The 288,358-nt window shown below is 44.5% G+C and overlaps 2 protein-coding genes across 6 annotated transcripts; one reads left to right on the top strand and one right to left on the bottom strand.

The window, feature by feature from the left end:
• Window positions 1-35,078: 35,078 nt before the first annotated feature.
• On the bottom strand, window positions 35,079-68,341 carry OLFML2A (olfactomedin like 2A). 2 transcript variants are annotated; one of them, XM_073314188.1, is made up of 8 exons: window positions 68,181-68,341; window positions 47,712-47,975; window positions 45,980-46,087; window positions 44,917-45,102; window positions 44,095-44,359; window positions 42,493-42,732; window positions 41,785-41,973; window positions 35,079-39,531 (listed from the first exon to the last, which is right to left on the bottom strand). In XM_073314188.1, the coding sequence occupies exons 1-8, from the start codon at window positions 68,241-68,243 to the stop codon at window positions 38,930-38,932; spliced, it is 1,917 nt and encodes a 638-aa protein (XP_073170289.1). In that variant the 5' UTR covers window positions 68,244-68,341; the 3' UTR covers window positions 35,079-38,929. The 2 variants fall into 2 exon arrangements, with proteins under 2 accessions (XP_073170289.1, XP_073170290.1); XM_073314189.1 differs by having other exon boundaries at window positions 41,785-41,970.
• Window positions 68,342-84,888: 16,547 nt separating this feature from the next.
• Window positions 84,889-274,351, top strand: NR6A1 (nuclear receptor subfamily 6 group A member 1). 4 transcript variants are annotated; one of them, XM_073314003.1, is made up of 11 exons: window positions 84,889-85,107; window positions 120,238-120,279; window positions 128,236-128,295; window positions 238,552-238,782; window positions 247,384-247,439; window positions 253,420-253,577; window positions 254,556-254,780; window positions 255,496-255,750; window positions 262,847-262,968; window positions 265,816-265,968; window positions 267,043-274,351. In XM_073314003.1, exons 1-11 carry the CDS (start codon window positions 85,035-85,037, stop codon window positions 267,129-267,131), a joined length of 1,464 nt encoding a protein of 487 aa, XP_073170104.1. In that variant the 5' UTR covers window positions 84,889-85,034; the 3' UTR covers window positions 267,132-274,351. The 4 variants fall into 4 exon arrangements, with proteins under 4 accessions (XP_073170104.1, XP_073170103.1, XP_073170105.1 ...); XM_073314002.1 differs by having other exon boundaries at window positions 254,553-254,780; XM_073314004.1 differs by lacking the exon at window positions 128,236-128,295 and having other exon boundaries at window positions 254,553-254,780.
• The last annotated feature ends 14,007 nt before the right edge of the window (window positions 274,352-288,358 follow it).

Below are 288,358 nucleotides of genomic sequence, written 5' to 3'. Positions count from 1 at the left end.
TGCTGCTTAATCAGCATTACAAAGAAATGTCTGCACTGCCAAAGAAAAACCTTGGCCCAGGTTTGCTGTCTCAGCACCTGAGAGCACCAGCGGGTGGGCGCAAGGAGCTGGGGGCAGGAATCGGCAGGCAGGCCTTTGTCATCTCTTTGAACCCAGCTCAGAGAGGCAGTGTCTGGGAGTCATTTCCTGTCCCCCCACCCATGCGAGAGCGCCCAGGGCCCCCGGCTGTGCAGTGAGTCCAGGGAGGTGCAGGCCAGGTCTTAGTGAGCACGAGCTCACATTGAAAAAGCCATTGGCAGTTGCTGCAGAGAGGCCAGGGGTGGAATGAGTCCTGGACATGGGCCTCTCCCTGGGGAAGATACATCCAGGTCAGAGCACAGGGATTCTGCCTGGGGCTGCGTGTATGTAGCTGGCATTCACACGGCCTGGGATGTACTGAACCCACCCCGTGAACAGAAGGGTCAGCCCCAGAGAGCCCATCTCTGATCAGTGCTGCTGCCATTGGCGGCATGGCTAGTGGGAGGGGCACAGCCAGGTGGCAGCTGTACCAGGAACAAGCAAAAGCAACACAATAACCCAGAACAGTCCTGTCAATGGACCCAGTTGCTTCTCAGGGTTATAATTCCAAGGGTAACTCACAACTGCAGTAAACGTTTCCTGAGCAGCGCTGCTCAAAGGCCGTGCTGCCGAGGACTCTTCGTTTGCTGATACTTACTTGCTTTTCAAAGAGCTTCGCCATGTTTGTCAAACCCACCAGCTGGCAGGAGCTTAATTAAAGTTAGTAGAGATTGGGAGAGTGCAAAGTAATGGAGCACAAAACTCGGAGATCCATGGAGCTTGTGGAAAGCTGCCCAGGTATAAATCCAGCCCTGGGGCATAGGTGGGCTCTGCTATGGGGAAAGCTGTGCCACACGGCAATTGCAGTGTAGGCACAAGACCAGCAGTGTCTGCATCAGGCCTGAGCTGAGATGCTCCCTTGGCATGTTAGAGTTGGGCAGGTTTGTGGGGGTTGGAGCATTTTCTCTTACCAACAATAGAAAGAGAGAAGCTGTCACAAAATCTCCTGGCTGGAGAAGTTTCCCCAGCCAGCTGTGTGAACATCCCTAAGAGCTGCAGGTAAATCTCACCTTGCCCCAGCCAGTATCTTGCACTGTTGACTTTAGACAGTCCAGACTCCAGCTACTGGCAATTGCACGAAGACAAGGGAGCTCCCTTGAGCTGCCCCCAAGCTGCCCCTTGAGCTGCCCCCAAGGGACAGGCTGAGGCTGATCCAGCATTTCTCTGCTTAGAAGAAGGGACCAATTGTCTTGCTGGGAACAGGGACATCGGATGGACTTTGCTTCTAGCAGCTTGTGCGCTGCATAGGGATTTACCAAACCTACTCCCAGTGGCAGCTGTTACATATTGGGACAGGGGGGAAGGAGTCCCAGCAAGTCTACTGCTGACCTCCAGACTTGGCGCAGAGGGCGTGGGGCATAGATTCAAGTGGTGCCAACAAATGAAGGTCCAGGCAACCCATGTTCCGAATAGCTTGTGAATCACATGGATCAGGGCAGACCTGCACATGCTCCATGATGACTAGCCTATACCCCTTCTAAGAGCCCTCTGTTAAGGCTTTGCATGGCTCTGATAGACTATTGTCCTCAGGACACCAACTGACACGCTAGCCATTCTCAAAATGTTGGCCTCAATTCTGGGAAGCGAGATAGGCCAGCCAGGAGCTTGAGTAGTAACAACTGCTGTCAGCGTGAGCGGCTGGCAGGCCGAGTTTAACCAGAAGGGAGCTGGCAGAGTAGATGGTGTGAGTCCTGCATATTTCAGGAGGCATCAGTACAGGCCCCCAAGAGAGGAGTAAATAAGGGACAAGAGAGAGAGAAAAATAGATCAATGTGATGGCTGATGCTGCAGGCTCTGACTTGGAAACATGTTCCCAGCACGGGTGAAATACCTGGTGCCCTGCCTGTTCCAGCAGGACACACAGACTGAGGGAACTTTTCCCATTCCCCCCTTCTCCAGGTGGGGAGACCAAATCCACAGCTTTGGCTACAAGCTAAGGGAGTGTCTGAGGCCCCAGTTAGTGACACAGTAACAAAGCAGAGCTTCCCCCTGGCTCCCAAATGACCCACTGTCTCACCCAGTTTCTTGTAGGCATGTTTGTTCTCCAAACTTAGCTCCAAACAGTGAAAACACAGGTCCACAACTCACCCAGGGACAGCTCCCAGGGTTTCCCCCCTTTAGTTCTCAGTTGCCTTTTGCCTCCCATCCCAGCAGGGGACCCAGGTAGTCCTAGCTCTCCAGGGGGGCTCCCTATTCCCAGGGAGCAGGCTCTGAACGCCCCATAGCCACGTTCTCGGCCCTTTCCCATACCGGCTGTCAGCCTGACTCACCCAAACAGCTCCTCGCTGGGTCTCTCTTTGTCCCATTAATGCCCCAGGTGCAGCCCCACCCCTTTCGTTAGCCCCACTGGGAGTGCCTGTTGTGGCACAGGGGAGCTGGACCTACCCCAGTCACAGGGGCAGGCAGAAGGGCTCCCCCACCACCCTGGGGAGGCTGTTCCATCCCTGGCGGCCAGAGGTTCTCCCCTGATATTCAGTCGTCATTTCCCTTTTCTCTTTCCGGCCCGGGATCCCTCATTAGACCGCCTTGTATAAGCCAAAGCAATTGCTGGCTCTCTCCTTGCTGCTGACCCCGTCAGGTCTCTGTCAGCTGGGAGCCTGCCCGTCACGGCAAGGCTACAGGTGCCCAGATGGTTGTGTGCTGGTTTCAGAGGACTGACTCGCTCTCCCCACACCCACATTTCCCATGAAAAGCTGGGACGTCGGCTCCAGCTGTGCACAGAGACATTGTTCCCTGCCGTGTCAAAGGGGCTTCATCTGGCCCCCTCCCACCTCTCCCTGAATCCGGCTGGGGATCTTGCCTTTGATCTGAGCCCCGGCTGCGCTGCCAGACTTGTGCAAATGAGCCCTAGCTGCACAGTCAGCGCAGCCGGTGTCCTGCTGGCACGAGACTCTCCCTGCCACTCTCTTGGGAGATCTTCTCTATCTGGAGGAGGGAGGGCAGGAAAAGCCTGTCGCTGTCACGGCCTAGTCTGGCTTCATCCCGTAACCTGGGAGGTGCTCACTAGCACTGCACGCCCTGCCCTCAGCACAGATCCTGCCTCTCACCAGCTCTCCTCAGGCCAGGCCCACTCGGATCAGAACTGAGCCTGGCATGCTGGGACGGAAGCCTGAGTCTGCCATGCTGAAGGTGAGGGCAGACGCAGGCATTGAGCCCAAACTCTGGCCTCACTCTGATCTGGATCCAAACACCCCCTTTACGAGAGATTCGACCCCTCACTGCAAGGCCAGGCTTGGCAAGTGCCTTTCGGCTGCACCCTCGCTACCAAGAGGATGTGAGAGTTTGTCTTGGCAGCTGCACCCCCTCTGTTGAGGAAAGCCAGGGCTGTGTTCATCAGGCAGGATGCGGCTAATCTCCTGTACAGCCTTTGCAGCTCTAGACACTTCTCAGTGTCCCAGAGCTGACAAGCCCTTCCCCCGAGAGCCAGCGCTCCCAGACCTGGCCACGCTGGCTGAGCTGTGTTGGGCCTGGAGAGAGGCTTTTGCAAAACGTTCACAAGCAGCCGCTCATCTTGGGTGCTTCCATTTTCATGGGGGCCATATTTAAACCCTGGGGATGAGATCCTCAGCCCTTCACTGGCCCTTTCATGCTGGGTAAAAGAGCTGCAGTGGCATAAAGGGGCCCTAAAATATCAGCTCTGTTGAGGGAGCATTTCCCTGGATCAGGGGCTGCAGAAGAAGGCAGCTGTAGGATGGCATTACAAGGACGCCCATGCAAGCCCTGGTGTAGGGGCTGTGCTAGGAGTAGGAGGGCTGTGCTGGGGTGGGGGCACAGACCAGCCCTATGGAGATTCCTGGCAATGATGAAGTCCACAGGCATCTGTGTTACTCCAGGGACCTAAGTTGGAGCAACTCAGGGTCAGCTGGGCACAATGATGGCTTAAAGCCATGGTAGCCTCCTGCAGCACCTCTAATGCATTCGCATCAGCAATGATATCCTGTTGCTCTGGGACCAGTACTGAGATTCTTAGCACTGGGAGAGTAGCCAGTAGCTTTCACGCCCTCTGCTTACCAGGTGGTCTGTTTCTGTTTCCATGTCTCTAAGTGCTTTGTGAGGTATGTGAGGCTCAGGAACTCTTTTCATGATCTTTTCCCTTTGGAGCCCAAGAGTGGGAGTAGCAAAAAGAGAAGGGAGGTGTTATAACAAAACCATTGCACCAGCTCCTGTTGCTGCAGAGCAGAAACCAGGAATTCTCAGCAGGCACAGCTCTTCCCTTGCAAACTCAGTAACAAACCGTAGAACTCAGACTCCGCACCCTTAATCCGCAGAAGGGCTCTGGCTCCAATTTCACCCTGCTCCTGGCACAGGATCAGATGGCTTTGCTCTGTAGCTCATGACATGGAGGTCCTTCCTCCAGAGTCTGTACTGGTGATAAGCACAGAGCAGGTTGCAGCAATGGGATTCTGTGTCATGAGAGACAATAGAGTCATTATAACGCTGAGCCCATGTAAAGAGCTTTTTCATCTTCAAAGCGCACAGTGTTCACTAATTAATCCTCATAAGATAGGCAGAAGTTATTACTAACTCCATGTTATAGATGGGGAAACTGAGGCAAAAGTCACCTGCTTAAGTTTATACTGCAAGTCAGTGCTGGGGCTAAAAGCCAGGGGTTCCTGACTCCCAGCCCTCTGCTCAGACCACACCTCTCTGAACTGCAGCTCCCTGCAAACATAGGGGGAGATCAAAGGCCTCTGATGAACAACTCTGCACTAGCCAAGCCTCATCCTGATACCCCTTCAGCTAGTAACAGAGCTGATGCTGGGAGTTGGGATAGCATCCGTGGCAGAGCAGTGTTTGACACTAATGGCCCATCAATGGTTAAAGCAACCAGACTTTAGATCCAAATAAGTTGTGGAGCAAGAAACCAGATCGTGATGATTGGGAGAATGGGCTGACAGCAATGGAGTGTGCCTTGCACCTGGTAAAGAATGTGAACCAATCACTCCTTGATCTGCACAAGTTGGCAACTGACAAGAACGACCCTCATTTGTGTGACTTCATTGAGCCCCACTCCCTGCAGGGTCCGCACAGAGCTGCTGTTTCAATCCGTCAGCTCAGCGACCTGCAAACATTCTGCCCTCGTTAGCACGGAGCTGCACACGGGCTGGGGGCAGTACAGAGGATTTCAGAGTCACACCACTCCGTCGCGGCAGCCAAACCACAGCAGGCCTCTGCCGTCCCTGGAGCATCCTGCTGAGCTGGGCGGAGGGGCTGGGAGCTGTGTGCGTACCACCAGTATCCAGTGGCTGCTCTGCTGCTCAGCACAGCAGGCCCAGGAGCCCGGCTTTTGTTCACATAATGGGACTGGACAAGACGCTTGAGCCCACCCCAGATCTCAGTGTAGCCCTTCGTTTTGGCAGGTTTAAGCAGTAACTCAGCAGCTGCAGAAGTCTCACCCCGGACGCTGCCAGTGAGTGCACGAGGGGGCCCCGTCCCAGTCCCAGCCCATGTAACATGCCCATCCCCTGCACACGCCCTGTCACCCAGCACACTGACTAGATCCACATTCTCTGCCTGATGGGTTCAAAGACCCCGTACGTCCCGCTCGCTGTGTTCGGGCTGCCCAGCACTTACCCATCCAGCTCTGCCACACAGTGCCTGCTGCCTCTCTCCAGGCGCCTCCACACACTGCACTGCACTGCACGCTGGGGCGGGGCTGCACCTGACCCCGCTGCCTCAGTGGGGCCCTGTGAAAAACTCCCTTAGGGTTTAATAGAGAACAAGATCTCCACTATCACACCCTTCTGTTTCTACAGGGCACAGCTCAATTCCTGTCTATCGGAGTGAAGGCAGCCCCCTGCGGCTGGTTGTGCAGTGGGGAGACTCGGGGAGCCACTAACCCATGGATTAGCTGCCCTGGGATGCTGGGAAGCATGGCTCGCTGCGACCCTTGGACGGGTTATTTGGGAGCGGGAAGAGGCTATGTAATTAGAGACCACAGAGTTGCACAGGACTGGGAGCTGGTGGCTGGGCATCCTGCTCCTTGTTTGTTTGCTGTCAGGCTTGGCCCAAGTCCTGGGTTCTCCTCTTGCTGCTAATTAGAATTAAGAGTCAAATATGATTCCTCAGTAATGAGAAAAAGAAAAGGAAACAATTAACCTTCTGCTTCTCCTTCCCAAGGCCGGTCTTCCCAAGGAGGCTTTTCCAGAGCATGGACTAAAACCGCTGCAAACAGATGTAAGGCCAAGGACCGGCTTCCTGGGAGCTGTGTGTCCGGCAATTCCACCACACGGATCACTGTCAGAAAGGACCTCAGCTAAGGATTGACATTTCACCTCCAGCTTGAATTGCCCAGGCTCTCAGCAGCAGCTTTTGGGCTTCACCACCATGTTCTGACACTATCTATAGCTCTCTCTGCATCCCATTGGGAGGCCATTCTTGTCTGTGTGCAATGAGTTCTCTGGGTCACCGTCCAGTTCCCAGTGGCAGGCAGCCCACATCAGAAAACCCACCACACAGCTGCTCCTCATCTAGGAGGCAACAGATTGAACGGGCCATGGAGCTCAACACAGGGGTGGGGCTTGGCTTAGGTTGCAGCTTGCCCTGCGGCTGCCAGAGCTGTCCCCACCTATGGATGAACAGAGGATACGCACACTCCAGGCCTGTCACTCCAGCACCTTTCACAGATGCTGAACTTCCAGTGACAAAAGCCTATTCCCCGGCTCTGGACTTGGGGGTTCCTGGTGGAGTAGCCAGGGTGCTGGGGCACATCGCGTCTCTGCTGACATCACAGCAAGCACAGGCAGGTGGAGTACTCCAGTTCTGTCTCCATGCCCGTGACTTGCTCTTTATGTCTGAGACATTTGATGGGGAGAAGCAGGCTCGCTGATTGGGCCTGCCAGCTGAGAGCGGGGCAGGGGTCTGCTAGGCTAATTGCTGGGCTGGGATTCCATGGCAGGGCTCCTGGCTCCTGCAGAAAGCCTGTGTTATCGCCCTATTACTCTCCCCAGCGGCGGACATCTCTTGTCTGGCCACGGAGGGCTGCATTGTTTGTACCAGGCAATTGGGGTCACGAGAGAGGTGCCCCTCCTCCTTAGGGACTGCTGCAGAGCAGTGGGAGGTGCTTCCCCGCGGCGGAGAACCCATCTCTCTAAGGCCCCCAAATGCTCCAGCAGACTTCGCTGCCCGGAGCTGGAGAGGCTGCAGCTGGGGAATGCCTGGCTTTTCTGAAGGAGCTGCTGCTCCTAAAACGACCTTTTAATTCTAACGCTTGATCCAGACCAGAGCATCGTCTGTGGTGCAGGGACAGGGCCCAGGCAGGGATCATGCTGCCAATGATGGCACCTCCCACAGCATCCAGCCACCACCACACAGCCAGGGGAGACAAGGGCACACTGTCCGAACCTGCCGGACCAGCCTTGCAGCTCCCAGCCCAGCAAGATAACCACAGACAAATGCCAAGGCCACAGACAGTTGAGAGAAGCATATGGGGGAGGAGGAGACTGAAGTCTGGCAGCCCTGCCAGCTTTACTGCCTCACTGACAGACTAGCCTGGCCTGAAGCCAACGGGCCTGGGATCGGTCTCGTTTCTCCCCTTTGTCAAAATGAGCGGAGGTTCCTTGCTGTGTGTGCTCTTCTCCCATGGCTCTTGGGGAAGAGCCCGCCAGGGAGGCCCAGCCCCACTGGCCGGCGGAACCTGCCTGGGCAGAAGGGAGGGTAGGACAATCCCCGAAGGGAGCCGGCAGGGGCAGGGACCCTGTCAGGGAGGCCTGGCCCACAGGGGAGAGCCTGCCGCAGCGGGACTCCTGGAGTGGGACAGCCGGGAGTGAGAGGAGCCTGCAGGGGTGGAGTGGCCCTTCTGGGCCCCTGTGACGGCCTGGTTCCAGTTTGGCTTTTCCTGTGAGTGCAGGGAGTGCTCAGCTCCCACGTGGAAGTGGCCATTTGTGTCAGGCGGGAAGTGCTGGGCTGACAGCCCAGGAAAGGGCAACTTTCCTCTGACTGGCCACAGGAGAGGCTCTGCAGCCCTCCTGCAACCCTCAGCTGGAGGGAGTGGGCTCGATCCCCAGCCTCTCTGCTGGGGGGCAGTGGTGCTAGCTGGGGGGTGCTTTTGTGACAGGGACCCTTCTCCCATTGGACTGAGACCAAACACTCCCCACTGGCCACTGGATGCTCACCAGGCAGTCTGTGTGAAGCAGCTGTCTCAGCGGGGTGTTGCATTCCCCTCCCCACCCCACCTGCCTCCTCACAGTTGGGGAACTAGAGAGGTTTCCATTGTGACCAGAAGCCAGCAAACCTGGCCCGCAGGGGGAGCGAATTTGAGCCACGGGCCCCTTGCTGAGATGCCCTGCCCCACTCCCCATCTGCTCCCATCTAGAGACAGCTCAAGTGTCCCAACTGCCGGCAGCTGGCAGCTCAGAGCAGGAGGGGAGAGGCGTCTGTCCGAGCCAGGAGGGGTCTCTCCTCCTCCCCAGTGAGGGCGAGGGATACCTGGCTTCTCTTCCTTCTGGGGCAAGAGGCAGGGCATGCTCCGGTGGGGGTAGCGGGGGCTGCAGAGTGAGCAGAGCTTGGTGAACACCCAGCAGCCTGGGCTCAGGGCTGGCTCCGTTTGTTGCAGATTCACAGACCTTAGTGCTCTTTGCCTGTCAGAGCCAGCGTGGGGGGAGGTGGGGTCATACTAGCCCTCAGAGGGCCCAGGGCACTGGAGAGTGGTGGTGGGAGCTGGGACAGCTTCACAGCCCTGGAGCTGTCCCCCAAACCCACCCGCCACGGCCGAGGGCAGCTCCCTGAAAGCCTCCCACATCCCCACCGTGGCCCCTTGTGCATCTGGCCACAGGAACAGCTCATGCACCCCGCTTCTCTGCTCCCATGGCGCTCCACTCAGCCAGCAAGAGCCCAGGTGTCCCAGCCCCAGCCAGCCACGGCATCATCCCTGCCCCAGGCATCATGCAGCCTCCTGGTGATGGGGGACCTGGGCTGAGGGGAGCAAAGCAACCATGGGAAACACAAAGAGAAAGGGAAAAATAAAAGGAAAAGAAGAACAGGAGGGAAGGGAGGTAACAGAGGGAGAAAGGGGAGATGGTAGCAACTGACGTGGCCAGGAATGAGTGTGGGGGGCAGGCAGTCACCCTTCTCAAGGCACTGCAGGGTGTCTGTGGGACACACGAGCAGGGCAGGGGCAGGGCTGCTCTGACACAGCCTGTGGCCCCTGGCCAGCTGTGCTAGGACATGCCTGAGAACATGCCACAGAAGGAGGCATGAAAAGAGCGTTTGGGCCCCACAGCCCCCGGTGGGAGGAGAGGGTGCAGACTCCAAAGGAGCCTCGCGTAATTGTCAGAGCTGCTACCTCAGTCCTCAGGCAGCGTCCCGTCCTACATAGCTGTTTAACGCCTGGCGAGTCAGGCCAGGCCGCCCAGCACGGCCTACCACAGGAGCAGGGTCCACAGGGCAAGCTCAGAGTTAACTGCAGGGGACCTCACACCCTGTCCAGCTGCTGTTCTGCTTCCCTCCAGGTTTTATGTTCCCGCTGCCCAGATTCGTCAGGACTGTGGCATCTGGTGTCTGTCAGCCCTGCAGACAACAGACCCGTGTCTCTGAATGCGGCGAATGACCACACGGAGAGTAACACTGCAGCAGGAGTTCCCACCCCACAGCTCTGGAGAAACCGAAACAAAAGGGAATGAGGGGGCAGAGGCAGCTCGGAGTCGGACCCCAGGGACTGCAAGTCGGATCCAGGTCCGTGGGTGGGGCGCATCAGAGCAGCCTTTTAAAGGCACTTCCCTGGATCCAATCGGTGGGGTGTAATTCCCTGACATATAATAGTGAAGAAAGGGGATCAGGATGACTTTAGGTTGGGAAAAAGCCCTGAAGTGGTGGGGGGTCTTGGAAGCTCAGAGGGCCCTACACAATAACCCAACTGGGAAACAAAAGCCCCTTTGTTTTTGGTTGCTGGTGGTGTTTTGTCAATCAGGAGCCAAAATAACTGCTGCTGCTGGGCATTCAGTGGTGTCTTAGTAGGCAAAAGAGAGGCAGCTAGTGAATAGGGCTGGTTTTACAATTCCCCACACCCTAAAGGAACCCTCTGCTGCTGCTGCTGCTGCTTTTTATTGTGGTCTCAGCAGCCCGGCCCTGTCCCTGCAGAGACACCTCCGATAAAATGCAAGCTGCAGACAGCCTTGCACCCTAACCCCTGTGCAAAGTCAGCTCCATCCCACCCCCGGGCACACAGCACCCAGTTACTGGGACAGCCTCCTACACACAACACAGAGAGGAGGCAACAAGATCCCCACATGGGCAGGCTCCCAAAAGGACAGCCCTGTGCCTCCCTGAGCTGAGTTAAGGGGGCAGCTCAGGTACGGGAGGGAAAAATCTGACATGAGCAGGCCCATCCCCATCACTGGCCCATGGCCACAGACAGGGCAGGTCCTCTCACGGGGCAGTGACTTTCCTCGGTACACCAGTGGGCCACTGGTCCCTAGCATATGAGATCACTGGAGTAGTAGCAGGGGTGAATTTATCCCAGTTTGTGTGTCCTCCCTGTGTTAAATTCTTAAGAGTAGGACCTCCCTTCTTGTTCAAACACGAGGCTCCTGCCTCCCGTGATCGATCGGAGCTATGCACTGTTTGTAGTATGCAATGTCCATCAGGGCAGGCACAGGGCCTTGTTTAGTGTGTTGTTGTCAAATGACATCTTGGAGGATCACTGTGTTTAAGTGAAAAGCATTTTGATGTGTGCAAGAGCATCCGAATGTGGGACTCAGGACGGGAGAGCGTAATGCTGAATGTCAGAGCTTCAGGTTTCATAGGCTCAGTAACATTTACACCTGGAAGGGATGCTGTCTCCTCTTCACCTCGCCAGCGCAGGAATGTTCCCTATGGGACATTCTCCCGGGTCTGTCGCCAGACTCCAGGATGAGTTTCTACCACTTAGAAATGTTCAAACATAAACAAGCTCTTGAATTTATCCTTGTAGACCAGCTTTGCTTGCCCAGGTTCCCAGGACGCAGTTCACTGGTACTCTGATTCCTTATGGAGCAAACCATCCCTGAACTGCTGGTGGGGGTACTGATGAAAACGCTATAGAAGAGCTGGTATTGTTACTGTCACTACTATTGTGTAATTGATCGCACTGTCAGGAAGTGTCTCCTGCTTCCCTTTCTTGATCTCAGCTCACTGCTCCCCTGTGAGAATGTCTGGGATGGATCTGAGTTCAGGGAAGTGCAGTAGGGAGTGGAGGAGCAGGTGATGGGAGAGAGGAAATGTAAAGTCAGAGAGGAAAGGTGTCTCTGTTTGAAAGCCAGGCAGAATGAGGAATGAGACGAGATGGCTAGCAAATGCATTCTCTGTACCACAAGAGAGCCATCAGCAGCTGTCACTGGTTGTAGTTTCCCAGTAATGCCATGAGGAATGCTGAGTTTGATCTGAAAGAACCCCAAGAGGCAGGCACACAAAGCAATTGTTTAGGCTATTTGTGGTTTTAATTGCACGTAGATTAACATGGAAAAAGCAGAAGATGGAAATAGATGTGGGAAGGGTCAGAGTTTGTTTGTTATGAGATGTCTGGGACTGGAGTTTGGATCCAGCAGGTCTGCAGCTACTGTGCAGTGTTTTGCCTACGGTTTGTGTTACACACAGTTTACGTATGAGGCTTGGTGGACATGATGCTGGATTAGCTCCCTCTAAATGGACCCGCAGCGCTGGGGAAATCCCAAACAGTTCTCAGCTCAAATCTGCTAAAATAGTTCATGTGACTAATTTCAGAGTAACAGCCGTGTTAGTCTGTATTCGCAAAAAGAAAAGGACGACTTGTGGCACCTTAGAGACTAACCAATTTATTTGAGCATAAGCTTTTGATGAAGTGAGCTGTAGCTCACGAAAGCTTATGCTCAAATAAATTGGTTAGTCTCTAAAGTGCCACAAGTCCTCCTTTTCTTCATGTGACTAAGTAGTTCCTAATGAAGGGTTCGCGTCCCCTCTGGCTCTGTCCACGGAGCCCTGGCTGTGTTAATGGTAGCCATGCTGTCCCACAGGAGGCTGTTCCACAGTCATAGTTAGGAGTTATTGCGTTATAGCCCTGTGCAACTTTTCTTTAATTCGTGTAATCCCATGACTCCCAGCTATGCTCCTTTCCTCCCCCGAAGTGGTTCCTTTCCCTCATTGGACTTCATGCTCTTCCAGAGGCTAGATATTCTAGAGGAAGCACAGGCAGGAATGTCTGTGAGGGGAGGGCTCCTGCCTCATACTGAGAATGAGGGGCGATCAGCAGGTTATCTCAAGTGCTTATATACGAATGCACAAAGCCTTGGAAACAAGCAGGGAGAACTGGAGGTCCTGGTGATGTCAAGGAATTATGACGTGATTGGAATAACAGAGACTTGGTGGGATAACTCACATGACTGGAGTACTGTCATGGATGGTTATAAACTGTTCAGGAAGGATAGGCAGGGCAGAAAAGGTGGGGGAGTAGCACTGTATGTAAGGGAGCAGTATGACTGCTCAGAGCTCTGGTACGATACTGCAGAAAAACCTGGGTGTCTCTGGATTAAGTTTAGAAGTGTGAGCAACAGGAGTGATGTAGTGGTGGGAGTCTGCTATAGACCACCGGACCAGGGGGAGGAGGTGGATGAGGCTTTCTTCCGGCAGCTCGCGGAAGCTACTAGATCGCATGCCCTGGTTCTCATGGGTGACTTTAATTTTCCTGATATCTGCTGGGAGAGCAGTACAGCGGTGCATAGACAATCCAGGAAGTTTTTGGAAAGCGTAGGGGACAATTTCCTGGTGCAAGTGCTAGAGGAGCCAACTAGGGGGGGAGCTTTTCTTGACCTGCTGCTCACAAACCGGGAAGAATTAGTAGGGGAAGCAAAAGTGGATGGGAATCTGGGAGGCAGTGACCATGAGTTGGTTGAGTTCAGGATCCTGACACAGGGAAGAAAGGTAAGCAGCAGGATACAGACCCTGGACTTCAGGAAAGCAGACTTCAACTCCCTCAGGGAACAGATGGGTAGGATCCCCTGGGGGACTAACATGAAGGGGAAAGGAGTCCAGGAGAGCTGGCTGTATTTCAAGGAATCCCTGTTGAGGTTACAGGGACAAACCATCCCGATGTGTCTAAAGAATAGTAAGTATGGCAGGCGACCAGCTTGGCTTAACAGTGAAATCCTAGCAGATCTTAAGCATAAAAAATAAGCTTACAAGAAGTGGAAGGTTGGACATATGACCAGGGAAAAGTATAAAAATATTGCTCGGGCATGTAGGAATGAAATTAGGAGGGCCAAATCGCACCTGGAGCTGCAGCTAGCGAGAGATGTTAAGAGTAACAAGAAGGGTTTCTTCAGGTATGTTGGCAACAAGAAGAAAGCCAAGGAAAGTGTGGGCCCCTTAATGAATGAGGGAGGCAACCTAGTGACAGAGGATGTAGAAAAAGCTAATGTACTCAATGCTTTTTTTGCCTCTGTCTTCACGAACAAGGTCAGCTCCCAGACTGCTGCGCTGGGCATCACAACATGGGGAATAGATGGCCAGCCCTCTGTGGAGAAAGAGGTGGTTAGGGACTATTTAGAAAAACTGGACGTGCACAAGTCCATGGGGCCGGACGAGTTGCATCCGAGAGTGCTAAAGGAACTGGCGGCTGTGATTGCAGAGCCATTGACCATTATCTTTGAAAACTCGTGGCGAACGGGGGAAGTCCCGGATGACTGGAAAAAGGCTAATGTAGTGCCAATCTTTAAAAAAGGGAAGAAGGAGGATCCTGGGAACTACAGGCCAGTCAGCCTCACCTCAGTCCCCAGAAAAATCATGGAGCAGGTCCTCAAAGAATCAATCCTGAAGCACTTACATGAGAGGAAAGTGATTAGGAACAGTCAGCATGGATTCACCAAGGGAAGGTCATGCCTGACTAATCTAATCGCCTTCTATGATGAGATTACTGGTTCTGTGGATGAAGGGAAAGCAGTGGATGTATTGTATCTTGACTTTAGCAAAGCTTTTGACACGGTCTCCCACAGTATTCTTGTCAGCAAGTTAAGGAAGTATGGGCTGGATGAATGCACTATAAGGTGGGTAGAAAGTTGGCTAGATTGTCGGGCTCAACGGGTAGTGATCAATGGCTCCATGTCTAGTTGGCAGCCGGTGTCAAGTGGAGTGCCCCAGGGGTCGGTCCTGGGGCCGGTTTTGTTCAATATCTTCATAAATGATCTGGAGGATGGTGTGGATTGCACTCTCAGCAAATTTGCGGATGATACTAAACTGGGAGGAGTGGTAGATACGCTGGAGGGCAGGGATAGGATACAGAGGGACCTAGACAAATTGGAGGATTGGGCCAAAAGAAATCTGATGAGGTTCAATAAGGATAAGTGCAGGGTCCTGCACTTAGGACGGAAGAACCCAATGCACAGCTACAGACTAGGGACCGAATGGCTAGGCAGCAGTTCTGTGGAAAAGGACCTAGGGGTGACAGTGGACGAGAAGCTGGATATGAGCCAGCAGTGTGCCCTTGTTGCCAAGAAGGCCAATGGCATTTTGGGATGTATAAGTAGGGGCATAGCGAGCAGATCGAGGGACGTGATCGTCCCCCTCTATTCGACATTGGTGAGGCCTCATCTGGAGTACTGTGTCCAGTTTTGGGCCCCACACTACAAGAAGGATGTGGATAAATTGGAGAGAGTCCAGCGAAGGGCAACAAAAATGATTAGGGGTCTGGAACACATGAGTTATGAGGAGAGACTGAGGGAACTGGGATTGTTTAGTCTGCAGAAGAGAAGAATGAGGGGGGATTTGATAGCTGCTTTCAACTACCTGAGAGGTAGTTCCAGAGAGGATGGTTGTAGACTATTCTCAGTGGTGGAAGAGGACAGGACAAGGAGTAATGGTCTCAAGTTGCAGTGGGGGAGGTTTAGGTTGGATATTAGGAAAAACTTTTTCACTAGGAGGGTGGTGAAACACTGGAATGCGTTGCCTAAGGAGGTGGTGGAATCTCCTTCCTTAGAAGTTTTTAAGGTCAGGCTTGACAAAGCCCTGGCTGGGATGATTTAATTGGGTATGGGTCCTGCTTTTGAGCAGGGGGTTGGACTAGATGACCTCCTGAGGTCCCTTCCAACCCTGATATTCTATGATTCTATGATTTAGAGATGAAGAAACATCTTTTGTGAAAGTTTTAAAAAGAAAAACGTGCCAGGTGCTTGGATCCATCCTCCAAAGCCCGGATGAGACTTGAGAGCGGAGAGAATCTTCTCCCTTTCCTTCTCAGTCCGTTGCGTACTTGGGGAGGATGTGATTGTTCAGTTCCCAGTATATGCCCAAGTTCCCAGCTGCCCGGCTATGTCCCCAGGGATGCTGAATTGGAAGTTTGCTCTTAGCTTTGCTAATAACAGTCTGTCTCAGAGATGGAAAATGATTTCATTTCAATTACACTCGCCTTTTATTTATTTTCTTTTCCTTTTCTCTCCCTCCTGGCCTGGGGCCCTGGTTTTCATTTCCTCCATTTATTCTGAAATGGGATGTAATACCCAGACTTGCTGCTGGGCCGGGAACAAGGCTTGAGCTTTCCAGCGGGTGCTAACATTTCCCATGGAGAATGTTGTGTGAGCGACTCCTCCCGTGGCCTCCCTCCCGCACCAGCGTGAAGGAGATGTGCACGCTGACATCTTACACTGTAGTAAGCCCCATCAGACAAGTAAAGTGGCACTTAACTGGGGAGCTGCATAAAGAAGGTTGAGATCCACAGGTGATGTTGGCACTCAGTTCCCAAACGCAGGACACAAAGACTCTCCTGGTATCGCGGATCTGGCTATATCATGAGGCCACTAGCAAAGAGGAGGAGAATCGCTAGTTGTGCGATTCATAGGCACTTCAGGAAGATTTTATGTCTGATAACTAGAGATGGGTCAGTTGTCCCAGTTCCCTACTCTGAACACCCCTGGATCTCTGGCTCTCTGTGCCCTTTCTAGAAGCAATGATAAGGGTCAGGTTGGTGGAGACAATGCAAAGCTCCAGCCAAGGAATTTTCTCATGGCCTTTTGTGAATTCCCTACACAGTTTGCCCAGACCCTGCCCACGCAAGCACAAACAAAGATTTTCCTTTTCATTTATACCCAGAGTTTACAGTTTTCAATTTTTTTTCCCACTCTGCTCCCCAGATCCCGTGACTGAGTCGTGAATCAACAGATCTGAGAGTAGAAGAATGGAATAATTATAAGCATGTCATGACTCTAACCTGCTGAAGGGAAATAAAATTCAACTGAAAACAAACTAGATGCTTCATTGGTTCTGCTTTCATCTCTAATTCCCCCAGTGCTTGATGGTAATGTGGTACCGTGCAATCAGGGCCTGCTGAAGTGGTTATGGCATTAATCCTGGCTGAGCGGTTCCCTGAGTTAAGGCTCAGGAAGGCTTTGAGTCCCTGGGTGGCTGGAATTCGTCACAGATCCTGTGTTGCTTAGAACGGAAGCATTCTCTGTGGGTAATGACTGGAGCCATCTCCCTTTTTCCAGCATGTTCCACAATTTACATGTGATTGTTTGAAGGGAAAGGAAGTGACTTTCCAGTTGTTTAGTCATTAAAATGTTCTCAAATTATCAAGCAAGAGAAACAAAATCATCAGAGAAAAATGCTAGCTCCTGAGAAGCGCTGTGTGTGAAGCTTCTGTAGCAGAACCAGATGCCGGGCATAATTCACCAGGTTCTGGTGCAAATCACAAGCTTGTGACCAGGTCATAGAGCTCAGCAGAGTTCCCGGAGAAAGGCCAAGGACCAAGCCGCCCTGGGAGACTGAACTCCTCTCTTCCCCAGTTGCAAGACTGAGACAGCTAGGTGGGGCAGCTGGTGGGAGAGTGGGATGAGACGCGCCACCAGTGTCTTGTCCAGTCAGCCTGACACCACCCAGCGGCACTGAATTTACACAGCAACCACAAGACAGGAAAGGACCAAACAACTGTGACAGTCATTTCCTGTGCTGCTGCCGAGGGCCACATGTACAGGGAGCTAGTATAATTCCAAATCACCGGAGACCTGATGTGATGAGCAGCTCTCAGGTTATGTCTTACCTCCCCTCTAGGGCTCCTGGCTTTCACACGTTGTTCATCTTTGGACTGACTGGCAATTAGCTTCAAAGCTTTCCTGGCCCAGCATTTTCTATGAGGTAAAGACAAATCAGAGAAATGGCCCAAGTAGAGGCCTGGTCAATCTGCGCTCGTGGGCAAGCTGCACAGTCTCAGCTCAGATGACCGCTGCCTGGGCACATTTATTTGTTCACAGCTCAATGGCCCAAGTGTGTTTGGGGTTTAAATCCTGGTTCTTGGCCTCGCTCAGTAGTGGGAGTCTCCCTGGAGGTGACAAATATCCTGTCTAAAGCGTGGAAAAGCCAAACAACGCCAGACCCGAAAGTCCACATGGGTACCCCTTTCCCAGGCATACGATCGTTTGCAACGGGAAAGCTGAAAAGCATTTCCAGGGAGGCTGTTGCCCTTAACATCATGGTAGTGGAGCTGCTCTATGGATGGGGAAGTCATGAAAAGAAAGCACATCAGCATTGCTGCGGAATCAGCCTGCCACCCTATCCAAGAGCTTCTGGGGAAGAGACAACACTTGATCCAGCTGTTGCTCTGTGCCATGCCCTGGAGACAGCCACACTTGCTTGTGAAAAACCTGGAATCACCACAGCAAACTCCAGCCGTGTCTGATATTAAGGGGAAGGCACATGCCTGTTACTGGCTCCTTGGGGCAGGGACTGTCTTTGATCTGTGTCTGTACAGCCCCTCTGGCCGTGGGTCCTGGGCCCTGACTGGGACTCCTGGGCGTTACTGAAATACAGATAATAAATAATAATGTTCCTGCTTTGTCTCTTGTTCCACCCCAGCCTTGTTTCCCTCTTTCCATCCCTCCCTCCATTGTCACTGGGAGCTGAGTCATTCTGGGCTCCCCTGAGTCCTTGAAACAGGTCGTGCAGCTGGAAGCCCCAGCGTCACTGGGACAGAAGAGTGACAGGGAAGCCAGGAGAGAGCAGCAGGGCACAGCTGGGCTCCCGGAGACAGCTTTAATGTGGTCATGGTGCAGCGGCAGCAGCAGAATGCAGGTGGTTTTTTTCTCTCTGTGTGAAATGACCAAGTGCAGGGGCCCGGGAGCTGAGCAGGGCTGGGGCATGCTGGAGATTTCAGTCTGAGACAGACACCGAACATGTCTCTGGTTCAGGCTAGAGAAGGCTGAAGGTGAGCAGTGCTCATGACAACTGAGGGCAGGGGGCCCTAGAGAGGGCAGGTCCTGAGTCGGGGAGTGTCTGAAATGTTGCTGGAGTTGTGCGTTTTGTAGGGATCACCTGAGAACACATCATAGCCAGGAGAGCTGGAGAGGGCCTGACAGGTCCTCGCAGTCCAGACCCAGTTCCGGATTGTTCCCTGGAGTATGTTTTACCCAGTGTAATTGTAAATGTCTTCTCTTCACGAGGCCTCTCTTTATGGGGTGTGGGGCTTTTAAACACTGGTTCTGTGTTCGGACAGCGCCGAGCGCAATGGGGTCCTGGCCCTGACTGGGGATCCCAAATGCTATTGCAATGCAAACACATAAATAAGAATCAATAAGTGGCCCAGCATCAGTGTGCATGTTGGGGTAACCCCAGGCTGAGCTGGGGCCATGTTTCACTAAGAGAGTCCTTTTCTCCCACCCTTTCGGGATGTCACCCTTCTCTGTTAATCAGCAGGCAGCGTTTGATAGTCCGTGACCGGATTACCCACGAACACCTGTCTGAAGCAATCAGCACAGAGCAGAAGGAAGGGTGGGAGTTGTATGAGATCAGTGCTGATTCTGAGCACATTAAATGGAAGCTCAGCCGAACCAGTGATGGGCCTGTTTGGGAGGCCAACTAATTTACACAGCTACAGAACGTTTACAGAAACTTGTACCAAGCTAGCCCCTGCATGGTTCCTCACCGATCACTGAGAGAGTGCATTTCTGGGGGAGTAGGTCTCCTGCCTTGGGAAAGCAAAGGGAATGGCCCATGAATACACACCATTCACTAGGAAAGGCCCAGTCCCCTGTCACATCTTTTCCATTGCATGGCCCGTACTCCCAGACAGTAACTGCTTTTATATAGATTGCTCTGTAGCTCTGGGGCTTTCTACAGACAAGTGGCTTGTGGCTTTTGACTCACTCCCAGTGAAATCAGGGACCCATTAGCTCCTGGCACTAGAAACCCCCTGTTTTCAGGGGCATATAATTGAGCCATTGAATAATAATCTGCAGGAACCCATCCTCTGAGCTGTCAACATGTCATTGTGGAGCTCAACTCCTCATGCTATCTGAAGTCCACTCATTGCTTCCAGGGTGTGAAGTCATTTGTTGAAGGGATCCTGTTGTTGGATCATATTAAAGAAGTTCTGTATTAAAATCACAAATGAGTTTGATTCCCCAGAGTTTAAATTCCAGGGTATTACTAATTAAGAGGTCTCTTGGTTTTTGGTACTGTTTCTCTCCCTCTATGTGTGAAACTTGCAAGCTGCTAACTGTGTTAGTACATTCTAAGACAGAGTCTGTTCTCAAAGCAATTCACAAGAGAGAGAGACTCAAAGCAATACTCTAACAACAGAAACAGCACCCAGAGACTCCCCACCCTTTTGTTGTATTAACCATTGTGATTAAAATAGAGATAGAGGATGTATGTGGATGGATGCTTGGTGTGGATAATAACTGAATGATCAGGGAGGTGCCAGCCTAAGAATCCAGTGTCCATCGGCTGAAGAAGGTGTCAAGTGGAAATAACCAGAGGACCCCACCCGGAGGGCAGACTGGAATCCACCCAACAGCCTCAAGAATAGGAGAACCAAAGAACAAGATAACATCTTGGAGCCGTCAGGAATGTGCTATCTGCTGATTGATTCAGCAACAGCATGATGAAGCAATTCCCATAGACTGGCATAGGAAGAAATTCCTATAAAAATAGACTCTAAAAAGTGAGAACTTTGGGGTCTGATTCTGCAAACCAACTTCCAGGAGCATCAGATGAGCATCTGACAAGGCCCTGCTCCCTCCTCATGTCCAGGCCACCTGGCCAGTGGCTTGGCATGAGCAACTCTAAGGCTGGTAACTATGATAACAACCTTGCAGAACCTGTGTGTGTGGGTGTGTATGTGTGTGGGTGTGTGTTTGTATGAATGAATGTGTGAATAAATATGAGATTGAATGGAATGTTATAGCTATAACTAACTGCTTACTATGATTCTTTCTGTATTCACAATAAATGTGGTATTTTGCCCTTTTCCCTTTAATAAGATCCTGCTGGTTTTTATTTTATTGGTACAACATTTTGGTGGAGAATTGCGAAAGGGGGAATATTGGTAAAAAACCTCAGTTATTGTAAATATTGGTGTGCACACCGCCAGCTCTAGTGAGCTAGGCATTTCTATTAGGTTAACCAGACCTGCTGGCCTCGAAGAAGGTAGCAGGGGACCTGCTGGCCTCCGAGAAGGTAGCAGGGAAAACAGATTAAACCAGACCTGCTGGCCTCCGAGAAGGTAGCAGGGGACCTGCTGGCCTCCGAGAAGGTAGCCGGAAAAACAGATTAAACCAGACCTGCTGGCCTCCGAGAAGGTAGCAGGGGACCTGCTGGCCTCCGAGAAGGTAGCAGGGAAGAACAGGCTAACCGGACCTGCTGGCCTCCGAGAAGGTAGCAGGGAAGAACAGGTTAACCGGACCTGCTGGCCTCCGAGAAGGTAGCAGGGAGAAACAGGTTAACCAGACCTGCTGGCCTCCGAGAAGGTAGCAGGGAGAAATAGGTTAACTGGACCTGCTGGCCTCTGGGAGGGTAGCAGGGGACCTGCTGGCCTCCGGGAAGGTAGCAGGGGAAAAACGCATAGATTAAGCTATGATTTCAGAATCTAGGCTGTGTCACTTGCTAAGTAATACCAGCAGTGACAAAGAGATTGAAATATCCATGTTAAGATGTTTAAAAGAAAACAGGGTAAGCCAGTACTAGAGGGAGGAATGGAGTCAGAAGGAACTCCAACCTCACCTTTTGTTAAAGAAATTACACCTTTTAAACAAATCCTTCAAAAATTTGGGCACAGTCCTTGGACTAAACAAGCCCTAGCTGATGTCTGCACTATTTCGGACCTAGAGGATAGATTGGCTCAGTATATCCTCATATACAAACCTTCTAGTGCTGCCAAAAGAGATGCAGCAGCAATTTGGTTGTTGTGGGAGGCATGTAAGGATTCTTCTCTCCGCTTGTCTTCATGTAAAGAGGAAAAGGCACAAATGGAAAAGGGAGCAGACAATTGGAAGGTGCTGGCTACAAATATCCAAAGCCAGCTGAAAATAGTGAAAGAGGCACTCCAGGAATACAAAAAGAGTGAAAAAGTTAACTCTGCAGAGGCTGGAGGGAGGCAGGTAAAGGGGGAGAAGGTCCTATGTACGGCACCCCCAGGCATAATTACAAAGAGAAAAGAGAGTTAAAAAAAAAAAAAAAAAAGTTAACTCTGCAGAGGCTGGAGGGAATTAAGCAGTTAAACTTTGTATTTCACCCAAACAACTTTTAACCGAAAATGTTAAAAAGGAAAAGTGTTAGAGCATTCTTGGTTTCTTTGCAGCCATTCTGAAAGAAAAATGGGCCCTTTTCCAAAGGAATGTCTGTAAATTAGCCAGGCAAAAATAAACTATCTGATTAAAATCATTTGACTGGACAATTTAGTCAAATTTGCTAAAAGAACATAAGAGGGTTCTATTGGAACTTAACTGCCTCAAATGTATAAAGGGAATGTAAGATGTAAAAAACAGAGCAGTGTGGAAGGGATGTTAAGGAAAAGAAAATGTGTAAGTATCTGTCTGTGTGTGTGTAAATATGTAAAGTTCTAAGGACCAGTTAGTTTTGTTTTTGTTAATGCCACTAAAAATCCATTTGACTCTTTAATTCAAAGTTGCAAAACTGACAGACCTTTTTGCTAGACACAGGTAATTAGTGTTGTTTGGCTTTGGGATTTGGCATTTAACCCTTAAAAGGTAACTCAATGCTTTACAAAATTTAAAATGTTTTTAAGTTGTGGCTGCAGCAGGGCAGTCAAAATCAGGAGAATATAAAAAAAAAAATTTGGGATTCTTTTTGTTTGTTTGTTTTTTGTTTGTTTGTTTTTGTAACAAAACAGCAGATGAGAGTTGTAGTAAAAAAAAAAAATTAAAAAAAGACAGTGCCTCTCTGAAGCAACAGCAGGGGTGAGGTGCACAAAACAAAAAGAAGCAATGTTAGAAACACTGAGTCTTAAAATGGCTCTGAGTAATCAGACTGTCACTTTGATAAAGGTACATGAAAACTCTGTAAGCAAAAAAAGAAATAGTGACACCTTATGTAAAAATGGATCTGGATAATGTTATAGAAATTAAACTATGGAAGGAATGTGCATTTGCCCCAGAACATGTGCAGGGTATATTGTAGAAGGGGCAAAAGAAATGCAAACATACCATGCTACTTAATTAAAATGCTATTAGGGCTCCAAAGGGAGCCACAATAGGTTGGGTTTTCTTTTTCAGATTGCTGTGTGTTTTGGAAGCAGAAGTTAAAAGTAATCAAAACTCTGGTGAAAGTTGATTGTGTCCCTTTTAAGATAGAGTCTCTGAGCTGCTGATGGCTTTAAATCCAAAAGCAGGAAGTTTCTGTGAAAATGCAAATGACCTAAATGATAAAGGAAGGAAAGAACTAGCAGCACAAAGGAGCTGCAGATAAAGGACATACCTGGTCAGCAAACAAATTGTCTAAATAAAAGGCATGGGATAATAATGATAATAAGTATCCCTGTAACAAAAAATCCTTTAAGGTCGTATGGTAATGATGCTTCTCAGTTATTACCTGTAAATAAAACTTAAAGCTTAACACAGCAGGAAAAACATTATAAACTTGGTCTGCTGTATAAGAAGGAAAACTCAGGGATTTAATGACTAAACAGTGGGATAATTTCCCCATAACCCTTAAAAGATAAAAGCCTTTGAAACCTGGCCTGCCTATAGAACAAAAACAGGAAAATATGGGGGCAATTTCTCTGTTTTGCCTGCAATCAGCAAGGGTATTTGTAAAAGAAATATTTTAAGCAATAATCTGCCACCCCAAAAGGGGTAGAAACATGTTCTTTTTGTCTTTCAGAAAATCAGGAAAAGCTGATGCCAGCTGAAAAGCAACCCAATACCATGAATCTACTGTCACAATAGAAATTGTGTTCTGTGTTCTGTGTTCTATGTTTTGTCTTGTGTTTTGTGTTGTTGCTAGCACTGTTGTGTGTTTAAAAAAAAAAATACTGAAGACCTGCAGGAACTTAAAAATAAATTAAGCTTTCTGTCCCAGCTACAGGACAGCCTGATACAAAAACAAGTACATGCCAATGTAGACTTGGTCCAAATTGGTCTGGGTAACCTAAACGGCCAATGGAATCTTTAGTAATGGCTTAATACTACCACATGGCTTATCCATAAGAAAAAAAAAATATTAGAAATAGGAAACTACACAGCCATAGCTATGGGATGCACTGAAATGCAGATACTTGCACTAGCTACTTTGGAACACAAAATGTTCTGGGTCATATTGGGAAATATTAAGGGTTTGGTGCATTTGTTAAAACAAAGAAAGAGATCATTGTTTGACACTTATCAATATGAATGGATGCAATATGTTTCCAGTATTGTAAACCAGACTTGTTAATGGGAGAAATTGTTGTCAAAATTGCACACTAACAGTTCCTGGAGGCAAAGGTATTGAAGGTTAACCCACTCCCCATATTACACATGGGATCCTTCTGGCTACCCTGGACCTCGAGCCAGTGGGCTGGGGAGGGAGGGAAGCTATTGGACACTAGAGGTTGTACCGAATGGACTCCTCAAAAGTGGGTGTGCCTCACCTTGCCTGTTGCCCCAGAACCTTGTAGTAAAGATACATCACCAGGATCATGTATGTGGCATGAATTGGAATCACAAACTCAAATTGCCTCACAGTACTTTCTCTTGAATAGGCTACATAGAAAGTGACACTGACGATTATAAATCTTAGTGTCAAAAGGGGGATTATGTTGGATCATATTAAAGAAGTTCTGTATTAAAATCACAAATGAGTTTGATTCCCCAGAGTTTAAATTCCAGGGTATTACTAATTAAGAGGCCTCTTGGTTTTTGGTACTGTTTCTCTCCCTCTATGTGTGAAACTTGCAAGCTGCTAACTGTGTTAGTACATTCTAAGACAGAGTCTGTTCTCAAAGCAATTCACAAGAGAGAGAGACTCAAAGCAATACTCTAACAACAGAAACAGCACCCAGAGACTCCCCACCCTTTTGTTGTATTAACCATTGTGATTAAAATAGAGATAGAGGATGTATGTGGATGGATGCTTGGTGTGGATAATAACTGAATGATCAGGGAGGTGCCAGCCTAAGAATCCAGTGTCCATCGGCTGAAGAAGGTGTCAAGTGGAAATAACCAGAGGACCCCACCCGGAGGGCAGACTGGAATCCACCCAACAGCCTCAAGAATAGGAGAACCAAAGAACAAGATAACATCTTGGAGCCGTCAGGAATGTGCTATCTGCTGATTGATTCAGCAACAGCATGATGAAGCAATTCCCATAGACTGGCATAGGAAGAAATTCCTATAAAAATAGACTCTAAAAAGTGAGAACTTTGGGGTCTGATTCTGCAAACCAACTTCCAGGAGCATCAGATGAGCATCTGACAAGGCCCTGCTCCCTCCTCATGTCCAGGCCACCTGGCCAGTGGCTTGGCATGAGCAACTCTAAGGCTGGTAACTATGATAACAACCTTGCAGAACCTGTGTGTGTGGGTGTGTATGTGTGTGGGTGTGTGTTTGTATGAATGAATGTGTGAATAAATATGAGATTGAATGGAATGTTATAGCTATAACTAACTGCTTACTATGATTCTTTCTGTATTCACAATAAATGTGGTATTTTGCCCTTTTCCCTTTAATAAGATCCTGCTGGTTTTTATTTTATTGGTACAACACTGTCACACAGCTGAGGGTCCAAAATGATTTTTCAGCAGCTAACACTGAAACTGTGTCTTGATCATTTTAAAAGCATTTCCATAAAAATGTTTCATTTAATCTTTCACCGTGCAGTGTGGGAAGCCCAGGCCAAGGAGCCTGTGCTGGGGCGTGAGAACCAGAGCAGGAAAGGGACTGCAAACTGACCAGTCCCCTTTCACTGCTCTAGTGAGCAAATGGTGCAAAGCGCAGCCCTCCCGGTGAGACCTTCTGTCGTGTCCGGGGATTACTAGGCACTCTAGGAAGGAAGGTGCTTTATAAATATCTGCATTTGGAACGGTGGCAGCACCTCTTGAAGCATTAATTGTTCTATTAACAGACTTTGGAATGAACCCCAGCCCCCTGTGGGTTTATGGGAAAGTTGCTGCACCCCTCCTTTCCTCTCTGATTTGATTCCCCCTCCTCCCAGTGGTCAGGGAAGGGCATGGAGCTAAGAGCCTGGGAACTGCTGACATAGCAGCAGCTCAGGGCCGGTAGGCGAAGAAATGGATTCGGTGGGATTACCTGGACAGGTGCTATTCACAGAGGTTATATGTGTACCGGTGGCTGCGCTGGAAAGCAGGCTAATTACTGATGCTGAAGGAGACTGCCTCAGCTACAGCCCAGTCTGTCGGAAGTTTACAATGTGAGAGCTGAGGAGGTTGGCCTGATAGGCCAGTCGGAACCGCGCGGGGGCTGTAACTTTGGAAATCACGTCCATTTAGAAATCACAATTTCTGGAGTTACCTAGAGAGCACACCAAAAATACTGCCCTTCTCCATCCCCTTCCAGCTCTGTACCAAAGTTCTGGCACCTTTCATTCATTAATCTTACCACCACCCCTGCGATGTAAATCAGGGTTTTATTCCTAGATGAGGAAACTGAGGCACGGAGAGAACAAGCAATTTAACCAACATCATCTTGAATGAGCAACAGAGCAGTGCATAGAAGCCTGAGCCTGTCTTCTAGACCACGGTCTTGAGGTTTTTTGGAGATAAGCCCTTGCTTGTCCCAGTCCCCTCTGTTCTGCAAATGTCAGCAGAGCGGAGGCTCTTGTAAAATGTGTCATATTCCCCAGTTGTGACCTCAGGAACTCAGCACACATGGGCTTTTTGGATGTTTCTGGCTTTGAACGTTGACTCTGCTGTTCCGACTCCGAAGGGTGTCATCCCTTCGGGGCTTGCCCTGTGCTCAGGCTGCATATGCTGGGAATGCATTAGTAATTTAATATGTCCGTGAGATTTATTTGGCAGGGCTGCTTCCAAACGAATATACTGTGAGCAAACAAATGCTGGCTAGAGAGCTGGAGCCTGCAGAGCGGTGCGTGGGGGAAGTTTGGAGAGCATTACGCACCACGCTCCCGGAGAGCCAGTGAGCTGGAAAAGCGCTCTGAGCGATGGTTCTTTGGTGTGGGCGAGGTGAAGCCGTCTGCCTTCAGCCCGGGGGTCTCCAGTTGCCGGGGGATTTGCAGATCCCCTAGATGGTACCGGGATTCAGTCTTTACAAGCCATGTGTCTGCCTGCCTCCCGAGCAATGGGGAGCAGCCCCTGGGAGTTCTGCTGCACACTTTCCTCAGCCCCAGGCGATCGAACCTCTGACTGAGGGCCTCTGTGACCCTGTGCGTGCAATGCTGCATTGCACATGACTCTGCAGCGGGCACCTGGCGAGACTCGCGGAGGTGGCAGGAGAATAGTGCCTCCAAGAAGCGAGAACATTGGGGCTGCTTGTTTCACCTTTCACTGCGGGTGCGAGTGGAGGGGCGGGGGCAGAGGCCTCTCAGGATCTGGGCACACTGGCTAAGCCAGCTGGAGCAAAGGCCCTGCCGGCATGGTGCTGCGGCTGGCTGCCCTCCCCCTGTCTGAGTGGCGCGGCACCCCGCAGTGGGAAGGCAGCGCTGTCCCAGCTGTGCTGCTCGCTCCTGGAGCTCAGGCATGGGCTGTGTGCTCAGCAGGGCACAGGGCAATGAGGAGAGATGGGGCCTGGCCTCACAGATCTCCCAGTCCGAGGTGAGAAACCCAGCCATGCACACAGGGCCCAGTTCCCAGTTCACAGTGGAGTCCGGTCCACTGGGACATCTCCACTGAGCCTAACCTACCCGAGTGTGAAGGGGAAGTGAGTCAGGCCCCTGGTGAGGGCTGACACGTCTCTCCCAAGAGGCCAGGTGTACAGGCATCAGGGACAGAGAGCGTGTCAAGGGGTGATCTTCATTCACAGCTGTTTCTGTGGGATCACAGGAGAGAGATGCCCCATCCTCTCCCAGGAGCCGGCGGCAGCCTCCGGGCTGGTGAGAAGGGATTCCCAGACAGGGCTCTCTAAGGGATTATTGTGTCCATGAGGCATGGCAGGGTATGTTGCTGCAAATGGTTTTCTTTTGAATGGTGCCATTCCCCCCGAGAGTGCTGTGAGCCATGCCACTGCACGACACTCAGGCAGTGGGCTGGACCAGCTCATTTGCACCGCTCAGCATTTCCTCCCCTCGCCAGGCTGGTCCGGCTAGTCCCTCTGGAGGCTAATGGTGGCTCCTTCAGCCAGAGCTGGCCGTCTGGCTATGTGTTTTGCTGGGCGGGCTGCACAGGACCCCACCATGGCAGGGCCTGGGGAATGCAAATAGAGACAGCAGGAGCTCAGCCGGGGCCTTACTTCATTTCCGATGTTTTTCTTTCCGAGAGAGGACTGAAGAATGTTCCTAACCCTAATTCTATGCCTGGATTCACCCCAGCAAGGCAGCGCAAAGCAAAACGCCAGCCCCTGCTGAAGAACAACAAAGCCCTGGAATTAGAGATGTGCTGGGAGTTTGTTTTAGAGCAAAAAAAAAAAGTCAGAAATATGTATTGTTTAAACAGGGATTTGTTGGGGATATTTAGATAAAATCCTGGCACAGTCCCAGCCTGGGGAGAAACAAAGCAGCCCCCTTTCTTCTCCTGAGGGACCTGTGATAGGAATCAAAGCTACAATTTTGCCTTAAAAAACAGGGAGAGGAAAGCGGATGGAGACAGTGGCAACGGTCTGTTTCTTGTGCCCATCACAAGTGTTGAAGCATCAGTGACCAGGACGCCTGAGTATTCTTCCCTGCATGGGGCCTCGTTGGGCAAGTCCCTGCAGTGCTTTGTCCCTCACTGTCCTCATCCGACCTGCCTCCCAGGGCTGCCCTGAGGGGTACCTAGCGAATGCTTGTGAAGGGTCTGAACTGCTGAGATGGAGGGTGCCATAGGGCACTGTGATGGTGCAACGCATGGCGGTTTAGCACCTGTCCTACCGAGCCTCACACGCTGCTCGCTAGGGAGTCACTTCCAGCGTCAAGGGAAGAGAGGCTTTCATGGAAGGTTTAGAAAGGGAAAACGTCTCCGCATTTTTCAGTCGTGTCAGCAGCTGCCATCTCCCCCGTGAGCTGACAGCATTTCTGCGTTAAGTCTGGTGCAGATGTGGAACAGCTCCAACAGGAAGTGATATTTCAAACCACACGTAAAGTCGGCTCTGCCTACCTGGCTTTGGCGAGGCGATTCTCCGTCGTGGGGATATAGGCTTAATTAAGCCTTCAGCCGTCTGGTGCTGATGAGCACGGACTAATAGAATGAATGTGGATATCAAACATATTTGCAAGACCGTATCGTTGGCGGTGCAGGGCTGATCGGCCGAGCAGTCTGCAGAGCAGCAGCCGCCAGCCTGAGCGGTATTGTTTAGCCTGGGTGTGCAGCTCTGGCCAGGGACCTCGGCGGCTTACCCACAAAGCAGCACAATGCACACAAAACGGCAATTTCTATTTTACGCTGGCTGCCAGTCCTCCAGCACGCCGGGTCTGGTATGTACATGGACACCAGCCTAGCGGTCAAGGCCTTTTCTGCAGAGACCCAGGCCTCTCGCGCTGGAGCGACAAGAGAACGTGCCTTGAAGATGTCGTTTGTACCCGGGCTGAGCGTCGCCTCCCACCCACCCAATGGTGAAGATGCCTGGCATGCTGTCCGGCAGGAGCGGGGCGAGCACAGGGCCACCCAGGCACCAGGCTGATACATGAATCCAGAGCGGGGGGGATAAGGGCGTCTGTCTTTCTGTGAGCGCTGCTTATTGTGCTGAAAACCAAATTGCTGGAGAAAGACTTTAAGCGCCCTCTGGATGTCCTGTCCTGCTGGAGAATACAGGCCACTTCCTCCCCCAAGGACCAGTGCTTGGCGCCTGCCCACATGGCAGTGTTGGTGCCATTTTAGTCACGTTTCTAGCACTCAGGGTCACCTGCTGTGAGGAGAGCTTGGTAACGGGCTGGAACTAGGGGTGCAGGGGGACGTGCCGCACCCCCTGGCTTGACGTGGTTTCCATCATACACAGGGTTTACAGTTTGGTTCAATGGCTCTCAGCCCCCACACTGTACAAATTGTTCCAGCCCCCCTGCTTGGTCATAACCCAGCTCTCCTGACCTGGCCATTCCTGCCCAGAAGTTTGTGCTGATCGGGCAGCTCCTTCCCTTTGCTTATTATTGTTCCCCTTGTTTCACACACTTGTAATTCTGCTTCCACTGCCTCCCGAGCTGAAGCAGGTTGCTAAAGCACGCACACACACACAGACATACGTGCATGCGTGCACATACATACATGTAGGAGGGGGTCAGCCAGGACTCTGGTTTCTTCTCTTTTTCCAGATTAAAGGGAGATTAGATTTCCCCAGAAACGACGTTTCGGATCCCAGCTGTTACTCGTCATGTTGCAAATCAGATCTGGAAACGGCAAACCCCTTTTTTTCAGGAACTCTGACAGAGGCGGCATGAATCCTGACTCCACAGAACCTCTGGCACCAGAGAAGTCATCTGCCTTATGGATTTTCCTGTACTATGGAGCATTTAGGAGATGTCAGGCCAGGACTGCAAACCGCTTTTCAGCCTTTCCAAATCACCAGCTGCTGGCTGCTGAGCCTTGCGTGAATGTATCAGGCAGGCTGAGGAGAAGGAGGCTGCTTACGATCTGAGTGGGCATTCCAGTTGAAACTGTTGAATTCAGTTGAATTCCAGTTGGCAACTGGCGACTAGAGACCCAAGGAACAGGTTTGTTTGGCTTGGTGGGTTCCCCAAATGAGGCCAGCAGAGTCCAGTTGATGGATTTAATGGAATCTGCTGTAGACAGGGACAAAGCTGCTGCCTACACACCAGTCCCTGGCAATCAGCACCAAGGCCACACACGTTCGGTGTTCACCTATCTGGGTCCCACCTTTGTGCATGCTGAGCATTGTCCGGCTCACCGCGTTGGCTCAGTGTTTACTGTGCGAAGGCTAGGCCAGTCCCTCATTCGCACACCTACACTAACCGCCCCCGGAGGAACAGGGCTCTTTTCACACGCTGCCAGAGCTGGCATCCTTCCCATGCTGCAGCGAGCTGCTGCCTCGTCTCCCAGCAGGCAGTTACATTCCCCAGAGTACAGACCCTCTCCGATGGGGGCAACAGCCGCATCTGATGGGTCTCGTCTCATTTAGAAGGTTTGATTGCGCAGTGCACAAAGGAGACTCCCCCAGGCACCACGTGCTCTCCAGCAAAACCTTGCCTGTCTTCAGGCAAAACAACAATGGCTTTGTTGTGCACAACCACCCCAGAGTGTTACCGCCATGGAACGGTTACACAACCCCTCTCTGTCTCTGAGTCTCGCCCTCTCTTTTCACTTCTCCCGCTAGTCGCACTGAGGCGCTGAGGTTTCTTTCATAAGATGATCTGGTGAAGCAATGAGGTCATGCGTGTCCGTGTTTCCTCTCAGTTTATGAGACCACGGCTTGAAAAGAAGTCCTCTGCACTGAGCTGCAGGCGGGCCCTGCTCTCAGTGGGTTGTAACTAGAACGGGGCTAAGGCACCAGGTTTGGATCTGGAGCCAAAGCTCCCCAGAGTTCAGGGTTGAGGCCAGGCAATGGACAAACGCTGCACATCCCACCAGGAGTGTGCTGGCCACAGTGTCCAAATGCTCCGAGGGCAAACTAGCTCCGGGGCCCCAGAGAGAATCTGTTGGTGTAACTTTCCCTTTCCCTGGGCAGGACAGAGTTTGACCCTCAGGGTGCCATGAGCAGGGAATGGCTTGTCCTGCCTCACGGAGAGGTCAGCCGTGTCATTTCCGCATGCGCAGCCTGACCAAAGCATTTGAGCGTCTGAGCTGTCCGAACCTGGCCTGAATGGAAAGTGGATGTGACAGGACCTTTGCACTCACCAGGCCAAATACATGTGGCTACAAAGACCCGATCCTGCAAGGTGCTGAGTGCCTCCTCAGCCACACTGATGCCAGGGAGAGAGGAGGGTGTTCCACACCTCAGCACCTGACAGGATGAGGTCCGAAGGGAGGAAATGAGGGTGCTGCTGTCTCCTGGCCCAGGAGCCTCCTGGCCTTAGCTTTGGTGCTGAAATGGCTCCCGGCTGGCCCTGTGGTGGGGTCACTAGCCTGGAATCCCTGCTACAGACTGGGCACAGGAAGGAAATGCCAGGGGGAGAGGAGCCGGACTAGTTAAGCTGTCTCACAGAGGTGTCAGGGAAGGGAGGCCTCTGCTCCTCGCAGGGCCAGCGGAGAGGGCCGGGAGCATGGGGGTGATTGTAAAGAGCCAGGGACTGTGAGGGTGCTGGTGGCGGGAACTCAAACAAATGGCACAATGGACACATGACCAGCAGAGTCTGAGCCATTCTGGGGGGCAAAGAGGCAGGCATGGCGCACGCACAGTTAACTTCCACTTCCAGCCATTGTTTGACCTTTTGCTGCTAAACTGAGGGCCCCAGTATTAAATATCTGTAGCCCGTGTAGGTCCTTCTACACTGTGATCGTGTCACCCCTTCACCTTCTCTTTGTTACGCTAAATAGACTGAGCTCCTCGACTCTACCCCTGTAAGGCAGGTTTTCTAATCCATCAGTCGCTCTCCTGGCTCCTCTCGGAACCCACCGTCCTGCCAGCACTGGACACAGGATTCCAGCAGAGGTTGCACCAGTGCCAAATACAGAGTAAAAGAACCTCTCGACGCCTCCTCAAGATTCCCCGGTTGAGGCATCTGCGGCTCACGTTAGCCCTTCTGGCCATGGTGCTGCACTGGGAAGGCATGGTCAGCTGTTCACCCACCACGGCCTCCAGGTCTTTCTCCGAGTCACTGCATCCCAGGACAGTGGGACCCGTCCTGTAAGTATGGCGGCATTCTTTTCTCCTGGACATGTACATTTACATTTAACTGTATTAAAAAACATGTAGTTTGCTTGCCCCAAGCTTACCAAGGGGTCTAGATCGCTCTGCACCAGTGACCTCTCTTCCTCGGTATTTATCACTCCCCCAAGTATTGTGTCATTTGCAAACTTTGTCAGCAACGATATTGTTTCCTTCCAGGTCATTGATAAGTATGTTAAATAGTGTAGGGACAAGGTTGGATCCCCACTGGAAACAGACCCACTCAGTCAGGGGACACCATCACAGGGCCTAATAACATCAGCCACACTATCAGAGGCTCGTATACCTGCACATCCACCAATGTGATATATGCCATCATGTGCCAGCAATGCCCCTCTGCCATGTACATTGGTCAAACTGGACAGTCTCTACGTAAAAGAATAAATGGACACAAATCAGATGTCAAGAATTATAACATTCATAAACCAGTCGGAGAACACTTCAATCTCTCTGGTCACGCAATCACAGACATGAAGGTCGCTATCTTAAAACAAAAAAACTTCAAATCCAGACTCCAGCGAGAAACTGCTGAATTGGAATTCATTTGCAAATTGGATACTATTAATTTAGGCTTAAATAGAGACTGGGAGTGGCTAAGTCATTATGCAAGGTAGCCTATTTCCTCTTGTTTTTTCCTACCCCCCCCCCCAGATGTTCTGGTTTAACTTGGATTTAAACTTGGAGAGTGGTCAGTTTGGATGAGCTATTACCAGCAGGAGAGTGAGTTTGTGTGTGTATGGGGGTGGGGGGGATGTGAGAAAACCTGGATTTGTGCTGGAAATGGCCCACCTTAATTATGCACATTGTAGGGAGAATGGTCACTTTGGATGAGCTATTACCAGCAGGATAGTGAGTTTGTGTGTGTGGTTTTTGGGAGGGGGGTGAGGGGGTGAGAGAACCTGGATTTGTGCAGGAAATGGCCCAACTTTATTATCATGCACATTGTGTAAAGAGTTGTCACTTTGGATGGGCTATCACCAGCAGGAGAGTGAATTTGTGTGTGGGGGGGTGGAGGGTGAGTAAACCTGGATTTGTGCTGGAAATGGCCCACCTGATGATCACTTTAGATAAGCTATTACCAGCTGGACAATGGGGTGGGAGGAGGTATTTTTTCATATTCTCTGTGTGTATATAAAGTCTGCTGCAGTTTCCACGGCATGCATCTGATGAAGTGAGCTGTAGCTCACGAAAGCTTATGCTCAAATAAATTGGTTAGTCTCTAAGGTGCCACAAGTCCTCCTTTTCTTTTTTCCCCATTTACTGTTACCTTTTGAGCCCTATCAGTCAGCCAGCTTTTAACCCACCGAATGTGTGCCAGGTTCATTTTATATCATTCTCATTTTTTAATCAAAATGTCGTGTGGTACCAAGTCAGGCGCCTTACAGCAATCCAAGCGTATTATGTCATCACTATTACCATTAAAAGAAAAGGAGGACTTGTGGCACCTTAGAGACTAACCAATTTATTTGAGCATGAGCTTTCGTGAGCTACAGCTCACTTCATTGGATGCATACTGTGGAAAGTATCCATGTATGCATCCGATGTATGCATCCAATGAGGTGAGCTGTAGCTCATGAAAGCTTATGCTCAAATAAATGTGTTAGTCTCCAAGGTGCCACAAGTCCTCCTGTTCTTTTTGCGAATACAGACTAACACGGCTGCTACTCTGAAACTATTACCGTTATCACCCAAACGCGCAGCCGCAGCAAAAACAGGTGTCAAGGGCTCTAGCTTCCTGTAGGACTCTGGGGAGGGCATCTTAGAGACACGCTCCCCCCTGGTGAAGTGCAGGGGTAGCTGGCCCCTCCCATTGCAAGGTGAGAATGGGCACGTGCTGGGGAAGCCGGGGCTGGAGCCAGTGCAGAGATTTGTGTTCCATGCTTGCGGCCGAGGGAATATATTTGTTTAGAATGATTTTACAATTCAATCAGCAGAGGGAGGCAGCCCAGGCTAGTGCAGGGATGCCCTGGGCGTGGAGGGATTGTTTAAGATCCATGTGTTCTTTGGGAGGAGGTCCCAGTGGCAGGTGGGAATATGTCCTTGGGATCCAGTTCTCATGCGTTCACACCACATGTCTTTACTGTGTGTCTCCATAAGATGCTCAGCCAAACCATTACCCTCGCCCTGGGCTCAAGCATTGTGCTGCTCATAATAGACAGCCTGCAGCACATGGATGGCTCTGTAGTCCCTCTCTTCTTCCATTGAGAGAACAGCCTGCATTCGCGGCCACCTACTATGGACAGGCCCCCGGGAGCAGGCAGCGCGAGCCCCTCTCCATCGGAAAACAATATGGCAAAGCGCTTGCTGCTCGCCTGCAGCTGGAGCGTTCCCTGATTTATTAGGGTCAAGTTTCCCGGTAACCACAGTGACCCCCTCCGCACCAAATGGGGAATGAATCAGGAAGATTGGGTGGGTCACACAGGAATGCCCTGTAAAGACCGTGTGTCCTAGTGGCAGCAGGATCTGGAGATTCACCCCAAGGGCTGATGGCCCAGTCTAGGAATGAGCACAAGGCGTATGAGCTAATTAGAAACCCAAAGACAGGTGAATGTGTCTCTTTGGCTGCTGTGTTAAGCTGTGGGCGCTGCCTGGCGGGGAGGGCCATGTCTGTAGACATAGGACTGCACAACTCTTCAGGGGCAGAATGTAGCTGGGCCCCAGGGGCACAGGGCTCCCCAGTGGATCAGAGTCTGTGCTCCAAGAACCCATGCCGCTGCAGGGAGCTCTTATCAACAGAATTTGACTCCCGTTGTTCAGCTGCAGAGCTTGTCTTTGGCAAGGCCAGGCCAGGCCAGCACTGACCAGGACATGCCAGTAGTGTGGTGGGTCCCCAGACCAGAGCTCCTGGTGAAATGACAGACAAAAATTGGGTTTTTCATCCTGTTATTTTTTTATTATGGTTCACTTCTAAGAATGACTGGAAATCAAGCCAAGCACTCCCTGCTTCTAGCCACAGACCCCTCCCTCAACGGCTGGGAGCCTGTGAACGCAGCAAACGCCATCTGAACAACACACACGGCTTGCCATTTGCAGCCTTATTCCTTTTCCAGGCATCATTAATCTAAGTGGAGTTCACACCCAGCACAGCCAGCAATGGAGAGCCTTCATTTGCCAGGTGAGAGGGTTCTGGGTTGCTGCCCTGAGTGCATGTCAGTGGTAAGCTAAAGAGCTGCAGAAAGCAGAGATGGCTTCATCACATCTTCTAAACTAGCAGTTGATGGTTGCTGCTTATGCCGGGACTAAGTAACCCAAATAAACCCCTCTTGCCAGAGCGCTCTCAAACCCCTGCCCTTGGGGCATTAGGGTAAGGCCGATTTGCGGCACCTGTAAGTGGCACACTAAGGCATTTGTACGCCTGGGCAGCTACAACATTCAAGGAAATGCATTTTGACGGTGGTCCCAATGGGGTTGCCGTGGGACTCCAGGAGCAGCCTGGCTGGAAGAGCTGCTGGAAAAACTCTTCCCATTGAGAGGTGCAAGGGGGTATTGGAAGGGGTGTTGCACACCCCAGAATTGTGGAGGTCACCTGCCTCTAGTGCTCAGCACAGGAGAGCTTAGGTGTGATTGCAGCCCTGAGCTCTGAGCAGCCTCCCTATTCAACCAGCACCCCTGACACCCCTCTTCCTCCTCACGGCCTTCTCCAGCACTTCGGTGTGTGAGGCAAGAGCCGCTCTCCCCAGCCTCCACCTTCCTGGGGACAGAGCTGCTCAGGGACATCGGGGGCGGGGAAGCTTGTGGCTGACAAGAGCTGCCCGAGGCTCTGCTGTTGACTGACTCCAGCAGTGGGACCAGGAGACCTGGCAGCATCTGCCCCACCCAGATGTCCTGGGGACGCCCAGAATGGGGGAGAGTTTAGCAGGGCTCGGGCAAAACTCTCAGAGATTGTCCGAGTGCCTGGTGATGCTCCCACTCCGCTCAGCTGGAGAATCAGGCATAGGCTGTGAACTCAGGCTGTGCCAGGGAGAGCAGAGAGATTACAAACCACACTCCGCTCTTTGCAATGGCGAGCAAAGGAAAACAGCCCGTGCTCCATGCTGGGAAGCGCAGTGAACCTTCCCCTCGGGAAAGGCATTGCTGTGCAAACCTCTGTGTTAGTAATGGGCCAGCCCCAGGCAAGATCAAAGCCATCTGTGTCACAGGCTAATAGTGCTTTAGGAGCTGGGAGTCAGTGCCAATGTCTGCCCTTCTTGCCTCAGCCAGCTTTGGCTTGATAACCTTCCCTTGAGCTAGAAAAAAAAATGTAGCACCCAACTCAGAATTCGAACGTCTGTCTGGACCCTGCTGGTGAGCCTGGGCCTGGGTGTGGGAAATACCTGATGGTCCTGGAGCCCGGGCTGTGCTGGCCCCCTGGGCTTATGGCACAGAGTGGACCAGCCTCTCGTGCTTGCAAATTGCTATCGAACACAGTAGCAATGTCTGCTTACTGCACTTTGTTGTGGGGAAGGCCACATTGGCACCAAGCTTATCCCATGGACACCCAGCCATCGGGGATCACACAGATGGCCCAAAGCACACAGCGCTTGCCGGGGCCGTGGGGGACTGGCTGGGCATGTGGTGCTGCTCCCTCCTTCTCGCTGAGTTATGTTACAAGGCAGATACACAGACCTAAAAATATTCTCTCGACCACTGTCCCTGGGGAGTGCATGATGGTGCTGGGCAGGGGCACTCGGCGTGGGCTCCGGCAGAGGGGCAGGGAGCAGTGCTGTATGCAATACCCACGAAAGGCCAGTTTGGCAAAGCCAGCTCTTACACACCCTTAGCAAAGTGTTCTGCCCTGGGCCGGTGACAGTGAGTTCTGAGGAGGGAATGCTGCCAGGAAGCTAAATTGGTTGTGGGCGCTGCCAGTCTGCTTGCTGGGTGAAGTGCTGGGACAGCTGGTTTGAGCTAGTCTCTAGCTTTGAGAGATTCTTCTGCTCCTGTAGCTGAATTCATCTAGTTGGCTGCTGTGTCTTTCATTCCCCTTTGGATCTCTACTGCAGGCAGCCATGTCACCAGGGGCTGAGCACCAGCTGTTGGTGGGCTCTGGAGTAGACCATGGATCTAGCCATTCTCAGACAGGATAGAGGGAAGGCAACCAAGACTTAGAACCTGTAAGGGGAAGGGAAACAGTGGGACCGCAGGGGATGTTCTGCTACGAAGAATGCTGATGTTGCAAATTTTATGCACATTAAATATCTTGAAGGTAGCAGACAGGCTCTGGGCAGAGTGGGCACTGTGTGGGCTCCATGGCAAGTTCTCTGGGCCTGGGGCATGATGCCCGTGTCACCAAGTCCCTCTGAGACCTGGTGCCTGCATTTCTGCTTGGTGGGCTGTAGCAGGTGCTGGTCACCCTGTGAACGTAACAAAGTGACTGGCAGCAGAAAGGGGAATAAAGGAAAAGGATCCTAATTCCTGCTAGCAACCCAAGATGGTCAAACCCCTGGGGTGACAATTGCAGTGCAGAGCCAGAGGAAACCCCTCCCTCCCGCTGGGCGCTCAGAAATAGCTCAGTCCCTTCCACATTTACATGCAGTGAGAGCTCTGCTCACCCCACACTGGCTTGGGCAGTGGACAGATGTGGAGAAGGGAGCAACAACACTCAAAAACCTGGCACTTGGCACCATAAGCTACAGCTTTGTACAGGAATACATGGGGGGGGGTGTCGCTATTTACAGGAGACAATGCAGAGTACAGATCAGTGGCCGGATGGCTGATACTTTAAATAAGACCTTGCCTTATGTGGACCAGCCTGGAAATTCATGGGCACCCAGTTCCCAGCAAAGTTCCTAGTCCCTGATGTCAGCACCAGGGCTTACAGAAAGAGGTCTCCTAGCCGTTTAGGTTTGGTTGCATGAGACAAGCCATTTCAGCAAATGCCAAGATGGCTTTCAGGAATGAATCTAGGAGGCTGAAACATGCTGACCACTGAATGAAAAGGGCTTAAAGCCATGGGTTGGTGATGGAGGAGAATGGGTCCAATGCTTTGTGGGGACTGAGTGAATTAATACCACCAATGACTGTACTTCTGGTGGATGGTGTACGGGAAATTCTTCCCCCTGCCTCCAAGCTAGGGCTGGAACGTAGAGAAATGACGTCCCTGTTACCTCTACCCACCATGTAAAATCTGCATGCACAATACTTTAGCACTGGACTTAGACAAGAAGGGTGGAAAGCTGAGCCCAAGATGCTGAGCAAATGGCTGGTGTTAGAAACCTAGGGAGAGATCCCATTTGCACCTTCCCCCAGCTACCACCTGGCTCTGGAGGATCCAGGGAGAGGGGCTAAGGCTGATCTTAGGAGGGGAATGGGATTTGGCTGGTTGGAGATAGGGTGACCAGACAGCAAGTATGAAAAATCAGGACAGAGTGTTGGGGGTAATAGGTACCCATATAAGAAAAAAGGCCCGAAAATCGGGACTGTCCCTATAAAACCAGGACATCTGGTCACCCTAGTTAGAGAGCTCTTTGGATTGGGTGCTGGGGCAGCACAGAGGTCTTCTCCTGCAAGGCACTGATCCTGGCCAAGGCCTGGCTGCACCAGGCCAGTTTGCCTGTTTTCCGGCAACGACTGACTCACAAAGGCAGTTAGAGGTCCGTGGCAGGGGGTGCGCAAGTGTGTGGATTTGTTTGCAGCCCAAGTGCAGAAGTGGTGTAAGGCACATGGAGGCGCCTTGCCCCTGGACACACAGCTAAAAGTGCTTGATGTTGTAGGCCCAACCTACGCCGAGACACAGGGCCCGCTGCTCAGACCACAAAGTGCAGTCTGTAGGTCACCTGGTGGCCGTTGTCCCAGGCATAGAGGACCTTCTCCTTGGGGTTGTAGTCAATCTGCGTGGTGAAGGAGTACTCGTTGAGGAAGGGCAGCTTGAGGTTGGCCTCAGTGCCTGTGTGGGTGTCGTAGGCATAGGAGATCTGCCCATCCCTCTGGCTGTACACATCCACGGCATACAGGATGCCACAGACGATGAAGCAGTTCCCATAGGAGTTGCGCTTGAGGCCTGTCTTCCAGGTGGTCTCCCTCTTCACGGAGAGGTCACTGGGGTCCAGCTTGCTCAGGACGATCACCTCCAGCTGGGAGTAGTCATAGTCCACTGCAGGGTAAATGACCCACAGCCCGCTCTCGTCGACTGCAAAGTCGATGTCTGAGTGGCCCCTCCACTTCCAGGGCGTGGTGTCCTCGTACATCACGTTGGGCAGCAGGGCCCAGGCAGCCACGAAGCGCTGCTTCAGGTCGTACTTGATGATGTTCTTGGTGAAGGCGCGGTTGTAGTAAAACGCTCCCTGGTAGACCACATGGCCGGTCCCGATCCAGTTGTAAGGGAGCTTGTACAGGTTGCTCCAACGACCTGTGGTGAAAGTGAAAGTTCTTTAAGGAACAAAGACTAGGCACCTGAGCCAGGAATGGATCCTTACCTCCCACTGGCCATGTTTCCTCCCCCACATCCCCCTTCTGCACACTCATCTTCTGCACTGCCAGCTGACTGCTCCTACCAGAGGGGCCTGAGGTGCCAAGCTGCACTCACGTGTCTACATGCTTCTGTGAGCACCAGTCCTGCCTGGGTAGAGCCGGGAGGCAGAAATGGAAGCTGGGGCTGAGGACATGACTAGCTATTGTTGCTGAGCAGAAGGTGACTAGAAGAGGATTCTAGGAAGAGCAAACTACTTTCACCGAGGCAGTTCCAGACCCAGAGTATTCTATAAACCAAAGCCCATAAACCCGCCGGCCAAGTTCCAGCATGCCGAATAGGCACTAACCTTGGGAAGGGAATAAACCAGCTTCTGTTCAAGCCGGAAGAACCTCGTGTTCAGGGTTGTGAGCCATGCAGCATTGATACGGGCGGTAAGTCCTGCTACAGGCAGACTCATCACTCGCTGCCTGGCGCAAAGGAGATACCTCCTGGGCAGATGGCCCCTGCTCTGACCCAGGATGGCGATTCTCATGGTCCTAATGGGAGAGATTCCCTCTGGCTACTGACTCTGGCCCTGGGCAGGGTCAGAAAAGAGTCTGGGTCTGTTGGTGTTGCTCATCCTGGGCCACATCTGTGCTGGATGAACATGGACAGGTCTGGAGGCTGGGCTCAGAGAAGCCCCAGGATAGGTGGGGGATGGATAACAGGGACGGAAGGTGGGGTTTCCTTAGGGGTCACAAGGTGAGCTAAAGAGCCACAACCGTGAGTCTCTCCCTGAGTTGACCTGGGCTGATGAAAGCTCCAGGTTCAGTTTGGGGCAGATGTGGGGCTCAGACTGAGTCCCATTTGTACGGCTCCTACTGCAGCCCTGCAATGGGATGGGAGCTGCTTCTCACTTTCCAGCCCTGGGAAATCAGCCCCGTTTCTCTGCATGCCTGCAGCATCCAGGCCTCATTCCTGGGACGTTCTCCCCAGCCAAGTGAACTTGTGTAACCCGACGTGCAGGTGCCAGGACCTGCCTGATCACCCAGGCGCTGCTCCAGTCTCACAGGCGCTGTCCAAGCCCCGAACTTTTGAAAGCACCAGTCTCTCTTTTATCTTGTTTCAACATGTAGACCGTGTGTACGGCTCCTGGCCGCTCTGACCTTCCTGTGCCGCTAACAGCGCGGTTGTGCTGAACAGTCACCCTGCTCAGCTTCTCTAAGCTGGTTTCATCTGCTGTATGGGAAAAACATTTCGGTGTCTGCCTTGACATGCAAATGCAGCTCTGGGGACGCGGGGTCTGTCGAGTGGCAGCAATCCAGACGCCATCAGTGGGAAGAGGAATCCGATACGCTGGGCACAATTAATGTTTCCAGATGCGCTCTCTGCTGCGTGAGTCTTATTGCTGAGCCCGACCACAGACCATTTGCAGTTTGGGAACAGCCAGGGTAAGTGAGGATAGCTCCCCTCTGCCCAGCAATGCCTGGCTCCCAGCTCACCCCCGACTTTCCCAGCCAACTCCTGCCCCTCCCGAGCAGGGGGTGAGGGAAGAGTGTCAGCCATTCTCCGATGGTCATTAGAGGTGCTCCATGAATTCACTGCAACCCAGCCTTGCCCCATTGTGTGTGCTCCCTGCAGCTGCCCTCACATGGGGGCTTTCAGGGGACTTCACATGCAGAGTCACCAGCCACCAGTCTCATGCCATTAGTAGTTATACTCATCCAGTCAGGAGACAGAAACAGCACCATGTGACCTGTTGAGCAGCTGTGTCGAGTGGCTGGGGCATGGGTCTGGGAGCCAGGAGCTCTAGCCCCAGCCCTGTCCCTGGCTTGCTGGATGACCTCGTGCAAGTCCTTTCTCCTCTCTGTAGCTCTGCCCACCCTCACTCCCTTGGCTGTGAGCTCTTTGGGGCGGGGTCAGCCTCTCACTCTGGTTTGTGCAGCACCTAACGCAGCGGGGCCCTGAACTCAGCTGGGGCCTCTGGGCGCTACCAGAATAAAACTGGAGTGACCGCCGGGCTCTAAGAACCAAGTGGGAATCCCGTAATCACAGCCTACCTCCAGAGGATATCCCCCACCCCCACAAAACAAACCCATCCCCAACTTGCTGAATAACTGGGGCAGCCAGGCTACCTGGGCACGTCATTCCCTGTGACTCTGGGGCGGAGTGTGGGGGAGCCCACGGCCGGCGCCCCCCAGAGCATCTCACCTTGCTTAAAGTTGTCGAGGCTCCTGAACTCCACCAGGTTGTTGCCATAGTAGTAATTGGTGACGTAGATCCTGTCGTCTCTGGCCGCGGGGTCCTTCATCCACGCCCCCTCGTTACGCCCGTAGCTGTGGTGTTCCACGGGGGGCTCCACAGACTTGATGGTGCCCTCACACTGCACCTCTTTCACTGCTGAGCCAACAAGAGGCGCTAACTGCCAGTCTCCGCGGGAGCAGGCTGTGCCCTGCTCCCCCAGCCCGCGCCCAGAGCAGCCAATCAGGCCCACCCCGCAAAAAGGCCTTTCCCTACCCTGGGAGGGGCTCCCCCACTTTTATCCTGCCTGCCGGCTTGTTTCAAAGGCCCAGACAGAGTTTCAAAACATCTGCTTCTAGGAGCCCCCCCCGCCCCCGCAAGTCCAGAGATGCTGCCTTCTCCTCACCTTGTGCCTGGATTTCGTGCCGTCCGGCTGCCCCAGGGACCGAGCCCCTCTAGCCACAGGGCAGGTACAGCACGGGTGGCTTCCCTGCCTACCCCCTGCCTTCCCAGGGCCCCTCAGCCCCACCTCAGAGGGACCACAGCTCCAGCAGGCTCACCAGGGCCCACTCAGCTGCTCGCCAGTTGTGGCATGTCCACAGAGCAAGTCCCCCAGCTGCAGTTTGGGCCTGGCCCTACATACCCACCTGAGGGACTTGTGCGGTGCCCCCAACCCACCTTGGTTAGGCGCTTCCAGCCCCTCGGTGCCTTCAGCATTGTCCCCCATGGAGAGGACGGTGACTGGTGGGCTCTGGGTAGTGGTGCTGGGGGCCCGGGTGGTGCTGGGGGCCCGGGTGGAGTGGGCAGAGGTGGTCTCCACCTGCTCGCCGACTCTCCCCTGGGCCTCTGCAGCAGCGTAAGACTCAGGGTTTCTCTCCTCCGGCCGGTCCATCCAAGGACTCCCCTTCCCGGGGCTTTCTGAGGAAAGAAGCAGAGCCCTTCCTGCCGTTCCTTTCCTGCCATTCCCTTCCCTTGGCTTGGCACTGTCTGGCAAGGAGTGCCAGGAGGGTGGGCCGGGAGCTGTGCTGAGGAACAGGCCAGGACTGCGGGGAGTCTGTCTCCCCCCTCCTCCACCCCACCCCCAGTCCCTACTCTTCTTCCTGTGCTGAGCATCTGACTCCCTCCCTTGCCCACCCCATCCCACCCCCTCCGAGGGAGCCCATGTCCCACCCCGCTGGGGAGCTGAGCGGAGGGAGTCCTGCCTCTCCCCTACATCTGCAGGATGGCTGTTCCCGCCTGAGGCCCCCGCTGCCTTGCTTCCACAGCACACTGGGGGGTGGGGGTGCCGAGGCAAGGCAGGAGGGCAGGGGAACCCAGATGCAGGGCCTGGGCTCCCCAGGTTGGATTTCTGCAGCATTTAACCAAATGCTCCCTCTTTTCTACCTTCTTTGTGAAACTAAACCAACTGCCCCAGCTCCAGGAAAACACTGTGGGGCTCAGAGAAGAGCTGGGCCCGCCCCGGGAGCTGTGTAAAAATGGGGGCAGCTGCCCTCTGAAATCCCTCACTCGCGCCACTGAGTGTGCAAACACGGTGTTTGAGAGAGGAGCAGGGAATGTAGCGCAGTCGGGGACAGGATCAGTGCGCAGGGAACAGATTTACCCAGAGGCTGGAGGCCAGGAAACTTCCCAGCAGCTGAATGTGGGATTCGCTTTTCAACCTTTTATGCCACTAAATGTAGGGTCGCTCCCCACAGCTTTTCGGATGCATTTTGGTCTTGTTCTGCTGCCCCTGTTATGCCAACCCTGGGCTCCTCACACACGCACACACTGAGCTCTGCTGTTGCCCCTCAGTACAGACCTGCAGCCCCTGTTATCCCATCCCTGGGCCCCCCTTGAGAAGACCCTGTGCCAGTCTCGGTCACTGAGGTGGTTTTGTGATGTGCCCAAATGCTGCAGCTCACGTTCTCCTGTGCCCTAAGACCAGGCCTTTAAGCCAAGTCCCAAGAGATAAACGCTGAGCGCCTGGCCCCCTGCACTTCCCTGCCCCACAGGAGAGAGCTGGGAGCAGTATGCAGCCCAGGCCCAGCAGGGATGTGCGGGTGGGGGGCAGACGGGGCCGGGTGCTCACGGGAGTGGGGGACCATGCAGGTGGCTCTGAAGGGGGGGTAACCTGGCGAAATGTTGGGGAAGGGTCTGAGGCTCCTCAAGGATGGGCTGCCAGGGTGTCCCAGGAACACCCTCTGGCTTCCCCGGCCAGCGGACAGTCCTGTCCTCTCAACCACATGCCATGCTGGGCCTGTCGTGGTGCTTGTGCCCACTCCAAGGGGCCTGGGCACTTACCTCGGTTGCTGACCAGGCCCTCGGCCTCCTCTTGCTTGGCAGCCTTGTAGTAGGTGATGCCCCGGATCACCGTTTGCTGGTGGCCGGAGGGCCTGGGCTTGGGGGTGGGCTGCGATGCGCCCGGTCTGACCCTCATGCTCTCCTTCTTGGGCTTCTCCATTTTTGGCAGCTTTGCCTTGGGGACTCTCACAGCTGCCTTGTCCCCCAGGCTCTTGCGGGCGCTGGGGTACTTGCTCGCCTCCTTGCCTTTGCCCCCGGCCGTGTCCTAGGAGACAGAGCCAGGTTCAAAGGCACCTCTGTGGGCAGCAGTGATGCTGTGTCTGGCCAGCTCTTGCACCGAGTGGGGCCGATGGCTTGGGATCACAAAGCTCCTGCTGCAGAGAGAGGGGCTCCAGGCAGCGCAGCCAGCAGGAGCCCTGCTCTGGACACTCTGTGCACCAAGCCAGGGGCTCAGAAACCATGGTGATGGGCACGGGATGAATTCTGAACAGAACAGAGGACACCTGCAAGATGGCAGCGCCAGGGCAGCTAAGACAGGATGGAAAGGAGACCAGAGTATGTAACAGGCCTACTGCACGCTGGGCTTGGCCCATATCCAGGCTTGGCGGGCCCTGACTGACTCTATCAATGGGCCAAAGGGAGTTAATCATTTAGCACAGGTTCCCGCTGTGGGCAGCCAGGCTGTCACTGCACGGCAACGCAGCACCTCCTCCCGGCCCGCACTCCGCCCAGCCTGCAGCCCCCTCAGCTCTGCGGGCCAGCGCCGAGGGGACCAGGCTGGTGCCTGAGAGTGTGTGTGTGGTGAGGGGGGCAGGAAGGTACCTGGGCCTTGCTCTCAGGGACAGCGGCAGCGTCCTTCTGCAGCAGCTGGTAGCCCAGGTTGGAGATCTCTTTCTTGATGCTGATCATGATGTCAGAGTAGTTCTCATAGCGCTTCATCTGGTTGGTCAGGTGAACGACGCTCTCCTTCATGAAGTCATTCTCCCTGCTCAGGTTGGTCTTGATGGTCTGAGCAAGAGGCGGGAAGGAAACAGGGCATGAGTAGCTGAGACCTGATAGGGCCTCCATCGTCCTTCGGTTCAGGCAAAAGGCTTCATGTTTCTCTACAAAGCAAGGGCATGAAGGAAGGAGGAAACCTATCCCGCTTCCTGGGGATGACAACATTGTCTACTGGCTGGGGCAGGTGGGGCTGGGAGCTACGACTCCTGGGTTGTATTCCCAGCTCTGGAAGGGGGCTGGGAATGGGCTGGACAGGGAAGTACTGTCCTGCTCAAGTCCCAGCGCCCAGAGCCCAACGCAAACAGCCTCTCAGCTGGGAGAGGGATCCAGCGCAGCTAACCCTCTCAGCGATGCGTGGCAGTGACTTGGGAAGCATCACTTCTGCAGGCAGCTGAAGGATCTCTACGTAGGAGATTCCTTTCTCCTACTCCCTGCTCATAGTCACTCCTGCCCGACACCCATAATAGCCCCCAGCCTGTGCAATTGACCAGGCAGAGCACAACCTCCACCTGGATCCTTACCCTAGAGCCTATCCCTTCCCCCGCCCTTGGCTATGTTTGTGTCAGTTTCACTGTGAGCTCTGGGGCAGGACCCACATTTCCCCCTCTGTTTGTGCAGTGCCCCCCATGGGCCATGGTAGTGGGGGGGAGGTAAGGAACTGGCCCGAGGAGTAGTTCTCATGGCCTCAGTGGATGTTTCCATCCCCAGCCAGAAGACAGGAGGAAGGCAGTTATCAGAGCTCATTTCCTGCTAGCTTGCAGTCTCTGTATTCCATGGTAGAGTGGCGGCTGGGCAGCAGAAGCAGGTGCTGGCTTTTGTGTTTGCTCATCTGGCTGCTTTGCTCTGGGATGGCTCAGAAACTGCAGTGCAAGGGGGCCACTCTTACCTCCTCCAGAGTATTCATTTGGGAGACCACCTTGTTGATGTATGAATGGACCTTCATCAAATCCATGCTGTACAGTGTTCCCTCCAGCAGGTCAACCATGGACTGGAGCTGTGAAGGAAAAACCTTGAAGCTGAATTCCAAGAGCAGCAGGGGACAATGGGGGCTGCAGTAAACAGGGACCCCAGAATGAAGGAAAATTCAGTGTGGCTTCCTGCAGACCAAAATCACACGAGTGGGCAGAGCAACCCGAACGACATAATGCAACAGGACTCAGTGTTGGGAGCACCATGGGACTGCTACGGTCCCAGCACACAATGCCACAGATGCAAAATAGATAGGCAGCAGCTTTGTGGGGCTGAGATGCAGTGTAGAATGTGAACCTGGTGCAGGAACCCATGCAGAGAGAATGATGCCCAGCTACAATATCCTCTGGGATTTCTCACTACCAATAATCCCAAACTGATTTTAATTTCATGCCACTTTTCTGTCTCTCCCTGTGCCCCCACCCTGCCCACATACACACACTTCCAGGGAAAGGGCCCCAGATTGTTACAGAGCCGAGGCTTAAGGACTTAAGGGGAAACGTGGGCTGAGGAATGATAGAGGGAGGGGACACCACGGGCACTGCTCCTAAGAGGTCTTTGCTGTCTCTAACTCCGATGAGTCTATAGTACCTCGGCCTGCTGGGAGCTGAGATCAGTCGTGTGCCCTGCAGTTGGAGCTGGAAGTGTTGAAGGTGAAATGTATCCTTGGGTGGGGGTGAGCCCAGGCCTGGAAACTGTCCAGGGTGACTCATACCCTCATTGAGTGATCCTCTTGTCACTGCTGGCAACAGATGCCTATGGCCTGGACCCACTTTGGCCTTGGTCTGTCAGACCTTGCCCATGGGGTGCAGAGCAGCCCATGCTCCTCCCCGGCCGCCCCTTCCCCAGCTCTGAGGGCCGACCCCTTCGACGTGGAGCCCGGCGTGCCGAGCCGGCAGCCTGCACAGCTGCGTGGAGGGAGCGAGCAGGGCACACACTGCCTATTGTTAGCTGGTGACATTTAGCCACCAGAAGCTCTCGACCCTGCTCTGTCTCTCACGCACAAGGGTCACTAGAGCCGCGGCCTCCCGGGGAAGCCTGCAGGCCCCAGCACAGATCTGCTCTTGTCAGGGAGTCAGCGCTGCTGGGAGAACCTGCTGTCTCGTCTCTGGGGAGCAGGGATTCCTGTGCCGTGGAGTCACTGCCAGCTGCCGGCGCTCCCTCCCTCACCCCAGACCTCACGGATGCCACAATGCCCAGCCCTTCCTGTCTGACATTTGCCCCAGTGGGGCTGGGCTGTGAAGGGCCCTTTGTGCCGTGCTGCGGATGCGATCAGCCCATGATGGGTCTGGCTGGGATCGGGAGTCGGTCTCTCTTCTTTCCAGCCCCCAGGATTTGGCCCTCTTAAGAAATGTCCGTTTCCCACCAGGGCACTGCATGAGCCTCAAGAGCAGGAGCCCTGGAACCAGACTCTGGTGCTGGGGTCCCGAGGGTGAAACGCCTGGTGCAAGGGAGGGGGTGCAGCTCATGTGTCATGGGGGTTCCATGCACCCAGGGCCGACCATAGCGTTCAGGGACCCAGGTCAGCGCGTGGGAGCGGCCCGTGCTCCTCCTGCTGCCAGGGAGGTGGCGGGGCGGAGGCCAGCCTGGCAGCCAGCAGCGGCTCCAGGCAGAGGCTGATGTGCAAGACCTGCCTAAGCCCCAGGTACCTTGAAGAGCTCTGGTGCCTGCTTCTTCAGCTTCTCCATCCTCCACTCGTTCTCGCAGGGGCTGAGCGAGGAGGGTGGGGCCGTGCAGGAGCACTTGCAGTCTGTCCCCGAGCTCACCGTCTCCACCGTGTAGAAATCCTCCGCCCGCATGCTGCCATCCTTGATGCGGCTGCAGGCATCCTTGCCGAGAGGCCGCAGGATGCACTTGCAGCGGCAGTCAGAGCCCTCGGACGTCATCCGCACTTGGTCCATGTCACCAAACACCTGGGGAAGGGCAAGAAGCAGGCGTGTAAGGACAGGTGGGACTTGGCCTGTCCTGGGTCACGTCTTAGGCTCTGGGGTGCATGTGGGACATGGGGGGAGGGGTCAGGAAGGAATTCCTGCCGGCATCCCAAGCTCTTCGGGGTTCACCTTCCACCAAAGAGCCACTTGCCAGCCAGGTGCCCTGCATATCCCTTGTGACCCCTGCTGGGACTCCCCCAGGAAAGCCTCTGCTCACTGGTGCACCAACGTGGAGTCCTAAGGACCCCAACCACAAGCACAAACAAAGGGCCAAAGCCCCTGCTGGGATAGTTGCCATAACCACCCTCTCGGCCACCGCCGGGGATGGACCCTGGCTAATCTAGAGCTCAGGTATGATCTCTACAGCCTGAGCTAACGGACTGGCCACCCCATGGGTCCATTCCAGGGCCCAGGTTAGCCCTGGGGTAGACAGCCTCCTTTCCCAGGTGGCTTCTCTGGGAGGCGGGTTTCATGGGAATGCTTACTCTGTTGCAGCATGTTCCCGGGGTCAGGGAGCCTGTTCATTACTCTCGCCGGCTCAGCTCAACCCCTTTCCTTGTATTTGTTAAACGCCGATAGGTTGGGGGGCAGGGGAGCACAAAGGAGCTTGCACCTCTCCTTCCCCTGCTGACACCATCCTGGGCCTTCCTCCTCTGACTGATACCAGGGCGCCTGGCTGGGCATGAGGAACAGGGATTTTCAAAGTGGCCTAACTCCCAGTCTGGGCACAGCAGTCCCTTAGGCTCCAACAGAACCCCAGCCTTAGCCCTGAATGTTCCCTAGCCCTGGGCCTAGGGAGGTGGCCGATGCCCGGTCAGTCAGCGACAGCCGCCTTGGGCAGGGCGGAGAGGACTCGTTCCTAGGCAGCTGCTCAGAGCTAAGGAGTGAGCTGGCATTATTCACTATTGCTGCTGAGCTCTGTGCAAGACACAAAGACCGAGTCCCTGCCTGGAGGCTCCAGCCTAGGAGACTGGCAAATAAGCCGCTGAGAGGCTCTGAGCAAGGAGTCAATGGTTACTTCCCCTCCCCCATCTCCTCTGCTGGGGGTGTTTCGAATGCCCCAAGCAGTGCCCGGACAACTGCTGGGCGAGCTCAGAAAGCTAGAAGAGGAGAGGAAGGCGCGTAAGGACAGAAGGGTCCCCAGCGGATCGTCTCATCTGCCCTCCTGCCCAGCACAGGTCACCCTCCGCTCACGGCCGCCATTGGCAGCTGCTTGGTTTAATTTACGAGGGACTAATAGCAGCAGCAATTAATGTGTTTACAAAGCATCCCCTGCAAAAGCACGTGGGCTGCTGCCCAGCACCCCTAACCCAAGCCCCAGGAAGGAACCCACACGCAGCGGAAGCAGCTCATTTATACTGCTCAGAAAAGCCACCGAGAGGGTCATCGGGCCAGGACACTTGAGAAGCACTGCTCTAGGGCACAAAGGTCTTGTCATCTCCCAGGAAGGAGCCCCTTGTGCACCAGGCCAGCAGGAATGGGGGGCTCAGACTGGCACCCCGAGGGCTTCCCAGCAGTTCAAGTGCTGTACCTATTGGCATATAAATGTACGTCCCCTTCTGAATCAGAGGCCAATGCCCTCTCCCCAGAGCCTGCCTGTGTCTCTCAGCCATGGCTGAGCTGCGCTGCACAGCGGTGAACTCCTGCCTTTGGCAGCTTGTCCTTACCCTACAACCACAGCCGGTGGGTGGCCCTTGGCTGCATGTAGGGCTCTGAAGGCCTTGCTTTGGCCAACTCTGCTTCGCTAGCTGGGGGATGGGGCAAGGCTGCGGCCATGTTCCCCTCTCGTTTGTATGCCAGTGGACGTCATGTCTCACAGCGTAATCCCGGGCACGTGTGCAGCTGTGGTAGAGACGATTCCCACACACCGTGATCTAAAGCAAGGACCTTTAATCTCCTTTGATGCCCTGGATCTCACAAGATGTGGCCCTCTGTCTGCCTAGCCTGGCTGACAACATGGCACATCATCTCTGACCCGGAGAGGGAAATCCACCTGCCCCCGTGTCCCAGTTCCATGGGTCACAGGCGTTAAAACCACACAGCACCACCCCTTGTGGCTATGTGTGCGGTTTATGGTTAGCGTTTATTTGACCTACTTCTGTGAAGCTTTTGCTAGCCTACTCTAGGATTTAGCTAACTGGGCAGCATGTGCAGAAAGAGTCTGAATTCCCATATATAAGGATACTGATTTTCCGCTTCTATCGCACCTTTCATATCGAATGATTCCAAAGCCCTTGACAAACTTAAACCAATATAAACTATACACAGGAAACGGTTTATTTGCCACTAAAATGCAACCACCACTGGGATGGAAATCAGCTCCTGTTTGAGAGCAAACAGCTTCATGCTACCGTTTAAGGCAGGAAGTCGAAGATCATACTGCTTCCAGCCAAGGTCCTGACTGATTCTGTTCAGTGAAGATCTCAGAGTACTTTTTGGCCAGATTTCCAATTTGAGTAAGACACTGTCTCTCTGATTTCCCCCTGCTATTTCAATTGGAAACAATATTCCTCATCACTTCCTCTCCTAAACTATAGTGTCGTACTGTGCACTGCTGAACAGCTGCTATGCTTCACCCCAGAAGTGGTTGCATTTCAGTGGTGGGTGAAGTGATTCCAGTTTGCAGTCTGCCATTCTATATGATTTGTAAAGCACTCGGGAGGTTTGGGAGTTAGCAGGTGCTTTAGAGACATTAGGGGATATTACTGCCCTTGGAGAGATCCAGTCAGACTCTCATTACTCCCAGTTCCCTGTCTGTAATTTGCTTTAGGAAATGGACGTTCAGTATTTGTCACCTGTTAATTATTAGCACTAAGCTGTGTGTCCTCCACATTCCTCACCCCCTTGCCACTTACATGGGAATGCAGACTCCAAAGGTTTCCAATGTGGCACCTCTCTGAGGAGCATGCGGGGCCAACAGACCCTGTCAGATCCCTCTGCCCTTCCTCGGTCCCAGCCTTGCCTCCCTGGCTGAAAACCTGAGCAGGCTGCCAGTAATTGAGAGCAATGTGGGAAGAAGGAGGATCCTGGGAACTACAGGCCAGTCAGCCTCACCTCAGTCCCTGGAAAAATCATGGAGCAGGTCCTCAAAGAATCAATCCTGAAGCACTTGCATGAGAGGAAAGTGATCAGGAACAGCCAGCATGGATTCACCAAGGGAAGGTCATGCCTGACTAATCTAATCGCCTTTTATGATGAAACTACTGGTTCTGTGGATGAAGGGAAAGCAGTGGATGTATTGTTTCTTGACTTTAGCAAAGCTTTTGACACGGTCTCCCACAGTATTCTTGTCAGCAAGTTAAGGAAGTATGGGCTGGATGAATGCACTATAAGGTGGGTAGAAAGTTGGCTAGATTGTCGGGCTCAACGGGTAGTGATCAATGGCTCCATGTCTAGTTGGCAGCCGATGTCAAGTGGAGTGTCCCAGGGGTCGGTCCTGGGGCCGGTTTTGTTCAATATCTTCATAAATGATCTGGAGGATGGTGTGGATTGCACTCTCAGCAAATTTGCGGATGATACTAAACTGGGAGGAGTGGTAGATACACTGGAGGGGAGGGATAGGATACAGAAGGACCTAGACAAATTGGAGGATTGGGCCAAAAGAAATCTGATGAGGTTCAATAAGGATAAGTGCAGGGTCCTGCACTTAGGACGGAAGAATCCAATGCACCGCTACAGACTAGGGGCCGAATGGCTAGGCAGCAGTTCTGCGGAAAAGGACCTAGGGGTGACAGTGGACGAGAAGCTGGATATGAGTCAGCAGTGTGCCCTTGTTGCCAAGAAGGCCAATGGCATTTTGGGATGTATAAGTAGGGGCATAGCGAGCAGATCGAGGGACGTGATCGTTCCCCTCTATTCGACATTGGTGAGGCCTCATCTGGAGTACTGTGTCCAGTTTTGGGCCCCACACTTCAAGAAGGATGTGGATAAATTGGAGAGAGTCCAGCGAAGGGCAACAAAAATGATTAGGGGACTGGAACACATGACTTATGAGGAGAGGCTGAGGGAGCTGGGATTGTTTAGCCTGCAGAAGAGAAGAATGAGGGGGGATTTGATAGCTGCTTTCAACTACCTGAAAGGGGGTTCCAAAGAGGATGGCTCTAGACTGTTCTCAATGGTAGCAGATGACAGAACGAGGAGTAATGGTCTCAAGTTGCAGTGGGGGAGGTTTAGGTTGGATATTAGGAAAAACTTTTTCACTATAAGGGTGGTGAAACACTGGAATGCGTTACCTAGGGAGGTGGTAGAATCTCCTTCCTTAGAGTTTTTTAAGGTCAGGCTTGACAAAGCCCTGGCTGGGATGATTTAACTGGGAATTGGTCCTGCTTTGAGCAGGGGGTTGGACTAGATGACCTCCCGGGGTCCCTTCCAACCCTGATATTCTATGATTCTATGTGTGCGCACACACGAATCACACAGGGCTTGGGGTTTGCGGCCTAATCAGCCACATTCAAGCGTCTTCCAATTACTGGCCTGGAAAAGCTCCTCACATGATCTGTAGGAGGCGGAACAAACTGCTGCCCTCGCTGGCTAGCTGTGACACTGGAAGAGGATGTAGAGCGGGCGGTTTAGCTTGAAAGCATTCAGTGCAACAGGACCATGTTTAAAGTCTGGTTCTGCTCAAGCCAGTGATCCAGAAAACATGGCATGTCAGTGCCCCAGGTTTATCCCCCATCAGCGGCCCCTCAGCTTCTGACAGGTATTCCCAGCTGCCGGCTCAGCCCAAGTGGTGGAGCCTCGACTGACCTAACCCTTCTGCTGCACACCCTGGGCCCAGCCGTACGGGTTCAGGAGGCAGCAGGGAGCTGGCACACGCGAGGCAGGCAGAATCCAAGTGCCTCTTCCATGGCGAGGCCGGCAGGGCCAGCAGGAACAAAAACTATTGGCCATATTTTCAAAAGAGCTCAGCACCCAGCAGATCCCACTGGGGACCCTGGAGAACGCCTCCACCTCCAAACTGAGAACAATGGGAGTTGCTGGGGGCTGAGCGCTTGTGCACTGGAGAAAAGTCAGACCTGGCACATTGGAATCAATGGAGCTGCACTTGCCCCTACCCATTCATGCAGGGGCTCATTTTTCAGTGGTAACCCCATTGCAGGCCCATGGCATTTCCGGCTCCAGCACTGTAGGGAGCAGGTATGATTGATAAAGGCCCATTTTCAGACTGCTGCGTAACTCTCAAAGCCAGCTAGGCAGCCAGCCATGCCCAGCAAAGGGCACTGCACCTTTGAAAGGTTTGGCTAGTCTCAGGAGATGCCAGGGTCCCAGGAGCAGAAGCGGGTGTGGAGGCTGCTGATGCACATTGCATTCATTCCCGCGGCACAAGGCTGCCCTGCAGACGGCTGTTTATAGAGAATACTGTTCAGCGGCAAGAGATACTAGAGCGAAGGCTGCTAGAGAAACCTCACGGACCAGCGCAGAGGCAGGAGGGAGTCGGAATCTTTCTGCATTCCTCAACAGCATCTCAATTCACACACAGCTCTGGGTTGGCACCCAGGTAATTTTCACAATGGTGAATGAGTAAATCCCAGCCAAGGACAGAGACCAGCCTCTTCACGTTGTGTTCTCGTGGCCTGGAGGGTCTCCCCAGCCATAAGCAGGTTCTCAGCTGGGGTGGGTGCAGCTCCAAGGAAGTCAATGGAGCTGGGCCCACTGTGCAGCAGAGAATCTGGCCATATAGAATATCAGAGTTGGAAGGGACCTCAGAAGGTCATCTAGCCCAACCCCCTGCTCAAAGCAGGGCCAATCTCCAATTTTTGCCCCAGATCTCCCTAAATGGCCCCCTCAGAGATTGAACTCACAACCCTGGGTTTAGCAAGCCAATGCTCAAACCACTGAGCTAATATGTTTGAGGGGAGAGGAGTTAATGGGGTGTAAAAGTTTCCATGCCCTCAACCTTCATTACTTTTCTTATCGCAATTATGGCCAAGTTACAAAAGGGTGCGTGACAGACTATTTCCCCGAGGGGAGCAGGGGTGTGTGCGTGTGTGCACGTGTGTGTTTTGTGGGGGTGAGGATTGGAATTCCTTTCCCTGTCAGTTTTGAAACTGCTGTGGGAACGCGGCACAAGAGCCGCTCCTCTGAATAAGGGATCTGGGTCCATTACAGCTGCTCTTCCTGCAAACAGTCCATGCACAGTCAGAGAGTGTTTTCCCCAAATCCTTGTTAGGTTTCCCCAAGCCACACCTCGTGCTACATAAAACTTGACATTTTTCATGAGTTATGTATGTAACAAGCCGCTTGACTCGTGCTGTAATCAACAGCAAAATCGTGCAGCAGCCAGAGTGAGATCCATCCCCTTAAAATAATAAAGAAGCGAGGCTCAGTAATTGGTAGGGTTGCTTACTGACCTTTGAAGAGCTCACTGGAACTTCCACCTCTTAATCCCCAAGTGACCTGCATTTCCCAAGACTCAGGCCTCACAGGGCCTTTAAACAATGCTGCGTTTCCTGACACTTCCCCACCCCACTGAGGCTAACTGGCCAGACCTAAAAGGTGCAAGTCTCCCGGAGTGCTGAGCTACAATGCTGAAATTATTCCACACAGCGGGCTTCACTGCTGATGTGCTTCAGCACAGTAGCACTCCCAGGGGGTTGGAAACAGATGTGCACATCTTCTCTCCACAGTCATGGGAAAACCCAGGCCTGTCCAGAGACTGGAATTGCCTGGTGGACAGCAGGAACAGCAGTGACTGAGCTGCCCGAAGGGAATATCCCGAAAAGTGCCAAGAGACCACATGGAAAACAGGACTAGCCATGTGGGACAGGCGAGTCTCCAAAGAGCGTCACTCAGAGTGACCCAGTGTAAGCCACTCCAGAGGAGAAAACGCAGACTTAGTAACCTGTAGCTCTATCCAGCACTTCCGGTGAAGGATCATGTGGAATGGGGGGACAGTGGGAAAAAGCCTCAGGCAAATAATTCTTAAGCATTCAACGCCCAGCTCCGACTGGATGGCATTCGTGACCCTTTTGTATCTGCTTCCCACAAAGGAAGACTAAGGAGCTTGGCTTGTTTAGCCTAACTAAAAGAAGGTTGAAGGGAGATATGATTGCTCTCTATGAATATATCAGAGGGATAAATACCGGAGAGGGAGAGGAATTATTTAAGCTCAGTACCAATGTGGACACAAGAACAAATGGATATAAACTGGTCATTGGGAAGTTTAGACTTGAAATTAGATGAAGGTTTCTAACCATCAGAGGAGTGAAGTTTTGGAATAGCCTTCCAAGGGAAGCAGTGGGGGGCAAAAGATCTATCTGACTTTAAGATTAAACTTGATAAGTTTATGGAGGAGATGGTATGATGGGATAACATGATTTTGGTAATTAATTGATCTTTAAATATTCATGGTAAATAGGCCTAATGGCCTGTGATGGGATGTTAGATGGGGTGGGATCTGAGTTAGCCAGGAAAGAATTTTCTGTAGTATCTGGCTGGTGAATCTTGCCCACGTGCTCAGGGTTCAGCTGATTGCCATATCTGGGGTCGGGAAGGAATTTTCCTCCAGGGCAGATTAGAAGAGGCCCTGGGGGTTTTTCGCCTTCCTCTGTAGCATGGGGCATGGGTCACTTGCTGGAGGATTCTCTGCTCCTTGAAGTCTTTAAACCATGATTTGAGGACTTCAATAGCTCAGACATAGGTGAGGTTTTTCGCAGGAGTGGTGGGTGAGATTCTGTGGCCTGCGTCATGCAGGAGGTCAGACTAGATAATCATAATGGTCCCTTCTGACCTTAGTATCTATGAATTTATGAAACAGAGGGGCTGTCAGGCACTGGAGCACAAAGGCTAAGGCTTAGATCAACTGCTCGGATATTCATGAAGGCTGCCTTGAGCCAGCACAAGATCTAGGGACTACCTATGTCCCACTACATCCCAAAGTGCCTCGGCCTGGTGGGATTTTAGCAGCGTCCCGGCTGTGATCTGTCCCCCGACCCAGCGGTGAATTCCACTCAAATTCTGAACTGCAGATTTGACTGTGACATTAGACCACTGACATTCGAGCTGCCCGGGTTAGCTGCACCACGTCCAACATCCAAGTTCAAACTCTGAACACTGCCTCCAGCCCATTGGGGATGGGGAGCGAGTCCCCAAACCATGAAGAGAATTTTCCTATCAGTTCATGGACGAAGGAAAAAGGAGGCGAATATTTTGCTCATCTCTGTCCTCCCAACTCCTGAGCAAGGCTAGTGCCAGAGCTGGGCTTGGGCTCAGCATTCCCTGGCTCCCTCAACAAACACAGGACAGAATTTAAAGGCTGCTGCCAGCTGCAGCTTCCTCTGCAACAGATGTCTTTATACCAGCGGCTCCTTGCATGTCCTTTGCCTGAGAGGTCACTCTCACTGGGCCAGGTTCAACCACAGATCTCAGCGGTATTATGGCAGCTTGCAGCGGGGCTGGATAGAGCCCTCTGCCTTCATATCATACATCAAGCAGCCTGTGAAGTGCAAGATGAAATTCAATGAAGAAAAGTATAAAGCACTTCGCTTTGGAAGGAAAATCAAATGTACAAGTACAAGATGGGGACTAACTGGCTAGGTGACAGTACTGTGGAAAGAGTCTGGGGGTTAGAGTGGATCCCAAACGGAATAGGAGTCAGCAGTGTCATGTGGTTGTGAAAAAGGCTAACTTCATTCTAGGGTGCAGTAACAGGAATGTCATATGCACGACTCGGGCGGTAACTGTTCTGTTCTGCTCAGTGCTGGTGAGGTCTCAGCTGGAGCACTGTGTCCAAGCCTGGGCGCTGCACTTTAAGAAAGATGTGGACAAACTGGAGAGAGTCTAGAGGAGAGCAACAAAAATGATCAAAAGTTGAGAAAACCTGACCCATGAGGAAAGGTTAAAAAACTGGACATGCTTAGTCTTGAGGAAAAAAAACCTGAAAGGGGACCTGAAAACAGTCTTCAACTATGTTAAGGGCTGCAATAAAGAGGACCGTGGTCAGTTGTTCTCCATGTCCACTGAAGTTAGGACAAGAAGCAATGGGCTTAACCTGCAGCAAGGGAGAGAGAGGTTCGATATTAGGAAAAACTCTCTAACTCTAGAGGTAGTTCAGCTCTGGAACCGGCTTCCAAAGGTGGTTGTGGAATCCCCGTCATTGGAGGTTTTTAAGACCAGGCTGGACAAACTCCTGTCAGGGATCATCTAGGTTTCCTTGGTCCTGCCACAGCACAGGGGGCTGGACTAGATGACTTCTCAAGGCTCCTTCCAGTCGGACATTTCCATGACTGTGAGGACTCTGTCCTGGCTCTCTCTGGCTCATCCCAGAGCAACATCTCTGGTTTGGTTAACCTTAGGGGAGAATCTCTCTCAGCTGACAGCAGGAACAGAGCTTAGAGCCTCCCACCGGGGTGAGCAAGACTTGTACAAATGTCCCCTCCTTGTCCAAAGCATCCGAGTGCCCAGGCCTGGAGCGCTAGCTGTCCCCAGCACAGCCCACAAGTGAGCCCAGGTGGCAGCAGCAGCAGGCGTGTGCTGAGCTGTGGTAGATGGGAGAGGGAGGTCCCAGCTTCTAAATGGGCGCCAGGGTGAGGCCTGGCTCTGGATCTGAGGAGCTGTGGCTGCCCCGAGCAGCAGATCTACAATGAGCATTAGCATGATCAGTGCTGAGTAGAGATGGACCCGAACTTCCGGGGAATTTTGGTTCAGATTCAAATGTCACAGCTGGCCCAAGCCCACGGCCCTTTCTAGCAGAGAGATTAAGCACAGCAGAGTATTAAATGAGGAGCCACTTCCTGCCAAGTCTCGCAAACTAACTTTAAGTCTTGTCCTCAGAAGAGAGATAAAACCCCCAGTAAACAGCTGGAATCTGCATGTAGCCCACTTGTCATCCAGGCTGATCATCATCCGCTGGACAAAGCTTGCTGACGTGGTGCCGTAGCAACAGCCCTTATGAACGGCGCTGCTCAGCATAAAGGAAACGCCCTGACCTTTCATCTCAGGCTGCGGCACGTCGATCCCAAACCCGCCTTGGCCAGGAACAGACCAGTCTCCTAGCAGCTGTTGGGATTTTCATGCCCTTGCCATTCCACTGAATGTTACGGCGGAGGATCTTTAAGAACGATGTCAGAGTGTTTCAGGGAGGAGGATAAACATTCCTCAGCTTTTAAAATGTATTTAATTTTTACAAAAGAGAATGTGGAGATTTGATGGCATGTGTGGTGTGTGCGCATATGTGTGTGTGTTTCAGCGTGGGGAGGTTAATGTTGGTGTCTGAGTGAGGCCCTGTGTCTGTGGAGGCCTCAATCAGCAAGTACTTGTGTGTGTAGCTGAGAGTGTGTGCAGAACGGTGTAAGTAGCCGGGAGTGTCTGTGGGGCAGTGCGTTGGAGGGGGGATGTGTGTGCTCTGGAGGGAGGTTGATGCAGATGTGCATGTGCAAACATGTTTTAAAGGCAGGATTCACGGAAAGGGGCTGAGCTGAGCTTGGCTGCGCAGTCCCAACAGCCGGGGCCTTTCAAATCGACAGCATCTGTCACCGGGCTGCAGTGCAGGGCACTCACCAGTGAGATGGGAGCCAACTTCGGACAGGCAGAAATGCATCTGCTTGAAAATCTTACAAAGAGACTGGAGCCAAAGCAGTGCTCAGAAGAGCAAACAAGGGGCGGATCATGCAGAAGAGTCTGAGACCTGGGAAGGCAGGGATGGTGCCCAGGCTGGGGAAGTAATACTCTTTAAAACGTGGACATGAGAAGTGGACTGGCCTCCCAAATGCTGTAAACGGGTAACATCACCTGGGATGAGGAGGGAAGGGGACTTTGGGCTGGGAGACTGAGATAACGCAGCTAGGGAGACTGGGACTGGGATGAGGATCTGAGGCTGCTTGACTTTGAAACCTTTTAATGTAGGTTTTTGCATGCAATATATAATAACTTTACAAACAACCACATGGTAACCAATAAAGCTATCCCTATTGGGGCCAATCCATCCCCAGAGTAACTGCACAGAAGCCAGTGGAGTTAATCCAATGGCAAATCTAGCCGTACTCCACCTTCTTTGGTACCTGGCCATGGCTTTTTGGCCCCTTCTCCTCTGCTACATGCCATTGACAGCCATCCCGCCACCTGTTCTACTGAATTAAAAGAGCCAACCCACCCTTGTTTGGCTAGTGCACGGAGCGCCCAGTCCTGCATCCACGCCTGGCCAAGCACCCCAGGGCAGTGCTCTGGCAGTGGGATGATGGCTGGTGCAGGCTCCTGGGGGCAGCAGAGCAAAGCCGCAGTGTTCCACTGCTACCCTTGAAATGAATGTACATTGTGCCCAGTATCCGGCTCGTTCTGCTCCTCTTGCCACTGGGCACCGGGTGTCAGAAGGTGACTGAAGTGATGTCTCCCTCGCTGGGCAGCACCCAAAGGCAAACAACGGCAGGATCATGGAGTGCCTGGGTGCTGAGCAAAGACACCTACCTGCACCTTCTCACCACGTGCGTGTGGCAGGAGCCAACCGCCACCAGGATCGGTGCTGGAGCAGATTGCCTGCCTCTGCCGTTGTTCCATTACCAGGGGACAGCCCAGCGAGGGTTTGCCACTGTTTCACACACCAGTCCCGGAGGCATCACATCCGCCAGACAGCGCCAACGGGCTGCTTCCCTGTAATCTCACGTTATGTGAAACTGCTCTGGGGTGTGACTCCAAGCACTCTGTCTGCTTAAATGATTTAAGCTGCTGAGGCAGTAAAGCCAGGACATAGTGCTGGAAACAACACTGCGACAACAGGGTCACCATCTAATGCGGCTCCATTGTCCCTCATTACATGTGACTAAAACCTACCGACATTGTGTATACAGCTTCCACCAGTGCCACGAGCCCTGACTATGGGAGAGAACATTTACAGGAACACTCGCATTAGGTCAGTGAGTGCATCGGGGATCAAACGACCCCAAACGGCGTGAGCTTTGTTAGGGGCTTTGCTCAGAAAGCCGCCTGACCTGAATCCTATGTAGCACAGACGGCAGTGCTGGCTGTTTGACCAGGGCCTGGCTCCTTAGGGGAGCAAAATCACAACGCACCTATCTGGAGTTCTCCTCTAATGCCTGGCTGAGAAAACAGTGAAAGCCTGTACATCCGGCTGCTCTCACAGGGGCCGAGCAAAGTGAGGGTAGCTCACACTGGTAATAAGAACTGAACTCACCTGGGGGACAGGAATTCTAAGGGGTGTGTGACTATAAGGTAATAAGAGCCCTTTCCAAGACACTGATTGTCACTGGGGGAGTAGCCCCTAGAGGCCTCAGCCAAGCTCAGGGCCCCATTGTGTAAGGTATTGTACAGACACACAGGCCCTGCTCTGAAGAGCTGACAGTCTGCAGAGACTAGTGAGACAAAGGGTGGGGGGGAAAGGTGCATTATTATCCCCATGCTACTGATGGGAAACTGAGGCACAGAGCGATTAAATGACTTGCCCAGGGTCTCACAGGGAGTCTGCAGCAAAGCTGGGAACAGACCTGGGGTCTTAAGTCCCAGTACAAGCCCTTCACCCCAAGATCCCCTTCCATCAGACCCCTCCCTCCCTTGTGAACGTCTGCAGACCAGGCGGGCAGGAGGTAGGTGTTTGGAAGTTCTCCAGATTTCTGGGCCCACCCGTAGCAGGTGATGTGACGTTGACAAAGGCAGATCCATGAACAACATACAAACCTCAGACTCACTGGAACTCTTTCAGCCTATCTCCAGGCAGGACTCGTTAAAACAGCCAGAGCAGGGCTCAGATCCTAAGTAGCAGTGACCTTATTGCTATGACTCATATGTAAAGCCCTTCCCTATTTCCATGCCAATCTCACCATGTTTACGCTATCACTGAGATCATCATGGCCAAGAAATTGTAACCCAGGGATTACTTTACCCTGCGTGGTTGGGTCTTCCAGTCCAGCACAGAAAACGTCTGCAAGATTCCCACAATCTCTAGTAAACAAACTGCAGTGCCAGGAGCTTTCATTCATTAAACAGAGACAAAATGTTTCCTGTATTTTGCATTTCAAACAAGCCTCCCCCTTTTCATCTGGAAACCCCAGAAAAGAGGAGGACAGTGAGGGACATGTCACTGGATAAAATGAAACCATCGGGTTGACGGGACAACTGTAAATTTTAACAAGATCTAATAAGCCCCTTGCCAGGAGTGTAGCAGGAGGAGGACAATGGCAGCGGGGGAGAGATGGGATAACGCAGCTGGTCAATGGGATTCTTTTACACAAACACAACTTCTCAAGGTTCCAATATTTTCCTTGTGCGTGGACCTCTGCCCTCCCCATGGCAATGGGGACTGTTTGTATAAACAGCCATGACGATTCATAATCCCGCAGAGGGCTGTTTCGTCCTTCCTGGCACAAACGGCCAGTGCTCCTTCCACTCTCTCAGAGGTTATTTATTTTTGCTTTAATCAGCGTTGTCCATCATCTCACATGGGGGCTTGACTGATGTGGATCAGTTTGCATGTGCGATCCCACCGGAGGCCAGCTTTCCTTCCAGCGCTGCACACTCAGTGCCAATGCGGTACGCTGGGAACTCCCGTTTTTCCTGCTTAGAGCCCATTTCCAACACCAAACAGAGCTGAAACTAAGGAATACCCCTGGAACATCTGGATCGGATCCCGCCCCTCGTCAGGATGGATGTGGTGCCTCAATTAACACCTCCAGAGAGGAACGACTCCAGCTTCCTGTACTAAACCCACCCACTCTCAGTGGAGGAATGGAGCTGCAGCTCTTGGCTCTCACTGCTGGGCTGGGCTGCCCTTGTTTGCTACTAGATCTCCTTGGCAGCTTTGTCTTTCTAGGGTGAAATTCATCCCCGAATGGAGAGCCAAACCAGCCAACACTCTTCAGTGGGCCCTAAGTGAGGCACAGGCCTCCCGCTGGCCCCCCGGCCCAGGAGCAAGCTTAGTGAGTTATTACTTGCATTACAAGAGCACCAGAGGACCCAGCTGAGATCAGGGCCCCACCGTGCTAGAGACACTATGTAAGGGACGGCCCTGCCCAACAGAGCATTGCCAGCAGATGTCTGTAGTGTACAGCTGGCCACAGCCATCACCCCTAGTGCTTTTTAACCTGTATTTTAGCAAATTGCTCCCTGGATTGGGGCCCCCAAGCTCTCTCCAGCTGAGAGACACAAGGGCCACTTGCCAGGTGCCCAAGGGCTGCACCAAATTTGCCGCAGCCCTTCCTACCATACCTCAGCACAGACAATGGACAACACTGTTCAGCTCACGTCAAGATGGAGTTCGGCAGACTGGGCCCTGTAGCTTCCGCTGGCCGCACCTCTGGCAAAGAGGAGGGGGACTGCAAGCGATGCCAAGGACCCTCAAAGGCTGCCTCTGGCTGTGCTTTGGCCCCCTCTACTTTTGCTGTGTAAACTGCTTCTGGGTAGGGAACTGGGCATTCTGCTTTCCTTTACATAGGAACCAAGGCTTTGCCTTTTAAACAGCTTCCTTCAACAGGAACCATGTGTTCTATTTATACAACAAGGCCTCCCTATAAACAAGGAAGCCTTAAAAAAACCCAACTCACTGAAGTTTATTCCGCAAAGGTCACTCAGCTGCAGTGCATTGCACCCACCCGGGAATCCATCTCTGAGCACAGCCCCCTCCTGGTCACATCGCCCGCTCAGAGGTGTCTGGAAGGCTGCAGTGGGCACTTGCAGAGGGGCTGAGCTCAGCTGATATCACTATAAACCCGAACCCTGTGTTCAGATGGTTGTTTTAAAGGCCCCCCTCTCCCCAATAACATGCAGATAGGTCGTTAAACCATAAGGGCCCTAACATAAACAGATGCCATTTCTGCTGAAGCTAGTGGGAGCCAAACCCAATTGCACAAATGAAAAATTTGACCTAACTTTTTTCAACAACGAATGTTTGGGGAGTAAGCAGTGCCGCTGTTGGGCCCAAACCATTCCTTCTGAGAGCCAGCCGCAGACCGCTTATTTCCTATACAACCAGCATATATGACTGAAAAGAACTGAGCCAGACAGCAAGTCTGGGAAGCCACAGATATGTGGAGTAGGATACTCTCCCATGCCACTTACTCCGAACGACTTGGGTGGTTAATGGGAAAAACTAAGGTGTCCTGCACGGGTGCAGGTGTTTTTAGCCAGCTGTCATCCCTGGTGGCAAGGGAATCCCAGGCTGGATTTATCTGCCCAGGAACAGAAAAAAAATGATACTCAGATTCACATTGAAACAGAAGGAGGGAGAGAGTGTGCCCTGGGCAGGGTTCCCTTGATGGGAAGGTTGAGCACTTGCAAAGTCAAGCTGTTCAAACTGACAGTGAAGAAAGAGAAGCAACTCAGGCTCTGTCCCTTACATGTTGCTCGCGTGGCTACTTGTATTATTTGCTGAGGAAAAGCCAGCAGACAATGTAGCTGTGTTGAAAGAAACCCTTCTGCAACGCCTCTCACTGCAAAGCCACAGAGAATGGGCAGTCGGAAAGGCCTCCTGGGTGTACAAGGGGTCTATACACAGGACAGCGTCCAACTAATTTTAGTAAGAAGAAGTTCTCATCCTTTTTGATCCCTGCAATTCACTATCGCACCATTCCCCTCCCCGCCCCATCTTTGTGGCTTGCTTATTCCTGAATAGAGATGCTCCAGCAGTAACCGTGGTATCACATGAGACATGGGTAAGAGCTTGGGTAAGAACAATGCTTTGTCCTGTGTCCTCTAGACATGAGAATTTGGGGGCTTTCTGGTGGGTTTTTGTTACGTGGGATGTAAATTCTCCATCCTGTGTAAATGTCAGAGCAATGCAGCTGGAAGTGGATCCAACTAATTGGTGCCCCCTCTTTACTGTGTGCCACTCATTGCTGCAGATACCTACAATGTTGCCTTCTTCAGCAGAAGACCAGATGCCCCTCACTCTGGAGAAGTTACAGGTGGGGAGCTCCACTGTATTTAGGGTTCTCCCCTTTCTACTGCAGGGCTGATTCACTGGAGTCCTCCAGCCAGCTGAGTGGTGTTTAGGTTCTGCAGCCTTTTAGCATCAGTCCTCAGTACGGACATTACTTTGAGAGGCACCCTTAGCAATGAAATCTCCCCCAGCTTCTTTTATTCCACAGGCAGGGACTGCCTGAAAGGAACAAACACTGTGCTGACACTTCTGTAGCATAAAGACAAGCAGTTATACTCCCATCCTGTGCATCTGTGCGCTGCTGGAAGGATGTTCTCATGTGGCGGGAACCATGTCATTCTCCTCTTTCACTTCCACCTCCAACCCAGCATTCACACACAGGCTTGGCACAAACCTTCAACGCCATGTCATCATGGCCACCAGGGACTCGGGGAGAGACTAAGTGCGACAGAGGCATGCTCAATGACACCAGAAGAGGCAGCAGCACCGCCCTAGTTTGCATGGCGTCCTCTGGCCGTTCCCCAGGGCTGCAGAGCGCAGGGAAAGCTCAGGCCTTTTCTCACCAGTCCATGTGGGGCAAGACCCTCCAGACTCACTCCATCTGCCTACCTTGCAGAAGAATCCTTCTTTTGTGCTGGGCATAAGGAAGCCGAATGTTACAGAGAAAGAGAATCTGCTAAGTGCAGCCAACTTCGAGTGCCTGGATTCCTTAAAGAGGAATCTGGAAAACTTCCCTGTTTATACACCTGTCATCTTTTGACTTATGCTTCAGAGGATGAGGTACCCAGGAAGGCAGCTTGGACAACTACGTTTATTCCTGAAACCTGGACTAAATCCTGGCTATCTGTGAAACGTCTGTAAGTGACACATCTGGTTACCAGCTGGCTAGCCAGAAAAATAGGGCACAAGCTGAAACACCTGAGTGCAAGACAGGCTACCCATCTGTGTGCAAAGCCTGCCACAGGCTAACACGCTCCTTGCATGAGGGGGGCATGCTGTTTCTTCTGAGATGCTGCAGGCCCTTGAGGAAGGACAATATTTAAATCCGAACCCATGTGGATGGCCAATGACTGACTCCTATTAAAATCACATGAGAAGAATATTCTTATGGCTGCAGTTTTCAGCTTAATTAACTTCATATGAAAAGCAACTGAAGTCCTTAATAAACAGCAGGATGGGATCTTCAAAGGCACCTCTGGCAGCTAGGTGCACACTTCACCAGCGTGTGGGTGGACTCTTTTGAAAAGCTCATCCAAAGTCCCTGTTCCCTCTGAAACAAGCCCCGCAAGCCCATGTTAGCAATGTTCCAGTCACTTCAGCAAGAACAGACACCAGCACTAGCCGTGTTTTAGCTTGATGACGATCATTGTCCTGGGAAGGTCTTTGGCTATTGTGATTCTCCTCAGCAGTGCTGGGATTTCTGTAAGGACTCTGCCGCGTCGCACAGCTTCTTGTGGCGTAGTTGTTATGTCCTGGGCCGTGGATTGGAGCAGTGTCCGTGTACAACAGCAGCTCCTTAAGAGTGACAGGCAGTGGGAAAGCCAGAGAACAGCGTGCCTGGTATTCACGTCTGGCTCCTCTCCACACAGACCTTTCCCATCTCCAGTACTCTCCCCGTCCCCCAAGAGGAAGTGTCTCAGGATGCAGGCCATTCTGTTTTGACATTAAAAGGGTCTAATAACAGAGCTTACAACTGCAGACCCCAACTATAAGGCAGTGGTTCTCATTGCACCATGACCCCCTTCTGACAACAAAAATTACTACATGACCCCAGGGACCAAAGCTTGAGCCCACCCAAGGTGGGTGGCCTGGGTGGAGGGGCCAAAGCCTTACCCCACCACCGGGGGGCTCAAAGCTGAAGCCAAAGGGCTTCAGCCCCAGGCAGGGGGCCTGTAACCTGAACCCCGCCACCCAGGGCTGAAGCCCTAAGCTTGGGCTTTAGCCCAGGGGGTGGAGCTCAGTCTTTGGCCCCAGCAAGTCTAAGCCAGGCCTGGCGACCCCATTAAGACAGGGTCGGGACCCACTCTGGGGTCCCGACCCACAGTTTGAGAACCGCTGTACTAAGGGATCCGGGTACTTTCCAACCCAACCAACGTCCCCATCTTAACATCTAACGACCAGCTTCTCACTCTCTTTTTACATCTCTGCACATGCAAACTGGGTAGCCGCCATCTCCAGATAGACAAATACACACTTGGCAGACAAGCAGCCACTATGCTGATTCTAACTTTGTTTGGAATTTGGTCTCACACCAAACATTCAACTCCACACTCTGTCCTCTGTGGATGTCGGGATGTGCACACACTCCTTTCATTCAAGCTTGTGCTGGTGGCAGTAAGATTAAATGTTTGCTAGGGCCAAATCACTGCAACAAAGAGTTCACCTCACAATTCTGCACAACCAGCAGCAGGCATGTTTTGATAGTGGGATTATTTTCTTGGAGTTCAATTCCAGGCACAGTTTGTTTAAGCAGCTTCCAACATTTCTCTTCCCCCCCACTCCCCATAAGAAAACCTTGTGTGAGCAGGGGGTTTGTTTCACAATCAAAGAAAGCTCATTCCACACTGCCTGGGCTTGCTGTGTAGGGGACTTGTGAGCTCTTCACACAGCCCCGGGATTTCACTTAAACTGAAGAAGAAGGTCTAGCCTCCACAATGTTATTTTTTCAGAGGAAGATGGGGGTTCTAGAGGCCAAGGTCAGGGATCAGGGATGCACTGTATTTCTTCGTGAATGACCTTGTGTGGGGCTTACGCTTCCAAGGACAGCTAGACAGCTTCAGAACTTCTATTGGTCACTCATGAGCCACAAAGAGGTCCCAAGATGTGATACAAGGTTTTCCTTCCCCACAAGGGGCTGAGCCTACCAGTTTTCCTTCAGAGCACAATTAAGGTCATCAAGCTAAAGCACAGCCAAGATTTGCTTCTGTTCTTTTTGAAGTGACTGGAACATCCTCACTCAGGGTTTCCCACATGCATTTAGGAGCCAACAGACCATGTGTGTGCAAATAGCTGCCTGCCCTGGGCTTAATCTGGACTCTCTTACTCTGGGCAGCCAGAAACCTGTACCCTGCACTCCCTGAGTGACTCCATACCACCCCTTACGTGTCTGATCATCATCCCTCCAGCACCACAGCTGCTCTCTGAGCCGGGGCAGCAGGAGCTGCTGTGCAGATATAAAGGAAGAAGGTCTGCTGGGCTGGTGCGGGTCTCAGCACAACCCAGGACAGAACGAATACAGAATAGCTCACAGCGCAGCTTTGGCCAGTCACCCGAGCCCGATGCAATGCCATTCAGACAAGACAGCGTCGAATGAATCCAGCCAAAGGCAGAATCCGATTCCCAGTGATAGGGCATGGGGCAAGTCATGCTTCACGTGAACATGCTCTCGTGTTGGTGCCCAAGGTGGGATGAAAAGCAGTGGAACTGCCCTGATTCGGCTGCTTGGGAGAAGGCCGCATAGGGGCATTTTATGCCAGGGCTCAGGCTTTCCTGCAGCTCTTTCTGGGGCAGCGCAGGGAGTGGTGAGAGTGGGAACGCTGGGGCTACAAACTATGTGGCGCCATTAACCCAAACCACAGCCTCTTTCTCAAGCTTTGTGGGTGGGTGAGAAGCGTTTGGCTCACAGCTGTCTTTGGCAAGGCACCTACTAAATCCCACTGGAATTCACTGGCCCCAAATCTGCACTTCGGTGATTCAGTCTGAACAGACTGAGACCTGAAAAGTGAAAATGGCCTGGCATGGACCCCAGGGCAGGCGGGGGCTCTCACGCAGCCAATGAAGGGGCTCTGGGGGTGAAGCTGGCCCTGGGTATATAAAGGACGGGAGAACCTCACAGATTGTTCATTAGGGTCTCAGCTCATCTGGTTTAAGGTGGGAAGCAGAAAATACCCAGCCCAGAGGGATGAGAGAAGTAACGTCAGAGCTGCGATGGGACGGCACGAAGAGCCTTTCTGGCACCTTGGTGTGAATTATAAACACATTTGTCTGTAAAGCACAGACACCCCGTGTTGACTGAGGGACTCCGGGGTGGTTTCCCCCTCTCTGTCGGGGCGTTTGCACCGGCCTCTCCCTTGACCCGTCCTCCAAGCCCAGCCAGGCTCGTCCCGCCCCGCGTCCATCCCCCACGGCCGCTAGCCCCCAAGAGCCGCGCCAGCCTCCCGGGACCCGGTTCTCAGGCGCCGCGGCGGCCCTGGGAGAACCCGCCCCGCGCCCGCGGCTGGAAGGCTGCAGCCGGGACACGCCCGGCTCCCTCCCTCGCCGGGCCGAGCCCCCTGCGGACCCGCGCCGGCAGCGAGCGAGGCCCGGGGGCTGGCCCCGCCGGCAGCGCCCGCCCCGCGCGGAGGGGAAGGAGCCCGCGGCCCCGGTACCTGGCTGGCGGCCCGCGCCGCGGCGGCGAGCAGCGAGAGGCGCAGCAGCCCGAGCGCCCCCATGGCCCGGCGGGGCCCCAGCGCGGCGGCCGCGGGAGCTGCGGGGCCGGCCCGGCGGCGCAGCCCGTCGCTCTCGGCCGCCTCGTGGGCTCTGCCCGGCCGCTTCCCGGCGGCTCTGTCGGGGCAGCGGGAGGCGGAGCCGCGAGTGACAGCCCAGGGCCCGGCCCCGCCCGGCCGCCCGCCCCGCCGCGCTCGGAGCCCGGCCTCTGCCCGGCCCCCGTGCCCCTCCCGTGTCCCCCCAACCCCTGTCCCCCCGTGCCCCCCCCGTGTCCCCCCCTACCCCCGTCCCCCCGTCCCCCCGTGGCCCCCCGTGCCCCCCCTACCCCCGCCCCCCCGTGTCCCCCCTACCCCCGTCCCCCCGTGGCCCCTCCGTCCCCCCGCCCCCCTGTGTCCCCCCGTATCCCCCCGTGCCCCCCAACCCCTGTCCCCCCGTGCCCCCCCGTGTCCCCCCGCCCCCCTGTGCCCCTCCCTACCCCCGTCCCCTCCGTCCCCCCGTGCCCCCTGTGCCCCCGTGTCCCCACCGTGCCCCCTCCATCCCCCCGTGTCACCCCCGTGCCCCCTCCGTCCCCCCCGCCCCCCCGTGTCCCCCCCGTGCCCCCCGTGCCCCCTACCCCCGTCCCCTCTGTACCCCCTGTCCCCCCGTGTCCCCCGTGCCCCCTCCGTCCCCCCGTGTCCCCACCGTGCCCCCCTACCCCCGTCCCCTCTGTATCCCCTGTCCCCCGTGTCCTCTGTGCCCCCTCCGTCCCCCCGTGTCCCCTGTGCCCCCCGTGCCCCCTCCGTCCCCCCCGCCCCCCGTCCCCCAGTGCCCCCTGTCCCCCCTGTCCTCTGTGCCCCCGTGTCCCCCCCGTGCCTCCTGTGCCCCTCCCTACCCCCTGTCCCCTCCGTACCCCCTGTGCCCCCTCCGTCCCCCCCCGCGCCCCCCGTGCCCCCTCCGTCCCCCCCTGCCCCCCTGTCCCCTCGTGTCCCCCCGTGCCCCCTGTGCCCCTCCCTACCCTCTGTCCCCTCCATACCCCTCCGTGCCCCCTCCGTCCCCCGTGTCCCCTGTGCCCCTCCCTACCCCCTGTCCCCCGTGTCCCCTGTGCCCCTCCGTCCCCCCTGTTCCCCCGTGTCCCCTGTGCCCCCTGTGCCCCTCCCTACCCCGTCCCCTCTGTACCCCCCACCCCCCTGTCCCCCCCGTGCCCCTCCCTACCCACTGTCCCCCATGTCCCCTGTGCCCCCATGTCCCCCTGTGCCCCTCCCTACCCCCTGTCCCCTCCGTACCCCCCCGTGCCCCCTCCGTACCCCGTGTCCCCTGTGCCCCTCCCTACCCCCTGTCCCCCGTGTCCTCTCCCTGCCCCCTGTCCCCTCCCTGCCCCCTGTGCCCCCCGTGCCCCCTCCGTCCCCCCGTGTCCCCTGTGCCCCCCGTGTCCCCTCCGTTCCCCCTCTGTCCCCCGTGCCTCTGTGTCCCCTCCATCCCCCCGTGCCCCCCTGTCCTCCGTCCCCTGTTCCCCCGTGCCCCCCCGTCCCCCCGTGCCCCCCTGTCCCCCCGTGCCCCCTCCATGCCCCCCTGTCCCCTCCCTACCCCCCATGTCCTCTGTGCCCCCCGTGTTCCCTGTGCCACCCGTGCCCCCCTGTTCTCCGTCCCCCCGTGTCCCCTCCATCCCCCCGTGTCCCCTGTGCCCCCCGTCCTCTGTCCCCTGTCCCCCCGTGCTCCCTCCGTCCCCCTGTGCCCCTCTGTCCCCCCATGCCCCCACCATCCCCCCGTGTCCCCTCCATGTCCCTCCGTGCCCCCCTGTCCCCTCCCTACCCCGTCTCCCGTGCCACCCTGCCCCCCGTGTCCTCTGTGCCCCCCGTGTTCCCTGTGCCCCCCCGTGCCCCCTTGTCTTCCATCCCCCTGTCCCCTCCGTACCCCCGTGCCCTCCGTACCCCCTGTCCCCCCATGTCTTCCGTGTCCTCTGTGCCCCCCTCGTGGCCCCCCATGGCCCCCTGTCCTCTGTCCCCTCCCTACCCCCGTCCCCCGTGTCCTCTGTGCCCTCCGTACCCCCCTGTCCTCCGTCCCCCTGTGTCCCCTGTGCCCCCCGTGCCCCCTCCGTCCCCCCTGCCCCCTGTCCCCTCCCTACACCCTGTCCCCCCGTGCCCCCCGTCCCCTGTCCCCCCGTACCCCCCTGTCCCCTCCCTACCCCCGTCCTCCGTCCCCCCGTGTTCCCTGTGCCCCCCGTGCCCCCTGTCCCCCCACCCCCTGTCCCCCCATGTCCCCTGTGCCCCCCGTGTCCCCTCCATACCCCCTGTCCCCCTGTCCTCCGTACCCCTGTCCCCTCCATACCCCCTGTCCCCCGTGTCCTCTGTGCCCCCCGTGTTCCCTGTGCCCCCTGTCCTCCATCCCCCCGTGTCCCCTGTCCCCTCCCTACCCCCTATTCCCCCGTCCCCTGTGCCCCCGTGTCCTCCGTACCCCCTGTTCCCTGTGCCCCCCCGTCCTCCATGTCCCCTTTGCCCCCCCATGCCCCCCTGTCCTCCGTACCCCTGTCCCCCGTGTCCTCTGTGCCCCCCATGTTCCCTGTGCCCTCTGTGCCCATGTCCCCAGTGCCCCCTGCAACTAGTGCCTCCTGTGCCCCCTGCACCCAGTGTGCCCCAAACCCAGGCCCCCTATGCCCCATGTCCCCTGCGCCCAGTGTCCAGCCAAGCGCTCTGGGAACGGGCAGCTCTGGGCTTTGGACCACACGCGCACACAGGAAGGCAGGCCCTACAGCTGATTGAGTGGGGGTGTCACCTCACCAACAGGGCAGTACAGGATCGCCCCCAGGTCCAGCAGCTGTACCCAGGCTGGACTCCTTCCTGCTGCTTCTCTCAACCAGAGAAGCCCCCACCTCCTTGGGGCCAATGCTGATATCACTTTTGATTCCAGGAATAAGAGCTGAGACTCTCACTCCAGTCCCCACGGCAGTGGGTGGTTCTATACCTGCTACGTTGGCTGCCTGTGTGTCTGTTGGACTAAGGGACCAGGCTTTTGACCACCCAAGCCAGAGGGATAATTTGTGAGGGGGCAGGCTCATAATAGGATGGCTTCCCAACACTGGCTGCAATTTGCCTGCCCCAAACTCTGATGTCATTAAAATGCTCTTTGCTCTCTATGGAGCGTACGGAGCCTCTCTCCTGGGGAGCTTGTAAACTCTGCAGGAGGAAGAACCTCTGGGTGGAAAAGTTCTTGCCAGGAAAGTTTTCTGCATTGAACCTTTCCTGTATAGCTCCAGTAGAAATGTAGTGCCCCAGGGACAGTCCTAGTGGGAAGGGCTTTGGGTTTGGTACCCCAGGTAAACCAAATACATGAGCTTCACCCCATTATTGGCTTGATTGTTAGTGTATATATTAGGGTTAGAGGCTAACCAAGTCTTTTGCCAACAGGGGATGTGGCTGGAGATGCAGAGGATAAGTCTCAATTTTTCATCAGTTGGGGAAAGCTGTTCTGTTGACTCTCCCTTGGTCCCCCACATGTCCCTGTCCCCATCCCTGGTGCCAAGCAGGGAGAGGGATGCATTGCTGTGGTGTTCCCATCGTCCCCTAATAGATGTTGCATTTCAAGCCAGATGTTATTACTCACATGCAGTGGAGAAAATGACGTTTGTAGCAACTGTATCCAGAAAGCCACAGAACATCAGCTAGGAGGTGGGAGACCAACCCGAGCATGGGGGAGAGGCAGCAGGGCACCAGTCTTATAAAAAGAATCTCTGGCAACGGTCACTGATGTAAATATAACTTCACTTCTATGGACCAAGGGTTAAGAGGAGCCATCTGTAACTAGCTAGATGCTGATGGAGCCAGAGGCGGTTGGGACAAACTCATCAGGCCAGAGCAACTTGATTACAGAATTATGAAATCAGCGGTTCATGGGAATGTGGTGGATAGTGTCTCTCAGGTGTAAAAAGGCAGTGATACAATCTTGTCTGAGAACTGCATGCAGTGGTTCGGCAGTGACCCAGCTGAGCACTGTCACATGGAAGGAAAACTGACTCAAGGACCAGAAACAAAGGGTGACTGAAGCCCAACCTTGAATCTGGACCCATGGTTTCAGTGCAACTTTGGCAGATTCTTGCATGACCAGAGCCATAGGCTGTATGTCACAGCCATGTAGCAATAGGCTTTTTCACACCAGCTGGGCTATTTCTGAACAAGGCTCTGCCAGGAATGGTCACAAATGTGGTTTTTTGCAAGTCCAGGTATTTTAAAAAATAGTTTATGTCCCTGATTCAGTCGGGTACTTAACGCAGGTGCCTAACTTCAAACCTGACTACACATACGCTCTAAGTTAGACACCTGTTTAAGTACCATGCTGAACTGGGGCCTGAAACTATCAATTGACTGGTACTGGATGATTTTAGGCAATTTTATTTTGTTTCATGACAAACAACTTACTATTTATTGCACTATATTGTGCCATGCTTCTTTGTTTAGCTAACTTTGAGACTTTTGCATTTTTGCCATGATGCCTCAAACATTTCCCTTTTTTCTCACTGCAGACAACCAGCCTTGATAGTGCTAAACAGCAATGTATAGAAGAAGAATAGACTAATAATACTTTGCATGTATCTACCGCTTCATCCACAGGGGTGCTGTAATGATTGGCAGTAGGTCTAGTTTTATTAACATGCTCATTAATGACATGGTAGAGGGGGCAAATGGCACTTTAATTAATTTATAGTCAATGTTGCTCATGACAAGTAACTTGTGGTTTTAGGTGAAATCAGGAAATGAATATTCTAAAAGATTTAGACTGCCATCTAGTGACTCCTTCACTTATTTGTACTTTGTCATTGTAATTTTTTGCTCTGGCCAACAATTTTTGATATTTTTTGGAGAGTAGGGGTCAGAAAACTGACCATTTTTCAAAACTGGAATTTTTGGGGGAGGGGAATTAAAAATGTTCTGGTTTTCAATGAAACCCCAAAATGAAAAATATTTTAATTTTTAATTTTTTCCTCTATCCTCCCATTATCCTATCTCCCTTCTTCAGGGGCAAAATAGAAAATGAAAAGAAGGGAAGAAGGGGAAAATGGAAAAACAAAAAGCCATTTTTGAAACTGCAAATTTTCAATACGCATTTTGAATGAATGACAAAGCGCTCCTTTTTGAAACCTGCGAGATTTAAAAAAAAACCCTATTTATTTTGCAAAAACTCCCGTTTTTTGACCAGCTCCAGAAATGTTGCACATACATTTTTCCAGTTCCAGAATGTTTTGTGGGTCTCACTAAGAACCCATTGGTTCTGCCTTTTGGAATGTGCGGAGTTCAGGAATTGGGGGGTTAGAGATATGATGGTGAAACTCAGGCTTAAATTAAAATGAGGCTTCCGTATGCATTTTGCTGCGCCTTCCTCTAGTCTGACCTCCAGAGATGACATTGATGTTGCATTATGAACCAAACATTTTAACTGAGTGCAGCCAATCCATCTGCTTCCCAGAATTGGAAGGGGCGCATTTGCCACACATGCTTCACTTGGCAATTAGAAGTATGCATTTTACTATTAAAAATGTGTGCGGCTAAAATGTAAAAGAGAGAAGTCATTGATTTTTTTAACTCTAAAAATGCCATTTGAGGCCTTCACATGCAATGCTAATGCAAAGTCATTTGATTTTATTGTATGTTAAGTGGCTTGCTTTGGGAAGTAGCTATTTTGGAAGTATCTCACTAAAATCACCAGTTGGCCCTGTTCTAATTTAACTATTTATTGTCTGGGTTCTTGGAGGCTGGCTGCAGCTGGCCCTGTTCATTTCAGCCTGCTTTACATTTTAGCCAAGAAAATACCATCAGAGAATGAGTTCTCCATGTATTTGTTGTAAAAGCAAAAGCAGAATTTCCACCAGATTTTATAGCACAATAGAATATGAAGTGCTGAGTGCAAGAAACAACCCCCTCCTGCTTTTTACAATCAAGTGCATTTGGGGAGGATTTTTTTTTCACATTATTCTGTAGAAAAATAAAAGTCATGTCAGACATCAGGGCTTCCCAGGGATCCTTCCCCTTCTTCCCTGCAGAGGGGTTTATCGCCTCGTAAGGTTGCTTTGCAACTTTTGAAAACAGATGTAGTGTTCCACACCAGAGATGGATGCATTTCAATAGTGGGTGAAGTGATTCCTGCCTTATGTAGCATGTGAAATCCTTTGGGATGAAAAGTGCTTTACAAATGTAAGATTTGTTTATGTATTTATTTAGGAGACCTCCTTAAGGAATGGGATGAGCAATCCCCTTCTCAGAGAAGTAAAGGACACCTGATCAGCAATGGGGGCACCTGGTAATCTAATACCCAGAGGAGGTAACATCCAAGCGACATTGTGAACGCCACAAGTATAACTGGGCTCAAAAAGGAATTAGATAAATTCCTGGAAACTAGGTCCATCAATGGCTATTAGCCAAGCTGGTCAGGGACGTAAGACCATGCTCTGGGTGTCCCTAAACCTTTGACTGGCAGGAGCTGGGACTGGCTGACAGGGAATGGATCACTAGAAATTGCCCTGTTCTGCTCATTCCCTCTGAAATGTCTGGCGCTGGCCACTTTCAGAAGACAAGAGCTGTCATACTGGATCAGTATCCTGTGTTCTTTAGTGGAAGAACTGCAAGTGACAGTGGACTATGGAGGATCTTGTGCCTAAGGAAGGGAGTGCTTCATCCAGTTACAGCTCTTTATTTGCTTCTCTAGTCCTACCAGAGTTTACAGTGTTTTGGGACTTGACAATACCAGATCGGTTCTGTTCCAACTGGGAGTGTGCCATCTAGTGGCTTTTGTGCAGAACAGTCAAAGAACAGAAAAATCAAATGACAGAACCACAGAAATAAGGAATAAAAGGACACTAAGGTCATCTAGCTAATCCCCTTCAACCACTGCAGGATTGTTCCCTACTGTATGTTATTCAGTCCAGTATTTAATCACTGAGCAGTGGGGCATCCACTACTCCCTTTGGAAAACCACTCCACAGCCTAATAAATCTTGCTGTTAAGAAATGGGTCCTGGTATTTAGCGGACGGTGTTCTGTAGTTATTTGCCACTCCAGCCCCACCTTATTCACTGTTTGCAAAGTTATACATATTTGTTCCTTTTAATTTTTCCTTATCAGTCACTCCCTCGCTCCTTGAATCATTTGTTCTCCTTTTTCTGAATTCTGTCCAATTTCTGGTATTAAAGTGCCCAGCAGTGAATGACTTATTTACCTTCAGCCTCACTCAGGGCCGGCCCTAGACCACATGGCGCCCCATGTGAGGAGCGTCTTTGGCGCCCTCCCATTTGTGAAATGTCTGACTACCTTACTTTTTATTACATTTGTAGCCCATTCCACAACTTTGATGCACAATTTGCATGTATGATTTATCCCTGCCATCAGGGATTCCTCCTCCCCAGTTTTGTGAACTAGTTACATGCAGTGTTGCCTGTTCAGTGACTGTTTGGAAATTTGAATTGAAATTGAAACATTAATACACACTTTAAAAGCATATACAGAGTATGATAAAATGTGTATCTGAAAAAGTATCATAGATTTGAAAAGTATAAACATAGACTAGCTTCCTTATACAGCTGTTGTTTTTTATGACCATGTCAGTGCATTCATTTTGGTGATGTTGGCCAACCTAATAATTTCAAATGATGATTTGTAAGCAAAGTCAAAATGAGCTCTCCTGGACAGCTAATGATGAGCTGGGGGCTGGGGGGAAAGGCTTCAGGACCAGATTGTATTTACATTCACACCTAATCTACCTAGGTATCCAGCAAACAGAGCTGCCTTGCCCAAGTGATAGATTTTGGCTGGGGTTGGGTTACAAATCACTTGAATGTGCACGGGGAGGGTGGTGGTGGGGGTGGTGGTTAATGAAATGTTGTTGTTCTTATTGTAGGACTAAAGGGCAGTAGAACTGTACTTAGCCTCTGCTGATTGAGGGATTCAAGAGAGAGGGTGGGGACGGGTGTTTTGCTTGTTGGTCTGCCTGACTCACAAGTACTATTTGACCTGCCCCTCTCCACTGTTTAAAGACAGAGCTGATTAGGCTTCATAGAGAGTCTTTTGTTTTGTTAAGTGACCACTACTGCTGAAATCAGGTCTAAGTGCTTAGACCTGCTGTGGGACAGTGTTTCTGTGGCAGAGACGGCCCAGTCTGCACCAGCAGCGAGGTTCCCCCACTGAGAGCTCGGCTGAAATCACTGAGAGACCAATTCGCAGAGGTCACAGTGGCAGGTGGCAGCAGAAGGTGACAGTGTGGGGCCATGGGCAACAGAGCGATGGAGTGAACGGTGGCACAACGAACAACAGTGGCCAGAGCGAACCGTGAGCAGCTGGAGGAACGAGCAAGGTGCCTTCTTGCCCCCCACCTGGGAGGTGAACTCACGTGAAAGCACCTCTGAACTCTGAGTCTCCACTGACCCAGGACAACACCGGTGAGTGTTCATGAGGCTGTTAAGAATGCTGTAGACACAACACAGTTCATGCGAATAAACATGGCCGTGGCATCCTACGTTCTATTTAAGCAAGAGATACCACACACTACGAACTGGAGGCCAATGTTAAGTGCATTGACACTTTCTCATCCTGAAGTTGAACACTGGCTCTGAACAAGACCAGCAAATGCTCACTGTCTTTCTGCAAGAAACCCAACTGACTGGCTAGACACATGTGGTACAACAGTGAAAGACTCAACAGTTGAAAAAGTGAAGAACTCTCTCACCACAAAAAAAATTTGCATACATGGCTGATGAACGCACCAGTGCAAATGGGCATCAAGTATTAAGTCACTGTGTATGTTATCTTGATGTCAGGGGTAGGCCAGTAGATGCATTTCTAGATGTTCAAGTTATAGAAGACACATCAGTTGCATCTGTGACAACCCACATCTTAGAAGAGTTAAATGCTTGTCAATTGGACCCCAAACAGATGTCTGCTTGTGCATTTGATGGAGCTGCAAATTTCTCAAGAAGACATGGTGGAGCACAAGCTTTGCTCAGAGAAACATGTAACCCTAATCTCTCCTATACACACTGCAGAGGCCATCTATTCCAACTAGCTCTAGGACGAACTGCAGGCTCTTCAAAAGACACTTTAAAAGCTATCATTTAATGTCTTAATTATATTCTTTTTTCAGCAAAGTCCAAAAAGACTGAATATCTTGGAAAATATAGAAGATACACTGCGACTGAAGTTCAAATTCGTCCAGCCTGGGAAAACCCTCTGGCTTTCTCATGAGTGATCCTTGGCTGTTGTCTTAAAATTACTCCAGCCATTATTACTGGCTTTGGAAAGTATCTACCAAGATGGGATGGATCTAGGTAGTGAGGCTGGTGGATTACTTTTGCTACTACATTCAGAGAAGACTATTGCTATTCTCTCCCTTGTAAGTCTACTGTTGAAACCCATTAAACAATGCCATCCAGGCATCTGCTACCACAGTAGTAGATCTTTGTCCAGCAATAGAAGCTACATTTGGATCAATCAGAGAGCTATCCATTGAAAAAGTACTGAAAGAAGCAAAGACTTCAGCCCAGAAGTTGAGTAATGAAGGCATTTATATTGAATCCTTAAGTGAAGAGGACAAGAAGTGTTTGTTAAGACAACTAAAAAAGTATACAGACTTGATTCTTAAAAATCTACAACAGTAACTTATAGATTCTACTCAACTTCTACGTAGCTTTTACAGATCCCTGTCCTATAAAACACTGACAGTTGAGTGGAGGGAGGCACGACCAGCAACGGGGCTGCCATGTGCTCAGGACAGAATAGACAATTTGAACACAGAGTGGAATATCATACAATGAATGAATGAAGATTTGACTTCAACTTCTTTTTTATCATCACTAGTGGCTTGACCCAATCTTTGTGCTCTGTTTCCTGGGATGAAAGAAGTCGGAATTCATCTCTTGCTACTCCCAGTCACAACAGCTGCAATTGAGCGTTCTTTTGCCTCATTGAATAGAAATTTGTGTTCTGAAAGAAGTCGCCTTCTGCCTGATCATGTGAATGATCTAATGACCATGTCAATTGAAGGAATGGAAGTACTGGACACACGAGAAGCCACCGAAGATGAACACATTGCATTCAAGAAGTTCATTAACAGAGTTGTGCAAAATTATAAGAAGAAACCAAGAAGGATGAAGATGTAGTGCTTCATAGAAGGCTTGAGTTGCCAACTTTAATTTTTGTGATGATTTTAAAAAATGAGTTAAATCTAATTAAATGGTCATGAAACATTTTTCAGTTTTTACTATGATGCCATAGAGCCACCTTCACCCTCATCGGACCTGCTGGCCCCCTCCCTCTTCCCGTAAATTCGAACACCCCCCCTAATTTCAATTCCTGGGGAAAACACTGCCTGTCATATAAGACTATAAATTTGCCTGCTAGGAACTGTAAATCTGTATTTATTCATGTCATATATAAGCAAATAAAAATTGTTTCCTCTAAGCTTATAGAAGCTTTTTAATTTTAAGAGTAACTGAAATGTATTAACATTGTGAAATTGGCCAGTATTAATAGTGCTTCCTATACTGAGCCCTTGAAGGCTTCTTTGGGGGCATCTTTTATTTTCTATGGGGGAAAACAGACAGTATTAGGGAGAGCAAAATCTATGTTCCGCAGTCTTAGAAAGTCATCAAACATTATGTGTTAATCATGGCAAAAGAAGTAACAGTATTTCTTTTATATTGTTTGGGGTTTGATAGATATCTATGGCATCTCATTAAATATGTCCTTTATTAGTCGCTAGTTACACTCTTCATGTCTTAAAACACAAGTACACTTTCACAATTACACAATAAAACAAGGTACACAATATCGCAGCTGGGCTCTCACTTCACTTCAGTTTGTCTTTATATCTCACTGACTGGCTGGTGACGCCCCGAGCCTTGTATACCCATAAGACATGGTATATAACATGGCATGGCTGACAACATTCTAGAAGGTTTGAGGAAAAGGTAGTTCTCAGAAAGTCTGGAAGGTTCCACGAGATTCTACAAAGATCCAGAACAAAACCTAATACCATGGTGATAGGTGTTATGTAAAAATCTAAAATAGATTGTGAGATGTACTCGGTTTCAGCTAATTTTGAGTCCATGTGACAGTCTTCTGTCTCCTTTACCACCCCCCCCCCCCCGCAAAAAAAACTGCCATGAATTCTTCGTCTGACTGTGATTTCTCATGTTTAGACATGTAGCAAGACAGCAATCTATACCCATCAGCACACACGCCCTAATGGATCGCTTTACACATACAGTTAGTTACCAGCGGAAGTTACCAATAGGAATAGTAGAGGGGTTCTGCTTCCTCAATGAAAGCTTCAGCAAAGAGGTAACAGAGCAGATTAATCTGAGTTTATCCTTGAGCTGCCATGCTGAGAATATGTGAACTGCAATGTAAAAGGCTCTGCCTCTTTCTATTTTCAGATCCCATTGCAGAATGCTGTAGTTTGGTATAGCAGCTTTAATACAAGAATGTCCTAGACATCTCGCAGCCTATTACAGTCTAACTAAAATGAAAAGGCAACTAAGGTATAATGGAGAATGACTCTATTTGCAGAGTATCAGAGGGGTAGCCGTGTTAGTCTGGATCTGTAAAGGTGGCAAAGAGTCCTGTGGCACCTTATAGACTAACAGACGTATTGGAGCATAAGCTTTTGTGGGTGAACACCCACTTCATCAGATGCATGTAGTGGAAATTTCCAGAGGCAGGTATAAATATGTCCATTTGGTATGATGTCCATCCGTTTGCATTTGGAAAGGAAGATGATATCTGTCTGACAATCTGTGTAGATTAGGGTGAAGGTGAAATGGGTTATGATGGCCAAGTTTCAAGATGAATGATTAATCACAGGAACAAGGCTTGATCATTTTATTAGAGAAGGTGGAACCAAGCACAAGGAAAAATAAGAAGATCTGTCAAGAGTCAGTGAGATAAGGATGCTAGACCAGGTAATGGGTGCAGGATGGAAGAAGGATCATGGACTGTATGGGTGGCACAAAATGAAAGAAAGAGGTCCCACAGTTGGACTGCAGCATGCATCATTCTGCCCTATAACTGCACTAGCTTCATAGTCCCATAATCCATGGAATCCCAGCCCTTTGACCAGGCCAATGTGCTGGGACAGGGAGGCAACTGGGAGCAGCTAAAGCTGAGGGATAGATAGATTATACTGATGTGTATGTTTGGTTGTTATTGGCATTACTACTAAATTCCAAATCCCCAGATCCCAGGGATGTGTAAATGTAGATTGTACAAAGAGGCCCTGATTCTGGCCTGTCCCGTGGAGCCTGTACACTGGTTCTGTGGGTGCAAAGGTATCATTTCTTGTGACAGGGTCCGTTTTTCTTTATTATGGGTACAATGACTAGCACGGTGGGGCCATTAGTTATGACTGCTATAACAATAATAAAAACCAATATTCAATAAATAATAATACGTGAGCTAAAAGATTAAGGCCTGTTCTACACTAGAAAATTAAATTGGATTAACTACATCACTCAGGGGTATGAAAAATCCCCTGGTGCAGACAGTGCTAGAAAGAATTCTTCCATTGACCTAACTGCCCTCTCTCAAGGAGATGGATTACCTATACTGATTGGAGAACCCCTCCCGCCAGCATAGGCAGCATCTACGCTGAAGCACTGTAGTAATGCAGATGCAGCGGTGAGGCTGTAGCATTTCAAGTGTAGACAAGCTTTTATTCTCTTCACTGGCAGAGACAAGGACTTTGATTCTCCGATGTGGATCAGCCACTAGAGGGAGGACAATGCTCCGTATTCTAGCGTGGGTTAAAGAAAATGTCTTGCACGCATATTATCTCTATGGGAGTGAGATCTGTTATTTTCAAAGCTAGCTCCCAATGATCCTTTTGACCCGAATCAGGCCCTTCTCATGTAAAAACATGAATGACACGGGGACTGAGTCTGCAACAATCATGCACCAGAACTCCAGGACCATCTTGCTACGTGCCATTTCTGTGAGATGGGCCTGTGTTCATACCTCCTGGCTGTTCATACCTCTGTGGCCTAGACCGCACCGGAGGGAGGCAGTGTCCTGGGCTGTGGGTTGGGAAGGCTGACCAAATTGTGCTATAGTATTGTTCAAGGTTAGTTATTGACGTTAAAACCATCAATCCCCACACTCTTTGCTTGTGCAAAGTTCCACTGAAATCAATGGAAGCCTTGCCTCGGTAAAGTAGGCAGGATTGGGCCCATTAATTGAAAGGTCAGTTTTAAAATCCTATAGTGTGAATAATGAAACTTCTTTCACTCATGTTACTTAGTAATAACACCTTCGATCTTCAGAGGTAATAACTTCAAAACAGCCACTTCCCTTGTAGTTGTTATGCTGTTTGTTTACCTTTGTCATTACTCAAGTTATGAAAATGTAACATCAACTAAGTACGTTTCAGTTTTGTTTTATAATCCATTTCACTTTCAAGGTCTCTGCTGCACTATCTGTGTTTAAACAATGCAGAAGCATGTTCATTTGTTTACAAGCAACTGTTTTCAGAATCTTAAACAAGTATGGAAACACTTCTATTGCCCTACATCTTATAAAACAAAAAATTTGCTATCCCACATTAACCTATGGGCCAAGCTGTAGTTAATTTAACTATTCAAATTTGCCTGTTTGTGGGGAAGGTCCCTTCTCTTTGGGATGTGCCATGATGATGATGCAATTAATTGTCTAATATACATGTTTATATTATTATTTAAAACTGACTGCAAGGCAAGCATGCAAAGAAAAAGTGCAATAAGGGTCAGCCATACTGCCTTTGTGGTAAATAAACACGTTCATCCATATTAGATTAATGAATCAATTTAGCTGATTAATATGGCTTCATGCCAGGAAGGTTGATAATAGATGCACTGAGGCAGCTAGTGGACAAATTTAGAGAAAAAAGGAAAAAATATTCACATGGTGTTCATTGATCTGTAAAAGGCCCTGACTGAGTTCCAACAGAAGTCACCTGGTGGTGTATGCGGGAGAAAATGGTACCAGAGGTTTGTGTGTGGCTCGTTCAAGCCATGTACATAGGTGCAATGTCAATAGTCAGAACTTCTAGTGGTGAAACAGAAACTGTCAGTAGAGGTAGGAGTGTATCAGAGATCAGTACTGAGCCCATTCTTGTATATCTTCATCCTGGATACCCTCACAAAGAAGATACAGAAGGAGGCACCTTGGACATGCTGTTTGCAGACGATACCATTCCATGCACTGGGGAGAAAGATAGTCTAGAAGATCTTGATAAGGGGAGAGATGTGCTGCAGGGACATGGGTTCAAAATGAGCAGAGGAAGAACAATGTTTATGTTATGCAACTTCAATAATGCAAAATTCAATAATGAATCTAGATGGGCTGACAATACCAACAATACAAAGTTTAAAGGTTCTGAGTTCCAGAATCCAGGAAAATGGGGAAATGGAGAACAAAATTAGAGTAGGATAAATACTTGGCTCAAATGGTGAGAGATAAGTGGTGTAGTATGTGACAGGAAGATTACCAGGAAAAGGCTATAAAATAGTGGTCTATCCAGTTTTAATGTGTGGCACTGTACGTTAGTGGCAACAAAGAAGAAACATGAACAAATGATCAATTTCACAGAAATGGGAATGTCGAGATGGATTAGTGGTATAAGCAAGAAAGAACACAGAAGGGATAAGCACATGAGAGATATGCTCAAAGTAACACCTATAACAAGAAAATGAGGGAGTGCAGGCTCAGATGGTTTGGTCACATAAAATGCAGTCCTGACAACTGTGTGGGTCAGAGAGTTCAACAAATTAAGAGTGAAGGAAAAAGACAGAGAGCGAGCCAAGAAGAAGTGGTGGGATGTCATAAAGGAAGACATTAGCATGTGGTGTAAAGAGGGATACGGCATTGAACAGAGGAGTCCTTTGGAGGGAGAGGTCTCATAGGGGGGATCCCATTCCATGGGATTAACACAAAGACGAAGAATTTATTTAGGTAATTCACAAAATTCCATCTGGCAACTCTCAGGAGGATGATGGGAGATAGTTCCTGGCCTCTGACTTCTCGTGCCCACCTCCCACCAAAACTGACACAGTGTCATAGAATCATAGAACTGTAGGACTGGAAGGTATCTCAGTAGGTTTTCTAGTCTAGTCTCCTGCACTCTTGGCAAGACTAAGTATTATGGAGACCATCCCTGACAGGTATTTGTCTAACCTGCTCTTAAAAATTTCCAATGATGGAATTCCACAACCTCCCAAGGCAATTTATTCCAGTTCTTAACCAGCCTGACAGTTAGGAAGTTTTTCCTAATGTCCAACCTAAACTGCCCTTGCTGTAATTTAAGCCCTCCTGTCCCATTCTCAGAGGTTAGAGAGAACAACTTTTCTCCTTCCTCCTTGTAACTTCCTCTTATGTATGGTCCGATACTGGATCAATGCAGCAATAAAATACGCTGTAGACATGCTAAATGCCCAGTGAAGATGACTCTGGGCATCAGCCCCATTGCACAGTCACCAGCTGGTTGTGCATATTCATAAACTCTGTTGCATATTTATGAGCCACTAGCTGTGTCTATAAAAAGAAAAGGAGGACTTGTGGCACCTTAGAGACTAACCAATTTATTTGAGCATGAGCTTTCGTGAGCTACAGCTCACTTCATTGGATGCATACCGTGGAAACTGCAGCAGACTTTATATACACACAGAGAATATGAAACAATACCTCCTCCCACCCCACTGTCCTGCTGGTAATAGCTTATCTAAAGTGATCATCAGGTTGGGCCATTTCCAGCACAAATCCAGGTTTTCTCACCCTCCCCACCCCCCCCCCACAAATTCACTCTCCTGCTGGTGATAGCCCATCCAAAGTGACAACTCTTTACACAATGTGCATGATAATCAAGTTGGGCCATTTCCTGCACAAATCCAGGTTCTCTCACCCCCTCACCCCCCTCCCAAAAACCACACACACAAACTCACTCTCCTGCTGGTGATAGCTCATCCAAAGTGACCACTCTCCCTACAATGACAGGTTTCAGAGGAACAGCCGTGTTAGTCTGTATTCGCAAAAAGAAAAGGAGGACTTGTGGCACCTTAGAGACTAACCAATTTATTTGAGCATAAGCTTTCGTGAGCTACAGCTCACTTCATCAGATGTTTACCGTGGAAACTGCAGCAGACTTTATATACACACAGAAATCATGAAACAATACCTCCTCCCACCCCACTGTCCTGCTGGTAATAGCTTATCTAAAGTGATCATCAGGTGGGCCATTTCCAGCACAAATCCAGGTTTTCTCACACGCCCCCCACCCCCATACACACACAAACTCACTCTCCTGCTGGTAATAGCCCATCCGAACTGACCACTCTGTGTCTATAGGCACCTGGGTCCCCAGGTTCTGCCCTTGAGGCAGGGCATCCTGGAACAGTCCATTGCGCTCCAAGCGTGGGGGGTGTCCCTGAGGCTCAGAATCACAAAAGAGGCTTTTTGGTGTCTCTCATGGGGTGACCCTGCGGCCCTTTGGGATAAAGGGTGCCTCTTGAGTCCCATCATGGCCCATGCTTGGCTGGCGCATAAGCAGGGTTTGGGGGCAGGGGGGGCTGGTCTTTCTCTTCCCCCGTCCCCAGATCCCAGGTGGTGCCTCCCCGCAGGCCTGGGGACTACATGTCCCGGCATGCCGCGGGGCAGTGGGGCTGTGCGTGCTGGGGGCGGGGCTCCGCCGCCGGGCTCCCCAGTCAGCGCTGCCTGCGGCTGCCGGGCTGGCTGACAGGAGCGCCCCGGAGGGAGCGATGGGGGAGCGCGGCCGCCGGGGCCCCTGAGACCCCGCCGCGCCCCAGCCCCGGCCTCCGCCATGGAGCTGGAGCAGCCCGGGGAGCACCCGGAGCCGCGCGCCGCCGCCGGGGGCAAGCGGTCGCCCCGCAACGGTGGGTGTCGCCGAGCCCCCCTGCCGGGGTCCCGGGGCTGCCGCTCCGCGGGCCCGGCCAGGGGCGGGTGGGCCGGGCAGGCTGCGAGCGGGGCCCCCAGCCCGGGGGGGGCGGGCAAGGGCGGGGCCCGCGGGGCGAGCTCGGGGCGCCCGCGCGCGGGGGGGGGGGGGAGGTTCTGGCTCCGCGGCCTTTGTTGGGGGGGGGGCGGGGGTTGAACTTTTGAACTTGACGGGGGGGGGGGCGCTGGGGCGGGACAGAGCCCCCCCGCCCCCCAGCCTCTGCCTGGGAGCAGTAGCGGGGGCGAGGCGCGCGCGCGGGGGGGGGTTGCCTGGCCGGGGGGGTCCCCGGTGACTTTCCCAGGTGTTCAGGGGAGCGGGGCTCCCGCAGAGCCGGGCTTGTTATGTCAGTTACACTCGCTTTCCTCTGCCTTTGTAGCCGTCATTCAGCGCTGGGGTTTAAAGAGCACTAATCATGGTGATTTTGACTCCGGACCACATTCCCAGTTCTCTTTTGAATGCTTCCTTCTGCTACTTCCTCCCCTGGCCAGAACCAGCTTGAGATGTCAGTGATCAATCTCATGTGTAAATAGTATTTGAATATTTTATAACTGTAGAGTTCAGTGGTGTTCCCTCTTGCTCAACCGTGAATCAATAAACTCTATACAAATGCAACCTTATATTGTTATGTGAAACCTGACAAAGGAACCTGTAGTAACAAATGCGAAAATCATGGGCTCTTTCTGCACGTGTACTCAATTCTTGCATGGCAAAATTCCTTGTGGCTTATTTTGCAACAAATTTCCTTTTATAGGAGGTCTGTTATCGCTGTCAAGTTGTAATACAACTCAAACTGCAGTTTAACAAGAGATACTAATCTTGGTGACCTTTTTTAAAGATAATTCGGTGAGGTAACTCAAATCAGTAAAGTTCATGGAACATAGTAAGTGCTTGAGGTAAAGAGAGTGTGACTCTTAGAAATGTGGGTGAAGTTTACTGACTTTCTTCTCTGATGAAGAAGAATGTCTAAATATTAATTCCCTCCAAAAATAAATCAGTTGGTTTTATGTAGCTGTTTCTAAACCATACTGAAGGGGTAGGAGTGTAATGTATATTAACTAAAAATGCAAAAGAGGAAATAATTTTATAAATGCTGGAATGTTTCACAATTTCACTTTGGGCAAAGCTCTCTGATTGTTTTTATCCCTCTTGAAGTATTTTTTTTTTGTTTTTGGTAACCTTATCTTCCACTGTACCTCTGTATATCCTGTAGCTGGCCTGGTACAAAATTTTCTCTGATGACATTTCTGAATTTCTAGGCTGCACCGAATTGTTCTTTTTATCATGTTGGATGCCTTTTCTTCCTGGCTGTGCTGTTCACCTTTTGACTTTCAAAGGCACAGTTTTGGACATTGTTCAATTTCCAACATTCATTTTTTGAGGAAAGACTTGTTAAAAATATTCTTTCTACATCAACTTTAAATCTGTTCAGTTTAAAACACAGTTAAAAGTAGCAGTTACCAAACCTGCATCTGAATTCCCGTACCAATTTTTGTGGTTTGCAATCAAATACTTTTTTTTTCTTTTTTTTAAAGTATATCTTCCCTGTGTCTGTGAAGGATCCACACAAATAAGAGAAGCTGACTATACAGAGGAAACAGTTGATACTAACCAGACACAGAATGCAGTAAAACGCATAAAGAAAATAATTTAAAAAAAGAGAGTTTTCTCTTATTTTTGTAATAGTAATGTAGGTGTTATTCATAACAGTAAGTTTTTAAAACAGTGCAGTGGGATTTTAAATAGAGTACTCCTTCTTAAAGCTGCTAAAAACAAATCTTCCTCTTAAGGAAATACTGGATTGTGTCAAATATACATTACACCTTTAATATTTTCCCTTTTCTCCAAATTAGAGTTAACTTTGTGATTCTGTTTTGGGAAATGTCTATTGCTGTATGTGTGCATCCTCAGTAGCACAACAGTGTTCAAAATGTTTTTCCCATGAACAAATTTTTGCCATTAAGCAATGCACATTTTGAATAACTTGGTTTATTACAGACCACTAAAATAGTTTAATTGTTTTATTTAAGGATCAGAATTTCTTATTTAAGTGTAGTAGTCTTCTTAATTGCAGCTACAGCTAGTGAGCTTACCATATTAGAAGTGTTTTGAATGGATGATATAACAATCTATTACATTTTTTTCTTGCAATAAAATGTGAAATGCTGGCATAGTATTGAGACATTGCTTGACCTTCAGTCTTTCTAAATCCCACAGCAGGAGTGGGAGGAGGAGGAGATTGACTTGTCACTTTGTAAACTGAAAAATATCAGTAAACAATATTGAAAATACTGAGTATTTTATTTCCTAATAAAGATTGATATCACTTAGCTTGATTAATTCCTTGAGGTACAATATTTTTATTGTTTTCATTGCATTTTCTACAAAAACAGAATAAGGAAAGTGACAATTGTTTTTGAATATTTCATATTGGGTGAAATACTAAGAATATTTAAATAGGATTGCATTATTGGTGGCTTTGGCATGTTTAGAGAAATAAGCTCTTTATGTAGTTTGTTACTGTGGTAACCTATAAAAACTTGCATCATTTAATTAACATTTTTCATGAGTAAAGCCTTGTTAGCATGTGGATGTGCAATTGCATAACTTGAGTTAAGCAATTAAAGTTACAACTCTTTTAAAGAGTATTTTGCATATTTCAAAACTTAAGACAGATGGTGAGTTTTTTTTCTTACCATTTAGAGAACATGTTCTTGGCATTGTCAAACTGAGTGGAGAAACATAGGTAAAATTCACTTATCTTCGCAACTTGTTTAAGTGCCAGAACATGAACTGTATAAAAGAACTTAACAGCCATACAGGGCTTTGACCAGTACCTTTATGGTTACAATTGATTATTTTAGAAAATTGGTTTAAGATGTCATATTGTGGCATGCATTCCTTCTGAACTAATTAAAAAAAGGCTGTTGAAAAACCATTTCTAAAAAACATTTTTAAAAGATTACTTCAGCTTAGCATTGTTTGCCCCTCAGTGAAGACCGTGTATAATATAGTTAAACCAGTTTGTGACAACCATTATGTCCTGCCTGTACTAATGACAAAATGTGCTAGCTGAAATTGATTTTAAAACTGTTTGTTTTTTAACTGGTTTCTGAACATTATTAGTTGTAGTGTGGATAAGATCTTGAAAGACCTTTACTTCTTGTTTATAGTTCTAAAACAGATGTATTTATATATTAGAAAACTGTCACATTTTGAATAAAACAAATTCAAGGAATTTGTTGACAAACAGATAAATAAACTTCTTATTTGAATGAAGCTTAGAGTGGGGAGAAAGGAGACGAGTGAATATGTTTGCAGGATTGTCAATGACAATTTATTTTTTAGTTCCATAGCTTTCCTGGAAACTTCATTACATATACACCAAGACATTCTTTTTGCAAATTCTCAGCTATTGACTATTCTGCATCTGAGAGAAAGCACTCTATAAACAAAGACAAATTTGTTGAGATGTAAAGATCTTAATTTACTTGCTCTACAACTTTTCTTTGAAGTTTTAAAAAAAATGAAGCTGGTGAGTTGTACAGTGGCAATGCTATCTTCAATGTCTGAATAAACAAAAGTTACTATGTTTTAAACAGATCAGATTTTCTTTTTGAATGTGGGTGGCTCTCTTTTGAGAAAGCATACCCAATAACAAAACACTGGAGTGAAAGCTGGGAATGGTATGAGAAACATATAAGTTATTACTAGAAAATATTTAACGCTCATATAATTTGATTTGAGGTTATAAAAATGGACAGTATTTCCCTGACCAATTAAGTTGAACTTCCTGATTTTTTTGTTTAATACAGTATTCAAGAAAATGATTATTAGGTGTCTTCTATGAATGAATATACCAATAAATGAAGGCAGCAGTGTACATTCAGCCGAGGTACAATGTCAGCAATAGCTGAAATTGAAACTGTATAGTTTGAAAAACCTTGTATTGCTGATATCCTATGAAGTGCTCCAGAGTTGCAAGGTGATGAAAAAATGAGGGAAAACTTTCAGTTATAATGCTTCCTTAATGATAGGGAAGTAACTTAATCTTCAAAATGCATTTATGGATTGTCTTACAATGATATTTTGTGTGGATGCACAATGTAAATTTCTGAATTGTTGTTAAATGCCTTAACCACATGAGTGTGTTTGTCGTCATGATGTAAACCAGAAACTCCTTTATAACAGCATTCCCCAAGAATGTGAACAGAGTTTATTCTGTTGATAAACTGATTATTTAAATAAAGCCTTTAGCAGTGTAATCTGGTAATTCTAATTAACGGGCATTTACATAAAAGCCTGGCTCAGGGTTTCATCAGATGGTTGCTGGTGAGCCAAAATGCATTCTTTTCCTCCAGCTGTATTAAACTAGCCTTTTGATCCTTCTTTTGAGCCCTTAAGCTATAGTGGTTATCACTTTGGAAAGTTAATTGAGGAGAGAAATTAGTTGGGCCGGGGGGGGGGGGGGGGGGGGCTGGGGTAGACCCTGTCAGGTTGGTCTTCAGTCTTAATATTTTCAGTTATCCAAATGGAAGAGTTTCAGAGGGTTCTGATGAAGAAATGACTGCCAGCGATGCCTTTACAAGAAACATGTGCTGCTGACTGGTTAGGTAGAATCAAGAGCTTTGATTCCCCCACTCTATAAATAACTACCATGCCTTGCTTGATATGAGAACAATATTTGGTTGACATTAGAACTGTCTTGGAAATAAGCTTAAATTTCAGAATCTCCAAAAAGTTAGTCTGGGATTTGAAGAAGTGGAATGCCAGAGTTCTGTTGCAGTTCAATGGAAGCTAAACACCTAAGTCCCTTAGACACCTTTGAAAATCAACTATTTATTTCTATAGAAATGGTGAACTGATAGTTGCTTAAGTGATACGTTTCTAGTTAATGCTTTGTATCAATATTCATTTTGTAGAGCGATGGGCACCTTAGGTTGACTATTTAGACCCTTTTCCTCATTAAGCATGCTGAAAAACAGGTCAATTTTCTTATGTCAGATTGAGGATGAGTTGCTGTGGTGCCCTCTTCTTGGTAAGCTTATCTTGTAGAGTGTACATGGAGTAGTTTAAAATATCTTGTAACTATATCCTGGAATTGCCCAGCCCTTGGGACCTAATCACAACCAACTCTCCTGTTATGTTGAATCACCGAAGCTGTTCAAGCAGAAACCGCAGATGGCAGTAGTAGTATATATTTCTGTCTTAGAGACTGAGATTGTATTCAGTTTAGTGTGAGGCATTCCTAATGCACTGTTGATCAGCTGGCAGGTGCAATATCTCCAAAATTGAAAAAATGCTCAGCATCGTGGTTTTATTTTTTTAATTGTGGACGTTTTTGCTAAGTCCCATTGAGTTTACATTTAGTGTTTCAAGTGACAGTGGTTCCTGAGTTCACAACTTTATTGTAATTCTTCTGATAATTGTAGTTGTTTTTTTTTTTTTTTTAAAGCTGCCACTCCTGGAGCTAAGTGATTATATGAGGCTCTAAACTTTAAAAAGAAATCATGATTTTAAAAAATATTTTGCGTTGGCAGTGCTGAGTAACAGTCTTACTAATTTTGTTGTCCAAAATTGCATCTTCACATTTGAATTAGTTGGTTGACTTGAATAATATTGCAGAAAGTTAAAAGTAGTTAAAAGCATTAAACGCATAGACTAATTCTCTGAAATGCACGAGTTAGAGCTTCCAAGTAGGGACTCATTTTGTCCATGGGTAGCTTTATTTGATGTAGTATCGAATGACTTCTACAAAAAGTAATGCAGTATCCTTGATTTAATTTTATCTGTAAGAAGTGTAGTGATCTAACTCCAGTTTTTGTGCATTACTGATTTGCAACAGAACATTTTGTGTGCTGAAAATTATAAGGATATTTTTTCATTTACAGGGCTAAGGAATTAGGTGCAAACGTAGACTGAGAATAACCCTCCTTTGGTTCCTGAATCCTTAATTTCCTGCTAGGGCTTGATCTTGCAAACTCACTTTTTATTATACCTTATTCAGCTGGTATTGCTGCAGACTGAATTGGGGCTACTTGTATAGCTAAGTTTGCAGGCTCTGTACATGGATGATTACATAAATTAAAACTAGGGCTGTCGATTAATTGCAGTTAATTCTCACAATTAACTCAAAAAATTGTGATTAATCACACTGTTAAACAATAGAATACCAGTTTAAGTTTATTAAATATTTTGGATGTTTTTTTACATTTTCATATACATTATATTCTGTGTTTGTAGTTGAAATCAAAGTATATATTTTTTTATTACAAATATTTGCACTGTAAAAATGATAAGAAATAGTATTTTTCAATTCACCTCACACAAGTACTGTAGTTCAATCTCTGTTGTGAAAGTGCAATTTACAAATGTGGATTTATTTTTGTTACATAACTGCACTCAAAAACAAAACAATGTAAAACTTCAGAACCTACAAATCCACTCAGTCCTACTTCTTGTTCAGCCAATTGCTCAGACAAATAAGCTTGCTTACATTTACAGGAGATAATGTTGCCCTCTTCTTATTTATAGTGTCACCAGAAAGTGAGACCAGGCATTTGCATGGCACTTTAGTAGCCAGCATTGCAAGGTATTTACATGCCAGTTATGCTAAGCATTCCTATGCCCCTTCATGCTTCGGCCACCATTCCAGAGGACATGCTTCCATGCGGATGACGCTTGTTCAAAAAATAATGCGTTGATTAAATTTGTGACTGAACTCCTTGGGGGAGAGTTGTATGTCTCCTGCTCTGTTTTACCCACATTCTGCCATATATTTCATGTTATAGCATTCTTGGATGATGACCCAACACATGTTGTTCATTTTAAGAATACTTTCACTGCATATTTCACAAACACAAAGAAGGCACTAATGTGAGATTTCTAAAGATAGCTACTGCATTTGACCGAAGGTTTAAGAATCTGAAATGCCTTCCAAAATCTGAGTGGGATGAGGTATGGAGGAGCATTCTTTCAGAAGTCTTAGAAGAGCAACACTCTGATGCACAAACTACAGAACCCGAACCACCAAAAAAGAAAATCAACCTTCAGCTGGTGGCATCTGATTCAGATAATGAAAATGGGTCAGTCCGCACTGCTTTGGATTGTTATCGAGCAGAACCCGTAATCAGTATGGGTGCCTGTCCCTTGGAATGGTGGTTGAAGCATGGAGGGACATATGAATCTTTAGCGCATCTGGCATGTAAATATCTTGCAACTCTGGCTACAACAGTGTCATGAGAATACCTCTTCTCAGTTCCAGGTGATCTTGTGAACAAGAAGTGGGCAGCATTATCTCCTGTAAATGTAAACAAACTTGTTTATCTGAGCGATTGGCTGGACAAGAAGTAGGACTGACTAGACTTGCATTTATAAGGTCAACTTTCATGATAAGAGATTGCACTACAGTACTTGTATTAGGTGAACTGAAAAATACTGTTTTTGTTTTTTTACAGTGCAAGTACTTGTAATCAAAAATAAATATAAAGCGAGCATTGTGCACTTTGTATTCTGTTGTAATTGAAATCAATAAATTTGGAAATGTAGAAAACATCCTGTTTAACAGTGTGATTAATCTCTCAATTGAGACTAATTTTTTAATCACTTGAGAGCCCGAATTGAAACACATGAATTTTTATTTTAAAACAAGCCTTCTATTATCAAAATATATACTTTATCTAATTCAGTCATTATATGAACCCTTATTTCCCCCTTGAAATATTAAACCAAGCCCCCAATCATTTGCAGCTCTTAGAAATACAGTGGTGACTTCCAGGAATGTGGAAGTGCTAACTCCAGGGTCGAGGTTGATTTCAATTTGAGTAATAGGATTCTGTCTCCCTGAACTGTTGAATCGGTTGGATAATACACTCTTCAGTAGTTATCTTAAGAAATTATGTAGTATTGCTTTCAGATGTTCCAAGGGCTTTTGTGTTGCACTCCAGAAGCCATTGTATTATTGAGATTTTGTAAATCTGTAAAAATGCTAAAATATTAATAGTTTTAGAATGTTTCCCCTCTTACAACTTACCCATATTTATCGATAGTTTTAGCTTTTAATTATATTTGCTAAAAAATCAGGCAGGTTGTACTAAAGGTAATTATTTCCTTTACTAGATTAATCTTGATTTACTGGCTGACCCCTTGGCCATCCTGCTTCCCTTTCATAAGTTAAAATTGGAAGGGACTCTCAAGTGGTGTGAATGGCAATTCTCAGGCCTAAGATTGTTAGCAAAGATAAAAAGAGATGCGTTAGCTAGCAGAAGCTATACTCCAAGTTACCTTCTGTACTCTTTTTGTCATGTCATTTAAATACCAGAAGCAGTTTTGTCTTTGCAGTAGAAAGGGTGGTTGCACGGGTTTGGGCTGGAGAAATTTGACTTTTGAGTAACGAAATAACTGCAAGAAAGATGCTTATGACCTGTTCCTCATTTTTAACTGCATATTTGGGTGAGAACAGTTGAATCTGTGTTTTTGTTGTTGCAGAGGTTTTCTGAGAACAAATTTAAATGTGCAACACTTCTTAATTACATATTCCTCTGCCCCAGTGTTGAACAGTGTTAAACATCATGGATGCCCTTTAACCCAGCATTAACCCAGGGCATCTATGATGGTTAACACTGTTCAATTCCCTGTCACAGAAAACCTCATTATGTACTTCAAATGTGATAATTCTCAGTTGTAACAACACCTGTTCACATAAAGGATAGAGTTACAATTGGGGAAGAATCAGTCTTTGAAAATCAAGCAAACTTTCTGTATTAAATATAATTTTTTTTCATTCTAACTTTAGGAGAAAATGTTAGCTTTTGTTACATTAGGTAGTGAATATATTTCCATCCTGTCTTTCTTTCTCTCGTAGCGGATGTGCCTTAATTTTCAGAGATATATATCATAGATTAGTATTTTTAATAACTCAGTTATTTTAAAATGTAACTCCTCATTATGACTTTAGTTATAAAATATTCATATTTTCCAGTGAAAGTAATATAAAGCTTGCAGACTGCACTGAAAATACATTAGTTTACCATTTCTGAGAAATTTTTGTAGTGAGAATAAGGTGTTAAGTACAAGTCAATTACTCTGCTATTAAGGAGTTAGTTTGTTCTATACAATAGTTGCTAGGTAGAAGTCCATTCCACAGTAAAGTAGCTAACTGATCTAATATCACCTAATCTAAATAACAATGAACAGTTACAAGATCAGTCTAAGACTCTGGTATGTGGTGAAAAGGCAACAGTTCCTTAACAAAGTTTGCTTATAGAGTCCCTGGCATCGGTATTAACGTTTGAGTTCCTTTTATAGATCATCAAAATAGTACCTTTTTGTGTATATACTTTCTGAGAATAGGCTAATTACCAAAAACCACCTGGATCTTCGGTGTTTAGATTCTCTTTCAGGTATAAAAAGAGAAGAACCAAGTTTATTTTTGCTTGTTACCCCAGAAAAAAGGAAAAGAAAAAATGGTAAGAGGAGGGCCCTTTTTTTCTTCTGTACATCATCACTAGGTCATAAAGCTTGAATTTTCCCTTAACACACCTGTCTCTGACAGGACAGGTAGCACTGATGGAAAACCTTAGTATCCTAATGTTGGGGTTCTTAACCTTTTTCTTTCTGAGGCATGCCCCCCCCCATCCCCCCAACATGCTATAAAAACTCCATGGTCCACCTGTGCCACAATAACTGATTTTTTGCATATAAAAAACAGGGCCATTGTTAGGGGGTAGGACACAGGACAGTTACCTGACCCCTCCCCCATACCATAGGGGCCCACTCAAGGCTACATTGCTCAGGCTTTGGCTTCAGCCCCCGGTGGCAGGGCTCAGGGCCATGGGCTTCAGTCCCTTGCAGTGGGGCCTCATCTTTCTACACTGGGCCCCAGTGAGTCTCTGGTGGGTCCATCAAGCTGGACCAGCATTAAACATGCTCGCAGCCCCCCAAGGGGTCCTGGACTCTTAGTTGAGAACCACTGACCTAAGGTGTAAATATAATATATTTAATAAATAAGGTGTAAATATAATAATGCTTTAGGCTTCTTTACACAGACAGCAACTAAGACCTAGAAACAGTGATGAACAATTCTTCCCTGTCTTGAGGATGAACTAGTTAACCTAGGTATCAGATGGTAGAGACCTATGATTGTTTCTATAAATAATGCACCCATTTATTGAAAGACCTAATTTTGCCTATTTTCCTAAAGTCAGTTTTTCTGCCTTTGGACAAAAAGTGGTTGAAACTTTTCTGGGATCCCTTGAAAGTTAATATTATGTGATAAAAAGGAGTACTTGTGGCACCTTAGAGACTAGCAACTTTATTTGAGCGTAAGCTTTTGTGAGAAGCTTATGCTCAGATAAATTTGTTAGTCTCTAAGGTACCACAAGTACTCCTTTTTCTTTTTGCGGATACAGACTAACACGGCTGCTACTCTGAAACCTGTTATGTGATAGCAGCATAATACTTAAAGGCTCTGAGATTCATTTAAACAGGGACCTTTCCATGAAAGAGTTTGGGGAGTGAGTGAGCTGATGTCTGTAGCAAATTCACAAAACTCTTTGACAGGCCTATGCTGATGACACTGATTCTGTATATAAACAAGGAAGTCATCTCACAGAGGCACAGTATAGTAACTCTTTTGCCCTTAGGAACGCAGAACTAATTCAGTGCTTATCAAATGGAAAATAACCTCAGCAACAAAGGGAATGTTACTCTGGAGTCTACTTCACAATAAATGTTCAATGTGTGTGTAATTTAAATAGTCCTAGAAAACGCCAGTGGCCAACATCATGATAGTGTTTCATAGAGTTGGGGAAAAAAATCCAGGGCGGTAAATTAGGAGACTTCTATTTGGCAAAACTGGAATATTGTAAAACTTAGGTGAACTATTGGGAAGCTAGTAAACAGAATCAGCATAAAGTCTCTTGTGTTGTCTTTTTTGTTTTTTTTATAAAGAACATGCATTTTTCATAAAATGAGATGTTTTGAAATTAAGTACAAATGTTAAATTGCAATCTGGGGTTGAAATTATTGGACTTTGCCTTGCAGTTATAGTTTGAGCACTGAATGTAATCTCAGCCCTGTATCTGTACACATGGAGATGTGACTGCTGCCTTAAGGATCTTTGTAATCACACTTCGTACCTCACTGTTGCTTGATGATTTATGAAGTTTTAAGTCCATTTTCATCTAATTGCTTATCTGGTATCTACCGTATTAGTTTGTCACCATCTTTGGCTTGGTTTTAGGATTCTCTGCTCATTTTGATTTGTGCAGAGGCTTTATACGTTTAGCTTTCCATATCCTAAGGAGATGATAACCTTTAAGATTTCAAATGCACAGCTTGTAAAGTCAAAACTCTGCATGTATTAAAGAAAACTGCTTAACAGAAAAAACCTTCAGGTCTGTTTGCTGGCAAGTAAAAGGGAAAACCCAGCAGGAAGAGGGGGCCCACATCTTGAAATATTCATCAATCATTTTCCTGGCACCAGGAAGCGAATCAGCCTTTTAGTGGGTAGAACATGATCAATCACATAATGTGGGAAATTACAGTAATTTGCCCTACCCAAAATGATGTCGTCATGCTGATAGTGAGTCAGAAAGGTAGCTGTCTTGGTGCTTATTGAGAACTAAAGACTTGCATATAGCTCTTGGTGTAAAGGATTTTTAATGAATAAAATTATTTAGCATTCCATATATAAAACTTGCGTTAAGTTAAGAACTTTGACATCTTTAGAACAGGTTTTAGTCTGATCCAGAATTTATTCTCCCTGTAGCTTTCTGTTGCGGATATGTGATATATTTGCATTTTCCTGCAATATAAAATGTTTGGATTTTTTTGGTTTTGTTTTTCTCCCTTGTTGTGTGTGTGGTCTTCCCCTTCCCCCCCAAACTTTCAATATACATGTGCCTTTTTGGCATAAGAAAATGGAGGATTCTACTCCTGTTCCAACACCATGCAGTGGGGGTTCTTATGATTTATGAATAATTATTTATAGCTCATATATTGGTAACAATAGGGCTGAATTGCACCCCCTGACGCTTGTTTATAGCTAGAATATAGTCTATAAAATCTTTTTTTTTTTTTAAAGTTTTGCATCTAGAATGCACAATTAGAACTAGTCAGTCACTGTCCGTATGTGCAGTATCTTATATTGTGGAAGATAGTGCTACGAGCAAATAAGAGGTTATTGGAAAAGAGTTCAGATAAGATGCTGCAAGTTTTAATGAACGGGTGGGTTATGATTTTGTCCTCCTACACAAATGTCTACAATAAAAACTGACAGGAATGTGACACTGGTATTTACTACTAGAAATAACTGCCTAGTCAATTACTGGAATTCATTGGTTGGAAAAATGAGTTCCTGGGGTCTCTGCATGGAGTGGTGTTCAGTGAGGTTTGTTTGCAAGGAAACTTTGAGGCTACTGGGCCTAATTCAGACATGTTTATGGAGTTACAGCTGTTCATGCTGGGTCTAAATTTGGCCTAGTGAGTTTAAATGATGGCAGAGAGAAGGGCTTCAGTTGATCGTTTGCTTGTAGAGAAGAGGGTTTTCTTGGTGTTTAGCCTATAGTAAGGATTCAGTGGTGGTCTCTGCTTGCAGGTGTATTTAGTTTGAATATTGGTACTACACTAAGTGAACAGTTTGGCTACTCAGTTAGAATGATGATACCCTTTATTAAAACTCATTTTCCTCCCACTACGTCACTCTCGAGTACTTTCTTTAAAAAAAAAATAAAAATAGTAGCTACTTTGAAAGAACCTCTGCCCAGGGCTGGGCAGTAAATGGTCAGGAAAATGACAGATTTTTCATCTGCTGGTGGGCAGCCTGGTGAGGAGAACAAAATAGTCTAAGACTACATATGTAGGTGCCTTTTGTTCCTCTTCCCCCCCTCCTCCCCCCCACCACTCCCACACTTGCGATAGTGGCCAGAAGAGCCTTACTTCCAGCTGGGAACACATGGGCTGCTCGGAGGTTGCTCTTTCTCTCTCTGTGTAGTGTCAAATGGATGGTAAGGACAAGAGTGTGTTTTGTTTTGTTTTTTGTCTGGCAGCCTGGAGAACAGAAGACCTCAAGCTTCTTTATTGGCAGATAGCTGCTGCTGAGCTTGCAAAAAACCACTGTGCAGTTTTCGTATAAAAGATGAGCATAGTTTTCCTTTTTTGGCAACTGAAGTTGGACATTAAATGCATTAAATACAATATGCTGGGTTCACTTCTGTTCACTACTTTAAAACACCCAAGGGCATAATCATAGTAGAAAATACTCCATATTAGTTGGGGAGGAATGTATTTTTGTAATAGACATATTAGAAGCTCTCACAGGGTATTTTCTAAACAGAACTTTATTAAAAAGTTAGCAATGCACAATTGTAAGAGGAAAGCTTAATTAAAAAAAAACACAGGATGTTAATAGACTACATTCCAGAACTCTGGCAGATCTTCAGACCGCAGTCTAAGACAAAGTTTTACACATGTAGATGTGTCTAATCAATAATCCTAAACTACAGTGTATCTCACATGTAATTGACAATATTTTAGTCAAATATGTAAAAAGGAACAAGTTAAAAGTTGTAACTTTTGTTTCCTATTAAAAATGACTGTCCTTGGATGTTGCCAGTGCAGATGTTAAACATATTTAAGTGAGCAAGCCAGCTGTTTTTTCTTTCAAAATACTGAGAGCAAGATCCCAAATCCTAGTTAGTAATTAGAAGCCTTGAAATGACCTTGAATCCAACCAAACTACAAAAGCTGTCTTGAAGTAAATTTTTGGTTTTTGTTCATTGCAGAAGAAGTTAGGTAAAATGATGTACAACATTGTTTGCTAAAATATTAAGTGATAGCCTTGGGTCAACACTGAAGATGAGAAGTAATTAATAAGAAATGCCATTAAAGCACAAAAGAGCAGCACAGAATGATTGCAAGCCATTTCTTCTAAAATGACTGGAAAAGTGGAATAGTTTGTGTGGAATTCAGACCAAAGGTTGTAAAATTGCTTGTTCCAGTCTTATCTGACGGGAAGTAAATTCCCTTTTAAAAACTTACTATTTCTCATTTTTAAATGTAAGTTTGCATTCATGGAGGGACCAATCAGTTTTAATAGCTCTCTATTTTAAAAAGTCTAACTCCATTTTTTTTTCTAGGCAACAAAAGTACTGTGATAGTTATGAATATTTCAATAGCATTTGTATGTATAAAAACTGCAAGGGCTTGTCTAAGCTTGAAATGCTATAGCGTCACAGTTGCATTGCTTCAGTGTAAATGCTACCTGCGCTGAAGGGAGGGGTTCTCCTGTCACCTCCTTGAGAGGCAGTAGCTAGGTCTTCCGTCAACCTAGTGCTGTCTTTGCTGTGGGTTAGGTCGGCTTAACTACACCACTCAAGGGTCTGAATTTTTCACACCCTTGAGTGACGTAGATAAGACTACTTAATTTTCTAGCATAGACAGTGTTCCTAGACCTGATCTGTTACTCTGAAAATAAACTCTCCCAGTTCCGTGGCTTTCTTCTATACTTTGGAATGTTCATTTGCCGAAACTGTTCTCTGTCCCCCACCCCCGGTTTAAAATCACTTTTGTTTCATACTAAAGGAAGCAAATAGGTAAAGAGCATTACTCCTGTTAATGTTCATATTGGATCGCACACTTCATTGTTCAGGTTGAGCCTTGAACTATTATCTTATTGATGATTAGGAATCTTGAAATTGTCTCTGTAAGAACTAGGCTCGTCTGTCAATAGAGGAGATAACCCTTGTCCCACAGCATCATAAAGATGATAAATTGCTGAAGGATGAGCTAGAAAGCACATAGTGTAATACGTGTATATGTTAAATACATATATGGCTAGATTAGCTGTTAAAATGGATTTTAAGTATACAGAATACGAATATTCTTGGCATATGTGCACATACAGGAACACTAGTTGTAACTGCATTCTCATGACACATTACTCAATTATGAAAGGATGGACAGGACCTAGACAATTGAACTTGTATTTCAAGATTAATTAACTGTGGAAATGAATCTTCTTGAAAACAAAATAATTGGCAGGGCATTACCTAGTGTCCTGGCTAGCATTTCCCTTCAATAAAACTCTAGGGAAGATTTTCAAAACTGCCTAAGGGATTTTGGAGCACAAGTCCCTTAATTAAGTGGGATTTGTGCTTGGAAATCCCTTAGGTATGTATTGCAAATCTTTCCTCTAATATATATATATGTTAGTGGTTGAGTATGCATTTTTTTTCTTGCTTTTTACCTGCATTCCATATGTAGTTAGCAAACTCTTGCTTTATTAAGTATTGGGGACAATTTGAGACAGTAGGGAGCAATATGTCAAACTCCTTTCTCTTCCATCAACCTAATGCCATGTTAACACTCAGTCTAAAAAAAAAAGTACTATTTTTTTCTCCTGATCTTTATTTTTGCAATTTGAGCATATAATTGGTCATAGCAAAGGCCACCAAGTGAGCAGCAGTCTGGCTAACTTTTTTGCTGTTTCCTATATTGCAGAATGATATATTTAGGTTAAGTAACTTGAGTGTTCTATGTTTCAAAGGTCCCAATTTTTAGAGTTACTAGATTTAAAATAGGGGAGACTCCATTTTTGATGGTGCTGTGAAGAGTCAAGCGTCTTAGGCCTTGTCTATGCTACGAATTTACTTTGGTATAGCTACACCACTGGCAACCATAGCTATACTGACCTACCCCCACTGTAAATTCTTCTGTCCACCTAGCTGCCACCTCTTGAGGAGGTGCGTTGCCGATGGGAGAAGCCCGCCCATGGGCAGAGATGGTGTCTACGCTGAAGCGCTACAGTGGCACAGCTTTTAAGTGCAGACCTATCCTAACTCCTGTAATCATGAACTGTCCATTTTGTCCAAAGACTGAGTTATTTTCTCTGCTTGGTAAGCTATGCTTCATGTCCTATGTGACTTTTGCCACAAGATGTGGTTTCCGGTCAGGGCTGTCCCCACCCATACGCAAAGTATGCAGCTGTGTAGGGCACCAGGAAATTAAGGGGAACCGACTTTCCTGGTGCCTAAAGCATCTGTGTGCTGCCCCAGTCCCTGCTCTGCCCCAGCCCTGCCTCTTCCATCCCCGTCCCCACAACCGTGAGGACCGCAGCAGGGGTCGGGCCTGCACTCACTGATGGCGGGAAGTGCAGTGACCTGGCCCCAGCCACACCACTGGTGAGTGCTGGGGTGTGGTTCCCCCCTGCTCCCCAAGCCAGCTCCCCCCGCAGGGTCCTGGGGCCTCACACACTCCCTCCCACAGGGGCCCTGCTTAGGGCCCCAGAATGGCTAGCGACGGCCCTGTTTCCAGTGAAGAGAAATTCAGTTCATTTCCAACTGTCGTGTTTCAGCTAGTAGACCTGATGCCTACAACTGAGTTCTAGTTGCAGAGAACAGCCTAACTGGTTAAGTCCATGCTAGCAAATGACTACAGGTTGTTAAATACACCACAACATGCCATGCAAAGGTGAATTTGAAGGGATTGTTTCTTTTTATGCTGGCTTTCTTAGTTTTGTTTCAGAGTGTATTGGACTTAATTCCTCGTGGTCAGTTTGCGAAGTAGCAGCAGGTCTGAAGGATGCTACTTGCCTGGTTCTTCTGTCCACAAAGCAAGTAATCAAGCTGGCTGAATAAATTGGCTCAGAAGAGAAAGCAGGAAGGTAGAGGAACTGTCCTTACTGTTGAGGCATTCTCTGTGTGTGAAATGTAGAACTGGCCCTGGATGATTAGAGGGTGGAAAAATTAATGGAATATATAAATAAAGAGCTGAGGAAAATAATGGGGTTTTAACTGCATGAAATTGATGGGCTTACTTTGCTACATGGTACTTTGCATTGGTGAAGTGCTTCATAAACATTAAGGTTAAATTTTTCAATCTTGGCCGCTAGGTTTGGGAGCCCAACTTGGGACACCATTGGCCTGATGAGTGGAAGTAGAGAGCACCCACAATTCTAGTTGAATAGGCACTGAGAGTGGGTGACACTGCTGAAACTCAAGCCCAAAATGTCTCAGACGGCGCCTCTTATAAATGAAGGCATCCATGATAAAACAGTCACTTCTGAAAACTTGACTGAAATACACAGATGGAGGTCTTGGTTTTAAAAAAAGAAAAGTGAAGTTCTGAGACTAATTTATCTAGGGTATAAATCTGTGGGTCGGCTGGGAATAAAATGGGGAGTCTTGACTCCCAGTTTGTAGCTCTACCACTATGCAAATATTTTAAAGCAATATGTTACAGAGATGGTCTCAGCCAGGTAAAACATGCTGCAGAAAGATTAGTCTTGCCATTGAACACTAGGAAGTCATTGGGCCTGTAAATACTTTGCAGAAGTTATTACTTGAGCAGATTATTAAATCTTGGCTCTTTCTGCTTTGTTACTTAATAAAACACACCTAGTATGAGGGTTAGAGCAATGGAAGCTGATATTTGATTTTTGTTTCTGGCTTTATCGTACTCTGTGATCTTGACTAAACCACTTAATCTCTGTGGCTCAATTTATCCAACTGTAGAATGGTAGTGATCTTCCCCACTGAAACTGTTGAAACTCAATTTGTTTTTTATAAACTGACTTCCCTCTATTAAGGATAAAGTTCAAGCCCTGCACCCCTATTTTCAGTGCCCTGAAGAGCTCTGCTGTCACTTCACCTTCTTGTTTCGCTTCTTCCTATGTATCTTCTCTAACTGCTACTTTGGTTTTCTCCCACTTTACACCACCTTTCATGCACTACCTATACTGAGAACAGTTTCCCATTTCCAGGAATCAAGTTCCTTCTTTTGTTTCCTGCAAATTACTTCCCCACTTCCTTTATGAAGTTCTAAATGCATCTGAATATTTTCTGTATTCTGTTGGTCTGTTAGTGTAAACTCCTCTGGACCAAAGACCTAATCTTTTCTACATGTTTAGTAAGGTGCTATGTACACTAAAAAAATCTATATCAAGTGATTTCAGTAACTGGATGGAAGGTTCTTTTTATGCAATCCAGTGCGTGGTGGACTTGTTACATGTACATCCTGTTTGTAAATTTTTGTTGTTAAACAGTGTAAAAGGCACTTTTAAATTTAAGTGAGTTGGAATAGTATAGTATTGTATGCCTCTAAATAATAATATAATAATAATATTAATAGTATAGTATGCCTCTAAATCCCTCATCTCCATATTACCTGGAGATAATATTTGTGCAGTTGAATCTTGATGAGGATTAGCAGATGTTAGCAGTGTGGTGGCTACGTGGGGCAGCCCATCATTAATGAATACTAGTGACTTGCTCCTTGTACCGAACATTCTCTGGTGTTATCCTTTTACTCTTTAATAGTAATTGCCTCTAACTCCCTATGATATTGTGGCATTTGTTTTGTATTCTCCCATCCCACCCCCAAGAGGTAGGGGTGTGTGTGTGTGTATTGATTTAATGCATCAGTTGTTTTGTCTATGGCTTTTTCAGTGTTTTGACTTCTGTAGTCTGTAGAATTTCAGGACAACTAATTTAGTTTTTTTTTTCTAGTCTTGCAGAAGTTCCTCAATCTAAGCTTTGAATTAATGTGTATTAGAGCTGAATATTAACTTGCCAATTAACATAGCTTCTGTTTGCAACACATAATAGCTGTGTATATGTAGGAAGAATATGTTGTCATATGACTGAGATTGACTTTAAGGTGCAGAACTACACTTTGCTGGGAGTCTTGAGTTAGGCTCATTGACGGATAGATTATAAATTTTGATCTAATCCCTGGAATCATTTTCTAGCAATAGTTTCACTTGCTGATCATCTCCTGTAATTTGAAACTATCTCATCCCAATCTGCTCAACTTTTTTTCTTTTAAGATGCTGTTTAAGATGCATGGACTTCGATGTATCTAATTTTTCTTCATTTTTGTGAGAAAAGGAGATTCAAGGAAAAAACAGGAATAAAAATTCTTCAGAGATCAGGATTGTCTAAAATAGATAAACAAACCCTATTTTTAATTTAAAGCTAGTTAGTTCTAAATATCTTGTCTACTCTGCCACTGAGTCAGAATGTAGCTTGGGGTTTCAAAACGGCAAGATAGTACCCTTTGTCTATTATTGACATGTATCCATCAAGGTTATCTCATAGTAATACTGCTCCTTACTGTATAGAAAGGAAAGGTATGAGGTAGTATTTGATTCATACTGCCTTAATCTTTCTAGTCTCCCCTTCTGTCCAAAAACTGAACCATGCCATCCTGCTTCCTTTCTCTTTAACTGGGACAATTTTTAACCTAATGTAATAGCCACTTTGAGTCCTTATGAGTCTTTTCACACGGAAGACTACCATAATGTTGAAATTATACAGTTAATTTTTCTTGCAATGGGCCAATTTCAAAAATAATATATTGTTAGGTTTCAGAGTAACAGCCGTGTTAGTCTGTATTCACAAAAAGAAAAGGAGGACTTCTGGCACCGTAGAGACTAACCAATTTATTTGAGCATAAGCTTTTGTGAGCTACAGCTCACTTCATCGGATGTATACTGTGGAAAGTGTAGAAGATCTTTTTATACACACAAAGCATGAAAAAATGGGTGTTTACCACTACGAAAGGTTTTCTCTCCCCCCACTCCACTCTCCTGCTGGTAATAGCTTATCTAAAGTGATCACTCTCCTTACAATGTGTATGATAATCAAGGTGGGCCATTTCCAGCACAAATCCAGGGTTCAACAAGAACATCGGGGGGGGGGGGGGGGAGAGGGGGAGGAAAAAACAAGGGGAAATAGGTTACCTTGCATAATGACTTAGCCACTCCCAGTCTCTATTCAAGCCTAAGTTAATTGTATCCAATTTGCAAATGAATTCCAATTCAGCAGTCTCTCCTGGAAATCCTGGGCGCCCCATCATCTCAGTCATTGGCACCCTGACAGCAGGATTGTCTGGCTATGTAGACTAACTCCTCAGGCCCTACGCTACCAGCACTCCTAGCTACCTTTGAGACACCACTGACTTCCTGAGGAAACTACAATCCATCAGTGATCTTCCTGATAACACCATCCTGGCCTCTATGGATGTAGACGCCCTCTACACTAACTTTCCACACACAGATGGACTACAAGCAGTCAAGAACACTATCCCCGATAATGTCACGGCTAACCTGGTGGCTGAACTTTATGACTTTGTCCTTACCCATAACTATTTTACATTTGGGGACAATGTATACCTTCAAATCAGCGGCACTGCTATGGGTACCTGCATGGCCCCACAGTATGCCAACATTTTTATGGCTGACTTAGAACAACGCTTCCTCAACTCTCGTCCCCTAACGCCCCTAACTCTACTTGCGCTATATTGACTTTTTATTTATTTATTTATTTAAAAGTACTCCTTTTCTTTTTATATTATATTGTAACTATCTTAATTGTTCTTGTTCTTGTTTTTATCAGTAAATTTACTAGAAAAAGGCTACCAGGTAGGCTAACGCACAAATGGTAGATTAACTTTTGTATGTACTTTACAAGAACCACAACGCTTCAAAGTTAAATGATACAAATCAGTGGTCAGTACAGAGTGTAAATTAAACAGTGATGTAAAGACACATACGTTGTGCCTGAATCTTCTAATATAGAAGATGAGAAATGAGGATAGATACTTATAAAAGAGGTCCCCTTAAGATTTAAAATTATTTCATGGACTGCAAGGAAAGCCCCTTTTAAAGAGTTGAATTGAGACTGCCTTATGTGCTAATGTCCTTTGCTAGAGGCCTTTTTGTTTTAGAAATGTAGGTGAGAAGAAAAAAGCCTTGAAAAATACCTTTTGGCAAAAGTCTGTTTTTTCTTTCCTTCTCTGGCTTAGAACCTGTGCAAGCCACATGGAGTTGTAAATTGCAAGGAAATAACTTGTTAACCCTGCATTGCTGAGCCTTGGCAATAGAAATGTCAGTCTCTTTCAACGAAGAGCACTGTGAAGCTCGCAAGTTTCTACCTTCTACCTGCAGAAGTTGGCCCAATCCAATATATTACTTGTATTCCCCTCCCCATAGTCTCTTTTAATGACTTTCTCTGAAGCGTTCTTGTGTACCAGTTTACATTTTATGTTGATTGCTAAAAAGGGGTTTTGGCCTGTCTCATTGATTTGAGATTAGTTGGATGGTGAATTTTGAATGAACTAACATTCGGTCAAAAAACTGCATCAGAGATTCTTCTGCAAAGACAGTTCATGGTAATATAACATATCAAACCTACAAGTAAAGCAAAACTGTTAGATATCCTGAAGCTTGCTTTGTAACAAATTCATTGCGGCTACGTAGTAGTAATGCCATCATGCAGGAGCTCATTCCTAAAATACTTACCTTGATGCAGCAAACTTCACATGTTGGTCTCTACTGTATTACACTGTAGAGAGGAAACTTGTATGCAGTCCTCAGTCTGAGTAGGTAAATGATCAGCTTTCTGACTGCTCTGCTCTAGCCTAAGGAAGGAGCAGTCAATCTATCGCAGTGGGGTGTTCCTTCTAGAGTGCAAGAGCTATGTAACCATGCTAAGGTGAGCAACATATGAGTCTGTATGGTGGGACAAGATGCATACTGTAGCACTGTGAAAAGGGTAAAGTAGTGAATTGGAGTTGTGGGGTCTTCAGAGTGGGTCAGACTTTGTCTAACTTGCACATATTTTTATTAAAGATTGGTTTTATAAAATTCTTATGTCTGTGTGCTGATTCTGTAGGGTTATCTACAAAAGTTTAGCAAACAAAATTCATCTGCCAAAATTAGCACTCATTGAGAGAGAGGCAGATGATGTGTGTGGTGGTGGGGTTAAGTCTCACACACAAATTGATTAAAACTGTGTGCCAGCTACACTTCACCTCCTGTTTTTGTTAGCTCTTGTGTGATGATTGTGAAATTGCAGACTCCCACAGGAAACATGATTGACAACTAACTTGGTTTCCAAAATAAACATAACTTAAATGCTACAACTGCCAAAAGATGAGTGGTATGTGAAAACAGGAGATGTTGTTTGGGGGGACACTGGAAGAGGTATTAGTGAAAAAACAAAGTGAAAAGAAAATTACATTAATACTGATAGTAGATGAGTGAAAGTATAAACTCCTCGTTTAGTCTTTTAGGCAATTTTGATCTGAGTTGGAAAACTAAGGGCAAAGCCACCATCTTGACAGAGGGATAAGTTTTTGATTTAATATTTGAATGAGTTTTTGAAGACATTGAGTTGTAAAATGAGTGGCTTTTTAAAAAGAGGCATGATTACTTGACTGTAAAGAACTTTGTGTTTTGAGAGAACATTACAGGAAGCTTTGTCACAACTGAAGGCTAAGTCAATCTAATGATGACAATGTCAATATCAACCATTTCACTACTGATCATTTTAGCAGAAGCCTCAGGCTAATATGCTTATCCACTGTTGGATATAGATGTAAATAGATATCAACCAACATTGCTTCCATCTTGCTCAAATTGAGCCAACTGCTTTCCATCCCTATCCAACTTGTACATGCTTCTGCATTAGATCAGAAGTCACAGTGCTGGGTGTCAGTGGTATGCTGATAGGTTCTTATCTTCTTTAATGGACTCATGTTAAACAAAAGGTGACCAGAAATTGGAATGAAACCATCGATTCACTTCATGTAGACTGCTGAACAGCCATCAGTTGCTGCTGACCTGTGGCTGGGATGGAGGCAACCTATTTTGAGAGAGAGGACTCCCATTTCCAATTCCTTAAAGCATTCAGTCCCTTGGCTAAAAGCATGTTAAACTTGAATAGACTCTTGTTGAGAAGGAACTTCTTGCTGTTCCTGGTTTTACAAAAAGGGGTAGATGCAGTGTTTGTTTAATGTTACCAGAAGGATTTGAGTGCAGAATAACAGATGGACCAGCAGTAATGGAAAGGGCAAGACCACACCCAGTAAAAGCGTTCTAGGCCATGGAATAGAAAAACCCTTTCATTCTGTTTATGTAGGTTACTTAGGCCTAGCCACACAAACAATTGTACCAGTCTGACTAATGTTGTAAAATGGAACAACTGTGTGTGGACTGTGATACTGGATTAGCTTGCACTGGTAAACTTAGAGACACAAGGCAAATCCAATAAGACTCATGTTAATGAGAGTTCACGCATGTGCGTGCACACACATTATACCTGTTTAGTTATTCACTTTTGTTAACTGGTGCAAAGTCTGTGTGTAAACAAGCTCTTGGATCAGAACCATCTTTTTGTCACATGTATGTACAGTGCCTAGCACAATGAGGCCCTGGTCCATGCTTGAAGTCCCTATGTGCAATTACAGTACACATAATGAAGTATTTTGAATGAACCTATCACTATAGTTAGTATCTAATGGAAGAATAGTAGTGGAGGGAATATAAATTCCATAAAATATTGTAATGGAGCCAGCCTCCTACCAAAAGCACTGAGCCAAGTGACAGCAGGAGGCTTGGACAGTGGGGCAGAATGTGCCCTTTGTGTTGCATTCAGCACTACTTGTGGAGACGAGTATGAGGCGGGCACAACAAAATAATTGCTATTGTCATTATGTGAGTTCACATTTTGAAGGTTCTTTGCTGCCAGAAGCATTCTATGTTTAAATTTTGTATTCTGCAAAATCTGAATGTCATGGGGTGCCAGGTTTCGCCCATGGGCCGTGAGTTGGATAGCACCTTTACTTTAAATTTTAAAAGACATAAATATCACTTCCTGTCAACAATAAGGAGATTTGTTTGTCTCAAAAGCAGTCATATTTTTCAGGATTCTGTGTTGAGGATCCAGATCAAAACAGTATCTTGGATATGAAGGCAAACAAATATATGTTCTTTTTTAAAGTTTTTTTTCTCAACCAGCAGGCAGTTAAGTTTAAAACACTGTCTAGACTTAATGGTACTGTAACATACTAGATGGGGACATACGTTAAATGTACATCTCTAATGTTACTATTGAACACCTTACTACACTGTAGACATCCTATAATTGACTCAAACTAAGAACAGCCTGTCATATTATCCATATAATAGGTACAGAAACATTAAATATCCAGCAAGCACATCCTCACTTTACAGCTGTCCTTCAAAGTAGATGGTCCTAATGTATATTTTTTTCCATGTTGCTTTCTAAAAATTGTCAAATTACCCCTCATAAATCTATAACTATTCCCAGATAAAAACGACATTAAATAGTAGTTTAAAGTTGAGTATGGATCAGTAACTTAAGGATAAAAACATTGCATGGATGTTTTATGTCTTAACAAGCCTTACAAACACAGGAAATTCAGATTTAAGATTAAAGACATAGTCAAAGTATGGAAATACAGTTAAGAGACCTCAACATTAAACTTCACTCTGTAGTGATGTCATGCAATAACTTGTACAACGCTGATTCGTGCATAAGTGTTTAACTCCATCTTAGATTAAAATAACTTTTGAGGAGTCCGGTGGCACCTTAAAGACTAACAGATTTATTTGGGCATAAGCTTTCGTGGGTAAAAAACCCACTTCAGATGCATAGAGTGAAAATTACAGATACAGGTATCTGAAGTGGGTTTTTTACCCAGGTATCTGTAATTTTCACTCCATGTATCTGAAGAAGTGGGTTTTTACCAACAAAAGCTTATGCCCAAATCTTTTAGTCTTTAAGGTGCCACCAGACTCCTCATTGTTTTTGTTGATACAGACTAACATTGTTACCCCTCTGATACTAAAATAATTTTGAGACACATGAGATTTTTCATTTCTCCACCCCCACCCCACAGTGGTATCGCATGACTGCATCTTCCCTAAGTGGGTTTTGGCTTCACCCTTATTGCGAGTAATGAAAAGTGGTGGCTTGTTTGAAAGAGGGAATCCTGCATTTGTAACATCAATTCTATTGAGAATGAGAGAAAATGGCAGCCATTTTGAAAGAAGGCAGTTGCTTATGAAGAAAATTTATGAAGACTAGCAACCAAAAGATGACCATTGATCCTTAAACAAAAAAGTCTCAACTTCAGATATAGCCAATGCATGATATTTCGGTGAGTTTTATATATGAGTTTTACTTGTAAATTCCCAGAAAAGTCATTTTGTATTCTTAGAGCTGTAATTTTGGGGAGGGTACTCTGTAGTCTTCATACATAGAATCATAGAAATCTGGGCCAAAAGAAATCTGATGAGGTTCAATAAGGGTAAGTGCAGGGTCCTGCACTTAGGACGGAAGAACCCAATGCACAGCTACAGACTAGGGACCGAATGGCTAGGCAGCAGTTCTGCGGAAAAGGCCCAGGGGTGACAGTGGACGAGAAGCTGGATATGAGTCAGCAGTGTGCCCTTGTTGCCAAGAAGGCCAATGGCATTTTGGGATGTATAAGTAGGGGCATAGCGAGCAGATCGAGGGATGTGATCGTCCCCCTCTATTCGACATTGGTGAGGCCTCATCTGGAGTACTGTGTCCAGTTTTGGGCCCCACACTACAAGAAGGATGTGGATAAATTGGAGAATGTCCAGCGAAGGGCAACAAAAACGATTAGGGGTCTGGAACACATGACTTATGAGGAGAGGCTGAGGGAACTAGGATTGTTTAGCCTGCAGAAGAGAAGAATGAGGGGGGATTTGATAGCTGCTTTCAACTACCTGACAGGGGGTTCCAGAGAGGATGGTTCTAGACTATTCTCAGTGGTGGAAGAGGACAGGACAAGGAGTAATGGTCTCAAGTTGCAGTGGGGGAGGTTTAGGTTGGATATTAGGAAAAACTTTTTCACTAGGAGGGTGGTGAAACACTGGAATGCGTTACCTAGGGAGGTGGTGGGATCTCCTTCCTTAGAAGTTTTTAAGGTCAGGCTTGACAAAGCCCTGGCTGGGATGATTTAATTGGGTATGGGTCCTGCTTTTGAGCAGGGTTTTGGGTATGGGTCCTGCTTTTGATGACCTCCTGAGGTCCCTTCCAACCCTGATATTCCATGATTCTATGATAGCTCCTAGGTTGCCCTGCTGAAACAAAGATCTAACGAGTTCAGGTTTTGTACTTAAATTTTAACATCCTCCTGCCTTAATGTAGCAGTTTTCAGATGAGCTTTGTTTTAAGAAATCCCAGCAAGGTTTCTTCTTCTTTGGTTCCCAGCACTTATTAAAATGCTTTAAATCATGTGTCCAATGTGCTGAATAGGGTTGCTGCATATACCTACCCATACAGCCTTTCTGTTAGAATAATTATAAGTGCATCATAAACCTTCCTGTGGCTCTTGATTAGATTATATTGTAAATGTTAGATTGTCTTCCTGCTTGAGTAACTTCTGAAACCGATGTTACCTTGAGTGTAAAGTCAATTTGATTTTTTTTATTATCCTTGATTCATTTTTTAGTCACTAAGAGATTAAATTAGTATTCTATGCTATTGTATTGTATTCACTACTGTTAAGGGACAATGGAAATATATATTGATACAACACAAAATGTGGATGGTTATTTAAAGAGGAATATTTCCACCGACATTTTCCATGTGAAAGGCTTACCAGCCTAACTTTAGATTTCAGTTTATATTGCATTTACTGTTTTTGATGGATCTTAAAAGTAAAGTACCTCCAACAATTCATTAGAATAAACAGCAAGGAAAAAATCTGGCAAGCTTTTGAATAACACAAATGGTTAGATTTAAAACTGATTGTGTAGTCAGTTATGAGATGTTACCATCCAGCATCGATAGCCTTCTAACAGAAAATGTTTTTGTCATCTGGGATAGAGCCCAAGTGTGTGCATACATTCCAGAAGATGGCAAATTTTAAAACTCTCACTTGGGAGTTGGAGCTTTTTTTCCTATAGCTTCTTTATGGGATATACTGAATAGTAAAGAGCAACAGTTGCTCCTTGGAGTTTAGCTCTTCATAATAAATATTTAAAGTGAATAAGAATGAGTGTTTTGCTACAAAGTTACTATTCTGACTTTTACTAGCTAGAACGTCTGGCTAGCAATGTTTTTACGTAGGTCATATCTTTCTACATAAAGGCATATAGATGGTATTTTGGACTATAAATGTTAAGAACTTTTCCATATTCAGTACTATGGAATAAGGCGTAAGAGGAATATATTAAACCTGTTGGTTTTGCAAAAGAACTGATTTATCTGTTCTTACTGGGCCACCCTTCTCTTCAAAAGGGTTGTAGTTGTCTTCTCCTTTATATAGAACGGTGGCCTTTGCAACATTACATATTAACCTGCTTTCCCACTCCCCATCATGGGATTGGTCAGAAGATAGTCTAGAACTTGATGGGCTGTTTCTTCACACACTGTACTTTGTTCTCTGTCTTGAGTAACTCCAATTCTAGATCCTGCCCTTAGATGATTCGAGGAATAAAATTACAGTGAATGAAACCAGTTGTGCAATGTGAGTCTAGGGCTTGAATTGATGGACTTGAGGACCAGATATGGCTGACTTGCTCTGTTAAAGAGGAGAATTATGTTGGATACATATTTTGACTAGGTGGGGGAATAGACTGACCAAATGGAAGGCGTGTTCCTTTGTGAAATGTTTACAAAGTAAAGTTCATAAAAACTATAAGCTAAACATAAGTAAAATATAACCCAGGCTAATCCACCTGCATTTCATTTTGAATCAGTTATGACTGAAGTTGTCTCATAGCCAAGTGTCATTTAAATAATGGCATGTATGTTTCAAAAGACTGTCTTTGTTCTTTTGTCTCTTAATACTTTCTCATTTTTCTGTTAAGGCTCATTCTTTGACATTGCCCACCTCTTTCATAGCACAAAGTTAGTTTTTCCTTACTCAGGCCAATAAATGAGAAATCACAGCAGGATTAACTGTATGTGGTGGGGTTTTTTTTGTAAGTGAAGAAAGATGTTAAGTTTGGACACGATTTGTGGTCAGAGCAGTCCCTCAGAGGAGGGGCAGTTGGGCCCATGGTCAGATGACAAGCCTTGGAACTACATTGTTGGCCAAGCGGAACGCAGGCCATCTGTGAAATGTGACAGTGATGAAGAGTGAAGGAGTGAGTGGTTCAGTGGGAAGAGAGTCTTCTCATTTTGTTCTTATAGAGTGATTAATCTGACTCCTCTTAAGGAACAAATTAGGACAGGAAATTGCATGTGAGCGTGTGATTCCATCCTTGAATTGTAAGGTAAAAGGCTCCAAAGCATTTGAGTTGATTATCAGGGGAAAAAATCAGAACAAATGCGGACTGTGGAATAACCCTCTCCCTCTCCTCCTACAATGCTGAGTGCAGAGAATAAACACAAAGACAAGATTACCCATTGTTGTTCCATAGCATTTTACAAGATAAAGTAAACAAAACGATTGAAAAAACCACTGCTTGAAACTGACTAAGATCTCTTGACATTATCCATCGCTTTTGGGTTATGAAGCCAGTTTTGGCCTTTCAGATATGACAAATGTACGGACTTGATCCAAAGTCATTGACTTCAGTGGGAGTGTTTCCACTGACTGTAATTGGCTAAGCTAAGAGTGCTTCATTCCTAACCAGAAGTGTAATATTTGAATGTGTATTCTGGGTATAAGTAGCAGTTAATGAACATGCCTATGTCCATTTACTTCGATTGCTGGCTGGTTTGAAGACTGAAAGATTGACCTTTAGGTCAGTTTTCAAATGAATGCTACAGCTTCATAAAGAGGAAATATCTTAATGGTAGTACTGAGTGATGACTAGATAAGGGTTTCTGCACCGTGTGTGTGCAGGAAGTGTAAAGGGAACAATCAAAGCAGCAGCAATAGCAGCTCAAGATATTTCCATTAGTAAGAATTAAAATATATATAAAACTTACAAGGAAGGATTTATTGAGTTAGAAATGACAGCATTAGTAGTTACTTTAAATTCTTGCCACATGCACAAATATATATATATATATATATATATATATATATATATATATATATATATATATATATATATATATATATATATATATATATATATATATATATATATATATATATATTTGTGCATGTGGCAAGAATTTAAAGTAACTACTAATGCTGTCATTTCTAACTCAATATATATATATTATATTATATATATATTTTATTTATTTATTTTATATATATATTTGTGCATGTGGCAAGAATTTAAAGTAACTACTAATGCTGTGTGTGTGTGTGTGTGTGTGTGTGTATATATGTGTATATATGTGTATATATATATAATATATTGTGTGTGTTTTTAAAAATAGAACCTTAAGTATTTGAGACTCAGTACACACTGGGATCCCAATATTTGAAAGAGTCCTTAAAATTAAAATCATGTCTGTGTTCCATGATGGAGTATAAAATTATATGAAGTTTGAGTGAGATTTCTTTTCCAGTTGTCAAGACCATCATTGCTCTGGGCTTAGTTATTAATGTAAGGGTTTGTTCTGTGTACCTAGGGAAAGGATTTTGCATTTGCTTTTGGAGTCTAGTTCCTCTTTTTTTTTTTTTTTTTTTTTTTTTTCTTCCCAAATGGGAGGGAAGATTGTCTTGTGAGTATAGCACATGAGTGGTAATCAGAAGATGTGGGCTCTGTTTCAAGTTCTGTTAGACTGGCTGTGTGACCATAGATGAATCTCCATGCCTCAGTTTCTCTTTAAAATGGGGATAATTTACCCTACTGTGGTGTTTGGGCCTTAATTCATTAATGTGATAAAGTGCTTTGAGATCACGTAGTGGAAGTTTCTATATTCAGTAAATACAAAATATTTCATAGATGACTCTATATTTCGCATTTAGATCTGCACTCCTTTTTCAGGTGAAGAGCAATGCTGTCTGAGAAGTCTATAATGTACCCTCAGGATGTTGACCTACAAACAGACTGGCTTCTATTTACCAGCAGAGGCAAATTTGCTGCTGCTATTTACTTCTGATATGAACATATATAGTTTGTGATTTTCAGGATAAATAAAAGCTGAAATATAACAGATCATTTTTTTTAAAATTAACTTTAAGTGTGTTTGGTTGCTGCCCTAGTACTACTTGCCAGATTTTTATAATCTTTAAAACAAAACAACAAAAATCTCCCCTGGGATTATTTCATATGTATGATTAAGTTATTCAGTTTCTGACTTGAAAGCCTTTGGGGTGAAAGGTTAAAGATGTGGTATGTCTTTGTTGCCATACAATGCACTTCCTTAGCCTGAAACAAGGAGATGGGTACAGTGCTGTAGGCATTAATGACTAACCAGGAAATTGGAAGGATTAGTGTGCATACATTTATTTCTAATAACCCAGTTAATCCAGCGAGCATCTTGCGTTCAAAATGGTTGCAGCTGAAGTATAAATTTATTTGATTTAAAAAAAACAAAATTACAGGGTTTGCAGTTCATACTTCAACATCTGTTCTATGTTTAGGCACTGCATGTAAAAACTAAGTAAGTAGCTGTTCAGGGTGGCTATGTGAGGGTTAACCCATTGATACTTAGAGGGGAGCCCATTGATAAGGTATGAGAACAGCAGGAGGAGAGAAACTGATCCCATTGTCTTGTTTCTCTGCTAATGAGTTTCCAAAGCGCTGGGGCTCCTCTTCTACAGCAATCTGTCTGTTTGAGGTAATAGTGAGTAGTGGCTCTTTATCAATTACGGGTGGGGAAGTTCGTTCTTTGTCTTTGAATGAAAATTTGTCACTAGATCTGTAAGCATCTCTCTAACTTCTCCTAGCTACAGAGTAGCTTGTGATATTACACAGGGTGATAGTACTGTACCTGGTGCTGAGGGGTGTAACAGGCAGTTGTCGAAGGTAGTCTCTCTGGTGCTCAGTGCCCTCTATCAAAAGGGGCTTTTACGTTCATAAATTAATTTTTTTAAAAAAGAAATCTGGGTAGGTCACGTGATCGGAGCAGTTATGTTCTGCTACATTCTTCAGATGGGAGCAAGGGAATCTGTAATGCCCACCAAGTGCAAGCTGTGCCACTTGCAGTGTGTCAGGAGTATGATTCAGGGGTGGTTCAGTCCTATAACTGAATCCCTTTATAACTTATTAGGCCTGGTTACTTGCGAGTTGCTCCAGTTTTGCTTAGTAGTTAGGTGCTTGGCTCAGTCAGGATGTTCCTGCATTGCAGGTGGGAGCAAGCGTCGCAGCACAGGTAGACAGACTTGCAGTAGCAGGGCTTGAGCTAGTGTGCTAAAAAGAGTGTAGCTGTGGCTCAGGTGGCAGCTTGGGCTCTCAAGCTTGCAGACCAACTGTGTGTGCCTGAGCGTCGATGGCTAAACCCGACTCGCAGCCAGAGTCTCAACATCCGCGCTACTATTTTTAGCACACTAGCTTGAGCCCTGCTAGAGTCTCACTGGGCAGGGGGTTGCTCCCATCTGAAGTGTAGACATACCCTCAGTTCTCTCTGGTATCTCCAGGTCCAGTAAGGGCTGAACAGGGGTCAAGACTCCTTCCATACAGAGACCTGGAGGTGCACCAGAGTTCTTTGTTTAGAGCATGCTGGAGGTCATTTTTATTTTAGCTAGATTACTTCTGACCACTTTATCTAGGGGGAGGAGGGAGGATTTTTTTCTTTAGTTTACATCTTATTCATTTTTTTTTTTTTTTATTCTTGGTACCAGTGAGAGTGTGACCATTTGTTGGTGGGTGGCTCTGCTGGATTAGTTTGAAATTGTCTGTGTATTTAGACTGGTTGGCTCTTCTCTATTTTTAATCAGATGTTATATAGTTTTGTGCAGCATTTAGATGCTTTGCAAACAAGCATCTTACAGACTTAATTGCTGGAAGCTTTGAATATATCCCTGAATGATAAGATACTTTTTTTTCCTCTTACCATATGCCCAGGTATTATGCCAGTCTCAATTGCCCGCCATGAATAATACAAATAAATATTCCCTGCCTCTTGTTAAACTGACTCCTTTTCTTTTTGAGTACATTGCCATTCTGTAATACCTCTTGTTTCAAGCTATCAGTAGGACTTAGCTTCTCAGGATACTTGGGCCATCTCCCATCACAAACAGTAAATAAAAAAAACTTCTAGGCTTAATGACCATCCATTTTTATGTGGGCCTTTGTCCAAGAGTGTCCTCGGATTCTGGCTATTCACAGACTTCCCTTTATAAGCATATGTTCTTGTTCACTGGTGTGTAATGGTTGAATGGTAGCTGTTGTTTGGCGTGTGCTGGGTCAGAAGTGCTCCAGATGTCAGGGTGGAGTTCGGGGAGATGGTTGGGGCATCAGTGCTCAACTCCATGAATAACGGTTAAATTGAATTTGCCAGAATATAAAGGTGTAGGAGCTCCCAAGGCAGACTTAGAGAATTATAGTATGGTCAGTGCAGAACTAATAGGGCCCCTTTTAACCTTTGGAGTTCACTGGATTCTATGGATGTCTTTCACAAGAAATAAGTGACAGAATGTTATGTAAGCATCTTTTCTGTCAGTGTTGATGGAAAAATGTATTGTAAACGTGGGGTTCATATTATGATTTTTCTTTAGTCATATGTTTCAGTTCATTACTCAAAGTAGATGTCTCTTGAAATGGACTGTACCCATGTCATACTATAGCAGTGTACAAAAGGGGGTCTATTTTCATTGGTGCACTTAATCCTCTTTTACACTTGTGGGAGCTAGGCAAGTATACAGACATATAAGCCTCTTGGACTGCCTTTCATCTGTTGTGATGCATCCGTCAAGCTACAATATGCAAGAATTGAATTTTTAGTCTTTCTCTAAAAACATGTTTAAAAGTCAACTTTTCTATATGTATTCAAACATCTCCATGTCTTCCTTATAGGTAATTCAGCTACAGTGAGATGAATTATGGAAAGATTTATTTTAGCAACACTTGATGTAACAATCACTTCAGTATTATAAAATTTAATTTTTTTTTAAAAAACAAACAAACCCAAGCTTGAAAACTAAGTTAGAAAAAAATCTTTTTAAACTTGCTGTCTGAATTTGATAAAGAAATCACTGAGGAAAAACATAGATCACTATACTATTTTTTAAATAAAGTCATGGTTCTGAATAGAACTGCAGTTACAATAACAGATTTTTCTCTATTTGGAGCAGCAGAGTGTATTAAATTTACCATGAAGTTCTTTTCCCAAGTTTTTTAAAGTGGAGGTTAAAAAAAAAAAAATATTTGGAAATTTAGATTCAATTAGTGTGGGGGGGAAAAATGATTAACAGGTACAACTGGAAAAGTTACTTTAAAACATGATGTTTTTACTTCTGCTTTGAATGATTTCAAGTGTTTTGTCATCAAAAGATGGTTTTTAGAATGGTGTCACCATATCTAAAATGAAAGCTAATGACAGAGATGGCATCCTACAAACATGAGATAATAGCAGAAGGCAGATGTGGCTGGAATGAGCCACAAAGATAAAGTGCTTGTGGAATTGCACACTGCAGGAGCTAATACCATTTGTAAACATGGTGGAAAGTAGGCAGGGAGGTAGGTGGTCACAACAATTGGATTTCCCTTGACACTTCTCCTTGTCTATCACACAATCCCCATACCAGGGTAGCTGAACTCCTTAATGTAAGCTTCTCCCTTTAACAATAGAAGCCTGAAAGACTTGTGTTGGGAAGACCAACAATAAAGTAGGAAGGGTTCCAGTGATACTGGAAAGCTGTAGAAGACTCTGTATATAAGGCTTGCCTCAGGGAGTCCATTTAACAGATAATTGTGTCACTGATTTGCAATAAACTAGTTAGGTAGCTGTGTTGATGCTGGGAATGTTTTAGCACCATTGAGATATTTTGGTTGCAGAATATTGAATTTTTATCCCAGTTTTAGTGTTTTTCAGTGGAGCATGGCTTTTAGCACTTTCTGACGGGCTTGTTTGAAACTTTGTAAAGTACTAGAATTTTTGAAAAAGCAAACAATATTAACCTCTAAATGCCGATATGAAAGAACTAGGTCTAGCTACATGTTAGAACACAATTTAGTCTTCTCTATCTTATTGTAAGCTTTTCATTGTGGAGTATGTGCCTTGTTATATTTAAAAAATAAAGTAGTGGTTTTGGATAGGAGATTAAAAAATGGATTATGGAAATTGCATGAGATCCTTACGACTTCCCACATGATTTAAACAAGACTTAGCAGCACTGCTCTTTTTCTTTTTGACATGTTGTTGTTGCTTGAGGACACTAGTGTTTAAGTTTTAGGGCATGAGTTAGGAGGTGGTTAAGATGAGATCTACAAAAAATAGCCTGCATTACATTATTTAATAATGTATGGAGAAAATTCACAGAAGAAAAAACATGTTTGTAATCATGTAGAGTTCTACTCTTCAAAACTTCCTCCTCCCTCTTCCCCCCCCAATTATTATATTTATTGACCGACTGGGAGTGGAGATAAATAGTAACTTTGAATTTATAAATTATTCCCCATCTGCCTTTCAAGATGTGGCAATTTAATCAAAGAAGAAATTTCATGGAGAGATCTATCTTAGTAGGTGGAAATGTTTTGGATTCCATATTTGGCAATATGTATATGGTGTGAAATACAATATTTCAATGCAGTAGCATCCATCTCACTCCTTATCTTTCTGAAAAATAATTGAGAAGAGTTGCGTAATCCCTGATGTGTACTCTTGTGGGACTACAGACATGCAGGCTTTAACAGGTCTGTGTTTAGATATATAACAGCAGTTCTTACAAGATGTGTAGTTCTCTATGTGCCAGACACACAATCTGAGCTTCCCAGTGCCCGGCACTGGACTATGACTATGGGAAACAGATTAAATTGTCACATACTCACTTGAATCAGCAGAGGAAACCTTGTGGCCCCCTCAGTTATGATGCATCAGTGCAAGTTTACAAGATATATATATTCCCAATAAATAGTATTTCACTGTGTTTAATATGAAGAATGGCTGTGTCTAAATGGATAACTGATACGTAGCCTAAATATGGTGTAATAAGTTCTCTAAGCATCACTATTTGATACTTGATGTTATTTCAGCAGCTGGATCTTAATGTATAAAGTTGAGTTACAGCAGCATTGTCTATCTGGATTCTAGAAGATGTAATGCTTCTGCAACTATTACTTAAATCTGGTTTAATGTTGTATATGCAAAATTGTTCAAACTGTTAAAAACTGAGGTGAATTGCTCAGCCTTTTCATGGTAGCAGTAAGTAAGATGTATCAATTTAAAAAGACAAAAACAAAACATTCGGTGCTGATACTTATTTTTTCCCTTTGTAGGATTTTGTCGAGAGTCTTCCACAGAACATGATCCACCTCCTAGTAAGTACGAGATGTAAATGTTCTTGTTCCTTTCCAGAAAAGGATTAGTGCAGGAGCAGTACTCTAGTGGGTGTCAATGGGATATAGATTATATTAGAAGCCTTAAACTTTGTGAAATGTCTGCTCTCTCTCCTTTGCCTTTTGCTTGATTATTTTGGGATCAGGAGAGGAAGGTTTTCCAGAGCTCCTTGCATGGCTAATGGCTTCCTTTCCCCTGCTTGATGATGTCTCCTACCATAGCTTGTCACTGCCATTTCATACAGTGGCTTTAGGGTGCTGTTGAATCAGAGGGGCACTTGATACCCACAGAGGTGGAGTGTGCTAGCTCCATTAATGCTCCTAAGGGCTGGATATGCTCTTTATTGTGCTTGCTGTATCTTGCTTTATTATGCTTAGTCTTGCTGTCCTGTCATAGAATCATAGAATTGTAGGACTAGAAGAGACCTTGAGGTCTTCTAGTCCAGTCCCCTACCTTCAAGGCAGGTGGGAATGCTGGGCTTACTTGTGATCTGAACTACTTGTATGTTCTGCATGGCATCATGTTGTACTATTGCTAGATTACCAAAGAGGCCTTAGCTTGGATTTGCACACATTTCTTGAATAGCTAACTGTGACTGATACCCTAATGTTGGCTTATGCTCTTTGTGAAAAGCCTGTTTAGTGTGGTGATAGAAGTAGGTGTTCTACAAACGAGTATTTTTGTAATGGTTGCAAAGCTAATTGCTTTCCAAGATTTTATGGTATTTTCCCAAATCTTTTAAAGCCAGTGTTCCCAATGTGGGGTGTTTGAAACTACCCTCCCTTTCACTATAGTTAGAAGGGAGTGGCTGGAAGTTAAAGCCACACAAAATAAGATTAGAAACAAGGCACAATTTAACAGTGAGGTTGATTAACCATTGGAACAAACTACAAAGAGAAGCAGTGGTTTCTCCATTGTGCCAAACACAAATTATTGAGATCAATAGAAGGGTAACTGGGTGAAATTGAATAGCCTGTGACGTGTAGGAGGTAAGACCAGATCTAATGGTACTTTTTTGCCTTAAATTCTATGAATGTATGAAGAGACTGAAGCCTACATCTATATTTCTTGGTATGTGACACTTCACTATATTTAAGTCCACATGTGCATGATCAATGGATACAAAAATCAAACTGTTGAAGCATTTCCTTGCCATGACATATTTAAGTAACTGACTTCTACAGGAAGTCATCTGGTAAGACTTCTTATTAAGATAACATAATAGTAGTAATCACTTAGTGGGCCATGAATACAAATATTTCTGAGAAATCTGGGGAAGTGCTTTACATTTCTGAATATTACCTGCCATAAGCAACATCATTTAGTGATCTCTGAGGAAGATGAGTGGTATTGCCTCCCATTTATAGAGGAAGAAAATTAGTGGGTGTTTATGCTAAAATGATCAGCAGTGAAATATTTAACTATTTAGATTTGAATTATCCTCATTGGGTTTCAGAGATCTCATTTCATATAGCTGAATGCCCAGGGCACATCTCAGAGTGACTATTTCACATTGTCTGTGGTGATAAATGACTGAATTTGCATTGATTTACACTGAGGATACAGTTGAAAGTTCTTGTGGCAACCAGGGGCTGGTGGCTTAATTTTTTAAATGAAAGCTTTTGATTCTAGAAAACAAATGTAGCACGTTCTGTAGAATTGTGGACTACAAAAGTCCCTAAATAGAGGGCACTTGGATATAGTATTACTAATTTAACTCAAACCCATAGCAGCTCTGTTTTTGCTTTGCTATATCAAGTGATGACTGACTCGTAACACAGAGTATTTGCACGTGTGGGCCAGACTTTCAAAAGAACTCACTTCCCAGCTACTCCCACTTAAGTAGCAAAGTGGTCACAACATCAAAAGTGCTGAGCACCCAAAATGTTCTCAGTGACATACTACACGCTTCAGAAAGTCTGATCCACAGCTTCTGTACTCAGCTCCGGGAAAGCCAGCAGCACTGCAGCTTTTATCTCCTTTGCATTCAGTGTCAAAGTGTTATGGATCTTTCTTCAAAGTAGCCGCCGTGTTGGTCTGTATCCGCAAAAAGAAAAGGAGGACTTGTGGCACCTTAGAGACTAACCAGTTTATTTGAGCATAAGCTTTCGTGAGCTACAGCTCACTTCATTGGAATCCATTGTGTTCATAAATGGAAAGTAAGCCTGGCTCTGAGAGATCCTGTACTGGTGAAAGGTAATGCAAAAAGCTTATGTAGTGAAAAATAACTCGAATGATCACTTGTCTTTATATTCATCAGGTGAGACTAGATGTCCCACCATGGTGTAGGGTGTGTGTGTGTGCGTGTACCCCTCAACTTCAGCTCTTGAGATATCCTTGGGCTGCTACACTGTTGCATATTTCCACTTCAGCAGTGTATAAGGTTGGAATGTTTCTATTTAAACGTTTGTTTACGTTCTATATTCCAGAAGGGTTGGCATCTTAACTGCCTTCCTGCTGCTATCAATACTTAAGATTCCTGTGTTGCTTCCTGGTGTGTGGGAGTCTCTTTGCCAAGCCACAGATGCTTAATACAGATGTAGGTGTGAGATCCTTGTAAATTTTCAGTGTTCTTGGCAACTGTTTGTGAGAGAGGGACAGTGTAACTTGCATGCTGTTCTGCCTGCTGATGTAGAAATAACCAACATCTGCTCAGAGTGCCATGTCCTAACTACCATAGCCTCTCTACACTTAGAAAGATGACGACCTTATGTAGCATTACTCACACTCAGAGCTGAGATCTTGAAAGTCCAATGCTATGTCACAGGTTCAGGCTAAGTTCATTTCTATGAGTAGCCTCCATATATCCCTTCAATTAGCATAAGTGGGGACAAGGGCAATCAAAGGTCAAGAGAAGTTCAAAACAGCATAACTTTTTCTTGTTGGCCCTAATCCTGCAATGCTCACCAAGCTTTTCTTCATCATCGTGTTTACTATACAGCTGTAAAACTTGAAGAACAAGGCCTGGCCTAATACAAGGGAAGCTGGAAATCTAACAGTTTAAGAATAGATGGTATTGCTGCTTAAAACAGGAGAAATAATTGATTTATGTTATGGTACCCAATTAGGCTGTAAAATGAGAAACACTTAAAGCAACCCTGTGGCTTAAAGGCAGCTCTTCGCTCTGATTTCTGTTCAGTAAATAGGAGGCACCGTAATAAAGGTCATCAGCTCCATGAGCTAAATTATTAATTCCTTTCATGCCACTTGGGCTTGTAAACAGTATAGAATACAACAAAACAATCGGCACTGTTCGCTTATTGGCTAGAGAAAAGGTCATGGGGTAAGTAGTTGGACTGGCAACAGCTGTTCTTCTTAATCAAGCACATATTTTGTCCTTTTCATCATCTTTCAGAACAAACCGGTTTCCAAAATTTTAACTGTCTATAAATCCATATCTTCTCCACTTCACCCCCTCTTAGCTAAGCCGTTCTTAAAAGTTAAACATGTTGTATGTAATGAATTACAGGAGTACAAAGGTGGGGAGGAAGAACCAGCAATCTTGTATATTTAGGAGCTTTCTGTTGAAAATGGAGTTTTGTGGGTTTTTTGTTAGCTTAGTATAAATGATACATGCTTAAAATCCAACACTCCTTGAGAAAGTGGAGTAAAATTTGTGCTTGTAAGCAGCAGAGGAGAGTAAAACATTATTGAAATTAAAACTTTAAAGTGCATAGTTTATTATGATTTAAAAGCAATATCAGGAATTTGTTTTGCTCTGAACATCACTATGCTAATGGTACAAGAATAGAAATTTTGCTCTAAATGTTAAACATTTTAACTTTTGATATGTTGTACAGAAAACCTGCAGATTTTCTGTGTATATAAGTTTGGCATGTAGTCCACTGGCTGAGCAGGACTAATTTTTTCACTGTTTATTGTACTACTATTTGTAAAATATCTGCAGCAATAATGTGATTGCTGCACATCTTTAAACTTGTTAAATGGAACAAAAGTGCACAACAGTACCTTAGTGTTCAAGGAAATCTACCACAAACCATAATTATCGTAACAAACTATTTAATGTTATATTTGAAGGTTATGAGAGCAATGTCATTGTGGCATTAAGCTGAATAACCTGTAAAACTTGTTGACTTGAAAATCTAAAACCAAGATCCTTAAAGAAATGCATACCTCACTGCATTTGTCTTGTAAGAGGGGTAGTTTTAATCAAGTAAGCTTTCATATTGTAGAATGAAACTCTGTAAATTATTACAGATGTTTGCAGGTGTAGCTTACTGCTTTAAGTGAGGCAGTTATTCAGATGTCATTTCCCTTATGTTGCTGACCACTTCTAGCTGAGCCTGTTCTCTGCCATCTGACTGACTCAGAAGGCAGCTGACCCCTCCTCCTGCAAACAGCAGCAGGTAACTTACAGATGGCCATCTGTTGACCCATTACTTTAGCCTTTTTGAAAGCTAACGGAGTTGCCCCCATGCCAGTTTAAATATTAGTGTGCACTTACCCCTCCAACATCTTCAGCCAATTGTCACTTTTATACTTGTGCTTAGGTTTTCATGTTACAATTCAGCAGTATATGAAGATGGTCTCAGATGAAACTCTTCCCAGTCATCTAACATAAACTAATTTAATACATATTGATTTATAGCTAACAAGAAGGTAAAGGTATGGTTAGTGCACTTTCAAAGGGCCAACACTTCAGTCACTGAGAGGAGATGGGGACACACAAGGTAGAAAAAACCATAAGAGTAATATAAACTATCTAGAAAACTTGGAAAACTGTTGCATAACATGAGCATGTGATCATTGAAACTGAAAGTGCAGTATCACCAAGCAGTGTTCCAAAAGATTGGTGTCAGAAATGCCAGGAAGAATAAACTCAGATATAAATGAATACTCAGCAGATCTGGGCAGTAAAATGTCTCTCCTGTCCCCCACTGGAGTGTAGCAGGACGCCTTTGAGAACCCTAAGCTCCCACTAATAGTCTTCATCTTAACATTCTTTTGTCCATGACTGCTGCTTCATATAGTATGTTATCACTATTCTCATTCCATGTACTAAGGCAAAGTAGGGGTAGAAGCCAAACATTCTTGAGAAGTGAAGCTAGAGTTAAGTAGGGAATGAGGGGCAGTGTAACTACAGTGCTCTGCCCACAGTGCACATCTGCTGTTTCCTACAAGAATGGTCTGTTGTAAACGCTTAAACATTTGTAGCTGTAGTGTACCTCATTACTGTAGCATTTGGACACATTTCACATTACAAACAGATGTATAAACACCCACCAGGAGCAGCAATACTGTCTGTCTTCAATCGTTCATTAGTCCACCAGCGAATAAATTGGAAAAATAGGAAGATAAAATGCAGGAAAGACTTGGCCAAATACAGACCCTTGTATTGTGTTATGAAGGTATGCTGCCAGGAGTGAGTTCTAATGGTTTAGGAATGGAGTGTTGTATATTGCTACATTGCGTTTGGTTTTACGGATAGATATGGGACATAATCTACCAGCAAGAAAACTGATAATCTTGAGATTCTCCTGCTTGCTGGCTTTAGGAGATCATGGGGATGTGAAGAAGAGACAAATTCAAATAACTCTATAAAAGCAGAGTCACAAACCTGTATATCCAGACCATAATGAAAAGGTAAAATATAGGAAGTATTACTGGGGGGCAGGAAGAAATATGATACAATGCCTGGGAATCCTGGACTTGCTTTTCAAAAACAAATCCCTGTTGACAGTGATTTCTAAAGTGAGACTAGAAGGCTTTATCTGATCTATGATCACAACTGAACCTATTTCTGGTAGATGGGTCCTTCCCAGATGTAAACTTCTCCAAAGTTAGGGCTCCTGTCTGGAGTCAGACCCATCTCTAACCTTGGCGCCTCTTTCCTAGGATAGGGTAAGAAATGAGTCTAGCTTCCTCTCCCAGCTGTATAATATTCTTCTATATCTGATACAAGCTCAGGGCTTCCTTGTACTGGAGGGGAAACTACTTTTGGTTAAGCTGCTGATCAAATGTTGGGAGAGGGCCCCTGCATTATGCAGTGTTTTGAAGGGGATCTCCTTTCTGATAAGAATCCTTTTGAAGGGGCTCCAGATCTTGTTTGGATCTCATTTTCTTGACCCTTTCTGCCATTTCTAGTACTGACCCATTTCAGAGGTTAATATGTAGAATTTAAAGCTGATGGAGCCTAGAGTTTAGGAATTCTTTGAAAACTGATGAAAACATAGTTGTTTTCAGAGACAGTTACAAATGCCTGTTATCTGATTAGAGAAATGAATGCTTTAACAAGCAGGTCTGGAAACAATAGCACATGTGGGTATGGAAGATAGAAATCTCTTAAAGGGGATGGAAGGTAAAATAATATTGCTTAAATAAAAATCCTAACTGGAGTGCTAGTTTCTTTTGGTACATTGGTATATATTAATAAAATGACATGAAGAAATACAGTAAAGGTAACTTTCTGCTGTAGAATAAACATTTAAAAATACGTGACATTGACAAACTAAATATAAGGTGTATTTGTGCTTGTATGTTTGTTATCGGGAGAGTGTCATTGGCTGCTACAGCACTTTCAGTTGCGTAACTGTTTTCACCCAACCTGTTTCCAGAGGCTTATGACTTGCTGAAATTTTCCAGTCTTGGTCTCGGCCCAAAGGCAGGGTTGGTGGTGTGGTGTGTAGTTTTTGTTTTTGGTCTTTTTGTGTGTGCAAACTTGGAGTAAAACTGGTTCAGTTGTTTAAGTTATTAGTAAAGAGAGTGAAATACTTTCTCCATGTGAAAGAATTGTTGAGCTTCCTTTGACTACTTTTAGCCCAGCACTTTCTACTGCAGAAAGTTAAACTTGCATTGAAATAGCCACAATTGATTTTTCTGGAAACATTTGGTTTGCATAAGATAAAGCTATGACCCTCTCACAGGATGTGTAGTAAGTCCATTTTGATACTTTTAGTAAGGTCAAAGAGTATAGTTAAGACTGTGCATGCATGTGTGGCATACTGATGGGGTGAAATGGTTAGGGTGGGCTGCTACATTTTGTAAGGTTTAAGATGGCTTTGTACAACTCAAGTTTTCAGAAGGACAAACTTAACTCCTAAGGCGTTCCACAGTTTTGACATTTCTCGGATTTTTGTGCAAGTCTTGTAATACTTACTGTTTTTTATTCAAACCCCAGCGCCTGAAGTCATGTGATGCTCCCTTTTCAAATGAAAATGACTAAATTTCTAGTATTTAAATAGAGTAGCTTGAAAACATGAATCAGGCACAACTGAGCATTGCAGTGATGTCTGCTTGAATCTGCATTCTGGGGTTAGGGTAAGTGCAGTCTTCCTTCCAGCTACTTTAGTGGCTTCCCTCCAAAGTCTCTCAAAACCAGGCATATAAAAATCCCACAAATACATTATTTTTAATATAATTTTTAGGCCAATGTCATGACTTTTGGGGTGTGCGCTTTCACTGGTGGTAAACTATATATAGTTGAGATTATGGAATTTAGCTGCTTGTTGTAAATTGGCAACATTGCAGAGTAAAGGTACTTTTCATATCTTTATTTTTTTTTTTTAAAAACTGACAATCTAGAAAATTCCATCCAAAAAGCTACATTTACAAGAATGTTCAGGTTGCATGAATAAGCATTCAAGTGTCGAAATACCAAAGTTAATGTTAAAATAATTTAAATATTTTATGCCCAGGCAAACATATACAACATGGCAGCGGTACATGTGTGTAATGTCTGTTTGGAGATCTGTCAATTTTAGGGGGATTTAGGGAGGAAAAAATTAATACTCAAATTTGTTTTCTCAGATATAACAATTTAAATTAGCCTTTATATGCAACTGTCTAATACGATGAAAATGGGGGATGGAGAGATGGACATATGAGTGTAAACATACATTTATTTAACTTTCAAAATTAAATATGGCAATTTCTATTTTAAAGAAATGCAAGTGCCTAAACAATTTTTTTCTTATTAGCTACAGATGTCGAACAGATGAGTTTCTCCTCACCTGTGCTTCCCATGAACTCTGTGGGCAGTAAGTACCTTTCTTTCTCACATGACCAGGTTGCATTTCTTTTTCATTGACTGACAGCTTTGTTTGTTTTGAGGTTGCCAGTGAATTGAAATAGTACTTCAGTGTAGAAGTTTTGAAGAGCAATGCAGTAAAAAAAAAGTTCACTTAAGGAGCATGGCATTCCACTTTCAGGAAGAATTCTCCCCCTACCCCGACAACAGTGCCCTCGACCTGGTCTGTACTGGGTGTTGCCATCATAGCTATGTCAGCTATGTGCATGGATTTTTTTTTTTACACCTGATATAGCTATGCTGGAAAAACCCTTAGTGTAGATTCACTTGATCTGGTACGACACTTCTATACCAATATAACTGCATCCACCCTATAGAGTTTGCTGGCTTAACTAGCAGTACTCTTCCCATGGAGATGTGGTCTTATCTGCAGACGTTCTCCTAGTCATGCAGACCAGGATTTTCAAAGGAGATGAAGGGAGCTGGTGCCTGGCTTAAGTGATAGTGGATTTGGGGCATTTTTAAGAATCTTAGCTTCAGGACTTTCAGAATCCAGTTACTTCACTAGTAATGGCTTATTTTTCATCTCCATCTAGTGGTAATTAGTGTATCTGAGGACTAAATGTAAGTAATCCACTAGGTGGCAATAAGTCCTTATCAGAGACCAGAGTTTATAGGTGTAAATTCTAAATATCTAATTCTAAACAGAGGCAGCAATTCAGTGCAGATTTCTCCTCCTTAAAGACAATGTATTTAATTTGTTGGAAACTCCCTGGGGCATTCTCAAAATAGGTAAACAATTAACTGGCAGTTCATTTAGAAGATAATGTTCAAATAAGTTTCAGGGGCAACCACCTAAACCCAGGGGTTCAAAGTCCAGAGATGCTTTGTCTCCTTGACCTCATTGTGCTGGGGGATTGTACCTGCTTGCACCCTAGAAACCATTTAAATCTTTGAAGAAGCTTTCACATAGTGATGTAGTTTTTTGGAGAGTATTTTAGCTATAATTATTTTTGGTGGTTTGAGCATTTAACATATGCTCCTACGCCCTGAATTTCAAAAGCATATGTGCAATTTCTTGCTTACTTGGTCTATATAATTAGTGATTGCCTGGACAAATCAGATTTTTTTGTGCAAGTGGTAAGGTCTGCATCTTGATTATTGTTGTCAAATACAAATTGACAGTTCTACACATGTAGTTGTAGTAACTGCATGTGCAAATTAGGTGCACAAACTGAATGTGCATATTTTTGAAAATCAGCTATGATTATTTTAACAAAATAGTTTAACATTAAATCTTTGTTGCCCAGCATTACTTAAATTTATAGGTGTCACATCTCCTTAAGGCACAAAGTGTATTAAGGTAAATGTTATTTTGTATAATGTCCTAGCATCTGGATATATTTGCTGAATGCTCAAGGTAAGGCTGCCTAATAGCAAGAATTGAACTATGGCTTTCACATTTTTTTGCATCGTGGTATTATGGCGATGTGCTTGTCAACACTGGATAGTCATCTGTTTTTCTTAGTTGATGAAATGGAGAAGGCTTCCTACTTTGCTGCTTCTTTATGAAATCCTTTCCGGACTTTCAGAATTACATGAATGCAGAGGAAAACTCCAAGTTCCCAGATACTTGTTTATGTATCAAAAACTTTTATTTAAGGTCTGCAGAGCACGCACCTTATCCTTGGCTTTTTGCAGCTTATTGTGCCAGTGGACCATCATTTTGCTGTGCCTCTCCTGGCTTATTAGGCATTTGCTTCAGATTTTTGTTTTACTCAGTATCACTGACTAAATTAGTTTTACTAATGCACCTTTGCAGCTGAGATGAACATGCTTTGTGTTGTGTTGGGATTGCATCTCTTCTGCTCTACCTCAACGGGCATACAGAACTGTCACTGTACACTAACCATAATTTCCTTATGGAAAGCACTAGTGTGTGTGCTGCCTTCATTTCATTGTAGGTCAACATTGTTCACAACATCACTGACAATGTCTAAAGGGAACAGCTGTATTTTGAATGAAGATCGTCCAAATTTTCTACAGAAAGCTGTTCAAAATTGCACAAGGGCAAAAACTGTATCGAAAACCAGGAATCTTCTGTTTGTTTTGACCTTCTTGAATTTTTAAATATGTGAAAACATGCCTACTCTCCAGCTGAGACCTTGCAGGCTGCTTTTTGTAAAATCATGCTGAAGTATTTATACCACTATAAATCCTTGAAAATAGGGTGTTTCACGGGAGCTGTACTGAGGTGGTTGTGCCAAAATGGAGGTGGTTACATTAAGTGAGCAAGGCCTTTCAGTGTCTGAGGCTTGGGGAAAGAAGATCCTTTAAAACACCAATTCTGCAGAATTCCATCTGTGCTTATCTTTACACCTGAGCAGTCCCGTTGGGCTCAATGAGGATATTCATGTGTGTAAAATTAATTACGTGCATTAGCTCTGACCCTGCAAAGAATTAAGATTCCAAATACTGTTAGAAGCATTTGAAAACAATTTGTGAAAACAATCCAGCAGTACTTTCTAGTTTCCTGTACCCTTGGGACGTATTTTGCTTCAGAGAAATTCCAGCCAAAGGGAAATACAGTCTGTGCCTTTAAAAAGAGCAGTGCCTTCCATTCTGCTGCCGGAGAAACAGGCCCTTTCAAGGATCTTAAAGCTTTAAAAGAAAACAGTGTGTGGTTTTTTGCGGGTGTGGTAGAGGAGTGTGTTTTGACTCATCTTTGAGATATGAAAAGACAAAATGGTCAGAATTCTTTTGTGGGGTGCGGAGGGGATTGTGAAAGTCTGCTCATCTGTGTTTAGATAAATGATTCTATAAGATTGCAGGACCTTCAGGTTCAGGCAATTTAACAGATCACAGATAAGACAAGTGCTGTGTCCTTTACTAATGTGTTACCAGGTGACTAGATTTCACCTAGTTCTAAGTAAACTAGCTATCCTTGATATAAAATTCTAGAAAAGTAAGCACAACAGGAACTCCAGTCTGTTTCAGGATGGTCATTCATGTTCTAGGAAATGAAATGGTAATATGAACAACTACGAAGTATTATGCTCTGTTTTCACTGGCTAGTTGGTAAAGCCTTTGACCATGTGTCACTTCCCCAGAAAAGCCAGGCTGGGAGTGGCCACACCTGTGAACACCTCGCCATATCAGTCTGTCACCAGCAGCTGCAAGAAGGTTTGAGACCTGCTGCTCAGATCAACAAGAAAACAATACAAATCCCCTTTTGGTTTTAATATTTGGCTGATTGGATTCTAAGAGTTACTGGGCTGTTACTTAGCCTTAGGAGCTCTGTGGCAAGCTTCTTGTAGACATCCCTTCTAATAAGGTAGCTGGCTCCAGCTTTCTGGGCAGGTTTCTCTGTTTGGGGCACCTCAGAAACAACCAGAGGAGTAGAGAAGCAGGCAGAAGGGTGCAAAAATGCCTAGGTTATCTGGGGGTCAGCTGTGTCCCTCCGTTTTATTGCTTTCTTCTGAACAGCCAGCTCTGGAGGGACAAAAGGGAGAGCCTTTCAGACAGTTAGTAGGTGGTAAGGGTCTTTTGGTCTATTATTTCTGAACGCTTTCCCACTCTCCCTTAAGGTTTGAATCAGCCCTTATGTGACTGTCTTGTTGACTGTGGTCATGTGGTTGCATATGTAACATTGCTTTGCTCATTATGGTATTCAGTGGAACAACAGGTATGCTCCACGTGAAGGCTTCCCTTATCTTTCCCTTGAGCAGGGGCTTAGGAAACCTCTATAAAGTTCAAGGAGCTCACTTAAAGATCATCTCAAGAGTGAACCTTTCAAATATTACTTATTTCTATAGCATAGCAGCTTGTGTGTGTTTCCCTTCAGATTTCTCTTCAGTGATATCTCAGGACACAGAAGCCATTCTCCTTCTGTCGTATGCAGAAGGGGGAGGGAACCCTGTAAGGGCAGGGTACACACAGTGTTGAAGGCCTGAGATTTAACAACCTTTATTAGCACAGAACCACTACCCCTTGAAATTCCAGCCCATGCAGGGAACCATTTCATTCAGGTGTACTGGAAGAACAGACCTCCAACACAGGATCAACTGATCATGGTCAGAGTGCTATCAGTTATGTCCTAAGAGCTAACTTCATCCCTGATAAGCCAAGATGTACCTGTGAAAGTGTTGCAAGATATCAGTGGCCTTGATCAACAAGAAAAGGTACCAGATCCTCAAGTACGCAGCTATCATCAAGTACGCAGAGTCTACTGAGGACAGTTGCATCAGGCAGAATTACCATGCTTGGTGGTGTCACTCCAGGCATTGTGTAATGAAGTGCCCAGATCTGGTTCAATCTTGTGAATTCACAAATCTCTGGGGCAGCCCCGTGGGTGGTGCCAGGTGGGGTCAGGGCATCCACCCCTTTGCTCCTTGATGGAGAGCTTGAGAGCACAGTGTGCTCAGATATTTTTGTCCATTCTGGAGACAGGGCTGAAGCACACAATGCTGTTTCTAAATGTCATGAGCAACTGAAGGAAGACCAGATCTCTGTGAGATTGACTTTTCTCATAGTCAAGCCACTTCATCCTCAGGATCTGGTGCTGACCGCACATATGGAATGCCTCTAGCCACTCCAAGTCTGACTGACTGTAAGAGGTTTTAGGTTTCTGACCCATATAGCAATACAAGTACTGTAGTATGCAGGGTTGATAGACCCTGAACTTTGTCTCAGCACAAACATGTTTTTGCATCCATTAGCAAGCCTTGGACTTCATGTAGAAGGTGGCAAACCCTATTTGTCGAATGTCCAGTTTGCTGCAACTGTTGAACTCTGCTTCATCAACACTCTCCATGGTACATGACCCCCCGTCGATTCTGGTGGCCCAGCTCCAAAGGTTCTGGAGCTTGGTCTTCTGCCATGAGATGTTCAACCCCATGGTATAGGCAATGTCCTGGGGGTGGGCCTTAAATTCTGTGAAACCATACTCTGGGTGTCTAATATTCTCTTTTCCTGGACGAAGGATAGAAGGGAAGGGAGAATTTTCTGTATTGTGAAGCATAAAAAATAAGTAGGTAATAAGCTTTGTAGCAGGCGGCTAAGCAGGCAAAGGATAGTGGAGTGTATATCCCAAGTTCTTCAAGTGGAGGTTCAGGCTGTGTCTTGTTCATCTGTCATCACTCCCTCCCAGAGGAGGACCTGTTTTCAGCAAGTCTTTTCCCAAATGGAGATTAATAGGCGGTAGCTACAACCTGTTCTCCCATGGCCAAAAGAATGACTGGTTTTTTTCTGTTCATAATGTTCTCCAGGACAATTTAAATAAAAAGTAAATGGCAGAAATGAGCTGGAGTGTCCCTGCATTGTCCAGAGATCCTGGTTCTCTTGTATCCAATTCAGGAGGCAACCACCACTAAGTTCTACCTAGCCCACAAGAAGGCTCTGTTCTCGGGGGTCAAATTCCCCATGCAAACTGAATATCCTATTCTATAAACAGAGCGTCTTCAAGGGCCAGGTCTGTAAATGAGGAATAGTGCTAAGTCATTAGTATGGATGAATCTAATCAAGACAGGGAACATGTCTTGTTTGGAGTTCTTATAATAAAGTCTTAGTATGGGCCAAAACCTCAGATGTTCTAAAATCAAAGTGGTAGACATTTCTAGCTCGCTAGAGATGGCAGGAGTGTCGTCTTAACCAGACACACTATTTCCTAGAGCTCCCTTGCTTTTCAATGCTACACCAATGAGATCTTCCTCTTGGGACCTAAATCTTGTATTAAATGCCCTGTCTAAAGCATCCTTTGCATTTCTTGTCAAAAATGCACTTAGATTTTTTTTATCTTTAAATGTTGTCATCCTAGTTTCAATATCTTTGGCAGAGTGTTTTTGGAGGGTAAGATCTTATTGTGAAACAGCAGTCCCACAACTCTCATGATAGCAAAGTTGTGCTAGGATTTGACAGTCTTGATTCCCCAAACAAACCTAATTAAAAGAAATTTTGTCTTCCATACTTTTCTGCCCACATGCGAAAGACCATTAAAATAAATTAAATCCTAATCAGTGGAACAAAAATAAAAAACTGCCCCACCTATGGCATACTCTTGCTGTCAAGAGAGCTCCAAAAATCAACATTTTAATGCTAAGTACCCAATTCAGAAAAATCTCTAGCTCTGTTGGCCTGCAATATCTATCATAAATAAATGGGGGGGGGGGGGGGAAGAGAAGCTGCCAAGTGGCACACTTCAGAAGCATTCAAAGGTAGAAACTGCATTCCCCTTGAACATTTGGGCTCATTCATTCAGAGCCATGGAAGCCTCCTGGCCTGAATGATCATTTAAAACATAGAGATGTGTGGGGTGGCCAAATGGTCATGTTTACATACCTTCAGGAAGTTTTAAAAATTAAGGGTATAGTCCCTGCTGTTGGAGGGAGGGCTCTGCATCCTATGCTTACTCAGTACATCGATACATGTTTTTAAAAAGTCTAGCCCATTCATCCTTTGTTTCTCGCCCTGGTGACATGCTGCTGTTCGACATCCCATTGTGATGGATCTGTAAAATAGGGAAATTTAACTGAAAATTTCCTTTCTTCTGAAAGGAAGTCTGCTGATCCAACATACCTGGCACAAAGATTATAGTTCTGAGGAAGGCTTAAACTGTCAGTCTCCTCAATCTACTGTACAGGATCTAATCTATGTATATAAATAAAATCTCTTTCACTGGGATGAAATTTGAACTTCTTCTGCAGTTGGAAGTGATTGAGTTTTTGTTCGTTACCAGGCCGACAGCTCTGTTAGGTGACAATTGGGGGAGTATCTTGCTGTGAAGAGCCCTTAGCTGCTGGAGTTCACAGTACATTCACAAGCAATTCCATGGAGTCTCGTTGGGATGGAGAAAGTGTTACTGCAACTCAGTTTATGGGAGGGAAAATACATTTTTGAGGGGTGGTGCTACAAAACATTTGTGTGACTACAAGCAGCCACCTGTATTCTTGTCTGGAACCCTAATATCGTTTTTGTAGGGCTTTTATAAATGGTTTTAATTATTAAAAATCAAAACTGTTGGATTTTCTCATTACTGCATCTCCTAAAAAACCCCAAAAACCTGTTGCTGTTCACTTGCCGTGAAGTGGAGTCTTGTCTTGAGTCTGTCTGGCATTCTTTCTTGGTGCAGTAGATGAAAACCTCTCAACACTTCTTTAGATGTGAGATTCATAGGTAACATTTCAAAACTAGTTGTGATGTTTGGAAAAATATTCTAGTGTGGCATTTAACACTAAAAAGTCAATCAATTTATCATTCTTACACTTCACTTTTCTGTCAATATGCTTTACACAGGTCTCATTTCTCTTCAAAAACACCTTTCTTAATGCACAGGAGCATACATATAGTGCAAGATGTACAGTACTTTAATGCTGTGTGTCAGTGAGAAATCCAGACCTATACAGACCTGTATGAGCAACAGTTTATTTTGGTCATATCCCATACTTTGTGTTTCATATGTATGGTGTGGGGTATTCCCCTCGTACTTCTCTAGAAGCAGCATGTTGCTTGAAGATAGCTGATTGGGAGAACTGCTTCAGTTCAGTCTACTTGTGAAAAGGATCCTGAGAGAAGTGTCTGCCTTTGTGTGCAGGCTGAAGTCTGGAATCTGGCATGTTGAGGGCTGAAGGATTCTATTTACACTGCATCAAAAAGTATGAAAGGAGCCTCTTGCTTTCAGTGTTACATGAGAATTTGTGTCTGAAGGGTTTTAAACAAAATAGTTCATACTTTCAAATAAACATACCTACGTTCAGTTATGGGGTCTGCTCTCTGCAAGGGTTACAATGGCTCCTTTCATCAAAAAATTGCCGTTGTTTATAAACATTAAACCTTACAACCTCCTTGGCAGCTAGTTGGTAAATTTCATGCAGAGAGACAGATGGAGCTTAAGTGACTTACCTCGATGTTCCTCAGTGAGCCAGTGGCAGAACCGGGAGTCCTGATCCATCCTGTGCTGTTACCACTAGACACAGCTTTACAGTAATCCAAACTGTAGCCCTTATTGAACAGAAAATATGAGCCATCTTTTCTTTTTTTTTTGAACACTTGCATGCATTTGCAGTCTCTTAGATATCTGGTCCGCAGTTTGCATTCATTGATCAGTGAGTTGATACAAACTAAAACCCACCGACAGCAATGAATGTTGATTGCAGCCATTAGATGCTTAAGCTGTGCAGTAGTATTTCTTCAGATACAGTCCAGTCCCCCCTCCATTTTTGCATGGAGTAATTCATAAAACATCAACACTGTCCCAACTTGTATTTAGCTCAGACACTGGTTACCATCCCAAGACCTGAAGAGGAGCTCTGTGAAGCTTGAAAGCTTGTCCCTTCCACCAAAAGATATTGGTCCAATAAAAGATATAACTTCACTTACCTTGTCTCTTAAGTCTTCCTGGACACACCAATATTATTTCAATAAAGGTCTTATTACCTTGGTACAGTGTGTAAAGTACACATAGATGGAGAAAATAGAAGGACAATTAACTAGTTCTAAAGTCTATGCAAAATGGAGTAATTTACCCTTGTGTGGATAATAAAAAAAAAAAAATTTTGCACAACCGTTTTATTTTTGTGCCACAGATCGTTCAGGCATCTACTTACCTGCATTGTCTGAATTCTCTTAAGGCTTGAAAATTAGATAAATTCTCTTAATGTTTGCTCTGTTGCATTTAAGAACATAGGGTGGCACTTTCAAATACACCTGAATAATTCAGGTGCCTAAATCCCGTTGACTTTAAATGAGATGTGTGCTCATAAGGAATTTAAAGGGTTTTTTGTTTAAATCCCACCCATTGTGTCTCCACTTTTTGGCTACTAAAAAATCTTGGATGATCACAGCTGCATTTATATATGCCAACTACTCTCTCTATGTTCAGTTTATCCTTTCAGACTAGCCATTTCAGAAGGCCAGAGTCTGGCCAGGTAAAGATTCTTATAGGACTGACCTGTACTAGAAACGCTTGCTAGTATAGCTATTCTGCAAACTGTCCTGATGCAGATACACCTTATCCTGGCAAAAGTGTTTCTGTTGGTTATTCCAGTTCCCCAGAGCTATAATAGCAAAAGCACTTCTTTTGCTGATATAACTGTCTACACTAGGGCTTTTGCAAATGTAGAAATATTAAAAAAAAAAAAAAAATCACACCCCATCTGACACTAATACACTGGCAAAAGCTTTGTGTGTAGATCTGGCCTTAATTGACAGCTATAGGTCAGTTGACCCCTTTTTTTAAAACAAAATAAAGGGGAATGGCTAATATGCTTTTGGAAAAGGGTCTGACAATGACTTAACTTAATCATGGAAGTATTGTGATGCATACTTGGGAAAGGCACACACTGCTTTTGATGAAAAATTTGCTTTTCTGTTGTCTTTACTAGAAGTTTGGAGTAAAACACATTTTTCTGAGACTTCATACCTTAAAGGTATAAAGAATATGGATGTCTTATCACCATGATAGCCTAAAACTCCTTTGGTGCCAAGAATAAGTGTTCCGTTTTTTTAAGGATGCTGCATAGCCGCAAAGACAAACATCCTCCAGAATTTGCTCCATAATTCCTAGCCTGTTTCAGTTTTAAAACAGTTTTTCTTTAAAAAGGGGGGAGGGGCAGTAAAAGATTTAATTTTTGTTGGATCTTCAGTTGCAAAGTTCTGTAAGGCACAGCCTGCAATGCTAGACAGAGTGCATTAATGTTAAGATTGTTAGGTTAAAAACTAGATTTATACCAAAGTAATCTCTTTATTGGCTTCCATAATTCTTGCAAAAATAACCCTTTCCCACCCACCCAGCCACCCACTCTCTCTGTCTCTCTTATTTTAAAGCATTTTGTGGGTACAGTGCGATATATGACATTCCAAGCCGGGTGGACAGGGTGCCCTGTGTCTGGTTATGTTTGCTGAGATGATTTTACGTTTAACTATCCCATGAAAGGAGCTGAACTTTCTTCCCTAGACAGTTGTCCTGCCACAGGACAAGATGGAGGGACAGCTGGGTTTAGTAATATGGAATTCAGTATTCTTGGTTAATACTTCCGGTGAGCAGTTGGTGAGGATTAGGGGAAGCAGGTTCACAAGAGCAAATTAAATGACATTCCAAAGCTTTTCCAGCGAAGCTCAAATTGCCAGCCCAAATGGGAAGTAGGTTCTATTCTGAACTAGCTTGCATCACATTTCTTTTAGCACAACATTCTCAAATTTCGTTTCCAAATTTTACTGTTCAGTTGTAGACGTGTTATTGCTTCTGTATAGCTGTGTGCAGAGCTTCCCATTACTTTTACTCAGACTTTCTTTTGTTGAAATCCTGCTTAATGTGTTTAAAAAAACAAAACAAAACAAAAATGTAACAGTTGAATGTTTAAAACCGAAGACATCCTTTTAAAAAATACATAAATACTTGTAAGGGTGGCAGAGGGTTAAGGGATCTCAACTAGTCTTTGTTCACATTGTAAAATGTATAAATCATGGCCTGTTAATAGCAACCAAATGTGATATATGAACGTTCAAGTTTTCCATTTAGCAATGTGTCTGTGATAAACCTCAAGGTACAGTCAACGGTCGATGGTTTTTTCTAATTCTCAAACTCACCGACAGCGTTGAATGTTCACTGAAGCTATCTGAAGGCTGCTACGTGCGTACATACACTCTACATAGTTTCCATGCATCTGTTTTCCTGGACCAGCAATGGAAACACTGCTGAGGGCTCTGCATTCTTTATTGCAAGGTCTTAAAATACTTATAGCAGTATTTTAATTATGAAAGGGAACTGTGTAGCTGAGGGCTAATGAATTGCAGGCATGTAAGACTGTAGTTCTTTATACAAAGATGGCTTGGGCTACTGCTTAGAATGGCTCTGGATGTTCCAATTTGTCACTGTACAGTAAACAAATGTCCTTTCTTATGCAATTAAGAAGTCTAAATATTTAAATAGGGAAGTACTTAATGCATTTTGGGCTTCTTTTTAAAGTTCATTTATATTTTTAAAAAAATAATCTATAAACTAAACTCAGGATGGGGAAAAAAACCCAGCTCTTTTCTTTCCTTTCATTGAAGGATACATACACATCTGCCTCAGTTCTTTGGCAAACTTTTTGTTCTGTTCCTTTTAAAACACATTCGATCTTTAGTGGCTGTGGAGGACTGAATTGAGAGTTCTTCAGCACACATCAATATCAATTTGTTTGTCTACGTGCTCTACTACAAATAACATGAAATGGGGGAGGGAAGGGAGAAACTGATCACTGCCTCAACAGTTGCTTAATGGTGAGAAGCAGAATTTTACCCTGAAATAGTTCCTATTGGCTCCAGTTAAAGGAACACTGTCAACTAGAATTTCTTACATTGTTTAAAAATGTGTACTACTGCTCCCCTGTTGATGTTTGGAAATGTCTTTTGGGCACATGTGAGATCAACACCACAAAACATTGCTAGCCCATCCCTCCCTTCTTTTCTGTGTTTGCTTGATATCTCTTGGGTTTCAGTTTTGTTGGTTCTGTTACTGATTAAATACCTTCTTGTAGGACCTGAGGAAGTGGGCAGGTGAACTTCTAGACTCCACATGAGTGGTGTAGCCATGCTAGCATGAGAGAGGAAAAGCAACTAGCCATTAATGAAACAGTGAGATTGACTTACACAGGGTGGGATTTCCAAAAATGCACCATATTGGACTTTGACTTCAATGAAAGCAAGAATTAATGGATGTCTTACCATTGACTCCAGAGTTAGGCCAATACTGAAAGCTTTTGGAAACCCCACCCAAAGTGAACAACCTGAAAAGAAGAAAAATTTAAGGTCTTGGGTATTGCTGGTTAAAAAACAAAAAAACCTAACAAAACTTTCAGAGGGAAGTGTGATTTTTTTTTCCCCCCCCTCTCTGCTCCCTCTCCAACTTGTTGGTATCCCTTGAAGTTTTAGGTTGAACATGTGAAAACTTCTGCCTAGAAAGTTCATGATTTAGATTAATTTAATTACATACTTTTTTTATTCAGCTTTTAGCTGCAAAAGGATTTGTTTAAATTCTCCCTAAATTGTCACATTCCTCCATCTGTCTAATTATCCTAACTCTTTCAAACTATGCAACCCAGCTGGAAGTGATCTCTGCCACTTGCTTAAATTGTTGTATGCAGTGTTGTAGCTGTGCTGGTCCCAGGATTTTAGAGAGATGGGGGGTTTGGGTTCGAAAGAAATCAGTTGCTTTACCTGCACGCACTGTGGTGCAACTAGAAAGTGTGTGCGTGCACTCACGCACGCACACACCATAATAGTTAAATAAGGATATTAAATTTAAAACTTTTTGTGCTTTTTTAGTGGAGCACATTTACTGTAGCCCCGATGACTTTGTTTTTAAAAAAAATTTTATCTGAATAACCTGTGAATGTAGGCATAATCTGGAAAGTTAGATTTACTTAATGAGTATTTTGGCTAACAAGATATTTAAAGCCTTTTCAGTTTCCTGTGTACATGGTGATTGAATAAGGTCTGCCTTTCGAAACTGTAATGAGGGCATTATTTCCAGAGTACTGTTTGGAGTATCCTAGAATTACACACTGTAAGTTTCAGCATTTTGCAGGCAACATTTACACCAGATTTCAACTGAGATACAGAAACGGTCTGAAAATGTGACACTAAACAATTCTCATTGTTCAGGGCACATTTGTAGCTGTCGTCTGGAATGGGGACTCTGGTGGAAAGAGCAAACAATTTGGGTTAATAGCAACCAACACAAGAAATTTGAAGTGTTAATGAAGCTGGTGCTACAGAACCAGTTATGTGGAGCCTTTAACCATTTGCTGTATATGATAGGTGCTATGGGCAGCATGAACTAGGGGAGCAAAGCTCAAATAAGAAACTCAACATGCAATTTCAACCGTAATGTGCAATTTTTGATTGGTTAAACTATATTTTTAAGTTAACTCTTCTCCTTTGTCCCATCTCCTGTATGGCAGCTCTTCTGGCTGATGCCATCTGCTTCTGGTCACTGTCACAACTGCCCACCTCTCTTCCTGTAAGTTTGATGGTCTGAATTCCAGTGGTACTTACTGTACACTTTAACAACCTACATTTCGTTCCTTTGCTCTGGACACTGCGCTGGCTCCATGTCTCTCATAGGATAAAATTCAGAGTCCTCTCTGAGCTGGACTTAAGTTTTGACAAATATAGTTGCAGATCAAAATCCATCACAAAAACTTCACTCATTGGAAACAATGGGACTGTCAGTGACAAAGATAAGGTTCATAGTAATCTTCAACTGTCCTATGGTTGTGGATCTTTATTCAGAGCAAAATGTAAAATCATTCTTTTTCCCAGACCCCCACATTTAGAAAAAGCCAGAAACAACCAAAATCCTGTTAAATTTTTGGGGGTGGAGTGGGATGGGGAGGAGAACATGAAGCTGCTGTGCTGCTTTATCTAATCTCTAGGGGGTACTTGGTTGCTACTGAGATGAGCATGTTATAAATCTCTAGATAAATTCCTTTATCCTGTGTTGTCTTTGACACCCTTTTCCTCTTCCTGTTCTGACAGTGGCTCCCAAACTCTTTAGTACTCTTAACTCCATATTGTTTCACACCAATGCCTTAGCAGATATGTCCTCTTTTCCATCTGTTTTCTTTTTTTATCTCTTCTTTGTCTCCCTTTTGTTCTGTTCCCCCTCCCCCTTTCTGCTTTGTATTCCATTCATGGCTTGCCTTCCCTATATTCCTTGGACAGGACAACTGCTGCCTGAGCCTTCTATGTGAGCATCTTTGGCCATCTGCATTAGTAGCCAGCACAGGAGAATGGAGGAAAGTGAAGGTTAGATGGTAACAGTGGGCGGTAGTGGAGGACTGGATCCAGGGTTGTATAACTTCATAGATTAGGGACACCCTCTATGGTTGGGAGATATTGTCTGCATGGAACTCTGAGGGTGCATAGTGCACTTGCTTCCCTTGTATCCTGTTACAGAATCTCTCCTATTTAAAGCATTAAAACCAGCCTATGCTGGCAATCTGCTGGCTCAGTTGATGCATAACTGGATACATTTTTGTGTGGCCTTTACTGCTTGCATTTAGTAAACATTTATTTCCATTTTTCCCCTAACTTTTTTGAAAGGTAATACAATATAATAGGAAGGAAGATGAAAGGTAATTATTAAGGGAATACTGTTGAAGCAGAACCCTTATCTAACTTAAGGCACAGTGGGAATTTTGGCAGGGTGGTCTCTCAATGCAATAGCATCTACAGAGAGGTGGGGTTAATTAAAAATATACTCCCTTCCCAAAATACATACACATGCCTGGGAAACATTGGTTGGTCATTCAAGATAGAGAATGTGGAACTCTGGGTAAAAGGAGAAGAAAAGGGAAATGTAAGACCTTTTTATCCATTTTATGCGCATTTCTAATAGTATATAATGGAGCCATTCATGTTTGTTTTTTGCTCTGATTCAGTTATCCTGGTACCTTTTCTCACAACAAGCACCCCCTTATTTATACTAGAAGAAAAATCCTGATGAGGGTGCATTAATGTGTCAATTCAGAATAATCAAGTGATAGTCGGGCAGTTCTGTTCCTACTTTAAGAAAGTCAGAAACTACTTGTGTGACTAAAATGTATTCTATATAGACTCTGAGAAAATATTGCTTGTCTACAAGTGGAGTATTCTCTTACTGGTACCATTCTGGATAAACTGCTCTCTAGCTCAGAACAGATTTGTGTGGTTCAACCAATCGGCAAGTTACTTTCCTTCTTTTACAGCTGCATCCATCAGCAAAATGACTTAAACATACTCTATACTCTATATCAGACATTGTCTAATAAAAATAGCCATCACAATAAAAGTGTTATCGCTAGCTTTGAAAATTGTTTTCCTCTAGCAGCAGGTTATCCTGTGACCTTACCTGCATACAGTGTAAGATGCTAAGCTATTCCTGATTGCAGAAGCTTACATTGCAAGGTGTTACATCTATTTATAGACACTAGCTATCAGACAGCGACTCTGTGCTATTAGTTATTGATTCTGAATGGTCATTGCAGGTGAAGATATTTTACGAAATTCTAATTTTACTGTATTTGGCAGTCGGATTTCTTGCATGTCTGCCAAGGCAACTTGCTTTTTTTGGCTATGTGCCTAGCACAAAGGCAACCGATGCCTGATCATTTTTATTTATATAAAATTCTGTTTTAGGGAGGCATTTAGTTACCAAATAGAAATAAAAGTAAGCTTACCAAAAAGTAAGCTTACTGTAGGAAAAAGCATGCATCAAGGAAATAGCTTAGTTTCATGTTGGATTTTAAATGCATCTTCCATGCATCTTGAGTGAATTTTTTTATATAAAGTTGAGAGCACTAGAAGTTGCAGATCACATTTATATATAAAAATTTAGTTAGTGACTATCTTCAAACTTAACCATTTGCTATCTGGGAACTGTTTTTAAGAAATGAAACTTTTGGGGGGGGGGGGAATACACTAATTTCAATGTGAAGAGCATCTTTAAAAATGTTTTCCAAGCTGTACTAAAGATAACATATTTGAAATCATATTTTTAGCTTCTAGGAACGCTGGGCAGCTCACTTCCCTCATCACTTGCACAATGGTTTTCAGGAGTCTAAGCATTGTCTTTTTGGAGTTCATTTGTGAGTCCAAGTGAAACACAGTATATATTACATTCTGTATCTCCTTGAAGCAAATGGACCTAAGCCACCCAGGCAGGTGGTGGTTTTTTATTAATCTGAGCTCTTCAACAGGAAAGGTTTTTGAACTAATCTGTTTATACTTTTAAATTACTATTTAATGTGTTCTCATCTATGTGTATATGATCTTTACAGTAAGCAATTACAGAGGAACACAGCTTTTAAGATTCCATTGTATTAATAAGCTTCCATTTTTAAATAAAAATTGATTCCTGGAAAATCATGTAATCTCTGGGACTGTAGATTTTTCTAAAGTGTGTAAGCTTAGATTGTGTTAAACTTAATTACATTGTTTTAAGATTAATAAATTTCATCTTTGCTTTTGTAGGATTAGAATTGGCCAGTGTGTATTGTAGCACTGTGACACAGTTACGGTTCAGAAGACGTGCATTGTAAGTCATTCTTTTCAGGCAATGAGTAGAAAAAATGCCCTGTTAGACAAGTTTATTTTGCTCATTCTCAACCTGAAGATGAATATTTTTTGTGGTGTTTGATTCAAAAATAGCCAAAGGAAATTGTGTCATAGCAGTAAAAAAAACATTTTTGTTTGGTTTTCCAATCCGTTAATTTTTTTTTTTTAAGCTGTAAAATTCTTTGGGATTTTTTTTTAAAGGTTGAATAACAAGTTTGCTTTTCTATGCCTCTGACAAGTCTGAAGAAATTAAGTGTAAAAAATTAACATTGCAAAAAAGTACATGCTATACTTTGTTTCCCACTAATCTTTTGTAATGCACAGAAGTTCCATATACAATTTGTATGGGCATTAGTAAACTTTGGCATATACTTACTTACTTTGAAAGAAGTGTCTCAGCTATAAGGCAAATAGGTAAAAATATATATATACACTAGGTGCTACAAGTATGCTAAAAGTAACATCAACATGTTTAAAGACATTTATTGGCACTAAAAGAATTTGTCTTGTAAAGATAGATCCAATTACAGGATCACACCTATTGTGTGAGGCACATTCACTTGCTACCTGGGATTGTTTTGCTCTGTAACTGTTAAAATGACTGAAATTTTTTATGCAGATTAAGCAATACACATCAGATATACACCCTTTCTTAGAGATCAAGAGGAAGATACCAGTAGCTGTTGGATTTGTGAATGCTTCTTATAGTGCAATAAGAATTCAGGAGACTTCTCTGCAGGTGAGATGTACAGCATAACAGAGAATTTTCAAAACCTGAAAGCCCAGCTTACACTTGAAACAATTATTGTCAAAACTATGCTTTCCTAGTGATTTTCTGCCGATGTGACAAATCTTAGAGAAGTTGCCACTTTTTAAATATTCTGTTCCTTCACCATCTGAAGCTGGCCCAGTGATTGTAACAGACCTTACCCTCCACACATGCCTTGCCATTTCTGGCTGCTTCAAAAAGTAGTGTCTTGAATCATTTTTCCTCCCTCATTCTCGTCCCGCTCCTTCCCATTGAAGTTACTCTGATAAAAACTAGGCCATTTATTTACTAAGCATGAAGCTACCTATGCAAACTTGCTGGATAGCCAAAGCGCATTGCTGTTCAGCAGGATGCTTAGTAAAAGACTGACTGTGCCAGAGCCTAGTGGTTACGCTTCTGCTTTAGTGATACCGGCATAATTCCATGAAAGTGTAAGATATGTTTGAGAAAATGTTCTGCTTACTTAGGTACCAAAAAGTGTTTGTCAAAACACTTAACTTTTGAACAGCTTTCTTTAAAGTACATTGGACTAAAACTTCATGCTAAGCAGATGGTTTGCTGGAAGAATGTTATAGGATGGCAGTTGACTTGGGACCTACTAATCTTCCTAGTTAAGATGTATGGTCAGGAGAAGTATGAGGATTTCTCTGGAAAGTGTGTGCGTGCGTGGGGGGGAGGGGCAGGTTGTGGTTGTTTTTTTGTTTTTTTTGGACATGCATGAATAACCTGGCCTTAGCCTTTTTCTGTGGAGTAATATAACTAGGCCCATTTATCACCATCCCAGAATGTAGCCAAAGCATTAACAGACTTACTACTACCCTGCTATTCAGATGAGCATAAACTTTTTTTGTTTGGTTTCCAGTCTGTCTATATATTTTTTTAAAAAAATTCCAAAAAACACAGTAGGCACAAAGTTTGTGATTTGCCACAATGTCACCCAGTGAATCAATGTTAAAAGAAAACATGAATTTCCTGATTCCCAGTTCTGAGCTTTAAACACAGTCATTATGTTTATCCTTTCGGTGAGGTGGGGAGTGTAAGGGGAGGCTATCCTTTTAGCCATACAAGAGAGACTAATTTGTCTGAAAGTCCAGGTCTCTTCTCAACTGCTGATCTCATAAAACAAAGGAAATGGTGGGTCCACTTTCTGGGTACTTGCCTTCATTATGAAAATGAGACACTAATGCACAGGTCCTCAAACATATTTAAGCACCTATCTCCCAATAATTTCAATATTAGGCACCTAAATACCATTGAGCATCTGGGCCTCTCTGATTGCTCTGTGGAGTCTCTTATGAAAAGTGGCTATTTTAAGACTATATGGTACATTGATGGGTTTTATGCATAGAAGACGGCCTGGCAGGAAGGCTGAAAAGTGTGGGTTAGACAAGTACTTGTGAAAATTGTCAGTCTATGTATTTTGCTTGTGGTCTGTGGAGCAAAAACACAACTTGCACCTGTCTGCAGAAAAAGGCTCACTGAGTGTGTCTTTAATGGGTGTGAGCAAGCAGCAAGTAATGTGACAGGAGTGGAGATTACATGAAGGGAGTTTGAAGTTATTCAGAAACTGACAGGTGGTAGAAATGAACATACTAACAAGGGCATAAGTAATCAGTTGTATTTTTCTTAAATGAGTACATGCGAGTTAGAAATATATTCAAATTGACAAGCTTCATGCCTAATTCAAGGAACAGTTGTGTATTTTCCCTTTAATTTAAGACTAAAATGAATTCCCATTTCCTTTCCTCTTCCTTTTGTAAAGGCAGCCTGTATCTTCTGCTTCTTTGCATTTGAAAGATGTATAATCCAAACGTATGGAAATCAGTTCGGAGACTAGTGTGTGCATCTCGTAGGATCCAAGTTTATCTGTTATGGAAATACCATATGAAAGTGAATGTTTATCCTGTTTGAGACTTTGACCTACAAATAACTTTAATTGTGCTAGTCTATAAAGATGTCTTTTCTGTGCCAACTATAATGAACAAAGTGTTTATCCTAGGCATTGCACATGCATGTACATGTAGTGCATCAATAAATACTTCTGGTTTTGTTTTTGGCAAAACAAGATGTCATATTATATGATCCACTCCAAAAGTAACTCAGGAGGATATTAAGCAGCAGCTACTAATGTTAAGATATGTCTGTACTGCAGTCTTGGTGTGCTTGCAGTTTGCATAGATACACCTGAGCTAGCTTTAATCTAGCTCGGGTACTGGAGTAGTAGATCTATGGCAGCGTGCACTTTGGCATGGGCTGTACAAACCCATCCAGAACTCAGCGTAATTACTCACGGGGCTAGCCTACACTGAAGCACACACTGCTGAGACCCAAGCTCGCTTATACAGATAAATTGCATCCGAGAGTTTTAAAAGAGCTGGTTGAGGAGTTCTCTGGACTATTAATTCTGATCGATTCTGATCAGTCTTGGAACACTGGGAAAGTTTCAAAGGGATCTAAGAAAGCTAATGTGCCAATATTTTAAAAAGGTAAATTAGATGACCTAGGGTAATCATAAGCCTGTTGGTCTGACATCAATACAGGGCAAAATAATGCAGTGACTAATATGGGACTTTATTAGTAAAGAATTAAGAGGGTAATTAATGCTAATCAACATGGGTTCATGGAAAATAAATTACAAATTTGTTTGATAAAAATAATAGTGTTGATGTAATGTGCTTAGATTTCTGTAATGCATTTGACTTGGAAATTCAAAACGTCTTGATTAAGAAAATAGAACAATACAAAAACAATGTGGTACACATTCAATGGATTTAAAAACCGGCTAACTGATAATTCTCAATGTAACTGTAAATGGAGAATCATTGAGTGTGTGTTTCTACTGGGGTTGTTTCCTGACCCTTTTGCAATTTAACACTTTTATCAATTACCTGGAAGATAATTTAAAATTATTACTGATGAAGTTGGCTGACCCAAAGACTTGGAGAGCAGTAAATAATGAGGAGGACTGGGCACAGATTCAGAACAATCTGTATCGCTTGGTAAACTGGATGCAAGTAGACAATGTTTCAAAGTGGTCAAACAGTTCTAAATCTAAGAACAAAGAATGAAGATGATGCTTACAGGCTGGGAAACTCCATCCTGGGAAGCAGTGTCTCTGAAGACTTGGGGAGCAATGGTAGATAAATTAACTGAACATAAGCTCCCAGAGGAATTTTGGGACCAAAAGGGCTAATCAGAGCCTTGTGTATATATAAATGGGAATATGGAGTGAGAGTAAAGATATTTGCACTCGTGCAACCACTATTAAAATATTGTATTCAGTTCTAATGTCTACAAGTCCAGAAGGATGTTGAAAAATTGGGGAGGGTTCAGAGAAGAGCCACCAGAATGACTGTGGTTTGGAAAACATGCCTTATGTTGAAAGATTCAATGAGTCCAATGTATTTAGCTTAACAAAGAGAAGATTAAAGGGTGGCTTGATCCATCTGTAAGTACCAATAAGGGGAAAGATTATCAGGTAGATTAGTCCTCTAACAAAAAAGACATAAGACAATCCAATGACTGGACGATGAAGCTAAACAAATGGAAATTATTCACAGTGAGTGTAATTAACCACTGGAACAAGTTACTAAGGATTGTAGTGGATTTTCCAACACTAGAAATTTTAGGATCAAGACTGGATTTTTTCCTAAAAGATAAATTCTAATTCAAACAAATTACTGGTAATTCAGGGATGTCCTCATAGAATCATAGAATATCAGGGTTGGAAGGGACCCCAGAAGGTCATCTAGTCCAACCCCCTGCTCGAAGCAGGACAAATTCCCAGTTAAATCATCCCAGCCAGGGCTTTGTCAAGCCTGACCTTAAAAACCTCTAAGGAAGGAGATTCTACCACCTCCCTAGGTAACGCATTCCAGTGTTTCACCACCCTCTTAGTGAAAACATTTTTCCGAATATCCAATCTAAACCTCCCCCACTGCAACTTGAGACCATTACTCCTCGTTCTGTCATCTGCTACCATTGAGAACAGTCTAGAGCCATCCTCTTTGGAACCCCCTTTCAGGTAGTTGAAAGCAGCTATCAAATCCCCCCTCATTCTTCTCTTCTGCAGGCTAAACAATCCCAGCTCCCTCAGCCTCTCCTCATAAGTCATGTGTTCCAGACCCCTAATCATTTTTGTTGCCCTTCGCTGGACTCTCTCCAATTTATCCACATCCTTCTTGAAGTGTGGGGCCCAAAACTGGACACAGTACTCCAGATGAGGCCTCACCAATGTCGAATAGAGGGGAACAATCACGTCCCTCGATCTGCTCGCTATGCCCCTACTTATACATCCCAAAATGCCATTGGCCTTCTTGGCAACAAGGGCACACTGCTGACTCATATCCAGCTTCTCGTCCACTGTCACCCCTAGGTCCTTTTCCGCAGAACTGCTGCCTAGCCATTCGGTCCCTAGTCTGTAGCTGTGCATTGGGTTCTTCCGTCCTGAGTGCAGGACCCTGCACTTATCCTTATTGAACCTCATCAGATTTCTTTTGGCCCAATCCTCCAATTTGTCTAGGTCCTTCTGTATCCTATCCTTCCCCTCCAGCGTATCTACCACTCCTCCCAGTTTAGTACCATCCGCAAATTTGCTGAGAGTGCAATCCACACCATCCTCCAGATCATTTATGAAGATATTGAACAAAACCGGCCTCAGGACCGACCCTTGGGGCACTCCACTTGATACCGGCTGCCAACTAGACATGGAGCCATTGATCACTACCCGTTGAGCCCGACAATCTAGCTAAATTTCTACCCACCTTGTAGTGCATTCATCCAGCCCATACTTCCTTAACTTGCTGACAAGAATACTGTGGGAGACCGTGTCAAAAGCTTTGCTAAAGTCAAGAAACAATACATCCACTGCTTTCCCTTCATCCACAGAACCAGTAATCTCATCATAAAAGGCGATTAGATTAGTCAGGCATGACCTTCCCTTGGTGAATCCATGCTGGCTGTTCCTGATCACTTTCCTCTCATGCAAGTGCTTCAGGATTGATTCTTTGAGGACCTGCTCCATGATTTTTCCAGGGACTGAGGTGAGGCTGACTGGCCTGTAGTTCCCAGGATCCTCCTCCTTCCCTTTTTTAAAGATTGGCACTACATTAGCCTTTTTCCAGTCATCCGGGACTTCCCCGGTTTGCCACGAGTTTTCAAAGATAATGGCCTGTTAAGCAGGAAGTCAGACTAGATGATCACACTGGTCCCTTCTGGCCTTATAACCTATGAATCTGGATTCCATGCATCTCCTAAGAGGAGAAATACATTCACAAGAATGTGGCAAAAAATACACGCATTTGAAACTGGTACTGTACTTTTTGTTATTTGACAAGAGAAAGGTAAATAGTCCTTCAACTGCTTTGCAATTGACTTTTTTTATATTTTTTAAAAAACCAAAACCAATTCCCAAGCCCTAAAATCACAAATGGATAACAGAGTGCATATGTGAAGTCTTCAGGATTACAAGCAAATATATTTGAAATCAAATAGCTAAGATCAGTTCTTCTATTCACTTAAAACTTTTTACTCTTAGCAGCTTTTTCCGCTCTTAATTGGTGACCTTGCTAAAGTGCTGTAAAGAATACAGCACTTCTGTCTTGCCGTTAATGTCATTCACTCCTGCTGCAGAAACAAACCTTGAACTTGGGTCTTGGCAGGTAAAATGTTTTGATTCACCACCAACTAACTTTAATATGTAAAGGTTTGTTCCAGCAGCATGAGGAAAATGTGAAGTTTATCTGAATACAGGCAGATGACAACCTAATCAGACGCTAAAACTATTCATATAGTTTGTATATAGCAGCATTGCTTAGTTTTGGTAGCAACTGTACACTTGAATTATACTGATGTATATCCTATCAAGTGTCAAATTATTAATGTTCCTTCGTGGGAATGAGGCTAAGTGGATTTTCAGCCTTCAGTTTTCAAAGTTATCCATTAAACAAACCGTATACATATTGTGCCATAAATATTGCTTTTTTTTCTCTAAAGGACAATATTTTTCAAAAAAGCATACTTAATCTTTCAAGGAATTCTTAGACTTTGCAGAATAGGCCTTTTAAACTTTTCATAGTGTTAATTGTGCAAAATGGGAAGTGGAATGAGCAGCAGTCCTTATTTCCCCACTCCATGGAGTGAGACTGCTTTTTAAGGTGACCAGAAAACAAGAAAATCCCTAACCACGCCATACAGGCCACATGCCAACTCTGTACAGGGTTCCCACCAGAGTAATGATGTGAGAACTTGTAGGAGTGCATAGTGCAGCTGCCAAGGTTCCAGTGTTTAATTTCAGCACCATCTGTCTGCCAGAGCCTACGGTTTAACATTTTCCCTCCTTTAAGTACCATATTACAATTGCATATTTTTATGCAGTTGGGTTGGGGCCTGGGAGAAATAAAAAGATTATTGTAAGAATAATTTATTTTAATCTGAAATGGAATGACTTGCTTGTGCACACTTATAAGCTCGGTAATGGTTTATTTTCCCTAGTGATGTGTATTAGACAACTCGTCATCAGCTGAAGGACACATTTGATAGTCATAAAGGACAGTACTGCTGAGGCTGAACATGGGCATGGGCAGCTCCGGTCACATACACAGGGCTTGTCCTTGAGCTACCTCACATCTTTTGAGACGAGTTATTCACAGGAAAGATGCATTGAATCCTAGATTTATTTTATAGTTCTGAGACCTGTAGACCCTTGACCTCTTGGTAACAATACAGTCGTATGATTAATAGTGCCTTAGCATGCTATGACATCCTAAGGAACTATTAATGGCAAAACCCGCATCTAGAGAAGTGGTTTCAGGAGACATAGGGAGCCTTATTAGCCTGCAAGATTTTCCCATCAATAGGTCTCCAGTTCTAATCCCTCAATCTCTATGCTCCGAAAACTGATTTTCTACAAGCTGGAGAAAACATAACTAGTGTTCCTATTCTAAATCTCTGCATTGTGCCTGTTCTAAGTCTCTGCTGCAAGAGGAATCAATGTAATTAGTGGCATTGGTTGTACCTTTTCTTACCAAAAAAACCCCAAAACACACTTTGGCAACTGTATCATAACAATTGAGGGAAGAAGATATACGAAGTTTACTTTTCAATTCAGCCTCTTTCCAGTTGCCCACCAATAAGTTTTAAGGCCTTCTAAAAGATTTAATGGGTGCTCTTTTCTACATCAATGTAAGTAAAACTAAACCTATGCTTTAGGAGGAGGAGCACACTGCAGTCTGGTATTTTTACTACTCATGAAATTTTAAATTTTTATGCTGGGAGCTGTGTATTCTTCTATAGTGTGTCAAGCATGCTGGTAGCATGTGGTCAATTAAAGCAACGATCCATCCTTTTTTATTTTTATTTATTTATTTTGAGTAAGAACACAATACAAATCAGAAATTAACAATGGTATACCTGAGATAAATGCTTCCTAGGAGTGCAGTTCTTATGCCTATATGGCCACGCTGGAGTTCTTGTCTTGACTTCAGTACAGACATCACCTGTGGCCTTACGTGAATCACTTTTATCTTTTGTGCCTCAGTTTCTCTATTTATGGAAGTGCGGAGGTGATCATGTCTACCTGCCTCTGATTGTTGTGAAGACTAAATTATTTTCCTCCACTTTAGTGTTTTGAAGTTTGATATATGCCAAGCAACCTGGTTAATCTAGGAGGCCTCTACTTGGAAATGGTAGTTCTCACATTGTGCAAACCTGGCAGAAAAGAATGATCAGTTTTAGACTACAGTGTCCCCCTGAGAAGGAAGGAATCTTCCCTCTATTCTCATGCTCCAATCCAATAGCTGGATCGACTGGAATCACTTTCCATCAGTCCCAAGGTTTGAACTCAGGGCTTTTATAGGGGAGGAGGGGAAGAGACCTGAGCAGGTAGCCCCCAATCTCTGGAATTCACTTCTCTATTGTTGACCTCTAGGGTATGTTTCAAACCCTTTTTATTTAGGCTTTTCCTGAATAAGATGCCTGCCTTAGGCTGCACTTTTTATGGAGTGGAGTTTGATTTGTTTTTTTTAAGTTACTGTAAATATATACCTAGAAACTCCATAAATTTAGAAAAAAGAAAGGAGGACTTGTGGCACCTTTAGAGACTAACAAATTTGAGCATACGCTTTCGTGAGCTACAGCTCATATCATCGGATGCATTCAGTGGTATTTTCTACTGAATGCATCCGATGAAGTGAGCTGTAGCTCACGAAAGCTTATGCTCAAATAAATTTGTTAGTCTCTAAGGTGCCAGAAGTCCTTTTCTTTTTGTGGATACAGACTAACACGGCTGCTTCTCTGAAACCTGTCATAAATGTAGAGAAATTATTTGCAAAGCAATCACATGAGAAATGCTAAATATTTGTTTTGGTTCTGAAATACAATTCCAAACAAGTTATACCAGCTAGAGAAGGAAGCTTAGCTGTCTTATAAAAGAAATATTTTTCTTGTTACAGGGTATCTCAGCAGGGTTGGGCTTACAGGTGTGTGTTTAGTTTACTCACTGTTGCAGTACATTTGTATCCTTGTCTGAATACTCTAGGGTAACACTATTGGACTGGCAGATTATCACACCCTAGTTGGGATTTTCAAAAGTGCCTGTCTCTTTTGAAAATCCCAATCACTAGCACCAGAGAAGTAAACCTAAGAGCGTTCATCATACATTCCCTGTGAAGCCTCATCTGACCAGCTCTCATTAACTTGAGATATCCGTGGTCCCAGCTGATATGACTCAGATTAAATTTTGCTTCCTTGGTGACATAATGTTCACTGAGAGACCACTTTAAGGATTTGCTCCTGATAGTCTTGATAGTGACTCCTGTGATTTTGTCATAAGGTTTATTCTCTGAAGATAATGGAACTTCAGTATTCTTGAACCACAGTCTTGTAACCCTAATTTCATAGATTTCCAAATTTTAAAACCTCAGTTCTCCTGACTAGGAATACATCTAAACTTGGACTTGTAGATCACAGAGGGAGGATTCAAGTACACCAGGAGAATAACACATCAGGTGTATTACCATCTAATAGGATTCTATTTCAGGATGTAGTTAAATACAATAAAGACCTGCCCTCCAATAGATCATTCAGGCAAAAAATCAAACTACAGTTTAACCCCAACAAGCTGAAAGAAGAAAGGGAAAACCCCCTTTTCAGGCAGCTATCAAGATTTTTGCAATTTGGCAGTGTCCAGCTGGAATTCCCAGGCTCAGCTGAATTATCTTGCTAGGACAGACTTCTCCTTCATTGACCCTGACACTCTTGGCTGTATTCTGTGAAGTTTTCCCCTCTGGAAATGGGGAGGGGGGAAACTAATACTCCTTGAGTGGAGGAAGTGGAATATCCACAATGGATACCTTTGTTAAAGTTTGTGGTAAAGATAAATGGCTTTTCTGAATAGAAGAGGGGAAAGCACATTGGGAAACCACCCTGTCTTATATGACTGTTCTCTTTTTGGTAGCTTTAGGTTAGTGCCAACAGATCTGTAGTTGCAGTGTGCAGTTTTCCATATGCTTGCAAATATAATTACTTGCCCCATGACTGGGTCTCCCAGTGTGACAACCCTCCCCTCTGCATTTCACTGTGTTCCTTCCTTGTTTCCACATAAGATTTATCTAGGCCAGTTCTTGTATTCGCTGAAGCAACTCATTTGGGGGACATCACTTCTTAATTTCCCATATTAACTTTATTTCTAATAATTTGCTTAACCTTTTTATCGTTAAGCATTTTCTTTGCACTAGACACACTTTAACACTAGAGGTGATTAAAAGCTTGTATTATGAGTGGTGTTTCACCTGAGAGACCAGCTCATCCTCTCTTCATACAGTTGGTGTAGGATGTGTCTGATTCTGGAACATAGCTGTGCTTACACAAGTCCGTTAATGTTTCATAGGTCTGGTATATCTATTTTTAATAGTGCATTAAAGAAATCTTTCTAAACTATGGCTAAAATAAATGTATGTAGTCTATGCTGTCCCTTCTGTGGTAAGATTTTTCTTAAAGAATAAATACAAAATTCAACAGTCAGAATGGTTTTGCACGAATATGAGAGAAATATGGAGGGAATCTTCTAGTTTAATAGTCTCCTCTAGTCACGGGTCATAGAGGAATACATTATTTTAAAAAAATCAGAGTTACACAAGGTCTTTGGGGAGAGTATTTCTGGATACACACTGATCTTCTCCCACACAGCTGATTTACTCTAATGCTTCACTTAGCACCTAGGTTGAAAATAAACTTGATGGTCAGTTAATGGGTGTACTGTAGTATTCATATCCTCAAGGCATGTACAGTACCTGGTTAATGGTTTTTAATCAAGAAACAGAATCTTAGTTAAGAGTTTTGTATAGTTCCCCTGATGCCATGTGCTAGAAGCCTTGCAACCAGAAGTGCTTGCATGGATAACATGAGCTTTAGAGAACTTTTTCTAGTATACGTGATGGCCTATTCTATAGGCAGATTCCTCTACTGTTAAAATGGTGTTTGACTATTGTAAAATGTCTCTGATATCAGTGCATTTTTCATGTAAAAATGTCAGTAGAGCATGAAGTAGTCTTGGGAAGATAAGAAAAACCAAGATGACACTCAGTATTCATGCACTGCTCCCAATTACCTAATGGGGCATTAATGTGTATATTGTAGTAAAAGTCTACATTCTCTGCACTGAAACTGCAATATCATGTTTAATTTTAGAGCACTCTTTCATTACAAGATCTATCTGCATAGATCAGAACATGCATGGATGCTGAAATAAAAAGTAGGGGAAGGAAATTAAGTGCAAAATGCTCAAAAGAAAAAATTTAATTTGTCCTATTACCAATGGATAGAAAAACAAGAGTAAAGGATCAAGATACAAAATCAATTGCATGTTCTTATCAAATTTAAAGATAAGCTTTAAAATTTTTGTAACACTTCTCTGAGGCAGAGAACATTATTTTCTGGGAGGTGTGTATGTGTAAAATAATGGTTACTTATTATAGCAGGTGAGAGCTGCTAAATTCTTCTATCCTATTTATGAAACCAAAGTGTTTAAACAAAGTGGGTATGGGAGGCTGGGGGAGAAATTCTGGCTAAGTTAGAAGCAACCTTTGTAGTATTTAAAATGCTAGGGAAAACTTTAATTCTCTAGGAGCAGCTATTGGATGTGCTATACTGATTGGATGGATTATTTGTAGATTCATGTCTTCATTTAGGGAAAACAGTTTGCTTGAGCCATATTTTAATTGAATGTGTTGTATTTACATAAAAATGCGACAAAGGAAGAAAAGTAAAATCTCTATTGTATCTTCATATGAAGCCTCCGAATATTGTTTCAATGAACAATGCTAGATGATGCAGATTCTGGTATCCTGACTCTTGGTCACTAACAAATCATTGGTCATATAAACTACAGTATTTCTTCTCAATTAATATAGTACAGTCTCTCATGAAGTTACTAAGAAGTAAATGCATAACTGGTTGAAAGACTGTTCTCAGAGTAGTTATGAATGGCTTGCTGTTAAACTGGGCAGGCATATCAAGTGGGGTTTCACAGGGGTCAGTCCTGTGTCTGGTACTAGTCAATATTTTCATTAATGACTTGGATAATGGAGTGGAGAGTGCTTATAAAATTTGGAGCTAAAATCAAGCTGGGAAGTATTGCAAGTATTTTGGGAGACAAGATTAGAATTCAAAATGACCTTGACAAGTTGAAGAATTGGTCTGAATTCAACAAGATGAAATTCAATGAAGATAAGCGCAAAGTACTGCACTTAGAATGGAAAAGTCAAATGTACAACTATAAAATGAGGAATAACTGGGCAGGAGGTGGTAATGCTGAAAAGGATCTGGGGTCACAGTAGCAACAATATGATGCAGCTGCAAAAAAAGGCTAATATAATTCTGGGGCATAGTAATAGGAATGTCGTATGTAAGACACAGGAGGTAACTGTCCCACAGTACTCAGCACTGGTGAGGTCTCAGCTGGAGTACTGTGGCCAGTTTTAGGCACCACATTTTAGGAAAGATGGGGACAAACAGGAGAAATTCCAGAGGAGAGCAACAAAAATGATCGGTTTAGACCAGGGGTTCTCAAACTGTGGGTCAGGACCCCTCGGGGGTTGCGAGGTTATTACGTGGGGGATTGCAAGCTGTCAGCCTCCACCCCAAACCCTGCTTTTCCTCCAGCATTTATAATAGTGTTAAATATATAAAAAAGTGTTTAATTTTTAAGGGGGGTCGCACTCAGAGGTTTGCTATGTGAAAGCGGCAAAGAGTCCTGCCGCTTTACAGATCCAGACTAACACGGCTACCCCTCTGATATGTGAAAGGGGTCACCAGTACAAAAGTTTGAGAACCAGTGGCTTAGACAGCCTGACCTATTAGGAAAGGTTAAAACCTGGATGTGTTTAGTTTTGTGAAAAGAAAACTAAGGAAGGATGAGACAAGAGTCTTCAAATATGTTAAGGGCTGTCACAAAGAGGATGTGGATCCCTTTTTCTCCATGTCCACTGAAGATATTACAGGAAATAATGGGGCTTAATCTGCAGCAAGGGAGGTTTAGGTTAGATATTAGGAAAAACTTTTTAACTGTTAAGATAGTTAAGCTCTGGATAGGATTCCAAGGGAGGTTGTGGCATCTCCATCATTGGAGGTTTTTAAGAACAGGTTGGACTTGTCAGGGATGGTCTAGGTTTGCTTGGTCCCACCTTAGCTCAGGGGGCTGGACTTGATGTCGTCTTGAGATCCTGTACGTTTCCATGATTTTCAGCTATCAAGCTGTGGTAATGTCCCTTTTGGGGAAAAGAGTTTAGTAGAAGGCCTTTGTGAGAGATGTATTCCTTATTATAAACTTCTTGTATGCGAAGATTTTAGACCAGATGAAATCTGCTGAACAAAAGAATGGGAAGGAAGCTGGGGAAAGAATTAACTTTAAACCACTTTTGCACTTTAATGTTCTCAGCCCTGCTGAGGGTTGTCCAGCCCCAACACAATTTAATCATCAGAACTAGTCTTAAGCACCGTTAACTGCAACAGCCTCCAAGAGGCAGTTTTTACAGTCAAGAATATCCAGAATGCAGTAGCACTTTGACCACGTCCCCAGGGATGTCCACTACAATGAGAGTTGTAAAGGGGGCTGATGTAGATGCTTTGTCAGCTCTTTGCTGTCTGCCACCTTGTGCTGGATGCATTCCCTGGTGACTGATTCTGTCTCTGGAGTAGCATAAAGGGGTGGCAGTGTTACAAAACTGGGGTCTCTTTCTTTAAAGAGTCTGTAAATACAAGGCTGTAACAGGTGTTACATAGTTTTCAATCATTGCTAATACTTATGGTACCAAGTGTACAGCATTTCAGAGTATTCAAAATTATTTGGATTCCCAGATATCTGGCTTCCCTATTAACAATAAAGATATATTATGCAAAATTATAGAAGAAAAATTAAGATTAAAAAAAAGTGTAATTGTGAAGTGAATCATTTATGCTGTCTAAATATTTAGATTGCCAGAAAATACCTTTGGTGAATTTCGTCTAGCAGATAGTCTTGCAGTCTAAAATACATTTGTTTTTTTTGTCTTCAGGTTTTTCATGATTCTTGCATCATTTATGCAGAATATATATTCTGAGTCAGGAGATCCTTTTTTATCATACATAAGTGAACATGTTTTTTATTTATGCACTCCGAGGTATCTGCGGTTCCAAACATACAGGGGGAAAAGAGGAGGAAAGAAAGTGTATATATGACAGCATTACCAGAGCTGCAGTAGCAAATACATCACTTAGGCCTTACATATGCTGTTATGTGGTGTTTTATGTATAGACATCGGCAGGCAGATGTTACTGTGGCATTTCTGACTAAATACATTGAAAATGTGGTATTTCTGTGGTAATTTTTTTCCACATGACTCAAACACCACTTAGCTACTAAACATCTGTACTTCTGTGATTATTTCTGTGCTGTTAAAATTTTTGTGAAGGAAAAACTTCTTCAAAACATCTTGTTGCCATTAAACAAGATTTTGAGAAAATAAAGCAGTACAAATTACATCTGGTGGCAATGGGATTATCAGCAGTTATTCTGTGAGAAGCAAGAGGTGTTCGCTTGTAAATATTTGATTTCCACTTGTAAGTGTGTGCTTATGTAAATATTGGCTGCATATTGGTATGAAGCCCATGTAAGCAGAATGCTTTTCTCTGCTGAATTATACATTAAGGTAGGTAAGCATGGCATAGGTTAGCATGGCAAGAAAAGATACACACATGGTGAGTGTGTGTGTGTGTGTATGTATATGTGTGTGTGTATATATATGTATATAATATATATAAAGGTCTTGAGTCCAGCTATTTTATCCAAATACTTCTGGTTTTCTGTTTTGCTTTCCTTGCAATTATGAAATAATGTTGATGGACTAACAACTGCACAGAAAGGGTTGCAAATGAAAGTAGCATAAAATTCACATAATTTGAATGAATAAATTTTAGAATTTTATAAGAATTGGGTATGGTTCATTAAACTTCAGATTACTGATCAGTCTTTGTTTTTTTTAAACAGTAACATACAGGGGATATTAACAAGGGAATCCTCTTTTGGCATTATTTTATTTCACAGCTCAGTGGTTCGTTCTGCAATAGTATGACTCTCTTGCTTTTACGTACCTTCATGTTCTGCTGTGTGGTCAGCATGGTCAAAGCAGAACTATTTTAGATGCATTTTGAGCCCTGGTTATCCCACCACAATGTACTTTCTCTACAGCAATTGCAGATAGTAATTTTTATACTGGGTTCTAAAATATGTTTTAAATAGTAAGTGAGCATGTTGCTGCTGCTAATTCTGAAGTGATTCAACACCTTTTCCTCCTCCATGCAGAGTTACTCAGTTGATTTAGTATTTTATTGAAAAAGATTGGCTTTGTTAGAAAACCTTTCTACATATTTAGTCACTTTTTTTTCTGAAATACTTGTGGCACGGACTTTTGAGTATATAGGGTCTATATGGAATTGCCTGCTGTGAACTGCCTGCAAATTCAGTAATTTTCCAGTTAAAAAAGGGGAATCTTACTTCTCATTAAACTCTTCCAAATTCTTATGTGGCTCCAAAATGGCAGCCCACTAAACACAGGTGAATATGCTGCTTTATCTGCATCAAGATGCATAGAGCAAAAAATTTCGCAAGTCAGACAAGGCCATCTGTCTTAATTTGTAATAAAATTGAAACATAATGGAACAGGACTGATGGCCAGTGTTCTTTTCAGCAGATCTGTACTGTTCTCTGGTCAAGCTCTCCCTTCAGCATGTCTGCTGGGATGTTTGATGGTTCCCGCAAAATGATGCACATGTAAGACTGGAAGCTAGACTTTTTTTCTTAAATTTCTTCCAACCATTTTGTTTGCTAAGTACAGTTGCAAATATAATGTGTCCATTCATTGGATTCACCAGAAATGTATTAAACTGGGAAAATAAAGCATCTGTAAAGCTATTATGTATTTCAGGGTGTATTGCTCTTGGCATACGGAGCAAATTTTTTACATTATAATGCATAAATCTTTGGAACCTAAAGTTATTTTAAAATTAAATGAATGACAAGCACAAGACTGTCTACCTGAACCTGGTTTATATGTTTTTAAGAAGTAAGTGTGGTCTTTAAATAACCAAACAAAGCCATGTTTTCTTAATAGAATGGGAGAAGTTTGCTAAGGGAAACTGAACTGAGTACAGTATTTTCAATAATACAAATTGAACAGATTCTACAGAAATCTAGGTCACAGTAACAGATGACTTATACATGTTCCTAATTTTTGATTCAACTGTCTAATCTGCTCTGAGAGTACTTGACAGACATCATTCCTAATTGACCTTGATATCCAGTGAACAGAAAAAGCTAAAGCCCCATGGTAGATTCTTTTTTCTGGTAAAAAGTCAACTATGGAAAACTCTGATGTATCAGATTCTGTAACTAGAATCTAGATTTCTCTGGGATGAATCTTGCCTACAAATCTATTAATCTAGCTGCCATATTAAAGATCTGTATTTCAGACTCCTTTCAAAGAGCCATAAATCTGAAACTTTGGGTTAAACAGAAAATAGCTTGTCAAAAACTCACCTGCTGTAACTACCCATTATTATACATACATACACGTGCACACTGTAATTGCGTCATGAGGCATTGATATGTCAGACTCTAAACAGAAATGCCTTGCATGGAAAAAGTAGAATTTTTCTGTCAAGTTAGGCAAGATTTCAGTTCAGCCTGGCTGACCAGAGACTGAATGCTTCTGCAGAGCCAGAGGCGTAGGGTAGGTCTACCCTGTACACAAGCCCAGGCACTGACTCATGTTTGAGCACAAGCTCCTCCTTCCATCCAGACACACACATCAGTCTGACTTGGGTCAGCAAGCTATTTGGGACCCTGGTGGGGGCTGGGTCAGAGCCTGAACCCTGCTGTGACTCGGGTCAAGGCACAGATGTGAGTCGGAAGGTCTACACAGTGCAGTATGGACACGTTAGCATGGATGTTTGACCCAGGTCCAGCAATTGTATACACAGGTTTACAAAGTAGTGTGGATGCTCAAGCATGGGCTTGGAAACACCAGGTATGTCTATGCTGCATTTTAAAACCCACAGCAGCAAGTAAATGTGTGGCTTGTCTTCACTGAAGCTAGAAGAAATTAAATAATGTGGGAAAATGTGGCAAGATACCTGTTCTGAGGAATCTTAGATTTGTTGGTTCCAACTTTACAGTATCAAGAATTGGTGGGTGGTGAAAAGGAAAACTTCAGATTGTAATCCATTGGGGTTTTTAGCTGACATACGGTACCTCACTCACTCTGCCTTAATGTCTTTACAAAATGAACAAGCTAGTCATTTTCGATGTTCATCATGGTTGAGAGTTGTAATCAAAGGACATAGCTGATGTCTTGCAGTTTATAACAACTAGTCATTGAGCCATGATGTGGAGGAGCCTGTCATATGTAGGCTCTGTAATAGCAAATAAGGGGGCATGTTAGTGCAGTGTGTGCAGCTCCATGCCCATTCTTCTAATCACACCACCTACTGAACACTGTTATCCTTAATCATGTTTTGGCATCTTATCTCAAAGATGGTGTGGAGTTTGTGTGTAAAATTGTGGTTAACCATAGATCTGAACAATGTGGTGTTGCAAAACCAAATTGTACACAATTTTAACACACCCAGTTTTCTTAATGGCAGGTCACCTTAACTGCCAACTCATTAAGATTTTGTAACTAATTATATTTCTATTCTCAGAACAAGTTTAGCATAATACTAAGCATGTAACTTATATTTTTGGGTGTGAAGATGGTACAGTTAACTGTTTCCCAGAGGAAAGGTATAGGGCATCTTTCTCTTAACACTAAGACACAACAGTTCCAGTTCACTCAAAGCTTGCACTTTTTACAGTCATTCATGATTATTGAACAGAAACGTATTACATTTATCTGTTGTATTTGTTTAAGGTCCAGGACAGCTGCTGATAGTAAGCCAGCACATTAGACAGGAAGACCAGCCAAAATTTGCTTCAAAACTTTCTATCAAATCCATACGTCAGTACTGCATCATAGGGCAGAACATGCCATTGTTCTTTTTAGTAGACCAATAGCTGATTGCTATTTTGGAAACTGTTCTTACTGTTTGAAACACTTGAATTATATAATAGCCAATATTCTTAATGTGTGTTTGGAAGGTTTATACATCAATTGATTGCTGCTGAGATAAATAAGTCTTAAGTAAAAGTCACACTTATATTTTGATCATTTAAAAAAATGACTGTATCAAATACAAAACCATCAAACAGCATTCTGTATTTCAAAGAAACAGATCTTGCCCTTTTGATATTATGCAGCTGCTTCATTTTCAAAGTCTAATAACTACTGATAGTTTTCTTGTTATGTTCTTTTGTGGCTCTGGATGCCTTTATATACTTTATCCTAGAACAGACATTATTTGACTTAGTTTTTTTTTGTTCAGCTCTGACTTTTTTTTAAATTATCTAGAAGAAATTTCTATATGTATTACATTTTTTTAAAAAAGCTGCCTTACGCATGCTTTCCCCATGTGCATAGTACATAGGGTTGTTTTCAGCTCCAGGATGAGTACACCAATATCTTCACAGAAGGGAGAATCTTGCCGCGACAGTCCTTTTATGGCTTTTTAGTCTATAAGGAAGGAGAACTGCCTTTTGCTAGCCTGCAGGAGTCTGTCTTCTAGTCAGTTGCTTGCTTAACTTGTATTCCAGTTTATTGAAATATGAATTAGTGGCACAGGCAAAGAAAGTAAAGATTTACTTCCCAGAATACACTTTTTTAAAAAAAGTAGTGATTGACATTAAAGCCAGTCTCTTAGGAGTACTAAAAATTGGTACCAACCACAGATGATGGTAGAGGCTGTTGCTGTCTAAGAATCTCGTTGCATCTAGTATTCTGACGATCTTCAGGGATAGGGTAGCGGGGAGAAACCATCAAATTTTTTTTGTTTTGTTTAAAAATTAAGTCTCTAATCTTGCCACATATGGCTGAGTTTTTATATCCTTTTGGTTCTGTGCTTAAAAAACCAACTTTCTATATGAACCTCAGCAAAATATAAATAAAAAAATCAGTCGGCTGTAATCCAATTTATATAGCCTTAAATTTACTGATAAGTAATGCACACAATCCATTGTGCCATATTATTAATACAACTTCTTTTTAAAATCTCTCCTTTTTGTAGGATTCAACATACGTGTGTGTGTGTGTGTGTGTGTGTGTGTAAAAAGTATTTGTTCATATATCTGATGCATTAAAATAGCAGCTGTAATGGACATGATCTATACCTCACCTTTAGGAATGTTTTGCTCTAAAACCTAGCAATACCACTTTAAAAATTAGTGATTTACTTTCTGTATTAAAGATAATTTTGTGTGGTGCTTTTTTTGTCATCCATTCGCAGTGGAGCTCTGGAAATAAGTACAGTGTTCACTTGGCATGTAGGTGCCATGCATGCCCACACAAATATCCAGGAGATGATTTTGATGAGGAGGAGGAGGATGTTGAGGATGATGATTCTAATTTTTTGGGAGAGCAGTCAAATGGGCCTAGTGTGCCCAATTTTAAATTTGCTCCCTGATCATATTGGTGGTCGCTACAGTATGTAGATTGATAAATGTGAGAGACTCTCTAGTGTTGTATGTTAAAAATAGTAATACTCCATGTCTTTAATACAATTCATGACTACAGTGTAAGTTTCACTTCCACAGCATACTATAGTTCATGAGTGCTTTAAATAGTTGTTCTCTTGATCTGGATATGTTAACTGCTTTCCATGCTGTATTTGAAGGGTTAGGCTTTTCTACACATGTTCATGTGTGTAAACAACCTTATCTGTGCTGTACCAGCATGCCAGTTAATATACTCTTTTTGACTTTTTTATATTCAAGTTGAGGATTAATTCCATCTAATGTCAAGTGGCTGAAACAGTTAAAGTGACTTTTTCAGAGGGGTTGGATTAGAAAGTCATAAACATTTTCTGTTCCACTTCAGACCCTCCAACCTTCCTTTGTCATAGAGGTAAAGATTGGAATTGCTTCTGGTGCTCAGCTGATGTGACAGTAGCTGGGGGCAGGCTTTTAATATAATAAGGCCTGCTCGTCTTTATACTCCGTTCATTGGTTCAGACTTCAGAGTTGTTCACCCTTCCTTTGGGGAGCTGCTTCTAAAGGGTTTGGGGGTAGGGGACAGTAGGACCTGATGAACCCTTTCCCACGTCTAAGGTTTGGCTTTTGGCTTGTTTATTTTGGTAATCACCAAGCTGAAATAACTCATAAATGTTCCTTTAAATGTAATAAATTCTTCTGTGTCAATTTTTTATTGTCTCTAACTTTGTGAAAGCTTAACTGCCTAGTCACTTCAGATACTGATGAAATCAGATCTGTTGTAACAAGAGCCTTCTAAGAAAACTGTTCCTAGTAGACACCAGTGGAGAATTCATGATGGTATAAATGCTTTTTTAGTTTGTGTGTCTTTTAAAATCTCTCTAACCTCTTTTGGGGTTAATTAAAATCCCCAGCTGTATCTTGCTTTTCCAGTTGTTCTCCACTTGTCCACTGGGAAGTTTTCATAGTTGGAAAGTGACCATATGGACTTCATGATTTTACGTACTGTGACTATAAAGCTTTTATGATATTCTAGTGGTTAAAAATGGCAGCAGTAGCTCTTAAACATGGCATAGTTATTTTGCTTTTTTGTAACAGCAGACCTGTCTATAGTGCATCAAAAGCAGTAATTTCCTGTTCACTGAAGCCCCCTATCTCTCTGCTGCTTTAAGCTTTGTGTCTATAGCTTGTGCCTGTGTGCTAACAAATCTCTATTGTCCAGTGGGTCGAATAGTGGCTGGAACTAAAGAATTGCTGTCTGGTTTCTATTCAAATCCAGGTAGTCAGATATATGAATGGACTTTCTCGAACAGCCATGTGAATAACCTCTGCTCGGCATGAAGGCTACAAACCAGGCTATGAAAGCTTAACTAACTCGCAGGTTCACAGCTGCAGTCTTTAGATGCAGAAGGTGGAAATGTTTTTAAGTACGCTTTTAGTACTCCTCTTGACCTTTTCAGCATGTTGATCATTTTTAATATGTAGTTTTAGATTTCTGGCCAGAAGAAGGGGATGAAATCCTATTTCTTAAATTGGTTAAAATAATACTAGTTAAATAAACAAAAACAAATAAACCCTGATTTCAGTCTTTAAGAGACTGATATGAAAATGTTGAGAAAACAGTGAGTTCACAGAACAAATTAAATGTACAGATACCTTAATTGAGAATTTTCTAATACAAGTAATCAATTAAAAAGTCATAATTAAAAATTGCAGTTACTTGCACAAGTATACTAAAAATAAGCTAAAGACCATTTCAGCAAACATTTCATGATCTAGTGAAAACTGCAAGCAGAGCTCCACTTGATGTGTTCATCTTACAGTAATAGTAATGTATATAGTGGTTTCTACGAGTATTACAAAAAACAATAGAAGTAACTCAATTAATCTGAGCAGTTTAACCAAAACAAAACCCCCCTACAAATAAATGAATGGTTATATGAGCATAGTCAAACAGTGACCGAAATCTTGTAAGGTTCCTCTTGCATTTTTGCCGCTTGTTCAGAAAAATATTTCCGAAATAAAATTCAGAACAACTGTTGCTAAGAGATTATTGAACACTTATCTTTTCTGCAAGCAAAAGGGAAAGTCTGGAGGTTAGTACCCATTAGAGTGACTGCGCTGTGTATGACTCTGCTGTATCACAGGTAGTATGAAAGAGGGCTCTTTTTTATGTTTCTTTTTGTCTTAAACTCAGACAGCTTTGTAAGCAGTAGTGTGGGGATTACGAGAGTTAGACAAAAGCAGGCGCGACTGGAAAGGGGGGGAAGGCTTGGGGCATTTCCTGTCACTCAACACATTCCATCTCACTAAAATTCTCCACACCCTTTCCCCCCTGTTTTTCTAATTGCTGTTGTTTAAAATTCATTTTGCTCTGGCGGAGGGTTGGTTTTTAGTGTTGCATTCCTTCAGATTGCACAAAGCACAGCTGGGGAAAATGGCTGGCATTTTGAGAAGCAAGTCACGATTGCACGCATGAGCACCTCACACATCCATTTTTTTCTGCACAGCAGCTGGCTGACCTGTCTCGTCCACTGCTGGCCTATTGAGCGACCTGGACTGTCTGGTTTTGGCTCATGCCTTTGTCCATGTCTGGCTCAGTTCCTCTCTGTCTATATTTGCCTCCACTAACCCTCCAGGCTACAGAAGTGTTTAGTTACATAAAACTAAAGATTTAAGCAGAATAAAAACTTTCAACTTTACAGAATTCTTTAAGTTTCTTCTTTTTTGAATTTCCCCCGTGCAGTTTTTTTTAAAGCAGAGCGTGTCAGGAAAACCTTTGTGTGTTCATCGTGCACTCACTGGTTTCATAACTATCTCCAGCTGTGTTATATTATGAGATGAATATAAAAAGCTTCTGTTCCGAGAACAAAGGAACACGTGCAGAAACGAGACTGGAAAAAATTCACTTGACTATTTCAATACACAAGCTATTCACGAGTTCTCCGCAATATCTCTAACAGGTATAGTCTAAAAGAATATTTAAACAATTTAAAAATCTTACCTAGTGAAAGAAACTGAGTAGTCCCAAACTGTTAGGTTAAAGACTTTTTGTAGTTGGATCTTTGTCCAAAAAAAAGTTGTATCTGGTGCAGGCAGGAGAGCAAGTTCTCTCTAGCTCAAATACATTTTTAGTGTAGAAATAGCGCTCCCAGCCAGCATCGCATTCTGTTCTGAGAAAGAAATGTAGCCATGAGTTTGTCACTAAATATGAGAGGCACAAAAGCAGGCTAGACGAGGTATTGAACTGCTCCAGATTTCCTTGCAGCCCTGTCTGTTCTACTTGAATTGAACTATATATGACCCAGATGATGGACAGAAGCAAATTTAGTCATGTGCAGGGCTGGGACACAGCCTATTTGCTGATCCCTGGCAGTGCAGGGGTTTGTCTCCTGATTGGGCCGTACCCTGATCATTGAAATGTGAAGCCCCTACCATTCAAAGGCTGCAATTCAGGAATGGCTGTTTGGGTGTCTAGTTGCCTTCACTTATAGTGAAGTGCTTTAAAGTTGTCTGTTCTATTTGGTATTGCCTCTCGTATCTGAGACCAAACACCTGTCTTCCTCCCACACTGTATGTAGAGTTCTGTTGCAATGACATTAACTAGTAGCCTTATAAGAATACTGAACTGTTTGTCGTCTATGCGTTTGTCCAAGATGCTCCTTTGAAACCAAATGAATTAAAGTAACAGTTACCACAGGGATATATTCTTGTATTTTCATCATGGTGTAAAAGTGTGAGTAAAATCCTGAATTTCCTCTTGGCATGAGAAAACACATTGTAGCATTTTAACATGTTGATTCAGTGAAAATGAATTTGATGATTATCTGACAGCATCTTCATTTATGCTCAGCATTTTTTTAAAGTCTTGAAACCCCTGTTTTGTTTTTTTCCTTTTGTGGGGTTGTCCCCCTTATTTTGGTATCAAGTCACATAGAGCAATGCCACAAGGGTGCCTTGGAAAGCTCAGTCCCCAGTGAGCTGTGACAGCCTTTAATCATGCAAGACAGTCGGGGTTTGCTCTCATCATCTTGTCTAAACTAGTGGACCCAGGATTTATTTCAAGTGTTTCTGGGCCACTGGGAAACTAGGTCATGATACGGCAGTGTCGGTTGTGACATTTTTGTTTAATGCATTAAAGTAGCCTCATTTATTTAACGAGTTGATTTCATATTTATATTTAATGTCATAAGAGTTCCAACACATAAATAAATCTTTCTCCAGACTGCTGAAAAATCAGGGATTGTGTCCATTTTTTGTTGGAGTAATCCCACTCTATTGTTTCAATAAAATGTTTCTTGGAAGGATATTCAGTTTCCAGGCAACTTTTCCATTTCCTTCCTTAAGAGTCCCTGTTAGAAATGCCACCTGTATCAGAATACAAGAAGGGGGAGATGAATGCCTTTCTTACAAATCAGAGATAAAGTGCTTCTAAGCATGGTTTCAAATGAGCCCACCCAATGGATGGGTAAATTCCAGTAATAAATTATTCCCAATCCATGTCCCTGAAAACTGAAAGCTGCTGCCACCTCAATTTTCTCCAAACTCTATCTTGTCTGTCATCTGAATGTTTGTTTGTTTCTTGGGATAGGAGAACTGAAGATCCTATTCTATGCTGTGTGCAGTGTATCACTGCAGAATGAGGACTTCCCAAACCAGATCTGAATTTTTCCAGTGTGAATGCAAGAATCGAGGGCTAGCAGGGAGGGAAGACTGTGACTTAGTGAATTGTTCCCCTTTTTCCATTCTTTCCTTTGGTAAAGAGGTGAGGAACGTGAACATGCAAATATTGCAGCCTGACCACTTATTCCCTTCTCTCTCTCGTGCGCCCGTCCCCCCCCCCCCCCCCCAAAAAAAAAAGGCAATAAAACAACCCCACACAATTAGGTCAGTCTCCCTTGGGCACAAATGCTATGCCTTCAAGACCTTTAAGTCAGAGAAGTCATTCCTTCTCTGAAAAGGAATTGAGTGGTACTCAATCTGTTGATTTTGAAGGAAACAAGCAGATGTTTACATGGCTCCAGGTGGAGGATCGTGGGGAAACCAGTCATGTTTAACCTCTTTCTGGTCTAATAGCCATTTTCATTTTGATAGTATTTTACTGAAGTGGTTTTAAAACGTCACCTACAATAGCAACAATGACACTAACAGGAGCACTGATTTTCAAGATGGCTGTAAAAGGTTTTATCCTGGTTCCTCCAGGTCTCGTCTTCAATCTCACCTTTCCATGAATTTTCTGGTAAAAGAGGTGACCCTCTGAGCATCTCATGTTACTTGTATTCCATATTTCAAGCCAGAGAGTGAATCACGTTTCAAAATGGTTGGTTGGATGATACTGGCTCCCCATTTTCCAGTTTGGGTATTGAATAGAAATTTAGGCACTGCACTCGCATACCAGCTCCCAACATATAAAGCCAATAGAGCCTCATGAAAAATGTGCACCAGCTTTTTATGAACCTATACTATGTTTAAAATTCAACCCCTTAAAGTTCCTGTTCTTGCTGCTTAGAACTAGTGCTTTCTTTACTATCCTGTGCAGTGATATTTTTGGCAAGCTGTATGAATTGACATTAGTGCCAAGTATCATACAATAATAATTTGTTTATATACCTGTTCATCTGTGGATCTCAAAGCACAGTATGAATATTACTTTACCTCCAGGTGACTCAGTTTACTTATCTATAAACTAGGATAAATCTGGTCTTTCTGATGGAGGCTGAGAGTTTTAAGTGACTTTCATCTGTGCCATTAACTTTGTGTGAACTTAGAAATCCTTGGTCCCAGTCTTGTGCTTTAACCAATAAATGAAGAACAAGTCTGTGCTCTTCCTGTTTTTAATATCTAGGTCAGCTGCCTTCAGTGATGATGACATGTCGGGATCTAGCAGTGAAAAACTGAGTGTTGGGAGGCTGTATTGTCTTCAAACTGTGGTTGAAACCTATTTCTCTCTCTGAGCCATTTGCATAGTTCTCTGTATAGATGGCAACAGGATGAGGACAAGCTTGTTGCGACTTGATCTAAGAGAGACTGAAAGGTTGCTTATCTGGAGGAAGCAGCTGAAATAGCAGTGTTTTTTATCTGCCCTCTTCACGAAGTGGGAATGCCCATTATTTGCTACTGTGGGTCACAACTTGGGAGCTGTTGGATTCCCTGTTGCATCTGCTAATCCTTTTATATTACAATGTCTGTAATGTCTCTTAATGGTGTACCTGCTGGGGTATTGAAGTCTTTCCTGTTTCAAGCTTGGGTTATTCCAGTGCACTGTACCTGGTGCTACACCTAACGAAAATTTGGAAATTGAAGCTGTTGCAGTGTTGCTGTTTGCTTTAAGCAGTTTCATTTCTGCTCTGGAATCTGCATTACCTGCTGCTTGATGTCAACATGGAGGCTCATGGGCTTTGTTAACCTATAAAGCCATATGTGATTTGGGTCCATCTCTCCTGTTACGTGGTTCTGCTGTCGTCAGCTGAGACAACGGACTTAGAGCCCTCTGGTTTAAATGATGGGGATGGTGGCAGTGAGGAGGCCTTTGATTCTGGATCCCATTCTTTCTTTTCTGCAGACCACTCTTTATTTTTAGTTTAGGAGAATTTGGATTTGTTGGTCTTCAGGACATATGGCAAAACTTGTTTTCCTAGGCTTTTCTGGGGAATGGAGTTCATTTTAGTGACTGGGGAAATCCTTTATCATTTCGATTTGATGAATGTAAGTAGAATTATTCTGCCCTTACTGCACTGGATATTCATTTTTATATATACAAATGAATAACCACTAAACTTTCACCAGAAGCAGAGAGATCTGAACTACTCATTTAACCTTTGTTCATATAGTGATCCATACCTGTATCAAATAGTCACACAGCTGTTGTTGATGTGGATGAAAGATGGTCCCTTTCATTTTCACAGGAGTAAAGGTGGCACTCACTTTTGCATAGCCCCTAATCACCCAGTGTCCTAAGATGTTCAGATTTTGCTCACAATAAGTACACTGCTTATACCTACTCCCCACTCTAAGTCCTGCTCCATCTCCTATTTTGCATATAATCTCAGGGATTCAGTTGCCTGAAAATCACGTTCTAAACACAGCTAGCCAATATGTAGATCTAGAAAGGTTTCAGAGGAACAGCCGTGTTAGTCTGTATTCGCAAAAAGAAAAGGAGTACTTGTGGCACCTTAGAGACTAACCAATTTATTTGAGCATGAGCTTTCGTGAGCTACAGCTCACTTCATCAGATGTTTACCGTGGAAACTGCAGCAGACTTTATATACACACAGAAATCATGAAACAATACCTCCTCCCACCCCACTGTCCTGCTATTACCAGCAGGACAGTGGGGTGGGAGGAGGTATTGTTTCATGATTTCTGTGTGTATATAAAGTCTGCTGCAGTTTCCACGGTAAACATCTGATGAAGTGAGCTGTAGCTCACGAAAGCTCATGCTCAAATAAATTGGTTAGTCTCTAAGGTGCCACAAGTACTCCTTTTCTTAGATCTAGAAAGCGACTCTGCTGCATCTTGCGATGGATTCATTCTGGTCCCGGAACTTGCTGGTACGCGGTACACGCGAGATGTGCTGACTAGGTAATGTGTTTGGCTGCTGTCCATCACACTCCTTGGTCAGAGTCATCATATCTGTATTCAAAGAGCTATTCTGGCTTTGTAACGGAAAAATTAGTTGTCTGCGGGCTGTCTAGCTCTGTCGGAACAATTCCTCAATGACTTGCGGGTCTTAATTTCTGCAAAATCCTATAGTTGGCCTTATAGATCCACTGTACTTTTCCACACGTTGTATATACTTTCCAAGCAATGAAGTCTCTTAATGTAAAGTACCCCGTGCCAATTTCATTCGTGCTTTGTTCTTGTGACTTGTATTGAAAATAGGGAAATAGGGTCAATTTAATTGAAAACCCTAGTGTTGAGGAAAAGTTCCTGCTACTTGCTGCATAAATTCTATAGACTTCATAGTACCAAACATTGGACCAGAATTCAGCTGCTACAGTTCGGCATCTCTGAGATTTTGTACAACAGAAAGCCCACGTTAGCGTCCTGCCTCAAACAATTTTTGTTCTGCTAAACAATCTGACATTTTAATCTTTTGGAACACAAAGTCCTCTGGGGACTTCACAACTGAACCAACTTTTCAGATTTGGAGAAAGGAAAAAAAAAACAGCCCTTGGACAACTAGAATCAGGAGCCAGAAAAGACATTCTCCCCCCCTCCCCCCTCGTATTTATACTGCCCCCATGGCCATACCATCAGAGCATCTTCAGTTTTAAGACGCATTTAAAGGTATTAAGTAAATTTATTGCTCTAGATTAGTAATAAAAGCCAGACTAAATTGGGGAACACTTCACTGCTCTCTGATGTGAGCTAAACTTCAGCTATGACGGAATGGTCAGACAGTGAGTTCCATAGGCAAAGTCCCCTAAGTTGAAAATCTTCTGCTTCTGGAAAGTTCATCTGTGGGAATCAATATCTTGGGCCGTAGAGGATCTTAAAACTAGTGACAGGGTATTGGGGGTGGGGGGAGGTTTTTCTCGGACAGCCAGGTCCAGGTCCTCAACCTTCCAGCCACTGTTAAAGATCCTACACTTTGTACTGTAATCCCATCCCTGTCATCTTCCTGCACAGACTATGGAAAAAGATTACCCCGGATCAAAAAGACAGCTAAATGATTGGTGTGGCCTTGGTGGGTTACCCAGAGGGAAGGCCTTCTATCTTCTCAAGACAGAAGACCCTATCACTGCTTCCAGTCCTGATGAGCTGTAGAAGACGTAAAGGGGCGGAGAGTATTTCAGTAAGTTTTTGGTGCAGGTCATGTGTAAGTAGCAGAGATGGACCCACGTGACTGACGGACGTCTGAATCACCAAAGCTCAGCAGGTAGAGTGGGATTTAGATAAAATTCTTACTTGTCTACTTATTGTGAAGGCTTTGCTTAGTGTAACATTTAGCTACAGAGATGCAAAGAGATCTTACTGACAATGTTAATCAGAACAGGACGTACTCATGTCAACATAGGAACCGCTTTCATTCTTGTACATACCTTAGTTTACCAGCTGCTTGGCTGACAAACTTCTGCTGCCCTCTGGTGATTCTTGAATGTCAGCAGAAAAGGGGCAAGACAAGCTCTGGTATTCAAGCAGCTTGGCATTAGCATTACTGATGGGGGAAATGTGCATGAGGAACTCTATTGTATCTAGGATTTGAGTGAATATAAAAAGGGCCTCATACTTGGGACACAGCATCATACCTAATATTGACAATAGTGACTTAAAAGGGTGATGTACTGATATAGGTGCTCTCAGAGAAGGCCCCACATGACATCCCAATGTACAGCCTGCCAGGTATCATTCAGACCACATGAAACTCTTTCTTTAAAAAGAATAAACTGCAGTGTTCAGGCCAACATTTCCTCATCTAAAATGTTTTCTGATATGAGGCTATCCCTTGCATGAATACAGAATGGAAGCTTTTCTCTCTCCAGACTGTGATGCTGGTATTTGGCCATTCTGATCCCTGACCTGTGTTTCTGAAGAGCAAGGATTAGGACCCGTAAAGGAGGCAATACGGTGAAATGGCTAGGGCACTGAACTGGAAGTCTGGAGATGTAGGTTGTATTCCCAGCTCTGCCACTGACTTGCTGTGTGACCTTTGACTAGTCATGGTGTCTGTTTCCATTCCCACTCTGTCTACATACTCTGGAGCTGTCTCCTATTTGTGTGTACAGTGCCAAGCATAACGGGGTTTTGCTGGGGCCCTCTAGGCACTGTCTCAGTACCAATAACCATGAAAAGAAAGTTCGTCATGGAAGGAGTTATTCTGGAGCAAACGGGAGTAACAGCTATTTAATAGCTTTTGGGGAAGCTGTTTGCCCTGACACTTGTGCCTGCTAGAAAGTGTGTCAAAGAAAACATGAAGGTAAATCTATACAAGAACTCTCCTTTACTAGGTGACATCCACAATCTTAAGTGACCTTCCCAAATGTATTTAGTACAATTCTTCAGAAGATGCACCTTGGTTAAGCAATTGATTTATCAGTCCTTTATATTTATTTACATAGTGGCTTACAATTTTTAAATGCGCTGTGAACATTAATCTGTACCATACTGTGAGGAAGGTAAATGAGTTCCATTTGACAGAGGTGTGATGAAATAGTCAGAGAAGTTCATTGACTTGGCCAGTGGCATGCTAAAGGCCATGCTGTAAGTAAGTGACTGAATGAGATTAAATTTTGGAGTTCTTGGTGCTCAGTCTAGTGAACTATGTTGTCTGCCTTCCCCACTCTTGTGACCTAATTTAAAGAGAGAACTTTGTATTGCTTTGGGGTACATTAGAAAGGAGCTAATTCATTTCTCTTCACATAGGCCACCAGAAACTGAGTGAGTTATAAATTGGGTGATATACCACAACCCCAAAATCCCGGCACCTTTAAAATAAAGAACAATAAATGGCATACTCCCCAGCAACCTGCATGCATAGCTCCCCTCTTGGCTAATTGCAGTAGCACATATGTATTTGGGAGGAAATGGAACCATGAGTGTTTTTAAGTTAAACTTTCATTGGAAAGTTTTTGACTCCAGGATTTTTGAGTTAACTGTGGAGTTTGCATGTAGTGATGAGTAACACACATTGGATCATTCTTGCTTTGCTTTCTGAACGTGTTTTACAGTCTTCTGTGAACCCTCAGTCTTTACAAGTGGAATTACATTGACTCCTGAGTCTTCCAAGTTATTTCTTAAATACAGAACTAGTGATGATAAAAATTTATATAGTGTTTTATATGTTCAAAACACTGCATGGACGTTAATGGTGGGTTAGTTTTTTTAACCTGTTACAGATAAGAAAACCTAAGACACAATGAAGTAACTTGCCCCAAGGCCACATAGCATGTCAGTGGAAAAGCAATGAATTGGAAGTCAGAACTTCCTGATCCAAGCCCTGTACTCATTCCTCTAGACTATCCTGCCTTTATTAGTAGCAATGAATTGGCTCCCTTTCCACAGTTCAGCTGTGGAAGACTCTTGTCCATGTTTCTGTAATCAGGAAAAAATTTCTGCCCCAAAGGGAGGAAAACTGCAGTTTAGCACTCTGCTGATTTCACACAGATTGTCTTTGTTTCAGTGGCTGTCATCTTCTGTAGTCATCAGGTGGATAAAGAATCCTAATGTTTCAAGAGTGAAGCACAGTCTTAAAGGGCATAAAATCTGGGCTCTGAAGTACACATTTTAACATTGCTTATAGTGTTAAACATTACCAAAATTAAAATTTAATTTGGTTAACTGTTTTCCAGTTCTGCTATTGGTCTCCTTATTACAGAACCAAAAGAGGGAAGACACACTTAGTTCGTACATATTTTTGCTCTGTCCTGATTATTTCTAAGTGATTGGAATTGCAGAGACTAAAATGAACATATTATAAAGAGCTGCCGATTCTTTGCTTGCAGACAACGTTCTAAAACCTTCCGTTTAGAGATCATTCTCATATCTTGGTGCTTTTTTCCGTTATTTTTTTACTACTAAGGAAATTTGCATGAAAATAGAATAATTGTTTCTGAAGAGTTCCATCTGCTCCTGCTGATTATTCTTCAGCTGTGATTATAATCCTCTGTTTGTGAAATTTCCCACTGACGAGATTTTCAGCCTTTTTTATAGTTTCAGCACAAAATTTCAGAAAGTGGAAAAGTAGATGTTTCACCAAAACTATTACTTTAGGCAATATCAGAACTACCCTACAAATCCGCAGTTGTCATTGTCCCTCTACAGGAACAGAATGAATAGCAAATAGACAGTAAATATGCACTAGATTTTAAGTGGGAAGGCACAGGTTCGTCCACATGAAATGCCTGTAGCTTCAGAACTGATTGATAAAGGAATGATAATTTATGGACAAATTGAATGAAACTCTTTACATAGGTACCAGATAGATTAAATATTTATTGGGTGCATTAGAAATGCCCAAGATAGATGGGGAAAGAGAGAATCAAAATTCCTTAAAGGAGCCTTAACCAGAAATAAACTCGCAGATTTTTCTCAGTAGTTACTAAGGATTCATAGCATGCATCATTTAGTAGCTTTCAAAGCACTCTAACTAAATCATGAGTGTACCCTACAAATGACAGTAAGAAAATAAATCCTGCAATTCCTTATATTCTTGGGATTTGAGAATCTCTCATATTCAATCTGCATATATTGTGTGGGGGGCTAAATATGTTACACTCCTACTTCCAGTTGAGCCAGAAGGAAATGGAAAACCCTGTGTGCTGCGAAGTTATATTTGTATTTCTGCATAGTGACAGAGGTCCTAGTAGGACAATGCAAAAGTGGGTCACAGAACTAAGCACTGCTTCCTGAGCAACCAAGCCAGTGCAAATTTAACTTAAAGGGAAACATCCCTGAAAATGTGATTAGAATGGAAGGTCACAAGGCCCTACACATGTATGATAAGCCTTCTTTTTCAAATATAATTCTAGGGGAATTAAAGACCCCAATTTACATCCTACTTTAAGAGATTGCTCTCTGCATCATCTGAGGAATTTATTAAACTACATGTACAGATCAGGTTGAGTCTCTAAGTAACACACAGTTCTTATTAAGAAGAAACAAAATTTCCCCCGTGACCGCAGAGTGTCTTTTTCTTGATTCGTTTTAATTGCAGTAAAAATATATTAAAAAGTGCATGTGCTCAGGAATCTCTGTCTTCAGCACTTCCATGTCTTTTCTTGCCCAAAGGATTTATGCTTTTGATCCTCTCCATCATGGGCTGCATTCTCACCATATTTCCACCTCTTTTTCTGAGCTGTACCTGGCACCCTCACCATTCCATCTCCCTAATGAACCATTTGTTTTTGAAAGTTACGTGATGCCTCAAATGAAAGTAACATTAGCCCCTTTGACTGGATTGTAAGTAAGAAAATGATTTAAGGCCTTTTAAATACTCTTTTAAGGTTTGCTTTGTTTGGGCTCCCTCTGCATAGTGCTTGAAGAAAGGTGCATATCTGAGGTCTCCCTGATGGCAGGTATGCTGATGTTTCTATGCATAAAGAAATGAGCTAAGCATTGCTTTACAGGTAGCTGAACCACTTCTCCAGTTGTCCTCAGAATTGGATTTGAGAACTGGCATAAATTTGTTTCATCTGTTAGAATCGCACATTGTATGTGATTTGAAAGGAAGGTGTTATGGTGACTGTTTGCATGTAATGTCCCCAGATTTATTTTTCTTAAAAATAAATAAATTAGAATTCAATCTCCGTATCTGGGGTATGCTTTTTGTATGAGCAAAGCCACGATAAGGCATCAGAGGTACAAATTCAGCACTCTGCGGTTTAGTTACAAAGGAGACCAAAAATTACATGCAGCTTTCTGATTTAATTTTCTGTGACATATTGAGTCTATGTTTTAGCCTACAGAACTCCACAGCTGTGCCCTAATTCTTTTTCTTGTGATCTCAACATCACTGCCTTTTAAGGCATCACTATTCTTGGATCTCAGCAGGACACCATGTTAGACTGTCACTGTATACTCCATGGCATTGCCATTGTGAAAAGCAGCAGCTCATTGGTCTTTGAAATAATATATGCAAGAAAAAGTTCCTGGCAATTTAGTAAGTAGATAACAATGCTATATATGCAAAGTACTCTGAGCTATATTTTATCTGGTGGTACATATTAAAGTGTAGGGAAAGGGAAAACTGCTCTTTCCTGTTCAAGCAGAAGGAAAGCTTGACTTCTATGATACAGTGATGTGTAATATGTATAGGCAAGAATTATACCTGAGGTGACAGTTCAAGCACAAGGATGTGTCCTTCTTTTAGTCGGATAATTAAGGTCACTGCCCCAAGGATCTTTATAATTTGTTTCATAAAGTGAGATGTACACTCTCAATACTATATAAATAATCTGACTTTTGCTGTAACACAATTCTGTATATGTAGATGCGTTTTAATGCTGGTGCTACCTTTTATCTAGTGGCTCCATTGCAATGCAGAATTGTTTGAGGTTCGATTTATTCATCTGAGTGTAGGGCAAGCATAATTTAGTGAAGCTGGAGTAGAACTGGAAGCGTTGCTAATGGCTAACTTTCTATCGTGGCATTTTCCCCTTCTCACACCCCTACTTAGCAGAGCTGAGTGGATCTAAAGATTTAGAAAATCCGTGCATAATACAATATTCATTGGGGGGAAATGTTGCTGTTGATTTACTGTAATCTGCATGCTGTAAAATCACCAGAGCATTGCATAAATGGAATCCAGATGAAGTTACGGAGAAATCTACTTTCTGCTGACGGTGCATACTTTCTCATATACGGCTCTTATTTGTTTTGTTTTTCAAGATGTGTAATGGTAAACTATTAGTGCAAGACTGCAAGATTTTGACTGATGACATAATACAAGTTTATTAATTAAAAAAGTTACCAACATTGAAAATATGGGCACATATGTAGTTGGCATTTCACAATTTAACTCTGAAATCCCAAGGAGTTGGGACTTGATCACTTTTGTTTCAAATCTAATTCTTACATTTCTTTTTTTAAGATCTTACATTTTCTTTAGCATCTCTCATTCTGAAGGATCCTTCAGAGTAAGCCATAGCACATTGCACTGAAGGATTGCCCATGGAAGGGTACTTCGGTACATTTGCTGTGCTCAAGCTGAGACAATACAAACCATCATGTTTCACCCTGTGAGGTTCATCAGTGTTGTGCAGCTGTGCCTCAGATACCCCCTCGGCCTCCAGAGAAAAACTGGCAGAGCTGTTTATTCCAGACAACAAGCTGCCATTTTCACATACCCAACAAAACTAGAACTAATCAAACAAGAATTGTAGCAGTGTGTCTGCTTTAATGGATTTGATGAATTTTTAATGTAGCTATTGATTTGGCAGTGTGGACAAAAGGAAGTGCAGTAATTCTTATAGGATGCAATTTAGGACAAGTTTAATGGTTAGGATAGGGGATCAAAAGTCAGAATTCCTGGGTTCTCAGTATAGCTCTACCACTGATTCTTCTTGGGTCTGCCTACCTTTCTGCCCTAGGTGGGGATGATACTTACCTGTCTCAGTGGTTATATGAATATTTTGGCTGGGTATTGCAATACTTGGACATCTGTGTTTAAATAGTTTCCCATCTTGGAACTTGAAAATCAATTCTCATCTTCTCTTGAGCTGCTTCAGACCAACATGCACGTCTTTGCTTTAACCAAAATATTTTGTTAGGGCACTTGCAAAGATGCAGTCCCACAGCTTGGAGGGAACACCAAAATAATGGCTCTTTTGCCTCTTACTTGTTTTTCTCCTATTGCCATAGGGCATGGGTACACTGCATCTGGCAGTGTGCCTCTCAGCCTGGGTAGACAGACTAACATTAGTTCTGCTCGAGCTAGCCTGCTAAGAGCAGTAGTGTGGCCATAGCAGTAGGGCAGCAGCTCCAGCTAGCTGCCCAGATCCAAGCCTGGAAAACTCCCGGGTTTGAGTTTGGGTGGCTAGTCCAAGCTGCTGCCTGTGCCACGACTTCCACACTGTAGTGTTTAGTGCGCTAGCTGGAGCGAAGCTAGCGCAAGTCTGTGTACCTTGGTTGGGTGGTACGATCCTAATTCCAGCACAGATCTACCCATGATGTCTGAACACCACCCATTTCAATTACAATGGCAAAGCAAGGCCTCTAGTAACTGAAGTTTCTTACTATTTGCCCCTTATGCCACCCCTCCCCCTCACTTTCCTTAACTAATGAAAATAAGACAAGTAAAAAACAATATTGCAGATCTGCCAGCCCTTTTTTGTAAAGGAAACCCTGTTGTACCATATAGGCAGCTTCCTGGTGAGACTCTGCCTCATTAGAGCCTTGTCAGAGATTTGCATTGCAGTTCTAAATGTCAGTGATGTACAGAAGCAGAAAAGGGAAGCCATTGGGAAATGTATTAAATATTGTAAATAGGTTGGCTTTGTATTAGTGAAAGAGACAAAATTGATCCTACCTTGTTTACCTTTAGGCTGAATATTTGGAATCTCTGCCGAGTTAGTTGTGCATTCCTCCCGTTGCCTTATAGTTTTTCACCCTAAAAGTGTGCCTGGTATCTTTCCCATCCATTTTATTTGGGATATCTGAGATAATGTGCTGTATATTTATTTGTTTTTCTTTTATTTATCTAGGATTAGATAAAGTATAATCAAAATGCACCCAGTTCAGTGCTTGGGGCACCTTGACATAGCCACAACAGAAATAACTGGAGTTAATTGAACCCACACACAATTCCTGGAGTCCCACAAACAGCCTTAAACAACATTCCTGCTGATAAAGTGTGGCTTTTGAATCTCTGGCTGGCTGGGTAGGAAGGGAAAGTTGCTTGGAAAGGTTTCGCTTCCTGCAGACTGTGCTGCTGCTGCTTGGGAGCATGCTGGGGCCATGGAGTTCAGATGGTTCCTTGTCTCGGGTGTCAGCATGTGCCATCTTACAGGTGTACAAAAAATGTAGATAAGTATTACTTAGCTCTCGGGAGCTTTTGTAACCCCCAGTGGATGGGCCCCCTACCTCCATTTTTAACTGCTAATTCTGTGGATTTTTTTACCCAAACTGTTTTGCCCTGACATTGAGTTTGTTTCTGGCTATAACCTCAGTTAGAGGATATGGGAGAGACTAGGGTTAATTTGGTCCATGTATCCATGAAATAGCTCTCTGAAATGCTGATTTCCATACGTCTGTTGTCTTACACAAATATTGGTAAATTTTCCTGAGTTGTTGAGGCCAGAGAGATTTAAAATTAGAATACGAAAAGATGCATAACAAAAAAAATTGGTCTAAATAGCGCATACTGTATCCTACAACCAGCATGATCTTGTGGCTAGGACACTATATAGTGTTTCCAGCTCTCACTGACCTGCTGTGTGACCCCAGGCAGGTCACTTCATGTCTCTGGGCCTTTGGTTCTTCCCACCTTTTCTCTGTCTTGTCTCTTAGGATGTAAGCTGTTTGGGCCAGGGGTTCGCTTACTGTGCAGTGTAAGAAGTTCTGGAAATACCTTGAAGTCCCCTTACTGTATGAAATTTGCAGAGGAAAGTTAGAACAAGTAATTTTTTCTTGTGTAAAGCATCTCACCCTGACTGGGGCAGTTGGAGCATTTCATACAGTTCAATTTGAAGGTACTTATTGAGTGCCTATCAAACCTTTATGGTTTCGTCACTGTTAGCTATGGACAGATTGTTCTTTTGAGAAAGCGGCTTAATTTCTCTCATCAGTGCTGTTCTACAAGATAATAGTTGCAATTTATGCTAATCACTGCTGTTCTTTGAAACACACCTGGCTTACTGTCCATGTGTTGCCCCCTTGTCCACTATTTATACTGTAGCTATTTATGCATTTTCAGGCAGGGATTTAGTTTTCTGTGTTTTTTCATGTGCATACTTTAACTACTCTAAGGTTTGTGTAGTGTTAGGGTACTACATAAATCACAACAGAAAGCCCATAAGTAGCTTGCAATGTCATAAAACTCATCTTTATCTTTTTTTAAACTTAGTTGCTTTATTACAGAGCAGACCTTAGGCTTATAAAAATGGTTAGCTTTCTGTTGTCATAAGTCAAATTACTTCAGTCTTGGAGTACGTAATCACCTACACTACAGTTTTATGTTCTGGGAACGTTGTCCAAAACGCTTGGTAACTTAAGTTGCTGACTAACTCTTTAGTTTCTTTCATCTAGCATGTGTATAATGCATATCTCCATCATTATAATTGTGTAATCTCTAAAATGAGGTCGTCACAGATTGAGAAACAAGTTATTGTCCGTAGGCCTGCATTTAGGTTTTTAAAGAGTAAATTAAAAGGTTATGGAATGGCTATTTGATTCTAAAGGGGTTATAATACAGTAAGTTTATAAGGTATTAATGAGTAACATGGTGGGCAACCTTGTTGGGTGGACAGCTGGTTTCATTAATGGTGCTTACTTTTATTATGAAGCTTCAAGAGTGATAAGTTCCATGAATATAAATTGAAAAAATACAAATAAACTGAAGTTAACTAGTAATTGGAGCCAATGAAAAGCAAGTGTCCAGACTTCATGACTTGAGGCATATGTCTTGTTTGCTAGCATTTTTATCTCTAAGGTTCAGCACACAAGATCAAGAATTTGGATCATCTTGTAAAATCTTGAATCTACTGGCTATGAAGAAATTACTGTCACAGAAGCACCTCATTCAAAATCTCTGAATATATATGCATTGTGAAGACTTTCGTAGCTTCCAGGAACTTTATCATTGGAACATGTTTATTGGAGAGTTTACCTTTTTTCTAGGGGAGTTACTATTATGAGGGATCAAGGATTTTGGCACCATATTACTGTGTTTGCTAACTGGTGACTTGGAAAGCCCTGCTTGTTATCAGGTGTAAAAGAAAGCAGCTATGATTAGCTGTAATAATAAACGGCATGCCATGTTGACACTATTTTTCTGGACCATAGGGACTCTACTTACTAGCACCACTTCCAATGCCCACTTCAGTATGTATTGAAGAACACTCCCCTTTTCCTTCCTAGCCATTGGTGAAAGTGACTATCCTCCCCCCCCCTTCCCCTTCACTTTGATAAACCAGTCCAGGATTAGGATTCTCTTGTGATCCTTTGAAGTCCTGTATTGCTGATTTATGATGACATGCAGCTGTTAAACCTTGGGCTGTATTCCACTCAGATTTCACCATAAACTAGGCAGTGTCAGGATGGCTCAGGAGGGGCGACTTCAAAGGAACCTTCTGGTGCAGCAAAAAGTGGTGTTGGTCATTCAGTAGGTGGCACTCTTCGCTCTGGTTCAGCTCTGAATAGGTGCCTCAGCCTGGTTTCATGGCCCACTATGCTGCTGCTTGGTGCCATCTTTTAGGTTGAAAACGACAACCAATGTCCTGATTCTTTGTGGTGGTTAACATTTCTTAGCACTTTCTGTAAGAATAAGAGTGGCAAGCCTGATGTCCTGGCTAAAATTCCAGATTGTAACAAATTACCTCTGCCTTAATCATAGCTCACTGAAAACGCAGACATGGGATTCTTTTTCAATTCCTATGCTAAATTGTTGAGCAGTATCGCTGTGCCCTATGGAACAATCTTGTTCCATCACCAGAAGGAGGCTGCTTTTTCAGTGGCGGATGGTGTGACCCCTGTGTATCTCTTTACCTAACACGGGTGTTATGAGGCTTAATAAGTGTGTTTTAAACTATTTAAAATGAAAGACAGATGAAAGACACTATTGATAAGTGTATTGAAATAAGGAAGAATTTATTACATTCTGACTTCTTGCTAAAGGATTGGTGCACGTACACATTTGCAACTCAATAATTACACTATAAAATCAGAATGTGAATGACTTCAGATGAGCTGTCCATGTCTTGGCTAATATTTTCAGTGTGACATTACTGAGTTCTGCATCTGTGTTGCTGAGGCCCATGGTAGGGAAAGCGGTGCTAAAATATGCAATTACTCATTATATTACATTGTTTGGTCTCCTTAATCGAAAATTATTAAATCAAAATGTCTGTAGGAATATTTAAATGGAGCTGCCTTGAGAGAGACATGAACATCTAAAGTCCTTTGTTCTGTGAATTTTTTGAGTTTCACGTTAGGTAAGTTGACTTGATCCCGTGTATGGTTTCCAATATTCAGGCTGATGTTGGGCTGATGGAATTACCATCTGTTGCCAGAGTTGGAGATTGACTTCACGGAAGCGTACGTTAGCAACTGAGGTAGCCATGGTATAAGTGGAATAATGTGGAGAATCAGAGCAGAACTGAAGTTGGCACTAGCCATAGCTTAAACAGGTGTGGAAGGATCATAATAGTCAGAGATGAGGACCTATTGGATTAGAGAAAACAAACCCTCCCACTTCAAAGGCCTGGGTTGAGTCCCTTGCTAAAGGATGCATTTTATGTTGTATGGATGTTCATATGTTCCTATCTAAGAAGAAAGTCTATTAAGACAGGGTAGCGATAGGAAAAGTGATAATTCCTGTGGAGACAAACTTAATGGTGAATCTTACATTATTGCCTCTCCATTATCAGTCCTGGATGTGTTATCTTTTTCATTCTAATCACATGTGCTAATTTGAAAAATGCAATATGTATGGAAAAATGTATATCTACAATGTAGACATTCTTTGCAGCACTTACTAAAAACAAAGTTGCATGACATTTTACATGCACATGGATTTTTGGTGTGAGCTAAAATGCATTTTGAATTTATCCTTTATATCTGATTAACTTTTTAAACCCACTGTGTAAACTTCTTGGGGCAGAGTCTGTCTCTCAGATTTTTTTTCTGTGAAGTGTAAATGGGGTCCTAAAAAACCAACACTTGCCATTTGTCATTGCCATTAAATTCACATTAGGTACAATTTTACATTATATACTTTGCTAGTACATCTGTGCCCTGTGCTAAACTTTCATTTTTAACCATGATTTACTAGAACTGAATTTGCTTTTCTGCAGACTGTAAACTCTGATAAGCACCATGTAGGGAGAGAATGGGGTTTATCAACAATTTGCATACAGTGTAAATTGCTATCAGTCCAGGAATGCAAATCCACATTATTGCTCACTATGTTCACATTAATAGGCAGCCAGTAAGTACTGCAAAGCAGGGATCTGGGCTGTGATAGAGCAGAGGGAGAACATGAACAGTTGACTGTGCCTCAGACTGGATAAGGCACAAGTGCTGCTTGTTGACAGGAGAAAGCACTTGGAGGAATGGCTGGAGGTAATTTCTCCACCTTCAGTTGATAGTGCATACCTGCCTTTTGTCACAATTATTCAGGGCCTTGGAGTCCTATTGGATCTGGTGCTGCTCCTGAATTCTCAGCAGTGCTAGCCTAAAGCAGTGGTTCTCAATCTTTTGTACTGACCCCTTTCACAGAGCAAGCTTCTGAGTGCAACCCAGCCCTTATAAATTAAAAACACTTTTTAATATAGTTAATGCCATTATAAATGCTGGGGGCATTTGAGGCTGACTACTCACGTGTCCTACCCCCACGTAATAACCTCGTGACCCCCTGAGGGGTCACAACCCCCAGTTTGAGAACCCCTGGCTTAAAGTGTCTATCACCAGTAAGAATCTGCACACCCCTTTGGAATATGGACATAGTAAACCTCACCCCCACCTTCTTCCTGTAGATTAGACCACCTGAGTTTTGCCCCAAAAGGCAGCTAGATAGAGCACAGCTACCTGTCTGATCATATCACATATCTGAATCTTTGCCTTCTCTTCCTGTTCGTTTCCATATGCAATTCAAGGTGCTGATTAGGTTCTATACCATTAAATGTTTTAAAACTAGTTATTTGAGGGCCTGCCTCACTCTGTGATCTGCTCTTTTTTAAGTTAATAGGAAAACTCCCATTAGCTTCAGCAGAATAAAATCTGCAACCCACTGCCTTTTTGTGGAGATTTCAGCTGGAGGTTCTTGTTTTGGTTCATGGAGTTTAGCACTCCAAGACTGGTTGCAAGAGTTTCACAGATGAGGACTACTGACTCTAGAATTTTACACTTGGTGATCTGTCAGATCTGGCTCCACTGAGATTCAGGTACCAATGGAAGTCATTTATCTGGTTCAACTTAAAATACACTGATCTGATCTGGAATGCCACAGCTCTCCTGCATGACATGCTCAAGACCCACCTCTGCTATGATGCCTATAAGAAATCTGCTTATTAATGATGGCTAGGTTAAGTAGCATTTGCAAGATAATGGTCTGTAATTAAACAAATATTTGTGTATAAAAATTGTATATTCTCCCCCATATTTGAAATCTCAAATTGTAAGCTCCTTGGGAGAGCTGATTATCTCAACTATGGGTTTGTGCAACATCTAACATGAAAGCATCCTGATGAAGGCCTGTGGGCATGACTGAAATACAAATGTTAAATAAAAATGGTTATCACCACTTCTGGGGATGAACTTTAAAGCTTTTTAAAGTTAAACAGGAAGTGCAGAACACTACAGTAGTGGGGAGTTCAGGAAAGCAGGATGCAATATATAAAATACGTTTAGGAGGACTTTCTGAATTGCTTTATGCTGACCCTGCATTCACGGTGCTCCTAAAACAGCTGTGGTGGTTTTGCAAGGAAATTTACAGGCCAAGAGGATCCCAACTCATGGTGACAAGCCCTGTAAACACCAAACCATTTGGTTTTATTTTCTGCCAGCACTGAACTTCAGAACAGGATCAATGATGGATCTTATGGAGATTGCAAAAGATTAGTGTATAGATGTACTTTTAGCCATGACGATTATTTTATGCTTAAATTACAGCTGGGGTAAAAAGTAATTAACACAATAAACTGTTTTCCCTATAAAAATTATTAAATGGGTCAATTCTATTAATTGCAGATGACTTCTGTCTAAAGAATCAGCATTGGAAGAATGCTTTGACAATGGAAGTGTTGTCATTTCAATGAGGTATAAAATTGAAGTCTGACTACCTTATGGATATCAAAGAGCAGTCCTCTTTTTGTAAGAGTGGGTGCTAATCCTGTTTCTTCAGCAAATTCAGGTGTGGATAATTGTCATCCCAGAGCCTCTAAAAATTCAGGTTTTAATGAAAAGGCAATAAAAATATTTGCCTTCCTTCTGTGATTTTTATATATAGGACAAGCAATACATAATTTTACAGTCCAAATAGTGATTTCAGCAAAGGATAAATTTCGGAATCTAGCAAAGGTAGTGCATTTATCGTTACTGGTCTCCTGGAGTAAATCCACCCTCTTCCTCTCCCCCACCATCACATCATCATCTGGTACATAAAACCCCAGCTGTCCATTCTGCTCCACTCAGCATCTTACTGTCAATTCAGCTGCATTTTAAACTGAGCTACAAACAAGGATTCAAGAGCTTTTGGAAGGTGCACTTTAAAAGTAAATCAGTTGCAGATGGGTTTGTTCTCCTGCTGCCTGCACAAAGGTGCATTCTGGCTTCAGATATCATTGCATGTCTGAGTCTCTTATGTCTGGTGGAGTGGAGCAGCAGGACTGCTCTGATCCCAAAAGATGGGGGAGGGTAAAAATCTGCTTTGGTGGTGAAATATGTAGAGGCTAGGAGGTTCGGAACAGGAGGTCACTTCTAGAATATTGATGGTTAGGGGCCTACCAAATTCACGGCAGTGAAAAACACTTCACTGAGCGTGAAATCTGGTCTTTTGTATATACCCTATGCTATACAGATTTCATGGGGGAGACTACTGTTTTTCAAATGGGGGGGGGAGGGGATTCCTGACCCTAAAGGTGGCTGTGGGGGGTGTCGCAGGGTTATTGTAGGGAGATCACGGTATTGCCACCCTTACTTCTGCACTGCCTTCAGAGCTGGGTGATCAGAGAGCAGTAGCTGCTAGCCAAGGGCCCAGCTCTGAAGGCAGCAGAACAGAAGTAAGGGTGGCAATACTATGACCCCTCCCTACAATAACCTTGCGACCCCCACCCCCACAGCCCCCTTTTGGGTAAGGACCCCTTTAGTTACAACACCATGAAATTTACAGTTTTTAAAATCCTACGACTGTGAAATTGACCAAAATGGACCAAGAATTTCGTAAGGCCCTATTGATATAAGTTCATTAAGATTTTCCTGAGACAGAACAAATTAAAAACATCCAAAAGAAAAACTCTTGGACGGCTGTGAACTAAAGTCATAGCTATGTTAAATTTAGGGTTGCTCTTCGTGTATTTTAATTGACTTTGTTTTTGTTCCCCTCAGTTTTACAGTGCTTTCATTGAAAAGTAAAATATGGAACCATTCTTTTCAAAGAGAGAAGCAAGGGGTGTGCTCTTAGAATTGTGCATATACCTGTTGAAACTATAAAACCTATATTTCTGTGCACAGATGGGGTAATTGTCCCTGAAAATAGGGCAGTTTAAGAGTACAAATGTAGGATTTACAGATATTCCCATTGTGTCTTTTGATAATGTGAGGGCCTATTTTGGTAATCTCAAGCACTTGTGTAATTCTGTACCAAAAAACAAAGCTACCTGGAGGAAATACAAAAGTTGCCCTAATGGGGAAAAAGGTCAGGAAATGCTCAAGTTAAGGCTGTTTTCACATCTTGAACTCAACTCTCCCCTTTCTGAGTATGCACTGAAATACAGTCTTCAGTTACATGATCATATGTCCCACAAGATCCCTTGCCTCATTCAGTGCACAAGTTAGGTAGTTTTCAGTAAATAAGACAGCTACTTCGTATTTATTTTATATTTATTGTGGGGATGGCTGGTACAATACTGAATGAAGCCTGGGGTCTATGATATCCCAGCCTTGTTCACTACATAATTATTGGTTTCAGAGTAACAGCCATGTTAGTCTGTATTCGCAAAAAGAAAAGGAGTACTTGTGGCACCTTAGAGACTAACCAATTTTTTTGAGCATAAGCTTTCGTGAGCTACAGCTCACTTCATCGGATGCATCCGATGAAGTGAGCTGTAGCTCACGAAAGCTTATGCTCAAAAAAATTGGTTAGTCTCTAAGGTGCCACAAGTACTCCTTTTCTTTTTACATAATTATTATTACTCCTGGGGAAATTCTGTACTTGTGCATAATTGTGCTGTGCATATTTTTATTTTTTTGCACAGAAAGCTTCTGCTGAAATGTTGCTGCAATTCTACCTTTTCCCCACCAGAGGGTGCTGTGGCAATAGAATACAGCAGCCACTCCCAGCCAGCTAGGGAAGACAGAGAGCCTGCCTTCTCCGCAGCACCTGTCAGGCCAGGTCAGGAGACGGGCTATGGAGAGATACAGCATGGGGTACTTGGGGGCTCAGACAGGTGCTCATAAGGGCTAGTGGGGGAGGACAGACTGGGGCAAGGGCTGAATGGGAGTGGAGGCACAGGGCCACCAGGGGGAGGGAGGTGGAGGGCCACATGGTGATGGGGAAAGGCGCGCAGAGCTACATAGGGACAGAGGGTGGCTGGGTGCGGGCACAGAGACATAGGGACAGGCTGAGGGGGGAGCACAAACACATGGGGGTAGGGGAGTGCAGGGACATATAGGGATGGGGTGGCTGAATGGGGGCACAGGCACATGGGGTAATGGGTAGAGGGACACGTGGATGGGGGTGCAAGGACACATGGGGATGGGGTAGATATGCCTGACTGAACGGGAGAGGTTAGGGGTCAGCCAGGGTCTGTATGGGGGAAGCCCCTCAAAAAACCCTCCCTGCCCCTCAAAAAACCTGTTCCATATTTTTCCCACCCAACCCAACAACCCTCCAAGTTAACACACAGGCTCCTTCCCAGCAATTTACTTCCCTCTCCCTCACTGCTTCTGAGGGGTGCAGGATATATGCTTCTGTATTGTAGTTTAAATGAATTATTACTCAGTTCTGTATTAACGTGCCTAGTAAGGAATCTATTTGTCAAACATTTCCTGAATCTTTTTTGTCTGTATTGTTAGACATACTTGCTGACGGGTATTTTGAAATAAATGACCAAAAATAATTGAAAGTATTGTGATTATATTGCATTATTTTCACAAATAAAATATGCAGAATTTTAAAATATGTGCAGAATTTTTTACTTTTTGGTGCGGAATTCCCACAGAGTAATAAGTCTTTTCCAATCAGTATCCAATTTACTTGCTTAATGAGGCAAAGACCCTGTTGAAAAAATGGTAGGTTAACATGTAGATTGTATCATAATGCATACAAACAGAAAGCAGAATTAAGATTGCTTGGGTGACAGGTCTTTTCCATATGCGTGAGTTCTCATAATGTTTTTGTGTAGTTTTTATATGTAATTTACTAACCTAAAAAAAAAATGAAAAAACAAATGGTCATGTGTAACTATTTGCTAGACAGCAGTAATATGTTCTGTATAATACTGGATTTGTGCTGGAAATGGCCCACCTTGATTATCATACACATTGTAAAGAGTGGTCACTTTGGATGGGCTATTACCAGCAGGAGAGTGACTTGGTGTCGGGGAGGGGGGAGGGACGGACGGACGGAGGGTGAGAGAACCTGGATTTGTGCTGGAAATGGCCCAACTTGATTATCAGACACATTGTAAGGAGAGTGATCACTTTAGATAAGCTATTACCAGCAGGAGAGTGGGGTGGGAGGAGGTATTGTTTCATGGTCTGTGTGTGTATATAATGTCTTCTGCAGTTTCCACAGTATGCATCCGATGAAGTGAGCTGTAGCTCACGAAAGCTCATGCTCAAATAAATTGGTTAGTCTCTAAGGTGCCACAAGTCCTCCTTTTCTTTTTGCGAATACAGACTAACACGGCTGTTACTCTGAAACCTGTATAATACTATGTGTATCTGAGTAGAACCCCGCCTCTTTCCATACGCACCATCATGGATTATATTTTACATGCTCTTGCATATTAAATGAAACTGCACTGACTTTTCATGTGCACGTATGGACAAATCCAAGAGAATCCCTATTCAATGGAAACGTCCATTCTGTGTGTGTATGCATGCAAGTGCGGTGCCAGTAGAACAAAGTACTGATATGCCATTATCATGTCACACACAAGCCCCTTCGTTTTCAGTTAAAACTCGTTTTTACCGAAAAGTTCCCGGGTTCTACAAAAAGTATTCTTTTTTTCTGATTTTAGCCCTACTTTTGTATCATTCAAATGTATAAAAAATAACATGTTAGGAAAATACAATACATTGCATGAGATGTATTACAATAATATGTTGTCTGTATATGCAAAGCTGAATGCTGAAGTAAGGCTAGTTATTGGTCTAGAAGATACACACAATAAATAAAGGCATGCACGCAAGCTCTGAACTGTGCACATCTGAATGTACTGATGAATCTCATGTCCACATATACATTTCAAGCTGCTAGCAATAAAAGTTTAAAGATTTGATGCGCTAAAATGGGAAGAAAATGAAAATCTGTATCAGAATACTTCCCAGAATACAAGGAAGCATTCGAAAGTTCAAAAAAAAGCTGTGCAAATGGTTTGGCCCAATTATTAAATGTAAATATTATAGGCTAATAGTTCTAAGCCTACAACAGTAAACTGTTCAAATGAAAAGTTTTATTTTGGGATTTGAGATATATTGTTTTCTTAAACTCGGAGGTGGCAGTACGTGTTAAGTTTTGTTTTAGTTCTGCAGCAAACCTCATTGAACGGAATTGAAACCATTAATCTACAGCAGGGGTCAGTAACCTTTCAGAAGTGGTGTGCCGAGTCTTCATTTATTCACTCTAATTTAATGTTTCACGTGCCAGTAATACATTCTAACGTTTTTAGAAGGTTTCTTCTATAAGTCTATAACGTAAAACTAAACTGTTGTTGTATGTAAAGTAAGTAAGGTTTTTAAAATGTTTAAGAAGTTTCATTTAAAATTAAATTAAAACGGAGAGCTGCCCACCCCCCGACCGGTGGCCAGGACCTGGGCAGTGTGAGTGCCACTGAAAATCCACACATGTGCCATAGGTTGCCTACCCCGATCTACAGAATACTTCCCCCCCCCCCGTCTTTCAATCCACCAAAAAATCAGATATTTATCCAGAAAAAAACTGATTTTCATCTGCTTTTTTTGTTGTGGTAATAAATACTGATATTTCTGGGAAGAATTAAATAAAATAAAAACTGAAAATGAAGGGCCCTACACATAAGGTACAATTAAAAGGTCATACATTGTGGAACAAAAACAGTTGGTCACATTTATAAGTTTCCTGAACACGTTTATAAGTGTGTTAAGTATCACAATGCCTCATTGATTTAGGAGCCTAAATCTCATTTGGAAAATGGATCTAGGCATTTGAGTGTAAATGCGATCACTTGTTGATAGTATTAAGACTTAAGGGCCTAGGTCCCTTTTGATAATGGGATTTAGGCTCCTAAATCAGTAAGGCAGTACGCACATTAATGCCTAAATAATTTATAAATCTGCGTCTTAGACTCCCTGTGCCTCAGTTTCCCATCTATAAAATTGGGATAATAGCACTTTCCTACCTCACAGTGGTGGTGTGAGGATAAATACATTAAAAGATGGAGATGTTGGACGTTATGTTAATGGGAGAATCATAGAATCATAGAATATCAGGGTTGGAAGGGACCCCAGAAGGTCATCTGGTCCAACCCCCTGCTCAAAGCAGGACCAATTCCCAGTTAAATCATCCCAGCCAGGGCTTTGTCAAGCCTGACCTTAAAAACCTCTAAGGAAGGAGATTCTACCACCTCCCTAGGTAACGCATTCCAGTGTTTCACCACCCTCATAGTGAAAACGTTTTTCCGAATATCCAATCTAAACCTCCCCCGCTGCAACTTGAGACCATTACTCCTCGTTCTGTCATCTGCTACCATTGAGAACAGTCTAGAGCCATCCTCTTTGGAACCCCCTTTCAGGTAGTTGAAAGCAGCTATCAAATCCCCCCTCATTCTTCTCTTCTGCAGGCTAAACAATCCCAGCTCCCTCAGCCTCTCCTCATAACTCATGTGTTCCAGTCCCCTAATCATTTTTGTTGCCCTTCGCTGGACTCTCTCTCCAATTTATCCACATCCTTCTTGAAGTGTGGGGCCCAAAACTGGACACAGTACTCCAGATGAGGCCTCACCAATGTCGAATAGAGGGGAACGATCACGTCCCTCGATCTGCTCGCTATGCTCCTACTTATACATCCCAAAATGCCATTGGCCTTCTTGGCAACAAGGGCACACTGCTGACTCATATCCAGCTTCTCGTCCACTGTCACCCCTAGGTCCTTTTCCGCAGAACTGCTGCCTAGCCATTCGGTCCCTAGTCTGTAGCTGTGCATTGGGTTCTTCCGTCCTAAGTGCAGGACCCTGCACTTATCCTTATTGAACCTCATCAGATTTCTTTTGGCCCAATCCTCCAATTTGTCTAGGTCTTTCTGTATCCTATCCCTCCCCTCCAGCGTATCTGCCACTCCTCCCAGTTTAGTATCATCCGCAAATTTGCTGAGAGTGCAATCCACACCATCCTCCAGATCATTTATGAAGATATTGAACAAAACCGGCCCCAGGACCGACCCTTGGGGTACTCCACTTGATACCGGCTGCCAACTAGATATGGAGCCATTGATCACTACCCGTTGAGCCCGACAATCTAGCCAGCTTTCTACCCACCTTGTAGTGCATTCATCCAGCCCATACTTCCTTAACTTGCTGACAAGAATACTGTGGGAGACCGTGTCAAAAGCTTTGCTAAAGTCAAGAAACAGTACATCCACTGCTTTCCCTTCATCCACAGAACCAGTAATCTCATCATAAAAGGCAATTAGATTAGTCAGGCATGACCTTCCCTTGGTGAATCCATGCTGGCTGTTCCTGATCACTTTCCTCTCATGTAAGTGCTTCAGGATTGATTCTTTGAGGACCTGCTCCGTGATTTTTCCAGGGACTGAAGTGAGGCTGACTGGCCTGTAGTTCCCAGGATCCTCCTCCTTCCCTTTTTTAAAGATTGGCACTACATTAGCCTTTTTCCAGTCATCCGGGACTTCCCCGGTTCGCCACGAGTTTTCAAAGATAATGGCCAATGGCTCTGCAATCACAGCCGCCAATTCCTTCAGCACTCTCGGATGCAACTCGTCCGGCCCCATGGACTTGTGCACGTCCAGCTTTTCTAAATAGTCCCTAACCACCTCTATCTCCACAGAGGGCTGGTCATCTCTTCCCCATTTTGTGATGCCCAGCGCAGCAGTCTGGGAGCTGACCTTGTTAGTGAAAACAGAGGCAAAAAAAGCATTGAGTACATTAGCTTTTTCCACATCCTCTGTCACTAGGTTGCCTCCCTCATTCAGTAAGGGGCCCACACATTCCTTGGCTTTCTTCTTGTTGCCAACATACCTGAAGAAACCCTTCTTGTTACTCTTGACATCTCTGGCTAGCTGCAGCTCCAGGTGCGATTTGGCCCTCCTGATAACATTCCTACATGCCCGAGCAATATTTTTATACTCTTCCCTGGTCATATGTCCAACCTTCCACTTCTTGTAAGCTTCTTTTTTATGTTTAAGATCCGCTAGGATTTCACCATTAAGCCAAGCTGGTCGCCTGCCATATTTACTATTCTTTCGACTCATCGGGATGGTTTGTCCCTGTAACCTCAACAGGGATTCCTTGAAATACAGCCAGCTCTCCTGGACTCCTTTCCCCTTCAAGTTAGTCCCCCAGGGGATCCTGGCCATCCGTTCCCTGAGGGAGTCGAAGTCTGCTTTCCTGAAGTCCAGGGTCCGTATCCTGCTGCTTACCTTTCTTCCCTGCGTCAGGATCCTGAACTCAACCAACTCATGGTCACTGCCTCCCAGATTCCCATCCACTTTTGCTTCCCCCACTAATTCTACCCGGTTTGTGAGCAGCAGATCAAGAAAAGCGCCCCCCCCCCCAGTTGGCTCCTCTAGCACTTGCGCCAGGAAATTGTCCCCTACGCTTTCCAAAAACTTTCTGGATTGTCTATGCGCCGCTGTATTGCTGTCCCAGCAGATATCAGGAAAATTAGTCACCCATGAGAATCAGGGCATGCGATCTAGTAGCTTCCGTGAGCTGCCGGAAGAAAGCCTCATCTACCTCATCCCCCTGGTCCGGTGGTCTATAGCAGACTCCCACCACTACATCACTCTTGTTGCACACACTTCTAAACTTAATCCAGAGACACTCAGGTTTTTCTGCAGTTTTGGGAGCTGTATAATATATTAAATAAAAGCTTGACCCCTTCTTCCCATTAAGAGATCCTGTTTTCAGGTCTTTACGTGTTGCCAAACTTTAATCATTTGGGCTGAGATCCTTTCTCTCCCTTCCCCCCACCCAGGTGCTAGGGTTGTCAGGGGACCAGTCAAAAAGGGACCCTGGCAGCTCTGGTAAAAGTCTGGTTGGCAGTGCTGCAGGGCTAAGGCAGGCTCCTTGCGGCTTTTGGAAGCAGCGGCATATACCCTCTCTGGCTCCTACGTGTAGGGGCAGTCGGGGCTACATACCCTGCCCCGGTGTGGCTCTGCAGCTCCCATTGGCCAGGAACCACAGCCAATGGGAGCTGCAGGGGAGGTGCCTGTGGACAGGGAAGCATGCAGAGCTGCCTGGCTCCGCCTCCATGTAGGAGCTGGAGGGGAGACATGCTACTGCTGCTGCTTCCAGGAGCTGCCTGAGGTAAGCACTGCCTGGAGCCTGCATACCTGGCCCCCACATGCACCCCAATCCCCTGCCCCAGCCCTCATCTCCCCCCTGAACCCCTTGTTCCCAGCCTGGAGTACCCTCTTACACCCTAAACTCCTCATCCCCAGCCCTACCCTAGAGCCTGCTCCCACACCCTGAACCCCTCAATCCCAGCCAGGGGCTCCCTCCTGCACCCATAGCCAGGGCCCACACCCCCTCTGCACACCAACCCCCTGCCCCAGCCCTGATCCACCTCCCGCCCTCTGAACCCCTTGATCCCAGCCCGGAGCCCCCTCCTGCACCCCATATCAGAGCCCACACCCCCACCCCATGTCCTCCAACCCCCTGCCCCAGCCTGGTGAAAATGAGCGAGTGAGTGAGGCTGGGGTGAGTGAGTGACATAAGGAGGGGAGGAGGGGTGGGGCCCCGGAGAAGGGGTGGGGCGGGGAGGGGATGGGGCCTTGGAGGAGGGGTGGGGCGGCGGTGTTTGGTTTTGTCCAAGTTGAAAGTTGGCAACCCTAACATACACTGGCTCCCTCTCTGGGCTCCTCATCCAAGTCTTCCCCATATGCTCCTTGTCCAGCCAGTCACAGTTGTGGCTGCTTTATCCCACCCCACCGTAGACTCCTTGTCCCAGTCTGTTACCACCATCCTCCCCTTCCTCTAGGTCCAGCTTTTGTTGCCTGTGCACTAGAATCAGGAAGCGTCCTCCATACTGCTTGAGTTACCCACATAAGAAGCATTGGTAGCCTAGGAAAGATCTTCTCTCTTCTTTTGTTCTTGGTGCCCCGCAGCTGAAAGCAGTAACGATGGGGAAGGTCCTGTTCAGGCCCTGCAGCCCTGGGCTGGTGCACACTCAGGACAGACTGAATCTTCAGAAAATCTAGCTGCCAAACTCTTAAAAGTCTCAACTGAGCATGTACAAACCTTGATTTTTCAGAAACTCATAACTTGGTCAGATTTGGGTGGATTTTCATGACCACCTGTTGGCAGCCAGGACTTGAATTTTGATGAAGCACAGATGTCCTCGAGCTTCTTCATGAAATGTCTGTAAGGCTTGTTAACAGGGGCAAAGCAGGGGGTTCCTGTAATCTCCTACTCAGAAACAACTCAACTGCTGAAATTTTCAATAAAAGGTCCGGCTGGGACACACATCTGGCATGAAAACTTCAGACTGAATGGGTAAGGCTTGGTGGTGACAGAAGCACCTGAAAATATGACCTTAATCTGGGAAGTGTTGAGCAGCATGAAGTGCAGGTGACCCTGCCAGTTCCATCTAGACCAGGGGTGGGCGAACTCTTTTTTTTGGCCCAAAGGCCACATCAGAATTGCAAAACTGTATGGAGGGTAGGGTTGGGAAGGCTGTGCCTCCCTAAACAGCCTGGCCCCTGCCCCCTATCCACCCCTTGACTGCCCCACTCAGAACTCCCGACCCATCCAACCCCCCTGCTCCTTGTCGCCTGACCGTCCCCTCCTGGGACCTTCTGCCCCTAACTGCCCGCCCGGGACTCCAACCCCTATCCACACCCCCACCCCCTGACAGCCCCCCTGGGACTCCCACGCCTGTCCAACCCCCTTGCTCCCTGACTGCCCCCCTCCAAAACCTCTGCCGCATCCAACTGTCCCCTGATTGCCCCTGCCCCTTATCTAACCCCCCTTCCCCCTTACCATGCTGCTCAAAGCAGCAGGCGCTCACAGCCCGCCAGAGCCAGCTATGCTGCCCGGGAGGAGCGGTGGGGGAGGGGCTGGGGGCTAGCCTCCCCAGCCAGGAGCTCAGGGCCCGGGCAGGATGGTCCCGCGGGCTGTAGGTTGCCCACTTCTGATCTATACTAACCAACTAAGCCTTTCACAGTCGGGAACAGCTCTGGGAGACTTCACTTTCTCTTCATGTAAGAATCAAGTGTATGCTTGGTCTCAGTTCATTTCACCAATGGACAGATGTGTCCACAGCTCAAAAGTTTCATTTTAATTGGTGCCCTGGTTAACAGTCTCAAGGATTAAGGCACTGAGATTGAACAGCTCCTGCATCCCCTTGGTGTCTGTGGGGTGGGTGAAGCCTGAGAGAGAGAAGAATTAGTCTCGCTAAGGAAGAGTTCCTAAGTCTTAACATTTTCTTGGGTAATGCAAAGAGTGTTAATATGACTAGTGACAAAAAACATTGCAACCCCAATCCAGAGAGCTTGATCACTATTTAAACAGTCTCAAGCAATTGACTGCACAAATTCTTTAAGGGGTCTCTGCAGTGCCTGCAGTTGTATGTGGAGAGTGTATCTGGCCATTTTGAGACTGTACCAAGAGCATACAGTTTTGAAGTTGGGTTGCCTGAATTGGGAGTAGGATGGATGCATGGTAACACTATCTTTATCGGTGCTTAAACTTGGTGATAGCTCTTTGGGTTTGGCCACATTGACTGTGGAATTGTTAAACATTGCCATTTTTAGACAAGGTTATATAAAACCATTTTATAGCCTGGTGTGACCTGGCCCTCCTGACTATGTTAATCATATGCAGACCAAATGGGATGTGTACACCATTTTTGCTGCAACCATGCTTAAAGACAGCTGTAAATACAGTTCCTCAGTCAGTGGGGACCAGGCCTGTGCCTGAGCATGCAGATTGGCATGGTGAGGAAAAGCAGTGGACCCGTTTCTCTCAAATTGTTAGCTAGCTGGCTATCTTTAATTACAAAGACATGGTGGCTAATTTAAACCTTCTTTTTGGATCTGTCTTGCTATTCTGCTAGAGGAATGTAATATTTTTAAATCATTCACAACCGGTGCAATCTCACTGTTTTTGCGTTTAGGTGATTATACCAGTGATATTTTAAATAACGTGCTGTCACACTTTCTGTTCTGGGATAATTCTCCTGTCATAATTCAGCCAATTCTGTTTGTTTGGCATGCTTTGTTGTAGTTACAAATAGAATTTCAGTGATCTAATAATAAACAATTCTTGTTACAATTACTTGTTTCGTTCTGCTGTTTTCTTCCATGTTTGATCCATGGATACATTCAGTAATGGGAAGCCCTGAAGTGGGTTAATTTTGTTCTCCTCAGAAGTGTGTGTGTCTGAAGAATGTGAAAGACTAAATGGTATTTTAACATTTTTGTGTAGGTTCAACTTCAAAATAAACAAAGCAAGAGGATTCTGAGCTGAGGGAATCCACTTTTTAAATCTTCTCACTTAACCCCCGTGGCACCTGTGTGCTGCAACCCATAAGGGGGTTTTATGCTGTTTTGCAAAATGGAATAACTAATCTACATTTTCTTTAACAAATACCCCAAGACGGAACAGAAGATACAATCCATATACCAATTCGGTGCCGGCAAAAATTCTGTTTTCCTGTAAAAATGCATTTTTTTCCTTTCTCCCCCAAATTGATTGGTATTTTCTCTAAGAGCCAGTAAGTATACGCTGATATTAAGAGGAAATTCTCAAGCAATGCACACAAGAATCCAGTTTCCCTTTAGCTACCGAGCTTTGGATAATAAGTTTACAGTTTGGGAATGAAACCCTGAACCTCTATTTGGTCTTGAGAGAGCCTACATTGAAGGACAGTGAATTATAACCACTATGAATATGTGGTAGCTTTCCCTCATAGGTAATATCCCATTAACATAGAAATAAATATTTGATCTCCAAAATGCTAGTGACTTCTGCATCGATGGCATCATAAACAACATAGATATCAGGATTTAAAGATTGATTTAAATGTCTTTAATATATACAGAGGTCAGTAAAGGCAACATAACAGAAAAAGAGGCTATGTCAAAAAGTAATTAGAGCAGGACAAATGGATTGTGCAGGCACGTCAAAGGCTGTTATTTCTGTAGGCAATGAGTAGGAAAGGTGTTAATGTAATGTGACAGATCTGGAGCAAAAATGAGGGTGCAGAGAAAACAAATAGGAGCTGACCAATGGCATGATTTTAATTATGAGGTTTGATTTAATATAATTTGATTACTCCTGAAAGAAATGTTTGTGTAGTTTCTTTGAAAAAATGAATTGTCTTAAAGAATGTATATTTATGATTTCATTTTTTTCATCAAAAGGAAAATGTCCCTATTTCGGTGGTGATCTTGCTGTGTATTAATATGAATTTGAACCATTTTCCCTGTACAATTCTCCAAAAGAAACAAGAATAAATGTATTTCACTAAAATTGTTCTGGTAAAATTACCTCTATTTTATTTGCACTGAGGTATATCTCAATTTGGGGCTTCATGCTGTCTGAAAAGGGAGACAGCTGGATAGGGATAGATGTTGTTGCCACCATTTTCAGATGCAGACTTTGGGAAAACTGAGAAAATCCTTTATTTGGTTGAAGGGAGTGACTAGTGCCAAATTTGATGGAAGGGGAGAGAAGAGTTATTGTTTAAGTCCTAGATTCTTGTGGTATCCAAAGTGTGCACAGTTTATCTTGGAAGGGGGGAGCAGGGGAGAGGAAGGTGCCAAAGTAACTTAAGCCACCTTCCCACTCTCCCAATCCCGTGACAAATGTGCTCAGTTCCAGTCCCGTGGCATAAGTTAAAGTAACATGAAAAATCCCAGGATTTATCAGCAATACTTGTTTCTAAATGCAAATTTTCATTGTTTCTATTTCTTTGTTCTTCAGTTCCAAAGATTTCTGTGGGAAAACAGGATCTCTATTACGCCTACTCTCCAGCTGCATTCCTCTACCTTCTCTGGTATTGTCATCCTCTATGACATCACACTGTTTACGACAAGCGGTTGTGGTATCACAAGCAAAGATTTATAACTTCATATGAAGGACAAGCTACAGTTTTTAGGCTAGTGAGTGCTGTAGGAGAGAGATGGGGTAGACGGGGGCATCTCTCAGAGGGAACGAGATCTAAAGCTATAAAACCAGATGGTCATACCTTTATATTCAAGATCTTTTGCTTCTCTTTTAAAAGTCATGTTCACAAACAGGGTTGGCAGCGACTTCTCAGATTTGTCTTGTCCAATATCCTCCCTCCCTCCTTGGTTCTTCCACTCCTGTAATCTCAGCAGACACCTGTCATCTCAGCAGACACCTGTCTAAACTATTTCAGAATGTCTCTAATGATGGAGATATTATTGCACTAGGCAGCTTATTGTCTGATAGCTCCCTTTCTTCCTGTCTAATCTCACTTTCTCCATTATTAATTATGCTCTTCATTTCTAAAGAAACCTTTTCTCCATGGACCCCAGAGCATGTTACCACTGCAATTAAGCTCCACAACAACCTGAAGTAGAATTATTCATAGTTTACAGAAAGATAAACTGAAGCATGATGAAGTGGTCACTTGCCAGTGTCAAACTGCAGGCATCTGGTAGATATATAGGGCAAGAGTATGCCCTCCTTGGGGGGGGGGGAAGCCCCCAGGAAGGAAGTCTCCCTCCCACAGGAAATATTCTCTCAAGAAATCTTGCCCATATGTATGTCTGCATTTGCTGAGCTGATGTGTTGATGGGGGAAAATTGCCTCAATGCTGAATGATAATCAGGTAGGTCTCCAGCTCCAAGGATTGCTGAAGATCCATGAATAAATCCTATGCATCTTTAAGTTGCCATAAAGCGTCTTATGATTTATGATCTGGGCCATAAAGTAACCTTGTTAGAATACTTCACCATATAGATTAATAGATTCCAAGGCCAGAAGGGACCACTGTGATCATGTAGTCTGACCTCCTGTGTGACACAGGTCAGAGAGTTTATCCAAAATAATTTGTGCAGCACATCTTTTGCAGAGAGAGAGAGATATTCCACTGAGTGCATACACATCAACCAATTCTTTTGGTTAGCAGTGTTCATTGGGGCCACATGGGTGCATTCAGTAGCCTCCTGCCTCCAAAAAGGGTGGGACCACCCCTTTGCCTCTCAGTTCCTCTTCACCAGCCACAAATCGGAACTTGAAGGGTCTGCCTCTTCGCTTAGACATTTTGCACTTTGTACAGCCTTTCTTTTCATGAATAAATAGTTCTTAAATAAGTACTTAGATAGGATTAGGTTGGCATCAGGTTTTGTTATCCCTTTTTGAGGGAAGTTTTTATTTACCTGGGAGGCACTCTCAATACCAGGTTTACCAATATGGCTGAACATAAATGTCCAGGTTTCAAGACCTGTCCTTCATGCAAAGCTGTAGTGCTTTTAAATAATGGGCATTCAAGGTGCTTATTGTGTCGGGAAGAAGGTCACATCACTGACAGGTCTGCCATCTGGAAATCATTCTCTAAAAGAACCCAAGGAACACTGGAATCTACACTAAAAATGTTTCTATTGGTGAGACCAGTGTATCTCTTTTTATTCTGGGTTGCCCGGGACAGAAATGTCTGAGCCCTCTTCATCAAGAAGTGCTTCTGCTGTTCTTAGACTTATATCTCTGTCTCACTGGTGAAAAACTCACCTGGTAAAACGGCAGGTGAAGGGGGCGGGGGAAAGAGCACAGAGCTCATAGGGAGAAAAGGAGGTCTCCGTTAGGCCCTTCAAATTCTAAGGCCCATAAATCCTCCTAAGCCTCAGACTGATGGCTTGAGATCCAAAAAGGGTTTTTCTAGCACCTCTTCAGGTCTTGGAGCCCATGCCTTAGATTATTCTCTAGTTCTCCAGAGATCACCTGGTACCCACACCTTGGTACCAAAGCTCCTGGGATCGATTTGTCTAGTACTGTCTACTCTGATACCGATGCCAGTGGCTCAAGTAAGACCAGGGCTGTTGTACTCAGTACGGAAGACTTTCCTGGCAGATAAAGACCCCTCAGTCTTCTCCGTACCAGACTCCCCCTGTTAGCGTTGGTGAAGTTACTTGCACTCATACTGATGGCGATCCCAACTCTGGTACCTAATACGTCCTCAATGACAGCTAAAAGAAAAGGAGTACTTGTGGCACCTTAGAGACTAACCAATTTATGTGAGCATAAGCTTCCGTGAGGTACAGCTCACTTCATCAGATGCATACGGAAGCTCATGCTCACATAAATTGGTTAGTCTCCAAGGTGCCACAAGTACTCCTTTTCTTTTTGTGAATACAGACTAACACGGCTGTTACTCTGAAATGACAGTTAAAACTCATTGGCTCAGTGCCCCAAGCATACCAACTGGTACTTCCTCTCCTCTACGGGAGGACTTTTTATTCTTGGTCTCGTAGGGTAGTAGAGAGGCTTCACCAACTCAGCTGATGGGTTGAGGTGCCTGCTTACCTCCCCATGGATTTTGGGGCTGACTCCTACGATAAGGCACAGGAGCTTAGATAGGGATGCCAGCCCCCGACACACTCCTGCTTTATACTTTTTCACTGCTTACTCATTATTACTTTTAAATAAAAGTCACTCCATTTCAGCTTTGTAGCACGCTGGCAGGAGGCAGAGAAAAGTTTTCCAACTGCTGCCAGGAATGAGACTGTTATAAGGATTATCAGCCTGGCATCTTTCACTGCAACAAAATGTACTTAAAAATAACAAATCAGCTACATATATGGAAATTGTAAGTATCAGGGAACTTTTACTGGGCTAGTCATTGGAACGGAGGACTGGAAGTCAGGAGATCTTGTTTCTATTACTGGTTGTGCCACAGACTGAGTGAACTTGGACAAGTCATTCACCTCTTGAGTCTTTGTCCATCTGTTCAACATGGATAAGAATAGTTTCTTACCCTTGGCATTGCTAAGGTTTAATTCATTATTTGTATTTCGTATTCATCATCCTCTGACTGATGCAAATAAGTGCGAACTATTTCTGACTGGAGGTGTTAACACTATCCCTTGTTGTCTGATATTTCATTGTTTTGATCACTTTTTAAGTTAATTATTGTTAAGACTGCATTCTGCAGGATATACAACTGCCTTCAGTGTTTTGCTTCTTTACATTAGGCATCCCTGTGGGCCCATGGGGTGACAACCTTATTCACTGTCATCCATTCTTCCTGTGTGGTTTTAGTGGTGGTCCCTGTCTGTCTGTAGGATGCTGCCCTCTACTGTTTAATCATCAGAATCTGAATGGTGAAAGCTTAGTATGTTCAGGAATCCAGTGAAACCTAATAACTTAGCCAAGATTAGCACCGAAATGACTCAAGATGTTCTGATAGGAAATATAAAATGTACCAGATTCAGAATGAGTTCAAATCCCAATTACCCAAGAAATTCACTATCTTATAGTAATACATCTCTCATTTCAATGAGCCCTGTAAGAGAAGTAGCTGTTCCTCCTTCCTCTCCCACATATGCATTTGTTCATCATATGCAATGTTTCCTGGCTAGCAGGTTGTTTTTATTTCAGATGTCTCTTCCTCCTGACTCTGGAAAGGCCCAGTGCCATAGATCAGGCCAGGTTAGGGTGCTCCTCACAGTAGATGTCACCTTTTTAATTAAATGTAAATCTTGAAGACTACAAGCCTCAGTCATACTTTTTTTTTCCAATACAATATGCACATTTATCTCATGAGCATGAGCTGTATGGTAGGGACTGCTGATCTGTTCCAATGAATTTTCCCTTTCAGGTCACATTCCTTCATCTCATCCCTTCTGTTCGATCCTTGCACACAGGTCATGCCCTTAGAGGGCTCAATTCCCAGTTAGCTCACAAGTGGGAAGTTGTGACATGTGCAGTGCCCTGCCCGTGCCCACATTCAGACACCCAGTGCTCTGGATCAGTTACTATACTGCTGCCCAGCAAAGAAGCTGGGATTCAATCACTGCTGCTGCCTGTATTTTGGGTGAGGAAAGGACTGGTAGGCAGAACTTGCACTACAAATGTTCTGTTTGTGAACACCCCAGTATTTCAGCAGAAAAATAGAACAATCTAAATACACTTCTGTTCTCTAGAAACACATGGTCTGCTCCGTAGCCTAAGAACAAGTGCAGAGTGGACTAAATAACATTGTCAACCACCCAAAAATACTTGGAAACTTTTTAATTGTAATTAATTCTCACAACATCCTGAGCACAGGGAAGAGGTTATTTGACTAAATCCACACAGTGAGTGGAAGATTTGGCAGTTTCTAGGTCTTGCTCCACTGGAGATAACTGCCTCTGAAGGAACCCTGTGCCTTGGACTGAGCTGTGGCATCAGTTTTATGGCAAACTCTGCTTTTTTTGTTCCTAGGTACTGTATCCCTCTGTTGTTGTGTTTTCCCCTTTTTCTCCTTGGTCCCACAAGAAGCTGATATCTCTGCCCTGCCCCCACTTCCCAATAGCATGTTAAAGATTCAGAGGAGACACTTGTCTCTCTCTGTTCTGCTTCCTCCTTGTCTACTGGTAATGAAGCTGAGCTAGCTGGTCTGTTTTTTAGGTAGTTTGGATGTGTATTAATTACACAGTTGGTTTCTGAAGAAAGTGTTTAAATGTGTTGCTCCTTCATGTGCCCGAGGGGCCTGCTCCCGTCCTTCAGTCCAGCTCCTGGCTGGGTATTCTCACTCCACAGGCAGTCTTGATTCCCGCTGTCCTGGGGAGCTGAGAGACCACGACTAGTAAAATAATCCAGAGCAGAGAGCCTGTTGGTCTGTTACTCTGGTTGTCATTTAAGCTCTGAAATGAGGTTTTTTTATTTTGCTCTCTGCTGCCGACTCCCTTCCTGTAATAAGGGTTATAGTCTGTGAAAGCTCTGACTGTAACCAGCTGGATTAATGGATATTCCATATAACTTTTTATATCTGTTTCAGATCTGTTGCTAGGAAGAGGTATAAAACCTCAATTTTCTTCTACAGGATTTCCCTCTGAGTGGTTTGTGCAAATATCTGGAGAACATAGTTGGGAGGGAAAACAAACAAGTAAATTTTTGGTCATGAGCTTGCACCAGTGAAAGCAATGAACTTTTGCCGGGATTGGGTCCTATTTATTGGTGTTTCCAAGAGATTTATTCCTCGGATGAAACTACTGTCCCACTGCCTAAGTGGATTTCCTTGTTGTTCCAGATGGCTCTAATTGCTGTTTCCTTCCCCTCCCCCACAAGCTATGTGCTTTTTCATACGGAGTGTCATTTCAGTGGGCATCTCTCCCATGCCTTTTTTTATCTCAAGCAGCTGAGTGGTGACAGAACATCCCTAGTTGGTGCCATTACAGGATTTGTCTTTTTAGTTGTTGAAGGTCTCATCTCTCAGTGCAGCAGCCTTTGTCTCTCTTGGTTGGATTTTTGACTGAAGTTTGAAGGCAAGGGCAGCTCTTGAAGGTGATGTAATTGCTGCTCTGCTATAGATGCTAATCAATGCTTGTTTTACTTACACAGCTCGCTATTTGGGAGAAATTCTCAAGGGCTATGTTAATAAAATAATAATAATAGACAGACCAACAGTAAAAATACCAGCAACAGCAGCAAGACAAGTACAATTAGCATGGTTGTGCTCAGATAAGTTAGTTACACAATAGACCCCAAGTAACTCTGCCCTTTTTCTGTTTAGCAATTTAAAAAAATGGAAATTAACAAAGTTCCCCGAGCAGCATCAAATACAAAAGATTTTTTTTTTTGCATCCTGGCTAACTCATCTGCACTATTACATGATTCTCATGTTTCACCCAAGAATGGCTGCATTTCAGTTGTGGATGAAGTGATTTCTGTGTGTGTTTCTATATCAGTTTATACTTGTCATATGCTCCTTCAGGATAGAATATTCTGTAGCAAAGCATTATTCACGCATTGTTAATTCCATAAGAGTTTGTTCATTTAGCTACTCCAGTTAGGCCATGTTATGAAAACTAAATGCTTAAATTAATATCTGAGGAATGTACAATTCAAATTCAATCTTGGCTGTTTAGTGTCTTAGCTTAGATGGAAAAATGGAGCACACTGCATGCATGTGCAAGCACAGAATATATGCTTTTTTTTTTAAATCAGAGATGAGGATCTGCCTCAGACTTCAGAGTGTCCTTTAGAATGACCTGAACCTACCCTACCAGTTTTCTATTACTTCCTCTAATTACCAAGCATAGAGAGACAGAATCATATATTTCAGTAATAAGTCTCTAAAAACTTTGGTTTTGACGGAAGTCATGACATCAAATAAAGCCCTTTTTATTAAGACCCAGAAAGGAACTGGATCACCTGTTGATAGCAATGTAATCCTTGCAGATCTCTTTTCTTGTACTTACTCCCTGAGGCAGTAAAACCATATACATCTCACTCCTAAAATTCCATTTTTCTTCTTCCTTTCCTATAAGGGTAACCTCTCTAAACGGTGCTTAACCTCACCTCTGCATTCTTCCTTTCTATGGAGATAGCTTCTGCTACATGTCCCTGATCAGACCAATAGCACTGAAATACTTATCGCACCACGTTAAATTGATTAGGCTAAAGAATTCAGTTCCCACACACATATGAAAAGTGGATATGGCGTAAAAATATAACTTTTGCACAATTATCTATCGGACTAGTAAGAAGGAAGAGTCTTTACTTCATGTACACCAGATGAGTGTTTTTGCCATGTTAATTCATTCTCAATGCATTAAATAATGAAGAGAGGATTAGTTCCCAAGCTCGTGTTTTAGTTAACGTTCTTTATAGATCTTTCCAAGTTTTTGTAAACCAGTTTTTCAAATGTAAACAATAATCTCTTCTTTATCCATGATTAAAACAAAGGAATGTGTACACAAAGAATAGGGGACAAGGGAGTTGTATATGGAAAATGGACATGGTATATTTTATTGTAACTGAACTGTTTTCCATTGCATCAAATGAAAGCTGTAACTTCCCCAGTAATGTAGATGTGACCCTGCCAGAATCAGTGTAGCTGAAACATGTTATCTGTGGATTTACAAACTCTTGTCTGACAGAATTGCAAATACTTTAGTATAATAAAGCACTCGTGCAAGTTGTAGATTAGGTTATAACTCCTCACTCTAACTCTACTGGAAATACCAGATGGATGGATACTGGACAAGATCCTTTGAAAAGGAACTGGCATGTGATGTGCTCACCAGGTTAGCATTCTTTTTATGTTTGAAAACAACTTGCTCTCCTTCAGGCCAACAAAAGCTGCTATAGTCTGATCCAAATAAGAGCAGTTTGTAATGCTCCACTGGCATGTCGCTATGATCATATCCAGACAAGAATGGCTAGGGTTGTGGATTGGAGACTGGAATGAATTATGGCCTTTGCCTTGAAGGGTACATGCCCCACACTTGCTTTTTTGTAATGTAAGCTAATGGCTTACTGCTCTTCTCCATATTTTTGTCATTCTACAATTACCAAACTGTTGCATTAATTTTGGTTACAGAAGTTGCTATTTATATTGTTTTTAATTGATATTTGAGGTTTTTACGACACATTTTAGAGCAGTGGCTCGCAAACTTTTGTACTGGTGACCCCTTTCACATAGCAAGCCTCTGAGTGCAACCGCCCCTTATAAATTAAAAACACTTTTTTATATTTTTAACACCATTATAAATGCTGGAGGCAAAGCGGGGTTTGGGTGGAGGCTGACAGCTCGCGACCCTGCATGTAATAACCTTGCAACCCCCTGAGGGTCCTGACCCCCAGTTTGAGAACCCCTGTTTTAGAGGATTAATTGGCAGTCTGTAACCCTACATTTTTCAAACTCGGACCTTTCCATACAAATTCCCAGTACTTTGGCAGGTAAGATTCAGTTAAAATAACTCAACACCAGGAAGCAATGCCTAGATTCTGCATTGCCACTTACCAGGCCTAAAACACCAACGGTAGTCAAACAGGTAAATCCCTGCATACCGCATCCCAGAGTGCCCCATTGTACGTTCGTCTTTACATACTTATCAGATTTTTAGGCCAAATTTTTTCTTTGCCTGTGTAGCATTCAGTAGCTGTTGCATTCTGTTTGTGTTTGGAAGGTGCCATGGACATTTCTGAACCTCTGATTCTTGCCTTTATGTATCCATTGTTTGTGGACGTATCTGCATTGGTAAAGAGATATAAAAGCAAAATCAAGAACCTGACATTTCTTTATATATAGTTTCATACTGTAAACAAAAGCATTTCAGTGTTTGGTTTGGCCCTGGCCATACTTTCCCCCTGTTTTTTACAAAGCAAGTTGAAGTGTGTGGAACCAATTCACATTTTAGGTTGCTATAAACATTCAAATGTCCTCAATATTGTAATCCACAACCTCGACTCCATTCATTCCGCAGAGGTGTTTGTGCCTCAGAAAGTGGTTGCATGGCAGTGTGTCCCATTGTTATGAAAATGAGCAACGCTTCATTAGCGCTGTGAAGGATTATGAAATGATTGGGGTGGGAGGAATTAGAGACCTGTTCAGTGGAGCTACCATGATCCTAAAATAGGGGAGCTGTTTTGTTTTTAAATGACGTTTTGACTATTGGGGTGTACTGGAGACTGATTAAAAAAATCAATTGAGTTTAAAAATTGGATATTGCACATGGCCTTTCTTACCCATTTTAATGGGTATAACTATTTTGTAGTTGCTTGAGTGTGGATTATTGAACATCCGACACAAACAGCTAACCATTTTAACTACACTTTTACATAAGAGACAGGGACAGATCTCAAAGCTGTTGCACACACTTCTTGAGAACTGTCTAACTCTGAAATTGCACACGTTGGTAGGCTTTTGTGTTTGGCACTATCTGTATCGAATCAATTTGCATTCAGTTCAATGTTTTCTTTTTAATCTTGATTGATTTTTATTTTTATTTTTATTTTTTACAATCCAAGCTGCTAAAACTTCATCCAAACAGTATTGGATGTTGAAAACCTACCAACACCAGGAAATTAAACTCCACATAACTTTTCAAATCTTCTTTGTTGAATGTACCAGTGCATTTTTTGGTGCTAAACAATTAGTCATAATGTATCTTAATCTGACTTTTTAAATCTTATCTCTGAATTGAGAAGTGTGTGTTGGTGAAAGTCAAACTGCACTGCCATGTGAACAGTCCTTAAAATTAACACTCTTCTGACACCAAAGGACTGATAATGGGCAAACACACTAACAGTAGTCAAATGAATTTTTTCAGTGTGTTAGCATATGTACTATGTCTCTGAAGCTTTGTTCAGAATATCTTGCTTTTTGGTATGGGAGCAGTGTTCAAAAGGATTCGGAAAGCTAAAAACCCTCTATATTTCGCAAGTAGCCCCCTGTGTGATGTTAACAGCATGCTCGCTGCACCGTACCCATTTTTTGGTACTAATTCGATGCAGAATGAAGTCCTCATGTCAAGTGAAAAAAGATAGTGATCTAAAAACAATGAAGTTCCAACTCTTGAATATAGCAAGGAAGCTTCCTGGCTCTTGCTGACCTATAGGCCAGGCTGAATTAGTAGGTTACACTTGTAGACATGAGAAGCCTCCGTAGCCAAAACAGTAAAATAGCCTATTTTGATAGGTCATGTTGTTCACTTGAGCGGAGTCCGGTGAGGTAGTGAAATGCCCCATAATCCTTCCACCGTCTCTGAAAAGAATGGAGGGGCCTGTTGGATGTGCAGCACACTCCAGGTTCCTTCACTGTGAGAGAGAGCGAGAGAAATACCTAGTCCTGTCTCAGCCCAGAGGACTGGACTAGATGACCTATGAGGTCCCTTCCCGTCCTACATTTCTTTAATTCTATGATATGAAAATCTACATGTTCTTCAGAGCTCTGCTTGCCTCTCTTCCATCAGACTGTCAGCCTTTTCCAGAGCAGGCAGGCAGATGGTTTGAGCTGGGATTACACTGATAGTCTGTGTGGTCTAGTTTTCAATGTTACTAACACGTTTGATATTAATGTGTGTCAGGATTTGGGGCCAGTTTTGAGGGAATTGGGGCTCTCGGTAGAAAACACGAGCAGTTTAGGAATTTTGACTGAGTTGTTTGCAGGCCACTTTGGCCACTAAACTGTTGGGCCACTGGTGCTGCAGATGCCTACGATAGAAGCTGCCAGGCCATGTGTGCGAAGAGCTAGAGACCCGGGACAGGTATGATGCGGCGGAGGCAGATGGCCGGAGCTCAACAATAACTGTCTCACTGCAGCACAGGAAACGGGAGTTAACAGAGGTAGGAGTCCAGGGGAAGCTCTGTGTCCTGCAGGCTGGAGACTAGAAGTCTGCTTGGGCCCTATTTTAAAGCCCAACCCAAACGCCACGACACCACAGCAAGTCTGACCCTGACCTGAGCCTGAGAGTACACAGTGGTTTTCACACCTGCCCTGACCCCAGTATTTATTCAGGTTGGGTTGCAAAGGTCTAGCGGAGGTTGGGGGGCCAACGTGGCAACCAAGTTTATGCTGTGGCATGTCCCCCACGCCTGCAGGTCACTGGGGAAGGCTGGGCCAGGACTCCTAGTCACTGCATTGTCCATGCTGCCTTCTCTCTGCACCAGCTGGGCATAACTGTGACAGCCTGGGCAGGCCAGCCCCGGATCCCTGCCCTGGGATAGGCTGGCTGGTGCCATTTGGTTCGCCTTCCTAGCCATTACTGAAACACACCCTGGGCCTGCTGCACACTACCCGCCCTGGGATAAGACTGGCCTGGTCTCCTGTCCCCTCATCCCCTACCCCTGCCATGGGACCATCTTGCTAATCCCCTGCAAACAGTTGTGGTTGAAGTGGGGGTGGCGGTGGGTCTCACTGATGACTTAGGATATGAACCACATGGCACTGGCCAGCCCAATCCAGGCCTGCAACGGGGGCCTAGCTTTCTCCGTGCTCAGGTCCAGACCAGGCAGCTGCTTCCTGGCCACTCAATGGGGAAAGGGGACGGTTATTATAATGTGGCTGTTAAGAGCCCTCGTCCGACACACAGTGGCATCTGAAGACCCAGGAAAGACGCAACAGCATAAAATCAGCTGCCAAGTTGTCCTTCCTCAGAACTAGACCCTTGCACTCCAACCTGTGCCCAAGAATGTAGAGTTCTTTTCATACTTGACTTGAATCCCCTACTTGTAGTCAGGTCCTGCCAGGCTCAGCTCATGTTTCAAGGCTCTGCTGGAGATAGGAGCAGCTGCTGGAGTGGGGTTGGGGCAGGAGAGTATCCAGAACCTTGCTAGGGTACAGTGCGGGCCTGGGAAGACTCTTGGCATGAGATAGTGGAAAGGGGGAGTGGATGGTTTAGGGGAGTGGGTGCTGAGATCTGCATTGGTGCATGTGCGCATTTTGTATTTGTTTAAAGGTAAATTATAAACATTTGTAACTGTTGTACATGCAACGGAGAATAGGTGGAGGTGTTACAAAGCTAGAAGATAGATCCTTAAATATTCCTAAGATTGCCCCGAAAATCTTTTTTTTTTTTTTTTTAAATGGTCATGGGGTAGGTACTTACTCATTATTTTGGAGTTCTTCTCAGCTCCAAATTAAAGAGGCAGGAGCCTTGAATCTTTACCAGTTTAAAAATATAAAGAGCTTTAAACAATCCGAATAAAGATAACTTCCCCTCGATCAATCAGTTTTATTTGAGTGGTCATAAATCTGCTAGTTCTCCAGTCATCCTTAGAGATTTCTTCCAAGAAAAATGGGGCAGGTAAGAAACATCTATATTCTGTATTGTAAAAGCCAAATAGGAAAAACCCTCAAAACACACCATCACCCCATCTTTCAGGCCTACTTCACGATGTGCAAAGAAATGAAAAAAGGAACAAATGCACTCATTTTTTGCAGACTATCTTTTAATGCTCTGCACAACTCCGTCTCCACTTTAATTTCCTCCTCCAACTCTCATGTCCTGTGATCTGCCCAATCATCTCTTCTAACTTGTCCAGATGGTGTCGTCTTCCAGTAGACTTAAGCTGGAAGGAAAATGCTGGGCCATCAGTATGAGGACAGTCCTTGCCGACAGTATTGCCAGAAGCCTGACTTCACCAGCTCAGCTGGCTTTCCCCTTTATCGTTTGGTGATGGTGTAAAGTTTTAATGATATTCTAATATTGAGGATGGGGGGTACATTTTCCCTTCCTGGTAGACTCATACTACTCTATTGCTATGCTCATGCCAAAGTCAGCCTGTATTGGGAGTGTATCCTGCTGGTAAGGTGAGGGAGAAGCCTGGTGAAAGTGGGGTGGGCTGCCTGAAGAAATCTTCTACCTACTGTCGTCTTAGAGCCCTTGCAAACCTTACCTAAATACTCATATAACTCTGTTTTCTCCTGCCCTTCCCCTTGCCTGCAGGTTATAGATGTGCTGTCAGGACAATGAATCAATTGCTTGCAGATAGGATTGTACCCGGGCCAGTTTTTAACTAGCACATCAGGCTTTTGCTGTTATGAGCTGGTGTTGCTTTAAAACGTACACCATCAGTTATAATAGTATTGGGATTTTTGGTTTGAATTGGATTTGATGACAATTTAGAAACCAGCCAGAACTTTTGCCCATTCACTAGCCCTGTTCTAAAGTTGTTTGGTTCAGTCAATTGAACGAACTTCCCCTTCCTGTCTTATTCTCCTGTACACTGTCCATCTACCTTCCGGCCTCATCTTTTACAGAACAATTAGAGTCCTTCAATTTTTACGTGTTCTGAGGGTTCAGTGTTGCCCAATGTGAGAGACATGCTGTTAGCAAACTAGATCATGCACAGACGAAGTGGGTTTTGAGTAATTTGGAAGGCTTTATTGGCTGCTTCTTGGGCTATTTACCCTTCTCTAGCCTTAGCTTGGCAGTTAGGTAGGTAGTTAAACTTGCTAAACTACCTTGAGAGGGATAGGTAAGTAAGTGCAGTGTTCCACTTTTCCTGATCAAAGAAATATAGAAATTAGACAGAAGGGAAAAAGACCTCTTGGTCCCCCATTTTTCTGTTGCAGGATTGTTCACTCCAGGACTATGTCCAGTATAGTTCTAAATCCATTCCAGCTATGGTGTTTCCATGACTTCCTTTGGGAGAGACTATTCCATTAGTTAGGTTCATCATAGAGCTTTGTGGTGTGGCGTATGTGTTTTAAGTCCTGGGATTGCTTTCCTGTCTATCTTTGACCTCTTGTCTTGCATGTGTCTAGCACCACCTAACCACATTACCCTTCATGTATTTGTTGCTTGCTCATAATACAAACTGCTTGATTTTTGGCTGCTGCCTGAATTGGATAGCATGAATTCAGAGATTTATAGTGGGGGCCTCACCTACATGGCTGTGAAGTTTGGTCAAACTCAGAAATATCTGTTTTTTGTAAGAATTTTTTACATTTCAAATTTTCTCATTCTGATTCAGAACAGAAACACATTTTCTTCATTTCTCATAAAACAGAATTTCCAAAATTGAGTCTTTAGAAATTTGTTGCTGAAATTCCCAAATTTTAGTTTTTAAAAATTTTAAAATACAATATTTCAATTATGTCAGTAGAAGTCATGCATAATATAATATACATGACTACTACTGCAATGTTAAGAAATAATGTAAACACAGAAAATAGTAAAAATAATCATGAAAAAAGATAATTTCTGAAACTACATTTCTGAATTTTGAAGAATTCTAAAACTTCATTTCACAACAAAATTTTGGAAATCATTTTCATGGTGGATTTTTATTGAAATACTTATTTTTAAAAAAGGTTTTGATTTGGAATTTTTGGTCTGTTTCAAGGAAAACTTCTGTCCAGCATTACTCATTCGCAAAATAATTAAGGGCCAGTTTAATCCCACTTCCAGGTGTGACTGCAACAGCTTCCCTAATACTGGAGACACAGGTATAAACTTCTTACACAACCTGGTCTACTATTGCTGCTTTTTACATAAAGTTTTTTTCTTTTCATATTCCTATTGAAATGCTGCTGTGACATATTCAAAATTCCCACTCAGAATGTGCATCTGAACAGAAGAAAGAAAAGCACACACCTTTATTCTTGGGTTCAGTTTCCGTCTGCCATTTCTTGCTGTTCTTTTCCTTTCTGCAGAGTTCCAAAACCTATTTATTTTTTCATAGGTTTCAGAATAGCAGCCGTGTTAGTCTGTATTCGCAAAAAGAAAAGGAGGACTTATGGCACCATAGAGACTAACGAATTTATTTGAGCACAAGCTTTCGTGAGCTACAGCTCGCTTCATCGGATGCATTCAGTGGAAAAAAAAACCTGAATGCATCAGATGAAGTGAGCTGTAGCTCACGAAAGCTTATGCTCAAATAAATTTGTTAGTCTCTAAGGTGCCACAAGTACTCCTTTTATTTTTTCATGTTACTCTAGGTGCAAAGCTTCAGATCAGCTCTTGTGTGGTCGCTGGTAAACAAACAGACTTATGTTAAAATGCTGAAGTCCTTATGTTAAATCCAAATCCCAATTTGTTAAATAGCCTGAAGACAGAAAATTGGTTAATTTAAATTTCAGTAATACATGATCTAACTCTGACAGTAGAGAAACCGTTTTATAATGTACTCTTGAAAATGATTAACTGCTATAAGTATAGAGCATTTTTATTGGCCCCGGATGATTTCAGTGTTTATGAAATGAAGGGAAGTGCAGGTTTTGTGCAGCTCAGACAACAGCTCTTCTAAGGCACTTCAGTTGAAAATATTTTAATTCAGTTACGTACATCGATTAAAAAACTTTAACTTGATTGTGATTGATTTAATCAATATGGCTACATCAGAGAGATGTTATTTTGATTCAAAGAGTGTGAGTTCTGAAATATTTATAAGGGAATGAGATCAGTGACCTTCAGGCTACTTTCCTTCGCACAGTATCAGTGGTGAAGGTCCCTGTCAAGGCAGGAACTGGAAGTCTTGTGAGCGTTAGTTACTAACATCTTCCTATTAAATATGAAATTGGGGATTTCCTGCCTCTCTTGGCTGCTCTTCAATCTTAATGTTAGCAAGCAGAATGTAAGAGGGGCTGAGTCCATGTGTTTTAGCACACAGTGCTGTGTAGAACTGATCATTTCTACAGAATGTAGGCAGAGCCTTTGTCCATATGACTGTCAGTTTCTTACAGGCTTGGGGCTGCAAGTAACAGCAGAGGGACATCAGTGTGCAACTATGGTCAAAAGAATCAAACAAAATATTAGTATGCATATGGAATGGGACAGTGAAAAATAGAGAACAGTCATTATATAAATCATAGTTTGCACTCATCTGGAATACTGCTTTCAGTCCTGGCCACACCTCCTCAAAAAGGCTATGGCAGAATTAGAGAAGTTCCGAAACAGGCAACGAGAATGATTAGGCACCTGGAAAAACTTATGTGAAAAGAGATTGAAAAGACTGGGATTTTTTTACCTTGGAAAAGAGACAAATAAGAGGGGACATGATAAAATGTATATAAAATAATGAATGGTGAAGAGAAGGAAAGCAGAAAATTCAAAAGTGATAAAAGGAAATGCATTTCCACACAGTGCACAATTAGACTGTGGAACTCATAGCCTCAATAATATCCTGTGACAAAGGCCAACAGCTCAGCAAGATTTAAAGAGGAGCTGGACTTTTCTATGAATTAAAATACCTAGAGTCACAATTGTTCATGCTAGAATAGTTTGGTAAGGATCTGAAACATGCTGTAGGGTTTAAACCTGTTTCTATCTGAGGAATTAGGATGCGACTCTCATGAGGGGCAGGTGATCCCATATCTGCCTAGTGCATGGTTTCTTGCACCTTCCTTTGAAACGTCTGATACCTCTACTGTTGGAGGCAGGAGGCTGGACTAGATGGATGCCACGTATCTGTTCCAGTCTGGGAACTCCTGTATTTTTTTTATAAGAATATAAATGCACTGTGCTCCTGAGTTTTGGAGGAGATGGTTTGGTGGGTTAAGCATTAAGTTTGGAATAGCCAGACTCTGGAATCACAGGCTTAAATCTTGACATGATCTATTCATGCCTCTTCAACTTCTGAGGTGTGTAACGAGCGTTCCACAAAGTTTTCTGTGTTGTGGTTCATTCAGAAGAGACATTAAACCACTAGAGAGGTGTGTTCCTTAGGCACGTCAGTATTCAGCCTAGGGTCCTTAACCAAAACTTCCGAATTTTGTACAGCATGCTGTTCTCTGGTTAACTACTTTGCTCCACCGCAGAGGTAGCTGTATTTCAGTATTGTAAACACAAAGGTGTCTTTTAAAGGTAGCCGGAACAGATTTAAGAATAACATTTGCTCATACTAGAATGGAAAGTATGTTAAAAATGATAAAATAAAAAAATAAAAAACAAGATCACAATTATATAATCTGTTTCAAGTTAAGGAAAGTTTTCACAAGAATTACCAGTCTGTTTCTCCTGCTGGTAATGAATACATAAAGACAATTTCCTAGGTATACCAATAATTCTCAGTGCAGGAAAAGGTTGTTTAGAGCTGTCCTTAAGCTTTGAAATCCTGAAAGTTCTTTCATTACTGTCTCAAAGGTACATTCTGACAGCTCACAAAATCCATATTTCATAGAGACTTCACAAAGAATAATACATGAGGAAAACAGCTTTTGTGAATGGATATTAAGTTTTGATAACTTGCCTGGGTCCCAGTGAAAGGAGCAGATCGATAAATTTTCAGGTTCTTTTGCTTTTACATTTTTTGCACTTCTAATATTTTTCCCCATTCAGCCTGTGATCATTGTAATAACATTTACAAAATCTTAATTCAGACTCCAGTTCATCGATGAATTCAGTGCACTAACTAGCTGTTTTTGGAAGAAGTTACTTGTGGCTATATTGCAGCCTTTCCTTCCATGCTCTGTTTGCTGTTTTCTATCTGAGCTGCGAGCCCCATCCTGTAAAATGATCTGGAGCTGGAGCTCCTGGCCCCATTGGTCAGGGAAAGTCACCAGTGATGAGGCTTAGCAAATATTTGCCATCCAATCACATGGCCACCTTGTGATAAATCACTGTCCCACCCTTTAATGAGGGTCCTGCTCGTGTGGAATGTTTCAGGAGGTGCCATGTTTTGGCTTATCCAGAAAGAAGGCTAGGCTCTTGGGAGGGAGAAGGAGAAGGGGCTCTCTAACCTGAAGATGATCTGAATTGGATCCTCCAGCTCCTGACGTGTTGTTGGGCTTTCAGAAACTGTTTTGTCTTGAATGCATTTTTATTTCAAGTTCTTGTTAACTGAATGTTGAAAGGCTTTTATCTGTGACATCACAGCTCATTAGCATAAAGATCCTAGCTGCCTGGCTTTCTCCAGTGCAATGTCAGGGAGATGGGCTGCTCTCTGTTGCATTGTTGACATGGCTCCCTAATCTGGAAGGCAGTAGCATGATGCTTTTCTAAAAGCTGCAGGACTTTGGGGTGGGGTGGGGGAGCGAAGGAAGCAAGATTCATACTTTATGGAAGGTAATGTATGCTAAGATTGTGCTTTTCAGTGGATTGAGGTTTCTAACATATATTTTAATAATTGACTTTTGCACATCATCTTTTGTTTGGAGTAGTTTTGTGGAGGCCTGGTTATTTTATCCTGGTTCTGTGGAGCTTTTAAGGACTGATCAGTGCAGAGGGCCTTTTTAGGTCATAATGAAATAGCCTTCAGGCCAGCAACAACGTATTTTTTTCATTTTTCTCTTAGAAAGGCTTACTATTGTCATCACAAATACAGATGTAACGATTTCAGGAGAGTTTCTTTTCGTGATAAGTGCAACTCCTGTGAAGCTTTTAAGCTTGGATCAGTCAGGTTTTATGTAATAAAATAGAATGAGAAATGCTTCAGAATTATCACATCACTTAATGATGGCTTTTTAATTAGATATCATCAGTTCACATATTACATCTGTAAGATGTCCGGGCAAAGGGATGTTTTGAGCTAATGTTACCCTACTAGTTTTCAGAGATGTGTGAGGCAGCATTGTTAACTGAAGAAAATAAGGCTATCAGTTCCACTTAGATAACCTTTGGTAATAAACGGAGTCCATGCAAGTTGTGACCTTAGGGCTTGAACTTTCTAATCACATGACCAGCTTGTAAACTGACCTGTGAGGATGACTGTTGTATCCAAAGCTTAGAGAGAAATTGGCAATAAGGATTGTGAGGTTTCACCATCAGGCTGGTGGCTGTTTTGTAATACATTTCTTCATGGCTGCTACAGAACTCCCCAGCAAACGCGGAGAAGCATGAAATGGATACATGGGAAGGTAAAGGAGTTGGTTCATAACTTTGGGAGAACTATCTCAGTGTTAGGGAAATATTATGAAGGTTTATAGCAAACAGTAGCCTCAAGGGGAGGAGAGTTAGCAAGAGCACGCAACTGGTTTTTGTGTGCAGTTTGAAGACTGCCACTAAGGTTTGTTGCAGAGAGTTGTTTTCATTATTTAAAACTCCCCATACTTTTTAAAAATGTAGATTGAATGCTTTTATGTTTTACACACAAATCTTAAATGCTTAATTGAACTTCAGATTATTTAATTTTTTTTAAAATGTATTCTATTTGTTCTGTGACTTAATTTGTTTATATTTTAAATTCCCTAATCCGTTTGACCATCTGGAAAAGCTCTATTTAGTATTGTTAATTATTGATAGTATCAGGGTTATGTGGAATCTTGATAAGTTTCATCTCTCCTGGGACTAATTCTAGTTCACAGATATTTATTTTACAGTTTTTTTCTATGCTTAAAAACATTGGCAGTGTCTCCACTGATGAGTCTCTTTAAATAGATTTAGTCTTTTTTAAAAAAAGTACTTTTGTATTAGAATAGTGTATTTGTTTTTTTAAATCATTGTGGCTGAAGTTTTTAATCATTGCACCTTTTAATTCTTTCACTCTTGAAAATTACACCTTTAGGTAACAGACTGCATCCATGAGAAATGTTTCCCATGGGCCTTTGCTAGTTTTTTGTTTCACTGTTTCAGAATTTCTACGCCTAAAGAAACATAATCTGACCAATTTTAGCCAAAATATAACCTTCTACTGAATTGCCGCTGAGTGCTCATGAAAAAAGTTTCATGACTTTATCAGGACAGAGAAATTGCTCAGTTAGTAAATCTGATGAAAGGAGTAAACAGTGTAAAACATCTACTCATGGAAAATGTTACTTTGAATCTTGTGGGTATTATAACATCTGCAAAATACAGCTCCACAGTCAAAAGGTGAAGCACATGGCTGTATCATTTTGGCAAACTACACAAAAATTCAAGGGGCTAGCATTTGTTCAAAGCTCTTTGTAAAACATTTGGCTCTGATCAGTGTTATAATTTTATTTATATAAAATTAAATGTTAAATGTCTTTTAATTTAAGATAAATGTGTTATGAGTCACTGAAGATCCTGTAGAAGTCTTATGGATTATGTTTTGGAGCAGTGTGCTCTTTCCTGCTCTGAATGTTCTTTTTGCTTTGCAGGTGAATTGTGTACAGTTGTTTTAGAACTTGCACTGTTTGCCAATAATATTTGGTGCATATATTTACTTGATATATTTGAGAAGTCTGATCCAATGAAACTGCAGGATAAATGATTTCCTCACTTGTGTGTGCAACAGCTGTGTGAGAGGGTAAGGCAGCTAATGAGAGCCAGCACTCAACAAATTGCATTTTGTAGATTAGTTTTTGATCATCTGATGGTGAAGAAACATTAGGTTTTGGAAGAGAAAGTTGTGTTTTTATATCAAATACGCTGTCTGCACTTTATTAAAAAAAAAAAAAGGTCAGCAGAGATTCCTTTGTCTGTCCTCTTTATTTTTTGATACCATATGATCAGAAGATATAATTTTGCCTCTGAAGAAACAAAGGCAATGTGATATGGCATCATTTTTGGTTTGAGTGGTTTCTAATAACTGGAGAAAATGAACAGAACTATTATGTATTTGCAGTGGCAGAGAAATGGTATTTTCCTTTTATGTTTTTCTTTAAATATTCTAACCGATGGCTCTGAAATTAAGGCTAAAGTCTGTATTTTTGTAAAAATAATGCCTTTTACAGTGAAGAGTATTAGATTGTAAATGGTCTTTTTTAAGACTTTAGGGGCCATGTCCATTTAAATTAACCTCTATCACAGCTGGGCATACAAATGTTTTTGTTTTAGTTCACAGAGGGTTAATTCTATTCAGGCTTTCACTATGGCAGGCCTGATCCATAGAGCAACACAATCTGGTCTTTCAGCCCTGTCAGTCGCTAGGCAGGAAGTCTTATTTCTTAAGCTATCCTTCAGAATGGGGGGTTGGGAATCTCCAGCATCTGTAAAGATCAATAACAGGGTATGGGAGACAGACCTTGGTCCATTGTGCACCCTTTTAAGATAGATGCATTCTTCACATACTGAGCCTTTCTCGGGAAGAGCAAAAAAAATTATTTAAGCAAAAAAAGCCATGTGTTTATAGATTTTCATTTTAAATAAAGCCCCATTAAGCAAATTTATCTATTTTGGGGTGTAATTAAAGCTTTGTAATCTTATTTGACCAATGCAACAATCCAGTTATGGGAAGGGAATTATTCTAATCCTAGAAATTTTGAGTTTACTAAGAATTTCTTTTCCTTAATACTAATGTTTGACTACAAAATGTAATTGTTTTGAGCCCAAATAAGGCATTTGTGAAGACAAGTAAAAGAAGGGGGGAAAAAATCTTTCCTTGATGCCTTGTTGGTGTTTGAGACATCGCTGATGGTGTGAAGGGAGCAAGATTTTGTTAAGATTTAAGTAACACATGTGTGAGATCTCTCCCCCAAACAGCTGTTATTGGCTCTTGAAATTTAAACATGGCTAAACAAATACTTGAGGGTGCGCTATTTTGAGATGAGTTTAAACTAGAAGTAGAGAAAATAATGCATAATTAAAAATGTGCTAATCTATTTATAAATTGTGATTTTAAGGTGCGTCACGTCTGTAATCTTTATAGATACAAGTCTCTATAATTAGAAAATTGCATTCCCAGTAAACAAGATGTCTTGAAACTGGTCACTTTGTATATTTTCCCTCTTTCATTCCAGTAAAATGCTTCATTCTATCACTTTCTGGTTTGGGTACTTAGGGACGACGGTCAATTCTTTCCTTGCTCTCAGAGATCAGGTTTTTGTGCCTGCCATACTGTGAAGCACTAATTGTCACTGATAATATAAGTTAATTGTGTAGACTCTAGTTTTTATTTCCAAGCTAAATCCTTTGTAGTGAGTTGAAAGGTTTTTGTAACCAAACTACAAAAACAGAAGTAAATATCTAAAGAATACTCTTTAGATAAAAATAAAAAATTAGATGATACTTTTCAACAGCAAATAAGGAAATTATGCTTAGACAATAACAGCATCCAGATTTTTCTCCTGGAATGCTGTGGTACTGACATGTTGGAAAAACAAAAACAAGCCATCCATATTCTTTGTAGCCCGTATGCAACTTTTATTCATATTGTGAATAGTACAGGTCACAAGTAAAATAAAACAAGGTGCACTTGCTTATAGATCAACATGTGACTTACTAAAAAAAATCACATTTTGTATCTTTATAATATTGTTCACATGTATGATTTCCTTACATACACATACATCTGAGTTACTCTTTATGCTTATGTACATGTATCAGCTTAAACTCGTATGCATTTTCTTTTGGCCGTTCTTAGATCAACTTCATTTAAAAATCATCCACAGTGCTATCTGATCTTACTAGGAAAAACTGTTAAGAAATGTAATTACAATTATCTTGAAAGATACTGATTCTATTGGTTCTACAGTTTGCATTATAAAAGGCTAAGCAAGTTGAGGTTCCTTCTGCTTTCTCACACTGTCTTATATGACACCTATGTAAAACATTATAATATTCTTGTAGAATTTTTATTGTATTAAAATTTAGTATGAAACCTACCATGACCTTTGAAAACAATGAGTCCTTTAATGTGGTTTAGGGGGAGGATTTAGTGAGGGAGTAGCCATAAAAATCTTCAGGGTTCAAGATGAGGTTGAGATTTTTGTGAGTGCTTTTGTTGTAGCAGCAACTGTTTGACTTAGGAGCTGCAACAATAGCCTGGGAGAACAAAGCTAGAGCATCCCCTGTGAGTTCTTTAAGCATAAGACACTTTAAGAACAGAAAAATGCTTCCTAATTTCTCCCCTCTGCCCCAGATGAAAATGTACAGCGACGATTGGCGTTTGTCTTTTAATCAATGCTATATTGCACACGGCTCTATAAAACTGAAAGACTCTTAATGTGTGTAAGCAGTAACAGAATCAAGAGAAGAGCCTTGTATTTCCTCTAAAAGTTATGATAACCATTTATGTGTTCTGAAATTCTCTGTTCAAATTTCAAGGTTGAGGGACCGTATGAAGCAGTCCCAATGTTTTACACAATTGAAAAGTATGGGTAAATTTAAAGGTCATTGCTAATTCTACCATGGTCATTCTGATGTTCACTTATACAAGAATCTTGCATTAATTAAGGTAAAAAATAGCTAAGGTCAGGAATCAGCAAACCTGTGGGCCTCAGTGGATTGTCTAGTGGCCAGTCAGAATTCCTGCAAGATTTTTTAAAACCATCAAAATATTGCTGGGTTTTGGAGGTATTTAACTGGCTTTTAAAGGATCAATTCGGTTTCAGAGTAATAGTTCAGTGTAAACAGTTGGTGGTCACTTGGGCCTTCCTAGGTTCCTGCAGACTGGATTCCTTGGGGAGCCATGGCATGCACTGTGTGTACAGTGGGTTTTATTCTGGAAATGTAACCAATTACTTAACACTGAATGCTCTCAGGTGTGTGCCTACTGAGGTTATTGTGGCAACGGGATCATTCATACTACTTCACTGCTATCCATTTCCACCCTAGAAGGAAAGGAGTACTTGTTATTCCTAGGGAAGGATCCTGATTCTTGGTTGCTTTAATCATCCATACTTCCTTCACTCACTAGGTCACAGCCCCATTCTTTCAATGGCAGCAACAAAAAAGATGAGACTGGAAATGAGCCCTAATTTAAATCTTTAGTCATTTGTTTGCAGCCTGGGTGATGAGAGAGCCTAATGAGAGTCTACTGTAATCTTTTATGAAAATGCTACAAATTGTGGCACCATATATTGGTGTTCTAGTTTGCCAGAGTGGTGTTAATTTGTGGCTCCTGCTTCTCACAATGTGCACTAACCCATGGTTTTATAGATCCTTGATTGCGTCCTCAGCCTGCCTCCGTAGCAGCACTGCATGCCTAGTGGCATTCTCATTATGGAAAGGTCTGCAGAATGTAGCTATTCACTGTAACCATGGGATCTCTCCATTAGCCAAGGATTTATGGTGGTGGTGATGGGGGTGGGGTGGAGTTAGGCAAAGGTTGAGCTAAACCCCACAGATAGAGGACCCTTTTCTATCCAATGTTAATCCCCTTCCCTGTTTATCAGATAACTAAAGTAGAGATTATGCAATTCATGACTACAAAGTCATGTTTAGTAGCTTCTCTTTAGCAAGATGCTCAACTAGATTAGGAGTGTTGTCTGTGATCTGCACCAGCATTCCTTCAGCCGTCATCTTTAAGAACATGTCTAAAGTTGTCTGTCGTGTAAAAATGGGAATGTCTTGTTGGGGTGATAAGACCCATGAGTGCTGCTGCAGTTAAAGGTGTCAGAGGTTCCATTAGCCACCCCTTTGTTTTTAGAGATTGGTAACAATGGCAGTAAAATCACAGCAATGGAGACACGCATAGAGGGCAGCAGTGACTTTAAAAAAAAAAATGCGAAAGAAATCAAAGGCTACTTACCATGAGATCTAGAACTGTGAACAGAGTATCCAGAAATAAGTTCAGTTTGCTTAAGTTTTTCACTCTTCCGGTGTAACTGAAAACTGATTTTACTTCTGATCCTAATATTTTTCATGATGTGCTCTAGTTTCTCTTGGTATTGACAAAAGTTGCTGTGATTTCAATTTGTTAGCTAGTCCTGTTAAGCTCATGTCCCCTTTCCACTTCTGAATTTGTCTGTTTGCAGGCACAGCAAATAAATTTCACAAGGATTCTGTGGTGCATGTTATGGGATGGGATATGAGACACTGCTCTTGTTTTACATGGACTCACAGAATCTACTTCAGCAACTCTTGGGGAGATCTAGAGTTTGCTTTGTGTGAAATCAAAAAGTATGAGCCTACCTACTGAACTCCAGGTTTGCTGTCTTAGCCTTTTATAAGGTCTTCTGACAACTCCTGAGGCCTAAGTTGGTCACATTCTCCACAACCCCTGTCCTCCCTCCCCAAAATCAAAAAGTATGTGCATATACATTATTTGACTTCAGTGTGCACATAAACAGCATTAAGAGACTGACCAAACATAAGTACCTTAAATTGAGAAGGGCTGAAGCTCCATCCTGATCCCACGGCATTAGCCTCAGGGACTGCATCTCATGTGGGATGTTATGAAATTTGGTGAGAATTGCATGCCATGGTATCCCTAGTGTTTTGCTGGATCACATTCATGTAGTTGCCACTGGAATTGTGTATATCGTGTCACCTCTTTCCCCCTGGGATACAATTATTTCCAATGATCCCATCTGTTCGGTGGTAGTAACAGGCGAAGTATTGTTTTACCTGTGTATTTCGGTAGTTATCAGGATTGAACCGGAGTCCATTGTGACACTTGCCTCCAGCTGCTCCAAAAATCTGCCACTTCAGACACCGTCATGCCACCAGAAGACCCTGTACCAGCATCCAACTGAGAACAGGACTCCGGTTGTCTTGCTGCTGCTTGTTTGCTACACCTCATCTTCAGCAATCCATACCACCTGAGGGCCAGATCCTGCAAGGTCTTGGTCATTCCTTGTGGCTGGAGGAAGGGGGACCAGGCAAGAAACCTCTGCACCACTCTGATTCGGGTGTGAGTGTTGAGCCATAAAAGTGGCTGAAAAGCAGCCTAGTGTAAACTAGAGTAGTCCTCAAAATGTCTTGACATGGTGCAGGGGGAGTGGCCCTGCACAGAGTAGCAACAGGATCAGAGGACTGCAAAGGTGTTTTTTTAAAGCAGCTGTGCACACTGACCCTGACCTGTGCTCTGTGCAGTTAACCTGCACCCCAGCATCTGGCCCCAAGTGTTTCAGGAAACACTGGAATGTCCATATCCAGTAACCCATCATCATCGCTGCTCTTCTGTAGCTTACAGAATAAAATGAATCTTTTGAAAGAATGGTAACAACCAAAAAGCCCTCTGCCTATACACTCCCTTGTTCCAAGCATAATATATCTGGAAATCAGGGTGACGTATTCTGGGTTGTTTAATTATGCTGTCAGCATTCAGTTTTTAAAAATGCAGTTACGGTCCAGGTAGCATTTTAAAAAAGCTAATCAAACAAGCAGCTTTTAAGTTATGTCTGTGATACCATAGCCCTGTTTGTTCAGAATAAAAATAATCAAATTCCAAGGCTGAGGGCATGGTTTGCAAATCCTCTTGACAAGATGTAGTCTGCACATGTGGAACAGATAAAAGCCGTTTGGATACCAAAAGACAAGAGTGAGCTGGTCTGGTCTGGTTTAATCTGTGAGTAAATTTTACTGACTGAGAGAAACTCTGAAAGTGGGGCTTTAATGGAAAAACTGGGTAAATTACAAAAAGCCACCAAAGCAGAACATGTTGTTGGTAGACATGTAATACAAGCAGTTCAGGTGGGCCTCGTTCAAATATAGCCAAAGAGTCCCAAGTCCCTATGTTACAAATCACAGCCTAGTAGATGTGGTCAATTTTGCTGTTTACTGCAAATAAAAACCAAGAACTCCCTTTTAAATTTCTTATGGTAGCTGCCTGTTTCCTTGATGGAAAATATAGATTTATCTTAGTTTTCCAGGAGTGGGATTTGTTCCTTTTTTATTGTAGCTGTGCAATATATTTTTACTTACTTCATGATAAAGTAATGCAGTGATTCTCAAATGCGGCCACCGTGACCAAATGCAGCCACCAGGGGCTTTTCTTGCGGCTGCAGCCTCCTGGGCAGTGACTGGGGGAACAAGGGGGGAAAGCCGTGGCTTCTCCCCCAGCCGCCGCCCCCCACCCCAAAGCCACAAACATCAGAGAAGCAGGGAGCCAGTGAGTTCTCCACCTTCCTGGGTGCGGTGTGGCTCTGGCTTCGGACTTCAGCCCTGGAGTGGCAGGCAGCAGGTTCCAGTCGTGGAGCTTCAGGCTCCAGCCCTGGTCCCTGGCTGTGGATGCCAGCCCTTGGCTCACCTCCCATCTCCCATATTATCCCTGGCCCCCTCTGTCTCCCTACCCGCCTCACCATTCAGGGCTTAATTTGTCTCCTGGCTTGCCAGGGCTGAGTAGGTCTGCTGTGAAAATTCGTATTTGTATTGGTTCAATATAACTTTTCACAGCCTCCCAGCTAAGTCTGCTGTGAAAAGTGACATTAAGAAACATACAAATGTTGCTTTTTGCAGCAGCAGACTTACTGTGTAGCAAGTTCTTTTTTTAAAAAAAAAGCAACCAAAAAGCAAAACCAAAAACAACACCAACAACAAGACAAGAATGTACAAAGCACCTTTATTTGTTTTTCTATTCGGTTTAGGTCCAGTAAAGAATAGAAACAACTGTACATTATTATCATCACTGAGGCTGCAAAAAAACCCAACCCTGTACATAAATAAATTACAATGATTTGGACATGTATATGTGCATATTTATCTGTTTTTTCTAAAGTTAATTAAGTATTTTAGGAAAAATTGTCAGAGCAGCCACCAGCAAGAGTTGGTGGCCACACTCTGAGGCCAGCAAAAAAAATGGTTTGAGAACCCCTGAATAATGGCTGTCCTAGCAACCAATGCCTGCCTCTGTCTTTTGGTCAGGTTTAGTTATGTGTTCTTTCTAAAAATTGAACTATTCCAAATTAAAAAAAAACTGCTAAAGAAACAGCTATTTTTAAAGCAATGTCTTAGATGATATTCTTATCTATACTTTAATAGCATTCCAAAGTTCTGTTTTGTGCCTCCCCCCTCTTATTATTGAGGTCTTAGAGCACGGCCATACACTCCCTGTCCTTAGCTTCCAGCCCTATGAAGCACTTTCTCACAATTCTGTTGTATCTTAAGAAAAGCTGTTGGTTTAGGAATGGTCAAGCAACTGAATTAGCATATTGTGCTCATCCCTCAGTCTTCACCTCTTTCAATGTGAATTCAGTGCGTTCTCTGACTTGGACAGTTTTTCCTGTTTGTAATCTTGCTAAGATTGCAGCACCCTGTGCTAAAAACTTTCGAAATCCTCTGTATTCTAAGAGTCAAGAGTGTTGTAAAATAAAGTTAGGTAGGTGGTCTGATGAGGTACTGTCTTACAGTATTATACTGTGGTCTTGGTGACCAGGGTTCAGTACTGATCTATCGCCTTGTGCCTGGGGCCAGAAGAAGATGGGGATGTAGAGTCAGGACCTCATGGAGAAGGGTGGTTGGTGCACTTCCTATGTCTGCCTTAGGCAGGGCTTGAAAAACTTGTTCAATAACAACTCGTCCAAGGACCAAAACCACTAGCGCAAAAGAAAAATGCCTGTGATTAGCATGCCCTCAAAACCACATCTTTGCAATTTAAAGGAATGAAAGTTTCTGTGTGGCTCATTGCCAGTACTACAGATACATAAAGTACAGTTACGCATTTACAAGGTCATCTCCCATTTGTTGTGTCTTGTCTGCCCTTCCTGCCTTCGCTATGCTTTCTTTCTGAGCATGCATCGTGTTGGATTGTTTCTCTGCATTGTTTTGAGTGCATGCCATTCTCTCCTTTCCTTCTCCTGCTCTCTTCATCCCTTTACAGCCTTTCTTCACCACTCTTTTGTTCTCTGCCTCTTTCCCTATATTTTTACTGTCCTTTATTCTCACTTCTCTGCTCCGCCTCTAACCCTTCCCCCACTTTTAGTTTATCCCTCACTCACTTTCTGCCATTGATCCTCATCCACTGTCTTACCCAGCCATCTGCATGAGCCCACTAGCACATGCACTCCTATTCACCCACTTCCCGGGCCATGCTGGCTCTCCCTACTTTTTCTTCAGTAAAGTACCGGTTCCAGCTGCTCTGCTCCCATCTTGAAAGCAGCAATGGCTCCTGGGCGCCTCTGGTCCTGCTGAAATAGAATCATGCTACCTAGGCCACATTGCTTCTGCTTCCCCCTCCCTCTTGACATACCTTAAAGGAGCAACAGTCCTCAAGTTACTCCCTTTCCAGGCTTGCTGTCTTCTCTCAGAGGAAAGGGGCAGTAGCCTCAGCAGCTCTGCTCCCTGGCTTCACCTTCCAACTTGACCAGGGGAGGCGGGAAGGTGGCACCAAGGCCATTCTGTTTCCCCTTCCCCTCCTGAGAAAAACCGTAACAAGACCTTGGCTGCCCTAGGATGTTGGTTCCCATTACTGTTATCTATCTCTACTTAAACTGTAAGCTCTTTGGGGCAGGCACTGCCTCTTGTCCAGCACCTAGCCCAGTGGGGTCCTAGTTCATGACTAGGGCTGTTAGGTGCTACCACAATATAAATAAATACTGCTCAATACCTTAACCTGATTTTAAATAAATATGTATATAGTACATTTAAAAAAAAAACTACATTAAAAGAATGTTAAAGTTGCAAAGTTATGCACTGAAATTAGGAAATGCCAGAAATAAGGTTGCTCCTGCAACTTTGATTAGCACCTTTGTGCATATGTGGTATGATCTTCCCCACCGTTACCTAGGAAATATGGGGCAGAGCCAGGAATGGAATTCTGGACCCAAGGTCCAAATCCAGTGTTTTTGAAGAGAAGAGAATGTCCTTCTGCACCTGAGGTCCTCTGCCTCACTCACTGTCTGTCTCCTAGAACAAGTCATGTGATCACCTTAATAAAGACTATATCATAAATAGGCTTGGCAGAATTGGGCTTTATTTTTTTATAATTTCAATGGATAATATTGATTTTTATTTAAGTTTTCATACTTGTGAAGAACTAAGAGAGTGTGTGAAACAATAACTGGTTAATGACCGTAGATGTTGGGATTCAAAAAGTTAAAGCAGAAATTGTCAAAATTACATGTCAAAATATCCTGAAATCAAACTCTTCAGTTCTGAAGCAGTATTCTCCTTACCTTGTCCACACTTAAATTTCAGTTATTGTCAATGGAAATATTTTTCCTCAGTTTGTGTGTGTAGTGAAATCAATGTTTACCGATATTTAGTGATAAAAATCAAATCCTTCCAAGCTAAACTATAGTGCGTACGCACCAGGGGGCTAAGGATGTAAATATTAAACGGTTAACCGGTAAGCATTAGTCTTACTGGTTAACCTACCTTAACCATTAACCCCCAGCTCTGGGGATGGCTGGAGTAGGCGGCCTCATCCCTGCACCGGCTGATGCAACCGCAGCTCCTCTCCCTTTAACCGGTTAACCAATTAAATGATATAATTTTAATAGTTTAAACGGTTAACTTTTTAAATGATGATTACATCCCTAAAGGGGGCTAAATTTAAGGCTGCATGAATAACCTTTGTTGTGCTACTTCCTAACCTGAATGCTTGATTGGCACTCAGCCCAGCCACTGTCCCCTGTGCAAAGGGGCCTAACTGTAGCTGCTGCTAATGCTTTTGCTGGTCTTCTCCATCTAGAGCAGAGATTCTCAATCTTTTTCTTTCTGAGGCCCCCACAACATGCTGTGAGAACTCCACAGCCCCCCTGTGCTACAATAACTGGTTTTCTGCATATAAAAGCCAGGGCTGGTGTTAGGGGTAGCAAACAGGGCAGTTGCCTGGGGCCCCATGCCACAGGGTGCCACATGATGCTACATGGTTCAGGCTTTGGCATCAGTCCCGGGTGGTAGGGATCAGGACCCCAAGCTTCAGACCCATATGGCAGGGCTTCGGCTTTCTGCCCTGGGCTCCAGTGAGTCTAATGCTGGCCCTTCTTGATGGACTCCCTGAAACCTCAAGGCCCCCTAGGGGGCCCCGGGCCCCTGGTTGAGAACCACTGATCTAAAGTTCTAGTTCCATGCCGCAGAGTGGGCTCAGTACCTTTGTCATGTCAGAGAACTCCACGGAGTGAGACAGGAGCCTGCTTAGTTAGGGCATAAGTTAAAACCCATGAAAGCTTATGCCCCTATACATTTGTTAGACTCTAAGGTGCCACAAGGACTCCTTGTTGTTTTTGCTGATACAGACTAACATGGCTACCACTCCAAAACCTGCTTAGTTAGGGTGACTGTAGGTCCCGTTTTGGTCAGGTCAGTCCCTTTTTTAGGCCCTGTCCTGGTCATTCTGACTTTTTTGGCAAAACTGCATTTGTGCTGTTTGGTCTTGACAGCTGATCATCAGAAGAGTGGGGTGTGATCCCTAGTGGGGTGGGAAACTGCTACACCAGGGCTGAGCTGGAGGGAAGGCTAGGGAGAGCAGCTCGGGCCAGCCAGCCCCAGGTGTGAGCGGGTGGCAGGGGCCTAGATCCAGCCCCGCATGTGGGTGGAGGGGAGGCCGCTGCGGGGAGGGGGACTGGGAGGATGGCAGGGGGTCTCGAGCTTGCCCTGTGCGCTGGAGGGGGGCGGGGGGACCTTGGGCCAGCCCTGGGCAGGAGGGCTAGGGCTGGCCCTGTGTGCAGGTGAGAGAAGAGGGGCTCGGGCTGGCCCCGCGCTGGCGGGGGTGGGAAGACCTCAGGCTGGCACAAGTGGGAGGCCGTGAGGACTCAGTCTGGTCCCACGCAGGAGTGCAGGGGGTCTTGGGCTGACCCACGTCATGTCCCATATTCCCTCTCGGAGAATTTGGTCATCCTAGTTAATGGAATGTTCACAGGCGTTGGCAGAGAGTCTCTAACCAAATCTGCTGATCATCTGCAAATAGCAGTTTTCAGAGGCTTATATCTTGGTCAAAATTGGGTGGATTTTCCTGGGGAGAACAAAAGGCATTTCTCTAACTCAAGGACCATCCTCCCAACAAATGTAAATTTCTTCTTTCAAACCTTGGGGGAGATAGCGCTCTTCAAAGAAACCATCGGAAAAAACTATAGCTCTGCAAAACAACCTATTTTTTACTAGCATTGTACTCGGAAACAGCGGAGCCATTTTGGTCGAAATAAAAAACAATCAGCTTAAGGCAGAGATCAAGCATGGAAAATCTCAGCCCGAACAGTTAGTTTGGTTAAATGAATAAGCAACTGAGAACTGGCTGATAGAGTTTTAGGCATCACAACTATCTCTGCTAATAGTTTGTGGCTATTCGTCTAACCTTTTCAGTGTGGCGGACTCCTGTTTGTCCACCAATGCCCAAGCCACCAGCCCCCTCTCAGCTGTCTCACCAGTTGGAGTTGAGGTCCCCAGTCCCTCCCGAAATACTCCCAATTTCCAGCTATTCTCCAGGTGGAAATTATTCTGAATACCATGTTCTGGATCTCAATCTCACTGTATACATTAACTATTAATTATTCTACTAGTAACACTTCAAAAGGTGTCAAGGGGTGACTTGATTAGTCTGTAAGTGTCTACAGGGGGAACAGATATATAATAATGGGCTCTTCAACTTAGCAGAGAAAGGTATAACACAATCCAGTGTCTGGAATCCGAAGCTAGACAAATTCAGACAGAAAATAAGGCATAAATCTTGAACCGTGAAAGTAATTAACCATTGTAACAATTTACCCAGGGCAATGGTGGATTCTCCGTCACTGACCATTTTTAAAGCAAGATTGAATCTTTTTCTTAAAGAGATACCATGGGAATTATTTTGGGGATGTTCTCTGTCCTGCTATACAGGAGGTCAGACTAGATGATCAGTGGTCCCTTCTGGTCTTGGAATCTGTGGTGGAATAGAAGTCAAATCAAACCAGCAGCTTTTAACTTGATCCTTCAGATATGACCGTGATATTGTAGCGCTGTATATTTTGAATAAAAAGAATCAAATTCCACAGCTGAGGAGCATGGGATATAGTCAGTACATGTGGAACACACCAAAGCCATTTGAAGATGGAAGGAGAGGAGTGAGCAAATGCCAATGAAATGAGAAGAGATGGAATCTTGCAAAGATCAAACTCATGAACTAACCTGAGCCAGTTGCACTCACAAGTGTGTGCTGAAAAGCCCAGCTGCTGAATTCTGTGCCTATTGGAGATGCTGAATTACAACAGCTGGAAGCTGCACTGAAGAAGGATTTACAGGAGCAAAATTGGGATAGATCGCAAATGATTTTCCCCCTCTTCTCCGCACACAGCATACCTGGGACTGGCTGTGACAAATACAGCTTCAGCAATTGGCTTGAAAATCATTCGTTTCTATGGGGTTAGACCAGTAGTTCTCAAACTTTTTGTACTGGTGACCCCTTTCACATGCAAGCCTCTGAGTGCAACCCCCCCTTATAAATTAAAAACACTTTTGAATTAACAACATAATAAATGCTGGATGCAAAGCCGGGTTTGGGGTGGAGACCCCCCATGTAATAACCTCACAGCCCCCTGAGGGGTCCCAACCCCCAGTTTGAGAACCCTTGGGTTAGACTGTGGGAGCAGTGGTTAGAGTCCAGCAATGTTTAATGGTCATTTACCACGCTTTTTTCTCCCATGATTTCAGCAAAGGGGCCATCAAACAGTCTCAGTTGGACACCCAGAAATGTAAGTAGTTCAAAAAACAGGACAAAAATCCATCTTACTTTTCCATTCACTTATTAAAATAAAGTGAGGGGGTTTACAGGGCAAAGATCCTCTTGTCATATGTAAACACCTAAAGGAAAGCAGAAAGACTTTGGGACTGAAAGAATTTATTTGAACAAAGTAGCAGCAAGAGAACGAGTAGTCACTGCTGGGACTTTTTTTTTAAAAAAAAAAAATTACATGCATGTATGGCCTTTGTTCCTTAGTGATCAACATTTGGCTCAGGAAGTACTGGCAGAATCCACCTTATGAGGATCCAGAATATAATGGGCAATTGGTTTGGATGCTGCTAGAATCTGTGTATAAGTGAATTTAGATGCTTGGTCTCCTATGCACAGTGTTAAGCTGGTTATCAAGAAGAAATTGAAGGAACTAAACCCAGGTTGAGTTACAGTATGTTCCTGGTGGGAAATATTTTTAAATGCACCTAGTCATGACAGGACATTCCTGATTCAGAAAGTGTGTGTGTGTGTGTGTGACCTATTGCCTTTCATTTTTGGAGCTGCTTTTCCTGAACTGGAAGTGTGGTCACAAAACATGCTTGTTTGCTTTTATGTACAATGAAATGGCAAATCATATTTCTTTATTCACTCTAAACACTATTTAGAAAACAAATGTCACTTGCACCTGTTTCCAATTCCAGGTGAGCCACCCCTATTTCAGTCTTTAATTTCAGGGTCTTAGCAACACAATAGAAGAGATGGGGACTTTTTATGTGAAAAGGCTCCTATTTACAGGAGACTATTATTTCTCTAATTCAGTTAAAAAAGGTGGTTTCTCTGAATATTTTACACTTGCTCAAACTCAAGGTTGATGTGATTAAATTATAATTTGAAGACAGTAACCGTTTAAACATACTCCATTTCAGCTCTATACTTCCTCTCTGAACACACTTGAATAACATCTATTTTTTACATTCAGTTTTGTGTATAACAAGAAAAAATTGTAATGGTTAAAAATATGTTGTGTACGTGATTTGCATGGGATGACAAGAGTTAAAGCATGTTTGGCCCTGGTAAGGACCTTCTGCAGAAAAAGGCTTTACATACAAGTTGATAGAATTATTTTAAGTATAACCGACTTCTAATGTGAAGCAAGATTTAGGTCTAACCGTGTAGATATGAGATAATGAGAATACATCTAGGTTAAAGTCAGTTGCTTTAGCCATCATTTACTTTATTTTCCTTTCAGTTTGACATCTCTGTCTATGAAAATTACTACGTGCCCACTGCAATCCTTCCTGAGCCATGCATCAGCCCTATTCTGTCTCAGTGGGAATATTACCGTCTTAAGATACCAAATTTAATATGACAGCTCCTATTGCTGGGAGTAGTACAATTTACATTTTTTCATCCAAAAGCCTCTCATTAAGATTTGTAAAGGGAATAGGAAAATATCCAGTCATTGTGTCTTAACCTTATCATTTGTATAATAATGTTCATTTGGATTCTTGTGTGTCAGTTGCACAGCAAAGCTTTTGCTGATACTCCTGGGGTAAAACAGAGAGACAGCCACGTCTTTCTGGTGTCTCATTCCTGCTTGAACAAAACACAAGCTGTATCCATTCGTGTTTATATAGCAGAGAGATCAGTGTGTATCTGTTGGCCAAATTTTCTCTGCTTTTGCTCTCTGATCATGTCAGTTGACTTAGAGCAAAGCTTTCCATGTGAAAGTCCAATTTGGCTTCTGCCAGCCACCTCCAACTCACTCATGCTGATTTATTTCTGCCATATGGAAACCTGAGCACCGAAACAAGGCTGTCATGCTTGCCAAGCTACTCGCTCCACCCGAGGCAGGGTTCTGCATACACTGGTTGCCCTGTGCACAGGAGTGCTGCTGTTTGCACTCTCTCTGTGCTGTATCGCGTTTCCTCTCTGCCCCCCAGTGCTATTCTCTCCTGTTACACTAATGTTGAACTAGGGAGGTAGTGCTATTTGTTCCCCTCTGTGAGGTACTCTGCTATCTGTAGGATAAGTAAAAAAGCAGCATAGTATTTAAACTGATGTGCTCATGCTCCCCAGTGTCGTGCCTTGAGTCTGCATGAGAATCTGAAATCCATCATTGCCAGAATTAATCTCTTACAAACTTGTGTTTTCCTCTGAGCTTTGGACAGGTATTTGCATTTTCCTAATATGTAGCACACATTTACGGTTAATATCTGATATGGAGCAGAATGTTTAAATGAAAACTAAGATTAAATTGGAAATAAAATATGGATCTTGGAGGTAATACAAATCCATGGACCCCATTAGTAAGGAAATATGTCACTCAAGCCTTTGATCTCAGCTCTATTCTTTATTAACTACAGTTAAAAGAAACATATGAAATGGGATCATGGGAAGCCATGAAGTCTCTCATTTTGACACTGAAGTATGGTGGTTTAAATTCTGCTGTAATGTTGCATGTGGAATAAAGAAAAATTGCATTTTTGTGACATGATTAGGGTATTATAATGGACAGTTATTGCAACGTAAAATCATCACTTTCCAGAACCCAAACCACAATTTATTTGACTAGCCCTTGTGTAAGCGAGGGAATTGTCCCGCTATTGTGGGGAACTTTCCTGGCTTATATGTTACCCTGGTTGAACTGGCTAGCAAAAGGATCTGAGTCCTCACTCCCACTCCCTTTACCCAGAGGCCTGCCTGACCTCGGAGTCTCCCCTTCCACTTTTCTGTGTGGCAGTGTCCTTTTAATCCTGACAAGGCTGGGCCCAGGATTCCTGGGGGGCTCAACACCGAATGTTGTTGTGGTCACTTAGGACAGGGGCCAGGATTACTCTTCCCCACTCTAGACGCTTCCCTGACCCACTGATCATTGCATATAGTTCAAAGGCAATACAATTTATTAAACAGCAATCGATTAAAAAAGTAAGGAAAAAAGGGTAAGGTTAAAGGAAACCAGTAATCCCACTCTGTGGGCATGGGGAAACCAAAACCAGACATGTCTGGAGCATAGGGGAAGTTCAGTCTGTTCCTTACTTGTGCTGCAGGCAGGGCCGTCCCTAGGGGGGTGCGGGGCCTGGGACATTAGAAATTTGGCACCTATCTGCTGGGGGGGGGTGCCCCCCCTAGTTCTGCCCTGCCTAGTTCTGCCCTCACTCCACCCCTTCCCCCAAAGCCCCATCTCACCCTGTCTCTTCCCTGCCCAGGTCCACCCCTGAGCGAGCTGCGCCCTGGCTCTTTGCCCCCAGCACCTCCTGACTCTGCGTAACAGCTGATCCGTGGTAGGCGCTGGGAGGGAGGGAGAGGTGCTGATTGGTGGGACCTGCTGGGGGAGTGGGAGGTTCTGGTAGGGGGCCTCCTTGCCTCCCTGCCCGCATGCCATTAGCCTCCCTACCCCGCTTGCCCTCCTGCCTTGCCTCCCAGCCCGTGGGGTCTGGGGCGGTCGCCCTGATTTGCTGTACCCAAGGGACAGCTCTGGCTTCAGGCATGCCGCAGGTCAGACGCTTGCTCTGGCAGTGGCCACACACCCTCAGCCTCTAGGTGGCAGTGCCCTTCCCCCCAGCGTCAGCTCCTCTGTCAGGGTTATGAATAAGGCCCTACCAAATTCACAGCCATGAAAACCACATCACAGACTGTGAAATCTGGCTTCCCCCCCGTGAAATCTGGTCTTTTGTGTGCTTTTCCCTATACAATACAGATTTTGTGGGGGGAGACCAGTATTTCTCCATTTGGGGATCCTGACCAAAAAGGGAGTTGCAGGGGGGTCAAGAGGTTATTTTAGGGGGCTCGTGGTATTGCCACCCTTACTTCTGCGCTGCCTTCAGAGCTGGGTGGCTGGAGAGCGGCGGCTGTTGGCTGGGTGCCCAGCTCTGAAGGCAGCCCCCCGCCAGCAGCAGCGCAGAAGTAAGGGTAGCAGTACCACAACCCCCCACCCGCACCGCCACCCGGTAACCTTGCAGTCTCTCCACAGCTCCTTTTTGGGTCAGGACCTCTACAATTACAACACTTACATTTCAGGTTTAAATAGCTGAGATCATGAAATTTACCATTTTAAAAATCCTATGACCATGAAATTGACCAAAATGGATTGTGAATTTGGTAGGGCCCTAGTTATGATCCCTCTCCAAGTCCAGCCTGCAAGACCCCTCGGCTGGCAGCTTCTCCCTGCACTGGGCCCTCTGCTAGCGTCCCTCTTGTGCTTCTCAGCTGCTCACTGCATCTGGCTCTGGACTGCTCCAGCTCCACTGTGCTTCAGTGCTGCTGTTGCTCCGCTCCCTGGACTGCTGCTGGGGCTCTCGCTCTGCGCTCTCCTTAGCTCAGCCCTTCTGGCCAGGCAGCTCCAGCTCAGGTGGAGTACGGGACCCCGTGCTCCAGACTCCCTCATTGGCCTGCCTGTCTTGTCAGTCAGGCTGCTGGCCTGATTGTTGGCCTCTCCCCATTGGCCCTGGGGACTGTCAGACTCAGGGTCTTGATATCTCATTGGCCCTTCCCCTTTCTTTTGGTACTGGGAGAGGGCCAACCAAAAAAACACGTAAGTTTCCGTGAGGGGCCAACAATCCCCTTACATTTGTATAATTTTTTTGTTAAATTAACTTATTGGGTGAATGGGGCACTTTTGTGGGTTTTTTTTTTGTTTTGTTTGTTTTTAAGGCATCTTAGACTTTCCTCTGTATGATTTCTTCCTTCACCACCACCAGATCATATTAGAATTCTTGGTCTTGATCTCATCTGAAATCTAAATTAGTGGTTCTCAAACTTTTGTACTGGTGACCCCTTTCACACAGCAAGCGTCTGAGTGTGATTTCCCCCCCCCCTTATGAATTAAAAACACTTTTTAATATATTTAGCACCATTATAAATGCTGGAGGCAATGTGGGGTCTGGGGTGGAGGCTGACAGCTTCCCCCCCGTATAATAACCTCGTGACCCCCTGACGGGTCCCGACCCCCAGTTTGAGAACCCCTGATGTAAATTGAAATGAAATGCTTTATTTGTTTATTATGGTTGCAAATGGGACTCCTGGAAAGTGTAGATTTAACATGTTACCGAAGATTTCAGGCCTGGGAGTGGAAGGAGAAACCTCAGTATTAGCTGATAATGAATCACTGCTCATAATCTGTTGTTCTGTTGCCCCTTGGAGACTGAAACTGATGAGAAGCCTAGCACTTGAATTCTTGTAGTCTGGGTGGGGACAATATTAGTGCAGTTAAGAAACCTTCACTACTGATCTCAACTCTTCTCTTTGCGTTACTTGGGAAGGAGACAAGCATCTTTCTGCTATGGTGGTGTTATGGTATTGGATTCTGATGTTGTAAATGTGATGCAATCTCTCTCTTGGCCACTTCTTCGGTCATTTATTTATTAGTGGGTAGCAGATGGTAGGGTTAGGGGAAATATCCAAGTGTCTGTAAGTGGTACATGGAACGGGGAGTGTGAAAGAGCAGGTAGTCTGTCTCTTTGCCCTATTTCTCTCTTGTAGTGTGGTTTTGTTTTGTTTGATTTGATTTTTTTCAAGAAGCAGGTTTGGCACTCCCCTCTCAGATCCTTGTGTGATGCTTAAGTCCACAGTGGAACACTGTCAGTTCCTTACAGGAGACACCATGTTTTATATATCTAATCTAGCCACACCTTCCTTAAGGGCGATAATGCTGTGGCTACCCAAGGACATTCTGCTGCTTGGATTTCAACCATTAGATGCTCATCCTTTCTTGTTAAAGGTCTTCAGTGTCAACACACTTCTCCTAAAATCTTCTTGAGTATTTAATTTGAAATTAGGCCATTTCTGAGATTGAGCTGGGATGTCTTTCCCATGCACACAGACCTATTCTGTAGGATCTCACTGGTGCTAAGGGTTCCCTTCGGGCTGTCAGTAGTATGCTGTGTGTGTATGCCAGGAGCTTCACAAGGTTCTACTTTGTGGGTGTACGGTGATCTAATTTTCATTGTTGTAGACATGGGGTGCGAGGGTGGAGGCATGTATATCTCACTGAATAAGGAAGGTTTCAGATCATTTATTTTTTCAGGCATGCCATTTTCTAACTACGAAGTGTTGTTTTTCTTCCAGATGACCGGGTTGATCAGCGAACCTGCCTTATCTGTGGAGACAGAGCTACAGGTCTGCACTATGGTATCATCTCCTGTGAAGGCTGCAAAGGGTTTTTCAAAAGGAGCATTTGCAACAAGCGGGTTTACAGATGCAGTCGAGACAAGAACTGTGTCATGTCACGCAAACAGCGAAACAGATGCCAGTATTGCAGGCTGCTCAAGTGCCTCCAGATGGGGATGAATCGGAAAGGTAAAGAGAATTAAGCTTCTTTAATTGTTTAGTGTGCACACACAGGGCAGGACATTGCAGCAAGTTCCTCTGTGTGACAGAAGCCACCTCTTTCTGTGAGAGGGTAGAAAGATTTCTTCTTTGGTTTGAGTTTTCAATACCTTCAAAACATAACATTTTGGTTTTCTTTAAGCAGTCAGTTAAAAACTAACAAGAATAACTCTCTCTGCTCCCACAGGGGACTGGGTATCCCCTTCACTTATAATTTTGGTTTGGCGCAAAAGACAGTATTGATTCAGTTTAGTAACAGTGTTTGCTGTGCTCTGGGAATCTGTGCTGGATGTGGACAGTACCTGTCAAACTATTCTACTGAGCTGCTTTGACACTACTGTATCATATTGTCCTTTCTAGTGACACTACACACTGGTGTCTGATTGAGGAGGCATTTTCATTTTTACTCCCGGTTTTCAGGGGTTTATCATGTTCCCCAAACTACTTTTCTGGGGTGAAAGTTTTCAAACCTTCTCATTTTAGAGGTAAGCTTTTTGAGAGACTGTTATCTTATTTGACCACTCGAAGGGTGAGAAATTTGTGATTTGCCTATTAACAGAAAAGGCAAATATAGGCATGCTTTTGTGTTAAGCAGGTAGGGAAGATTAATCCAACTCAAACAATTAATTTCCTCCCTACTTAAATGTAGAGCTCTGCTCAGGATCCACACCCAATTCACATCCTCCAAGATCAACTGCGATCCGGTATGCAATCTGCTAGCTGTCTTTTACCTGTGTCTGCATCTGCAGCAGCAAGCCATCTCATAGGGGTTGGGGGTGGGGACAAGTCAGTGCAATGGTAGGGACTGGGGGTAAGGGGCAGAATCTCGAGAAGACAGCACGGTGTGGGCAGAGGGATGGGGCATCGCATCGCATGCTGCTCCCGGGGACTCACAAGCGATGGCACACAGCAGCAGCACTGTGTGTTCCATCACAGAGGGGCAGAGGGATGGAGATGGGGCCCTGCCTTCTCCAATCCGCATGGCTGGGGGCGGGCCCTGCTGCCCAGGAGCCGGCAGGCCAGACCCGGGACTGGGAGCGCAGCCAGTGCTGCCGGGCCGGGTTATGGTGGGGATGCTGGCGCTGCCTGAAGGGCCCGAGCTGCTGGACAAGAAGCCGCACAGCGAGCGGGTGCCGCCCAGCCCTGGCTGCTGGCCCTGAGTGCAATATGCCCCCTGGCTGCCCGAGCTGGACATCACAGGCCAGGGGCCGCCGGTGAGTAGAGCCCTTTGCTGTTGTATCTGCATCCGATCTACTATCTGCAAGAATGGTCTGCGGATATCCGCAGATTTGCAGGGCTCTACTTAAATGTCTTTTGTGCGTTCTGTGGGAATTCAGTTCTCATCTCCTGCCTTAAATTTTAGGGAAGAGAGGCTAGTGTAGACCAGGCCTGTGTGTGCTTGCTCCAAACCAGTTCTGTCAAAAAACCTATGGAGTTGCAACGGCGGGGGGGGCGGGGATTGAGAGCTGACACCATTTTAAAAATGGGAATTAAAATTGTTTACCATGATCAGCTACTCAGTGAGGGTAACAGTGCAGCACCCTCCTTGCATGTTGTCTTTCACTTTTGAATCTGTGCCAGCTCGTTTATGCCGTGCAAAGGAAACCTGAGTTTGTGCCTCCATTACTAGAATTGGAAAACTGACTTGTGCCAAGATTGATTTTTAAAACGTAACCAAACATGACGTCCTAGCAAGGACAAATGTTTTTGGAAAGGGTAGGGGAAGGGACTTTTACTACAGCTACCATTTGCTGGAGTACTCCTCCTTGAAATAGCTTTAAATAGCCCTTTAAAAAATCCTTGGAGACCACAGAAAGGCCTTGAAAGTTAGGGACAGGAAAAGATTTCACGGACATCAGGAATGCCTGACTTTTAATCACAGGCCATAGTTGGACCCTTCCTCAATCATCCCCCAAAGAATGTGTCCTCTTACACTTGGAACTTTCTTCATGAGGTGGCTCTTATATCATAATAGTTCATTAATAGTCTACCACTTTTCTGCCAGGTACAGTTTCACCAAGCAGGGTGATGCAAAGTAGGAGCTCTGCACTTTTAATTTGGGGAGCTCTGTCATATAATCTCCTTAGGTAGATCAAGTTTGGAACACACTGATCAGTTTGAAAACCTGTTGTATTAGCTTCTTCTTCAGTCAGATGTGATTGCCTCTCTACTACTGAGGAGAAAATCCATTTGTTTTAGTTCGTGTGGTAGCTTACTGCCTTTGTATCATATAGCTATTAAACTAGTTGTGGAATGGCCACAGAAATGACGGTCCAAAAACTGACCTAGTCAGTGAAGGGAGAGGAGTTACGGGTGACAGTTTTATAATGGAATATTCAGTTTAGACATTGTCTGTGAAAAGACCTAAAGTAAATCTTTGTTATATTTCCTTTCATCTGAACACTGACAGAAGCAATGGGTCTAAAATGCAATGCAGCATCAGATAATATGGTTGTCATTTTGATCAGGGGATGACTGGTGTGTGGTTAAATGGGCCATGCAGGGTTTTTGTAATCTAGGGTGCGCACATGATGCGGGCTTTTAATTTAAATAGAAAAGTGCTCTTGTAAAGAAGTTTTAATGTGGTTAATTAGCCCATCAACTCCCTGTTTTAACTTGACAAGGATTGTTTTTACTCTTCCCTGGAATGAAAAACTGATTTTTAAAAACTAACCTTCCTAGTTTGATTTTGGTATGCATTTGTGTTCACTGGCGCACCAACATTTTGACCATTTAAATCCTTGGCAATGTGGCCTCCTAAACTTTTTAAAAGCAGATTTTTTTTTAGCTTAGCAACAACAAACAGGAAATTTGAGTAGAACGAGGTGAAGCTGTAATACAGTGATTGTTCAGGCTTGCTCCTTTGATATGCATAGAGGGTATTAGGCCTCAGAAGGCAAATGAGTAGTCCTTGTGGGAAAAGCTGTTTCCTGGATTCAGAAGCAGAAATGTCATTTCTTTTAAACCCAACTATTAATTCTCCTAAGACTTTGTTATCACGAATGTGAAAGCCATCACCAAATTCATTCTTAGATGTTCTTACAGAATATGTTATACAGTCACTAAACCCAGAGCTCCACAAATACTGTTTTATAGTGAAACTTCATTACAGTAAATGGTGTTTGAGATGAGATGAAAAAAATGATGCCCTGACCATTTGTGCTCATAAAAGATCCAAGGGCATTGTGCTCAGTGGGAACAAGGGTTAGGCCTGGCTAAATTTAAACTTGGAGAATTGTGTTCTGAATGATCAAAACTCCCCAGGGTTGGAGAAATGGTCGCTTTACTTTTCCTGGTTGGTGTGCTTTGCCTCCTACCTTCTTGTAGATGTTATGATAATGCTGAGTCTATTGGTGAGAGGCCCTTGCCACACCAGAAATGCACCACCTTCCCCTAGCAGTTGTCAGAGACATTATCAAAACCGTACAGTAATCTATTCTTTAAATATCGACCCACAAAAGTTTAAATCTCCACTGCTCCTTGAGTGGCCAATGGGGGATTACTGTGAAGTGATGCAGGCCTCATTCCTGCTAGCTCCCCTTTCCCTGGACTGACTACATTCCAAGTCTCTGCCCTGCAATGAAAGCTGGAGTCCCAGTTTTCAGTGGGCTCCGGTAAATTCCGGGAATTCTTTAATCTGCCGTTGTACATAGGGAGTACATAGGGGAGGCTTTAGCTGCTGCTCGTTCAGAAGGAAACAGCGACATCTCCTGGCCACTGCTCAGGCATACCACAGTGAAAAAGACTAGTTTTCCTTTCTTTCCTTCCTTCTCCTGGGAAACTCCATTAATTAATCTCACTGAAGAGCAAAGTCAAATAGCTAGGGCTTTTTCTGTAGATGAAAACCCAGATGTTCTTTTAGAATGGTAAAAAAAAAAAAAAAAAAGGGTGACTGGTGGTAACATTATTTATAGCTGTTCACAATGCTCCAGGCTGGATGGCTTTTCAGTTGTGTGTATAAAAAAATAAATAAATTTTAAACTGGGGGGGTTTCCAAACAAGACCTGTGTAACTTATCAACTCACCATCTTCAAAGATCTTTGTGGCTCAGATGTGTTGTTATATGGCTATTGGGTGGACAGGAAAGTTGCTCATTTTTTTTACCCCAGTAGGTACCAAGTTTCAAGCATAATTTCACAGTGGTTTATTTTCTGTCCTCATTGGCCAGAAAAAAAGTTATAGCATGATTGGTCCACAAATATATTTCACAACCATGTTTAAACGTATCTTTTTGTAGGGTGGACAGGCCCCTTAGCATTCAGCTTACAAGGAGTCCAACTTGCCATTTCTCTCCAGAAGAGCCTTTGACAGGGCCTGGTAACCAAGACAGGTAGTGCAGGAATGCTTGGAGAGCAGCCTGTTCTAGCATCAAGCATTTTCTAGCATGTAAGTCATGAAAGAAATGTTACACAGGTTAACAGAACTGTCCCCACCATGTGACCCATCACCAAACATCACGTCTACAGGCATTACAGAACTGGGAGCACTTCACAAGGGGTAACAAAAATCTCTCAAAAATCCCACTTGAAAACATACTAAATAAATGACGTTTCTAAGCATGATTTAAAAAAAAAAAAACCTTGAGGCAGGCAAAGCACCTTGTAATTACTATTGCGTAAAGAAAGGGGGAGCCCAAAATAGGGGTGCTGAACAGCAAAAAGGACTGCTGCTGCCAGGTGTGCAGCATCTCTGCAGATGTCTGCATAAAGTAGTATCGGTGAGTACAAAGTATGGGGCTTGCATCAGCTAGAGCCCTGATCTGGATTACACCTTTGCTATGAAAATCAGATAAGCAAACAAAATGAAGAGGAAGATCCCGTTCAGTGACTGAGTGTTCAGGGTAAGCATTACAATTCAGTGCTGCGGGTGGACAGAATAGGCCCAAGAGTACAGGAGGTTGTAGGAGGTGTTCGCTCATTTGGAGACTGTAGTTGCTCTTCTGGTTGCACATGCCTATTTTGAAGGATGGCTGGCAGCTTGTCAAACCAGTTCAGCAGGGAGGTGGGCAGTGCTGGAGTGACAGGGCATGCTGTAAAACACAGACCCCATGTGTGTGATGCTAGCTCCTAGGCATCCTTCAGGCATTCTGTATTTCATTAACGCAGCCTGGTTTTACGGGGCTGTGGATGGAATCTTCTCCCTCCTGAGGCTAATGAAGAATGCTGCTGCTGCCTCCTCGCCTGAGTGCCAGTCCGCAGGCTGCCCAGCCAGAGGTGATGCCCTTTTATCTGTACAGCTTTGGCTGTGGTAGCTTCTCCCTTGCCTTGTGGTTCAGGCTGCAGATGGGCCTCTCAAGCCTTGGAAGTCAGGTAGGCTTGACAGCTCGAGCTGGATCCTGAGCCTCAATGTCCCACACTATTGTTCTTAGCTCTCTAGCTCAAGCCCCGCAAGTGTGAGTCTCTCTGCCCTGGTTGCGAGGCCTGCTCCGAGCTGCAGGGTGAACATACCTTGAAGTCATCTCACCGATGAAGTGCACTGAAGAATGAAAACGTTGGAGAACCCCTGTTGAAACAGTGACTTGCTACTGGGAGTCACTAGGCTTCCCTGGGATTATTTGTACTGGGGCTGAAGTTTATCCTTGGATTTTTTTATATATATATTTTTTATTTTTTTACTCCTGCCCCCTTACTGTGCACTGCTGCATGAGTCATTCATCAGCTCCTGCAGAGGGAGGGTGAGGGTACCCCACAGCAGTCAGAGGCTGCTTTGCGCCTGGGATGAGTCGTCTTCCACGTTGAGCTGTGTCTACGGTGGGTGGCCAGGAAAGGGATTGTGACCTATGTGTCGATTCTCAGGATACTCGGGACTAAGAGTCATCTTGTTTCACCCCCTCCCTCCAGCCTGAGGGAGTCTTGCTTATGCCTAACGGGCTGTCAGTTCCATGACAGCACCACCTGTCAGTCACTCAAGCACACTCCTCTGGGCTATGCCAGCTCTTACCTTGCCTTACAATATGTGCACTCCAGTCCTTGAGTCCCTTTGAAGCATTTCCCTGTAGTGGTCAGCGACTCATCCGCTGAACACTCACAGAAATACCAGATCTGCAGCCCCAAAGAACAGTGTACACCATAGGTGCAGTTTGACTTATATATTTGGAGGGGGGGAAGCACCAGTCAGGCCAACAGGGCTGCTCATCTGGGAGCAAATTTCACGCCTGCCTGAGGCTTGCAGTTTGGGGGACAACGCCCCACCCCCCCAAACTACACCCATGGTGTATGCACCCTTTTGTATGATTTGACTCCGGATAAGCACCTTGATCACAGCACTGAGATATGTTTCTGGTGAAAACAAGAATGTTTGTTGTCAAAAAGTCAGGATTCAAGCGATAGTAAGTATGAATAGTGGAAACAAATGGTGATTACATATAAAACAAAATTGTAGCATGCTTTCTAGGGACTAAAGTTAACTAACAGTCTAACCTCCTGGCTAAAAAGTTTTATCTCATCCCCAAAGTGCCTTGCAGTGTTTCAATCAAGACTGGATGAGATTTCATTTTCAATTATGTAAACACGCTGTCCATTTGCTTCCTACATGCAGGATATGGGGATGCCCCTTTTTGCCTTCTACTTGAATTCCCCAATGTTCATTGTCTGTCCTCAGAGACAGGATAACCACCTGTGGTTTTTTCCTCTGCGCTGCTTCCCTGTTGATTTTCACATCTCTCCATTGACTTTGTATATAAATGAGTGTTAGCTCGCAGTGCTTAATTTGCATCCTAACAGAGAGACAGGTAAATAAACACCTCTTGTCTAGTTTTCGCCTCTGCTGGAGACTCAGACCTTTGTATGGGCTCTAGGAGCCTGTTTTTTGTCTATATATGTAATTTCATACAATGTCAGTACGTACATTTCAGTGTGATACTAACGACCAGCATTATTGATCTTTCACTAAAGACCTCATGTGACATTCTGTGGTAAACCAGAATGTACCTACCAGAATCAGGGCATTCCTGGAACCTCCTTGCCAGCATAAAAGGGTTATTGGGTCACAATTTCACAAACTTAAGAGGGGCTTCAGCTGGAAGAATAAGCAGCAGGAGCAGCTGAAATCTTTTGGCACAATGGTCCTTTTCCCATGCAGGATTTCCCTGGTAATAGAAGAAAGTGGGGTTGTGGGAGAATAGAGAAAACACCAAATAGAGGTGAAACTAGCTCTAAATTGAATACAATTGAGACTTTCTATAAATGGTTTGTGAGCCTTTAAGAAATGAAGCCTCACTATTTAGAAGCCTTTCAAAGGGCTTCCTCCTTTTGGAATAAAACTCCTTACCTAGTCGAACAGCTAGGATTTCAAGTCACTGGTTCACATACAGGCAACTTGTAAAGTGTGTCCTTTCCATGTTCTGTGGTGTCTTGAGGAGACCTTACCCTGTGCAATAGCAGGGATGGAAGCCTCTTGTCTTTTGTGCTGTCTGCAGCCTCAACACTAGAGGGAATCAGTTAACACTCTGAAAGGACCCTGGTTTAATCCAGAGAGGTGTTTGCTATTGGTTTTGTGCACAGTGCATAGGCCAGAGGTGGGCAAACTATGGTCTGTGGGACCGTCCTGCCCGGCCCCTGAGCTCCTGGCCCGGGAGGCTCGCGCCCAGCCCCTCCCCTGTTGTCTGCCCTCCCACACAGCTACGCTGGCAGTGCTCTGGGTGGCGGGGCTGCACGCTCATGCAGGACAGTATGGCAGCATGTCTGGTTCCGGCCTGGTGGTGCGGCGGCCAGACATGCTGCTCTGAGCGGCATGATAAGGGGGCTGGGGGGGTTGTTAAGGGGCAGGGGGTCCTGGGGGGCAGTCAGGGGGAGGTTGGATGGGGCGGAGGTTTGGGGGGGGCGGTCGGGGAGCGGGGGGGGTTAGATAGGGGGTTGGGTCCTGGGGGGGCAGTTAGGGGCAGGGGTTCCGGGAGGGGGTGTTCAGGGGACAAGGAGTAGGGGGGTTGGATGGGTTGGGGGTTTTCAGGGGGACAGGCAGGGGGCGGGAAGTGGGAGGAGGCGGATAGGGGGCCGCGGCCAGCCTGTTTTGGGAGGCACAGCCTTCCCTACCCGGCCCTCCATACTGTTTCGCACCTGGATGTGGCCATCGGGCCAGAAAGTTTGCCCACCACTGGCATAGGCGTATACATCCCAGTACTAGTGAAGGGGGGACACACCCTGCTGTGGAGAACATTGCTACTTCAACCAGTTCTCATTAGTGGTACAGTGGGGTGCTTTCCTTTTATCATCTCTTGAATTTTCAGGCAGTTGGTGGTGATATGGTACTTTTTCATTTCTACATCACCTTTCACTTGAGGATCTGCAGTGGCTATATAAATATTACTTAAATCTCTGATTGCCCTTGTCAGCCAAGTAAATATTTTTGTGGTTCACATTGCAAGTGGGAATCTCAATACATACTACACAGCCTCTCCTTTCCCCCGGGGGGAAATACACGTGAGCTGCTTTAATTAACAAAATAAAACTCCGATTCAATGTCTCTCTAGACAACAGGCGATTTCCTGCAGGCCAGGTGTTCTCTGTGTAATAGCATTCCAGAATGCGAAAGAACAGTGGTGTTCCTAACCAGCGTTTGGCTCTTTCCTTTCAGCAATCAGAGAAGATGGCATGCCAGGAGGCAGGAACAAAAGTATTGGACCTGTCCAGGTAAGCGTATTTTCACTTTCCCTAGTGCAGTGCTCTTCAGTTTCTGTACTGTTTGTTAGCCTTTAATCACATGACACCAGAGCACATTTGTACAAAGACACCATCATGCTACTTCAGGAAACGGGGAAGGTGACCGAGTCGTTAAGGCTTTGAAGGGGAGAAAACATTGCTATCCTGCCGGGAGGCTGCATATGCTCAGAGCGTCCCTTGACATCATTTCTGCTGCCTCTAACTGCCGCATGAGGCACAGTCGTGGACAACACACCCTAGGAGAAGGGGTTGAGTTGGAGTTGGGGGGTATGTAGGTGTTTCAGGACTGCCTTGAATGTGCTGGATATTTCTCTTTAGGATCTGTGTTGGCTGCTGCACCGCAGAACCCAGGACGGTTACTTAACATCTCAAGGCTCTATGCCATGGAAGCAACCAGGCCCAAGATTTAGGCCTGAATTAATTTGGTGACAGTCTTCCAGCCAGCCCCGTGTCATTAAGGATGCATTCCATTTAGGCAGCAGATTTGTAAATAAAGCCCTGATCTTGCCTGGCCCTAGAGACATAACCTGTAACCCACTGGGGCCATGTCATCAGCTGGCTACATGAATAAAATGACAATCTCTAAACTACTTGATCAGACTGTAGGAAACCTTCTGTCCTTCGTAAGTCAGGACAAGCACTTCAATCCCTGCAAAGCTCCCAGTAAATCTTGCAGTGTCCATACCACAATTTCTTAAGTTGTTGCAAGTGGGGTACCCAATAAATGTCTTCCTGATTGATGGGGCAGCATGTCTGGAGATGTCTTATAAAATGCTAGGTAATTTGGCACAATAGCTTCTCCTGAACAAGTGAGAAATGATTTGCCATTTTCCAGCCTGCAGCAAGAAACACTATTTTAAAAATACTATTTATTTTAATAATATAGAAAGAGCCTTACATGACACTGTCCATGGCTGTGTATCTATGAAAATCTCTACTCACTACAGCACAGAACTGGAGTGGACGGGAAGGAAAGGAAATATGGTCTGTATACAAAAAAAAAAAGAGGAGAAAAATATCTGAGTAATACTGATCCCAGCCCAGCTGCTGCTTCTGGAATATTAATTCCAAATTTCGCAGTTCACCTCTCCAGACACATGCAGTTAAATCATAGGGAAATGCTGTGGGCTGTAAGGAAGCAAAATGGTCCAGATCTAGTAATTGCTCTTCCAGTGCTAATCTGATGTGCATCTCACTGTGTGTATGCTGTGGGTATGCCTGAAGCTGAAGAATCTTGAAAGCAGTGTCCATTGGTCCACACATGTACCTTGGCTCACCTTGTGCCTGCGACTGAGGACATAAATGTTAGGGCAGATTGACTGCCTCTCTGGTTCCTTCTCACCACTTCCTGATCCGGGTTGGACACTCCTGTTTCGAATGCTTCAGCTTTTTTCTTTAGCTGTGAAAGTGTATTTAGATATCTCTAAATAGTTTTAGTATTCAAGAGTTTTGAAGTTTTTATCTGCCAGTTTTAGTGTTTTATAGTTAGCCAGTCTCTCTGACCTGGGGAGCACCACCTCTTCCCCAGACTTCCTTTGGGTACTGGACTGTGCCCAGGACTATGGGCTTCAAAATTTGTGCTTCCTGCCTGTGATCCTCCTCCGTCAGTGAAAACCACCAATGCTGCTTGTACTGTGTCAGGGAAGCCCACATTGCAGCAAGGTGCGGTATCTGTTTGTTCTCTAGCCATACCCTGAAAGGGTGGAATTTCCCCTTAGGAAGCACCTAATGGAAAGGGCCATGAGGCCACTATCAGACTGTGGCTGAGGGACCCTTCCCCCCCACCCCCCCATTTTGGCCTGACTCAGCAAGCAGCATGTCTACTTCCATGAGGTCTGAAACAGGAACGAAGGAGTCTACCCTCAGTAGAGTCTTGTTGGGAGAGCAGGGAGCATTCTCATAAGCAAGAGGATAAGTCTTCCTCCAAATCCACTTAAGTCATATGTAGCCCTGCGTAAACTGAGCACTAACCCAGCCCAAGGGAACTTAGTACATACTAAGTCTGAGGCATGATAAGGGAGCCCACAAGTATAGGGCTTCATTGGCACCATGTCATGATTGGGTGGACCAGTACCTCCTGAGCACAAGCCCTGACTTCCCCCGGCACCAATGAAGACCGGTAGCTGAGAGCATTGGTGACATGCAGTTCCATCGGACTTCAACAGCTTTGGCACGCTGTCTCTAGTGTGGCTCTGGCGGCTCTGGTAAGAGACGAGACCTATGCTGCTTCTAACGACACCTCAGGAGGTATAGTCCAACCCCCTGCTCAAAGCAGGACCAATCCCCAATTTTTGCCCCAGGTCCCTCAATGGCCCCCTTGAGGATTGAACTCACAGCCTTGGGTTTAGCAGGCCAGTGCTCAAACCACTGAGCTATCCCTCCCCCATCTCCCACCAGGGGAGCTGGCCTTTTGAAGGAGTTTGTCTCCCTATCCATCTTTGGGCTGTGATTTCCCTACAGTGGCAACCGTGTTGGAACTAAAATAACTTTTTCCTCATTAGGAGATGGATCATTATGTCCTCCTCCAAAACACCTTCCAGGAACAGCTTGGGACCAACCTCTGCCTCATCATGCCTTAGGGACAACAGCAACCCCCATCTGACCCATTCTTTTGGCCACGCTGGGGGCCATGGGACCAGTACCATCTCAGTGGTTTGCTGGAGAGTCACCCCTTCCCTCCCCTTTGAGGGGACAACTGGAGCTGCCCCCAGATTTTATTGAGGAATAGAAGTACACACTGGATCAAGCAGTTCTACAAGATCAGACGAGATTGCCGTCTTCATCGCCAAATGAGGTAGTGATTTCAATGTCTCCAGCCTCCTCCAATGACTATAAGCACTTCAAGGAACAGATTTGTAAAATTGGAGGGGAGCTGCAGATTCCTCTTGAGGAGGTTCAGGAGCCTCAACACAAGCTCCTGGACAACCTTCAGCCCTCCGCCTCCAGTAGAATAGTGCTTTTGGTTAATAAAACTATCCTGGAGCCAGCTAGGGTGGTCTGGCAATCCCCAGCTACCTGCATCTCCATGCCCAAGAGGGCAGAGAAATGGGACTCTGTCCCAGCCAAGGTGATGGAATTTCTGTTCTTTCACTCTACTCCTAATTTTTGGTGGTCCAAATGGCTGTAGAGAGTTCTGGGCAGAAACACCCGCAATCTACCCTGACTGATAAAGAGGGCAAGCATCTCAACTTATTGGGAAGGAGAAAGTATTTTCTTCTTCTAGCCTCCAGTTCAGAATAGCCAGCTACCAAGCACTATTGGCTAAGTATGACTTCCTAAACTATTCAAAATTCAGACTCCGTTGACAGTCTCCCCCAGCAGGACAGAGCTCATTTCCAGGCTGTCATAGATGAAGGGAAAATGGTTGCCAAGACTGGTCCTCAATAAGCAGTAGCCTGTGCACCAGACAGGACAGTAATTATCAATGCATCACTGTTGGGTTGGAGAGTCCACGTGGACAACCATACAGAGCAAGTAATCTGGACATCTTGAGAGTCCAGATGCACATCAATGTTCTAGAGTTACAAGCAGTTCGAAGAGCTTGCAAAACCTTTCTCCCATTTGTTTAAGGTCACCATGCGCTCTGTGTCAGACAACATCACAGCTGTCTTTTACAACAACAAATAAGGAGTGAGCCCCGCCTGCCCCCTCCCCTTTGCCATGTGCAGAAGTGGTCAGCCTGCGGAACTGGTGCATTGGCAATCAGATTACCCTGTCAGTGTCTACCCCTGAGGAAACCAGAATGTGCTAGTGGACTCTCTCAGCAGACACTTTGCATTTGATCACAAGTGGGAGCTTCATGACTCTGTGGTAAACAATATTTTTGCTCCACAGGGGACACCACCAGGGACTTGTTCCTCTCCAACAAATTAGAAAGTGCAACATATACTGTTCTAGAGGAGCCCTGAGTTGTCACTCACAGGGCAACACTACTTCCATAGTCAGATCATCTGAACTATGCCTTCCCTCTACCACCACTCCTCTGCCTCGAGTTTTGCACAAGATTTGGCAGGAAAGGGCATGAGTTAATCTCATTGCCCCCAACTGGCCCAGATGGTTTTGGTTCCTTCCCATGGCATTTTGGGCACCGATCACATTCCTACATTTTCCTATCTCCTGACTCAAGGGCATGGCACTATCAGGCATTCCAGCCAACGGCTGCTTCATCTCAGAGCCTAGTTTTTGGATGGGCGTCATCCTTAGAGCAGTCATGTTCTGAAGCTGTGCAGAATGTCTTTCCTCATAGGAAGGATTCCACTAGGAAATGTTACCTAGTCAAGGGGAAGCATTTATCTGGGCCTATTTCTCCAGGCCTGTTCCTCGAGAAGCAACAGGTATTCCATTCATTCTGGACTATATTTTTTCCTTGAAGACAGCAGGTTTGCCTGTCAATTCGTTATGGATCCGCTTGGCAGCAATCAGTGCATACCATCTGCCTTCACAGAGCTACTTGATCTTTGCACACCCTCTAGGCCTTTCCAGAATCTGCTAGTCAATCAGAACCTTTCTGCCTATTTTAAAAAAAAAAAAAAAGCCTCATGCTCAATGGGGCTTGAACCTTGTTCTCTAAACTAATCCTCCTTTTGAACCATTAGCTTCTTGCTCCATGTCTGTCTTATTCCTGAAAGTTGCATTCCTCGTAGCCATCACCTCATCCAGGAGGGTTGATGAGCTTGGGGTATTGATGGTAGGTCTTCCTTATTCTGTATTTCATAAGGACAGGGTTTCATTATGTCTACACCCTAAATTAATTCCCAGAGTAGTCTCTGCGTTTCACCTGAACCAGTGTATCCACTGACCTGTGTTCTTCTCAAAACCTCACACATCCTCAGAAGAAAGGCAGCATTCCCTTCACATTCAGCGAGTCTTAGCCTTTTACCTGCAAAGAAGGGAAACAATCAAGAAATCCCATAGCAGAAAGGGTCAGAGGTCAGGATATATCCTCTCAAAGAATCTCAAAATGGGTCTCTGGGTGTATTTTGCTCTGTCAGCTGTCTGATCTTCCCCTCATGGGGAAGAGCGCAAGCAACATCTATGGTGTCACTTCAAGAGGTGCCTCCATTTCATATTTGTAAGGGAGCTACATGGAGCTCAGTCCATACATTTGCTTGACACTGTCTCTTGGTGCAGAACTCCTCTGCTGATTGCATCTCTTGGAACATCAGTCCTTCATTTGGCTCTGCCATCTATGACCTAACACACTCCTCTTATTCGAGTACTGCTTGTCAGTCACCCACAATGGAATGCACAAAGGGACCAGCTATCGAAGAAAAGAAAGTTACTTACCTTATAGTAACTGGAGCTTCTTCGAGATGTGTGGTCTCTATCTGTATTCCACTTCCACTACCTGCCCTCCTTCCCCTCTGCTTCGGAACTTCTCTGATTTGCAGTGGAGAAGACAGAGGTGGTCGGTCTGCCCCGTGCTTTATCTCCTCTGTCGGAGGCATGAAGTGAGCCGGGGCACATGTGTGGACCAATGGATGCTGCTTTCTAAATTCTCCAGTTCCTGGTACGTGGAGCACATGTGTACTCAGTGGAACACAGATAGGGACCACGCATCTCAAAGAACCTCCAGTTTCTATAAGGTCAGTAACTTTCTCTTTCTGCCTTACACTCTCATTCTGGCCTCATTTATACGAACTTCCTTCCCTAAGTAGAACCACATTGACTTCACTTGGCTTGTACTGTTATGACTGGGCAGTCATATAATTCTGTAATCCTTATTTAAAAACAAATCCCTCATTAGTAAAAAATAGGAAAACAATAAGAAAAGCATGGAAGATTTTAAGTGTGTTTGAACGTTCCTCCCATATAAAAGATCCCTCTCAAGAATTCTAGGCTTTAGTAATTTTTCCACACTAAAGCAGCAGTACGTGCAGTTCAGAGCCTCGCTTAACTCTGTGCTTGGCTGGAATAAGGCTCACTAACTGTCGTCATTTTTACCCAAAAGATATCCGAGGAGGAGATTGAACGAATTATGTCTGGACAAGAATTTGAGGGGGAGGCAAACATCTCTTGGAGTAACAATGGAGACAGTGACCATAGTTCTCCTGGGAATGGAGTTTCTGAGAGCAACCAGCCATCACCTGTTTCTACTCCGTCTTCAAGGTGGGAGTTTCCATTGGAAGAATTTCAGATGAATGTAACTCTGCCTGTATTTCCCTGAGGGCTGCATTTTGGGCCAAAAGTGAAAATGAGCATTTTGATGTGTAACTCAAACACATCTTGCGAATGCTGACCTCTTTGTAAACATATTTTAGCTAGAGACATATACACTGTGTTAGATCAATCCAGTGTGATCTGAGAGTAAAAGTCTCATGAAAGATTGACAAAGAAACGTTGTGTTAAAGGTCTTACATTTAAAGCAAATATTTTAATCTGTTTTAATACCACTTCAGATTATGAAAATCTGAAAATTTTATACACATAATTTACCTTTCAGTATTAATGCTGTCTGTTTACTTTCTTCCGTTTCATTTTGTTTGTATGTTGAAAATGAGCTAGTCAGCTTATTTGATTTTCTAATTACTTTATAGTTTGTGTTACTCTCAGGTTCGCATCCCCTAGCACATTGTTTCAGTACTTGGGTTGCAAACACGGGAAAGAATGTTTAAATGCCAAACCAACCCCCCCCCCCAGCCCTCTTTCCGTCCCCCCACACATACATACTCTTCCATTATCAGTTGTTTTAAAAATGTAAATGAAAATATTTTTATTCATAGGTTTTGTAAACCTTTTTATTCACAAACCTAAATTCTGGGCCTTTCAGTAAGTAGAGATGGAAATGCTTAGCACAAACCTTGGCTATGTGATTTAATCTAAGAATGCTTTCTAAGCGGCAGAGTTTTTAGAAAATCACAGTAAATGGAACTAGCATGGAGGTCAGGCTGGACATGATGCAAGTATGAAGCAGCTTGTCTGCATGCTCTTGATTGCTTTCACCACAGAATTTAACCAGAAGGGATTTTTCATCCCTTTTCTTTTCTATGAAGCGTTATTTCCATCTGTCCCTGAGCTGGATGAAAGATTGTAATGAATTAGATGGAGTTTGTCCAGTCTTTTAAATAGATCTTCCCTTTTCAGTAGGTCTGTGGAGCTGAATGGATTCACTGCACTCAGGGATCAATATATTGGGACTCCAGTGTCCACGCACTATCAGTACCTACCGCACCTTTTTAACTATTCTGCTCACTCAGCTCTGATGCCCCCACAGACCCGAAGCCTAGATCCCCAGTCACATAGTCTTATCAATCAGTTAGTGTCAGCTGAGGACCTGGAACCACTTGGCACTCCAATGCTTATTGAAGATGGGTAAGTGCACGTGATTTGGTGGAGTGAGGCTGCCCTGAGCCGCTCCATTGTAAAGCCGGTACTGTCTCTGTATGCACAGCACATGGAACGTGCATAAATTGTTATTGGGGGAACACCTTTTGAGTATTTAAATTCATAATAACGTATTTACAGATCTCTTAATTTTGCATGTGTATAGGTAATTAAATAAACTATGCCTGATTCTGAAACCAGTAGCCAAAGAATGTCATCCAAGGGCTAGAGCTGAGACTGTGATGCTAATGTCTGTAGGCTGAGAGGATCTATTTCACAAGTGAAATCACTTTTCTGTTCTTTGCATAATAATTTGCACATCTTTGGAGTACAGCGTCCGCTTCCCTTGTAAATGGGAAGCAGCAGCAGCTTGTTAATCTGTCTGGTATCCAGGACTGCAGGAGGCTTCCTGAGAGCAGAGCTGCTGGTAGAGTGAGAAGATTGCTAGTTAGGTTCAGTCAGCATCTGCAGGGATGGCATTCTTCTCTGGGGAAAACACAGGTGCAGGGATGGTACCTTTCATCACCTGCTATCTGTGGGCTCAGGAGCAGAAAAGCCAGCAGTCAGTTTCTGTTCTCACCACTGGGTGACACTGTGGTCACCAGGAATTAAGACACACGCAGATGTTATCTTGTTGTCCTGGTGCCTTGTGTTCCAATGTTTTTAATCCGTTTTTATGTTTTCCTATTAACTGTTACTGCAGGTATAAAGTGACTCAGGCAGAGCTGTTTGCATTGCTGTGTCGTCTGGCAGATGAGTTGCTTTTCAGGCAGATTGCTTGGATTAAGAAGCTGCCATTCTTCTGTGAACTCTCAATCAAGGACTATACTTGCCTGCTAAGTTCCACATGGCAGGAGCTGATTCTGCTGTCCTCACTAACCGTTTACAGTAAACAGATCTTTGGTGACCTTGCTGATGTAACCTCCAAGTACTCTCCCTCTGATGATGAGCTGCACAGGTGAGGTGGTGGGTTAAATCTTCTGGGGCTGTAGCAGTATCTAGTCATTTGGGTTGGGGGGAGCTGATGGGGGGAAGAGGGTCTGTTCCTGGCTCTGTCACTGACTCACTGTTTATCCTTGGACAAGTCTCTCAGCTGGCATCTCACTTTCCATCTTTGTATGAAGGGATTATAGTCCCCACCCTTGTAAATCACTCTGAAATCTTTTATATGTACGTGTAGGGATCATTGCTTAAGAGAAGAAATTTTTGGTGGGGAGCATGTGGGCAAAGGAGGGGTACCTTCCCTTTCTACCCATCTCAAAATCCCTGCGTGGGGTTGGTTGTGCGGAATGCCCTCTGGATCTTGTCAATCAGCTGCCGAAGGGTTGCCTAGGGAGTGATGCCTGCCACTCCCCAGGAGTAGGGTGCATTCCCTTTGTTCTGCCTGTAGCCCTAATTCCAATGTTGTCCTTAGGCCTCTCCGTCTCATGAAAGCCATTTAGATATTTGAAAATTAAAGTCTATTTGTGGAGGTGGGCAATTACTCAAAACTGTAATAGAAAGAATCGACTTTCTCCGGAAAACCTTGTCAGAGAATCATTGAATATCAGGGTTGGAAGGGACCTCAGGAGGTCATCTAGTCCAACCCCCTGCTCAAAGCAGGACCGATCCCCAATTAAATCATCCCAGCCAGGGCTTTGTCAAGCCTGACCTTAAAAACTTCTAAGGAAGAAGATTCCACCACCTCCCTAGGTAACGCATTCCAGTGTTTTACCACCCTCCTAGTGAAAAAGTTTTTCCTAATATCCAACCTAAATCTCCCCCACTGCAACTTGAGACCATTAGTCCTTGTTCTGTCATCCGCTACCACTGAGAACAGTCTAGATCCATCCTCTTTGGAACCCCCTTTCAGGTAGTTGAAAGCAGCTATCAAATCCCCCCTCATTTTTCTTTTCGTAGACTAAACATCCCCAGTTCCCTCAGCTTTTCCTCAAAATTCATGTGTTCCAGTCCCCTAATCATTTTTGTTGCCCTCCGCTGGACTCTTTCTGTGCACAGGTTGGCCTCCTTTCAGTGTGCTCCATTCAAGTTAGCTTGCTGAGGAATGTCATTTCAGCTCTGCTCTCAAGGGTGACAGGCATAAATGGGAGAAAGTCAAAAGTCTGTAACATTGCAACATTTAAATCCTACAAAGCCTTAGCTGGTGTGAAGAATTATGAATGGGGATATAGCTCTTGTATTAAAGGACCCTTTTGAGATTCAGAGCATTGGCTTGGTTTTCAGAGGTGCTGAGCCCCCACAGTTCATTGATTTCAACTTGAGATATGGAGACTCAACACTTCTGAAAATCAGACCCTAAATATGTGAAATATGCCTTATCTGCATTCCTAGCACACATGATGTTCTTACAACTTACCAGCGCCACTTCTGTTGTTTGTTTACACTTCATTTCACTTGGGACTGTGAAATTAAACGAGTCCATTTCGCTTTCAGTTTTGAGTGCCCAAATTTTGAGTTTTAAGGAAAAACGTCTAGTCTAGTGACTTGTGATTTCACAATCAGCTTTGCTATCACTTTTGAAAATCATGGCCCTTGCTCTTGCCACGTGGTTGTGATGTTTGGATTTCCCTGTACGCAGGGAAATGTTCAAAAATCTCTTAGTTTAAAAAAATACCGTTCTTTTTAAATGAGGATTTCTCTCTCGCAAGCTTCCAATTTTTATTTGTATAAAACATAAATGTCGGGTTTCAACTTATGTCTCCTTTAAGACGACTCATCTAGAGCTAGTCTACGCAGAGTTTCTGTGCTAATTTAACATCAGGGCTCAAACTGTAGACGAGGCCTTAAATGATTCTCAATTTGAAATATCCTTTTGAAACCCGAGATAGGAAAAGGGGCAGGTCCTGTGAGATCAGAGGGAGAGATCCCATGACTTCAGTTTACTTTTGTCATTGAAATGGCTGGTTTCATTTTCTTCACATCCGTCTGAGCGTATATAGTTCACAGAAGTTTGCCCCAACTATTCTGATGGAATATGGCAGATTTCTTAAGCATTCTTCTGAAACTCTCTAAGATGCTTCAGTGCATTATTTCAGATTGCTTTTTATTAATTGTTTCCTCAGGGTTGATATTAAGACCTGATGAAATTAAAGTGCAGTGAACTTTAAACAAAAATTTGGGGTAAAATGATTCATTTCTAGATGTTTTAACCCAATCAACCAGCAAAAGCTTGCTCCTGGGGCCTTGCCTGACGCACTGTAGTACTCGCAGTACTTATGCTGTGAGGGTAAGGAAGAGGGGCACAAATTGGGAGTAATCCCTGCACGTAGTACAAAAAAGAATATGGCACAACACTGAGCAGCTGTACCCTATAGTTCTAGTTTCATCAGTGTAGTTCCTTTTAACTACTGAAGATCCCCCTCGGACAATACAGATTTTTCCCAGCGTTCTGAAGAAAAGCAGAGAGTGATAACCTAGTGTCAAGGCCAGTTTTCCCATAGAAATTCTTCCTTTCTTCACCCTAGGATTGAGAGGAGAGCCCCTTTATGTGAGGAATTACTCAGGCTCAAAGAAATACTATATAAATATTGTAAATAACCACGAGATACAAAATGACAAACTTGTTCGCAAAGCTTCCCAGTTAGAAGGAGAATGAAGAACTGATCACACAGCTAGTGACCTTGTTTCCACAATATTATGTTATTAATTGCTATTTCATTGTTTTTGATTACATAAATTTAATGATGTTGCAACTTAGCTGACACTGCAGAGGAAACAGTGCTATCTGATGCTCCAAGTGATGACCTGCCTTTAATTCATCATCTTGGTCAGTTTTCTTTCTTCTGTAGTCCGAGTCCCAGACGATTCTTGTTTGGATAGCAGAGAGACTGACAGCATTGTGACAGAACATTTGCAGGATTTACTTAACTGGCTGCCCAGCCTCCCTGTTAATATTTGACCTTCTGTGGCTCTGCCCTTGCTGGAGCTGGTCGTTGTGCCATGGTAATTATAGGATGGTAAATCTTGAGTGTCATTTTATAAATAATCCGTGATCTAATAGACATTCAAAGTGCAACGAGTGCAGCTTCAATGAGGAATCTCACAGCGAGAGCCAAGCACTTACTCCTGTGTGCAGGTTTGCTTATGCTCAAGCTCTCCCTCTCAAGGCCCCAAAAGTTGATGTGTATAAAATATGAGGCAGACCCAAAATGAAAGAGAGATAATAAAGGAGTCGTCTTAACCCTTCCGACTCTGCCAATTTCTAACCTGCCAGCCTCAGGGATGCTTTAGAGAAGATCTGTGTATTTATCCAAGGGGTTAAAATAATAGATATGTTCTGACAGTGGAATGGTTCCTTTAACTTCAGTTACTGATTCAGCATTTAAACTATCACTACTTGACGTTCGCAAAAAAGTGGAGACGTAGCTTTACCAGGCCATTTGGGAGGAAGGAGGAGTTGTGTGAGGTGCACAGCTGAGGGACCTACATGTGCAAGTGCCCACTCAGTCATGCAGTCATCTTATTTCAGAGTGAGCATTTTATTTATAGCTTAAAGATCCGTGTGCAGCAGGGCAGCAGTAACAATACTAAGCTGTTGTATTCGAGTGAAAGTCTTAGCAGCGCTCTCCCATGTGCTCATGCCAGTGCACTCCTGCCCTCCTGTCTTCTGTGGGAGCCAAGTGTCCCTGGCTGGCTCCTCCCTGACTCTTTAACACCTAGCCAGCAAAGAAGCAGCTCTAGGCTTATTCAAGAGGTTTTCTCTCCCCCAAAACTACGCCTTGCCTTTTCTTTTTTATCTTTAATTACTAAATCAGTGTGTGGTGTTTCTTCCTCCTGGTCAGCCTCTTACTGGATTCTGGGATTTCACAAGTCTGACAGAGAGCTAGGTTGCTGCACCAGCCACTGGCCAGCTCAGCGCTGCCCTAATGAGCATGTGCTGCTCAAAGTGCCTTTTACACTCCGAGTTACTCTTGGCTTTGTAACGGTCGTTTCTATCAGCCAGCTGTCCCTCTGGGGAACAAAAGCAGTGTTTTTTACTTGTGTCTCCAGCAAGTAACACCAGAGGCCATCTCTTCTGAAGCAGTCACTGACTCTTCATTGAAACATAGGTCTGCATGATCCTCTCATATAAACCAGTGTAACCCCAGTGAGTTCACTGGGGTTACCTGGGTGTAACAGAGGGTTTTATTTGGCTCTCTTTTCATGGTAGAGCGGCTCACCGTAATGATTCTCCAATATTCATGAATGACTGCTGTTGTCTGAGATTCATGTTGTCTGTTAGCCAATTTAAAAACAATATGCTGATCTAAGATGCCCTGGCACTTAGAAGGTTGTAGTTTATTTCTGTACCTGGCTATAACCGTGACTGCCAGTATATAAGTAGATGAAAAATGAATGAATATCATCAACTTTTTCATGTTTTAATTCTGATTTAAACTGCTGGCAAAATGGTGTTTGTTTTCTAGATCAAATGTTTAAATCTCTGGAGTCTAGTAAAAATGCAAATAAAATGCAGGGCAGCTTAAACTTTTTACCGTCACTCCTGCTCATACATAGCTAGGAATTAGACTGGTGTAAAAGCTGTGAGGCAGACAGTGTGTGGAGGAGTCAGTGCTCCAGAAGGAATAGGGCTGTGCAAAACAGAACAGCTTTGTTTGAAAAGGGGAGGAATGTATGCACAGAAAACCAAGACTGTTCTTCTGCAAGCATGAGAGAAGAGCTCTCCTGGATTTATGGAAGTGACGAGTGGTCGGTAAAAATGTGCATGTTCAAAAAACAATTAGACCCAGCAGAGGATTGTGAGTGGTCTTTGTGCTCATTAACTTCTTGAGCTTTGCAATCTTGCACCTGCAGGATTTTTAATGTCAAGTTGAGAGCAAGAAAATTGTACAACTTTAGATTAGCCGACAAGGCTTTCATCACTTACAATATTACTTCCCTGAAGAACTGACCTAAAGTTCAGACAGCTTGTTTTCTCTTCTCTGAGGTCAAACTCCACCATGCATTTTACAAATAACTTTGAAGTAAACAAATACACGTGCCAAAATCAGATGATATTCAGTGAAGGGTGGGGGGTTTATTTTTCTTCTGTTTTTGTTCAGAGATGGCTTTCTGGCTGTGCTCTGGTTGTGCACTGTATAATGCCAGAACACACAGCTGAAGCTTTCCTGAACACTTCTGTCTCACTGCTAAAGATTTATGCCACATGCTATTTCTTCCAAACTAGCCTTTATTGCTTTAAACCACATGTAGCAGGAATGGCTACTGGCCATTTGCACAAATAGAACACTGAAATATGCGATCTGTACTTTCAGCTCCTCATGAATGTCACTTATGCCATCTGTTTGTCTACTGTCCTGTGATCCAGTCACCTGCAAGCAGGGGTCCTCTCAGACTCCTCCTGCAGAAATCTAGGACTCCCTATGGGACTAGGACTCTTCACTACAGAGTTTCCATTGAGGTCATTCCCATAGCTCTTAAGAGACTGCACTCACTGGACTGTTGTGAGCCCTTCCCAACCTACTGTATTACACGTCCCTCCCCATTAGCAAGTTCTTTGGGCAAGTGTCCTAGCTCAGAGAGAGAGAGTTGCAGCTTGTTGTAAGCAAGCTACACGTACCTTGTGTGTTTTCTTTTCTTGGAAAGAGTTCAGCACCTCCTCCTAACTCTAAAATTGCTTGGACGTTTTCTCTCTCATGCATCAGACTCCCACGTTTGCATGTAATCTCCTGCTCACCTGCTAGTTTAGAGCTCACATCTGAAGCTTTGCACATCAGCACATATCCATGTGCCCTCCATGTTCAGTTTCATTCTGACATGGTGGGGTACAGCCATGCTGTTGGAAATGGGGGAGGAAACCTGTGTCCAAAGGGGACAAACAGATCACATTTATATCACCTGTAGTCATGACATGACTACATTGTGTGACTGGTGAACATCTCACCTGAGATGTTCTAACATCCTATTCCTACAGCCTGCATGGCTAGGAGAAAAGTTCAAGCTGGGGAGGCTGAAGGCAGCTAAAAGAGGGCTGGAGCTGAGAGAGAGAACTGGGGAAGTGCTGGGAAGGTGAGTGGAGGAGGATGGCGTGATTTTTTTTTTCCTGTATAAAGCCTTAAGAACAAGTGGCTGTGTTGAAGCAGGCAGAGTGCTGTGTAATGTGATAAATGAGTGCCCTGGATCCAGCGTGAAGGCCTAGGGTGTCCAGGACCAACCATCAGATACTTAGCACATACTGAACCTGGCAAGGCAAGCCTGATTTTGCTGAGTCTGTTCCAAGATGAGTAGCAGGAACAGGAGGGACAGTCTATTCTTTCCAAATTTCTAGACTAATTTCTAAATAAGAGCTTCTGAAAAATATCATCTGAAGAAAACCACTAAAGCTTTTGAGGTTTTCCTGTCCCTGTGTTCAACCCTTCCTTTGTCCTGCAGCCCACATTTTATGATGGATACCTTGTAATAGTGAATAACTATAATTTAGCTGGAAGTCGTATAAATTTCACCAAACTTCCTAGATGGACCTGCACAGTTGATGGGTCATAAAATACAGTATAACTATTACTGAGTGTATAATAATAATACTATGCACAACCCCAGAGCTTTCTGTCTAAGGATCATCCCATTACACAAACTAGTGAATTAAGCCTCACAACGAGCCTGTGAGGTGGGGAAATATCTTCATTTAAATATGGGGAAATTGAAACAACAGGATTAGTAACTTGTCCAGGGCCATGCAATAAATCATTGGCAGAGCCAGGAACTTCTAATACTTGTTTCTCCCAGTCATAGCAACCTAATACCATGACCAGGCATCACATATCCACAAGCAGCTATGCCAATATACACCAATGTGCACCCACAAAATCCCCATTTTCCTTAAAGGTCTGATGTAACTGGCAAATATGTTGTTCTGAATCACCTTGTAACCAGTTTTGCTTCTCATGAAGAGTGTCAACAGACCTGAAGCTTCTGGGTCTCTGATTTATAATGCAAGGTATTAAAGTATTTTAAGCGCCGTAGAGTTTTAGTAAGTCACTAAGCTCCCTACTTTTAATTGCAAAGGGCCTCTCCTCTTTGAGTACCCTGTTGTGTACATCAGTCTCCCTTTCCTTCAGATTCAGTGAAGAGGGAATGGAGGTGATGGAACGGCTGATCTACCTCTACCGCAAATTTAACCAGTTGAAGGTCAGCAATGAGGAGTATGCATGTATGAAAGCCATTAACTTCCTAAATCAAGGTGAGTGGTGGAAGAAAGGGATTAGTCCCACTGGAGTAAATGACTAGTCAATAAGCTAGTCAATCTTTGCTTCCTTTGGATGATGGGGAGAGAAAGGGGGGGGTCCTAAATCCAAACTGAAATGGACTCCTGAGCATTAAAAGGTTTTTGTTTTTGCGATTGCACAGTTAAAGCCATATTAAGTGTGTGCTGTTTCAGACACCTAAATGAAGCAATTATAGAGGAAGTGAAAAGGATTCACTTTGCTTGATCAATTTTTAATGCCTTTAATCGTAGACGCCAAGGACAGTATGTGCGTCACTTTAAATACGTACCTACTTTACCAGCAGCAGAATAAGAACAGAGCAGAGTGACTGATGAAACCTTTCTAGATAAGGCCTGAATGACTGATTACCTACCAGCTGTTGTGGCAAACTTCTCATCGTGCGCAAGGTGCATGTCATCTGAAAATTTTGCTGCTCATGGCGGAAGGGTCTGGGCCAGTGACACTCAGACCTCAGTGGCTCAGGAGCCAAATTAACGATCAGTATTACCCAAAAGAGCCACAGTTGTGTGAATTCACTCTGTGTGTTAAAAGAAAAGGAGTGACTTGTGGCACCTTAGAGACTAACCAATTTATTTGAGCATAAGCTTTAGTGAGGTACAGATCATTTCATCGGATGCATCCAGTGGAGTAATTTAATTTTATTCTCCCAGCAAAATTACTGACCAAGTATCATTTTATAAATTACAATTGGCTAATAACATAGTAAAAGCATCCTGATTCGTTAATAACTTAGATGGGTTAATAATTAAATCACACAGTGTTTTAATAGCATGTGCTGCAAAGAGCCGCAGGAGATGCATTGAAGAGCCACTTGTGGCTTGCGAGCCTCAGTCAGAGTATCACTGGTCTAGGCATTTTCTGACAGGCAGCAATCAAGACAACCAATTTGCATCACTTTTTTCCAATTTAAGCTATTAGCTTTGAAAAACCTTTGTGCGCTAAATGTTGGATAACCTCACTGGCATGGTTTTCTGGATTCTTCATCACTGTGTTTCCCTTCACCTAATACTTTTGTCTGACATTTTTTTTAAGAAAGTGAAAATATGCATTTTGTCCTTTAATATGGTGCCTAATGCAGTAATATTGGCAGGTAATGAATGCTGCCTAATACAGGACTGACTCCATGTTTGTGGTCAAACACAGCATTTCAGAGCTGTCCATCAATTCTGTTATGAAACTCCTAACACTTCAAAATTCATGAAGTCAGCATAGAAATAACATGCAAATGGATTCTGCAGTGGCAGGGCCGGCTTGGGGTGGCAGTCAGAAAGGGGCGGCAGAGTTTCCGCCACGGTGAAAATTCGGCGGCAGCTTCTCTCTCCCCTGCTGTCCATGGCGGCAATTGCTTGGGGCGGCAAAACCGGTTGAGCCGGCCCTGTGCAATGGTAGTCCAGGGTGGGAAGTTACTGGTCTTTTCTCTGAAACTCTGCCATGCTGAAATTATTTGGAAGGTTCAACTTCTTCAGTAACACTTGGTATGGGTCACTCCAGTCTGACACCATGGTGTGGTTCCCATGTCAGTACTCGTGTGTGTATGATGTTACTGCACATGTATGAAGCATGTTACCACAGGTCTGTGTGTTGCTTGTGCATAAATGAAAAGCTATTCAATGGTACTAGCCTCATAGGTGAGTTTCAAAAGCAGTTCAAGAAATAAGAACCACTGGGAATTTTCCGTACCACAAGGAAGTGTTCTACTTTGCAAGGATATGCTGAAATCCCCCTCCTCCCCCTGGTTATACCAAGTGTTTTGTGCTGACACTTCAGTGTGTGCCCCGGCACAGATTCCGGTTTGCTTCCCTGGACAGTTTCCTGACACTGGATGATAGACTTCTTTAGCTGTCTCCATTGTTTTCCAAAATGTATTTTCATTAACTTCCTGTCTTCTTTTATTTTTAGTTGGAGTTTGCAAATTTTTTATGTGGAATACCTGAAAATTATTTTTAAAGGTCAGCTTTTGGACAGCAAATAAATGCTCCTTCCCTTGTACAGTATTTCTGAAGAACAATACTGAGCCTCAGAGGAGTTGCATATTTTGCCTATTCTTAATTTATTGGATCCCTTCCCATGACATCAAGTAGTATATAAATGTCATTGATCGTGCTGAAATACATTCAGAGGGACTTTCTCAAATTATTTTGCTAGCATTGAAATGTCTACTTTGAGGAAATTGTTTGACATTTGGAAACGCTAAATTTTAAAATAAAAGCTTGGCAAGTTTATAAAGCTCACGTGGTGAAATTCCTAAACAGACGACACCCTCAATTACTGATCTGAACACTTCCCATAGAGATGAGACCATGTAACTAGAATCAACATGCTGCTTTCTGTGGAAAATCTTATGTTGCACCCTCTGCTAGGACTGAAAGCCTTGACATATAGCTACTTTATAAAAAGGAAGTAGAGATTTAAGGTTGCTAGAGCTGTTATCTTCTGAAAGGTTCATGATCTCTGAGCCTGAGCAACTTAGGACATTATATGTTCTCATCCGTGTCCCTTATGAAAGGAAGATCTTGTACCCTCACATCTAATCTGAAGTGTGTACATGTAGGAGATACTCATTACAGTATGTCCTGGAGGAGGAGGGTGAAATTTTAATCCTGTGGTGACTATAAACGTGAAATCTCTGCTCAATAGCATTGTATAATTTAGGTAGATTTTGTTAGACTGAGTTTTATAAATGGATTTGTCCTTCCATTTTACAGTTGCTGACTCGAATAGTGATGAGGAAGAATCTGAATCTGGTTTTGTTCTAGTGTTACAGCTGTTCCCAGTCACTTAATTCTTATGTTTTCACTCAGACATTAGGGGCCTGACGAATACATCCCAACTGGAGCAGTTGAATAAACGGTATTGGTACGTGTGCCAGGATTTTACGGAATACAAGTACCCACATCAGCCAAACCGTTTTCCAGATCTAATGATGTGTTTGCCAGAGATACGATACATTGCAGGTAACTTTTTGATCTCTTCTCCCAGCTGGCCCCTGTGTGAATCGTTAAATCTCTTTTAAAGGAGACTTTCTTCTTTTTATAATTAAACTCCTAGCTACTTGGCTGGACAGCAGTGCCAGTGTGGGACCTTTTCTATGTGAGCCTTTCTCTACCAGGCTAAACCCAGTGTAACAACTGGGTCTGGTTATAAATAGCTCCAGACATCTGTGTTTACAAATAGTGATAAACTCCAGTTCCTAGGTTAGGGAGTAAGAAGGCATATTCTTTTCTCACAAATAACGAGCTCTCCTTAGTATCTTGATCGAAACCTCCTTAAGGTCTTAATTTCAGACTCAACTCTGAAGTATCTTCTCTGCTGCAGAAATAACCCTGATCTGTAGATGGCATAGGCCTCGTGGGGAGGAGCTCGCTCTGAGTCTGGAGATGGCACTTGCATACCGTAGTGAATATCACAATATAAAAGCCTAGATAGGCTTGAATGAAGTCCCCAAATCTGAATTTCCCTGGCATTTGGGTTACTGAAATCTGCATGTGAATTTTCCATCTCAATGCATCATTAATTGGCTCTAGAGGAATTATTCCAGGATCTTCATGAGAACATCAGACATTTGTACCTAAATGTTAAGATAATGAACACAGATTATTTGCAATTGGGAAGAAATGTTCTTCCCTGGGGCACGTTGATCAGGATCTGCGTGTTTCACCTTCCTCTGTCATACCAAGCAGGATTGTCCACTGGCACCAGGTGGACACATCACACACAATCTATTCATTGTGATTGACAGGGGAGGTTGACAGGTGGGATGTGTTCTTTCCCATCTTCCATAAATATGCTTCCATTATGGGGAAATCATTTTTATCTGACTTCGCCAACGCACTTAGCTTCTGTTCCACTCTTTAACACATCCTGTTGTTTCCAAAAGAATATCAAATGTCTAATGTAGGAATTGGGTGATTTACTGTTTCTCTAAAGGTTCAAGGTGAAACTGTCTCCAATGTCACCAGCTTGTTGGAGATGAGTGTTTTTTAAATCTGGCTCAAGAATGGCAGCTAATTCTGATTCTTTCTTAACAGGAAAAATGGTGAATGTCCCTCTGGAGCAGCTGCCCCTCCTTTTTAAAGCCGTTCTGCATTCCTGCAAGACAAGCGTGAGCAAAGAGTGAGCCTTCATTGCCCCGAACCCATGCCTTGCTCTGGTGCTTCAGGTGGGGAACTGGCTCACATGTGAAGAGAGAGGGGGGAAAAAAACCATGATCAAGGCAGTAGAGAGCTGCTGAGACAAGGTGGCAGGTAGCCCTGTCACTGTAGCAAGAATCTTTTGTTTTTGTTTTTTAAACTCTTTTCCTATATATTTATTTCACGACAGAGTTGAATGTATGATCTTCAACACAGTGCACATGGTTCTGTATGAATGCAGCAGCTGCATTCTCTTGCAGTTTACAGAATGTAAAGATGTTTAATGTTACAGTGTTTGTTAGGGTTAGTTCTTTTGTATTTGGGGGGCTGGGGGCCGATATGACTAAGACTACCTCAATGAGAAGATGCTGTTCATGTACTGATCATTTCATGATTCATATCCAAAGTGTTTGCCTAGAGAGCAAACTGCCTCACTCCACTGGGAGAACTATTAGCATCCCAAATGCTGGAGAATATTGGAGGAGTGTGGGCATCAGAGAAGTGCCAAGCTTCAAAAAAGATAAGTGGGGGCAAAGGTGTTACCCCAAAACCAGAATTTGGGTACCCCCAGAATAGCCAACCTGTTCTCATTAAGTGTGGGTCTCCAGGGTGGCTAAGGGAATACTTGGAGGACACAGATACAGCCGTGGATAAATGATTGACACAAGCAGTGTTCCAAAACAAGGCACCTTTTGTTGAACAATTTCTTGACACAGTAACAATCTAAACACAAATCCCTCATAAGTTAAAGAGCACCTCAAACCACATTGCCTTATAGCTTGAAATGATACTGAGCGGATGCTCCCTGCTTCAGATGGTCAGTCTGTCGCAGGTAGCTGACAGCCATTTTTAGATGTCCATTAGCTTTTACACGTATAAACCCCTTTCACAGTCCACACACACATGCATACATCTGTATTAACCCCCCCGCACACGCAAACACTAGACTATGTTATAACTATACCGGTTACTCTGTCTGACCGTACTCAGCTGATGGCACAGTATATTTCCCTGTTTTCTTTCTCTCTCCACTCCTCTGCTGCGTCCTTCTCTTCTCCCACTGCTTACTGCTGCTTCTCCTTCGTCTCACCCTCACCTCTTTCACGCCTCTCTCTGCCTTCTCAGCTCAGCTGCCTTCTCAACTGTCAGCTGCTGCTGACTTTTATACCCTACTTTGCTAATGGTCACACATCCGTCATTCCAGTTGGCCGTTACTTACCTCAGTGTTGTGATCTGTCATTTGTTGTTTACCACTTCCTAGTGCTACATGACCTGCAGCTGTCAGCCAGTGGTGGAGTGACTCTTGCTTATTTAAAATGGAAGCCAGGAATCTAGGGATTTCAAAATGGAGTTTCTCTGGAATCAGAGGGAGAAATTAAGACTTTTTTTGGTCAACTAGCTAAACTTCATCAGTTTTCAAATGCAGCTCTCATGATGTAAATTGGGTCCCCCTGAAATTCTGTCACGAGAATTGCAGCATTCCAAGGCTGAGAAAGACCCCTAACCCACATTCCCCTTCCCAGGGCAATGCAGAATTGTTCGTTCTCTCTCTCTCTCTCTCTCTCTCCAACTGATGCATGATTATTCCCTCACGACTCTCCTACCAAACTGGAATTGTCGTAATTAATAACAGGCTTTGAACAGGGAGGCAGAAATAAACCAGGCAGACTGCAAATAATTTAATTATTGGCTAAATGCTATCTCTTAGAATCACAAACTGGAAAAGCATTCTAAGAAGCCTGGGCAATATACGTTCTCCATGGCTAAATCTGGCCTAGTTTTTAAATTACTCCAGTGAAGAGGATTTCCTACTACAGTAGTTACAAGTAGTTGACATCAGCGAACACTTCAAACCTCGCAGCTTCTGTCCCTCCTATGGATAAAATAAATGACTTCTGATAAGAGATTTCAGTATCCTCTGCTATTGGGTGTCTGTTGACCCTTGGAGAACATATGGGTATTAACCAAGTGCTGCATGTACCATTTTATTGCTTGGAGGGGAGAGTAGTAGGAAAACCTGGCTCTTAGTACAATTCATGTATATTACTTGGTTCTAATTCTCCCAGAATTTAGATGTTCCACCCAGTAACTTCAGTCACTTGCATTACATCAAAAATGCTGTACTTGCTGCTGTTCAGCTGTTTGATTAACAACATGTATTACTGTCCATTAAGCCTCAGTGTCCTCCATGGCTTCCTGTAGCCACACAATTGCTAGCTGGGGAAGATTTCTTTCCCTGTTTCCATCATTCATATATTTATGAAATCCCACTCATTCTAATAGGCAGCCATGTTGCCTTTGCTGAATTTTCTGCTGGGACCCTTAGTTGTAAATCTGTTTTGAGTGGTTACATTAGGCTGAGACATTTTTGAATGTTAAAGAACCTGCTATTTTTAAACTACCTTGAGTTCTTCAGGAAACAACTTCTGCTCTTCTGGGATGGGAGAAACCATTCTTATATTCTTGCCATCCTCTATCCAGTCATGACACATCAGAGTGTATGGCACAAATTAAATATGTGGTCAGGAGAAGCAGTCTTTTCTTCTGAACAAGCCCCTGCTCTCCACTGAAGTACTGTACCTGCTAGTGGGTAGAAAAGAACTGGGTGAACAGCAGAAGCATATCATTAAGTCAACCCCAAATGCTACCTACAGACTAATGGAATAGCAACCCAACAGTCATTGGAACTTGCTAGCTTGGCACATCTCTAGGTCAGTCAACAGTTATTCTGTACGATAAGTGCAAATGGGTCCTGCCTCCAAGAGATGAAGACTACTCCATCCAAAACCATCTCAGCAGAGACAAGCTGTTGACTAACCATGTAGACCAAAGGCAGTGTTGCTCTCTTTAGTTCTGCTTTGTGGATCTTCCCACTTGATTGTTTCCCTTGCTTTAGGTAGTCCACTAGCTACTGATATACACTTTCGTAAAATAAGATGTTACGGGTAACAGCTGCTGGGATCAGCAGAAGTCCACTTTTATATCACTTGACGAATCCAAAGTTAGTTTCAAGAATCTCATTTGCTTTCTGTTTATAAAATGAGACAAGCACATATTTCTCAGGAAAGCCTTCTGCATTCAGTATATACCTCAAGTATACATGGGAAGATTTTAGTGTATCTGTTTATTTCTAAGTTAGGAAATATTGACAGCTTTAACTTTCATTTTCAAATAATTCCACATGATACTTGTATTACGGGTTATTTTCTGGCTTGCTTACACATTTCAGGAATAGTTTAACTGCACAGAAGTAATCTTATTCCACAGTTATTAGATTATTAATTATTGATGAATAAGGGTTTGTTTTAATTAGAAGATCTCTATGCTAACATTAGAAAACTTGTTTTTGCCAAATACCTGACAAAAACATCTAGTTTGTACTCTGTCCAAAATTAATTGACTCCCCAAGAAAATGCTGCACAAGCAAAGATTTAATAAACTTGATGGGGATGGAGGGGGGGGATGTGCTACTACTTGCAACTGTGTAAACCATTTTGATAAATGTTGATTGGCAGCAGTATCTGTTAACAAACCCCCATGTATCGCAGTGAGCATAAAAGCTGTGCTAAATTCACAAGCTAGAACGAGACTAACATACCGAACCAGAACCTAACTCACTGGACAGTCGTTAATGTTTTCTGCACCAAGTCCTCTAATGACTTGTGTTTTTTAAACAGGGTAAAGTGAATGTGTTGCATTGCAAACTCAGGTATTATGATGAGAAGATAGGAATGTAGCTAGAAATGTAGTGACATTAGGTCAGTCACTAGATGTATTTGTGAATTTGGTTTGAAGGACATCCAGAAAAGTTGGAATTGTTTGTCCCAATCTTCACATAACATTCGGTTTACAGGGAACCATATTTTATTTGTGCTTAATGCTAGTTAGGTGGGGATGTTCATTATCTTTGGTGTCTGCTGTTGCTTATCTGGACTTCTATGACAGAAGACTCAAACGATAATAATCATTTTTGGCAGAATTTTCTGCCAAGACAAGTCAATATTTATCTCTGGTTTGAAAGATAACTCAATCGACCCCATCCTTTCCTTCATAGTATTTGTGCAAATGTAAATCTGAAGAGTTTTTTTAGTCCAAACAGATTTTGGGATATAAATTTGAAGTGCATATGCTCACATATTCAGAGGGGGACTCAGTCTGGGAATCGCAAATGAACAAGTTTAAAGTTCTTGTAATCTGCTCCAGGAAACACTCCAGGTTCTAAGCATCCTCTCTCACCGATCACTGCGTTGCCAAGAAGCTGCTGCTACCAGCGAATGGTGTTACTCCATTAGCTCAAGCGGCAAGGTCAGTGCTTTCAGTTCTGAAGGTGCTGGACTTATGCGCTAATGACCTGGCACCGCAGGCCGTGATTAAAAGCCCGCTGAAGTCAGTTGGAATCTTTCCACTGGCCCTCAGTGTTGTGAATAAGGCCATAGAAACACAACTTGAGCTGAAAGAGTAAATTTTTACTCCATTAGCTTTAGCAGTAGTAGGCTTTTATCCTCTGTGGGGACCAGCAACTAGAAGGGGACATAACTCACAAGCCAAGTGTGTCATGCCAGCAAGAGATCAAATCCAGTTATAACTATAAATTGTTAGTTTCATAAACACCATGAACGTTGGGTTCTCACCAAGGGGGAGGGGCCTATCAGGTTTACATTCAGCAGCACCAATACAAGGAGGCAAACTTACAACCAGAGATGACCCTATGGCTACCAATAGTGGAGGGGCAGAGTGAGGGCAGAAGCTTCAGCAATGTTACTGAGCATGCTCAGTACAAGCCAATCAGCAAATTGGGGGGGGGGCAGCATGTGACCCTGCATGACCCTCCCACTGTGTCACCTATGCTTACAACCATGTGTAACACATTGTTGTCTGTCTGTGTGATGCTAAACATTCCTTTAGCACCACTGGCATCTAGAACGGTCTGTGCATCAAAAAGTCTCGTTTCTCAGGTTGGGGCATCAGCAACAAAGAACAGCACTGTTCTGCTCTCATTTCCTGCTGCTTGTCAGGTTTGTGTGTTGAATTGCTTGTGGGGAAGACAAGAACCTTCCAAAACATAGTGCATGTAGGGAAGCCACCAGTGCAGCCCCAACAGTGCACACACTGTGTGAAGAGATGAAATGCCTTTTCCTAAGCTGTGCCCAACGCCTGAATGTGTGAAATATGAACACCTAATAGGTACCATGTGGTGGGAAGAAGCTGAAGTCTTCATTGCAAATATTAATTTCACATGCACACTTACCACTCTTTGAATGTTAATATCTTGGCCACTTTAACCCTTTCCAGCTCACTCCTAAAGCCTTTGGACAATACTATAGAGTAACACTTGCTTTTCAGTGGTTCGTGTAGCTGTCCACTTTTCCATGTCTTCAGGTACTGAACTTTCTTATCCACAGTTGCACAGGCATAAAGACCAAAGAGCAGACCACATGTTTTGAAAACTTACCGATTAAAAATGCAGCTCTTGTGGATTAAATGTTCAGTGTTGCTGTGTATATATGCCAGTTTAGAAGCTGAGTATTGAATACCTTCATCACTGAAATGAAAATGGCCCTACTGTGTCAGGTTTGTCAGTTCAGATATTTATTGATCCCCTTGAATATGCAAAATTGGGCTGGACCTCTGTCAAAAGCAGATGTTCTAAGATTCACTTCCTGCTTCCAGCCAGCTCAGTGTCCCAGGGGAGCCTTTTCCCAATGCTATGGTGCTTTTGCTTCTTGTCAGAGCCCAAAAGTGCAAACACAGCTGCAGAGTTGAGGTATAGGAGGTTGGAGATAACACCTCAGAGAGGTTCAGTTCAAGAAGTGGGCAAAGAGCTGGGGGGCTAACTCTGCCTGATCTGTTCCTATGTCCCTTCTGAATATGTGTGCCTGAGCACTAGGAGGGACTCTGCTATGCACAGGGCTGACACGGAGAACCTGCTAACATAAATGAGAAGGTTCACAACAAACGGGATTTTCCCCTCTCCTGAGTAGGAAGACTGGAGACTGCTTTGAGTCTTGCTTGTTGTCTGCCCTGTATGTCCCATACTCTGTTATGTTGCTGCATTACAGGATCTGTGTGCTGGTATGAACAAACTCTTCAGACTTCGGCACAAAGCAGTGATGGTCATTTCTGCTTATTGGTTTTAAAAGTCCAGTCCTTCAAACCAATCTTTTTTTAAAAAACTTGAATTTCTTTTATCTTTAATACTTTTTAAAAGGAAAACAACAACAAAAATCCCTCCTGTGAATGTGCTATCACCGTTGGTTCATTTCTTCTGCTTCGTCCTTGGTTTTGATTTGAAGCTATGAAGCTCGGTGTCTGTGATGATGATATTTCTGTATTTCTCAGGATAAGAAGCGGCAATCATCCCTGCCACATAAAAGGCAGGAGAAGGGGGGAACTTGGGGAAGTAGTTTAAGTATGAAGCCAATTTGTAAGTTTTAGATGATGTGTAAATCAAAGATGACACTACATAAGATGTCAGCGTCGAGCTGTGGTGTTTCTTTGGGTTCTCAGTGCGTTGCTTGCAACGCGCACAGAAGCTCAGGGATATGTATTTAAATGTGACCCACTGAAACCCTCATCTTGATGTTGCAACAGTAGCTTCTTTCATGGCCTGTTTGGAAGCCCATTATAATCTCAGTAAGCATCTCCACATCTGGATTTTGGGAAGAAAAATCTGGCTTTATTTGTGCGGAGTTCTTACATCAGTGGCTTGTGTACAGTCAGTAACAACAAATAACAATTTCCTTCGGACGTACATTGCCTGTTCTGAGCTATTGCAAATCTGTAAGAAGACACTCTGAGTTACATCAGGTCAGATGCTGTGACTGCATGGATTATAATCATTAGCGTTGTCAGTCTGTCAGGGCAAACTGGTGAGAGAATACTGATGTGCTGACAGGAGAAAATGTCCAAGATGGTTGCAAACTGCAGGGGAAATCTTGGGATGGCCTGGAGGTGTCCTGTAATAACCCCTCCCCCCATTAAGGCTTCACTAAACTTAACAAAAATAATAAAATATAGAAATGCCCTCCCTCAGCCCAATGTACCCAGCAGTGCCCTCTGATCTTGATGGGCATCTTTAATGCAACACCTAGGGCTGTCAAGTAATTAAAAAAATTAACTGCGATTAATCACACAGTTAATAATAGGATAACATTTAAATATTTTTGGATGTTTTCTATGTTTTCAAATATATTGATTTCATTTACAACACCAGAATACAAAGTATACAGTGCTTGCTTTATATTTTGTTTTTTATTACAAATATTTGCACTGTAAAAAACAAAAGAAATAGTATTTTTCAGTTCATCTAATACAAGTACTGTAGTGCAATCTCTTTATCATGAAAGTTGTACTTACAAATGTAGAATTATGTACAAAAAAACTGCATTCAAAAATAAAACAATATAAAACTCTAGAGCCTGCAAGTCCACTCAGTCCCCTGAAATGGTGGATGAAGCATGAAAGGATATATGAATCTTTAGCGCATCGGCACATAAATATCTTGCGACGCCAGCTACAACAGTGCCGTGTGGATGCCTGTTCTCACTGTCAGGTGACATGGTAAACAGGAAGCGGGCAGCATTATCTCCTGTGAATGTAAATAAACTTGTTTGTCGAAGCGATTGGCTGAACAAGAAGTAGGACTGAGTGGATTTGTAGGATATGAAATTTTACATTGTTTGTTTTTGAATGCAGTTATGTAACCAAAAAAATCTACATTTGTAAGTTGCATTTTCACGACACAGATTGCACTACAGTACTTGTATGAGATGAATTGAAAAATACTATTTTTTTTGTCATTTTTACAGTGCAAATACTTGTAATCGAAAATAATGTACACTTTGATTTCAATTACAACACAGAATACAATATATATGAAAAAGTAGAAAAACATCCAAAATATGTAATAAATTTCAATTCGGTTTCTATTGTTTAATAGTGTGATTTTAAAATTGTAATTGTGATTAATTTTTTTAATTGCGTTTAATTTTTTTGAGTTAATCACATGAGTTAACTGCAATTAATCGAGAGCCCTAGTGACAGCATAATCACGCTCTGAGAAAACGCCCCCTGGTGCTCGGAGAGCTCCTGGCAGGCCGTACCGGAGAACACAGAGGTCCCAGAGCTGTAGTAACACTGGGCACTTCTGCATTTCCCTCTTCCAAGCACTTTACAAATGGCTTGTGCTTTCTCCTTCAAAAACCTCATTTTAAAAACGTAATAAATACGGAAGAGACTAAAAATTATGGTGCTCATGGCCACGCCTTAAAATGCCAGGCTCCATGATGGCACCCGTGAGGACTCTGCAGTCATCCTCTTTTTGTAGAGTACAGCTTTCTCACTGCAGACCTCCTAAGGATTTAGGTGCATTCAAACTGCTTGAGAATTGTACTGAGAGAATATCCAAACCAGCCCTATTCCATGATATAATCACCACAGGTCGTTGTCTCAGGGCTTGTCAATATGGATGCTTCGTATAAATCCACAGCACAGCAGCCTGCTGTGCGCTCACTAGCCCTTCCTGCTCCCTGAAAGGTCCCTCGTGCACTTTCCGTACTGATGGTTGAAACAGCGGTAGGTCAAAGTACACTAGGGAACTTTTAGTGCACAGCAGCATGATCTATACACAAACTTTGTGTGCAGCAGGCTTGTGCACTGTGGATTTTACACCCTGGCTTGCTGTGCAGTGAGTGTCCATATAGATGAGCCCTCAGACAGTGGCAGAATGACCGAATCTGACAATGGTCAGCAGCCGTCCCCAGGGCTAGCGGGTTGTTTGTCTCATCAGCCTGGTGTGCCAGTATCTGGAAGCCTGAGCTTGGACTGTCCATGCTCAGAGATGTTCGCTTACTATAGGTATTATTTTTTCACTGTGGGAGAAAAAAAGCCTGACTTGTGCACTGACCTCTAACAAGTGTATGAAAGAAGCAATCAAAGGCAGAAATGCCACCAAAGGCAGAAATAAACAAACAAACCAAACCACATGCCGATCAGCCTCAGCAAAGCCTTTTGTGATTCATTGTTTTCTTTCATTTTATAAAATGTCTTGTAATAGTTGATAACATTATTGACTCAATTTCCATAACAAAACTACCTCTTGTGTGACATCCTGTTTATCATCTCAAAGGGATTGTGTGAAAAACAAAATACTGCTCCTCTTTCTGTTTACATGTTTCTGATGAAAAATGTGGAGTGAAAATGTCTCGGGTTTTGTGGCCGTTTTGATTTAGTTGTCGTTGGGATATTAGTCCTTTAACAATTGTTGCAGCAGCATTTGAATGTTCGGGTGACATTTTGTGATTCTGTTGATCAGAACTGGAACTCCAAGCACCACCATGGTGGAGACACCTGCCGGGGCTGCTCAGGTTTTGCTGGAACTTTAGTGAGTTTCACTTAGGCCATGGCCACCTTCAGGATTTCCCATGGTGTCAGTCAGCCACGTCACGGTACCAGTGCAAACCTCTAGCAAGCAGGCACCCTCACTCTGAGCCCCAATTTGTACCAGCAGAGCTGCACTGCTGCAAATCCCCACATGTCCCCAGTCAGCAAGAGACCAAGAAAACCAAAGCTCTGCACTTTCCTCCAGAGGGTGCCCAGGCCTCTCCAGGTTGGTTGCTATGCTTTGCAAGGGCTGGCTGCAGCCCTTGCCCAACGTCTCCCTCTGGTTTGGTTTAACACACCAAGCATGAGCCTGTTGTTGCAAAATGCAGCTTTCACCAACTAAATTGAATTTCCTCTGTCACAGGCATCTCGAAAGCCATAGAACAGAGCCACACAATGGGCACTGAACAGATGCATGATATGTATGCGTTACATTGGTAGCCAGGGATTTCCTCAGCGTCCTTGTGCATGTGTTCTATGTTACAGACGTTTACAGCTTAAGAAGAAAATGAGTCCAGAAACCCTCCCAATTGCATTGGCCCTTAGTCTCACCTGTTCCATGTGGCATATCTGTAGTCAATGTGCCTTCTCCTTGCATTGGGACTGGGCCCTGTCAATAGATGTGCTATAGGGAATGTGTTTTCATTCAATCAAGCACAGCAAAACAATTCATTTTTCCCATGATCCCTTGCATAAATCAGGGAAGCAGGATGTCACCTCAACATAACTAATGGTGAGCGTTTAGCTGTTATGTTTAACATGCTCAGAGCTGGAGTATAGACAGGTTAGCATGGCTGGCCCCTGCCTTCTTCCCCCAGGGATCCCAGCTGCACCTCGGGGGGGCTGGTCACACTTCCCATCTCAGGAGCTGTTTCTTGTCACTACACTATGACCAAATGAATGTTTCTCCTGATGTGTCCTGCTTGTGCCGTGGGGCCCGCCCTTCACCCACTGGTGGGCCGACGTGCAGGCTGCTCATGGCTGACCTGTCTCTGCTCTGCTCTGCGACTTGACTACCTGTGGAAATGTGACCAATAAGTGTTAAACGCATGTTTAGCAAGTGTTAGCTGTTTGAACTAATAAATGTGAATTGTTCTGCGCAGGTTGGGAGTCTGGTGTTTCCTTTCACTGACCTCCTCCAGCCTGTTCTTTCTCGTCATTTGCCTGTAAAGGGACTCTGTCAGCGTAACAAGGTCAAATGCTGGACTTAGGCACATTTTACTTTGCAAATATGTGATGCTGAGCCTCTGCCCTGCCTCTCTCATTCCTACTTGTGATGAGGCCAGTAGTTGAAATGTCCATAGTTCACGGCAACTGCATCTGAATTCCCGCTTCGTGGGCCACCAAGGACACCTGCTCTCAGTTCCTGGCTCCCCATCTGTCACCTCTCAGGCAGAGACCCACATCCCTCTCTTTCCCAGCCGAGGTTTTCCAGTCCACACAGTTCCTTGCCTGTACTTTGATATGCCTGCAAACCAGACTGCCTAAGCAGGCCAGCATCTGCATTTTGCTTTATCTCCAGAAGCTATAACAGCAGAATTTGCCTGCAGTTACAAGTTACCACATAGCTCTTTATAAGCAAGCACATTTATTCTTAAGGTGAAAGCATTAAAGAGAAAATATTAAAACCAATAAAAGAACCTACTCTTATGCTAAAGAGCTTACCAGAGCTTACTTACCAACTCTAGCCTTGGGCTCTAGTATGTGGCAGTCCTACAAAACCCACAACTGGGTTTTCCCCATGGTTACAAGTTCATGACTGTCCCAAATTCAGAACCAGAACAACCATGAATATTTCTCTTTTCCTTTATATAGCTTGGGCCTTTGATCTTGACCTCATGTAACAGGTGATCAGCAGACAATGGCCCACCTCTTAGGGTGTAGCTTCCAAAGCCTGGGCTTTTGCATAACCAGAGGTGGGGAATTTGTATTCACCTCCCCCTAGAGATTCCCCAGGAAAACGACTTACCACGTTTTGTTCCAAAAGTCTATTCTTGCCTTGCACATTTCAGTATAGTCCTTTGAACCCCGGGTCTCTAATCTGTCACATTTCCCACAAGAGGTTACATACAATCCCAGCCCACAGTAAGTCATGACCCTTCATTTAATACAATAGATCCCAAAGATACTTCATCCAATAAGGTCCCAAAGGATAATGCAGGAAATTGCCATCTCTGTGGCTCATGGGTCTGGGAAAAGCATCTCTCCTCCTTGTCTGTGGGATCCCAAGTGACTCGGTGTCCCCTCCCCTGATGCACTTACAATCTAAATAGCCCCACTGCACTGCCAGCCCCTGAGGAGGGGCCAGTCTGAGACTGAATGCTGTCTGTTGGAACAGGAGAGTGACAGTAGCTTTACTGCTGTGGGATTTGTGGAAGCCATGGAGAGGGTGGGTGACTGGGATGGGGGGGGGAGCATGAGAGGTGTGACTAAGAGAGGGCAAATACTAGTGGCCTCTCTGGGATTCTGCCAAGTAATGAATGCAGAAGGCCATGTTGTCTTCACAAATGCACTTTCTCCTGCTGAGCCGGGTGTAGAAAGCAACTTTCCCTCTTAAATCAGATCTTCTGCATTGTAATTATTGCAGCTTGTTATGAATTCCTTTGTCATCTCTGCACTGGCTCTCCGATGACAGATTTGTGTGTGTTTTCATTGCGAGGTGTTCAGAACATATGACTGTTTAAATAGGCAATCGTCCCCATTGTTGGGTACAATGAAAAGAGATTCTTAAAACCAGCAAGGAGGAGATTTTTGCCTTAATAGCTGCTGCAAAGCAAGAAATAAAATCCCAATAAACACAACAAAAAACCTTGACCAGTGTGCTTTGCTGAGAAACTGCAGAAATCAATTGAAGATCTTTCGTGTCACTGAGACAGACAAGTGCTAAAAGACTCAGAGGTGTTTTTTATATTTGTCTATAAATACTGGCATGCGTGCGTTAGGGTCCATTCAGTTGTAAACCATGGAAAGGCAGCAATGCTCCCCAAATGAGCAGCTGCTCCCCCGCACTCAGGGTCCATTCAGTGGTAAACCATGGAAAGGCAGCAATGCTCCCCAAATGAGCAGCTGCTCCCCCGCACTCAGGTGCTGCTTTCTCTTCTTTTGTTGCCTGTAAATCACCAGCTTGATAAAAATGGCAGTTGGTTGCCTAGTTGTACCGGAGACTTCGTTCTTAACACATTTCATTTATAGGGAGATTGTCCCTTCAATGTGATATTTTTCATAATGGCCAGTCCACACCACTGGAGAGTAGTGCCCCCCAAAGTCCCTGTCCCAAGAGCTTAATCTGGAGGCAGCTGCTGTTTTGGCAAAGAATAAATTGACTTGTGTTACATGTTGTGTGCAGCAGGAGCTGTGTTCCAGTGGCCTGAGCACGAGGCTAGGGGTTGGGAGGCCTGGGTTCTAGCCCCAGACCTCCTGCCTCAGACTCCGTTTCGGCCTTGGTGAGTCACTTCACCTTACTTGGACTGGTTCTCCATCTCTAAAGTGGAGAGGGGGAGTCACTCTGCTTTGAAAAAGTGCTCCAGGATCTGCTGGCCCAAGCAGCTCTGAGTTGTGGGTATGATATTAGTACATTACTTTATCTCCATTTGAACCCTATGTAGCAATGAGAGCTATTGGACTTGGTTGGGAAACGTAGCCCTCAAAGGCAACCTCAAAATTCTCTCCAGGTCTGTCCCAAGACTTTGGTGACCCAGCTGTTCAGGATTTTAAAATTCATCTCCTGCAGCGGGCGCTGCCATGTTCCTCTCTGTCTCTCTGCCGTTCCTTCTCTTGGCTTCATAGCTGCTGCAAAGTAGGAAAGGAAAGCCCCAAAAAACCCTCAGGCAACATGCTTTGGAGAGAAATGGAAGAGTTAGTCTCCTTTAATTCATTGCAATCAGATCCCGGCAGCAGGGGAGGGTCTTGGAGCGTGGGCTCCACCCCAAGTGGGAATGTCTACACTGCTAGTTTTAGCCCTCTTATGAGAGCCTCACTCAGCCGAGCTGGGCTCTGAGACTCCTCGCTGCCATGGGGCTGTGTGTTTTGCAGTGTGGATGTACCCTTGGTGACTCCTGTCCCTGCACCCTTCATCCTGGGGGCGCTAGCTCCCACCAGGTTCTTTCCCGTTTGTATCCTCCACTGGGGGAATCCTTGATTAGGAGGCTCCTGCTCCTGCCTGATGCCATGGATTAGATTTGGGGGGGTGGAGGGAGGGGAGAGCATGTCACAAAACTTGGGCTGAGCCAAAGGACCGAAGTGCAGTGTGCCAAGGAGTAAGAGCCTGGGCCTGCTCTACTCTGGGCCCTGGGCGGGACTTCACAGCAGGCCACAGTGGTAATTCCTGCACAGCACCGGAACCCTTGGTTTTCGGTTCGCCCTCTCGGCAGCAGCAATCAACACGCCAGAGTATCCGTTAGGACGGGAAGCTCAGCTCCACCTGCAGACTTGTTTCAATGGTGCGCCGGGCCCGCTGTGTTGTTGGAATGAGCTTCTGCGTCTTGGCTCCCACTGGGTGGTGTTCGCAACCCCAATCCAGTATCTGCCAGTCCAGGGCTTGGCTTGACTTTGTCTTCTGAGATGATTGTGAATGCAGGCAGGGTAGGGAAGGAAAGGATCCAGTCCAGGGGAGTCAAATATTTTCAACTTCCTGATCTGGATGTTCCTGAGAGAGCTACTGGTGAGATTCCCTAGCACTTGTTCTAACCACCTCTGCTTCTGGATCTGCATGCACTCTGGGTAGAACCACACAGAAACCCTAGGGGCTCTGCCTTGTCCCTGGGATGTTGCAGGTGCACTCTGGGCTGCTTTCACTTCCGTCTGAGCAGCCCAGTGTTTTGCAGCTGATGATTCAGCCCATGCAGTGCATCAGTGTTACTAGCCCCAGTGTCAGACGGAACTGAGAGGTGATGGGACTTGCTAAATCACAAAGTGAATCAGTCGCGAGCCAGGACGAGGGCCCTTGAGTCCCGAGTCCCTGCCCTGTGCTTCAGCCACTCCCCACCTGCCCTCTGGTGGATCTCTCTGGCTTGCAGGGAGGGCTTTCCCACACTCTCCCTTCAGCAGACCGTTGGGGATTCTGAGTGTTTTCCTTTGTGCTCCGTCCCTGCCCTACTGCCCACTGGGATATTATACGGGCTACCGCGCCAAGCCCTCCCCCTGGTTTGGTCCAGAGTTCCACCATCCCGTGTCAGCCCGTGTGTCCCACTCGCAGGCGCTGTGTTCTGGCTTGTTCCCTGCCTGGCTGGGGCTCCCTCTGTAATGCCGGGTTTGACTCGTTCCCGTCTGACGCAGGAGCCTGCTCGTGACACCGAGAACAGGAATCCAAGGGAGCCCGATGTGGCTGGTGGTGTCACAGAAACCGTTCCCTGGGCAACAGGAGCCACATGAAATGCTTTGCTGTAGCAACAGCCCCTCCTATCTCCCCCTTTTCTGTTTCTCCTGGTCCCCAGCATGACCAGCTAGTTTCCCCCAAGCAGGGGGCTGGCCCCAAATCAGAACATCCAAGTGCCCTTGTGGGTCTCTCAGCAGAGCGCGGCTGCCAGCAGAGTCACTTAGAGCTTGACAGACCCCGGCACATCCCCAGCCAGCCCGTCTCATCGCTGAGCGCCAGGGCGTAGGCCTAGGGCGTAGGCCTGGACCGATGCTGTTCGAATGCTCAGCGGCTGGTGCCGTCAGCCCAGCCACATGTGCAGTAGCTGAGTGCGCGGGGGATGCAGCGTTCGCTGTTGTGGGCTGATCACTGGTGTGTTGGCAGCTACGGCCGCAGCATTGCCCTTGGCCCCACAGTCCCTGAGCCCCTGCGGGAGCTGCTGGCTGGGGAGAGCTGAGCCTGAGGGGCAGGTGCCTCATGTCCACGTGGCCCCTTCTCTGGTGCAGGATATTCTGCTAGAGCGGCTGGTCTGACCAAGGTGGCTCCTTCAGAGCTCGGCCCCTGCTGTAGGGGAAGCTGTGAGGGAGAGGGGGGAGCGTCCTTGTCTCTAGCCTCACCCCACTAGGCCGAAGGGCTCCCGTCCAGCCTCCCTGTTGACCCCTATGGGAACCGCAGTGGAATGGGGAAAATCCCGGCAAGCAAGAGCATGATGCTAGGGGGCGGCATCCATGCCTGATTCGCCCGGCTCACCCCATTCCTTAGCCAGGCCCTGGCTGAGACCCAGCACAGGGGTGATCTCCAAACACCGCAAGCCAGCAGCTACCTGCTGTTCGAGCTCAGGGCCTGGCACGTATGCTGGGCGCTGCTGGGGAGCTGGGCCTTGTCTCTCCGACCTGCCCGGCACATGGGGCATGTTCCTTAAGCAGCGTGGGAGGGAGCCCCACAGGAAGAGGGATCGGCCTCGAGAAAGGGGACACTAGGAAAAACTCCCTGGCATGAAGAGTCGGGCTGGGAATTGCCCCCCAGTTACTTCAGGCAAGGGTCTGGCCTGGCTGATGGATCGAGCTTTCCTTCTGCGATGGCCATGAGCCAATCTCGGGGACCCTGGTTCATGGCAGCCAGTGCTCCTGTCCCCTGCTGGAGCCAGGCTGCAGGCAGGAAAGGCTTCTCACTCTGGCCAGTGTTGTCTCACTCAGGGGCGTGTGGAAAGAACAGCAATTTTTAAGGGCAGAAACCCGCCTTGTGGCCTGAGAAAGGAGCTGAGAGGCTTGGCTGTTTCCCTGGTGCAGCTCTACCATCGACCTGACAATCCCTACGGCCTGTCCTCAGTACATACAGCGCACCACACAGTCTCTGCTGGATCAGCAGGGGCCTGTACCCTGCTGTCCTGGCCCCTTTGGTAACTGTCGCAGGGGAGCTGAGCCAGGATCTAGCTATGGTAGGTATGTGGCCCTAGCCCATAGTATCCAAATGCCTCTCCGTGTTTACTTCATTACCCCTCAGACGGCCCATGAGTCAGGGCAGGGCTGTTCTCCCATTGTACAGGTGGGAACTGAGCCACGGAGGGGCTAACTGACTTGCCCAGGGTCACATGGGAGGTTTGTGGACAAGCAGGAAGTTGAGCCCAGGTCTCTCACATCTTAGGTTAGTGCTCTAACCACTGGGGATCCTGCCTCCCTGGTGTGTGATGCCATTTCTCTCTGAGTGCCACCCCATGCTGGCAATGGGAGACTCTCTAGTATCCCTGGCACTAGCCTGCCTCAAGCGGAGATCTTTTCAGCTAAGCGGGGCCAAGCTGGACCTGCACTTGGCTGAGAGGCCTTTTAAGTGTGTCTCATTTAATGGAGAAGGCCAGAGTCCATCGGTAAATGGGGTCTGTGGTACAAAGTCTCTCTCCCGCTGCCAGCAGTGTGAGATTTGCACAAAGATTGAAGCTGCTCATAGCTAGGTTGAAGCCTTTCCATAGTAGCTAAACTTTGATCTCCTCCTTCGTTTGTTCAGCCCAGTCCTGTTGTGTTCAGCATCACTCGATGGGAGAACCCACTCCCTTTTGAGGCCAATGCTGTTTCTGTTCTTTGTGTTTCTGTCTTCCCCAACCTCCTTTCTCTTTGCTGCCTTTGCAAGCCTCCTCTCTCCTTCCCTGCGTGGCAGGAGCTCTCAGCCCTTCCCAGACCCTTTGAGTGGACACCCAGTGAGATTAATAGAGGCCACAGGAGCCCACCACTGTGGGTTGTGGGCTCAGGCTCTCTGCAGACTCAGGCAGACCCACTGCAAAACAGACCTCAAAGCTGAGACTCTGCAGAACATGAGCATCTCCAGGGGCCGGGTAAATACCTAAAGTGGGGCAGCTTCAGCCAGGAGGCTGGGGTTTTGAGCCCCCTGTTCTAGGGAAACCAAGGTGCTGCAGGTTGGGATGACTCAGTGGCTGGTCCTCTTGCTGCTTGGCCAGGGCTCCAGGGTCTAGCTAGAGGATGGTGGCTGCCTCCAGGCTATGCTGGTGGGTTGTGGGGATTACAGACCAGATTGCACATCCCCAGCAGGGTTTGTGCTTAGGAGGATTCCTGCAGTGGTTTGAGTGGCTCATCTGGGCGGAATTCCCTCCCCCACTGGGGAGCCTGCAGCAGGAGCGAAGCAATGGCAGGGGGCTTAGAGACCAGGAGATGCTGTAAGCCCTCAGGGCAGGGACATGGTAGACATGTGAGCAGCTCATGCCAGCGCAGGCCGACTCAGAGAATGGGGCGCCATGGTTCACTGCCGGTGGAGGAGGGAGTGACTGTCAGTGAGTGGGGGGGGGTTGGGGTCTTTACCACCCTGAAATGCTGCCCGAGATGGCCCCAGGCTGTCGGGGGACTGTGGGTAAGTTGAAAGGCTGGGGAGCTCTGTGCTCGGGGATGGGGGCGGTGGGACTGGGGTCTGGGGGCCAATGTGTTTTTCTTTTCTTAGGATGGACTGTAAGTTACTAGCTCCAGTGTGACCAGGGCTTCAAAGAAACCACACCCCGCCTCTCTGAGTTCAGGGTGTTCCTCAGGGGTGCACTGCACCAGCCCAGGCTTCCACTCCAAACTTCTCCAGACGTGTCTGCACCTAGAACGGCAGCATGTCTGGGTTTCTAGGCCCTGGAGCTGCAGGGACATGGCAGCTCCCCAGCACCCTGCATGGAACGCAGCCCAGGGCCTTTGGGATTCCAGGCAGTTCAAATCTCTCCCTCTCTTTGCTTGCCATTGAAAGGTTCATTTTCTTTCAACCCAAACAGTGAAAGAATCTGCATCTTTGCTTTTGTCCTTAGTAGACTCCTTTTCCCTGCTGTTTCTACTGTGTTAATTCTTCCAAGCTCTACAGCATTTCTCCTCCTTCAACCCAGCTCAACTTGTTTGACAACATGCAACCCTTGTGGATTTATTCCCTCCAGTGGGGTGCTGAGGGTCAGTGTTGGGGGGGGGGTGTCCGACATTCGGGAGTGGATAACGACACTTTATTCATCGAGAAGGGTGGGTTTGTCCCTACCTTAAAATGAAGGTAGAGAGTGTGCTGAGAGCCTGGCCACGGGCTTGGGCTGGTGATGGCTGCGCTGTGTTAGTCACACAAAGGGCGATTTGAAAACCAGAATCGGAGGAGGGAAAAGTACCAGCACATTTTAATTTTCAGTTCAGCCTCTCCAGACCACTGTGTTTTGATTAGAACTCCGCTGGCCTTTCATCTCTTCGCTCGGGCTGGTGACAGCGGCCATTGCATTGTGTGTGGAGCAATAGTTTATCACCGAAGGCCAGCTGTTCTATGAATTCAGAGACAGCGCTGCACAAATCATGTTGTCACTAACGTCAGCCGTGTTAACCTGATCTTTGGTGGATCACCAGTGTCAACATTGCCCAGAACATACATTATGAGGCCCAAGGCCTCGGCGCTGTGGTTGTCAGGCTGTTCTATCATAGTCGTACTCTTTGACCTTCAAGGAGTAACTTCCAAGGATAGGCTGCCTTCCTTTCTTAAAAAAAAGCCCCTCTCGGAGGGTGTGCACCAGCCCATCCCTGCCACTCAAGAGTGCCGGGGAGCCAGCAGCCTCCTAGTCAGCGAACTGAGGCTGGATTCCCTGAGTCATGGCCCATGGTAAAATGGCGTGTCCTGGCTGCCCTGGGACCAGGGCCAGCTCTAGGATTTTTGCTGCCCCAAGCTCTGAGAGTGCAACTGCCCAAGCAAAAACAAAACAGGATGGTCGGACGCCGGCCCTGGAATTGCGCCGCCCCAAGCACGTGCTTGCTTGGCTGGTGCCTAGAGCCGGTCCTGCCTGGGACACGCTTGTGTCCGAGGCAGGTCTGTGGCTGGTCAGCCTGCCTCATTCAAACATGGCTCAGCTGCATGCAATTTGTTCTCTGTGTGGAGCCTTCCAGCAGAGGGCCGATGACTGGCTGGAGAGTTCTGTCTGGGTATTGCTGTGTGAAATTCCCTGGGGAGCTGATTCTGAGCCTGGGGAGATGTTCTTCCCCAGTGCTTGTGGGGGTGTTGTCCAGGCATCCCTTTGGAAGTCCCTGAGTGGTCGTTTTGATGTTTGACACCTAGACCACTTAGTGGCTGGATGGGCCATGTCCATTTCCCACCCCAGAGACTTGAATGTGCTCACGCACCATGCCGAGGGTTGCAGAACACAGCAGGGTGTAACACCAGGACTCAATACAATCTGATGTTTGTAACGGCCAGGAGCCTCATTCCCACCCATCCAGTGGCAGGCTCAGCTCGTGCGCCCCATTCACTCTGGGTCTCTGTTGAGGCTCTCAAACAGGTGAGGCCCTAAGGAACTGGGCTGAGTCTGCACAGGCCACTACACAGCCAGCTGGTTCACTCCCAGTCCGGGCTTGGTGTGACCTGGCGACTCGGAGGCGAATGGCTCCTGATCCTCTTGCCATCCGGTTCCCTGAACTAACTGTCGTCTAGAACCTGGCGCGGTTGGATTAATCATGGGAGCTGGACCCTGCTCATTTGTTACGTCCTGTGCATTGTGTTAAAGTACGCTAGTTGCTCATGCAAATGGGTTCCCAGCCTTCTCCTTGGAGTGAACTGGTGGGAGATGAACCTGTCTCCCCTTCGCCGTGTCAGCAGAAAATCAGGCTGGTCACTAACTGGGTCCCTAGTCTCAGTAGTTAGTGAGCTGGGGCCTCCCCAGGAGGGCTGGCGGGGCTGGCAGGACATTGCTGTTCAGTGCGCTTTCCCGAGGAATGGTCAGCTCTCAGACAGCCCAGCGACAATAAACCTCTCAGGAGAACCATTGTAAGGCCGGACTGTCCAGGGCCATTTGCACTAGAGCCAAGCAGCCTTTGCTCTTAGCCTGCCCTGTTCAGCCAGGGATTCACAAGCACCCCCCAAACATGAACGAAGCCGAATGACTCCCAGGTGATGGGCCAGGGCTGCCACCCCTTCATTGTGAGAGAGCCAGGCGCGCAGCCGGTTGGTGACCAGCAGGAAGCCCCCAGCAAACTAGTGATCAGTTCAGGAACAGAACCCAGGAGTCTTGGCTCCCAATGCCCGTCTCTAACTAGATTGCTCTCCCTCTCCTCCTTCATCTTCCTTGCTGGGCTCGGGGCTGGGTGTGTCTCTGAGACAGGTGATGTTTTATAGCAGTTGGATCTAGCGCAGTAATTCAGGGCTTGGCCTAACTTGGTTTCCCAATCATTGTACCAAGATCTTACTGCACCCTCCCAATCACAGATGGGATCCATTGGCGGGACCCTGCAGCCATGCTGTACGAAGTGCTGGTCGCTGCCCAAATCCTCCTCGCATGGTGACGGTCCAGGGGATGTGTGTTTCCGTGGCAGAGAAGAATGATGTTACTTGTGCTAGGTCCTAGGACAGGATGCTGGTTCGATGATTTATAGATTTACACCCAAACATGCTGGCAAATCCCCGTGGTGAGAACGGACATTCTGGGGGTTCAGCAGCATCTTGCAGCAGTTAGCAGGAGTCTCGGGGGTGCCAAGTTAGAGGGTGGGACTCGAAGGCCATTGCGTGGATTCCCATTCGTAGCCCTGCTTCTAATGGAAACAAAGGTAAATCCAGCGGCGTGCACCCTCAGGAGCCACCCGGCTGACCGGCAAGATCCAGGCAGATCTCAGGGGGCTGCAGACTCGCAAGCAGCTGCTGTGTCTCCTACCTGGGCGAAGCTCCCTGGGAACTGAGGGGTGTGTCTGAAGGAAGTAGGACAGGGAGCCGCGTCAGGGGCTGAGCAGGGCCTTTTGCTCGGGGAAGTCTTTTTGGGGGCTTTTAGGAAATAGTAGTGAGCAGAAAGGTCAGACCCCCATGGGCAGTGGCTATGACTCAAAGGGAACCTACAAATGAGAGATGACAAAAGCTCTGCATTGACATGCCCAGACTTTACCCAGCATAGGGACCTGCTGACAATGGCAGATGATGTTGGCTCTTCATTAAATATAGTCTGTTAAAGCCCCCTTTCTTTATAGAGGTTACAGATCCCAGCATGCATTGCTTCTTTTT

Source organism: Lepidochelys kempii, chromosome 16, assembly GCF_965140265.1.
Source record: "Lepidochelys kempii isolate rLepKem1 chromosome 16, rLepKem1.hap2, whole genome shotgun sequence".
Taxonomy (NCBI): Eukaryota; Metazoa; Chordata; order Testudines; family Cheloniidae; genus Lepidochelys; species Lepidochelys kempii.
This window is presented reverse-complemented; position numbering and strand designations above follow the sequence as displayed.

Bases quoted from the DNA above. Each gene is read 5' to 3' on its own strand.
- NR6A1 (XM_073314002.1), top strand. From the start codon at position 85,035: ATGGAGCTGGAGCAGCCCGGGGAGCACCCGGAGCCGCGCGCCGCCGCC. The intron at 120,280-128,235 runs GTAAGTACGAGA...TTTTCTTATTAG, and splicing joins AGAACATGATCCACCTCCTA to CTACAGATGTCGAACAGATG. The intron at 128,296-238,551 runs GTAAGTACCTTT...TTTTTCTTCCAG, and splicing joins TCCCATGAACTCTGTGGGCA to ATGACCGGGTTGATCAGCGA.
- OLFML2A (XM_073314188.1), bottom strand. From the start codon at position 68,243: ATGGGGGCGCTCGGGCTGCTGCGCCTCTCGCTGCTCGCCGCCGCGGCG. The intron at 47,976-68,180 runs GTACCGGGGCCG...GCCCTTCCCCAG, and splicing joins CGGCGCGGGCCGCCAGCCAG to GTGTTTGGTGACATGGACCA. The intron at 41,974-42,492 runs GTGGGTTGGGGG...TTGTTGGCTCAG, and splicing joins GCTGGAAGCGCCTAACCAAG to CAGTGAAAGAGGTGCAGTGT.